At 40.4% G+C, this 265772-nt stretch overlaps 3 protein-coding genes and 1 long non-coding RNA gene across 9 annotated transcripts; 2 read left to right on the forward strand and 2 right to left on the reverse strand.

The window, feature by feature from the left end:
- Positions 1-8883: 8883 nt before the first annotated feature.
- Positions 8884-111184, forward strand: TRAK1 (trafficking kinesin protein 1). 3 transcript variants are annotated; one of them, XM_066192980.1, is made up of 17 exons: positions 8884-9074; positions 30289-30578; positions 45765-45959; positions 71334-71410; positions 74647-74763; positions 80390-80490; positions 81286-81394; positions 83178-83256; positions 83648-83778; positions 84289-84363; positions 85580-85717; positions 87321-87397; positions 89434-89670; positions 90609-90925; positions 95184-95513; positions 104166-104268; positions 108202-111184. In XM_066192980.1, the coding sequence occupies exons 1-17, from the start codon at positions 8989-8991 to the stop codon at positions 108998-109000; spliced, it is 3261 nt and encodes a 1086-aa protein (XP_066049077.1). In that variant the 5' UTR covers positions 8884-8988; the 3' UTR covers positions 109001-111184. The 3 variants fall into 3 exon arrangements, with proteins under 3 accessions (XP_066049077.1, XP_066049086.1, XP_066049096.1); XM_066192989.1 differs by lacking the exons at positions 8884-9074; positions 30289-30578; positions 45765-45959 and adding an exon at positions 62785-62965; XM_066192999.1 differs by lacking the exons at positions 8884-9074; positions 30289-30578; positions 45765-45959 and adding an exon at positions 62785-62965 and having other exon boundaries at positions 95184-95399.
- A 4614-nt stretch (positions 111185-115798) lies between these two features.
- CCK (cholecystokinin) lies at positions 115799-122550 on the reverse strand. Its single transcript, XM_066177939.1, has 3 exons — positions 122394-122550; positions 120604-120858; positions 115799-116583 (listed from the first exon to the last, which is right to left on the reverse strand). The coding sequence occupies exons 2-3, from the start codon at positions 120854-120856 to the stop codon at positions 116447-116449; spliced, it is 390 nt and encodes a 129-aa protein (XP_066034036.1). The 5' UTR covers positions 120857-120858; positions 122394-122550; the 3' UTR covers positions 115799-116446.
- Positions 122551-223205: 100655 nt separating this feature from the next.
- Positions 223206-229606, forward strand: LOC136286444 (uncharacterized). The gene is made up of 6 exons (XR_010719923.1): positions 223206-223312; positions 224366-224469; positions 224569-224678; positions 226246-226329; positions 227812-228116; positions 228215-229606. It is a non-coding gene; the product is annotated as an uncharacterized lncRNA (long non-coding RNA).
- Positions 229607-247133: 17527 nt separating this feature from the next.
- EIF1B (eukaryotic translation initiation factor 1B) lies at positions 247134-255974 on the reverse strand. Of its 4 annotated transcripts, XR_010722495.1 has the most exons (6): positions 255702-255974; positions 253391-253554; positions 252608-252709; positions 251840-252025; positions 251218-251348; positions 247134-250483 (listed from the first exon to the last, which is right to left on the reverse strand). XR_010722495.1 is itself a non-coding variant. In XM_066193010.1 (4 exons), exons 1-4 carry the CDS (start codon positions 255730-255732, stop codon positions 251981-251983), a joined length of 342 nt encoding a protein of 113 aa, XP_066049107.1. In that variant the 5' UTR covers positions 255733-255974; the 3' UTR covers positions 251636-251980. The 4 variants fall into 4 exon arrangements, 1 of the variants encoding a protein (XP_066049107.1); XR_010722494.1 differs by lacking the exon at positions 251218-251348; XR_010722493.1 differs by lacking the exon at positions 251218-251348 and having other exon boundaries at positions 251796-252025.
- Positions 255975-265772: the final 9798 nt, after the last annotated feature.

The raw sequence follows: 265772 nt of genomic DNA on the forward strand, positions 1-265772 counted from the left end.
ATCAGCACTTGTGAACATGTTTAAAAGCAAGCTGGTAGAAACATTCATTTGTAAGTAAACTAAATGGACAGGAATGAAGACAGTCCGTGAGTTGAGTGGAAGAAAAAAAGGCAAAAACCACTTCTGTAGTACAGTTAAATGCAGTTAAGCATTTTAGGTTTCTGACCCTGGATCCCTGAGATTTCCGGTTATTTTGTTGAGGAGCTTCATTTTATGGAATACTGCTAAACTGAAGTTTAAAGAAAGGAGCGTGGGGAAATCCTGTGGAAACGGTGACTGATGAACTGCTCAAAATGTAAGGATTTTAGCTTGCTTTCTGTGTTGGTTCTTTAGCGAAATGCAAATTGAGTTAAGAATGAATGAACATGTCCAACCCTTGAGGGTTTCTGTGCTTTGCCTGGATTGGGGGCCAGAGTCAGGAGTGGCCACATGAGTCTGTGCTGAGATCATTAGGCTGAGGACACCAGCTGTGCTATTATTAGGGGTTTTAAAGTCTATGGCAGATGTTCTTAGGCTGTGTTCCAGCCCCCACATATGGTGCAGTAGAATACATGGAAAAAGAAATTCTGACAAATTGTTTTCCCATTCAACAAACAGATTTTTAATTTTTTTCCCAGTGTAGCTGGACAAGATATTTATGTTAACTTGAATGTATTAAAAATCAGTTTGAAGTATTTGAAACAAGAACAAAAAAAGTTTTAAAAATTTACTCTCATATGAGAGTAAATACAAATGCTTTCCTTAAAAAGGAGAACTTGAGGGTCTAGCCAGAACTTTAGTTTAGAAGTGCATGTGTTTTACCGTTTAAGTATTTGTTTTCTATTTTCCTTACCACTGGTATTTAGACAGGACCCTTGATGGATTTCTTTTTGTGTATGTAAATAATGGAAAGATGTACCTGCAAAGATTTTGAATGATGGTGATGAGACACAAGAGAAGAAGTAATATGCACAGAGCAAAGGGTTATTAATAATAACATTAAAGCCTTTGAACAGAAGTATTGCTTATTATGTTATGGTGCTACAGCACAAGCCATGAAGGAAAGCATGTTTTTCTTTTTGTTGTCATAAGAGTGTGTCTTGTTTTGAATGTGTAATTTATTTTCTCTCTGGAAATCACTTAACCTCTTTAGGCACCCTCAAAGTGTAAATCACAAGCTGCTCTGTGGAGCTCTGTGTTGTACAAAATGCAAAAGAGAGGTATCTGCCATGAAGATGCAAGTCTGACTTAATGGCGGAAAGTACATAAGGAGCTGAAGAATGCAAACTATTTATAATAGGTAACAAGTATGTCTCTATATCTCATGTGTTACAGGGTTTTTAGTCATGGAAGCGTGTTGTTGCTAAGCAGAACAACAAATGTTTAAACAATTCCCTGTACCTCATCCTTTCCTCTCTGTCATCAAAGTATGTGGTGTTTTTTGAGTTAAACCAGCTGAGATGGTGCATGAGTTGCCCTGTGTTGAGCACAAAGGGAGGCAAATAGAGCAGTTGAGAAGTTTATTATTTATGAATTTTTATGTGTCCATCTCTCAGCTTCCAAACCCTGAGGCAGCTCTCTCATACAGAGATTTTTAGTATGATAAAAGAGAAAAGGACCCAAATTAAGCAATCTAACATGCAGTTCTTACTGAGGATCTTTTGCATGCATTTTCTCTGTGCGTGTTTCGTGCTGGATGTTCGAGGAACAGACCATACCATTGGTCAGAAAATCTGAGTACTCATTCTCTGCATTGTTTTATCTGACAGCAAGGAAACAGTGTGGGTGACCTAAAGGTTTGTGGGGGTTTTTTTGTTCTTAAGTCGGTGAACTGGGTTTTTAAGCCAATGTTCTGATGCACTTGTAGGTGCATAATGCTGATAAGAGATATGTCTCTAGCTCTAGTCTGAATGTGATTTCCCTATCCCCACACTCTCAATCCTTCTACCTTCTGGTAAGGGTGCTATTTTAAACCGTTGGAGAGGCAGGTAGTTCTTCAGGCTGTTTCCACAGTAGGATCTAAAAGAGCTAAGTGCATCTGTGTACTGCACTGTAGGGAGCAACGAGATGTGACCCCAGGAGTCTGTGGTGGTTGATGTGAGTGGGTGCTGGTCTACAACTTATACCTGGTCATTTGAGAGTACTGCTCTGTGGTTGCACCCCAGGTAAGCAGGACCATATGCTGAAATTTGTGTGTTGATAACTCAAGTTGATAGCAGTGAGTAATCACTTGCTATTTGAGTGAGATTGTGACAGTCCACACAGTCACATAACTCCTATGAAAAGAACAGTTTCTCCTGTGATACTGAGATTACAGTGTGGGACCCAGAGAAAATTTAAGAGGATTAGTCATGGCATCTTGCATTAAGCCTGGCTGCTTAATCAGAAGGATTTTTTCCTGAAGATTATTTTGGTGGTAAAAGTGGGAAAATTGGGATCTTGATGAGCTCCAGAGGCATGTTTTAAAGCCTGGAGCAAACAGTCCTAATGTGCTAGCATGACTGTTTTTTTTCTCAGGTAAGAGGTGAACTATCACATCTGCATGATGGGAGGAAACTGAGCTAAATGTGCTTGTGGTATTAAGCTTGCCTTCATAGGTGGCAGGCCTTGTTGGACTAGAATTGAGTATTTATATAGCTTCTTACAGTATCAACTGCTTTCTAACTGAAAAATAATTGCTTGGATTAAAGTGGTTGAGTCTTGCACAGCCTTGCACTGAGAGTATTAAGCTTGGGTCAGCTCCCCCCTCTTCCCCCAGTTCTGAACTTTAACAGCCTGTTCACTTCTCTGTGCATGAGATGGGAGGAGAGGAGAAGGAAGATTTGTTGTAAACACATTGCAGAAATGCATTTTCCTCTTCCAAGGGTGTGCTTTGAGGAAGCAGTTAAGCTTGTTAAATCTTAACTTCCAGGATGCCCTGCAACTCCAGTGATGCCATCAGTGATGTTGGTTCACATATCTCTTTTGGTAGAAAATGCTTCCATGCAATGGGTTTGATCTCTGTAACTCTAGATTGCTTTAGACATACAGGTTCTCATGTGGGTGTGTATCTTTGTGCGTAGATGGAGCAAAACTCATCCTCTCACTGAACATATGTTCTAAGTCTCCTCTGTGAGAATATACAGGAGACTACTAGTCAGTTTTACTCCTTCAGCCTTAATCAGTATATTGTAAGTAGTGTGGGAACTACCAAGTTAGGGGTACGTGTGTATTTGTTTTACGAAGATTCATTTTGCTAATTGACAGGTTGATAGATTAATGCATACTCCTTGGGTGTATTGCAAATGGACTATAGAATTGCTTGTTTACTTAGTAATTTATTTTTTAAATAGCCCTCTGTTCCACAAGCTTGATATTTCCTTTTTCTTGCTATCTTACAGTACTGAACATTTTTCTGCTTCAAGTCAGCAGTAGGAAGAGAAATTTGTGTTCTAAAATGAGTGAAGTTCTGAAGAAGCAGTTCTCCCACTCTCTCCCTTGTCCTAGTTTAAAATTACATCTGCTGGCCTAACAGGAAGGGGCTTACTTTTCTTGCTCATTTTCCAACTGTCAAGCAGAGCATGTAGTCATGCTGAACAAAGCAGCAGCATTCCTGGATCCTTTTAATGATGTATTCAGAACTCCAGTGCCTCCTGATTTAATGAGTACAGTGAATGTATTCACAACTAACAAGAGCGTGCTCATTAAAGAGCAGTAAGTTAACTGTCCTATTCTCTTGTAGCAATCCAGTTCATAATTAAATGGTGCCATATCTGAACACAACACTGGGCTGTCAAATGGAGAGGTTAGATGTTCTGTGGATATGTGTGGTTAGATGGGGTTGTTGGAGTATAAGTAATTTAGCTTAGCTTGTCTCACTGATAAGGATACTTTTCTTGGTGGAGACTTTGTGTTTACAGCTCCTAACCAACCAAAAAGTTTAAACTTAAGCAGTCATAGTGTTAATGTAAATTGTCTTTTAGTTGATAACTTTGAGCTCTATATTCTACTCCACTGCACTACTACTGTTGTGTAAATCCAAATTGTCACAGCTATACTAACTGGATTTTTTTAGACTGCAACTGAGGGTAGAATCAGACCTTTGGTTGACTTTACTGCTACATGACTTACTCTTAACAATCCTGATGGGTAAGTGGTGACGTTTGAAAAATGAAGAGATCAGTTTAGTGTTTCGGGTTGGCAGATGCAGGCTGAACAAAAGTTAGGCTGCTTAGAGGCATAGAGGAGTTCGTTGGAATTGTCTTCACTAATGTTAAGATAAAAGTAGCAGCTGAGTTCTCACCTAAGTGATCTATCCCGTAAAGCGCACTAATTTTTTTGTAGAATTGTGGGTAGAAAATGTAAATATTGAATTCTTGTCTTTGCTTTTAATCTAATGTCTATTCTGAAATATTTTGGTTTTAATAGTTACAGCCAGTATTTAATAATGGATTTGGAGGCAGAGGGAATTTGGGCCTGAGGGAGGTACAGCATATGCACTCTGTCTGCTTTTCTGCTGGGAGCCTCCTGACACTGTCTTGGGGCCTTTTAGCATAATTGGGATGACACCAAGCCTGTTCTCATTTCAAACCAGCTGACAGTCTTCCGTTTGTGCCCTCTGTCTTTCTTTAAACTGATTTCAGAAAAAAGCCACGCAGTCTTTAGTACCTGTTTGCCATCTGGAAAACGAGGCTCCCGTGTGGATAGGGGCAGATGTACTGAATGTTTGATGCAGGCCTCTGCAGCTGCTGCCTCTTACCGCAGGCTGGCTGTACCTGGCTCTGATGTCTGCTCCTCAGCCGGTCCCTGGCATGGGCTCCTGTGCAAGTCTGTCAAATGGATGCTGAACTCTCTAATAATTCCTCTTTTCCCCAAGACCCATTTTCATTCAGATACCCTGTGTATGCATGCCAACACCGAATGGCAAGATTCCTTTTAAATGTGAACTTCCTGCTTTGTTCATGCTAGTGTATGTTGTAAAACCTAGTCGAGAATTGTTTGATGTAATTCAAAGGAAGAAAATTTGCACACTCCAGAGTAAGGAAAGTAAGGAAGAACCTGTTCTTTCCATCTTTAAATAAGAGTGACCCACAGTGGTTCATTCAAACTAGAAATGACTTGTTTACTTGACACATCCCATGGAGACACACTTAGAGCTATGAGTGTCTGGTGTAGTGTGAGTGTATGGAATGAGCACACTATGTAGAGAAGGAGGACAGAAGTGTGGAGGAGACCTCAGGATGTCTTTGGTTTGGTTTAATCCTCAGTAAAACTTTCCCCGCTGGTTATCTGGAACAAGTGAATTCAAGTGGTTGATGTTTTTGTGTAACTCACCTGACGGAGGTGAGTTGGGTACTGCCTTAGGAATACCATACAAAACTGAGGCAGGGAAGAATCTTCTATTTTCTGCTTCTGCCCACAGGGTTTTTTTTCTGTCTATATGGTGCAGATTGGTAAAAGGCCTGCGTCTTTTTCTTTAGTTGAATGTTTGGTGGAGGGGAGTGAGGATGGTGGTTGCCTTGTTTTTTGTTTATCAGGGTGTAGGACTACCAGGACAGAGAAGGAGTATTTGGGGGAAATGCTGCTTTTGTTTTGGTCATTTCTGTGGTTGAGTTGCTTTTAACTTACTTTGATACCAGACCACAAATGTGCATTAGATGAGGAAAAAAGTGGAGAGTTCCTGTGTTCCTCAAGCCTATTTTTGCAAGGTCTTAAATCTGTCTAAATTAATTCTGAACTTTGTCTGTATTTGGCTTAAATGTTCTGTAAAAATTCTGAGCTTTGTATTTGGTTTACAGCTTTCTTACGGTAGCCATATCATTTATTTTATACTTTTAATATTAAGATAGTCTACAACTCTGCCTACTTGCTCAGGGAATCATCTGCTCTTTACTGACTATATCTGGGTATCTGAAAAGCTGAGACATATTCCAAATGTTCTAGTTCTGAGTAATAATTTATCCTGCCTACATACAGTGTTTTCAGAGAAGCTGCAGGGGGAGGATTTCAGGCTGAACACATACTTGCTTGTGTGGGTATGAAAGGGCAGTGTAGGGGATATCCTTCACCAGAAAAATAATCCACAGTTTTTTCTGTAAACTTTCTTTGTTCATTATTTTGATTTGGATCTCACTGGGCCCAATACCAGTTACTACAAAGGACAAACTTTAATACCTTGCATTAGTAAAACAACACTAGCTATTAGCACAGGCAAGTGACTCCTTCCTCCAGACTCTCTTGATTATTTTTAAAGACAATGATCTTTTCATTCCTTACCACCAAGCTAAGATGGTAGTGAAAGTTATGTTGGAAATTAATAAAAAATAATTTGGAAATATTGAATTGAGATACATTGTAGATAAAGGAAATAAAGAAATTTTTGTGCTTTGCATGTAGACTTACTATAAAGGTGGTGGGTTTTTTGGTTGGGGTGTGTTTTCCCATAGCAAATGGACTATCAAAGAACAAATGTGCCAGACAGCACATTTATTCATTTATTTATTAAAGCAAAGTTATTTGCTTTACTATCACAATGTAGACAGTCTTGAGGATGTGCAGTGTGAGTAGATGGATGGTATAGGTCATGCAATGCTGGATTGGTGCTACTGTGTTGACACAATGTTTTATGGGTAGGCAGGAGACATTGGTTAATGTCTTGAGGCTTTGAAGGTTCTATTGTGTCAGCAAGGTGACCTCATAAAAATCTGTGTAAATAGCCTTTATCTGTCTATATCTATACAAGATTTAGTTGCCAGTCAACTAGAGTTAAATCCTAATTTATCTCCCTCAATATTTTACAGTGGCACAGTCTGGCAGAAGATAAATAATTTTACTGCCAGTTCATTCTTGATTATAGTGTCAGCAAATGTTCCTGCTATTGAAGATACGTGGGCAAGACAGATGGGAGATGGTGATTATGTGGACTCATTGGGAAACCTAAAAGGAAAGTGTTGATTGAAAAATTCTTAGTTCTCAGAAAAAACTGTTCTGCAATTTAACTTAAAAATTAAAGAAAACAAAAACTAGATTTCCACAAGATACTTTATTACCTCCTGTGATTTTAGGGAAACATCTCTTGGAATCCCAACTTGCACAGAAATGATATGAACAGGAAATCTCTCTTAGTTCTGCATTCTTAGTTCTTTCTTTCTGAAAGAAAGTAGTTCTTTCCAGCATTTCTGTTGCTGGAAAGAAACACTTTTCTCTGCCTTTAAAAGAGTATTTTCAGCCTTTAAAAAAGTATTTTATTCTCTTTTTTGACCACTGAGAGTGCTGTATTTGTATATTGCTGCAAATGTCTGTTCTGGGTTGTCTTTAACTGATTACTGGAGGTCTACTGCTGTGTTTCTTTCCTTTCTTTTTTTCTTTTTTGCATTCTTTGGGAAGAAAGGAGACGTCAGTTCTGTGTGAAAAAAATTTGTTTTTACTTTGTCTTGTTGTTTCATTGTCAGGCTCAAATTTAATTTCTTTTACTGCAGGTGTTTCAGTTCATGCTTATGATGAAGTGTAGAAAGGCACATGGGAATGTAATTGTATTTGCAAATGTAAATCACCTAATCAAATCCACCATTCACCATATGGTGAATTGCAGTCTGCTGTAATCATAGCCTGATATTTGGAACAGTTCTGCACTTTACTGTGTTAAACCTTGGATTCAGGACTGTTGTGAAGCAGGAAAACGGTGGTGTGAAAAGACGCTGAGAACACCTGGAGCTTCACTGAGCAAGTAAATGACAGTTCATGTATCCTAAAGGCTGGATGTTATCCAGTCATACAGTTATGCTCAGTTTGGAACTGAGGAATAATCATAAAATCAGAATGCTTTGGGTTAGAATGGACTTTTAAATGGATATTTTTTATTTGAGTAGACTAGAGTTCCCAGCAGCCAAAAGCTTGATGCAATGGGAAGCACTGTGAGTAGCCACTGATGTATGAGTCTTTTGATTAATTACAATTGAACTTTTAAAAATTTATTTAGTTAGATATGATGGGGGAGGTGACTTCTAATAAGCAAGATCAGATGAGGAATGCTTAAAATTGTGTTTTTTGTCCTTATGTCTGAAGGACCATCTGGTTTGGAATACTTTTTTCACAGAGGGAGTTGCTTTTCATATCTACAAAGATTCAAAAGTTTATCCTTGGTGCAGGCTTGCCCCTGGAAGACTGTGTTTTCACATCTTTTGTTTTGACACTGTGTTTTCAGTTAGATGAGTCCACAAAAGAAATAGCTGCTCAGAGGAGAGGTGGCTGCAATGGCAAGCTTGTCCTTAATTTGAGGGAACAGGAGGCTGGCTGAGAAGAACTGTTGAGGCTTGTCTTGGAGGAGAAATTAAGAAAGGAAATTCCTCACAGTTTTCTTGAGGAATAATAAAATATTTCCAAATTCTTAGAAGTCTGGTGAGGTGACAGGTCATACCCTATGTAAAATGCCATTTTGAGAAGGGCAGAGTTTGTGACTGGCTTTACCTTGAAGGATAATTCCAGGAAAAAGGGGTTTAATTTGTTGGAGTACATGTGTGCTTGCCAGATGAGCTCGTAGGTCTGTTCTCTCATGAGTGTTTCAGCACATGCAACAGAAAGCCTTAGCCTCTTGCGATGCATGCCGTTTTAAAGTATGGCTTTATTTTGCTCTGTAGATAAATCTTATGACTTTTGTGAAGACTCTGGAAACACTGCAGTGTTTTCCTGATGTTTAGAAGGAAAATATTTGCTACCATCTGTCCTGTCCAGAGGACTTTTGTATATGGTTGTCTCTACAGCTTTGTTCTCAAATTAAAAATTTTGGATGTGGTTACAAATGTAGATATTGTAATATGCATTTAAAAGATCAAGGTTTTAATGCAGCAGACTGAAAACAGGAGTAGCTTAACCCTGTTTGATTCAGTTTGGTAGTTTGTGTAACTGCTCTGCCAAGAGAGGGTGAGAGAACTTGTGCATGAGCCAAAGTTAAAATTGCATTCAAATGACCTTACAGGATCAAGAACTGTTCATGTAGGGGAAGCACAAACAGAAGCAACACTTGCCGGCCAAATGGTGAGATTCTGGTGGGGAAAAGGAGACACAGGAAAGGAAGAATGCTATGCAGATTGTCAGGAGCAAAAGGAGTTGAAGAACAGGTACAGCAGAGGCTGTTATGGAGCTGTAATTGCCCAATACTGTTTGTTGCTCTTAGAGCTGAGCTTTGACTGTAGTGTGTATGTAGTGTGTGTGCAGAAGCATCTCTGGTCATGTTTTAAATTAACTCAGACAAAAGAAAGAAACATGGCAAACGCTGCTTTAGTACTTTTCATTTTCCCTTACTCAGCAGTTTAGTTGAATGCTGTTTTTCGGCTGTTGCACTGCATAACGCTGCCTGGCATCTTTCTCAAATACTGCTGAGCTGAGCTGCTGTTGTGTTCTCAGATGCAGCTTTAGACTGGTGGAGCAGGGGTACAGACTTAGGCTGTGGTGTTCAAAAGTAGGTTAGTGACAGTGTATTCTGCTCCAGTGGGTCAAGGATCACTGTTTACTGTGGTCACCTCCCTCCCTGCCTCCACCTCTAATGTTAGCAAACTGGCATGTTATTTACCACCGTGAGGGTTTTTTTTGACAATAAACCAGAAGAAATCCGAGCTAATATTTTAAGGTTACAGATAAAACTGCTTTGGGCATCAGGTCTCTTAAGTTGTGGTATTGTTAAATATGTGCTATGCTGGAAACAGATCAGTGCAAGAGGAATTACTTGCACACTTTTTCAGGCTTTCTTTCAGCTGCAAAGAAATTGCAGTTACTTGAGGTGCTTGTGTTGTCCTATATTTGTAGGACAATTAATTTGTCACTAATTTCTGTTGGCCATCCTGGTGTTAATATTTATATGCTAGGAGTATTAATCTTTGTATATTCTGATAGCTAATTTGGTAGCTTTTAGCCTATTTATTGAAGCATGCCATTAATGGTGCCTGTCTAATTGGTATCCTGGACTTCATTCCATTAAAATGAAAATTCTTACAATATAAGAAGCTTAGACATGAGTATTTCCTTTGAAACGTGAGGACTTGGACTAAGGTTGTTGTCATTTTATTAAGCTTATGTTCTGGATGTGATTTGGGTTTGCTTCTCTGACCTGTATTTAAATTCAAAACCAGAACTTTAAAGCAGAAAAAAAAAAGCAAACCATATTGCTCATAATTCATGAATAATTTTGAACTGAACTGTTTTCTTTGTGGAACTTTTTTTTTAAGAACAGTTTTTCTTTTTAAATCCAATGGCTCTGGAATATTAAAGTGCTCTTGGAGAGTTACATTCTTACATTCTGGTGGCTGAAAAGCAGAAAAACTCTTTAGATTTTTCCTCCCCAACTTGATCTTCATTGCTATAATCCAGACAAGGAGCAACATTCTATAATTTGTTAGTTCTTTTTGCTGTTGTACAACTTGACTGTGTCTGAACTCCATGAAAAGAATAAGTATGCATGGTGGATTTGTAAAAAACACTTGCAACTGCTTCTAATAAAGTTTAACTTCATTTTCTACCTGTTCTTTATTCCAAAACCCATTTTAACTTCCAAAGTACTTTAAAGGGCCTTTCTGTCATTGGGAACTTTTGAGCTTTGGAGCAATGCCCATAATAGCTGTTCCTTGCTCTGTGATTGACTGACTTGAAGGAAGCTGACATTTCTTAATGAAAAACTTTGCATTTTAAAACTTTATAAATAAATACTTTGGATGTGGACTACCTGCAATACCTAAAATCCTTACACTCAAAAATCTCAGTGCTGCAGTTGTTTTCAGACTATTGTAGGAAAGCAAAGGGAAGGAAACGAGATGTTTTTGTAGAGTTTTTAGCATCTCTGACATGACATTGCAAATGCTTGTAATTGTAGTTGAGCAGAGATGGAGCTCAGATCAGGCAGAAAGAATACCCTTATTGTTGGTTCTTTTTAACCCCCTTCTGTCCCCACTGGTTCAGATAGGATTATATTGTGACAGAATTGCACTTAAATTCTAGTAGAAGCCCATGTCCTTAGGGAGTAGACTAAAAAAAATCTGAAGTGTTCTTGAGTGAAATACATCTGATGGGTTCTTCTTGTTCATTTCTGTATGGCTCACTTTTTTATCATCTTGTAAATTCACATTTCGCCTCCTGATAAAGAACATAAAGGTACAGTGAATACAATGAATTTTCCTTCCTGTTTACTTAACTTACCCACATTTGTTTTTTCTTTAAGATAAGTCTGCTTCCAGTAAGGTGCTTGTATTCATCACAGAGTGGCTCAGGATTTGTCCCACTGTTTTTTGTTTATCTCTAAAATACAGAGGAACAGCTGCCTTGCTCAGGTGTTGAGCAAATTTCAGTTCGTAGAGAGAAGGTCCTTTTGCAGGAACACATTAAATATTTTCAACAGACTTACTTCTTCTCAACCCCTAAACCCCCTCCCACAGCGCACTTTGTGTATCCCAGATGTTCCTGTTAAATGTATGTACTGCTGTGAAACAGAATGCAATCGAAAGAAATGTTTCTTACTGATTAACTGTGTGCAAGGAAGGAAAGTTGAACACAGATGAAATTTATGTCAGAGGTGCTGTAAGAAACAGGAGGTCTTGTCCAGCAAGCAGTTTGGTTCTACACATGTGAAGGGAGCTTGGATGAAAGCAAACAGTAGGTATTGTACTAAAACTTGCAGTTTGTACAGACTAGCAAGGAAACAAAATAACTTAAATGTTTAAACAGAACTGAAAGTGTTAGGACTGATTTATAGTACATTTACTAGCCTTCCTAACTAGGACTTCTTGTTAGGAATTATTCCGAGACAATTCATATACGAAGTTAAAGGCTGAGGAGGATATGTGGTCTTTTAGAGCAGTAGAGTTTGCCTTCAGGTCATCATGAGGCTGTTACAGGAATTACTGGGAAAACCTGAGACTTAGAAGTGATAGGAGTGTATATCACCTTTTGGGTTCCATATTGTTAGATTTTTAAGTACTGAAGCTATTTTCTCATCAGCTATGATAATTTTTTTGCCTTTGATCCCACCTCATGCTGAAATCCTTTCGCTCTAAAAGAGATGGAATGTGCTTTCTGATGTCATGTGACTTCTCACACAAGCTTTCATCAGAGAACTGGAACTGAAGGTAGAAAAGGTAGCTGACAAAGAAACTTTCAATAGAGGAGATGCAGAAAGAATAGCTGCCTAGTTAGGCTCTAAAAATCATGTGAACTGTAAGCCACTCAAGTGCTTAATTTAGAGGAAGACTGGCCTGAGAGGCTTAATATAGACAGCTCAGATATCATGTGGAAACTCTAATATAGACATGTATTGATATGAGAGACCTTGAGCTTATTTTTATTTGTTCCTGATCAGATCGTTTGTTTGCTTCCCTTCCTCAACCCCACTCTTTATTCTCAGGAAATGCAGTAATGGCAGCTGTTGCTGCACAACTACACCTGACTGTACCAGGGAGAGTGAGGGAAAATTGGCCTTTGGATACTGGCACTTGTTCTGATTTGTTCAGCTTTCAGTGGAGTCTTCAGTAAACTTTTTTGGTGCTCTTCCTGATAACTTTGACTGGGAATAAGTGAAATAAGTAGTGACTCTGGTCTGGATATCCTTCTGCTGCTGCTAAGCATTAGTGACTTCTGAAAGATGCAAGGTCACTGGGATTTCTACTCTTTTTCCTTTCTTTCTTTCTCTTTATGTCTTAGAACTAGTTTTTTGTGTTTGTCTGCTAATATTGTAGCTTCAAAATATAGCTATTACATCAACAGCATAATGATTTTAACTCTGTTCAGAAAACTCCTTGTTTCTTGCCTGGTCATTAACAAAACAGCAGTAGGAAGGTCACAGAGTCACTGATGCAACTTGCCCTCTGATGGAAGTGTCATGGGAAAAACAAATGGACGGGTGGATTCCCTCTGTGTTTGCAGTAGCCATGGAAAGTTGTGCTTTGTTAAAATCTCCATCAGGCTTAGGAAAAAAAAGCCACCCATAATCTTAAAGTTTTACTTAAAAAAAAAAAAAAACAAAACATTTTCAAGTATCACTTCAGCTCTTACCAGAAATTTATTTGGGATAAAATCATACTGTTGGTTTGGAAGCATCTGGGGATTTTAACTGTACAAGAAAAAATGTATCTGGAGTAGGTGGTGTTGATATCACTCTGAGTCTTCCGAAAATTACAGTCCTTAATGCAATCACCATCTATGACATGTAATTGTACTTAGGGATCTGTAATTTCATAACTAGCGAATTCAGTTTGGGAAGTAATGTTATGAAAGCAAGAGTGTTGTCCTCCATGTGAACAGCTGAAATACCTCAACGTCCTGACAAAACCAGAGTAAATTGGACACCTTCATGTTTAAAAACGTTTTGAACTGATGGTGAATGTTCCACTACTTAAGTTCTCAGTGAATAAAGATAATGTCTATGAACCATATAGAATAAGGGGAGGAATAAGAGTCAGACCAAGGCTTTTAGTGGTTGGTTGCAGAATTTTTGCTTTCATGACACAAGAACCCTTTGTTCATCCTTTTTTAAATAAGTCACAGTACTCTTCCGTGGTAGCACTGAGTGGTAGAAGTTGCTGAAGTTTGTGATCTTCACAGGGAGGACAGTTTTGTGTATGAAGTTTCTAAGTCTTGCTTTTTCTGTATCTTTCTGAGAGACGGCAAGTTGCTTTTGAATTTAAAAATCACAAATAGAGAGTTTGTAAGATGAACCAGTGACTGGGTATTTTTGATGTTGAAGCATTCCTTCCATTTCATAAAGTGCCATTAAAATTATTCTCCCTTCTCAAGGCTTGGTGGAAACATGCTTTGCATACCTTTTGGAGTCTAACTACTGGCCTTTGATTCTGTAGCTCAGGGCTTTGGGTAATAAAGGATTTCACGTGCATTTTTCTGTAGTGGTCACAGGAAAAGTTAAGCAGCAAAACCCACCGTGCAGGTATTCACACAGATGTGACCTGGGCAAGTCTTTTAATCCCCTGTCTGTTTTGTTACTGTTTTATAGCAGGGAAAATAACTGAATGTGGAGAGCCTTCCGCTTGCTTGTAGAATGTTACATATGTTACTACATGTTCATTCTGAAGACTTCCAGAGAAGCAGTCATGGAAGACTGCTGAATCACAAACCAATATATATTTAAGTGCATTAAGTTCAAATTATCAATTTGATTTAAACGTGTTTAGATTTTACAGTAAGTATTGCTTATAATGCAAAATCCTCAACTTTCTGAGAATGCCTGTTAAGTATCTGTCACCTGGGGAGAAAAATGTGTTCTGTCTGTAGTGGTCATGGATAGGCATGCAGTAAAGGCTTCCCTGCCTCAGCAACCATTCTTCAGTCTGCCTTTTCAGTCTCTCTTGTCATCAGACTGAACTGTGCAGCTGTTACTAAGTTTGCAGAAATGTTTTCCGCTGATAATATGCATGTCTTGTAGCTGAGAAGTTATTTTTAGCACTCTGGTGAGACTCTTAGAGTCACTGAGGGACAGAGCCCTGGCGGATATCTGGAAAAGGGAGTTGCCTGCCAATGGATTGGAATGGGAGAGGGGAAAATGGTACCTTTCATTACCAACCATCTTTTTCTATTTTTGACTACATTGTTCTTTCCTGGTAACTTGCAAAGAACAAGCGTGTTTCCCAGGTTGGTAAAATTGTGTTTGGCTGGGAATAATCTCTGCGTTACTGAGGCAAAATTGGTAGAATTGCATGTGTGGAAACTTCCATTTTCACTATGATGATGTTCAAGGGCTGCCCGGATCTCAACAGACACCTTTTAACTAGAGCGAATCTGAGGTGCTGCTTTTCACTCTGCCATAGTGGAAAGGCTCTGACCTGAGACAGTTTGTATGAAGTCTGAGTTACATTAATCTGTTCACTGCATTTGCTAATACACCAGACCTTTTCCTGACTGTGTAGTACCCAAGAAAAGTTGATGCAGATAACAGTGCCACTGAAAAACACATTGTTTTAAGTTGTGGAACCTTTAATTTGACCATAATATTCAGCCGCAAGCAGCTTTTAAATGTTTAAAATTTGGTATAACTCCCATGAGGCTCAATTTGACCTATTTTATTCATAAAACTATTACGTAAAAAGATTGCTGAGGTAAAAAAATAGCAGAAAGCACAAGGGGGTTCACCAGTTTACATGCTTATGTACTGAAACCTGCTGTTTTTTCTAGATGGCAGAATAGCTAGTAAAACTCACCTAAGTAATTTGCTGTGCTTTTCCTCTCTTCCAGCTTTTCCTTACTTTTAATGTGTGTTTTGTTCTAGTGCTATAATCAAAGGTCACCCCCAGTCTTTCAGTCTCCACATGCATGGCTGAGTGAATGCGTTTTTCCTTCATGTTTATCTTTGCAAAGAAAATCTGTGGGTGGAGAATTTAAAATGGGATTCAGAGTGGTTTGGGGCTTCTCTAAATGACATACCTGGGAATGCTGCCACATAGCAGACGCATTTCAGTGATGTGTATTCCACTGCTGTAGGACACCAAAGATGAAGTAAGGTAGGCTGCGACAGTTGCTACTGACAGTGTTCATAAAGTAACACTCCATGCAAAAGAAGGTTTGCAGGCATGCTGAAGAGCATCCTTCTTTCTTATTACTATTTTGGGCTAGGTTTTATATGTTCCACCATACTATTTCTTTGTAGTGGAATAGTGTCGTTTATCTGATATGAAAGAAACTTCTCTCTTTCTTACTTGAAAATAACTTTGAAGATATTTGTCTGTGTTTCCTTGGACCAGTCAGGATGGGTTCATGCTGAATGTCATCTCTCTTTGTTTTGGCTGATAGGCATTGGTCCTGCTCACGATATTGTGTGATGGCCAACTTTTGTTGTGCTATATGTGCAGTTGTGTGGATTTTTGGGGGCTTCATCCAGTGGTGTACTATAATGTCTATATTGTCTGTATAGGATATTTGTAGGAAAGTTTTGCATATGGCACTTCAGTTTTGTTGAGTTGGATATTTTCTGCCCGCTGTCAGGTAGATGTACTCTGGATAATTTGCAAACTTGCTTACTGAAGTTCAGTTTTATTTTTACAGCCGTTTGTAATCTGTCTGAAGCGCATAGGCCATAATGGTTAAAACCTGGTGGCTTTGGTGGTGTCCCTTGTCTTGCAGCAAAGGGAATTGGTGATGACTGCAAACTGTACTATGTTAGTGAAATGTGAAATACTTGGTTTTAAGGACTTTATGGCATATATGTCTCTGCTGAGGCTGATGATTGTGCTGAATAATATAAAAATGGTGTGGTCAGTGTCCTCTCTAGTTGCCTTTAACTTTGGCCGTGAATGTCCTGCCAGCACTGTGCAGCTGTATTACCTGCATGGATCTTTGGAGCAAGGGTAGAGCATGCTCAAATTCCCTTCCTGCTTTCATCTGTAGGAATATGCACTGCTACTGTGCACTAATCCATATTCTACATTATTTTGACGTGATTTGTAAATAGATGTATAAATTCAAAGAACCAAGCAGAGTAGGTTCATGTATCTTCAGTGAGATAGTTGTGACGCATGACTGCAAAATCAAGCTTCTTATTGAATGAGAATAAACATGTACAAGGGGAAAGAGGAAAACTCTGTCAAAATTCAAAAACCTGCACCTAAACACCCTATGATAAGTCACAAATGCACTGCAGCAGCAAGAAAATAGTAGTCTTTGTTCTAGCTGTGTGTTTGAGGTTTATGTGGTTTCTTAATTGCAATATAAATTGATATCTCTGTATAGGGCACTTTGAAAATGAGTAGCTTTGTTCTTCAGTGCATTCAGGTCTGAACACAAGGTAAAGATTGAGGAAGAATGGAAATCTATGAAATGGCACTATTATGCGAAAGTTTTTTGAGAACTTGAAAAAAAAAAACCAAAAACAAACCACTGAAAAACCCAGAGCATACTGACTGTTCTTAATTGATCTGTTGTCTGTGTCTGGAGTTGTTTTACATTGTTCTTTCCTATCTCACTGTAGATTTAGCATGAATTAACAGAAATCAGTGGGAGCTGTAAAACACCTTTCTATTGCATATCAACATGACTGTATGAGCACTACTCTAGCAGGGGGATTCTGTGGGAGACGGTGTGGGTGTATGCTATGGTGTTTGCTTGGAGTTTCATGGTCTGTTCTGGCAGAACCGGTCTCTTCCCTGACCTGTCTGGCATACTGTGCAAGTGATCTTAGCCTAGAAAGTTGTGGATCCCAGTCAAGCTGCTGACCTTTTCCTCACGCTTATTAATAAACCTTCATGTTTCTCCTGCAGTCAGTGTATAGAGCGAGGCTGGGGAAGAACATTTCAGCAGTGTCTCGCCCTGCTGAGAAGATGGCAGCATGCCTTTCTCGGATTGCACAGAGACACTTTGGGCTGGGGCTGTGCAGGCAGCTGCCGTGGAGTCTGCACTGAACACCAGCTTTGAAGAAAGGGCACAAGTGGTGGAACTGCAAACCTACCACAGAAATCTTTTAGAAGAGGGACATGTCAAGGAAGGCTCTGGTGCAGCTTGTCGCTGCCAACACGTTCACCCCAGAGGGGCTGTGCTAGACTGACTGCTCCTTGAAAGCTGGCTGCCTTTCTAAAATGCAGGACAGTGGCTTATTTTGGCCTTGACCTGTCAGTTGCTGGTGTTGGTGATGATGGAAGTTTACAAGGGAATTGCTGCTACGCTTGAGTCATGGGAAACTTATCTGTGCTTCCTGTTGTGGCCATGGAGATTCCAGCCTAATGATGAATATCAATAAGGTGTTTTTATTCAGTAATGTAAATGAGGTATATACATTCTATTTTTTCTTCCTTCTCTGTTTCCATGGTGAGGGACAGGTGTGTGAAAACTGAGTCATGGGACCTTACAGAGATATTCAAGTGCACTAAAGAGAAATGTAATATTGTAGAGAGAAGGTTTTAAAGTGACAGCAGAATGTTTCACTGAGAAGAGCAGAAAATAGTTCTTGGTGGAAATTGAGGGCCTTGCTGAACCGTGCATTTGGTACAGGTGAATAAGCAGCGTATTTCTGAAAACCACAACTGGATCTGGAACAGCAAGGGATGTAGGGGTAGTCTAGTGTAGCCACATCTCTACTGTGCACTAGGAAAAGCTACAATATTATATTCCATGTATCCTGCAGAGGAAATACTGCACTTTGCTCTTTAGAATAGTCTTGTGTTTTGTTTGAACTGCTGCATGTACTGTCTGGACTGCTATGTTCTTCTGACCAAAGGGATGACCAAGAATTCGTTAAACAAAGCTGAAACTTATTTGCATGGGGCAAGTGATAGCTCAGAGATCATTGCTGTTGTTGGGCATACTTTTTAATGTTACTTCAGCATTTCTTACTGAAAATTATATTCAAGCCCAAACCCGCAGGCAGATACACTAGAATATTTCACCTTGCTTATGCTTAAAGCATGACTAAATTTAAATCAGAAGCTTTTCTATATGAACTGTAAAACAAATTAAGTAGATTGACTTAGTTTCAGGGAAGTCAGTGCTTACATAGAATATAAAAGTATTTTTCTAAAATTTCTTTCTTTTAATTATGTGATATGCAGTCCTTTCTACACAAGTTAATTTTTTCCTTCTGCCACATTAAGTTGCAAGGAATTGCTCTCCAGACCTTCTTCAGTAGCAAGGAGAGCTTCATATTCTCTCTTGACAGTAAAAGAGATATGATAAAGCTTTGAGGTCTGCTGTAAGAATATATTGGAAGAGAATTGAAAATTAATGTAGGCTTAAATAATGGAATTGAGGGTGCTCTGTCTTGAAGCACTTTTTAATGTTACTGGCTTCAGTTGTCAAATCTTGGCTTCTTTTTAACTTTTTTAGCTCAAATAAGAGTTTATATATCAAATGAGCATCCTACACAGGGAATTTAAGAGCAGGTGGAGAGATCTGTTCCTTTCCTGCATTTATATTAAGGATTGTATCTGTAGGCCTTGCTTTCCATTTTACCTGTTGCTCTTGAAATCTGAATTTTCCACAACTCTCTTGACAGAAGCTCACTTCTTCGTGCACCAATAAAAAATGTGAGTCTTCCAAATAGACAGACTGTTACTTTGGCTTTAGTGATACTTTCCTATGATCTCAAAATGTATCATCTTCTTCAAATATAACCATGGGTACTTAAAATCCAGAAGATGTTCCAGTCTTATTATAGTTATTTTGAGAAACTGAGTATTGGGAATGATAACTTTCCTTGTGCTAGAGTATGTATGAGTCAAGGGAAATGAATTCTAATTGTGGCTCTGAGGCTTATAGGACCATTGCTCTGCCAAGTTAAGTCATGAAAAAGCATTTTGAAGGAAGACATTTCTAAGCATCATAATATACTTGTTTTGAGAGAGGCTTTCTTTTAGATTGTGGATGGGCAACATAAATGACTTTTTTAATATATTTTTCAACTGAATAAAGAAGTGCTTCAAATGCTGAGTTTTCCAACCTTGTAAAGCTACATATTCTCTGCACTTTTACATTTAGCGTATCTCTGTAATATTTTACTGAATTGGTTCAATTCCTTTTTATTGTCCAAGAAAGGGTTGCTTTTGATGCTGTAGTGAAAGGTTCCAGTTTCAGAGAAATTTCAGTCTTGCACAAGAAAAACAAAATCCTTAACATATAGGAAAAAGTTTTGTCTGAGAGCTGTTTTCCTCATGGGAAGCTGGCTGGGTTGCTTGCTTGAAGCTGCTGGTAGGCTCTGAATGCTTTCTGACTGGGTGCTAAGTTAGGAATAAGTCATAAGGCACGCTGACAAGTGGGGAGCTGAATTGGCTGATAGTAGAGCAGGTCAGCTTGTCTAGTCCACTTACAGTGGTTTTTGGTCTCAGTAGAGACTTCCAATTGAGTAGGAGCTGTCAGGGGGCAGTTTGGTCAAGTGCTTTCTTACTGCCCATGCCATCAATCTGCTAAGTGAGTTTCAGTGTCCAGGACTGCCTGTTGTGCATTTTGGAGAACATGTACATGCACACAGGAATTTATCTAAGGACAGCTTCAGAAAGTGCCTTGTCTAATGATTATCACAACTATTTTCCAAAATCAGTTTCCAAATGGTCTGGAACCATTTGATCCATCTGCACTGAGTGAATCCAAACTTCTGTTTTTGTGGTTCTTTGGGGAAAGCCACAATGCAGGATTTCAACTTCAGTCTGTATCTAAGTAAGATAGTCTGCAAATGAAGCAAAAACTGAACTTGTATTGTATTTAATTTGTATTTATACTTCCTAGCTTAAGCTCTTGTGTATTTCTCCCCTGTAAGGAAACTTTTTTTTTGTTTTGTTTGGGGTTGGTGGGTTTTTTTGTAAGTGTCAAGACTGTATCACAGCTTCACTCTTGCCATCTTCATGTTAATGCCCCTTGAATTCTAAAAAACGCTGTTTTAAAATCTTTGCTTGTGTGACTTTGACTTTAATGGCACTAAGCCAGGGATAATTGGCTCAGTTTCCTAAAATTCCACAGCCTGTTGTTAAGATAAACTTTTCTAGGTTCCCAAGAACACAGACACATGTATATGGTAATATACTGATTATACAGAGCAACCTTTAAACAACAAATTCTTATTTTCCTATTTTGTTCTTGATATTTACACACAAGCATCAGAAGCAGAAAAATGACTTGACAGAATAATTGTGCCGGTTTTTAAACGACATTGTAGCCCTTTGAGAAGGGCTGTGAAATGGCTTTGTTTTGCTATAGCCATTAGCCCCTAGGGGAGCTGGAGGGAAACAGCTCTGCGTTGGAATGGTGTGTGTTGAGATGCACCCTCATTAGTCAGGGGCACATGTCTCAGTTGCTGGGAAGGCCATGTGACCAAGGCTTTGGAATAAGGCCCCGAACTGTTGGTTGTTGAGGAATTTGTGGTCTTCTTATGTCACTCCTCAACACTGGAACCTAAAGTGCCTTGTAAGGTTCAGATATCAGCAAGTGTTGGAGATGTGGCTTTCTTTGGGCTGAAAAGGGCTGTGATCTGCATTCCCCCAGCCCAAAGCTTTAGAGAGGGGCTGGAATTATAGAGCTCCTGACAGAGCTGTGTGCAGTTCACTCGCGTCCTCTCAAACATAACAGTGTATGGATGAAAGCATTGCTCCCATACACATCTAGTCAGAGGTGGCAAAAGAAAACGGATATGTGGCCCAGGGATATTAACAGCCAGTTAAGAAATTGCGGGATGGGCTTTGAGAAACTCTGTGCACTGTGATTGTAAGGCAACCTTGAAGAATGATGGAGGCTCTCACTGGATTGTGCCAGGTGCTCGAGCACGTGGGGAGGCTCGCTGCCAGGGAGTGCGGGCCAGTGTTGCTAGTGAGCCAAAGCAGATCGACTTAGCATCTTACTCAGGGCAGGAATTGGTGGTCTGACTGTTCTTGGAGGTAAGCTTCCCAGTAGCTGTCTCTGAAATTGCTTCTAGCAGCAACAGGATATTTAAATTTCTTAATTTCGGGGGGGGGGAAGATGTTCTTACTCAACAGATGGGGTTTTGATTTGTTTGTTGGTCTTATTTTTTAATCATCTTTTAATATTATTACTCAACTTAGTCCAAAGCAATAAACTCAGTCTGAGAATAAGTGGATCAAGACACAGGAGTTATGGTGTGTGGGCTTTGAGTTTTTTGAGTTTTGTGCTAGTTTTGTTGGAGTTTCTTTTTTTTTTAGGGCAGTTTGCAAAGAATTTTGTTCCTCTTATCCCTGCTCTCACTGACTGTGTGCAATAGGAAACAGTAAAGAAAAGCAGCAGTCTTGTGTTATATTTTGTGCAAATATTTTCAGAAGGTCAGCTATTAAAATTTGAAATAATGACACTTTTTTCCAATCCTGTAAATCAGTATTTTTTAAAATTTAAAGTGTACCAACTCCATGTAGACTGTCAGAACTCATTGCAGAGTGTGAGAAATGAGAAATTCCTCCTGTAACAGAAGAACAATAGTAATGCAAAACAAGATTAAAATTCCCTCCTCTCCCCCAGGTTTTAAACCATGATAAATATTTGGTCTGAGCCAGTCTATTCTTTGTTTAGAGTTACTTGACTAAAACTCTTGGCCTTAACTTGCTGGCAATTAGGTCTATTGTATTTTTGATTAAACAGTAGTGTAGTGGTGGTGGGAAACCAACATACTAGCATGGTCTTTTGGCTGTCTTCCCCGCTCTTTAGTGTTGCCCTGAGGAGCAAAGTATGGCTGGGCTTGCTCATCAGGGGTTTAGCTTGGAATGGGAACAGATTTTAATTTGAATATCTTTACCTACTGCCTGCTGTCTTAGGGCCAGCCATTTTTCAGTGAGTTCTTGGGGGGTTTGTTTTTGTTTCCACTGTACAAGTAGCTAGTCCATGTGTGTGTAGGGCATTTGTGACTCTCTGCTCTGCTGCTGGGCAAATGCTCTCACTGCTCCTTCCTGTGGGTACGAAGCAAGCACAGCACTCAATAGCAGAGACAGTGGTGTTACCTAAGCTGCTGCAGTTCAGAGGGTTTGTGTCATCAGCAACTCTCCCCAACTAGCAGAAAAACTGTACCCAAACCCCTCATTTGAAAGCCTTTGAGGTTTGTGGAGAAGAAGTGGGGAGTTCCATTCTCTTGCGGTGTATAAATAAAGAGAATTTTTCATATTTCTGTTATCACTGTTCCCACCCATATTATTTGAGGACCTGGTTTGCTGTTGATGTAGTCATTCTCCCCATACCTGAACTCTGACAAATCTTTGATACCTGCCTTTTTTTGGTGGTGCAAGGTGAAATGCTGGTAGACATGGTGTTCATGTATCAAAACTGATGCTCTTGTACTCTAGCTTCTGTGTTCACTGTGTTTGAGGCTGGAGTCCATGCATACTAAATATAATAGCAGCCTAATCCAAAATGATTTGGTGGGGTTTTTTGTTTTGTTTTGCTTTTTTTAAGTCATGAGATCTTATTCTTATCTTCAGCAAGTACTGGTCCATGCCTTTGGGACCCGTCTCATGGTGATCTACCTCAGTGAGCCCCTTGCACGTGCATGGGTGTGAAAAGAAATTACATGTTTGCAGTGTTTATACTTTGCATTGCCATACCTCTGAGCTTTGGTTTCTTTCTTCATGAATTCCTTGTTTGCCTGCACATGCAGTTCTGGTACACTCTGCACTAGCGGTGGTGGTTGAACAGCTTTCCCTTTCCAAGGCAGGTACGCGCTGAAGATCTCCCAGCCAGGAGCACGAGGTGAAAGGAAACGCACCATTTACGTTTTTGCAGTTTTATTTTTTCACTGAGAGAGGGTGATGGTGGGGAGGGCATGGTTTTTGGCCTATATTTAATAAAAGGAGAGGGAGCTGCAGAAAACTCCCGGTGTAATGTGAGCCTTACACAGGGAAGAACTATTTATAGATCCCTGCAATATTTGCCTGAAGGAACTCGAGAGCAGAGCGGGGCAGTGTTACATAAAGCTGGGTGAGAGCACACTTGTGCCCTCACAGCTGCGAAGGTCAAACCCTAGGCTTGTCCTACAGTAGGCTTCCACTCCCCCTTGCCCTGCGGGGAGAGGAGACTGATGGGCTCCTTCTGAAGGCCAAATCCTAGTGGTGAGAAACTTTGGTTTGTGGAGAGCAGTGGCGTGGTTTTCTTTTAAGAAGATTTTTATTTGTGATGTTTTGATTTCATTGTTTTTTGAGAAAACATGGCTGTCTTGATTGATGACTTAATGGTCAAATAAAGCTAAACAAGGTCACAGCAGCGGCTTTGAGGAACTTGAGAGTGAGATTTCAAGCTGTCTATGGTTATATTATGGTTAAAGCAGCTTTTTGGTTATTGCTGCTGCTATTGTGGCTTTTTTTCTCTAGGGGTGACTTTTTTATTCTAAATGACATTACCATGCCACTGGCAGTTAACCAGGTATTGTTCTGATTTTGGATGCCTTCATCAGTTTAATACTTGTTTGTTATGAGGCTTTATTAGTGTCATTTTAGAAACCCTTCAGATCTTTAGCTTGAAAACCATTTTTTATAGTTTCAAAGGCAGAAGAGCCTTTCTTAGGGAGGCATGTACCTTGAGAAGATCCTTCATAGCGTGTGGCATTAACACTGGGTGTTGATACTTTCCTGAAAGATTGCATTTGGCTAGGTCAAAGCATTCCTGACCCCACAATGGAGGAAAAAAAATCCAAACCCAGCAAAAAGTGTGGTATATGATCTGAATGTACTATAAAGCTAGAAAGGTTCGGCAAGAAGTTTGATTAAAATGGCCTGGAATAGCTTTAAAATTTTGGATAAGGGTGTAGTCTGGAGTTGTCCAAGATGTTTGTCCCTTTAGTTTTTACTGTAAAATTTTTGGAACTCTTGTAACATGAGAAATACAGAATTATGTAAAATGATTCAAGGTAAAGAGCTTCTCACATTCTATCACTCTTCTATAATGCTTAGACTCTTTATGTCCCTTGAATTAGGGGTTTTAACTAAGCAGTCAGCATTCTGCATGTTTAAAAGGCAGCTTCTGAGCAGAAACTGAACTCCATGGTTTATAAGAGAGAACATACTAAAGCACACAAAACAACTCAGTAAATTATTTGGGATCATATTCAGCTTTTATCTAAAAGTTAAACAGTTAATATTTATGTACGTGTGTGTGTGTGAAAGCCAGACTTTCTGCAAATGGTTGTTCCTTCAAGGTTTGACAAAGTGTATTTAAATGGAAGAAGGCATTTTGACTGGATTTTGAACCACCCACTTAGTGAAGAAATTGTTTTTAAATTAAAAAAAAAACCCAAACTTCTGTAGATTCAAAATATGCATTACGAAAGAAATAAGAACTTTTATACTTAAAGCAATTTTAAGTTGTTTCAGTTGATTATTTTCCCAAAGAAGGGTGGGTAAGCATATTAATCTTTTTACAGATGAGACAGACATATAAAGACATACATAGCTTTGATTTGCTTCAGTGTTTACATGGAGCATTTTGCATCTGAAGTATCTTTTTTGGGGGGGTAGATAAAAACCTTGAGGATTCTTTTTAAACAGCATAGTAAAATTTACCGGACTTAGTTTAAAACAGAGACGTTTAGTAGATTTATAACGTGATACAGAAAACAAGGAAGGATATTTCTGGTGGGACTCTTTCAAGTACATGAAAGGGAGGAATTTGCATATTCTAAACCCCTCAGATGTGTTTAAACAGCAGTTAGTAATTGAGAATTAGTAAATGAGAGCACAGGATCAGGGCTCTGAAGCTCCAGGCAGATATGAAGAGTAGAAAGCTCTCTCGATCGCTTGATATCTTGGGGTTCTGTCTAAACTAGCAAATACTTTGGTCAGTAGGGATGGGTGACTAGATCAAAACACTGAAGCTTCATAATCTTCATTACTTATTTGAGGGGGTTACTTTAGGTTAGATTTAGCTTGTCACCTTGGGCTGAATGTCCCCGCTTACCTGTGCAGTTTGAAGCTTCTTGAAGGAGAAAATTTAACAGGTGCATGCCAGATGGCTTGTCAGTGATGTAGCCCATGGGGCTACCTGAAGTTTCATGTCCCTGTGATACAGCAAGTAGCATTTGAAGTGCATCTTGCAGTAGAGTTTTCAAATCCTTACACAAAAGGGGATTGATTGTTCATATGCATCAGAGCTGTAATGCAAAACCAGCTAGCTCAAGTAAATGGTTTTGCTTCTGCTCTAAATCAGACAGCACAGTTGAATTACGTATGAGAGTATGCATAGCAAAAGGATGACCTGGAAGATTTTAGTCAGATGTTCTGGAAAGATATTTTTTCCCTCTGTTAAGGAAGTATTTCTTTAAATTTGCAGGCCTTCACAATGTCCCAGTTGCCATTTTAGACTGTTGAATAAAAGTAGTGTTTGAATCACAAAATCTGAGCTGGATAATTAAAAATGGTTCAAAGCTTAACAATCACCAGGGGATGCAGCATGTGGCTAGCACGTTAGGAGTTCCAGATGTTTTGTGACTACAGTAAATTGCTTTTGCCACGATCCAAGATGGTGGCTAAGAATGATGTTTCAAAGTTTTGGACAACTTACTCAGCATTGTTGGACTCTAGGTAAGCACATGGCTGAATATCTCTGTATCATCATCTGCTTTTGATGGAGGAAGAAGGATTGCTTAAAGTCATTTGTGTATTTAGATTGAGAGTTAAGTTGCATTTAGCGCTGAATGCAGAAAAACTCCATTTCAAATGACAGTGAAAAAGCAAGTGGTTTGTTTCATTTGCTTGTATATGAAATTTGTAATGGATGAAACTCAACCCTTTCCCCACAAAACAAACTGCAAAGAAAAAATGAACTAATTTCTTCTCTGTCCAGATTCCAGAAATGGCGAACTGTTGTGGAGATCTTCTTTCCCTATATCTCAAAACCATCAAATTTTGGCTGTTGTCTAATGTAAATGTCTGTTAGCGTTGAACTGCTTTGCCTAGATAGCTGGCAAAGCTGGATTTTTTTTTTTTTTTTGGTAAGTGGAACACAGTGCTGACTAATCACAGCTCAGTTCTTGACTTGCCTTTTGTAATCTGGGCTGCCACAGGTACACTACAGTCCGTACCCAATGTACTTCTTCCTCAAGTCTTGATTACATTGCAGTCATGGTCCAGTCTATTATGTGGATGTACTGTTGGATTGCAGAGGTGTTGGCTCTATATAGAATTTAAGGTCTTGATAAAATGATCATGCTAGTACTCTGTTTTAGGCACTTATTTGGTTAGACCAAAATCTGAGCATTCTATAGAGATGGTGTGCAGGAGCAAGTCTTTGTGTTTATGTGATCACTCTAACAAAGTGCAAGGTTGGAATGATTGCCTTTCAACAAACAACTGACAAAAACGTTTTTTTTCAGACTAGAATGACCTCTGTAAAAAATAGGTAGATGAAAGACTTTAGGAAATTTTGCTCTTTCAGCAAACAGTTTTACACTAAGAATTTAGTTCAAACATTCCAAAGTAAATATTTCTTTAGTCCCACATCTATCTATTGGCCTCAAACTGTCATTGTATTTAGACTGGGAGAAGCAGTACAATACAGCCAATAGTAAAATGCAGCTTTTACCATACTGAGGCAAAAGCTGAATTATGTCATATTAGGTAGGAGAGAAGTTGGATTTAAATCCTAAATGCAATCTGCTGTTGACATACGCAGTAGAAAGAATGAAATGGGTTGAATTTTCATTAAGAAAAGTTATAATCTGATTTACAAACTCTGCACTTGTTTGGATGTCAGATTAAGTACAAAACTACAACAGTGATTTATATCCTCATTTGTATGTCAGGAGGAGTAAATACCAAGGAGGTCAATAACAATTTTTACCATATGGATGTTGTATTTCGTGGTGACATTGACTGAAGAATAATATTAATGTTGTGTATTTCCTGGGAACAGTAGCTACCATGTCCATTTATCTTTGTGGCTGTTTTGACAGTCTGGTAAATAGTGCTTGGTTGTTTTTATGTTCTGCAGTAGGAAGACTTAGAAGTTTAAAGGACAAGTGTGCACTGCCTGGATTAGGTGGTAATATTTGCCTTGCAAGAGAGGCCATGCAAACAGTGCCTCTGTAGATTTTAGAAGAGTGAACAACATTTCTCCTCTGTGTTTATGGAAACTGAGGGTATTTAATAAGTCTGAAAGGAAGCAGACACACACATTTAGTTTGGCTTTCTTTCCTCAATGATACAAACTTTTAAGATCAAGGCAAATTCTCTTCCTCAAACCTGAACTTTTTCATGTAGATGCTTCATGTATTTCTGTAGTAGACCAGGCAGACTGACTGTTGTGAGTTTTGGGAGCTTTAGCTTTTGTTCCTTCTTTGTGCTTTCAAGCTTATTTTCTTCTAGTTTCTTTAAGTGCCAACAGTGAAACAGTTTGTGTGATGGAAGAGCATAGATGACCTTTGTTTCTGGATGTGTACCTCTGTTTACTCTTAACAGAGCCAAAGGTTGATGTGGGGCTTACAGGAGTGGGGAGAACTGCTTCCATGGTGCCTCAGTGGAGTGAATGTTAAGAGGTGAAACTCATTCAACACAAACTTCTAATGCAAATTGGAATGTCATGTTCTGGCCAAAAGTACTTTTGGTGAGAACCGTGTGGGAGAGAGTCAGAAATGGTGGTCAGGTATGTCAGATGTTGGATGTCATTTGTTCAGAAAAGTTACAAGATCTTAAATTCCCAGAACTCATTTGAAGGCTGCACACAAATCACCCCTTAGTTATCAGTGTTATTTCATTCAGGAGTGCTGTTTTCTTACTGGCTTCCTGAGGTTGCTAAGGCAGGGCCTGGGGAGGAGGGCAAGAAAAGCTGAAAAGTGCTGTTGATGCTTTTAGTTATTTAATCCTAGTCATGGCCTTGTTCATAATAAAACACTTATCTAACAGTTTCCCAAAACAAATGTAATTCACAGATGTGTGGTAGCAGCTAGGACAAAATTGAGCCTGTCTAATCAGTCACTCTCTGTATTTCCAGTCCATTTTCTTGTTTATAGCTCAAACTGTTTCTGTCTTCAGTGCAGAGGGAAAAATTAAGATTTGCGTTTTGATTCCAACTTCATTTGGGCAAATAATTTCTAATATCAGTAATCTCCCTCTTGTTATTTCTAAAGAGCTCCTTGAAAGGGGACCACTTTAAAAGTAATTGGTACAAATAACCCCATTGTTTTTTTCAGAATGTACTGTGACAGTGCAGGAATAATGAATGCTCTTCAGGGGAACCCTAACAGTTTCTGTTAAAGCACTCGAGTGGAACTTTCTCTTCCTGCAGCTGCCATAGTAGAGTATAATTTTTATTAGGGTATAGCATAAATTTATCATTTGATTTAGGAAGTTCCTTTAGCTGTTACGGTCCTTACAAAATGCAGTTTTTGAGTCTTTGAATGTGAGACATACTTGCAGGTTAAACGATACCGTGCAGGAATACAAACGTATGTAATTGAGGAAAACTTAATGAAATGTTATTTTGTGTATAAGGGTATTTTTTCCAAGAGTTAATATTGTCCATCTGTTTTCTAGTTATGATGTTCTGATTTCAGTGCAAATGTATCCTTGCTGAGACCCTCTGGAAGAGGGAGAGAATTTTGCTTTTTTCTTCTTTTGCCTGTGGTGAAGGGAAAAAATAGGTAGAGAAAAATGATGCTGGTGCAGTGTTCCAGCTTTGTTGCAAGACTTTTCTGGAGCTTACTCCCAGAAAGTCTAAACCCCTGATTTTTGTCTTGACAGTTTAGAGACTGATATTTGAGTCTTGCAGTGAGTTTCTAGAAATACTGTCATGTTTTTGTGGAGCAATAATGTTACTGACTAGAAATGCCAGAAGACAGGATGCCAAAATAATGAGTGTAACTTCAACAGCAAATTATGATTATCTGAACATGTTCCAGGGGTTAGAGACAGCCTTTTTCACATGGAATTCTCAAAAAAACCTGTCGTTCTGGTTCTCAGTGAAGCACTGAACATAGCATGTTCTGTTGCTGCACTTGCATATGGACTTGCATCCACACCTGCTGCTTGCAAATCGGTGCAATTGTGTTTTCTTGCTGTCTGTCTTCCTGTTTTTCCCATGTTGTCTGGGTGTTCCTGTGCAGCTTGTTCTTCAGCTGCTGCTTATGCATTATTACATATATAAAGTTTTCAAGTGCTTTCCCAAGTCTGTTTTTCTGCAATCCCATGATAATATTTTTCCTTTTCTAGCAGTAGGGAACATTTGCTTACACAGCTGATAACCAAAAACAGTAGCATACCACCAGTTTTTGCAGTGGCTTTAGCTCCCTAAGGTTTGGTTAAGTTTTGGGCAAATTGTGGTCGTCTTCATTCCTTCTCTGGCCCATTCCATCTTGCTGGGAACATCAGTATCCAGCCTTGAGGGAGCAGCAATATGGTCAATCCTTTAACCCAGGGCACACTGAGTTTTGTTTTCTGTCTTCCCTGTAAAGGGATCAGAGGTGCCAGCTGCCAGTCTGTCAGTGAGGGGCTGGGCTGTACAGAGGAAAGTCTAGTACAGTTATAGTACAAACTTCTAATCATTGCTGTTTTGTTTGCTATCAGTTGATTTCAAATTAAGGTGTTAATAAAGTGCCAGTAAATCAACCAGGGATGTGCAGCCTATCAGTATGACCTGGCTTATACAGATGCTGGGTCACACATAACTTTGGTCTGGCTGACAGGAGGGAAAGTTGGTGAATGAGCCAAGGTGAATGGACTGTGCTTACTGCAAGTTGGGATAGGCAAAAATGTGGATATTTAGTCAGCTGTTGGTAAAAAGCACAGTGCAAGGACTGGCACTTTGCAACTGTGCGAGGTGCAGAGTGCACACAACTGGGCAAAGTGCAGAGACAGGCAGCTGTTCCACACGTGAAGAGAAATCATCTCTCCTGATACACACTTTTTGGAATGGCTTGAATTGAATATTTGTTTCTTTTGTGTTCTGCAGAATTGAAGCCAACTCTAGTGAAGAGAAGGAGTTTCATCTGTGCCAGCCAGCCCCAGTCTCCAGTGCTGGTCCCCCTGATGGCACATTGTACAAGCCTGTGAAACCTGCCAAGCTGGACGCCACAGCTTTGCACGACTGCACTTTGGCCGCCGCTGTGCCTCCCTCGGAGCTGTCGAACCATGCAGTCCTAGCCCGCGACACAGGCATTCACGAGGAGCACTATGTAAGCGAGGGCGTGGAAGATGATGTGCCAGACTACAGAGAGTACAGAGATGCCTGCACCATTACTGGTAAGCAGTCAAATCCTTTACCTTGTTGGGCATGGAGAGGTGTAGAGTTAAGCTTCTGTTCTTAAGCTTGTGGTAGGGTACCTGCTTCGTGGATAGTGCTGTCGCTGTTCTGCACTTTTTCTTGTTTAAGAAGTGATTTCACAGGCACCAGGATTTTCAATGAAAGCACTTTGTAATGTTTAAGGTCCTTGCAAATAGGCCAGACCAATGACAGCTGTGAAACCAGGTTACTCTATTTATGTACTAGGTAAATTGAACCATTTGAAAATTTGTTTGAATGATAACCAAAGTCAGGGATGAGGAGAAGGGAACACTGCGCCTTAAAGTTTATGGAATGCTTGTCCTAATTTTCAGCGTAATTTAGATTTCTGTCTTCATATGAGACTTGTTTTGTGGGAGAAAAGGGATGGGAGAAATAGGATCTAACATTTTTACTGTACATATTTTTGCTTTCCAGTGTAATTTCATTTTCACATTTGTTCTGGAACAGTAAAAATTAATGTATATGGAATGGCTTCTTCTGCACGCTTTTATGAAAGGTTGAATACCTTATTATGGATTCGTACAAATAAATGGAATATGTGTTGAAGTATGGTATTTTAAATAGAATTAGATTCTTACTGCTGTGGTCAGCTAACCCATTTTTTTTGTGTTTGAATAATCACTGTAACTCTGTTTAGTCATGTTTATGGCCATGAAATGACAGGGGACTTCCATTCCAAATGCATGGTTTGTTGGCTGAGCTGTGAGGTTTCTTTTAGCCTAATGGGACCTTGTGAGTTCCAAGCCCTTTTGGGAATGTTTGAGGAGTCAGCTGAGTTTTTGGAAGGGAGAAATGAGTTGTCTGAGAAAAACAGCCATAAGACTAAGGCCGTTCTACTTGGCAGCCAGGTACTTTTATCCTGAGTTACTTTCGGTCCTTTCTAGAATTGTCTTTAAATCAGAGAACTAGTTAATGGTGACTGTCAGCAGCTGCTTTAGTAGCATGCCTTAGCTTAACTCCGCCCAACCGTGGTGTAGTTACTAAGGGCTGATATTCTGAAAAAAAAAAAAAATGGGAAGAAGGGCAGAGGTGCTCTCAAGTCCACCCTGATTTCCTTGGGAAGGCAAGCAGCAGGATTAACACTGGAATCACTTTGTCAGGTCTGTGTCTACATAAAATAGATGTCTTGTTTAAACAAACTTACTTGCCATCCTTCCTTCCTTGTTTTCATAGAGCTCCTTAACTGGTTAGTTCAAAAATGGCCATCCTTTTGACTTCCATGTAGGTATTTGCTTGTTAGGTAGACCAGAAACTACACATCACATAAATGCATTCTGAGTAATATAACTTTTTTCCAGGCCCCTTGTAGAAGGATCTTGCAGTCTGTTCTGTGGGCTGTGGCCTGTCTCCCCTTCAGCCACTCTCCTCCCTCCTCTGTTAATAGGAATTTAACTTTGTTTTTCTGTTTCTGACTACAAGCCAGGACAACCAATTTCTTTGGTGAATCAAGATGCCTTCTTGATTATGGTTTCTTGAAAGGCAAGACAAACTCACTTCTTAATATTTAAAAAGTTTTTATTAAATGGAGGCCAGTGCATGTTCTTGCTACTTCACAGTCCATCGAGGCTGATGCAGTTTCTGAATCTGTTTCTTCTTGCTTAGCTGTCAGCCAAGTATTGTTTACGGATTGGTCCTAAATTGCTTTTTTAAATGGATTTGCTGTTCTGCAGTGTCAGATTTGTACTGTTTGTGACTTGCAGTAGAAATAGCAGTGGTTTTGTTGATTGTTTGGTTAGTTGGGTGTGGGTTGTTTTTTTTTTTTTGGTTGGGTTTTTTTTTGGCTTTTTTTTTTTGGGTGTTCGTGGATTTTTGAGTTTCAGCTTTTTGTTGTGCATTTTAAAGGTGTCAGAGGGCACAGGCTGGAAGTAAGGAATTGGTCTCATATTTCCTCTGTAAAATCTTTATCAGTATTCTCTGCATGTATGCAGTGCATACCCTTGAAACAATCTGAAAGATAAATACTTGATTGAATTGTCAGGATTGTCAGAGACTTTAACATGAGAACTTTGTTTATTTCTATTTGACAAGTTAGCACTATTTGTATTTTTAAATTGATGAGTGGGAAAAAAGTTGCTCATATCAAGTCTGCATGTACTATACTTTTTCTTCTGATGCCAGGCCTTGACTCATCCTAGAATTGAAATTCAGCAATCAGGGTAATCTGTATTTTTTTATAGTCTTAAATTAACACCTACAGCCTATTGTACAAGTTATCTGCAAAATTTTTTGCAAATAAAGGCTTGAGCACAGTTAAGAAAAGAATGGGAAACTGAGGCAGAGTGTGGTGTGGTGATGCTTTCTGGAATGCAGCAAGCTAATGGCAATTGGAGCTATCTCTGGTGTAGCTAATAGCAAATTGTATGGTGTGCATATTTTGCTATTTAACTTTTCAAGACCACTGATGCTCAAAGAATTTTTAATGCTCCTTCCTTTTCTTTTTGTTATTGTTTTTGTTTCCTGTTTTGTTTGCTGGCAGTAGAGAGGCACTTGGGCATTCTCTATCAGCAGCATCATCTTTCCTGCCTGCGACCTGAGAGCAGATTGAATGTAGCTGAGAACATTGCATATTCTGATTGTGCTGAGCGTGTGTTCTTGGATATAGGATTGGCTTAAACATCTCTTGTCCCCAAACCATCTCAGAATTGTGCTTGAACAGATTTCTGTGGGAGTGCAACTTAGAGGTATTTTAGGCAACTGGTCTGGATAGAATCCTTGCTATGCTTTTGTGTCAGACAGGAGATGAGAGTTACTTTTTAGTTAGGTCACACCTCTGATAGGTCCTGTTGTGTGGCCTAAAAGCAATTCTGTTGGCATAACAGAGGCAATAAGCACTGTAGGACTGGGCCCAGGTGACAAAAACAGTGTGATGAAAAATTTCCTGGAGCTGATGTCTGAGAGAGGGACAGCACCCTAAAAGCACCTTTCCCACTGAATTTGGTACTAAAGCACCATCCTAATCTCATAGGTGCTGAAGGTGAAGCTTTATGCAGGTAAATGCATTTTAATCAGAGCTGACTTCAGCACAGAAGAGCAAATGAAATAGGATAGTTCATCTATTTAAAAAAATTGTTTGTGAATGTTTTAAGAGTTATTATGAAAAAAGTGCTGGTGGAGGACATACTTTCCAAACACTAAACCGGAAAATTCACTCAGTAGCAGTTGCAATTTTTTTTTTTTTTTTGTTTTGTTATATTTTATTCTAGGTTTTGTTAGCAAGATTTAGGGGAAAAGACCAGTGTAGTCTGACTTCAAGTTTTCTACTGCTGTTGATTGTGGAGCTCCTGCAGGTAAATAGGCAGGAGACTCAAGCCCTGAGGTTGGTGGACAGTGGGGCAGCACTGTATGGAAGTGGCATGGTGCTGCTACATGTGGGAGGCACCTATCGTGTCCTAGTTGTTTTTCTTTCCCTTTAACTTTTCTTGCTGCTCTCATTCCTCCCAGAGTGCAGAGATAGGAGTACAGATGTAGCACCACCTAGTGTTCCTTCTGCTAGAAAGGGAATGGAAATGCTTTTCAAGGTCTGTCTTTTCTGTAATTGCAGTGCAGACTTGAATACTTTCGGTGAGATGTTGATGAAAACAGCAACTGGAGTTGGGGGATTTCTTCTCTAACACTACCCCCACCCCCCCATCCCATTTTATGTAGAGCAGGAATCTTGACATGAAAAAGCAGAGCATCACTGAATTGCCCAGTAGTCCCAATTTTATGAATTACAAAAGCCTCTTAGTCTGATTGCCTTTTTCTTAGCTGTTAGCTGCTGTCAGACAAATCCTGTCCTGAAAATGGGGAGTACCGTGGGGATGGAAGTCTGAAATATCACTGGATATTACTTTCGTGATAGCTGTCTGAGTACCAGAATATTTTTGTGAGGCTTTTTGGTTGTTTTTTTTTTCTTTTTTTTTCTCTTCAAATATGCTTAATATAGTTTTCTTAGACATCTTCATTAAGTTAACTTTGTCTGCCTTTGCATGTCTGAATACTCACTATTTGCACTGATTTTGGTATGGTGTACTTTGTAAGCGCTAACTGCTTAATATGCCTTGTAGGTTTCCTTCATCCCTCTCTGAAAAGGGAGGGCATGAATGGACTGCAATTTAAATTGCCCAGCTCCTTCATTAGTTTGCATGATTCATTTGTTCATTGTACTAGTTACTCTTACTAAATGCACGTAGGAGTGTGTTTTCTGGCTGTTCAGGACAGTTTCCTGAGGGCTGTTGAATTATTGGGAAATGCTCTGTGGTAATAACCTGTTCTGTGTCTTACTTTATTTGCAGTTAACACAAGTAGATTTTTTTTTTTTTTTGACTTCTAAAAACAAAGTTACCTTACTGGATGGGTGAAACAACGAAATGTCTTTTTTTCTCAGCAGGAAGGTGTCAGTGAGAAGAGTTGGTATTGTTTGACCTTCCTTGCTGATTGTGTAACTTGCACGTTACTGCAGTGACTGCAGTGGAAGGAGTCCTAACATCTAGAGAAAACAACTTTCTCTTGCTGTCAAGCCTCTTTCACACAATCTCCTAGCAGTGTTTGGGTGCAGAAAGTTTTCTCTAGGTTTTCATCCTGGCTCTATCCTTATTCAGGCTTTAAGTATGTTCCCATATGAAACAGAGATTCTGTTTTCTTCCACCAAATTACCATTTTTCATGGCAGCATCAGCCGACTTGGATAACTGACTGATCCTACAGATGTACTGGGGTCATTCTGACCATTTCTTTATGTAATAACTTTATTTTTAAAGATAAAAGATGCTTAGGGCCCACAGAATTTCCATTCCATTGTGTGTGTGTCCCCCAAGATGCATGTTTTCGTGTTGAAAGGCTGAATTTCTGTTCCATCTGTTTCAAGTGTGATAAAGCATGACTACTCAAAATTAATTCCATAGGGATTTAGATATTATGGGTTGTTGTGGGATTGCTTTACTGTTGTTATGCAGATGATGGGGAGAATGCTGTACCTGTGGCTGTCCTGTTCTCGGTGTGTGAGTTACCACCAGAAAGCATGTGCTTCCTATTCTGAGACTGTTCAGCAGGATGCTCTGGTTGGTTTTGGTGCCTGTTACAGGCCTGCTGTTTGACTTCTAAGCTTTAAATGATTAACAGTTTTGTATTGTGTCCTATTGTTAGAATCTCTCGGAGTTCTTTTGTGGTTACCTTTCTCTTTTAGTGGAACATAAGTTGCTCCAGCATTTGCTTCTTTTTCTGCTCCCGGTTTGAGGTGGGACTGCCATGCTTTTCTCAGTTATGTCAGTATGAGAATAGAGATGTATAATATTGCTTAGTGGAGCTGGAACTCAAGCAAAGAGCATAAGAAATTCTCTACTGTGTTGGACCAGCTGGGTCAGGACTATTTCTGACTCCAGAAACCACAGATACTGGATATGGGGATCGTGTACTCAGCTACACTCAGCAGTCTACTCTCAGCACAAGTACCCCCATCATGCAGAAGTATTTAATGTTGGAACATGTCCATAGCTTTTTCTTACCTGGATCTGCTGGATCTTACCCTGGAAGTTCATGGTTACTACTCCTATGTACAGTGACATCAGTCTTGCGGTTTCTATCAGTATTTGTCCTAGTTATCCAGGATTTTGGTGAATATCAGTTCTTTTTTTCCCCTTATGAAGTTATCTTCATGATCTTGAAAAACCTTCATAGCTTCTATACCCCTGCCTACTCTTCTCCCAGCTCTCTTAGTCTCTCCTTTAAATAAAGCTATGAGAATGTTGGTCCTTTCCTCAACCCATTTACTTTATTGTAAGTTATTGTCACCAGTCTCATCCTGTAAGCTCGACCTAGTTTTGGTCTCTTTTCCCTGTTTCCCTATACTCCTGTAAGCAGCGATTGCTAAATTCTGAACAATCTTCCTTTCTCTAAAGCATTCCGAAAATGCTAGTGCTGTTAACGTGAGGTAGCTCCTTCGGCAGGACTGGAACAATTTTGTGTGTCTGACTGTATTTCTGTCTAGCATATTCCGACAAAATGATCTTATTCTCTGTGCCTGCTACATCATTGCCTCTATTTTAAATTTTCTGTCTGGCTTTTGGTGCATTCTCAGTCAACTTCATGCAGATTCTCCCCCCCTCCCATCCTCCCCGCAGTTGCTTTCCAGCTCTTACCCTTTTCAAGTAACCTGGTGCTTTTTTCTGATTCCTCTCCTGTGTCAGGTTGTTACACTACCTCTTAATCTGTATCTTGGGCACATGTTTTTATTTTATCAAGGATTATCTTTTTTGTGGTTTGATGACATTTGGTTGGTTGGTTTTCCCTTAAGCAGAATTTTGCTGTGCTCCCTGTGTAGCCCTATTACTTATTGCTTCCTAATATGATTCATGTTTTTTAGTGTAAACTGTCAATTCCGAAGTCACTATGAAAGCAACTGTTGGAATTACAATTACAGTTGGAGCACAGTTACAGTGTGATATTTTTAAAAGCATTCTTCTTAGATTTCCCTTGTTTTGGGGGCACTTATCATTCCTAAATATGTACTTTATTCAAGGTAGGGGTGCATGAAAGCAGTAAGTGTTTATCAGTGTTCTGAGTTTGTTCTTTGGAGAAAGTACTGAAGGGCCAGTGCCTAGTAGATTTTTGGGGGGATTTCTTTTTGGTTTGCATTTTTTGTTTTCCCGTTGTGGTGCAGTGAATAGTCCAAGAAGACTGAATAGCTCCATTTGATTACTGGTGCATTTAAATATGTGAAAATAACTTTCCTTTCATAATTTAGTTCTATAACACATTATGTTTAGCTTTACCTTTCTCCCTCAATGTATGTGTGTGTCCATCATGAAGCAACATATTTTTCACTTAAAGTAAGCATCTGTAAAGAGCAGGCTACATAAGATTTAATTCTCATGTTTTGCTTGTGATTCTGTGAAAGCTTTGTTGACAGCCATTGTTTAGTGGCTGGCACATTTTGTAGCTGGGCTGAACAACAAGGAAAGGCAGGACAATTGCTTTTCAGGGTTTTCGTACTCAGTGACTTATCAATGGGTTTTTGAGACATTTGCAGTCTCTCTTGGCAGCTGGAAGATCCTAATGGTTAATGAATGTGTTTATTCTTACTGCTGCTGAACAGTGCATTGCCAGCATGCCTTTGGTACATGAATAGCTTTTGTTCTTACTCTAAAAGAATAGCCATAGTGGCAAAGTTTCCTTTTATTTTCTGTTTAATGTCAAAATCATCACCATGGGTGCATTTATCTACAGGGAGAAACATTTCCATTCTTTCATTTAAAGCAAAATTCATTTAAATTTATGGCATAGTGTACTGTAGGGTCCCAATAGTTTAATGGACCAAATCTGTCTCAGGTTTTATACCTAGCAAGAATACGTATGTAGGATGGAACCAAAGCAGGGAGGCTTCAACCTGGTAAATAATGGCATTCCTCACATTGAAACTGTACTTTCCAGGGGTTTCATCTTTGTTAGCTGTGACATTCTCAACTTTATCCTAGTCTTCAGCAGGTGTGTTTGGCCAAGCCAAAAAGAGATTGGCGTGGAGTCTTTTGTTTTCCCGTGGAAGCTGGGATTTTGTGCAGTTTTTTCTGTGTTCAGAGGCAGAAGAACCACTGCTTAAATGATTTTGGTTAAAGGCGTGGCAGGACTTGCAATTTCAAATCATATCATGCCATACCAGTTGAGTTAGAGAAGCTGCCATGACTGTTTGAAGAGTCTGAGTTTTAGAGGTATGAGACAGCTTTCATGTTGAAAGGATTTTCTTCCAAATCCTTGGCTTTGCAGCCAGCAGTGAGACTTCAGATGTATGAGGATGCTAAAGCTATCTTTCCCTTTGGACAAGTCAGTGAATTTGGCTTCTTTTTTTTTTTTTTTTTTTTCTTTGCCTGAGAAGCTAACCACTTGCTTTACATTGAAACACATGTCCTGAGTTCAGCAGTAGAATTTGAAAGACTTCAGTACAGTTAGCCACATTCTGGGCATCCTAGAACTGACATTGAACAGGAATATGGTAAATTCTGGGGTTTTGCCTATTGCTCTGTACATATGCATGTACTTGTTAAATAATGTAATTATAGACCTCAGTCAGTACTTAATGACTGTGTCTATGTGAGCCTATAGAACTTAAATAAGGATGACTACAGGCCATGTTTTCCTCTTCAGTAGCATAGGTAGCAGCCTAATTATGTGGTAAAACTTTCTTCCCTCTGCTTTTCATTTTTATGTGGATCTGTTTGTAGTGATAATGACAAGTTCATTCAATCACTGTCTAAATGGACAGAAAACCTGGGGAAGATGAGACTGTTGTGCTGTTCCAAGCAGCCAGGAAATATCTACTTTAACAACATTTAGAGAAAGATTATCCTTCTTGCTTCTGTCATTGGAATCTGGTTAGGCTTCTGAATATGTGGAATATCTGGAATATGTGGGTCTTCTGAAAAAGGAGAATCCTCATGGAGTCATGGCCTCCTGGCTGCTTGTTGATCTAGATTAGGTGACTAATTTCAGTGTCACATGGAGCAAAATCAGCAGTCAAAATGTTCTGGTTGTTTGGCATGGAATAGCCTCAACTTGATGAACTTCGATTTCTTGTGTTACATGTGGCTGGACTTTAGTCTCCATGCTGTAGCCCTTTTCTGCAGAGAACCTCACTTCTACTTAACTAGTACGGAGCCAGCAGTGGAAGTGACCCTTTGCAGGTATAGTGTGCTTTTTATTTTTTGGAATTGTTATTTACTGACTGTCCGTTCTCAAAGATTTTGAACAGAGGAACTTAGAAAAAACTCTGAGAGACTTAAGTGTCAAAGGTGAGTGTAATATGTGTGTGGGAGATAGGACAGGACTGAAAACCAAAGAGAGGAGTATGTGCCATGAAGTAATGTAGTAAATTTCTTTATTCTTCTGGCTTTCTTCGGAGAGTTTCCTTGTTTCTCTTTTCTTCTTTTTGTTACTGTGCTTGTATCTATTTCTCTTTCCTCAGCTGCCTCAAGAGCTAGTGACAAGTTATGATGTTTTAGTTCTTTTGCACGAAATGGAAGATTTGTATGAGAGTGCTACTGAGGCGTTTCTGTTTGCTTTTGGGGTTTTTTTTTTGTTTTGTTTTGTTTTTTTCTTTTGTTTGTTTGCTTTGTTTGTGTTTAAGAAGGAGAGGGTATTTAGACTGCCCCTCTCTGGCTGTGGGCTGAGCACCAGCTGCTGGGGTTTGATGCAGTGGAGTTTCCTGGAAGATGTTCTGGGTGAGCATGTGATACAGCCTGATGACCAAAGCTTGTGTTTTGAAGGTTGCCAAGCAGCCCAGCGCTTCCCTAAGCACACTCAGAGTGGAGTTGTTTTGCTGCACACACCAGTTCAGCTGTTGTTTCCCTTTGCTCAGAGGAGGCACTTCTGGTTAGCACAGCCGCTTTGTGCTGTTTGCAATGTGTTGGCTTCCATCAGGACTGCAACTCAGGGGCGCTGTGCTCTGGGAGTGATAATGTCTCTGGGTGGTTTTCTTGTGGTCTTTCTTGTGAGGACTTGTGTGTTCTGGCATGCCCCTTCTTGAGCAGAGCCCTGACCCTAGCATGGTTCGTGGCAGGGCTGGATTTATGAGTGATTGTTTTTTCCACTTACAGCAGTGGGCTGAAAATGGGAAACTGGCTGGTAAAATGTCCTGTGGGATTTGAGGGTTCGGGTACTAAGGCAGTTCTGCCGGCAGGTGGCAGTTTGTACTGCCAGCAGCTCCTGTGGGGACCTGGGAGTCTTTTAACCATGGGAGGCGAGCTCACGAGTAAATCTGTAAAACCGTGAAGATCAGGGATGGTTTGAACCAGAATGCAGACAGGCAGAAACTGTGTTTTATGTTCTTTGTGAGGACTGTACTGATAAGCTGTTTGCATTGTGTTTTAAAGGCTCCTGCAGATACCAGGCTCTGAGATTTGTCTGGTTCATTGTCTCTGCGTATTTTCTGTGTATTTTGGTGTGTTCTTTGTTGGCCACCACACTCCCCACGCCCTTGGCCCTTCTCACAGCTCTAGGTTCATTCTCTGAATTTATTGTTAGTTCTAATGTGAGGTTTGTGCTGAAATTGAGTAAGTGCTTCTTCTTTATCAGCCAAGCTAGATTTTTCTTTCCTAGAGTAAGATATATCTCTAGCCATAAACATATGAAACCCAAAAGCCTGGTAGGGAATAGAGCTTGACAGATGAGATGCTTTTAGGTCATCATGTTAATAGGAATGAGATTTTCAAAGCTGTCTACCTGTGGTTCATGTTGAACTTAGCTGGAGTTGAAGTTAGTTTGACTGAGGCTGAATTGCTTGTTTATGAGACGCTGGCATAATTCCACCTATCAAAGCAACACTGACGGCTAAGTATGTATGTAACTCTTCATGGGAAGTGACCTTATGTATTGCCTGGCTGTGTGAGTGCAGGATGCAGAGGACAGTGGGTGACCACCCCACACAATGCCTTGTGCTCTCTGTGTTGTTATGTGCAGAGGGAGGTAGGCATTCCTTGAGGAGTTGTGCTGTCTCCATACAGTCAGCTCCCATTGTTTAGACTTCTCACTCCATTTTCTCTGTGATCAACCCCTTGCTCATTTGTCAGCAGAGGAAAGATGTAAGTGTGCATCTGAAAATAACTAAGTGTACTCTTATCCTCACATGCACATGATTGTCCTGCAAATTATTTCTTTCTCTGTATGTGGAGATAAAAAGAAAAAAAAAAATGGGAGAAGGAGGAAGCCATTTTCCCACCCTCACTTCAGTCTCCACAGTGAAGAGTTAGTTTACTACATTTAGAGCATTATTTATGGACAGAGATGTGCCTAGAAGAAAGGGAACTGATGAAATACTCAAAGGTACCTAGATTAACAAGCATAATAAAAATTCCTTTAAGGAAATAGAAGCAAGCTGAAATAGCCATTAAAACTTGAGTGGCTGTCTTGAGAGCCATGTGGTAGAGAGGTTTAATATGTCCAGAAAGGGAAAAACACACTACCCAGTCAAATGCCAATATATGAAAAGATACCAAACAAGCTAGTAGGTAATCCATTAATAACTACCCAAGGGATACTGAAGTGGGAAGAAATATGCAGAAGAGAGCTCAGCTGGAGGGTTCTGCCTGTTTTGCATCTTCTTTATGCAAAGAGAAGATTAGAAACTGTAACAAGAAATTAACCAGGACAAAAGTCTTTGAAAACAATTGTTTTAATCTCATGTAGAAAAGAGCGAGCATGAGGAGGAATGTTGTCAAAAATTACTGGAAAGCAGACCTTCATTTCCTGAGGAAGAGGGCATGGAGAAATACATATTTGCAGCAAAAGAAGTGAGATGGGGTGTTTATGCATTTAGGCTAAGAAGAAACTAAAGCAGTAGAACATGTTACTTTTAAAAATAGTACGAAAGAGTGACATTTATTCATTTAAAAATATTAAATTATTTCTATGAAGTGCTGAAAGCTTTAGAGTAGCAAGAGCATAAGCAGAACCTAGAATCATCCATGCTTTTTTAAGTTCATAATTTATTAACTATTTAAGTTGGTTTTGATCTGGTTGTAGACATTGATTTCCCAAATGTGTTTTCCAGAAACCTGAAATTTGAAAATTGCTTAGATTACAAACCCCAGAATCCATAACAGCAACTCAAAAGTATTCAGTTCAGCTACACTTTGTTGTATCACTTTTAAATTAATTATCTGGTAATTGTTTTTAGTGTAAGGTGTTACGTTTTTCTCAATAAAATGAAGGTAGCAGCTAGGAGAAGAAGAAATGCTTTTCTCTGTGTTGGATATCAGTTAATCATAAATCACAATCACGGATGATGCCTTGGGTCTTCTTAGTAGGGAAGTTACTTAATTGTGTGTCTTTGCAGTTCTAATCAGAAATAATAAAAAGACATCTGTGGGAACACAATCAGGGTCTTATGAAAAATATACCTGGTGTTTGAGGATGGGGATTAGTATTAGTCTGCATATCTTCTCATAACAAATGTGTGCATCCCAGGAAAGGAAGGGGGGGGTGGGAGGGAAATGAAGGAGGAGAGATTGTGTAACGGTAGCACTGAGAATATTGCTGCGATTTAAGTGGTGAACTAATGTTTAGTCATGAACAAGTGTAATAATGGTGTCCTGTTTTTCTAAATAGGCAATTACATCAGAGTCTGTTCGTATTTCCTGCTGGTGTACAGATTTTAAAATTGCAGTAGAAGTTAATGACAACGGCATCATAATAGTGTCATAAAAAGTTTCCTTTCCAATTACTCATTAATATCTTTTCCAGTTATTGGGCCTTTTGAATTGCTTAGAATTGCTCAGGATTTATTATATGGTAGAGTAGAAAAATTGTCTTGGTTGACTCGTTTTCCACGATAATTCTTACTTCTTTACTGCCTGGCCTTCATATGCTAGTGGATTTTTTTTCCACAGTAAAACTGTATGGGGTTTTTTTTCCCCTGTGTGTGCATATATGAGGTTGTTTTTTTTTTTTTTCTCCTCACATTTTATTGGTCGCTTTCTTTGCATTCATTTTTCACTACTTTTTGGGATAAAACAAGCCAATTTATTTATCTGTAGAACTTTCTCAACTCATCTATACAGTCTGTTCCTTTCAGAATCCTAATAAAAAAGAGAAAGACACTAAAGGTTTGAATTTTTCAAAATTTTTATTTTTTGTTCCCAAGATCATCATCTTGGGCTGTGTAGATTCTTGCATTACTCTGAAGAGGAAAACTAACATTTCAGCCAGAAAACTCCCCCAAAACAACCCCAATGAAAAAAATCAATTCCATATTCTTGAGACTGGGAGCAATTAGATAATCCAAAGATAGATGTATAAAAGAAAATTCTTTTGTGTGTACATGTACACAGGGTTTTGAATGTCTAGTGGATGTCAGCAGGGTTCTTTTACAGTATCAGCTCTTTTCTGTACTCACATGGTGGCAGGCACTGAGGTGATGCTGTCAGGCATTAAAAAGATAGCCAGGGAAAAAGAAAGTTTGTGGTTACAGGCTGGCTCTTGTCTTTCAATGCATGGGGAGCAGATCTTGTTTCTCTGTGTAAGCCAGTAGTCCCTCTGAGAAGGTTACAAGGACCTCTTGAAATGATGCATGTGGAATGATTCTTGCATTGCACAGAGCTCTGTAAAAGCAGATGCATATGTGGGCATCTCACTGCAGGGAGGCTTGGAAGACACTCACATATCTACAACAGTTAGCAGAATAGTATGGATGAAGGCAGAGGAGGATAGCTCCTGATAGGTAATAGCAGACTCCTTGAACCATAAAGTACGACACAACTTTCCCAAGCGGATTATAGTTCCAGTCGTCAGGGTTTTGTAAAGTATGTAGGCAGGAGATTGACAGTATGAGTTCATCTTGGTATTCTCTGCTCTGTTGTCTGGTTGAATAGTGATGTACTTGCAATTTTTAGTGCTTGGGATGCTTTTGACAATATAATTTCTGGCTTAGAAAAGTAAAAACCAGGTAATTAACGATGTATAGGGAAGTATGTGTTACTTCCCCATTCTCTCCTTCCTCTCCTTTGGCAGAGGTGAGTTCCACAAGTTACAGTGGAATTGCAGGTCGACCTCAATCCAGCAGGAGTAAGTTTCTCTTACAAAAATTGGTCAGGAAGCAGCAAGAGCAGGGCTGCCTTGTAGGCACCTGACAGGATGGGAAGGGCACAGTCCTTGTTGGCACAGCCCAGTCCCTTTGTTCCCAAGCAGAGCACAGGTGCTGGCAGCAATGGTTCAAACCGACTCTCCAGGGGTCGATCATCAGACAAATACCAGCGATTGAGGAAGCCTGGATAATGAGTCAGTGTCAGCAGGGAGCAGAGCTGGGCACAGGCCTGCTTACAGCACTGCACAGGGCAGGACCAAGGGACTGGGGTGGATGTGGGGTTCCTGGCGGAATGTGCTGGCTGGGGACCATGATGAGCCTGGTCACGGCAGTGGAAAGGTACCTGGGAAGGTACTCAGGGCCTTGACAGTGTTTGCTGTTTACTCTGGAGTGAGTCTCAGCAAGAGTTGCAAAAGCTATGACACTGGTTAAAGAGGGAGCTCTGGTGCATTGCTCTTCCAAAAAGCCTTAAATAGCTCCTCCTTACTTTGTGTGTGGGGGTAGGGGTTGTGCTGGACCATGGTGTTTCCTCTTCATTCCACTGTGGAAATGGAAAATGTGCAGATTGGTGCACCAAGTATTTACTGAAAACATACTATGGGTTGCTCAGTTTCTTAATAAATATTTAGCATGACATTGTATTTAATTGTATATGATAATTAAACGTATTTGGAACTAGCATGACTGTTTTGGGTATCAATCCACTCTCAAAATTCTTCATTGTAATATAGGTTAGAAGGTAGCTCAGGAGGTAATCTTTTCGGACTTCTACTAAATGCAGGTCTTTCAGAGTAAGTGCTCATGGCATTTTTACTTTACTTCGAGACTCCCTGTGCCCTGTTTGACCATCCTCATGGTAAAAAAATTTTTACCTTGAATTTTTTTTTTTTTTTTTTGTGTTAAAACTTCTCAGCTACCTCTTGGCCTAAATTCAAAGCTCTGATTTTATTTGTAACATTTTTTCTGTTGTTGGCTGTCAGTATCCATTTTTAGAACTGTGAGCAAACCTGAAAATTTGTGAGCATGAGGGGAAGCAGCACAGAATGCAAGTCAATATAGTGTCAAAAGGTGCCCTGGAAGTTCCTGTAATCATATTTACCAGCGTGTCTTAGGTGTGAACTGTGACACTGTTTGCTATTGCAATCCTGGAATTCTGTTTCTTGAGAAAAATCTGCCAGCAGCAAGGGCAAAAAAATACAGCAGTACTAAATTGTCGTCCAAGACCAAGTTAAGGAGATATGTAAGTCTTGCAAGCTAAAAATGATCTGTGAAATAGAACATCAAAAATGTACATTCCTCTGTGCATCAATTCTTCATACTCTGGTTGTAACTGGCTCTCTATTCCCCAGCCTAACCCACTTATTCTTCAATAAATGTCTCTACTTCTAGAGGTGAGGCTTTTTGTCACCAAGAGAGCATGCCCTTGTGTTACTAGTAAATACGATATTTTGGGATAATTTGTGCCAGGCATATCTTCTAAACTTATTTGTATTGAGCTGTTATTTACATCTTGTTACCAAAACAAACTGAAGTATTTGCAAGTTTGTATGTACAGTACTCAAAGTAACTAACAGAGATTGTTCCCTTTCCTTTAACAGATGTGTGCAATAGTACCAATCTTCCCGAAGTTGAAATCATCAGTCTCCTGGAAGAGCAGCTGCCTCATTACAAGCTAAGAGCAGATACAATCTACGGTTATGACCACGACGACTGGCTTCACACACCTCTCATTTCCCCTGATGCGAATATTGACCTAACAACTGAGCAAATAGAAGAGACCTTGAAATACTTCCGTAAGTCAAAACTTCAGAAATTGTACTGAGAAACAAATAAAATGGTGCTATTTTTGTTACCTTCTTTGAAGTATCTGTGCAATTCTTTGAAAGCTGTGGAGAGCAAGAGAACAGTTTGTGATTTACTGCTTTGGTCTCTAAGATTGTGGTGGATAGAAAACTAAGGAAACATTTAATCGAAAACAGCCATTGCATTTGTGATTTGTCCATGCACCTTTCCACATTATCAAATACCGGAGAAACTGAAATACTTCTTTTTGCTTGTGATCTCTCTCAAAGAGACTGAAATTTCTGTATCTATGCAACTTAGAAAGCTTAGACCTCTTTCCATATCTACTTTTTTTGAATGTGTTCTCTGACACATTGCACTGTTGTCTGGTGGCACTATGTGCCAGCATCATAGAATGACATTAAATCATTTTGCTGCAGCTTAAGCTTCTAGAAAAGCCTTGTGAAGAACCAAACTCTGACCACTTGGTTGAGATGGTTTGTCCCTTCGTTCTTTCTTCTGTTCATATTCATAATATCAGACAGAAAAGTATTTTTGCCTAGGGGGAACATGAACAGAGTTGTGACCTTTGTGGTTATTCATTCCTTCGTTTGTGCCTGTAGATACTTTATCATGGTGAATGGATTCATGTCTGTCTGGTTTCTTCCACTGTGGGTATTGACTTAGGTGTGCAATTAGGAAGACTTCTGTGATTCATCTCAATGGCTGCTATGCTAAAGCAGTAGCAGTAGATTTACGTGGGTTATAGTAGTAGGTAGATTTAGGTAGACTTACTGAGGCACTGTAGAGCTCCAGAAGAGATGAGTTACAGGGCTCAGCACAAACCTGTGCAAAGATGGCTTCATTGCATTTTGAAGCACCTGAACAATCACTTTGTAAGGAACGCAGCTGCTAAAGAAAAGTATGAATACTATGAAGAGCTGAGTTCCTGATGTTCATGCTTCAATAAAGGGTAGGAGGTATTTTATTAGATATGTTACATATGTTCTCCACTTACCCCCAATCACACAAAAACAGCGGGAAGGGTGAGGAGACAAGCTGAAGTTGTTCTGTGGCATCAAGGGCACTACTCCTGGTTTTGTACCAGCCCATTAGTGCTGTAACAATGATGGCAGAAGCTGGCCTTAATAAGCATTTTGAAATGTAAGGTCTATATAAATATTTGAAATTCCAAGGTCTTTAGTAACCTGATTAGGCTTGTCTCACAAGTAAAATTGTCTGTGTGGGTGGACTGTTGCAATAACCATGGGAGAAATGTTTTGCTAGTGGGACAAGAGGCTCAGAAATCCCCATGGCAGTGTCTTTCTTCTTCCAGCTGAGATGATGGGTAGGTGTGTGACTGCTGGGGATGGATACAAAATACAACCTGTGCGTAGGATGAATTGATAGCAGCCCTGAGGAAAAGGACTTGGGGGTGTTGATTGACAGCTCATCCTGATCCAGAAATGTCCTCTTGTAGACAAGAAAGCCAAGTGTATCCTAGGCTGCATGGAAAGAAATGTAGTCAGCAGATCCAGGGAGGTCGGGGTCAAGGGAGGTTCTCCCCACCTACTCTGTCCTTGTGAGACTCCCACCTTATCTATGTGTCCAGCTCTGGGACGTCCAGTGTAAGAAGGATATGGACCTGTTGGAGCGAGTTCAGAGGGACACGAAGATGATCAGAGGGCTGGAGGACCTCTGCTGTGAAGACAGGCCAACAGAGTTGGAGTTGTTCAGGCTGGAGAAGAGAAGGCTTTCGTGAGACTTCAGAGCACCTTTCAGCGCCTAAAGGGGGATACAGGAAGGCAAGAGAGGGACTTTAAAGCAGGCCCTGTAGTTGGTAGGACAAGGGATAATGACTTTAAACTGATAGAGGGTCAGTTTAGTTATATAGAAGAAATTCTTTACTGTGAGGGTGGTGAGGCACTGGAACAGCTTGCTCAAAGGAGTTGTGGATGTCCTATCCCTAGAAATGATCGAGGTGAGGTTGAATGAGGCTTTGAGCAACCCAGCCTAGTTGAAGGTTCCCTGCCTATGGCAGGGTGTTTTGAACTAGGTGACTTCTAAAGGTCCCTTCCAACCCGAACCCTTCTATTATTCTCTGAAAATGAAGCTGCGAACAACAGAAAAACTAGATAGCATATCTGCCTGAAACTGTGAATACTTAACAATTTTATCTAGCTTTTAGCTTATAAGCATAATGCCTGCAACTTGACCATGTTGCTGTGGTTGTAGATTTCTTCCAATTGAGTGGCTTGAATGAAAAAAAAAAAACCTGAGTGTAATTCCTGCCACAGTGTATATTTTCTGTTTTTATTAGGAAATGAGTGCTTAAAAAAGAGGAAGCAAGCAAAGAGATCATTGATAAAGAAACATTTATTTCTAACTGCTTATGGGCAGATACTTGTGTATAGATAGTAGTTCAAGAAGTTTAAGCAAATTTGGGTCTAACCTTAGACTGATACCCTTGAAACTGACATCTCTGACTTTGCCCTTGTTCAGTTACTGTGAACAAGTCACAGGCTCCATCTATACATGAGAGTGGAAGAACATAATAAATTTACATGTTTCAAAATTATTGCATTGATTGCAAACACTGGTTTATGGCACAATGAACTAAAAAAGTAAAAATATTATTTAAGTAAGTTGGCAGAAAAATTCTGTGAATTATGCCACCACCACTTTGGAGAGTGTTCCAGGGTGTGACTGCTTGCACAATTTTCAGTGCTGCAATTAAACTGCACCTCTTCTACCTGTTTAGTTTATTTCAAAACCTTGATGAGGGTGTGAGCAAATACTGTATTTTGTCTCTTTGAAAGTTTGATTTTTCAATGACTTACGAAAATTTCCTTGCAGTTCTTTGGGTGTTGAGATTGGTGGTGGTTTATAACCTGTTGGTGGAAATGTGATGAGTTTCCCACTGTGTTGATCCATATAGCAGAAGAATCAGCAGTGACCCTTAGGCATATTGCTGTGGCTTGTTGGAGCAGATTTTTCTGCCTTCCTTTGACTTTTCTGAGATCCTCAGTCCAATTCACAAAGACTCAGAATCTTCTGGACCACATAACACGAGAGGATGGACTAAGGCTACTTAGCTCTCCTTTTTAATTAATTTTTGAAGATATTGGTTGAAAAATGAACTGTCAAATATCCAAGCATTTTAATTTTTTCATCTCTTTTTGTGGGGATTTCAGCTATAACACAGGTCAGGTGACGTGGAGAATTAGTTCTTAAAATTTAGTTTGCCATTGGGTAAAAAGTTGGGAGGAACTGAATAATATTAGGCCTACAACTGTTCTTTTACATTCTGGAACTCCAAAACACATCTTAGTTATTATTTCCTTCAGATGGAAGGCTGGGCCAGTTTTTGCCAGATGAATAAAATGAAACTGATCTTATCCTAAGGCATAATCAAATAAATTCAATGTCATCTGACCAGTCTCATTAAATTGTTGAGGCAGAATGTCTTTTAAGTAAGCCTAAATGAAAGTATGATGCAGCAAAATGACATTCCATCTCCCTGCTCCCAGATGAGGGGCAATCAAGCTCACTTTTAGCCGGGGGCTCTGGGGAGGTCTGTGTGAGGGCCAGGCCTAGAGCACAGCTCTCTGTGAGCACAGCTTCCAGAGGCAGTGAGCAGGCACAGCAGTCTGTGTTTTTCCTTGGCAACTTGGGGAGACAGGGCCCATCTGGGAACTCTGAGAAACTGAGGGTGCCCACTGCTGTATGTAAGGTAAAGGTGAAGTGAACCACAGGAATGTGGGCATCAGCAAGTCCTAGTGGCTTCTGAGAAGCTGTCAGCTGCTGTTGACCCACAGGTGTCCTCAGCCTTCTTTGGAGCTCCTGCTCATTAGAGACGGTCAGACACAGCCAACAGAGGTAGTAGTTTCTCTGGAACGGTGCAAAGAAGGAATCCTCATCTGGGTTCAGAATAACCTAGGTCTTCAGATGTGGCTGCAGTGTGCCACAGAGTGCATTGTTCAGGACAGGAGTACCTGTCACTCAGAGCAGAGACTTCAGCCCAGACAGAGCTTCAGATTGGGAAGGCAGCCCTCCAAGAGTCAGGTTGCTGGAAGTGCCCAGAGCTGCTCCCTATCCTGAGGTAGAGAGAGATGCCTTCTTTTATGCGGGAGGTGTGCTGCTGTGGAAAAGCTGTCACCAGGTGGAGAAGTTGAGAGGAGGTCAGCAGGCTGTGCAGCATCAGGGAGGGTGAGACAGAAGCAGGATCTAGGAGTGGCTGAGGCATCAAAGGATTCTGCCCCCATTCAGAGGGACCTTGACAGGCTGGAGCCATGAGTCAAGAGCAACCTTGTACTATTCAGCAGAGGGAAGTGCAAAGTCCTGCAGCTGGGAGGAACAGCCCCAGGCACCAGTAGATGCTGGGTTCCAGCTGTTTGAATGCAGCCTTGCAGAAAAGGACTTGGGGCATCCTGGTGGGTACCAAGGTGGATGTGAGCCAGAAATACTCCTCTGCTGAAAAGCAGACTAATGGCATCCTGAGCTGTGTTAGGAAGAGTAGTGCCAGCAGTTTGAGGCAATTGTACTTGATGTTGGTGAGGCCATGCCTGGAGTGCATGGTCCCATTCTGGGCTCCCTTATTCTATATTCCTTCAGTGTAATGCATTCCTTTCCTCTCCCAGGAAGCTGCAATTATGTCTCTCAGTGGGTTTTTTGCCTTGTTAGAAAAATAGGTCATAAGCATGCAGCTGTAATATTTTTGTCTAGCCAATCAAGCATGGTATTGAGCTCAGCTTCATTTTACAAATGTTTTTGCTGTCTCCACAAAAAATATAACAAATAAAAAGGAGGAGATTGTAATGTACCTTATTTCCAGCTGGTAAACAGTTTGCGTAATTTGTTTCTTTAAAACTTTATTCTCGATTTTCTTAGTTCTTGATAGGAGTCTATTCTCTTAAATGTCTGGCTCTTGCTATTATGATCTTATTTACAATGTTTAAGTGTGCTCAGTGATACCTTAATTAAACTACACAGCTGGTTTTGCAGGAAGGTTGCCGAAGACATCAATTTTGATTTTATACAAATGCAAAAACAGTGCTCTCCAGTAATTATCTGGGGGAAGGGAGAAATAATCCTTTCATGTGGAAAATAGCTTTTTGTCATTAAGTACTTTAATTTCATCCAACTGTCCCTGTCTCATGTTAAATAATTTTGTTTCAGTGGGAGGAGGGCTGCCCCATCCGTAGGAAACACTTGTACTATTTGGAAGCTCTGGATAGTCATCCCAGTTTGATGAAGAAGAGTCAATCAAATCTGAAGCACTCGTTTTTCTAAATACCAATTCTGAAAGCTGCTAGTAGTAATGCCCTCAGTGCTCTAGGTTTTACTATGAGTTCTACTCTTTCCGCGTAAAACAAGACTCCTTGCTAAGTAAAATACTAGACTGGAATAAATCACTGTCTTAAGTTGCAGAGTTGTTTGCCCTTACTAAATGTGTAGTCACAGGATGACTCCTATTCAGTGTTCTTTTAGAAGGTGAAAACACCACTAACTCTTCATTTCAGTAAATTATTCCAGTTTAGAAATAAGTGTGACAGTCCATCCTTGGAAATCTGTTGGGCTTTTAAATATGCCTGCTTTGTCAGTTTGCAAAGTATGTGCTGTGGCAGTGCTTGACTGTGATCAATATGCATGGCATAGTGGTGGCCTGTACAGCTACTGCTCTAATAAAAAAGGACTCCAGATGATGTTAATGGGATGGGCAACTTTATCCTGAGTGGTGGTGACTGTACTGGTGACTGTAGAAAACCATGATGCGATATGGTGTTTAATTATCTGAACCATCCTGAGGCTGTAGCCAAGAGAGGAAATGTGACCCAGAGGTGATCAAATTGGAGGTAATCCATTGCAGCTGTCATGGAAATACTCCATCCAACTCCAGTGTTGAATTTCGAAGAGCATCATTACAAAATTGTAAAAGGTTTGGAGAAAAAGGCTCAGAATGACTAAGCATGAAAACATAGGATTTATACTGACATGCTATGTAATGACATCCTTTTAAGACCTTATTTGTCAGCAGAGATGACTTGCTGTTGCATTGCACCCTAGCAGCACAGTGCACTACAGTCTTGAGTATGCTGCTGGGGTAGATGAAAGTGCCTCTGTCAAAAATTCTCTTCAAACAAAGGGAGGGGTTTGTGTGGTTTTTATAACCTGGGTAATTTAGGCACATCAGTTTAATGTTGACCTACGACATGGATTTATTTCAGCAGAAAGGAAGAAGAAGGCTCTTGAGCTTTTCAAGCCATCTTTTCTGACTAATGAAACCCCTTTGTAACCACAGACTTAAGGAATGCTTAGTCTAGCTGTTCACAATTGGCTACCAGAATTCTTTATCAATCTGTATGTTTTGCCCTGTGGAGAACAGATAAAAGGGGAGGAATTTCTTTACTTAGAAGTAAGCGTTAAAAAATAGAACGCAGTTTAGCAGCTGAAAGGGAATGCTGAACAAATGTCAAAAACTGTATTTAGGTTTGAAATAGGAAGATGCAGCTTCCTTGTAGTCAAAGACCTATTACCCTAAATCTTTTTTTAGCCCCGTTGGATATGAACTTTTAGGTAAGTAATACATTAATACCCCAACTGAATGTAGCGTTGCAATGCAGATATTGAAATATGCAGAGGTTCAAAGTTTGTAGAATCAGTCCACCTGAAAAATGTACTGTTCTGATAAGCTTACTATAAAATGAATCTGATACACCCCCTGTAGGGAGGAAAAGTAGGGCTGCAGACGTTGAAAGTAGGTCCTGCAAGCGTGCAACTGCTTTGTCAGCTTGGTCACAAATTCCTGTTCAATTTGACAACCCTTCCAGCTTTATAGAGTACAATTCCCCATGTAATTGAAGGGATGCTTGGGAGTGGATACCTGGATGTATAGTACACTGTCTGCCCAGGGTTTTTGTCTTCATGCTGGGAAGATAATACACTTATTCCATATTTCCAAGTCTCTTGAGAAGTTCTAAAATCATTTGGCTACATAAGTGCTTTTCTTCACAGAAAAGTAATGCCTTTCTGAATTACAGCAGTATGATTCCAATCAGATCTGTGAAAAAATATCAATGAAACAAACAAACAAACTAAAAAGCTCTAAGCCCCTGCCTTGAACTATTTTTATCCTGTCTTATTGAAGGGGAGTGTGTGTGCTTTGGGAAGGGCAGTGAGAAGAAAATTCTAGCATGTTGAATATTTCCTTTGTTTAAAATGTCAGCAAATGAAAAGGAGATTGTCCCTGCAGCAATTTAAGGTGGTAGCCAGTGTTAATTCTTTCTATTTTAAATGCTTATTTAAGAACATTACCAGACTGAAATTACCTTTTGGACAAAAATAATACAAGTGGAACAAATAGATTATATGCAGAGCAATTGAGTTGATGTTGCCATAGGAACCTTTATTTTTCTCTGGCAGTATTTTAACAGTGTAGCCTTAATTACATTAAATAGCATGTGTAGTTTTTTCCTTGTGAGTATTCATAACTGAAACTCTGCAAGACTCAAAGCTACTGCAGTGATAATTTCTTACACCCAATAGAGCTGAAATACTGATGTGGTCAAGAAACCAAAGCATTTTCCTCTGCATGGCTTGACTATGCCTTACTTATCTCGGTTCCAGTAAAGCAAAGTGGTATAGAAAAAGTGATAACTTTGAAGAGACATGAGTGAGGGTGAAATTAATAGATATCTGCAAAATCATGACTGATTGAAAAGGAGAGATGGACTGAGCGTTCAGATTTCCAGAGCTGGAAATATCAGATTAGGTTGGTAAATGTGAGTTGCAAAGCAAAAGGTGAGGGGTTTGTATATCTTGAGCAGTAGATGTGTGGAACTGCTTGCAAGAGAATGTTAGAGATGCTAAAAATGTATGTGGGCTCAAGAACAGAGAGGGTAAGTCATTAAAGAATTGCTAAAAGTAGCAGAAGCTGTATCTGTCTCAGGCTGTCTCTGAAGATGAAGAAGTTAGAGCCTGGGAGGGCAGTCTTGGGAAATGCTGGACAGTTCTCTTATTGCCTGCTCACGGCTATTCTTGTGGATGGAGTCTTTGGCCAGGCAGACACCAAAGACTTTCCTGGTCAGACCCAATATGACCTTCTGTCTTAATTTACTGGAGTAGGTTGTCACAATCTATCCCAGTGCTTCTACTGATGTTTGCAAAGCAATAGAGTTTCCTAAAAGAAAGGAAGAAATGGGTGAGGACTGTGTACTGGTTATGAACAAAATGGGTGTCAGTCCACTTGGTGTCTGCACCTGCACATATTCAGACATACTTTTTGAATGGCTGTGTTTGATGACTTAATGCCATCTGTTCCTCAGACAGGTTCTCTCCTAATAGCTTAAACACAATCTTATTGGGGGCTGCAAAACTATTTTCTTCTATTTCCGAAACACTGAACAAAAACATTAAGTTATTCTGGATGATGACCTTCAGCATTTTTAGGAATAGTGAAAATTTGGCCTAACCTCTTGTCTTCAGCTATGAAACTTAGATGCATGGGAAAAAAAAGGAGAGGGGGGAGTTGTTCATGGAGAAGGCAAAAAGTAGAACCAGATTAGCATTTTTTTGCAAGGAGAAATGTTTTGCTGCCCTGATTCTGCTGATTCTTTCTTTTTTTTGTTTGGCATTTCTCAACAGCAGGATGCAGAAAGGGTTCTATTATATCAGACCAGAATAGTGTAACAAAGCAGTAACATGGTTTCATTTTCCGTGGGGAAGGCAGGCTTTTATCAAACTGTGTGGAGGAGAGTAGTAATGTACTAGATTTTCATTATTAATGTACCTCATGTCCCCAGTGAATTGCAACAGTGTGATGCTGTTGTTCTGTGAGCAGTAGCAATGAGTTGTATCATCTTTCTTAGCAACGATTTTTGTTTCCAGTATGGAGGACTCCTTCTAGCCTGTAAAGCCAGAAACAGCAAAATGCATTTTCTTCATCTCTGCATCACTTTTGGAGCCAGCTCGTCTCCATGGCAACACATTAGTCTGAAAGAGATGTGGAGACTGGGGAGGAAAGGAATGAGTTAGAGCCAGCCGGGCGGTGGTGTGTGTCCCCAACGTCAGCGCATCAGCCTTTTGATAGGAGGATTTTGTTAACGCCCATCCAAGGCTCCTGTGCAGAGCTTCTTTATTAGAGGAGCTGCCAGGGCTTCTGCTTCCTTTCTGCATCCTTTTTCTTTTTTTTTTTTTTTTCTTCTTCCAAATACGCCCTCCACACCCCCTCTTTTATTTTAGTTGCGGCCTCAGTGAAGATGTGCAGCTCATTTTCAGCTTCCCGTGAGCTGCCTTGTGCTCTGGCATTTTGCAAAGGCAGGAAGGCATGGCTGCATTTCACTTGACCTTAGCAGCGAAGTGAAATCTCCTGTATGTCACTGAAGGATACTGACTATGCAGAAATTCATTGAAGCAGATTATTATGAACTGGACTGGTATTATGAAGAATGCACGGATGGTAAATATTTCTTTCTAGTCTCTTGTTGCAGAATTTGGAGCTTGTAAGACCGGAGCATCATTATTCAATAATTTTAAAAAGTAAATACCCAGAAAAAGGCAACACCCAGGTGTAGCAGAGATGCCTGCACCTCAGCATCTCTTGTGAGTGTGCTGCAGGAGACTCTGCTGTATAGCTTTTTCCTCTCTGAAGGGAGTGGCAGAGCAGCATATGCTCTGTATGAGCTGTCTTTGGGCAGGGGAAAGAATATTTGAAAAGCTAACTATCTGTAATAATTGAGGTGAATTTACTGACAATAAGATTGATTATTGGTTCAAGTTTCAAGTCTGTGTTTTTTCTGCATTACCAATATTCTGTAATATGTATATATTTGATACGTTAGTAGGCAGTGCATGTTTTCTCTTTGGTTATTTGTCTGTGAAAGACATTAAAAATGTGGATTCTTAAAAGTGAGCAGGTTAACTTTTTGAACTGGAAGAATGATAAACTCTGGCAAGCAATATCTTTTGTGCCATTTGCAATTTTTATATAATGTTTGCTAGGGTGATTATTTCTGTATCAGGACAGTGTTTCATCAGGCATCTGATAGAATGCACACAAGAAAGGGTAAGGAATTGCTGAAACTGTATTCTCTGCAGCAAGGAAAAAAATCAAGATCCTTTATTGATGGCACTCTGAAGCAAAATGCAGCCCTTGGGAATGCAGAAGTTTTATATGGATTTTATTCTGGTTGGAGAGCTTAGCTTAAACAAGGCAAGCCCAAGATCACAGTGAAGCAAAGCACAGAAAGCAGGAAGCAGTGTAGGCCCAGGGGGTAATGTATGTATGTAATACACAAAGATATTTCTGTGATAGTGCTCTGATAACAGTATCAGAGGGGATGTGAAGTGTAAAGTTAAGGGTGACAAAATTTGAATGGTTTTTTATGGTCTTTTGAGTGTTATGTGCCTCCATTTGTTTCTCAGTACTAGATTTCAGAACTGAATGCAGTTTCAGAAGCTTGTTACACTTGAACTTCTCTTATGATTAATTGGTTACTCCTGTCCAGGTGTTCAAAGAGAGAGGTGCATATTTATTTGAGAGATCTGACCACTTTAAGTTGGATTGAATCCATTATGTAACCTTTATCCTCTAGGTTTAACCCTAGTAAATACTGTAGCATCTGATTAATCTGCATGATGTAACAGCCTGAGTTGGCCTGCTTTTAGAAGCTTAAGAAACAGACCAGTTGTACAGTGGATAGAAGCTTTCCCCAGGTTAAAGTTCCCACAGGTAGAATTTTTTTAAAATTTATTTTCAGCTGGTCATTTTTATGATCCTTTGTCTGTCTGATCATAGTGTCATATGGAAGGATGGTGTGCCTGAACGTCTGAGCTGAGAGCTGATCTGCTCACCCATTTTGTCTTAAGCTGCGTGCTGCATTGGAGAAACTGTGGGAGTTCCATGGCTATGGAATTAGCAACAGATGTTGGGCAAACATTTAAATACGTTGTGGGATGAGGGCTTCAGGTGCACAGTAGTGGTTGCTCGGATTCTGGGCTTACAGGTTTTCCTGTCAGTGCTGAGGCCCTGCCCAGAACACTTCTTCCATGAGCTGAGATCTTCGGAGTCAGCTGGTGTTTATGCTGGCTGTGTGCTTGAAGTATTTAGGAAGTTCTTCCCTAAGAGAAAGAACGGTTTAATGTCTGATAGGGAAATATTTCTCCAGCAGGTAAGGCATAATGGGTTTTTTGCATTTTTTTATTACTTTTTTTTTTGAATTAAAGTATTAGTTTTTATATGATGAAGGGTAGTGCTGTCAGTCCTGTCTCACCATCTCAGATGACCAGCAGTCACAGAGGGTTCAGAGAATTTCATGGGATTTAGCTTTCTTTTGCTTCTTTGAGTTCAGGTGTGTGTGAGAAACGAAGATTTTAGAGATGCAGTGGAAGGCACAGTCTTTGGCCTTAGATACTGGAATGTTCATTTGGGTTTAAAATAGCGTTGGCATTTACCCTGGACAGAGAAAGGTATTCTGATTGTGGTAGCAGACAAAAGGCATCATTTTAGTAGATAATAGAGCTTTTTCAAAAACCTGAAGCAGATGACGTATTACAAGAGATGCCTGCCTCTTGATTGTTTTTTTTTATATTTTTCTGCCATGTGTTTGTTGATACCAGAATCATTTTCCTGAGATTCTTTTTCCATTCAGTATAGTGAACAAGGCAGTTGCAGCTTAGCTGACCTGTTCTGAATATCTATTTTAAGACAAATTGAAACACAGTTAGAGCGCCAATTTCTCTGCTGTATATGGATTCTCCAGAGCTCAGATGTATGTGTGCGTTCGTTTATGAATCCCACACAGTTCATCCTTTATGAATAAATATAACATTGGAAAATAGTGGGTGGTACATTAAAACTAATAGGAATCTTCACAAGATAACATCTTGCAGAATTATTTTTCTGATGAAATTGTTCATACATTCTTTGTCAGAGCCTCTGGAACTCAGATTTCCATTTAAAACACATGACTTCATTTGGTTTGCTTTGTTTAATAATTATTTTAACAGCATATGGTTTCTTGTTCTTCAAAGAAAAAATCTGGTCTAAAATTATATCAGGATGTAAGGTTTTAATGCTATTATTTAACTTAATAGGTAAAGAAGTGACTTGCTGTGATCTTCACTTGCGACTTCAAATGTGATGAATTTCTGTACTGACTGACAGTAATGTCTTCAACTTGCATTTGGTGGTGGTATTTTTCTAACAGCTTGCAAAAGAAAAAACGCACAAAATTTACCATTTATAAGTCTTGATAAAGACTTTCTAGGGTTAGAATAATTAGTGAATTCTTTTACATAAGGTCCTTTACAGAGTTTATTTTTGGTAGGAGTAGATGCAAATAGACAATAAAATGTCCCACTCTATTTGAATCACTTGTGTTAACTAATGTTACAACAAATTGAAACTTCTATAAATAACTACTGCACTGTGCTTTTTACATACACTTTCAAATATAATATGAGTGACACTTGTCACCTTACTTGGTGTTAACAAAGTATATTGTGTAGGTGGAATGTGGAAGGAGCTGAGGCTGTACTTGAGTAGGAAAGTAGCTATTTTCATAACAGACTTGGACAGAACCAGTGATAAAGAGGAAAAGCTGAAACTTTTCTACTCTTATTTTGAAAGATAACAGTATAAAAGTTTAGGTTCATCTAAGTGTTTTTTTTTAATAGAAAAAAATGCATTTATAAAATCTTACATGCAACTTGGGTGAAAAAAATTAATACTAATCCCCCACCAACTACCAAACAAGTTAACAAAAAGATAGGTATATATCCATAGAAATTTTTATGAATATGCTTGTTCCTTGCCTCTCTCTTAGTGAATATTTTTCTAAAAAACAATGCTTTCTAGAGAAATCTAGACTGACTTTAGAGCAAATTACTTTTCTTGTGATTTCTTCCATTACTTGTTTATTTCTACCTCAACTGTTTATAACAATGCATGAGTTCAGTTGCCTATGATTCCAGATGGCTTTGTGAATGTTCAGGTGGATCTTTCCTCCTCTTTTGATTTGCCCTGAGTTTTTGGAATTTTTTTTGTGGAGGAAATGGTGCCTTTCCCTTTCTTCCCCTGCAGACCCACGGTGTGCCTGGTTTGTTACACATGCTGAACCTTCTGACCACTTTGTTTGCCTGAGCCACTCCATCTTGTTCCAGCATTCCTTCCTGTATTTTCTTCCCACTCATGTTGAAATGTTTTTACCACCTGTTACGTTTGCAGTTATTGTTTAGAGCTTCTCTCCTCTATTCTATTTTCCACTCCACTGGTACAATTATCAGTAAGCTCACTAACTTTCTTTTTAACAATAGTAGACAATGTTACTGCTGGTTCTTCTTGATCTCTTACTGATGATTACTTATTGTTGCTTTGCTTATGTTAGTGTGGTGATCATCTCCCTCATACATTGGCCCCTTTTATGTCTATCCCTGTGGACAGAATAACCCTGGTGTTGCTCAGAATCTCAGTGGATGCTGGCACTGGATATGCTAGTGAAATCTGGGAGAGTCTTATGAATGCCCTTAGCATGCAGTTTCTGAAACAGCCCTTGCTCTATAGGTGTGCGGCTGAAATGCTCATTCAGGTTGATCTCGTTGTGCTCCCATGCCTTTTATCTCTATACATGATAAATATAGTTGAACCTTGCTTATATTCACATAACTGATGATACCATTTTCCTGGTTTACTGCTTTTTGCCATGCCACATGTTTCTTTGCTTCTTCATTGACCCCCTGTTCTTTATCAAGCCACATAAGGCAACACACATTGCAGGATAGGGATATTTTTTATTCTGTTCAACTGCTGAGTATCCAGATAAGTGTTTACCCATTCATTCCATTTCTTTCCCTTTCTGCAAGAGTAACATGCTGTCCTTTTGGTTGAGTGACAGAAGATATTTTGTGTGGGATGTTGAAAGAGTGGGAAAGATGAAACCTGTAAAAATTTGAACAAACTTAACTTTGCTTGACTGTACATATTAACAGAAAGCAAACATCCAATAACCAATTTATCTCCCTCCCTGAAGAACCCACCCGAAAATGCGCACATTTCTTTGTCAGCATGTTTAAATCCAAGTGCTGCCATTTCATCTGCTGTTTTTGGACTTGTTGGCTTACAGATAATCTCTTTGTTCTAGATGCAGCATGGTTAGTAACAGTTAATTGTGCAGAAGTTAGATATTTTTATTGATAAGGGAAAACTAAAATTATTTGAATGCATTGGAGTTCCTTGGAAATAATGAGTCAGGATATGAGGGTTTGTTTGTATTGTGTCCAGCCTCACCCTTCTTTAAACTAGCTTCTCATTTGGGTGTTTCCTGTTTCATGGCAGAGCTGCTGAATATATTCTGTGCCTCAGTGCAGCCATTGTACTGGGAGTGTGCTTGGAGCACTGCAATCCCCTTAACAACCTTCCTGACAGGAGGTAAAAGTCTTCAGCTGCTAATTCACAGTGGAGATTGCAGCAAATACACCAAATTTGCTTTGCTGTGGCAACCCTTAAAAAAGAATCTTCATTCCAGTGTACTCTTAAAGTCCCTTAGTATGTGTGTACAGGAAATATAAAAAATCTCTTTTGAATCTCTCCAGATTAGATTGTATATTTTCAGAATGGAATACCATGTAGCTTTTTTTTTTTTTTTTTTTTTAATCCATGGTTGCCCATTGTTTGGTTTTTGTTGGAAACCTGGCTCTTAGTCTTTAGCAAGTAAATGTTCCTGCCACTGCTATGGGGTTGTAATGGAGAATACATGAAAAATGAGTTGATAGTGTGAGGGTGGGGCATACATTCCTATGCCACCCATTATTGCTCCAGCTTTTATCATGTGCTGGTATCAAAATTGAAATTGCAACATTCTCTCTCAGCTTTTGAACGTCAGAGTCCTTCTGTGTGGCAGGAGTTGATATTAGTCACAGTTCAGAAGCCAGCTTGTGGGAATGTTCAATTACTCTCCTTATGTTGTCTTGTGTTTTGGACCGCAACATGCCTCCTTTCGGTGTGTCCTTTATAAACTAGATGGTTAGCTGTAGTTGATGACTTGTCGGGATTATTAAAACCACAGCATGTTTGGCAGAGGTGGACTTTTCTGTCCCTAGGCTTTAAAAGGTGCTTCCTGCATTCTTTTAATATGACTTACTGTTTTGGTTACTTTCTCAATTTCCATTTTCTAATTATTACTGAATGGTCACTGAATGTCAAGTAGGTATTTAAGACCCCGATGTCTGATTGTAATTAAAGAGTTGATTCACTGTTACAGGGAAGAACTGAAGACACAAAAGCTCTAAGCTTCAGAAACTAGAAGTAATCCTCATTATTACTAAAATTACTTATTTTAATGTAATGATGCGGGAAGAAAGAGGCAACCCTATTTTCCCCCTGAGTTCTTGAGGCTATTTCGGCTGTGGATTATTGCAGTAAATTTTGGCAATCACAGATCAAGTTGCTTTGAGTGGCAAGATCTTTCTTTATTCAGAAATGAATGTTTCTTCCCTCAGCAACCACTTACATGTATTTCATATCCTTTGGCTGTTACATAAATCAACATTGCTGCATTGTTTGCATATAAATATGAAGAGTTTAAAATGTAGAACAGAATCATTCATCATCATTGTGTAAAAGTTGTTGCTTCCCGTCTCATACTACCCCATTCTTCCTCACCACTAGAGAAATGGTAACAGTGGAATTGCTCCTACATGACCCAAACTCTCATATTCTGCTGGCTTGCAGTGTCATGTTTGTCTGTCTGTTCCTAGCAGTTGTGTCCCCTCAGAGGATGAGGAGGCGCCTTTGCCTTGCAGTGCCCCCACTTTCCCTGCAAATGCTTTGCCCCGTGACATGGATAGGAATGCTTTAGCAGCAAAGGGCACCTGCTTGCTACTGCAAGTAAGGGAGGCAACTTAGCAAACATTAAATATCTATGGCTACAAAAAGTTAAATAAGCAAGTTAGCCTGCCCTGTGTGTGTAGTCAAGATTAGCAAACGTAATCTATTGGAAACCAAGAGGTTTGAGCACAGAAGATTTGTTTCTTGTTGAACAAAGAAGAGATGCATGCACCCCTAAAAATTCATTTGGGTGCCATATGTGGACTTGTGAGGTATTTCTTTTCCCACAGCAGACTGAAGAGAAAAATGACTGTGGAAATACAGAATTTGACAGCTAAGGGGATGTGTCATTTAAGTTCTTTGTACCAGTGTAATCTCTCCTTTGTAAAAGCAATGAAAAAAGCTCCTTTCCCCAGCCTAATTCTTCAGTTAATGGTTCTAGCATGGGGTGGATGCTGCAGCCAGGCTGTCCTGCACAATAGCCCTGGGTATCAAGATCTCCCTCCTGGGTGGGATTGGCTTTGTGTGCACAGGCTCAGGCTGTTCACAACTCCAGTGAGGTCTTGCTGCATTGGGCAACATGAGAGGTGATTTATGACTCTGTGCCAGTGCACACCCTCCCCAGGTGTGACAGTCAGAGGCTGGGCCAGACTTCCGTGTTGAGTCGCTTGTTGAGCTACCACTTCACTCATAAGAGCAGGGGCAGAAGAGAGGGAGCCCTGTTGATGTGCGGAGTGTCAGGGAGGGTCTTTGAGCCCTCTGACTTTGTCTGAAATATGTTAGTGGAGCTTTTGAGCAAAAACTGGCTACTGTCAGAGCTGGTCTGAGAAGTAACATAAACCTTCTAGTAATTATTAGACAGATGGTCTCTTCCCTCCTCCACCCCATCTGGACAACTCGAAGCTGTTGGGCTAAGGACAAGTACTCAGTCTCTCCGGAGTTCCCTGGCTGAGCATGTGAGTGAGGAAAGATGGTATCCTGCTTTGTGGAGATCTTCCTCTGCTCTCCCCAAAGAGACAGCCTTCGAGGGAATGGCTTCCCATCGCCTGTGAGACTAAGGCATCGTTTCGTGTCTGTCTGGGATAACTGCAGCAATGTCAGTAAACGAAGAGGAAAGCTATGAATATGACTATGAAAAGGAAAATGAGAGGCAACGCACTTCTAACAGGCAGAGCCTTGATATCTTGGAAGAAGGTACTTTCCACCTTTTGTTTTTAATCTTTTTTGGTGGTAGCACATGGCAACATACAAGTGATTTGAGTGATACTTGTGGATTAAATAGGCAAAATTTTCTGGTTTATATGTGTAGCCATTACATTTGGATGAAGTATTCATCTAATATCTAAATAAGATAAATCTTAATTTATGTATACTTTTTTAAAGAGGAAAGGCATGATCAACAGATGTAGGCTGTGCAATTCCTATTTTATAACGAAACAGAAATTGGGAAATTTTCTGTCTCTGGAATTGTAGTGCATTTTTTATATGCACACAATGTGTGTCTTGTGAAACTATATTTTAGGTTGTCATTCCCAGCAGGTGCTTCTAGAACAGAGCAGCAATTTTGTGCTTATCCATGAATTTGAAAGCACATAGACTGAAATAATCCAAGTGTAGGGTCTTATGACTTAAATTTTCAATATAAAAACCAACCTAAAAATGTTGTCGTACTTTCTGGAAATAATGGGCAACTGGCCCGTTCAGATGGAAATGGGAATGTACATGCAGTGAAAATCCTCTTGTGCACCTGCTGTGTGGAGAGGGTACCTATTCTGAGGCTGCTTCCAGCCAATCTGGAAACCCTTTTTCAGGGTTTCAAGTAGCAAAAGCTGAATGCCCCATTCCTATTATTGCATGTGCTGTAAATTTTGCTCTGAAGCAGTAGTTCTATGGTAGAGAATTGTTACTTCCAAATAAACTATTGTAAAGCTGATGTAAGGATGCTTTGAAGGATTGTTAGCACAAAAAATGCAATGTGCTGTGAATTTACATCCTTGTTCACCTCATGGTTAACAGTTCCTGTGTCCAGAGTTCTTGGTGAATGAGCCATTCTCTTTGAATGCCATTGCATAGGATTTTCCTGTAAAAACTCCCTCACAATCAAATATCCCACTTGGTTTTCAGATTTGTATGTCTGTGCAAAAAAGAAAGGTGCTGAAGAAAATACTAAAAAGAAAATTTAACACTGGGGATTGGGATGGAGAGGAAGCTTATCAAGGAAGACTAGCTGACTTTTTTTATAATTTATTCCTGCTTTTTTAGCAATTAAATTACTGCTGAAGCATACATCATGCTGTTCTTATTCTTTCTGCTGACTTTACCTTTCATCCAGATCTAACAGTCTGAAGCTGTTCTTGTTGATTTTGAGAGGGGGAAAAGAAAAAGTTGAGTTCTATCTGGGATAAATTTAGCCCTGTGTTTCTACAGCGCCTTCCTCTCAAAAGCTCAGTGTGTGTTTGAAATGTCTTCTAAAGATGCCTTTTCTTCTCCACCTATGTGTTCATGTCACCTACACACTCCGTGTAGCAGAGGTACAGATACACAAAACCTATATATGGTATTTCTATCTATCTTTGCACGTGGGAGTGCTTGCAAAGGGTAACATTTCTCTCAGAGAATGGATGAGTCAATCCATTCTGTAAGTAAAGCAGATGGAAACACCAGCATGTAGCCTTTTCATCCTGAACAAAAGAAACATCTTAGCTATATCTGGCTGTAAATCTGGTACCAGAAATGGGAAATCAGAGGATATGCTTCATTTCAACCATTTATAGTTATTGAAAAGAAGAGGATAAAAGTTGCATAATTAAGACTCCTTAACTGTTTGGCCTATTCCACGTGCAGGATGCGTGCTCACTTCTTGACTGTTATTTCCATAGTCATTTTCTTGTAGTGAGGTTTTTCTCTGTCCCAACATTTAGATGCTGTAACTCCCCATAGTCCTGTTTCTGGAGCCTGTCACAGAACTAACATTATGCCTGGCAGCATTACAGTCAGCTCTCTTGATGAGAGTGGAGAGTACCTTCATAAGGGCAGAACAGTCCTAGAGTCACTGCATTGCTTTGGAATTGTAGACTTGCCTGACAGCAATATGTTTGCTTCTCATTTGCTAAGCTGGCCTTGGGGCTGTCTGCAGTGAAACTCTGCTCAGGGGTATCTGTTGATAGCGTCTACTCAGATTTTCTTCATAAAGGAACCTGAGCTGTGAAAGGACAACCTGCCAGCTTCCTTTGATTAGTGATTTGTTGGGTGAGCTGTTTCTGAAAGAGATCTATGTTTTGATTCTTGCTTTCGCCTCTGGGAGAGGAAAAGACTCTTACCTACATAGGACCTATGGTGGCAGCCATTTCCATCTGCTAATGTAGTAGTTTAAAAGTATGTAGTAAATGCAGACAAAGAATCTGTTTCAAGTTGAATTAAAAAGAAGATGGGTCTTGGGGTCACTATTAAAATCTTAAATCAGGCACTCCAGGGGTCTGACTTTCAGAAATTGTAAAATACATTGATGGAGGCCATTTAGAGCTCTGGAATCTGTGAATGCCTGAGCAGATGGAGAGGAGTCATTCTTGAAAGCTTTGGCACAACCATTCCCTCCCAAAGAGTTGGAATAGGAAAAGATCACATATTTAAGAAAGGAGACAGCAGACAATGTGTGGCTTACAGGCTTGTAACTTCATTTCAGGATTTTTAAAGATGTACGGATCCTGGTTTAAATCTTTCACCCATTAGTTACATTGACTGCAGTCTAGACATTTCTTGACAAGCAATGAATGGAAGAGAATGTCAAGACACTAACTCAGTGGCTAGCAGTAAAAAAATCGTGCAAAAAAAGTTTTAACTTTGGGGAGAATAGCTATCCTGAGCTGTATCTGTAAATTATGTATGCAATAAGGCAGTTAAGAGAATTAAGGTGTTCTCTCCAGTAACTTTTTCTTATTTTCTTAGTTTCACTTTGTGTCTGTATTTTCCAAGTTACCACATTTGATCTGTTTATGCTAATAGAAGGAACAAGTGTCTGATGCTCTTTTTGAAATTTCTTTTAACTTGATGTTTTGTTCATCACTAGAAAATTTCATGCAGTTCATGTCCTACTTACAGGAAGTACTTTGAAAGTACTCCCTGCCTGAGGTTTCATGCAGAGGCTTTAGAAAAGAAATAAAAGCAGTGGTTTGTTGTTTTTTGGGGGTTTTTTTTGCGAACCTGAATTTAAGTAATGACAAAGGTTTGTATGTGAGGCTTTAATATTTGATTTGGTATTTGAATACCCTATGCGAGAAATGGCAGTAAACAAATGCTCCTTGAACCATATAGCCTTAAACAGCAAGAAAAAAAAATTCTTCTTCCAGAAGAATCAGTATCTTCATGTTAATATTGAAAGATTATTTTGCCATTGAATTTGCAGTAAGCCATGCCATAGCATTTGAAGAAGACAAAAACCAAATCTATGGGATTGTCTGTTGAACTTCCTGACTATGTAGCTCTCACATTATGTTCTTCCAGACTCCTGCACAGAGCTTGCCCAAGTGTGACCTGACAGTTGTGGAGCAGCTGGCGTGCCGTGACCACTCCTTATCCCTCTAACCAGGGTCATGCCACTGCTCACCTCCTCCACTGTCTCCCTGACTGGCCTGCTCCCTGCTTTGGGAGTGCTGAAGGAGGCTGGGGCAACTGCTGAGCTGTTTTGCTAGGATTTTGATTTCTAGCAAGTTTTGACTCAGAAGTGCTTCCTTTTTAAGCTCTTTAGATGGGCATATTCTCTTAGGCCTGTCTCAAATGTGGCAGGCAACAGCAGATCTGAAGCCTCTGCCCCAGTTAAGCCAGGGCTGCCAAAAACACCTCTGCATTGGAGGAGAAGCTACCATGTTTAACTGTGGAAAATCAGTAACAGCTGACAGCACATTTGAGGTACAATTTTCCTGACTTTTTTGAAAGGTGATATAGCTAATATGGCACAGTTTCAGAATTCCACATGTGCTTGACTTAAGTTGATGTAGTGCTCACTGTAACCTGTGCCAGAGCATAACTATCAGTGGTTCTGGAACTGAAGCTGTAATTTTTAGTGGGTGCTTTATCCTTGGAGTGTAAAAATAGCCTTTGAGGAATGAATCCATCGAGAGCTGAGGAGTCCAAGTCTACCAGGGTCTTTGATGACTAATGTTTGCCAAGTAGCAGCAGGGAGCATGGCTGCTCAGTCACATTTGGCATGTGTGTTCTGTGTGGCTCCATGTGCAACCTTCAAGATGCCATGCCCTTGCCATTGTATCTTTGATGTTTGGACAGAACTGTGAGCGGAGGACAGCGAGACAGAAGCTGATTGTGAGGCAGGGCTTGTCATGACTGAGCAAGAATATAGCAGGCCTTGCCATAGTAAAAGGCTTTGGGTAGGGAACTGTTATGAAAAAAAAGCACTGTCCCCTCCCGCCACCTTGCCAATAAGAAGCACAGGTATTTAAATGGCAAGAGATCTGTGCTCCATGAACAGTATTCATTTCTCCTGATGGAGTTTTTGATAAATAAAAAATTTGGTAGTAGGGAAATCCTAATGCACTGGGGCCTTCCCTGTTAGACTCTATAATTACACAGGTCAATATTATCTGCCCCAAAAGTGAAACTTTACAGTGGCATGTTAGCCCTCTTATACTTCCCTGTAGTTAGAAATAGGTGTGAAGAGGAGCAGTGTGATTTGGGCTTTCCTCTTCAGCGGTTGCAGATCTCTTTTATTTCATTAGTTTATCCCTGGTTGATAGGTCTCAAAAATGAAGAGGGAGTGTATGTTGAGGGATGCAGGGAACAGGAGCTGAGGATACCTGTGACTGCTGGCACTGCTGATGTATTTTTTTTTTTTCTTCCTTCTATTTGAATCCTTTGTTTGGCTGGTGGTGGCTCATGCAGAAGCTGCCAGTGGTGGTATTCTTCTTCCCCTTCCCTTCTGTGGCTGTCTCCTGTTCCTGCAAACATCCTATAGTCTTAAGGAGCATACTTGTTGAATAGGGGACTTTCAGGGAGCAATCCAGAAAAGTGCGTGTGTTCCTTCATGTCCCAGCACATCTTCAGCTTGGGCATCAGAGCTCCATTAACTAGATGACAAGAAATAAATACAGGATGCACCCTTTCAGCTGTACTTCTGGGAAACAGAGGAATGTGGTTACCAGTAAATTTGCAGGCTTTAGGGTAGTATAAAGATGGTGCAAGGCAGAGGAAGTGTTCGATTTGTGTAGTGTTTGTCTATTTACATGTCTGGCTTTAAAAAAATCCCCAAATACTTCGAGCTGCAAATGTGTCCCTACTACCATGTATTTGGTGCTGTCATGAGAATAATGTGATGGAAGCTTTCTCTATTCTTTGTTTCCTGTTCTTGGATCTGGGGCATTAGCTTCAAAGCACCTACCAAAATAGGTGAGTTTTTTAAAATTACTCTTTCTGTATTGTCTATCAGCCTTCTCCATAAGCTGAGAAGTGCAAAGTATATTTGATTTGGCTGTTTGCATGCATCCATGCACTTAGACACAGTGCTCCCTATCACCCTCCAGCAAAAAACTACTGATGTGTGAGTGAGCAAAAAGAGGTCAGTAATTTGGCACTGTAGGTTTTGCATTACAAGGCACTGTCCTTCATTTGCTCTTGTTTTGTCTTTACAGCAGCATTACCAGGCTCTCAATTCTCATCAGAAACTCCAGCAGAGTAGAAACCTACTGTGCAGGATCCATTACATATGTGGCATGTTGGGGCGGGGGGGGGATTTTTCTGCTGCATATTTCACTGATCACACCTCTAAGTGGTTTTTCAAAATAGTCTGTCTTCTTCACTGATAGATATTTTGATTAAAAGAAATCTACTAAAGAAATAAAACCTGCTGTACTAGGAATTGGCCAGATGTTATCTCATAGTCTGTGGAGGCTGAATAAGTAGATATTTAGACACCTTTTAGGATTTTTTTCAGTGATACTTCTGAATTCCACTCTCCCTTACATTTCACCTTCTCTTCCCCACAGTCACTGATTTCTGAGTAATTGAAAGCAACACCTCTCTACAAGTTTAAAGGAAATCCTTCCTTTTAGTTAGTAGCTCTGTGTTTCCACAGTATTGTATGTAGTAGTAGTAGTATGGACAGTAGTTGACTAACAGATTTTATAATAGACTGTCTATTGAAAATTATTTCCACTTGGATGAAAAGGATGCATAAAAGGACTTTTCTGCTTTGAAACTCTTTTACACTAGCAGAGCAGGGTATGAAGATCTCTGTTTTGACAATCACCAGCAGAACTTCGATGGAAATTTCTAGATACAAAAGCTCTTGGTGACTAAATTCTACTTTGCTGCTGGTAATGTCTGTTGTTATAATGTTGTGGTATTGCCTTGCCATGTTAAAGTTTAAATGGCAAGTTCTGAAGGAATAACCAAGGGAGTATCCACACAAATCAGCCTTTATCACTTTCTCAGTGAGTGACTTTATTCTGTCTGTGGGAACGCTATCATTTTATCAGCCTGGCTGTTAGGAAGGTTATACATTTACCTGAATTAGGATGGTGTGAGGTTGCCACAGTCCTGCTCATTGGTGATTGTTAGTGCTGGGTGCAGAGTTGAAATGAACTTGCTAATGACAATGTCAAATATTATTTTATAGTAGTGATGGAATGTTGTAACCAAGGGAACTATTTAGTGTGCAGTTGTATTGGAAACCTGCTGGCGTCAGGGTTTCTGATAGATGTTTTATGGCATGATTTATGAACTTACTATCTTTAAAACAAAACTCAGTTTATGGTGATGTCAGTTTGTGTATGTGTGGATGAACAGTCTTCTGAACGTTACACCATCTGTCTTTATGTGAAGTTTGTATGGAAAATTTCTGTTAAACCCCCTTTTTAATCATAGCCAATGCTCTCTGCAAATTACTGGGTTTTTTTCTGTGGAATCCTTATTAGTCTGCTTTTGGGAAATATGGCTTGTAGTTTACAGATGTACTGTATTTTTACTTCTGCAGTGGTAGAGATATTCTTTCTACCATGTTTGTCAGGTTATTACTTTGAAGCATAAACTTTTTGCTTTTACCACTTTCAGACTTCTTATTTGGATAAATGCAATTATATTTTGAATACTTTGGTATAGTATTCTTTGGAGTTCACTGGCACTACTCATGTCAATAAATATTAAAAATGTTTTTAGGATGTGATCTGCAAGAGTAGAATTAGAGAAGTGGGAGAATAAATGAAGAAATTGAATTTCTTGCCATAGTTTAAATAATTTAAATAAATAATGTTTAGGTAGGGAAAAATATTCTCCAACATTTCAACAGATATCAAAGTACCATTGCATTTGATGTATTACCAATGTGCCTTAGTGTGATCAGCTGTATGTTTATATATACACAGATTCTATATTTATGAATTAGATAGTGTTGTTTCCTTAGTGTGACAAACTGTCTCCTGCTAATATTATTGTACAGTTCTGCTTTTTTTTCTCCTCACTGTATAAATCCTATTAGGGCTGATCTGTCTCTTCCCCTGCCTTAGTGTGCACTAGAACATAAGCTTATCTGCCGGATGGAGCCTTAAGTGACATTGCCAAGGGTAAATCCCCTGAAGAGCAGTTCAGGCTACAGCAGCCTGATAACTCATTGTCCATATGATCCACTGAATTTCATTAACAGTCCTTTTTTTCCAGAATTACAGGTTTTGAGGGAAAAGTATAGTTGAAAAACAAAGAGGAATAGAAGGGTAGAGCAGAAAATGCTGTTGTTTCCTGTGACTGTTGGTGAATTTTTTGAAAACTTGTTGTCTTCTAGATAAGTCAGTGTAGCTTCTTAAAGGATCCCCTATGGTGGTAGACTGAACTTCTGCATACTTTCTTCAGTAACTCCTGGTTCCACCTTGGTGATTAACAATCTCAACCAGTCTAAGTAAATATTGGTTATGAGTGATACTGTGGTGTGGCTCGGTATTACAAAAATCATTTCTTGTTTTGCATGCATACTTTGCTATCTTGAGCTGTAAAACACAGGTCCTATCAGCTTGATATGACATAGTCTCTTTCTGTTGAACAATGCCCCTAACGTTCATGGTGTAATGCTACTGCATGTCATACAAGTAGGTGACATGATGGAGTCCTAATTATGTATCTAAGAACTTCTGTTTTGACTTCCTGATTATTTTTTTAATAAACTCAAGATACTATTTTTTAGAGTAGAAAGTTTTAACATTTTAAGTTTGTTCTGCCACTGACAAAAGCAAGTGCTTATTACAAGAGGAGCATTTGTATTACCAGTATCACATGGATCTTGGATTTCTTTGAGGGTGGGTGCGGTGGGGGAGTGGGGGTAGAGTTTTGTTTGTTTGTTTTTCTGTTTGTTTTGAGTTTTTAGCTCTTGATGGGCTCATCCAAAGGTCAGTAAAAGCAGTTTTTAGATGAAAACTTACACACGTCTAAACTTAGAAAGATATTTCTTGCAAAGGATGTCAGTTGAACTTCAGTGAACCTTGTGTCTGTCTTCCAGCTCAGAAAATGCTGTGATCCCCCTCCAATAGTACTGCCTATCTGATTAACGTTTTGCTTTATTTCTTTGCAGTTTTATGTGCTGAAAGAGTGGGCCAGATGACTAAAACATACAATGACATAGATGCTGTAACACGTCTTCTTGAAGAGGCAAGTATTACATCTGTTTAAGGACCCGTACAAAGTGTGACAAAGTAATACTGAAATTACGTGGTACTACTACTAAACATTGTTGGTAGATCGTCCTCCATTGTGGATGAATAAGGGCTCTAAGTATATGTACACTTTATCTCATTGGTAAGGTGAATATTCTTTCTAAATAAAGATAGTTTGTTTATCTCAGTCAAATGGATCCATTACTTCTGGTTTTTTTTTCAGTTGAGGCCATGTAACTTGTTCTTGGCCAAATATTTGTCCTCATGAAGGAGGAGGAGGAGAAATCATCTTAAAATGATACATATTTTTACAGTGCATTTAAAACTAAGAGTATCATTATTGATGGATATATTCTTTTCAGACAATCATAAAAAAGCTCACAGACTCATTTTCATAAGAATTTTCTCAGATAATTTCTGTCCAGAGAATTACATAGACACAAAATTAGAAAATATCTAGTACTGTTTGTCTTCTTTCCTTCATTTTCTTATGTTCGTTTGATTTGATTGTTGTTTGTGGGTTTTTTAATACCATTATTATAAAAATTGGTATTCTTGTAATCCTTAGCACTCAAGACATGTCAAAAAGCAACTGTCACGGTACTATGCTTATGTTCAACAAATATCATGATAGGTTGACCAAAATTAGCTGGTTTTCTGCATTAAACTTGAGCAATGATTTTCCAAAGAATCCTTATGAGTAATTCTTTAGGTGAAAACTGTTACAATTGTATTAGTTCATGGCTGACTGCAGTTTAGCCCTTTATACTCAATTACTTGCTTATTGCAATGGCAATGTCGAAAACGGGGTCTTTCCAGCCAGTTGGGTCTGTTATTCCTCTAATTCTTCAAGGAAACAAGCATGGGAATGAATGCTCATGTCTCTCACCTGTTCTGGATACCCCTGAATGCAGTACAGTCCTAAATTTTGTGCTTTGAGCCAAACCCATTCAAACACCTCTGTACGAATTACCTGTTAAAACTGATGCATTGCCCAAAAGACTGCTGGAATAATTCATCACCTTGTAGTAACAGTCTGTTAACGTGTTTGTGCCCTGTTCCCTTTGCCTTTGGCTGAGATTTAGTGCATTTGGTCTGTGGCTCCTTCTAGTAATGATGGCAGCATTCTGCCAAATTGTTTCCTTCCCTGGGTCCCTGTATCCAAATGTCTATAGATTCATGCATCACACTCATGGGAGCGATGCTTGAAGGACTTGCTGAGCCAGTGTTTTAAAGCTTCTTTTGTGCTTTCCTATCTGGATGTTTGGAAGGAAAAAATAAGGGAGTGTATAACATGTCAAACTTTATTAAAACAAGTACTTTCGGTGAGCCTTTTGTTTTATTTGACCATAATTTCAGATGAAATTACGCTGTTCACAGGGATAGGTGCACTTCCAGCACCTTTCTCTGTTCTCCATATGATGGTTATCATAAGAGATTGCGTCCATTTGCAGAATTTAACTCCTTCTGTTGCTTTCACACATACAAGTGAGAGAAAAAACAAAAGCTACCCCTTGTCTGTCCTTCATGTTTGCAAGCTTCAGGTGCTTGCATTACAACATTGATAGAGTGAAAGGTGTAGGATTTGGGAAGATAAGAAAGAGAAGATCTTGAAACAGCATGTGTGCAGATGTTTCTGAAATCTGTGCCTGTAGCCCCCTGAAACTAAGGAAAGGGAGTGGCACCAGGCCTGCCTGGGTATGTGGTAAGAATTGGAACAGATTTCTTCATTAACTTGCTTTCTCATCTTTTTCTAATAGTAGTGTAAATGTGCCTTGCTTCTCAGTATTTTTTTTAATGCATTGCTGTAGTAAATTAGTTCCTTATCATTGTGTGAGTAAGAGGTCTATCCCCAAACTGAGATTAAGAGGTGAATTGCTAAAAATTGTGTAGGAAGGCTGGAGGGGTTATTTTAAGAGCCTGGACATGCATTTACATTCCTCAGATTGGAAGATAAAAAACATTGCTGCTAGATAGCTCCTCCTCTGTAGAGTCAGAACCACAGAAATATGTTTTTTTCACTCAGTATTTATGGAGTGAGCCAAATTAGTGAACAATAAGTTGGCTTAAAATATATCCAAATGTATTTTGGATAGCTTCGTGGCACCTATTGTTCTGAAAGGTTGTACGTAAGATTACATAAAGATTTTATGGCTAGATAATGCCAGTAGCTTTCAATGCAAATATAAGTCTGACCTTCAGAAACCATTTGGAAAATGCTATTTGCAGAAACAGCATTGATCAGTAACCTCTCTTTTTATTTACTGGTTATTATATAACATTTTTTTTTCCATTATGAAAGCCTCTTCATTCAAATTCATTGACTTCAAATCCGTGTGAACAGTAGCTGTAGGTTTTGTAGGCTTTGTCATTAATGTATCCATGACATAAGGTAGCTTTTAGTCATAAAATCTGGGAGGTAGTCAGGGGCAGTAAGTAAGCTCCTAACAGTATTTTCAGTGGCAGGGAGAAAATTCTTCCTCAAATGGTGTTGAACTAAGGGTACATTAGGGAGTTAACCACAGCACCATTTTACCCCTATTTAAAAAAAATCTAGTAGTTAAATAAGAAAATGATAAATCAAAGTGTTTAATAAACAGCTCAAAATTTTGTTCAATTTATCTTCCTCTCCTAGGCAGATTACAATCCCGTGTACCAGCTTCTGCAAGGCTGAGACATTCATATGTACATGTCATCAACAGCATAAGCTTCTAGTTTTTATTGGTACCTGTGGTGAACTGTCAAGGCAGGTGATTTCCAGTACTGTGTTCATAGAGGAGGGGGAGGAAAAGGCCAAACATGACGTGAGAGTAACCACTTAATGTAGTTTGGGGCATCTGCAAAAAGGAAAGAGTTAGGATTTGTTTTCATACAAAAGCACTAATGGTTGGCATACACAAAAGTAGGAGCTGAACGGTGATTGTGGTGGAACTGGCTTCTATTCTTGAATAGCTTATAGCCTTTTATATGTAGGTGGAGCAAGTGGGAACTGAAGAATGCTTTGAGAGAGGGTCAGTCTTTTCTGTGTAATGCTGTTGTAAGGTAGGCAAGAGTAGAAAAGGAAAGTCAGCAAAAACCCCCAAACAAATAAACCCTTACTGACGGAAAAAGTCTTTCTATTGTTGAAGTGTTTGTTCCTTGCCTTTCAAGGCAATTTTACCCTCTCTCTAAACCCTTGGTGATTAAAAACATATAAATTGAAATTGGTTTTCTATCCTTAATGCTTCACAGAAAGAACGGGACTTAGAATTAGCTGCTCGGATTGGCCAGTCGCTGTTAAAGAAAAATAAATCACTGACAGAAAGAAATGATTTCCTGGAGGAGCAAGTAGAACACATCAGAGAAGAGGTAAGATTTTTATGCCTGGATGCTGCACATGCAGCGATGGGGGAAATTTCCTAATAGCTTTGCCTTGTCCATTTGTTTGGCTATGGGCAACCTGCTCCTGTGTCTGACCCCTCACTGCTAAAAATGCCTTCCTTATATCTAATCTAAATCTGATTCCTTTTGGTTTAAAACCATTACCATTTATCCTATCACAACAGACTCTGCTTAAAAGTCTGTCCCCATCTTCCTTATAAACCTCCTTTAAGTACTGAAAGGCTGCAGTAAGGTCTCCCCAGAGCGTTACCTTCTCCATGCTGAACAACCCCAACACTCTCAGCCTTCCCTTATAGGAGAAGGAATATTTTTGTGGCCCTCCTCTGGACCTGCTTGAACAGGTCCATGTCTGTCTTGTCCTGAGGACTCCAGAACTGGGTGCTCACCAGAGAACAGTTGAGGAGGAGAATCACCTCCCTCAACCTCTTGGCTGTGCTTCTTTGTGATGCAGCCCAGGATATAGTTGGCTTTCTGGGCTGGGGGTGCGCACATTGGTGTGATCAATAAAACACACCAGAAAGCTTATATCATTTCAAGTAGCACCTAATTTCCAACTTAATAAATGAGCTAGGAGCCAATGTTGTTTCTCTTACTCTCAGGCAGTGACCTTGCTTTGTGAATCTCACCCATATGTGGTTTTGAGCGAGAGAGCAAGAGAACAATGAACGACAGTGGAGTAAAAACTTTAAAAATGGTTCATAATTAACACTGCTCATGGGTGTGAGATGTTGCATTATAAAAATCACACATAAAGGATAAAGTGCAGGTGGAGTGATTGCTGATGGGTGATAAATGGTGGTGGAGCATACACAGTGATAATATGCTTTGGTGTGGCCTACCCATTTTGGCATGGAAAACTAGTTCTGTTCTCTCCCAAAGGAGTGCTGTTGCTTGCTGCCCAAGTCTCATCCTGAGGTGGACCAATTTGTGTATTGATCAATATGACATGTACTAGGTATGTGCAAGGCGACTGGGCAGGACTGTGCATTCGTATCATCCATCCAGAGTGGAAAATTTGATTGAGGAACGTAGAGGACAGGGATAAGCTGCCTCTGTCCACGTCTGTTTTTATTTAGTGGGACTGAGGAGCAGCATTAGGGAAAATGCCACCCAAAATAAGCCTCTTACCAGGTTGGTTGGTATGTTGGGCCATATGTTCTGTCAACAGCCCTCTTTCACACTGTTATTTTGACTCCTTCAGAAATTGAAGCTTTTGAGGCAGAGCTCATCAGACTTTAAAGTCATGACACTTCTGCGTACTGAAAATCTGTTTTTCGTAGGTTGCAGGTTTTCTATTAAAACTGAATTTTGAATGTTTAAGCTGAACAGTAACTAAGACAACTGTCTTTATCTTATCTCTTTAGTAAGAGATAAGATAAAAGAATTTATTTGATATTCTGAAATTCTGCAAAAATTGCCCAAAAATTGTCTGGGAGATATGTGTCTCCTGTAATACAGGGACAAATTCTTTCTGGTGTGTGGTGTAAAATTAAGGTTTTATTTGTTTATGTCTCATGGCATGAATAATTTAGCTTTATAGCTCTTTGATCTTTGTCGTGACAAAACCTTCTGTCCATCCCATTAAGCAGACTGAGTTTTTCCTGTGTGCTGGTAACATGCCATGTTGATAGGTACATGTCAAAGTTATAAAGACCTGTGCAAAGTGCATCAGATTCTTGTGTTTGTCTTTTGGGTTTGTGTTGTTAGGTGCTGCTAAGTTTAAGAAGGGGCTGTGATCACGTTCAGTAAAAACTGATGTAACTGAGATTTTTGCTGTGCTGGAGAACACAAGGGTGAGTGGACTGAAGCAAGCACTTTAGTGTGTGCACAGACACTTCAGTCTCAGCTCGTTTTTCCACTATTGTATTCTAGAAGCATAAACGTTATACTGAGGAAATTGTAAACTATTTTTGCTTACAGAGATGGGTGTCTGCCTTTTCAGCATCAGAGAGTAGTTCCCAGGTACAGTGTGTCTATCTGCTGTTCAGGAAGAATGCTGCAGCTCCATGTTCCTTTTCTCTGGGATGGTGCTGCCTAAACTTTGATATGATCTCCTTTGACATTAGAGCTCAATATCAAAGAAATGTAATCCTTAGATCTGCACAGTGTGAATTGTATTTGGAATGGAGTAGGTCACTAGGTTTTAGCTTCTCCTAATCTTCTGAAATTTCCCAGTTTCTGATCTTTTTCCTCTATGTGTTTTGTCCTGTGTTTCTGAAGCTAAAATGGCAGCACTTCCAATGCAGTGTCAGTCCTCAAATAACACCACCTCAAATGTGTGTTAACCTCTGGGTAATACAGCCCTCTAGACCTGTTATACAAGTTCCAGGTCACCTGTCAGAGTTTGTGTTTTGATGATAGCAGGTTTCAAAGTCCAGGTTTGATTTTGTTCTGTGTAAAGTGAGGGGAAAGGAAAAAGCTGAATTATAGTCTGGAATGGTGTCTTAAAAAAGGGAAAATTGCTTTTGGACTATTAAGAGTAATAATAATAATGTTGGATAGACAGAAAGGCTCTTTGACTTGGTGCTTGTATGCGTGCTGTTTACATACAGTGTAACAGGGTGTCTTCCTTTTGAATAATCCTGACCTGTTAAGCACTTAGTTGCTGTCAGGAAAACAAATCAGCTCTTCTCTTGAAACAGTTGTTCATGATTCAGTAAAGATTGATCCTGTGAGTTAGGTCCCAGCTCTTTAAACTGTTGTTTGCTGTTTGAAGATACTTTTGTCTTCTACTTAAATTATTTTAAGATGGGTACAGCTGTTTCATGAGTTAGTTCTGAAGCTGAGTAAAGCTGTCAGGCCAGCAGAGACAATTAAAAGCCTGAAGAGATGAATTATCTCCATGCTTGGTTCGTGGGGTGTCGTGGGCCTTGTCCCGTGCGCAGCAAGGGCTCAGTCTCTATTGCTTGGGAACAATACCAAGATTGTGCAACAGTAACATGGCAGTGTTGGCTCCCTAGGGCACATGTTGCAGTGGCTTGTGGAAACATAGAACAGGCTACTTCTGTTCATAAAACAAGTCCAGTGTCTTGCAGTGTGAAAATGTGTACTGGGTGTGTCTGGGATGCTGATAATATTCTTCACCAGCCTACCTGGTGCTGTGCTTTGGGTTTGGGCCTGAATCAGTGTTGATAATAATGTTTTGGCTATTGCCAAGCGGTGGTTGTACAGCAACCACCAGGCTCTTTTCTTTTTCCCTCATGCCCCTCCCAACCTCTCCAGTTGTTTTTTTTTTTTTTTTTTGGTTTTTTTTTGGTTTTTTTTTTCTCTTCAATCTGTCCACCATCTGCACAAGATACTGGAAAGGTGCACAGCTCTGGTAGCTGACCTAAACTGACCAAAGGGATATTCTATATGTTCTATACCATATGTTGTTATGTTCAACAATTGAAGGTCAGGGAAAGGAGGAAGAATCTGGGACATTCATGGTTATGGTGTTTGTCTTCACAAGTGACAGTTCTGTGTGTCAAGGTCCCACTTTCCAGTAAGTGGCTGAACGTGCACCTGCTGACAGAAAATAGTGAATAAATTCCTTATTTTGCTTTGCTTGCATGGGAAGCTTTGCTTCACTTATTAAACTGTCTCAGCAAGAAGTTTTTCTTGCTCTTGAGCTTCTGAGTCTCTCCTTCATCCTGTGGGGATTGTGGGGCAGACTGTGTGCTCAGCTGGTGGGTGCTTAGCTGCTCACCAAAGTTAACACACTACAAAATGCTGCATCAAAGGGAGGTGTTGCTGGAAGTTACTGTAGGGAGTGTTTCACAGTTTCACAGCCTGATTGAGATTGGAAGTGAGCTCTGGAGGTCATCTTGTCCAAACCCCCTTCTCAAGCTGGGCCCCCTACAGTCCATTGCCGAGGATCATGTCCAGACAGTGTTTGACTATCTCCCAAGGATGGAGACCCCAGAAGCTCTCTGGGCAACCTATCCCAGTTCTCAGTCACCCTTACAATTAAAAAGTTGCACCCAATGTTTAGGAGGGACCACCCATGTTTCAGTTTATGCCTATTGTTTCAGGTCCTGTTCCATTAAAAGATCAACCTTTCTGACTGTTCACCCTCTTTTGGAGGATTGGAATGCTCAGAAAATGGCAGTAAAAATAGTATCTTCAGTCATCTTAATTCAGAGGAAAAAAACAGTAGCAAGAGCTGGAGATGATCTAATGTCCACCCACAGACAGTATCTGAATTCTTGCTTCTTAAAGAGGCTGAGTTATAATGTGCTGAAGAGAAATAAATTATTATTTTTGGTTTAGCGTTTTCACTCTTCCTGAAGTGGAGAAAATAAGTCTCCAAAAATTAATGGACAAATTTTAATAGTTTTCTAAAATGTGGTTAGATGGGGATGGGTTTTTTTTCTCCTTGCTATTTAGAACCCATGTCTCAGGAGGACTTGGTGCCTTAGCACTTCTCATTATGCAGAACAGTCTTAGTTAAGCAAATGACCTTGCTTGCTTCAAATTCTGAACAATTTAGTGCTTTTTTGGATTGTGTCTGCTCTTCTGTTCGATGAAAATGGAGTTCAAACCTATGTCATTGATATTCTCTGGTTTTTTTCTAATAATAACTACAAAGAAAAGTATGCTTACAGTATGAAAAGTGGAAGTTTAATAAAAAGAAATGTACTGTGCTTTTTTTACATGAGAAAGTGCAAACTGAGGGCCAAGTCTTGCAGTGCAAGTGGAAGGGAATGGGAACTGTCTGGTCAGTTATGCAGTGTATAGTTGTGCAAGGGAAATAAAAGTAATCTGCTGCAGGCATCTTAAATCACAGCTGTGAAGTGGTGTACGTGCTACTGTCTAATTGGGCTTTTAACCCTTTTCTGGAAGAATAGCAATTTAAAATAACTAAGATTATGTTTGTGGAGCTCACAATTGCTGGGAATCTTAATCACCTGCTTTTGATGTTTTGTTCATTTTTGATGTATGTGTGTACTAAATATGGGAATCCCACAAACTACTTTACCAGAACCAAAAAAACCCCGGAAACTGACTGCAACCTCCACTGTTGGAACAGCCTCAGAACAGCAGCCTCCCACTTTGTGGTGGTGTTCTGCAGCTCAACAGGCACTTGAGTCACAATTGTAGCCTTACTACACAAGGATCTCAGTAATTTTATGTAAAGTCTTCTGGAGAGGAAGAAATGTCTGCATCTGAGGCCTGCAAGGTTGGCATCCAAGCCAGGAGGTGACAGTCATCACGCAAAATGGATAAAAGCAATGTTTGGCTTGATTGCGCCACATTAATTTCTTGTTGTATCATTGCAATATATCCATTGCAGTGCATGTGAATCTAGACTAATGCAACAGTGAGTCAGGATTGCTCATCTTAAAGAAGGTAAAAAAGAAGCATTCTAATAGCAGTGAAAAATTGCATATTTGGAACTTGTAAAAAAACATTCAGTGGCTACTTTGAAAAGTATGCTTCCCCTTCTTTCTAAGAAATAAAAGAAATGGTTCTGGTCTGTTTCAGTCTTGGACTCTTGATTTAGTCCAAGATGATGCCTGGAGAGCGAATAACGAGCTAATTTGTGGTGGGTTTGCTTAAAAATGTGTCTGGAAAATCAGCTTACTGATCTGTGAGCTCTTTCTTTGTGTAGGTTTCTCAGTTGCGGCATGAGCTGTCCATGAAAGATGAACTACTCCAGTTCTATACCAGTGCTGCGGAAGAAAGCGAACCGGAGTCCGTGTGTTCCACCCCGTAAGTCAGTCCATCTGCAGCGTTGAACCGTCATCTGTTGGACAATTGAATAACTTTGAAAAGTGGTAAAATTCCCTCTGTATTGGCTAGAACTATAAGTGGGACTCAGAGTTTGGTGCAAGGCTCCAGCTGGAAGGATTTGCACTGAGCCAGCTGGCTATCCAGGTGCCTGCAAGAGCCAGGAGGGGAGAGTACACAGGGAGGCTGCTGACACGACGCTGCAACTATCAGAGGAATTGTGTCACTGTTGTGGTGGGGCAGCCATGGGTCTCACTGACAGCAGCCCAGTACACCACATACCTATGCATGTGCTAGGACATGCTACATGAGTGACCTTTGTGCTTGAAGGACCTCTGAAGGCACTATGGAAAAATTGCAGGCCGAGGGAAAGAAGTAAAGCATGGCTTGCAGTGTGGGTTCCAGGCAGTTAGCTGGCTGAACAGCATTGCAGGCTCTGAGGGACTGTCTGCCCTTGCAGAGTTATTGCTGCGTTCTGATGAAGCGTGTGCAGCATTAAGCAGGAGCTATTGGATTGCTCCATGTAGTAATATGGTTTCTTTTCTCATAGCCTTGGCTGAATAACTTTTCCATAGGAAATGTGTGGAATAGTAAACAAAATTTTTAAATGTTCTCTTTTGAAATTCACTGCAAATTTATTGCTGCTGAAAAGTACTGGCATGAATAAGCTGTATTTCGTGTGTCACTGCTTTTGAGACCAGTATTCAGTCTATGCTTCTGTGAGTTTTGCCATAATACATGTAAAAATTATTTTAAATTGTTGCTTTTTCCTACAAGGCTGAAGAGGAATGAATCTTCTTCCTCCGTTCAGAACTACTTTCATTTGGATTCTCTTCAAAAGAAACTCAAGGACCTTGAAGAGGAAAATGTTGTGCTTAGATCTGAGGTGAAATTGCTCCCTTTGTTTTGTTTAATATAGTTGTTCATCTAAATACCAGAACACAGGTATTGAGAAGCTTGTATTAAAAGCTGAGTCTAAGAGTATAATTCCACATACAACAGATCTCTATGTAGTTGTTTTATCACCATCCTTTATCTTTTTAAATGAAGGAAAGGCTGAAATGTGGAAGCTACATGGAATCACAGAATTGTTTTGGTTGGAAAAGACCTCTGCAGTCATTAAGGCCAACCTTTGCCCAATCAATACCTTATCAGCTGGACCAGAGCCCTGAGTGCCACGTCCAGTTCTTTCTTGGACACCGGTTGGGACGGTGACTTCAGCCCATCCCAATGTCTTATCATCCTTTCTATGAAGAAATTCTTCCCAAATGAGGCTACATGCAAAGCAGTGTTTGTGCAGAAAGAATGTGCAGGAGCATGGGCAGATTTTGGAGTCCAGGATTGCACTTTGAAACAGGTTTTAAAGGGCTGACCTGGCAGATAATATGTGACTTGAGCGGCAGATCTCAAGTCTGTAGGCTGGCATGGTCTCTCAAACCAATTCGGTGTTTGTCAAAATAATAATCCCTAGCTTAAATTTGCACTACATTTCTTCATTTTGTGTTTCAAGTCAGGCAGTTACTATTTTAAATTGAATGTACTTTTTATTTCTTAAAATATTCTGTTTGTTTCACAGATGACACAGGTTTTAAAAGTTTAATAATTGAATATGAAGTGAATAATTTTATATTTTCAATCCAACTTTTAAACCGTGGGAGCCTATTACCACTTGGCAAACATGTAGCAGAGTACAGCAGAAGAGATACTTTTGGTCTAAGACTGAATATATGAACACAATGTTATTGCCTTTTTCCACTGCAAATGCAGGGCCCATTGTAACTAAGTAGTGCACACCTTTGCGCACGACACCAGGTAATGGACACTGCTGTGCTCCTAACTGAGAAGCTGCTCAAGAAAGATGAGCAGTAGATGATGGTCTGAGAATAATGAATGTTAGAACTGAGGGAGGCACTGCATCAGGAGCTGGTAGGAAATCTCATGCAGCCCTGCCTTCCCATCCAGGGAGATGTAGCCTGTGCCAGCAGGGCACAGGATGGAGCCAAATCTGAAACCTGTGAGCTGTGCAGTTCTCCACAGATGCAGTCTGTGGGTGTCTGTGCATGGCCCCAGCTTTGGGAATAGATTACAGACCCACCAAAGTGGTGCCAGACAGAACCAGCTGGCTGCAGCCATGCTGATTGTGGCACTCCCAGAGTCACAGTGGAAAAGACAAAGCAGGGAAGGAGGTAGCACTAAGGGGGTTTTTTGGAGTATATGGTTACAGTGCCAGAACTTTTCAAATAGGATTAAATAGCATGGTTTTTAAATACTTGAATGTTTAATTCAGTTATTTAAACCAAGCATTTATTTAGTTTTTGATGATACCTAGCTTTGCTCAGGTGACCAGCTCAAGGTCTGCATGTTAGTATTTCCTATGTCCAAGCCTTTCTTTTTCTTTTTGCTTTTAGTGCAAAATAACACAAGTGACATCTAGTGGGGATATGGTGATAATGATGCAAGTTTCTCCATACAGTAATGTCTGCTGAATGTTCACCTGGCCTCTTTTTTTAGAACACGTGGGAGGGCAGGCAAAAACTGTAGTTTCTCACTGTCTTCCTGAAGGAGTGATTAGAATAGCTTGTCTTTCTGAAGCAGATGGAAGTGCAACAACAGACTGGCAAAGAACAAATGTGCTAATGTAGCATATTTGATGTGGATTTCTTGAACAGGCCTGTCAGCTGAAGACTGAAACAATTACTTATGAAGAGAAAGAACAACAACTTGTCAATGACTGTGTGAAAGAGCTAAGTATGTCCCTACTTCTTTATACTTTTTCTGATAGTTCAGTAAAAAAGCCAAAACAGATCAGTCAGTCATGTTTTTCTGTGGTACTTATTTTCCTTTTATAAATGGTTATGAGGAGAAAATTTCTGGCTGAAATTTCACAGCAGAAAATGTTGGCTGAAAGCGAAGTCTTTGTCATTTAAAAATAGTTTTGCATTGAAAATGTTCAGGCTCCTTTGCCGCATGAGCACTTGATGCCTTTCTGGTTGTGTGTCCTGCTGTGTTTTTCAAAAATACCTGACTGTGAATTGCGGGGAGGATTCTGCTGAAGCAAGTGATGTTCCAAAAAAACAACTTCATGCTTATTTTTCTGATTTTGGGTTTGTGATGTTAATTGTAATTACTTATCTTAAAGGGGATGCAAACATCCAGATTGCCAATATCTCCGAAGAGTTAGCAAAGAAAACTGAAGATGCTGCCCGGCAGCAGGAAGAAATTACTCATCTTCTCTCTCAGATAGTTGACCTGCAGAAAAAGGCAAAAGCTGTAAGCAATCCGCTTGAGAGACTGCTGTTGTTATTTGCTGCTGATGTAACTGAAGGACAGATTAAAATCCTCTCTGTACTAGAGCCTGAAGGGAATATTCACCTTCCTTTAGTGGATGACCTTGTCTGATGTTTAATATCTGGCATACTTGACTAAAAAGCATCAATTTATTAAAAGATGCATATATGGTTTATCAAATGCAATAGTTGAAATTATTTTAAATATTAGATACAAAATTCTGCCTTGAGTGCTGTCGTGGAGACAGGAGTGTCAGTGCAAGTATTTCAGTGAGCACATACTTGTTTGGAGGTTCACATAGCAAGGTGCATGCTAATGCTGTGTGTTCTTGTGTTAACTTTTTAAACATTTTTAAACTAATGTGTAGATTAATATTGCTGCAGAGGAGAAGTGAGAAAAGTTAGAATGTTCCTACTTTGCTGTAGTATAGTATACAAATACCACAGGACAAAACATCACACCATTTCTAACATTTTTTTTGGCATATTTTAGTGTGCAGTTGAAAATGAGGAACTTGTCCAGCATCTGGGAGCAGCTAAAGATGCCCAGAGACAGCTCACAGCAGAGGTGAGTACATTACTTAGTAATACAATAATTTAGTAGCAGAGCAATGACTGTTCACTTTGCCATGAGAGATTTAGTTTGAGCTGGATCAGAAATATTGAATAGTCTTGCCTGTGTATATCGAATGAAGGAACATTTATGTTCCTATTAGAGTTCAACCCCTTTTCTATTCTCTGCTGCTTCAAATGACGCACATTTTGAAACACAGAGACTTATGGGCTGTACAGGAACGCCTGTAGAGGTTGACTTCTCTAGGCTGGAAATTTCAGCCTATTTTGACTAGTGAGATAACATGAAAGAGCTCATTTGTGCTCTGTTTGGTGTATAAACATAAGGCAGTCCAGTATTTCTGGTTGTCTTATGGGTGCCACATTCACATGAATTAAAATGGACAAGGTGGAATGAATAGATCTTGATCCTTTTACGATGTGTCTTGCACTTGCACTACTTGGTGATGAAGGTGGGAATGGCCAGAGGAGCTTTCCCAGTGGGTGGACCTTTTGTATCTGTGGTGCTCAACAAAGGTTGGGCTCATGCCTCACCATTGCTTTCTTTGGAAAGAAAATGAACCAGATCTCTGTTTCTAAACCAAATAGCTGGTTTTTGTGAAAGTTGTAGGAATGTGGTGTTTCAGACTTCTGCCCCTTTGCCAAACTTAGTTGAAGTGGCTGATGAACCCGGAAGCTGTGAGGGTACACAGACTACTGTAGACAGAGTGATTACATAAGACACATTTCATGAGAAAGCTAAAAAAAAGACATGGTTTTAGGCTTTTGGAAGCTGTATGTGTATATGGATCTATGCATGAAGGTCCATGAAATTCCTGAGTCCTTTGGACCATTGTGGAATGTCTTGTCCTCAGACCATGGTGTTTGCCATTGTGGTCATCATGGCAGTGATTAAGCACTAAACCTGATCAGACTGAAGACACTTTCATAGCTCTGTATCTTCTCCTTGACCATGGCTTCATGTAGATACATAGGGAAGGAAATGGAGCAAACCATTCCTTCTCCATTGTGACCCTCCCTGCCTGCCTTCCATTACTAATCCATGTTATTATTGATCCTCCAGTGATACTCAATTGTTGGAGATTGATTCCTTCAAAGTGGGATATTCTTCCCCACACCATTATTGCTAACCAGTATTAAAAGAGTTTGCAGGAATTTTATGGTAAATAGTGCATCTCTTAAGGTCTTGGACTGTTTTCTCTATGTTACAGCTGCGAGAGCTGGAGGACAAGTATGCAGAGTGCATGGAAATGCTTCATGAGGCGCAAGAAGAGCTGAAAAACCTCAGGAACAAGACAATGCCAAATGCTATATCACGTCGGTACCACTCCCTTGGTCTCTTCCCTATGGTAAGCAGATCTAAGGAAAACCTGCACACACCAAACAAAGGAATTGTGTGTGCTTCTGACTTACAGCTTCAGGGATAGGATGCTAGGTCTGACATAAGCATGGGTGAAATGTGTATTTGTATAGTGTCAAAGGATACCTGAGGGATCAGTTTTGCATATCTGGTTCTGAAACAGTGGTGCTGTGCAGCTCTGCTGCTCTGCTGCAGTGTTATATACAACCTACAGCTGTCTGTGCTTATGCTGTGAAACTTGGGTAGCATTAACAGGTTCTATACATCTTTGTTAAGCATCTCCTATACTGTGGTGGCTGGTGTTCATTAGGAGCTTCCTGTTTATCTTCAATATCCCTGGAGATATAGCTTCCTAAGAACATAACAATGGTTTCCAGAAATGGCATCTTTCTAGTCGTTTATGGTATACATTCTAGTTCTTCAGTCTAAACCTTTAAACAGGGTTAAAAGTATAGCTTCTTGTTTTATGTTGACTGAAAATTCAGTGGTTCGTTAAAAGAATGTTAGTTGCTCATCTGTATTATGGCAACAAATTATGGTGATTTCACTCATGTCATCAACTTTCTTTACCTGATCTCATGTGATTATGACATTTAAAGCTCAGGGAATATGCAGTATCCCCAGTGAAATGAGAAAAAAGAATGGAGAAAAATGTGTCCAGTGACTTGCTCTGCTTACCTGTGCATCTCCAGAGTAGTTAGATTACTTCTGAAGGCAATGGTGTCAGTGGCTTCTTTTGAAATACATTAATGTAATCAAGCAGCAAAATATGGCCTGCCTTCTCTTACTGCTGAAGAAGAACACATTTTGTTTGTGCTCACAAGAAGTAAATTGCCAGCAAAGGCTTAGCTTGCCTTTTTGTGCTTCCTTCTGAGGCTGAACGCAGCCCAGATTAAAGTGCAGATGTTTAATAATACAAGTTGTGCTTGCAAAAATAATACAAATTATGCTTGCACAAATACAGCTGAACTCTGTGAAAAGTATGCTTGTGCTGAGATAGGTTTATGTGTTTTGTGTGAAAATGATTTTCAAATGTTCAATCATGGGACAAAAGATCATTTAGGTTTATTAATGTTTGATACTTAGACCTTGCACCCTGCAGTGAAACTTAGTGACCAGCTACAGAATATTGATGGCCTGTTACCTCTAACCTTATGGAGAAAGTATGTAGTGTTTTATGCCAAAAATCATGTGATTTTTGTGGATGGGTGGATAATGCTGTGGGGTTTATGTTTATTTTAAATGAGAACGTGAAGAGCAAAACTTTATACGTGAAAGGTGTTACTGAGTATGGAATACAGTCTGGGAAGCTGGATCATGTTGTTTTCTATAACGCTTTTTTAAAGTTCTTTGGCAGATACTATGCATCGTCAGGTGGTCCATGCTGCAGGAAAATGAAGCTAAGCCATATTCTGTCACTGCTTTAAATATCTACATTAATTTCCCAGTCATTTTTTGTATTTAAACCTTCCTTTTTTCTTTTTGAAATACTCTTCATTACTTTCTATTTTGTATAAGTAGTTTATTATTTTCTGTCATGCCAACCTATCAATAATATGAATTTTTTTCTCTTTTGTGCTTATTTTTAACAGGATTCTTTGGCAGCAGAGATAGAAGGGTCAATGAGGAAAGAACTGCATTTAGATGAACCCGACTCTCCCGACTTGGCGTACGACTGAAAAGAATTGATTCCTCATTGATTGGTTACATCTGAAGTTAATTATTTGATGAGAAAAGAAAAAACAGGAAATAGTTGAGCTAGATATTTAGAAAGAAATATTTCTAGCTGAATGTGAATGATAGAGGGATAGAAAAACAAATTGTGTAGTTTTTGGGGTGTTTTTATTTTCTCCTAAAACTGCCAAAAGAAAACACCTATATATTGGCTTTGCCTTGTCTTATAAACTTTTTTCCTCATTGGTGAGTGCTGAGAATGAGAAAAGGCTTGTTTACTTGTGTGTGTTACCATGTTAGATTTCTTCAGTTACCAGTTAGGAGAGGAGTTCAAGTTAATGGCTTTTCTCTTGGTGAGTTTTATAACATAAGTTACCAGGTAACTCTTGATCTAATCCAGTTTTTACAGGAAGAACATCAGGGCAGTGAGGGATTTGGAATGGTTGGGTATTTAGTGTGATACTCATTACACCTGTGCTGGAGTTCTGTTGAATTAAACAAGAGAGTAGTTTGAAACAAGTGAAGTGCTTGTGACAGCCCCAAAGCTATAGATAGATACAGCTTGGCAGAAGTGGCCTCACTGATGCCAGCTGCACGTGTACTCCAATAGGTTTATCTCACAGATTTGTACAAAGCATGGATTGTTTAATTTGAAATAAGTTAATCCAGTTTACAGAGTCTGTTACAGAAACGGAGTTTACAAAACAGGACAGTCAGGGAGGGTACAGTAGGCACTTGCCAGAGACCTTCTAATTGCATTTACAAAATGCCTGACGCATACATTGACCTTTTCTGAGCCTGAGCCAAGAACTGAAAATGAGGCTTTGACAAGGAGAAATGTTGTTTAGAAAAATATAAGATCAGGAAGTTGTGAGCATGCTCAAACCCCACAGGATCCTTTCCTCTTTCCAGTATAGTCTAACTTAATGCTAGTTTAACTTCTTTGAATGTCTTATTTACTTTGCCTGTACCAGAGGAGGATACTTTTTTTTCTGGTTATGTGACTTGGTTTTATTTATTTGTGCAGTGGTAGTAACTGCAAGCTCCATGGGACTGTTTATTGATAAATACTCTTAGATACAGCCTTGTAATGATATACAGCTATAGACCTGCAGCCTCCACACAAAGGGTGCAACTGTTGAGCACCCATGGACAGAAGGAAAGAAATTTAAATGACATTAAATACTGTAAGGCAGGCAATCACTGTTACAACCTGGCAGTGTTACCTTTCAGATAGAAGGAATGTGCTGTTCTTGTGTTTAGCCCCTGTTGAACTGTAAAACAAAGCAGCAGTGACGCTTTTGCAGCATGATGTAGGGTAATTTTATTTTGTCGAGAAATCTCTGCCGAAGTGTCATCTGATGTCAGTCTTGAAGCCGGTGAATAGTGTTGTGGTATAAAGACAATGGTGATAAAGAATGAACTGTAGAAGTAGGTCAAAACTTAGATATCCAGCCTTTCAGCCTCTCTCAAGTCTTGGTCCATTATATTTCTGGGATTTTTCCCCCTTTTTTAAAGTATTATTTAAAGGGGTTGAAAATTGGTTTCAAAGACAAAAGATTAAAGACTTGCTTGCACAAAAGTACTCAGGAGAGTAAATTCTAACTCTCTTTTAAAATGGATTAGCCAGTTTGTAGTTAAGAGTTGAATGGAGGTGAATTCTGGTTTTTAAAAACTCATTTTTACGTAATGGTTTTATGGCACTTCTAGCTGATGTACTGAAATGCTTTTTCACTTATTTTCACTTATTTTTTATGAATATTTGAAAGAGTTCATGCACATAATTGTCAAAAGTTCTGTCAAAAATATTCTAGGGCAATGGATGAATTATGTTGATGGATTGAATGTAATGGACAGACTGTAGCTAGTATGGGACCCTATGCGTACTCCTTTCCAGAACTATATATAAAACCAAAGTGTTTGACAGACCTGTGAATAGGAAGGGCTGTTAATAAGCTGTTACCTGTTTCTCTGTTCCTTTCTCCATGGTAATAAGTTATTGAGTGATTGTTAACTGTATGTGTTTTACAGCCATCAGAAGCGGGTCTTCGAGACCGTGAGAAATGTCAATCAAGTTGTCAAGCAGAGATCCATGACTCCGTCACCAATGAATATCCCAGGCTCTAACCAATCCTCTGCTATGAACTCAGTCATTTCTAGCTGTGTCAGCACTCCACGTTCCAGTTTCTATGGGGGAGACATCTCTAACATTATGATAGACAACAAGACCAATAGCATCATCTTAGAGACAGAGTCCTCGGACAATGGGTCAGTACCATAGCACTGGAATTTGCTTTTCCTTTGTTTCTGACATAAAGGCAAAGTGTTCCTGCTTTCCATCTTTTGTCCACTGTAGTGCAGTTACCAAAGTGGCACACATCTTTAAAATATATTTTGTGCTTACAGTTTTTGAGCATTCAAATTTATTTAAAAGAGAAAGCTTTTAGAAAGTACTGTGTATCAGTCAGTGTTGGCAACTCAGACTTGTTCTGAGATGCAACATCACCAGATGATGTAAAACAGCTCCCTGGTTTTGTGGGTCAACATTTAAAAATAAATAAATTTTCACCATTTTACATAAATGTAAGGGAGTTCTGATCCCAGATTCAGCTACGGTTAACTTTTTTGATCCTAAAAATAAGTGAAGTATGCGTCTGTAGGTTACCTAATGTGAAATCTGTGAATGAAACCAACTAGAACTTTGCTTTCCTAGCTGTTTTTCTTCCCCCAGTTCAACTTCACACTATGCTGTATATACTTTTCAGTAAAAATGGCTTATGTATGTTTTTCAGTATAATGTACTCTTGGGGCTCACTGTGGTGTTCTTACAGCATTGGCCCTTTAACATGGGGCCTGCTCACCTGAGTTAGTATGACTGTGAGAGATGCACAGCAAGCAGACACCCTGCACCTCTTTGTTGGAGGAAGCTCTTAAGTGAAGTGCAGGTTTCCAACCAGGATTTTCCAGGCAGGAACTAGGACTCAAAACTTTTACTATGGAAGAGAAGCAAAAGACTGGTGTTTGCCTTTGAGCTCTCCAGATGAGCAGCAAGTTGTTCCCAGACATCTTTACATCTTTACAGTGATGTAAAGATACTGGTGAATGTCTCAAAACTGTCATGTGGAAGTCTTAAACATGTCTAAGAATGTGGTTTTTTTCCCTCCCACCTTTTTTTTTATTTTTCTGTGTCCCGCTTTATGTTTTAGAAATGAAGACAGGATGAAGAAGCCTGGAACTCCAGGGACTCCAGGCTCCAGTGACCTAGAGACTGCCCTTCGTCGGCTCTCCCTCAGGCGGGAGAATTACCTCTCGGAGCGCAAGTTCTTTGAGGAAGAGCAGGAAAGGAAGTTGCGGGAACTGGCAGAAAAGGGAGAGCTCCACAGCGGTTCCGTTACCCCCACGGAGAGCATCATGTCACTGGGAACTCACTCCAGATTTTCAGAATTCACTGGATATTCAGGAATGTCTATCAGCAGTCGCTCCTACCTGCCAGAAAAGCTTCAGATTGTGAAACCACTAGAAGGTGATAACAAAGGGCCTCGGCCTTTATCTGTTGTTATTAGTGACTCTTTGTGGTCTCTAATCCATCACCAGAAAGCAGGAAATCTTTGCAATACATACTCTTTTTACTTTAGAGACAGTACTCCACGCTGTTGGTTTGAGATCTTCTAACTACTCTATTTTTCCACAAGCCTTAAAATTGTTAGGAAACAATCCCAGCCAAGGCAGTAAAATAAATATTACAGGCCACGTGCAGATCAGCAGTACAGCTTTACATCTGACCTAAATGTTACAATTTCCTAGTTGGGGAAGGAAGGTGGATAAGTCTATGAAATCTAAACAACAAGAGTTCTATAAATTAGTATCTGGAAAGGCCTTTACCTACTTCAGTTAGTCCAGTTGGTCTAATAAGACTGTTATAGTGATTCAGAATTATCTCTGGACTTAATGAGTTGTTTGAGTAGTCACACATGAATCACTATGGCTTTGTGTTTTGTGTGTGAAATAGGAGGGGTTTTTTTAAGTCAAATTTCCTTCATACATTGTCTCAGAAAAATGCAAGATAGAGAGATAGATGGTAGTCAGGGCTGGAGCTGTATTTCAAAGTTCATTTCAATAGACTGTTTAAAAAAAGCTTTCAAATCACACATAGTGTAGTCTGCCTGGCTTTCTTTAGTTCTCTCAGGTTGTAGCTGGAAGTTAGTTGAGTCAATTCCTCCAGGTTTTAAACCTGAAGTTTTTCTGTAGTACTTCACAGAAACACTAGGTAACATCATTTAGCTTTGGCTTCTCTCTCTCTCTCTCTCTTTTCCTTTAACAGAACTCTTCTATTGTATTGTGTGTGTTTAAATCGCAGAAGTTCCTTTTTTTTTTTTTCATCTTTTTAGAACAAATTTATTTCACCTGTATGGAGCATATAGCATGACATGTACTCAGAAGCAAAAATAAGTGTTCTTATGTCCTCAAGAAAGTGATGTACTGTCTCTACCTATTCAAATGAAACTACAGCCGTAGCGCACAAACCCATACTGTCGAGCAGATTTTAGTAGTTGGTTTTCATGGCTACTTTTAAATGATCATAAAAGTTCTTGTACCATGTGAGGAAAAAGATTATCCCACTTTGTTTCAGTTTCTAGTTGCTACCACTGTAATAGATTTCTGTCACCATCCTACTATATCTGCTTTTGTCTTCCAATAAACTCTTAAAGTCTTTATCATCTTTCTATCTGTCTGGGTTTTTTGTTTTTTGTTTTTTTTTTTCCACCTGGTTTTGTTCAGTGTTTTCACTGGGTCATTTCTCTCTCGGAATTATTGCACCTTTTAAAGTACTTCCCATGTTTGGTTTTAGATCTTATTTGTAGCCTCTTTGTGTCTGCCTGTTTCATGAGTTTTGTGTTTGTTAACTTTTATTAACTAAGTATTTTTGATTTTGTTTTTCATTTCAGCTTAGTTTCTTTTCTGAATATTTTTCATGAGCCCTAATTTTTTTTTCAACTTCATGGATGCCTTCAGACTACTGGGGAAAAATAGTCTGCTGTACCTGCAGACTGCCATAAGTAGTTGTGTCTTTGGTTTTATTACAGTTTTGGGTGCTCATGTCATAAAACATAGGAAATACACATTAGTTCTATAATAAATTTACTGTGGGTTAATGACTTCTGTTCCTTTAAAGAAATTTTTTAAATCCCCCAGAAAAAAAAAGTGACAGAAGCACTTAAAAATTAATCTTCCTTTGCATCTTTATAAAAACAACACATGCTTTCTTATAGTCAAACAGAAGGATTGCTTGGTGTGACTTGTTTTAGTTATAGTCCAGTGGGATTTGTTTTGTTTGGTTTGGTTTGGGTTTTTTTCTTTTTTAACTATGCACCTGTGACTTCTTGTGTCATGAGCATGAATTATCACTATCTGTAGGAAAAATAAAAACTTGGATTGACTTTGTCTTCACCCACTTCACTGCAATTGTGGGAGCAACACACTCTGAATTTCTAAGCTTTCTCTGATCCTCGAAGCCTGTGTGCAATCATGCAGAGATATCAGGAATATAGGAAAAAATTTACTCTGTTCAAATAATTACTTTGTTCTTAAATGCCGTCTTCCTTCAGTGGCATGTCCTACTGTTGCACAGTAATTCCCTCATGCCAATTATTTCTGATAATATACAAAACCATCTGCTAGGAACCTGGGACTGAATGTAGGCCAAAGAAGTGTTGTATTTCCCTCTTCTTTTGATTTCTGCAGCTTTCTCTTTCCTTTTTATTGGGGATTTACAATTGTTGAATTCCCTTGTACATTGGTGTTCATTTTCTGTATAGGAAATTAAAGCTCCCTTGCATGCATTTTATGAGCTTAGGCTCAGATATACTCCTGTTTGTGATAGAGCTTAGGCCATTTTGATTTCTGTAATTCCAATACAAATGTCAAAGCTCAAAATGCAGATATTTTGGTAAATATATTTTCTATGGAAGAAATATGAGATACATATTGAAAATGAAGCGCTTGTATTCTGCCAGGTTTATTTTAAGTATAAGTTTTGGTGTGCTTTAAGGTGAAAAAGATTACTTCTTCAGAGGCTAGAATGTAGAAGTTAATTAACTTTTTATACTTGCCTGCAGTGCAGAAAGAAATTTTGATTTCCTTTGTTCTTTAATTCCTGGAGTGGACTGACAGAAAACCTCTACTCCTAGGTTAAGGCTTGGCAATATCTGTCACTTCTTCACATTCTGGGGTATTTCTTTTATATAAAAGCAAAAAAACTTGGCCTTTGTGACAATTCAGAAGTAAATACAAGTTATAAGGATGTCTCTTCTCTCATCTTGGGGTTGTGATGGTTTCTACTTCTTGAGCCTTGAGGGTTCAAATTTTCTCTAATCCCTCTAGACTCACTTTAAATGAAAGCAAAAAAAACCCCAGGATCGTTAGCCAAAGTAATCTAGCAGATCCGTTTATTCTGAGCTAAAAAATTACAGAATTTAAAAAGTAAGATAGGCTTAATTAAAATGCCACTCAGTTCCCAGTCGTTCTAGAGAAAGAGCTTTTCCCTCTTGACTTCCTATTTACAGTAAGCTTCCTCAAGTGTAATATGTAAAATGACAATTTTTCTCATTCCATAGGATTTTTCTCAGATTGAACATGTATACGAGAGCCATCCCTTCTCTAGTTACTACAGTTGTATAGGCGTTTACATACACTATGCAGCTAATTGAACATTCTTGGTCTTTGAAAATGGGTGAGACATTTGTGTGCCAGCTTGTTGAATGAGCGGGTCTTTTGCTTTGCAGAGAGGGAACATGAATAAGACTGCAAAAACTGCTCTGATTTGATCTGGCAGAGGTGAAAAGAAAGATGTTTTGTTTGTGTCACAGGACATGTCTGATTTTAAGTCACATTTTTCATCACAGTGATGGTGAGCACCCAGGAAAATGCAGGCCCTTGCAAGCAGTGTTTAGTTGCTAATTGAGGAATCAAATCTTCCCCTGATTTCACTGGGCCCATGTTGGTGTATATATCAGTTTTTCCTGATACATTGTTGTTTCTGACTCTCTCTTATTAAACTTTGAATACTGAATGCTTTTCTCTGTGAAATGCACCTCCTTTTTCAAAACATTTCTCTGCCAAGGATGAAGCTACAGGTACAGTAGCATTTAGTTGTGTAGTAGTTGAACTCCTGTAGCATAGGGCCCACACAGGTATTTAGACTTGAAGTGTAGTTCAGAGTTGTGTATTTGCTTACATGTGCCTGAAGTTGATGCGGTTTTCTAACGTATGGTACAAAGCTGAAATTGCTGTGCAATCTCTGTGACTACTGTCCTCCCGTTAGCCACTGGTAGGAAATTCTGGCATGCTTTCAGCACTTGCCTTAGTTTGAGCTCATGTGGGAATATGTGGTACCTGTTCCTCTTAGAGCTTTCTGTGATGATGCTCAGATCAGCTGTTACAATGTAAACTCTTTCCACTCCTGCTTAATCCTGTGAATTGAAGCCGTCGAGGATATTTACAGGGAGTGGATGTGCATGTGCACAAGTGTGCTGCTTCTCACCATCAGGCTTTGCATAAGTGCTGATGTGATGAGTTTATTACACACAGATGTGGAAATGCTGAAGCGTGGGTGAAGCAGTTTTGTGCTGTAGCATGTGTCCCTGGAAACATGAAACCCAGAAACATTAAAGGTTTGGAGCTCCCAGATCTTCGGGCTTCCGGATAAATGAAGTGGGACTTTGTCTTTTAGGTTCTGGATTGCTTACTGATTGATTTTGGTTGTCTTTCTGTTCCCTTTCAAGGTTCTGCCACTTTGCACCACTGGCAGCAGCTGGCTCAGCCTCACTTGGGTGGGATCCTGGACCCGAGGCCCGGGGTTGTCACTAAGGGCTTCAGGACCCTAGACCTGGACCTGGATGAAGTGTACTGCCTTAATGACTATGAGGAAGATGAGACAGGTGACATTTCTTACAAGGGCCTAACTACCTCGACGCCAGTTCAGCACACAGAGACCTCAGGTGAGAGGTCACAAGCACAAGTGACTGTTTCAGAGAACAAGAATAACCCCCGCCAATCTCAGGCTTTCACAGAGGAGATGCAGGAGTCCGCGGCTGACGATGATGAGGGGTCTGGTGAGGGAAACTCATTAAGTCCAGTAAAACTGACATCTTTACAGGATTTTGATTACTGGGCCATTCTCACATCTCTTCAGAACAGCATCCATAATATCGCTTTGTGTGTAGCATCTGCACGATAGGGTGTGCAGTGGTTAGAACATAACCACTCTAACATTGGCTCAAAAATCGTTTCTTTGATAATCTTTTAATTTGTTTTTCAGTAACAGCATCTGTGGTCAATATTTTACTCTATTTTGATAAGAGAAGGCTGCTAAAAGGAAGTGGTTCATTCACAAACCTCTGTGTGGCATGTATTCAACTTGTGTGTGTGTTTAGTGCACGCTGTTAAGTGTGTGTATTGTACAGATGACATGTATTTTATATTACTGTAGTGCAGATACTCTTCTGACAGTTCATAAGAGGTGATGCCATGTTTTAGATTTTTGTACTTTGGGAAAAAAATGAAGACTAAATGATTGGTATGCTAGAGGTGCCTCTACCTTGCCTTTGCTGAAACAAATGGAGTGCCTTGAAAATCACCAAAGAAATTCAGAAAGTTTAATTCCTTTACCTCAGATACAGTTACCTGTTTTTCAAGTCCTTCTGAGATAAAGAATTAAGGGGGTGTTTTTATGCAGTGACTAATAACATTTCCCTTGTTCTTTTTCCAGCACACTATTAAACCCTGTCCTTCCTATTTATACTGTATTAAGACGTAAATATTTTTAAGTGACACAGTACTGCATGAGTTATTAAGTACTCTGAACTGACACTAGCAATCTATTATTGCACAAGATTACAAATTCTCAAGACTGTAGATGTGTTTTGAGTTTGTGTGGTTTCTCTCTTCTTCTTGGAATTTGGGGGTTTTTGTTTTAATAAGCTATATAGTCTTCATTAAGATTTGCCTCTGGTAAAGAATTTTATTTAGTCCAGAATCAGAAAATTGCCAGAACTCCCTTTTTTCCAGGCTTCTTGTTTTTGTATAACTGCTTTAAATGAAGACACTTCCTTCCCTCTCGTTTTTCTGAGATAAATCATAATTTAATATTTGGCTGGTCTTTGGAGGATTAGATTGTCTCGGGACTAAACAATATTTCTGTTATTATCATGACATGCAGAGTCTCTTCAGCTCTCACTGCAATGGCAGTTCAGCGCTTTCAGCTATTGAATATAAGCTACTTTCTAGAGTCAGTTGTATTAAGGTTAAACTTCAAATAATAGAATCATTAGGGCTGGAAAAGACTCTAAGATCATTGAGCCCAGGCATTAACCCAGCACTGCCAAGTCTCCACCACTAAACCATGTCCCTAAGTGCCACATCTACAGATCTTTTAAATACCTCCCAGGGTAGTGACCCAACCACTTCCCTGGGCAGCCTGTTGCACTGTTTCAACATCCAAACCCTTCAACTTCCCTTTCCGTTGGCAGAAGTTGTCCTTGTTCTGGGAAATCCCAGAAAGAAAGTTTATATTATTTTTTTATATTAATATGAAAATAAATAATGCCTCCTTAGGCAGTTGTGTACCATTCTGGATATTATACAGGTTTTTTATAATTTTGAAGAATCTGAGTAACAACACCAAGGATAGCTGGAGATATGAGAAACATGAACTGAAATAATCAAAGACTGAAATCATTGGCATTTTTAGGATCTCGGGAATAGAAGATTCAAAAAGGTATGATTAATTTTAAAATGTGTTGCTGTAGAGAGGAAGGGAACAAGCAGTTTTTCCTGTACTCAGGGTACAATAAATGTGCAGAAAAATGTTACTTGGGTTACATTTTTAAGAATTTTCCAGTTGTAGGAGTGTTCAACACAGGAACATGTCAAAAAAGCAAAAGACTCATTGTCATGGGCCAAACACAGATAAAGATACAACTTAGTTCCTTGTTGGGGATTATTTTTAAAGAACAAATAAGTATAACATTTCTGGGTAATAATTTGAAAGAGTTCTTTCTTTGGAGTGGAGCAATAAATGTAGGCCTGCTCTGTGATTACAAACTGGTAAGAAAATCTAGTATTTCCTTCTGTTTTCTGTCTCCATTATGATTTGAGTAAAGGTCACTGTTTATGAGCAGGTTATTTACTGGTTCCTGCTGACTTTTCCTGGGAAAAGTCTGTCTCAGGCAGGGTTTTTAAGCAAATGCCCTACCTTACAAATTGACAAACTAGATAAAATCCATGAAATTGTTGTAGCAATCTTATTTTACCTTGTATTGTTTGGTGGGTCATTTTAATACCTTACAGAAATAAATAGGTCAAAATTAATAACTTTGTGTAGAGTGAACAAGTGCACCAAAATTTTTAATTTTCCATTATTTTGCCTTCTTTCAAATTGTCCTGTTGTGCATAGGTTTTAGGAGAATCCGTGAGCTACCTTATCATTATTGGTTGTGTTGCTCAAACGTAGGAAAGACACTGTAGCTGCTTTTTGTTGAAGCAATTTGTCAGGCATCGTGCAAGAAAGAGATGATTGTGGATTTTGTCAGAGTAGGCACTTACTAATGGAGCAGTACTTCTTAGGGTCCACAATCTGCCCACTGAAGAATGTCCCTCTGGGGAAGGAGGTGCATGCTTGGCCTATGAATTTATTTTGTATTTAAGTATTGTTCAGCCATTGCTCCTCATTGCTTCTCCTCAGCATTCTTACTTCTAGATTTCTCTGTAGGAGATGGAAGGAAGGTAGGGGTTTGTATGGACATGTGGCACCTCATCATGAGTACAAGGTTACGACATCATTGTTTGCATGATTCCAGTTGGGAATTGGTTCCAATTGACAGCCTACAGAATAAACTCTTGCTAGGAGAATGTAGAAGTAAAATAAAAAGGAAAGGAAAGAAAAACCTTGCACACAGTCTCTCATGACAGTGCCTTTGCTTGTAATCCAGGATAGCTTCATTGTGGAAAAATCTCATTCACAAGGTCTGTAAAAGCCAGAAGGTATCTTCTTACAGTTGCTTTTGGCAGGCGATAGAGTGTGCCAGTCTAGAGCTACAGGTCTTCCAGCCTCAGTCCAAAAGGTAATATGGTGCCTACAAGGACCTTCCCAGCACGTGTAGGTCATCTTAGTCTGTTGGGCAGGTTTCTGCTTCAGCTGATTGTATGCTCTGAGGTTTGTATCTTGCCTTTTGGGCACTGGATGCGTTCTGTCACAGTACTTACAAGTACTATTCATATTGCCATTTAGCGTGCACAGAGTGCTGCTTAAAATGAGCCCAAGAGCTTGTTTTAACTTCCAGGCTCAGGAGAGCAAACACTGCCGGTGCCAAAAATACCTTGTAGGCCAAACAAGTGTATTCAGAACAATTGTAATAGCTATTCTATTCTGGGGAGAGCTAGAGTCAGAAATCCCTCTGATGAAAAAAGGAAAAGTTATGTTCCTTGTGTTTTCTTGTCCCTATGTTGAAACCTGTAGTACCCGCTGATCTATGAAATAGCACCTTCACCTTTAATGCATCTTCTATCCCAGTTATGGCACTGAACATCACAGGAGAAGTTAGCACACATGTGCCTTATGGTCTGTAGTCCGTCTGTTGGAGCCATGTACTGTGTGTGGGTAGACTCAACTTCATGGAGGATTGGAAATTCCAAAATTGCAGCTCTAGCCTAATACACGGGAGTAGGTTGAGATTTGTGTATCACTTGTGTAGATTCTCAGTGTAAGTGGAATTGTAGAGAAGTTACAGGACACAGTGTTCTTAAAATCATGTGGAACAAGTAATATTTGCAGCACAAATTTTTAGTAACCTCAATATATTTTTTTTGTTCTGAAAAAGAAACTAGTTTATTATAAAACTGTACAGAATCTGTTTTGAAGGGAGGGGTTGTTTGGGCTAGTTTTTTGTTTGGTTTCTTGTGTTTTTGTAATTCACTGGCTTTCATGTTTCCCTTAAAGAAACAAAAATTAAACACCAGCCACTCAAAGCACTTAATGTTATGAATGTTCTCGTTTTGAATTTGAAAGGGCTACACTTGATGGAGTGTATGCTTAATTACCTGCTAGTATTGGGTCCATAAGCTGGTCTTTCAGTACTTGTGTTTGTTAGTTCCACTGATTGATTGCTTTGAATAGACATGTGCTCAGCGTTACGGGATCAGCACTCTTGTACTTCATGCTTAGACCTTAACCATGACATGGAGGGCTTTCCAAATAGAGGCCTAAAATTACAAGAACACATAATGAATGTATTACATTTGAGTTGTTTTTAGCAGGATTACTACACATGCTTCTAAAAAGTTTTCATTGTACAGAAAAGCAATAAATTGTGTAACTCTTCTTAGAACTGAGGTATTGATGCATGTTTAAATATACTTTATTTACAAATGGCATGAGTATTTCACAGTAATTATTTCTTTAAGAAAAGTCTGTCAGCAGTTCCTTTCTATGCTGTTAAAATGCTTGAATTTTAGTTTGGGGATCCTAGCCTGCATAAACTTCTGTTGAAGCCACATTAAATACTTTAAAATCTTTCTACATCTGTGCTCAATGGTTATATATGTATGAGAAAGTGATCTCAGCCAGAAGAACACCCTGTCCAAAGAATACCTGCCTTTGTTCAGTTTTTACTCTCTTTCTGTTTCCAAAGGCAAAATAAATGAAAATTTTGGAAAACCAGGTATTCCGAAAATAATTCTGTTGTTTAAGAAACGTATCAAAAGCCACACTCGGTGCAGACGTATGAATTCTTGGAGGTTTTGAATATACACAGTTACACCTTTAGGGGAGCACCATGTTCACGTTTTACAGCTGCTGCTTTTATCAGTTATCTCCTTTCTGTTGTAGTGGTTCACCCAAACATCAGATGTAGCCTGCTCTATTTTCCCTCTATTTTGTACCCAGGCATTTTCAGTACAGGTAGCACTGGATATCAGAGTTCTCATCTTTAGCCACCTGGAGAGGATGAACTCTGCTAAATCTAGACACTACATGAAACCACTGTCTTGTCCTGTGGATCCTAGTGGGGTTTTGTGACCTAGTTTCCAATAATTTCACCTCACCCAAGAATGGAATTAGTGGCACAAACTGGCAAAAGTGAAGTCCATAGCCTGTATTCTAGATGATCACACAGTAGGGGAAAAAAAGTCTCCTCATGGTCTTTTGCTACCATCTTTTAAAGCTGGCAGAACTTTTCTATTCAGCAATAAGCTTCTAATGCTTTAAAACGCCCTCTGTTGCTCTAAGGATATCTCATTCTGATTGTCATTCCATCTCTGTTTCCACGGCCTGTGCTGAAGAGATGCCCTAATTCCAGTGCGCTCCCTGCTCAAATAGCAGGGAACCAGGTTCCCTCCTTTTCTTGAAACACGGCCAAAAAAAGGATGGAGCAGAGTGGCTTGCTTCACTGTTGGACTGGAATGTTAACTTTGTGCCGGTCTGGATCAAATCATACTCTTATAAAGATTTCCCAACTTTTTTGAAGTTAATTTCCTGATAAATCCTGATAAATGTGCCAGAATAGGTGTTTGTACAAAATGCAAAGATTTACTGGTCACCTTGAGCTCTCTGCCTCCACACTGTTATTTCAGCATAACAACAAATTTCAATTTTGATCCAATGGTACAAAAGTTAATAGTGTTTTAGTATAGCTACCTCTTACAAATCTTCCTGAAACTTCATTTGTCTTGACATCTTCTTGTGGGTGGGGCAGGCCACTTGTTTACCTGCTGTAATTTTGTACCTTCCTCTGCAAGAGCTGGTTGAAAATCCAGATAAAATGGCCTTTTGAGAGTTCCCTGGGCAGAAGTCATGTCCTAAACATATCTGTTTTGCTGTTGATACCTAGCAGAATGGTCCACAGGCTTGGAGTCTTGAAGCTGGATCTGAGGTATTTCTGAGATACATAAAATCAGCTTTGTGTTTTGTGAGGAAGGCCCTGTTCGTTTTACCAGATGAAGCTCTCTACACTCAGTTTGACTGGAACCTGCCTTTTTTTTTTTCTTCCCTCAATATTTTAAAAGGTGTTTTTACAATAGTGTTTGTGCTTACAGAAGAGTCCCCTTCAGCTGTGATGGCTTGCATTTTTCCATAGTGCCTGTGAATTGTTTGAGAAAACTTAATAAGTGAAGAATCATTAATTCCCAAGTGCTAAAACGTGATACAACAGAAATCTTAGGTTTAGATTTAATTTTAATTTAGGGGCAAAATGCACTGACAGTTCGCACAGGGTTCCTGATGGATGAAATAACATGATGTTCTGTAAATTTTGTTAAACATTGAATTATGTACAGATTCTTTTTCATACAGATACGAAGCCTTGTTGTTAAACTACAAGTACTTTGGAAAAGAGGGTAAAAGTAAAACATTTGGTTTCAGACAGCTACATGGAGCAGGTGTTTATATTCAAGAGAATACTTTGATGTATGTAAATGTGAAGAGAGTCTTTGTTATTAGAGAATCGTATTACTTCCTCATGAACTTACACCAGCTCAGGAGATGGCCATTCATATGTAAAATTACTAAGTTAGAAATTAATCATTTTGTTTCTATTTGATAAACTTTGTTCATTTACAGCAACAGGTTCTCACTCTTTTCACTGTGTCCAAAGGATGGAAAATGCTACAGCATTATGATACAACCCATTGTTGACTGATGAAGGATGAAGCTGGTACAGGACTTTCTTAGTGGTATTTGAGGGGGAAATACATCCTTGGAAATGGATAGATTTTTTCATCATTTCAGTTTGTCTCCTCTGATTAGAGTTAGTGATTTCTCTACTTTTAGCAGCCTTCTCCTATCTTTGACTCATTAATAGCAATGAGTCTTGCTTTTGCTAATGCAGCTATGTTTCTTCAATGTGCCTGTCTCCAATCTGAGGGGATGCCCAGTGGATATTACAAATGGGGAAAATGCACTGATTGTACTGCAGCTGTGTGCTTTGGGTTGAGCTTGCGATCTTAAACCACATTGCTTTATTCTGTTCTCTATTCATCATCCAGGGATAATTGCTTTGTTTCTAATTGATTTATGTTAAAGTCCTGTGTTTCTCTAAATAACCAATTTTTTCATGTCCAGTTATTTGAGTTCTTTCTCCAGATTTTCTAATAACTCTCTACAATATGGAGAGAATCATGATTGCTAGGCTGTGCTCCCTTGTAATAGCTTTTATAGTGCTCACACTAATCTCTAGAGCAACTGGATTCCTGAAGCATCCTAATTACCATCTCTGGAGGTGAAGTAGAGCTTGTTGTTATGTTATGACGTGCTAACATTTGAGTGTGTTAACATGACACTCCAGTGGGTCCTTAGAAATAATCCTTCTCTAATGTACAGCTGTACATTCCAGTGCTGACTCGAAGTTACCTCACACTGTGTGCTCAGCCACTTCTGCTTCCACCGTTCACACTGCCCATGCTCTACCCTTCACACACTGCTTCTATGTGTTCTTAAAGGGCTACCTAACCACACACACTGTTTTGGAGCTGTGATACTTTATATGTGAAAAAGGGAACACAGCCACAATTAAGACTTGCCTTGCTTCTGCTGAGCTGCTCTGGGAGTTCAGAATGGTGTCTGGTCTAGCTGGTCGGTCTGTCTGTCTTTCGCAATGTGTTGAATAGTTGTGTACTGTGGTACTAAAATGTGGCTTAATCAGGGAATGGCTCAGAGGGTCGGGTAGGAGGGTTGGTAGGCGGGGAGGGAGCTGCACATGGTTTTTATTGTGCATGTCTTTTGAGCACTGCTAAGTTTGGTTACTAAGTAAGAGAACCTATGCAATCATGATATCTTTGATATAATATTTAACTCTGGGTGGTTTTCAACCCGCTTTTCAGATGCATGGCTCTTAAATTCTGTAGTTATTTTGCGGTGACCACAGCTGCATTGTGTAGCAGGTTAGTACAGCCACAGAAGTATTTCTACAAAGAAGAAAGAAGTTGGCCTGAATCTTTCATTTTTAAAACTGAGCTATATTGCTTCTTTCCCAAATCTCTGATCTGTTACCGGAGTGGCAGTTTTATGGCCGTATTTGTTAGGAAATTTGCTTACTGCTCTGTGTTCAAATATTGAAAAACTGCTATACTATGCAGCTGAGGACATACATTTTTAAAGAACCTAATCACATGCACAAGAGAAATGTTACAGATGTACAGTAGTGGATCCAAAAAATTACCACTTTCCATATTGTGGATATGAAAAGTCAGAGAAACAGTAATTAATGTGTGTCCCTCCCCTCCCCACCCCAACAATCTGTGTTCCTATAGCATTATCCAGATGGATCCATTACTGAGAAGTAATGGGGATACCTTTTTGTGGATCAATCTAAAAGCTGAAAGGCACAAGCATTGAGAAAATCCTGGCGCTCCTGAGCTGGTACTAAAAGATTTTGCTTTTAATTTCCCACTGATGCAAGTTGCTAGTTTAGATAAGGGCTAGCATTTCAAGCACTGCCTGGCCTAAATTTGGTTTGAACAAGACTTAGTCTGCAGTGTTTGTGATCATGGGCAAGTTTCAGCAGGCCTTTTTAGCACTGGCCTTGGAGTCCTAGAGGTGTTTCTTTTGGAGAGCAAGTGTTTGTTAAACACTGTAGTACTTTGACATTTCACTTTTCTTGCACTGATCCCATCAAGGTGCCTCATCACTTTTTGCATCTGTCTTACCAACACTCAAGTTTGGTTTTTCCCCTTTTCTGTGTAAAATGCAAAGAATTTGCTTTTTTTTGATTTAGTACCTCATCCTGGGAAGTGCATGTCACAAACCAACTCCACCTTCACCTTCACCACCTGCCGCATTCTGCACCCCTCCGATGAACTCACTCGAGTCACGCCAAGGTAAGGGATTCTCATGATGGCAAAGCCTTCAGCTCTATCAGAGTTTCCCCTCTAAGAAAATGCAGAATAATGGCATAAACATGGGCATTGACTGCATTGGTGAATTACAACACACCCACCAATTATTCCTCCCCTTTTGAGTTACCTCAGCATGAATTTGGGAGATGTGTGTGATGTTTTAAAAAGCCAATCAAAGTTTCTTAAATTTTATTGTTTCTAGTTAAGATATTGTAAGATCGGACATAACTATATTGGCTTCTGAAATCCAAACCTGACTAGTCCTCATCTTCGACTAGTTGTCGTCCTCATAGGTGAATGCACAGGATGTAATCTCTTAGCAAAAAGATGAGAGGTTTTTCCAGGGAAGAAGTCTTAAATCTTTCCTCTCAGAAGAAAAAGGGATGTGCAGGTAAAAAAATCCAAGATCTAGGTGAGGAATGGAGGAGGACATATGCCTTAATTGGAAGCAGGGAGATGTGTACTTTGTTTCTTGGTGTAATTGTTAGAAATCAATTCCTAGTTGCCCGACTGACCAGTAATGAATGACTTGGTGATCTAATTGCAATTGGTATAGACACTGCATGCCAACAGAAGGCAGTTCTGTGGCCTAATGGAAGGTGAAGATCTGAGAACCAGACCAAGGGTGTGAATTTCAAACCTAAAGGGAGAGCTTTCCTCCCTTGTAAATCAGGATTTACAGAATGTTCTTTTCTGTTTATAAGGACAATGTCTCATTGCTTTCTCTGCCCCTTCCAGTTCCTCTGTGGCACTGTACCACTGTGTAGGTCCCCATGCAGAGGTGTTGTGTCTACACTTGTTTAGACATAAGATAGGCACTGACTGCCTCTGAAGGGCAAGAAAAGTAAAGGTATTGAATATGAAAACCTGTCAAGTGGAAAGAAAATATATGATGTTTAAATGTAACTTTTTTGCTTGCCTTTCTGAACTGAGTTAGTTGTTAGTGGCCTGGCTGGTTCTTCTTTACTCTTTTCTATCTTTCCCTTCAACGCAATTACCAAAGAGATCCCCCCTATATGGCTGCAATTCTATTTTAATTTTCTTGTTATTGTTGAATTGCCATCTGTTGTGATCGTAATAAACTCTCTGGGTACTAAATCTAACAAATCAATCAGAAAAGACAGCTAAATTCAGTTCATTTTTAGCTGCCTTAGTTAAATGGAAGTTCATCATTTGTTCAGGTGAACAAAGAGCAAAATAAACAAAATGGTGTTTTCAGCAGATGTTTGAGGAGCTCCTCCTTACCAACTATAAATGATTCTTCACAGGTCATGTGAGGAGGACGAGAAACTGCGTTATGTCTCGTTGTGATGAGAGGAGGTGTAGGGCAGACACTGTGACCCAGCGTGGTCGGGGGTGAGCAGCATTGCCAGCAGCATCTGTGTTGGCAGGGTGGTGTACAAGGAATGCTAGTGTGTGTGGCACCAGCTAACCCAAAGAGGTTTGGCATTTACCTGCCTGGTTGCATTTTAACCTGTGCTACCCCAGGTGTTGCTCTAACCTGACTAAATTTCAGCCAGCTAAATGAAGTGCTCTTTTATTTGTTTATTTTCTCAATCTAACTCTGAGACCGTCACTGGGCTGAGTTGCTGAGGCCACATTGAGTCTGTTTCTGCAGTTTTGTCCAGGGTGTCCTGCGGTGTTGGTCAGTTTGATGGGAAAAATATTTCCCAGTTAAAGCAGTGCCAAAATGATCCAGTGGGAAAAAAGGCAACACCTGCAACTGCTTTCTTGCAGGGATGGCTTGTTTTTTTAATTGCACTGTAGTGTATAACTGTGCTGAAAAATTAGTAGAAATACTAATCTACTTATCTGTGCAACTGAAATCTGAATCTGGAAAGAGTGAAGCTGTTGGAGTTAATAAACTGTTGGAGTGCTATAGTTTTCATCTTGTGTCTAGGATATCTTGGAAGCCTGGCAATTAATACCGTATGTCTGGATTTCTGAAATGTATATGGTCATATCTTATAGAAAGTCAGTTCATGCAGTAACTTCTTTCTTTTCTCTCCTTTTCATGACTTCTGTATTTAGCTGTATGGGAGATGCACCACGGTGGCTGTTACTGCTCTTTAGTTCCACTGGAATCAGAACTATGAGGGTCCAGCTTTTATCAGTGTTTAAGAGGAGAATTGTGAACTAACTTCTTTCCACTCAGCCTTGCCTTCAGAGTGTGTGTGCTGCTGCAGTGGGTCTGTGTGGCCTCCTTAGCTCTGCTGGGAGAGATCCTTCTCCCCTGCTGCTGCCTCAGCCCAGGCAGAAGGGACAGGACATCAGGATGTGCCTTAGCATGTCTGCCACATGCACTGACAGCCACAGCACACACGGGGGTGCAAGGAGACCGAGTCCAGAGCCACTAAGCAAGGCTGCCAGTTTCCTCAAATAAGTGTTTCACTACAGTATACCAGGAGGAAAATACGGGATTCCTGTTGTCAAATTGCAACTGCAATTCAACTTCCTCAATTTCACTTGCTTATGGTAGAGGTTGATGCACTTCCAAATCACTGTTAGAGATCAAGTTGGTCAGATCCTATTTAGTCTTGGAAAGATGCGACTTGAGATTTCATGGCATCAGGCTAATATTTTCTTAATTAAGAAGTGCCTTAAAAATATGCTGATTTTTAGACCATGGCACTAGAGTTTCCAGTGTTATGTGAATTGACATGACCTGCTCACTGTAAACCAAGGATTAGATGATGTTCTAAACTCATTGAAAGCTGCAACTCAAAGCATTCCAGGGTGTCTAACCTGACATGCACAGTAGTGTTGGCTACAGAGTTCATTAATGTAAGGTGAAATGAGATTGAAAATTCCAGTCAAGACACCATCTCAACCCTTTTTGTCCATATGGACAAAAAAGATGCAATTTAGTCATTGGCCAGAGTCTTCTCCTGGAAATCCAACCGGACTGTCTCACACTGGCTCGTTGAGATACTTTTCTTGGTGCAGAGAACCCCACTTCAGTTAAAGTCGCATGTTATGGCTGAGCCAATCCAACAGCATGGCTCTGCTGAAAAGGGAAAATCCCACTCTCTCCCCCCTGTTTCTTCCCCTCCCAACTGCTTAGTTTTCCCACTGTCTTGCATTGGCTTTACTTTCTGTCTGACTCTTTGCTGAGTGTCTTCTACTTGCTAACGTGGCAAGGTGAGGGAGTAGATTTCCTTGTTTGAGCAGTGGTGAGCTCATGTCAGTGAATCCTTCATTAGCATCAAGTGTTGCATTGCTCAAGACCCTTTAAATGCAATTAGAGGGGATGAACCCATGCTTAGGAGAAATTACTGTGGAATTCTTTATTTTTTTAATTTGTGCATGTACTTGTGGCAAAGACCATAATTTGTGCATGGTTAGAAAAAGTTGGAATTTTTTTTTTTTCCTGAAGGTGCATGGAGCTCTTGGGATTCTCTCAAACAGACATGAATTTGGAGTGTCATAGATATCCTACATGCCTTGTTTCTGGAATAACTAAGTACACCATGCCTTAGTGAATGAGTGTTCAGTTCTGTATGCTCAGAAATGACACTAAAAAGTAGATGTCCTGCTTATACCGTTGGTCCAGTCTCCTGCATTTCCTTGTCTCTTAGAAGTAACTGGGAGTTGTGGCAGCCAGCAGATCAGGAAGAAAAAGTGAAGATGTTGATCACAGACCTGTCAATAGTTTATCAGAAGAAATGTGGTGCTGGGTGTTGGCAGTGGCATTAATCCTGTGAGACTGGGCTCTGAAGTGTGCAAAGTGGACATGTGTTTTGGATGATCTGATGGTTTTGCACTTATAATCACATTTGTGGGGGGCTGGGAACTGTCAATGTCCTGTGCACTCTCCAAATGGATAAAAGGCCCTGCTCAGGGTTAAGAATCTTGCCTGTAGTAAATCTTCATTTTCTAGTGGAGAGAATAATTTGACTGCTCCTTTGCTTTCAGCCTTAACGCAGCACCTACTCCAGCTTGTGGCAGCATTAGCAATTTGAAAGGCACCCCGGTGGCTACTCCCTGCACTCCTCGGCGTCTGAGTTTGGCTGAATCCTTCACCAACCTCCGGGAATCCACGACGACGATGAGCACGTCCCTGGGGCTGGTGTGGCTGCTGAAGGAAAGGGGCATCTCAGCAGCAGTGTACAATCCACAGAGTTGGGACAGAGCCAGCAGGAGCACCCTGCTGAACACGTACTCCCCGAAAATGGCGATCATTCCTTCCACTCCACCAAACTCACCCATGCAGACACCTTCTTCTTCCCCTCCATCTTTTGAGTTCAAGTGCACCAGCCCACCTTATGACAACTTCTTGGCTTCGAAGCCTGCTAGTTCAATCTTGAAGGAGGTGAGAAATAAAAAGAACATCAGGAACAGTGAGAGCCAAACTGATGTGTCTGTTTCCAACCTTAATCTCGTGGACAAAGTCAGGAGGTTTGGTATTGCCAAAGTTGTAAGTTCAGGGCAAACGTCAGCTCCTCATTTAACTGATGACCAGGGACCTCTTCTCTGTGGGGCACAGGGACCAGTGAGGGCCCTTGTTCCTGGAGGCCTGGCACCTGACAGTCTCCCCTTGGGCTGCCCTGCCGTGACCAGTGCCATCGGGGGCATCCAGCTGAACACTGGCATCCGAAGGAATCGGAGCTTCCCCACCATGGTGGGTTCCAGCATGCAGATGAAAGGCCCAACGTCCCTCACTTCGGGGATCCTCATGGGAACCAAGCTCCCGAAGCAAACTAGCTTACGATGAAGAACTTTATTTTTACAGCTAGTCTTTTTAAATAAAAATACTCAGATTCTTTCTCCAGTCTCCTTTTCCTTTCCCTACCAGCCCTTCATTGCCTCTTGAGTTTGACAAATCAACTTCGTGCCTAATGGGAGAAATGTGTAAAATTTGTATAAAATGTGTAAATATGTACCAGATCTATTGTAACTAATTGGATTATTTTACTGTTCAATCAAGTGCAAAAGGCTCTGTGTTATGATTGCTGTATTAAGGTTAACTTGCTAACCTTTTGAAAAGGTGTTGTTTTTTTTTTTTAAGATGCACTGAAAGAAAACAAAAGAGCAAAACCAACAAAAAATAACTTGACTAGAAAAAACATGAATTTCGTAGCTAGCCTAACTTGAGTCAAAGGTGCATGGGAAGCTATTGAATGTGTTATGTGAGACCTCTCATTACATCACTTGAAGCATGGGAGCATTTGTGCTTCGTTAAATACTGAAAAAAGCACTCAGTTTAACATGCGCTAGTTTTAATTTTGCCTCTGTAGATGAGTTGAGCTGAGTTATTGGAGTGCCTGGCTATTATGCCTGAATGGATGAAACCTTTTTTTTTTTTTTCCTGTTCTGTATTTGCCTCCTCCCCAAGATTATAAACTTGAACTAATACTGTGTTGAGGTCAGCAGGCCTACTGGGTACCTGGGATATTGACATATTCCTACCACCGCTGTTTCCTTTGGCACACTTACACTTTGTGCAACTTCTTGCTTTGTTGTTTTTTTGTTTTCTTTTGTTTTGTTTTGTTCTTCAATGCTGCACTGGATTGTGGAAGGGGAAATGCTTTACTATGTGTTGCTGCCACTGAAACATGCTTTGTCAGTGCGCCCAAAGAAAACAGTTTTCACAACTCGTGAGGTAAACATGGCAGTGACTTCCTAGAAGTCCAAGTTGCGGAACAGATCGACAGATAAGAATGTTATAAAAGAACATGTAGCAAAACCAGTATTAGGAAAAGGTGAGTCCTTGAAACCTCAGCAGAGAACCACAGAAAACGTTTAGTGACAGAATGGTACAGGCAGGAAAGAGCAGCTTGCATCCCTCATGCTAATCTTCGTGTTTCTTGCATGTCAAAGACCGTGGCCTTGTAAGCAGGGTGAGAATATTCTCCACCCATGTTCTGTTTTCTTTTTTCAGAGGAACCTTTTTCATCCAAAGTCAGACCCTAGCATAGGTAGAAATAGGGGAAATGCCTTATTTTCGCAGTGTTTTGAAAATGAGGAAAACACCTGCCATGCAAACATATAAGCCCATGCTTTTTCAGAAAGGAAACAGAAGACCTCATGCAACCTTTAGTTGCCAGGCAATCCTAATTATATGGCAATTTTTTCTGTTTCTCCCAATCTTTTGCTGGGTGCTTATAGAAAGAGTTGAAACTGGAACAGACTGGAGGGAGCTTGTTTCTAGAGCAAAGCTGAGACATAAATTTTTTTTTTGGAAGAGGGGATGAAGAGGAGCAAAGCAGGGAGGGTTTAGCATCCACTTTCTTTTCCTTGAACTTCTTGTGGCATCTAAAATCAAGCTCCCCATTTGTTACCATTGTCACGCTACACGTAAATTGCCGTGAATTGCCGTTTGTACCAGACTGTTACTGAATTACTAGCACTGATAATTTCTTGTATAAATGAAACTGTCTTTTAGTCTTTGTGAAGAGAGATAGGTGGGTGGTTTGGTTTTTTTTCTGAATGAAGTAGTTATTGCTGTAGTGCTATGGACACTAAGGATATTTTTTGAGAAAGAAAAAAAACACATCAGTCAGTTACAGCATGTGTTTGAAGACTTCTATTTATTCTATGAACTTACAATGTTTTAGTAAAATGCCATCAGCTCTGTTTGCTGTTGTATGTGTGCACTTATTGCAAGTAAATTTAAGTATCTTTTTATTTGAATGTATCTTAAACCAGTAGATAGAATAACAGTTGTTTCTGAAAAACAGTCATGGACTTAATGGACCATTTTATGCACCCAGAGGAAGAAAGCAATACTGTAAGAGAACATAAAGTGTAGAAGTTAATCATGCAATCGGGAAGTATTATTTAGCCTTTAAATAAGCTGTAGGAGATGTCCACCCACCAGAGAAAGCAATTGTAACACATCAGAATGATGAAATTTAATTTTTTCTTCACTAATATCAATAAAATAACAGAAAAGTTGCACGGTTGTGTGTTATTCAACTTTTTCCTGTTCTTTTAAGGTGATAAATCTGCCACCTTGATCCCTTGCACTCATCTCTTAGTTAAAGCAAAATAAGAGGCCATCTTTTGTTTTTTAAAAATTCTTAGACACAGAACTGGTTGAAAAGTTTTCAGCTTTTAAGTTTGCTGAAATCAGTGAAACTTGAGTCAAAAGAAAAAAGTGAGGGAAATGTGCTTTTTGGGTTTTTTATTTGAATTGTGAGATTGCAGAATTGGATGTTATATGGTTTCTGTATTTTGAGGAGGAGAGGAGTTTGCATTCTCCTACCTAATACAGTGCAAAGCCTGTAGTAACAAAATGTGAAAGTACAGAATAAGGAGGAAACATCCTGTGTTTTTCAAAAGAGACAGGACTGAGGTCTGCTGTTAGCCAAAATCTTGGTTACTGAGGGAGGGAACATTACAGTGATGAAACATCAGGTTGTGAGGAGCTCAAAAAAACCTGCACATGTGGTGAAAGCTAAGTAATGGAGAAAGCTCCCGGGAGGAGGGAATAATCAGGCTGTAACTCACAGAAAGATTAGACAGCCTCATTGAGGAGAAGGGGGGGTGTGTGTGAGATGGAGAGGGAAATAGCATTTGTATCACATACTTGCTACAGAGAGAAAATGGCACAGCAGTAATGCCAAAATAAACTCGTGGAGGGCTTGCATTAGTGTGACACAGTGCCTTACCCCAGCTGCAAGAGAGGCTTATGCCAGGGGGACAGCCAGGGACTGTCAATGAGTACAGACACTCATCCTTCCTCTCTGCACCTGTGGGAAGCTCATGGTCAGAAAGTTAAAGGTTAACAGGAGGGATCCAGGGAGGAGAAGCACTGTGCATCCAGCCCTCCTTGCCTGGGAACAGGATGAGTTAACCAAGTGCCAAACTGGGGAAGGTGGGAGCTGATTCTGGGATGCACAGGAGAGGGTGATGAAATTGTCCTCCACCCTTGTAATATTCAAGTATCTTAGAAACTTCTCTGGATCCATCTTTGCTTCTGGTAATCCTCCTCTGAAAGCTGGGTTGGAGGGGGGAGGAAGATGAGATGCTGAGGATTGTGTCTAAGACTGGACCATGGATGGATCCTGGAACACAGGATGTTCTTTGGAGAGCTGAGACTGCCTAAAAATGCCTTTTGAGACTCTTCTCCTCTTCCTTTTACATGTGTTCTAAGTGTTGGATGGCACAGGGGTTTAAGATTTCCTCCCAACTCCCTGAACATATTTACTGGCAGCTCTCCATTTGGAATTGAAAAGTCCAGCAATGCTGGTGAGATGTGTCCTGCCTTCCTTTGGTACAGAGAGCACCTGCTGCCTGTGGCTTGTATTCACAGTGAAGAATTAGCCTTGTTCAGCTGTGCTACCACATCTCACTGGGTGCTGTTCAGACCTGCTTTAATTCATTTAATGAGCCAACTGAACCACAGAATGGTAAAGAAAAGGCCTGAAAGTTACTGCTATGCAGTGTCCTTGGCTATAATATAGGCAGTGGGCTTTCATGTGAGAATTGCATACACTTGAGAAGCCAGTAATGTTTGTATTTAAAAGATGACAGAGATTTTCATCCTGCTGAAATAGGTTTCAAGCTGTGCTGAATCCAATTGCTGTTCAATTGACACAGGTACTTAGAAATGATTAAGGCTTTAACAAGCCCAGAGCCAGTTTTTTCTTTCTTCAAGGGAATTTTAATGAACTTGGGGGATACAAAAATTGAACTCACAGAGAAGGCTTTCGCTGCTCTGCTGGGACATTGAAACGTTCATCTTGTTTGACTTCCAAATTCCTCTGCTCAGGTCTTGGAGAGGGGAGTGCCTGGTCTGCTGTCAGACTTGCTGAAATGTGCACAGCTGGGCTGCAGCTGGGAACATCTGGCTGGGGCATGTTGCCAGCCCACCCGCAGCAAGGATGGAGCAGCTGCGGATGCATCAAAGCTGGGGAGAGGGGAGCAGGATCCACACACGTTGCTTTATGAAATACCAAGGGAGATAAGGCTGTTCAGGGGCAGGTGCACTGGTGCAGCTGAAGTTTCCCTCACATGCTGCCTAGCTCCCAGGGAGAGCTCACCCCTCCCCAAGCATGGGTGCTCCCTCTCTCTTGCCTGGGTTTCCCTTCATTCCCACAAGGAGCACTTGCTGTTTGCACCCTTTTCACAGCTGTTGTATGCACAGCTCTGCTACAGCAGAACCACAAGCTTTTCGCAAATAATTTATGTGGAATTTGCAGCAAGCTGCTCCATTCATGGAGATTTGCCCAGCACCTGTTTTGAAATAAAGCTAGTAAAGCTGGAACACGACTAATTGAATCAAAGCTCGTGGGGAAAATAAACTGCAATTAAACACGAAAAGGTATTGATTTGCTGTTTTGCCAATGTAAATTTAGCACCTATGCACATGCTTTCATAAAGATAAATTTGGATAAAGCTAAATTAAATGTCAAGAGAGTTGGCAGTGCCAGAAATCTCACATCCCAGACGGCACCAGGGGGTTGTGTCAATGCACTGCTGTGCGTGCTGGAATCTGTGGGGCACTCCTCAGCCCAAAGCCTTTGCTGGATGCAAGGGGCTCCTACCCAGCTGCAGAGCCTCCATCCCGGAGCCTGCTGTTTCCCTTGGGTTAAAACAGGGCAGCCTGGAGAATGGCTTCATTAATGCCATGGGACAAGGGTTGCAGCTACCAGGGCTGTGAGACTTTCCAAGGATTGCTGGCTCCCCTGTTTAGCTCAAATTTAGCATCTCCAGGTCACCAGGGAGCTGAATGGTGTCTCAGCAGCTTTTACAACCCTTTCCCATCTGGGGAATTTCTTCTGTTCCCAGAGGAGCCGGTGATGGATATTTTTATGATAATGAGGGTAATGTTGCTGAGCTGCCAGTAGCCAGCTGCTAACAGCCAGCTCCCCCTTGCCCCGGGGAACAGCGCTGTGTCCCAGAGTCACAGTCCCTCTTCATAACATCTGCAATTGCCCCTGTAATCCTTTATTCTTAACACTCACTTGCGTCAGCCAGGTGCTGAAACCATTTTTGTGTGTCAGGAAGAGATTCCTCTCTCCTGGGGGAGCGACATGTAAAAGCTGCCAAACCCATCACCTGGCTGCACTGAGGGCTGTGGACTTCCACAAACATCTTCAGAGACCTTCAGAAGAGAGGAATGGGACAGAATATTCTTTGTCTCTTCATCCATCTGGCTGTAGCAGATGAAACAAAGGAGAAAAAGAAAAGGTTTGGTTTTTTTCCTAAGGACAACATTCTGCAGTAGTAAGGCTTGATTTGTAACTTCAACCACCCCCAGCCCCCCTGCAATACTACAGTATTACATCCTTCATCAATATAAACCAGGAATACAAACATTTAAAAATACTGCTTGAATGTTCCTGACAGTAATTTAAAAGATAGCAAAGCAGAAACTGAGTTTTCTCCTGAGTTCCTTTTAAAGAAACATCACATTTGTGGCAAATGTATAAATATATGCATTTTTAGATTTATTTGTATTTTCCTCAGTTAAAAAAAATTAACTGGTTTTTATCTTTTGTTTGAAAGTTTTGGGGAAAAAAAATGGGCACTGTGCACTATTTTGCTGTGAGCAATAACCAAAACCCAGGAGAGAATTCAGGTGATTTAGGACACATTATGCTTGGAAAGGAACCTAAAAAAGCCAGGCTAGGTGGCTTGGCAACTGGTTGACTGGGAGGAGCTTGAGAGGAAGAAATGAAGAAAAGCATTTCTGTGTTTTCAGGATGAGATCCACAAAAAAGAAAAAAAAAGATATTGGGTGTTACTAGAGAAGAAAATTCCCAGTTACTGTTTGCTGAACTCTCCCTTTCACTGCAGGTTCTGCAGTGCTGTTTGCTCTCCCAGCTGCTGCTGGGAGCAGCTCCTCAAAGTGTTTTTGTGCTCAGCCCTTGGCACAACCATTTTGTTTTTTTCCCCAATGTTGGTTTTAGTAGAATTCTGGTTTTGTGCAAATATCTTCTATGTATTTCTTTTTACACTTTGTGTTTGCCTGTCAACTGCTGTAGAAATTGCTGCCTCTTTTCTTTGGCAAGCACCTGCTTTCCTGCATGTGACAAATATTTTCCTTTTTGTATTAGTGCACACACGTGGGAGAAACTCTGTGAATAATGCAAAAATCACCTCCTTTACAATTTAGGGCATTCCTTAGATGTGAGATCCAGCTGCTGAAGGAGACCTGGGAGCTGCAGGGAGGTTGGTTACCTGTGGTGGAGGAGAAGCAGGCAGGAAAACTACTTTTTTTTTTTGCAGCCTGCCCACGGGCAGACGGGAATGACTGCAGGAACTGCAGGGTGCTGGTTTTGCACAAGCTGGGATCACTGCCCAGCTCTGAACTTGGGGTCCTCTGCCCTGCTCTGAGCCAGGTAAGAGATGGACAGAACATCCCTCCTTCTCTCCACATCGGTGGGCAGTAGCCAGCTCAGCCTCTGCGATACTTTGGAGCCTCCTCTTTCCTGTAAGGAAACTGTGACTAGACTGCTCCAATACCTCTCCCTCTCAGGATCACCTTCTGCTCTGTTCAGGAACCTGTCCTCACCCCCTCCCAAATGAATGCTTGGCTCACCACACAGCAGGGAATGCTCTGTTTATTCTCCGATTTGCAGCCATCAGCAGAATTTTCACATTGAAGTCACAACATAAAACAAATAAGCCAGGATGATAAAACATGTTGGTGTCATTCCTCTTTTTCACTGTTTTAGCACTGTTGGCTGTTCACTGCAAACATGTGGGCTCGGTATATAACTCAGTCCTTTCCAAACAGGGTCACCATGAAAATAGCTGGTCTTTTCTAGCAGTATTGTGCTGCTGTGTTTATATTTGGACAAGTCCCCTGGAGTTCCAAGCTATTGGGACTGACACAAGATTTCTCTGAAAAGTGGATAATCTGACTATTCAACCCATGGAACATATTTACAGTGCCAAATGAAGGCATTATGCTGCCTCCCTTTATAGTAAGACACCCAGCAACATGCAGTGACAGGACAAGGAGGGATAAGTGAAATCATTTTAATACAGTATCAATGTATGAGAAACCACAAAAGAAAGAAAATGTTTTCTGGAAAATTCTGCGTATGTATATATTGCATTGTATAGTCTTACAGATAAACTTAGGTCAAATACATGATTTTAAATGCTGTAAAACAGTGATTTGAAGAGGACAACAAATTGATTTATCTCTTTGTACAGACATGGGGGTGTGATTTTTTTCCTTGTTGCTATAGTCTGGTGTTCTTTAGGAAGAATACTCATATTCTTCAGCACTGCGGCGTCCAAAATCCATCCAGCCCATGTAGTCTCTGTCATTTATCCTGTGAGTAGGATCAATGCTCTGTACCCTGTTTCCCATAACTGAGAATCTTCCAGTAGAACCTAAGGAAAAGCATTTGAGAGGGCAGAGAGTAAGAGGACACATTTTCCAGGTTCACCCATGTTCTGATCTGGCTTTTGCTCATTAGCATATGTCTGCAGTAGTTGAAATGGACCTAATACAGGCCATGTAACACCACTGTTGTGTCACTGGGGAAAACAGCAGTAGAAACCTTACAGGTAATGTCCTGGAAGTGGCTTGGATTTTTTCAGTGCAAAATATACAGATCATTTTCTACCTCCCGCTGCAGGCACATTGTGCTCCTGTCTGACAGGAAGGAGTATAGATAGATTTTTCCTTTTCCCTTCCTATTTTGCTAGAGAGAGAGAGTCCAAACTATTTATCTCTATTCCTACAAAGCCCCATGTTTGCTTGCTCATATTGGGAGAGCTGCTTTACATGCAAAAATAACTCTTCCTGAGAGCAGGCTCAAGCCTGAGACACCACAGCCCCATGTTGCTTAAAAAGACATAAATGTAAGCACAGGAGCTCTTACAGCGCAAAACTGGTATCAAGCAGGGTAGAGTTATGAATCCTAGGTTTTGTGGAAAAGTGGGAATAGTCCTGAAATGGAGAAAGTTGTGTCTGGAATTCACAGTTAGAGATACCTATTGCTGGAATCATGCAGGGTTTTTTACTGTGTCAGGGATTTCTTCATTGCTTATCCAAAGCCTTCATAATTCTTTTCACAGTAGGGTTGGATGTTGATTTGTGATCTTGCCTTATCCTTTCTGTATGCCTTGCTTAAGGCATCAAAGAGACACAACCTATTTGTAAGGAGAATTTATGCTTTAAAAAACCAGGCTGTAATCCTCTGTTTTTACAGCATCACATGATGTAACTAAAAAATACAGGGAAAGGTAAATTACTTCTCTCTCTACTCCCTGAAAACAGACAAAATTGATATATAACAATAATTAGATGGAGCTAAGCTTTGAGTGAGGAAGAGACAGATTTAATATATTAGTATTCAATGCAGACTGAGGCTTGAGGAATACTTGAATTGATCAAAAAGGAAAAGAAGCCCAAATTAAATCCCGTATATCCAAATCTACACAATTGCTTTGCTTTCAGTTTCATGTGTTTTGAAGAAGACTCTGTGCTTTTATGTTTCAAGGTCTCCCTCATGTAGTGCTTTATAATGAACAGGACCCAGTAAAACTAAAAGCATCTGCATTGCTTTGTCAGTGGTTGCAGGGAGTTGAAGGTACACACGCGTAAAAAAGCCATGTTTAAGACATTTACCTAGAACAAAATGACAAAAAAATCAATTTTGCCTAGAAGAGAATGTCTATCATTAAATGCTCAAACCCCATGAAGTTCTCATTCATAATTCAAAAAGTGTCATTAAGGTGATGACAATGGCTCCTTAGCACAATGACCAGGCAGGGTGCAGAACCATCACTCAGACGTTGGTGCTTAAGTGACTTCTGAGCCTGCCATGACCTGAGGGCTGTAAAGGTTCCCTTGGTGCCGCTTCTCTTTGGCCAGTCAAGGGCTCCTTAGAGGACATTAAATGTGCCTGCCGCTGGCTTGAGAGCTACAACATCTCTTCTACAGTGCCAGATTCAAGCTGAAAGCCTGCAGATGAACATAATTGAAAGCCTGGGTCACAAATTTCCTAACAGCACCTTAATTACATTTCCTCAACCTGCTAGAGATTGTCATGTGGATATTGCAGAATCAGTGTATGACAAAGATATTCAAAATTGTAGCAGTTCAGCTACATGCCATCAACCCCTAAGCCCTGGAGAGAACTTAGCTCTCTTACTTTTTAAACTAGAAATTCTTTACAAAACCAGCCTTTCTATTAATCACGAGGGCAAATGCCACTACTGGTGACTGCTAACACTAACATGAGCTCAGACTCCTTTTCCCTCTAGATGGAATTTTCTAGTGATTATTATGGTTTAGACAGGTGACTAATAGAGTAGATGTGAGTGTTCTGCAGAGATTTCTGAAGTACTGCCCACAGTCTTCACATTAAATGAGAATATAATGTTTTGACAGCAACATTGTATGTATGTTAAAAATTAAGTAAATACTAGTTTTTTTCTGTGAATTTTCTCTCCTGTAACCAGCAACTACATCTACAAACTAGAGTCCAACTAGCCTAGACACATCACAAGAATCTTATCATCTGCTTCCAGACCCTTTTCAGAGTTAATTATATATGTCAACAACACAAATGAAGGAAATTGTCCCTCATATTAATATTTACACAAAAAGACATCTTAAATCCAAAGGGGTTTTTTTATTTGTCTGGTTAATCGATTTGGAAATGTCAGCCACATATTTAAGAGAATATAATGGATACATAAACTAGAATGAGGAGTTCTGTTTCCATGTGGGTAGGCAACAATTACTATGCTGGGGAAAGGTAATGAGGGCTCTGCTTTGCAGACTCCTGCAGTAACATTCTTATTCAATAACAGCCTTAAGTGTAGCACTGAACTGTGGTAATTTCATATCTGAATTATCTTTCCATTAAATTGCATGAACAGCTAGAAGAAGTTCCTCAATGGATATCGTGCAAATTGCTAACATGAGGTGAAATCTTTCAGGCACTATTGAAAGTGACTCATTTTTCCGTTGTTTCTAATTTGGCTGTGTTCTGAGCACACAGAGGAGTGTGTATGGCTGCATATGTAACGCACATAAACCAGATGTGGCATCTCTTAATTGCAGACCACCACCACAGATAAGCACAGGACTTTGCCTGGCATAGAGGTCAGCAGGGAAGCTGTCAAAAGAGTGGAGGGTTAAAGGATCTGCATTACGTGGAGAAAGCTCTTACTTATATAAAGTGAACTTTATCCTAAGCACAATCCAGGGCTGGGCATGAATTAATTTCTCAATGTCTGTATGTCCGAGTAATCCTAATTCTAATTACTGGCTTCTCTTGAAACCCTCTTTCCTGCTTAGATGTCCTTTCTGTGTAGAACTGGGCAAAGGCTGGAGGGAAGCTTTCATGAGTAAACAAAATTTCTCTAGTGGCTCTCACTGAGGCTGGCAGACAAAAGGCCACAGCAATCAAGCTGCCCATGGTGCTACTCTACTGAGACACAGAGCAGTAGAGATGAGACAGCTCAAAAGGGAGAATGTTTTCTTGGGGAAGTTTCAATGGTCAATGATTTTGAGGCATCATTTTTACTGGTAGCAATGGTGGCATGCTTTTCTGCCTATGTAAAATACATTCTGTAAGGTGTCAACAGGGATAGCTTTCCTCTTTCTCTTATGTAATACAATTGTTTCCTCAAGTGACTAATAAATTTCATTGTAAGAATGCCCATTGCTCTACTGAGTCTTCATGTCCTTGCTACACAGTGCCATGGAGGTTTTAGATAAGTGCAAGATTGTGTTCCTAGGCTGCCTGAGACCAAAAACCTACCAAGAATCATTGTGTGTTGAAGAAAATACGCTTTTACTTCTCATTGCTTTTAATTACTGCACTAATAAATATGAATTCTGTGTTTTGAAAGCTTTCATGCTATTGTAATTTCCTCTGTGAGCAAATATATGAAAAATCCAATACTCAGAATATTTCCCTTGTACAGGCATTTCTGACTGAGGTGAGGCTAGCCATTTGGTTTGCATTTATCCTCAGAAAGGTTTTCCTGCTCTTCTAACTTTAAAAGAGGGATGGAGGTTTTTAAAGAAATGAAAAACTTTAAAGAAAACGTAGTTGCTTTATCTGAGATACAACACACTGAAAATACCACCAAAATAATAAGGCAATGAAAAAAGTTAAAAATAAAAGCTGGACTATAACCTAAGAGGTAGGTGACATTTTCTCCAGTTATCTTTATGTAACTGTCAGTCAGAGGCTGCTACAAAGAAATCCTTTTTTTGGAAGGGGTTTGGAAGAGAGCATTTGGAATGCTGCCTACTTCAGGGATGACCAGGCAAAATCTAAATCCTCTCTTCTCTAGGAATTCATGTTAGATGATGACAGGGTTATCCCAACTCCTAGGAACCCCTGCAGAATTCCCAGTGGCACAGAAGCCGGCACTAACCAGTACCTTTTCTGGCCTGCTGGAGATACTTGGCCAGCAAGGCGCCGATGTTGGCTCTTTGGTCGCTGCTGGCATCCAGGCGTGGCAGGGATTTCAGGGGCCCGGCAGATGGAGCGCGGGAGTGCCGCTGGTGTTCTGTCAGGCTCTGCCCCACCTCAGCAGGCAGAGGATTCCCATCGAGCGAGCCCCGAGTCTGCTGTCCGAAGGAGCTCACCGAGAGCACGGCAAGGAACATGCAGATGCACAACCCGCTGTACATTGCTGGGGACAAAAGGGACAGTGGGCTGTTACACGACCAGATTTACTGGATTTTGTGCAGTCCCTAATCCCATCTTCCCTGGGGGATGCTGGCTTCTGAGCAAACCAGGCCTGTGTTGGGGGTTTTTTTAATGTAGGTAGCTGCAGGATCTGTCTTTCATTGGAAAACACTTACGTGAATAGCTAAACATCCTTGCTAAAGAGGAAGGTACAGGTGATTTCGTTTTCTCCAGCCTAGTATGTGCTGTATGTCCCTGATCAACTCAATTCTTACTTGCTTTTCCTTCATTGGAAGCTGTATTTCATAAAAACTTAAGGGACTTGAATCCATCTCTTTGAAAAAACTCGTGATTCAAACACTTCAGTATTTTGCTATTGCATTAAAGCCCTGCTGTTATTACAGATTCCCAGTTTTGACAAGTTCTATGAAGAACCTTTATTCTACCAGCCTTCGTTGATTTGAACTTTACTGTTCAAGAGGTTTCATCTCATCATACACAAAAAGGAAAAACCAAAAACTTGCCCCAGTGAAAGAAAACCCAAAATCTAATACTCCTGCCCCAAAGCATTTGATCTAATAGCTGGAGTGATAAAAAGCTGTGTAGTTAAAAGCTGTAAGAAATAAAGTGCAACTTCATATTAAAGAGGGAATTTAGATTTCTACTGCTTCCTTAAATGGGTACTAAGCAAAACAATGTTTGGTTTACTAAATCGTTTTATCACATAAGCCGAAATGGCAATTTTTCCTGGAAACAGAGAAATTACTCTCAATTCTTAGAAGAAACAAACTACCTAGTACTTCATGCTATGGGGGTAATTTTCACTTAAAATACACATGGATATCTCAGCTACGTGAGATTTTTTTGGACTGTTTCAGTTCTGTAACAGTACACTTAACCGTTAAATTTTAAAAGGGGATAAAATTAGGTTTATTTGCCCAACACATACACTAGATCGAAGTAATTCACAGTATATAAAACATGGGGGTTTTAAAATATTCTCAGGAGACGAGTGAGGAAAGTTGAAATGTCACTCCAACGTGGTTATTAGTGATGTACCCATCTTGGTTTGGATACTCAGAAACCGAAGGTGCATTGCACCTTTTCAGCTGTCTCGAGTCCTGTATTTTTTACACACAGAAATGCAAATATATACGTATACACATATATACATATATACACATATACATATATACACATATACATATATACATGTACATATATCTATATCTATATCTAAGTATTCATGTCCTTGCTACGGTCTCCAAAGCCCACATCGCACCCCTGCTGGCCGGGTCCCTTCCCAACTTCCCAGGGGTGGGAAGCCCTGCTCGCCTCTCCCCGCTCCCCGCGCTGGGGTCCGCCCGGCTGCCCGCGCTTGTCGGGAGCGGCCGGAACCCTTCCTCCCCACCGGGAAGCGTTTCCTCCGGCACAGAGCGGGATGCCCTCCGAGCCGCCGCCTAGGTAAGCGCCAGGCATCCCCATTTCCTTTGCCTCCCCACCCTCAGCAGCGGTACCGTCAGAAGAGGTGATTCCTACCTTTCCGCTAAGCTTTTCCAAGGTCCCACTCGAGCTGGGAGCAGAGAGTCCCGTGTGTGCCCAAGCGGGGAAGTCGGGGGAGACTTAGCCTCGGCCCCTTAAATAGCGGCGGGCACCGCGGCGGTGTTTACACATCTCTGACGCAGCCGGGGCCCCCGCCCGCTCAGCCCCCCGCCGCCGCCTCCCCCCGCCCCGGGACCGGCACCGGGGCTGTGTGCGCTCCACGGGGGGAGCGGAGCTCCTTCCCCGCCCTCCTTCCCCGCCGCCGGCGGGCGTCGCGGTGCCGCTGGCTGCGGAGGAGTGCGGGCTCCGCGGGGCTGGCCCTGCCCCCGACGGGCGCTCTCCGGAGGGAAGCGCTCGGCTGGGCACGGAGGGGATGGAAACCCCGGCTGGCTTGCAGCTGGGCAATTAAAATGCTCCTGACCGGGGCTATGCCCGTATCTCCCGCCCCGGCCAAAGGCTCCAGGTGGGGCTGGTGCCCTCAGCACCGGCAGCTCCGGCCGTCGGGAGGGGCCCGCAGGCGGGAGGGCTCACCCTGGCCGCGCTTACCGGCGGTGCCAGGTGCAGGGTCTGGGCCACTGGGTTCCCATTCTCTGCGGTCTCCTGTGACCTGAGCCCGGGGACACAAATGCCTCCATGCTCCCCTTCCTCTCCTTGGCTCTTCCGAACATCTACTCGGAAAGACGGGACACTAATTTTATTTAAAAAGCAAAGTAAAGTGTAAAGCCATGGACGATCCCCGCAGAAAGCCGTGGATGGAGATGCCTTCGGCGTGGCTTTTCCCTCACTGAGCACAGAACTACCAGAGTGTCCCCTGACCGCTGCAGGGACCGCTGTCCCTTCCCGCGCCCTCGGCCGGGCCGGTGCTGCCCTGAGGCGATGCACGCCAGGCGTCCGCAGCAGCCTCGGACACTCTCCCGCCCTCCCGCCTCCTGCTTTTCGGGGGATGGAGGAAGTGCCCTCAGGCTCGGGCTGCCCGGGCTGCCACGCCGAGGCCCAGAGGGACGGGCAGGGCCGGCTGAGCGGTACCACCCGGAACTCTCCGCAGGCTCATCACCCGGGAGCAGCCGCACCTCGGACCCAGCGCTGGGCTCCGGCGTCATTGTGCCGAATCTATGCCTGAAAATTTACAGTTTGGGGGCAAACGAGTGGGCGGGTTGCTTTTCCCTCCCGGGAAGGGGGCCGGGCAGCCCCGAGACACCGAGGCCTCCCTGCGGACCGTGCGGGGGTGCGGAGCACCGGCCGGGCCGTGCCCAAGCGGCAGCTGAGAGGGCTCCAGCCCGCCAAGGCAGGGCACGGGGTGGGCGTGTGTGTGTGGGGGGGGGGGGTGTGCTCTTAACCTCTTAGCCTGGGGCTCCTGGGGGTACTGCGCTCCTTCCCCATCCTTCCCACAGCGCCGGTCCCGCCTCACACAGCCCCGCGCACCCTCCGCGCCCTTCCCGCCGCGGCCCGCAGAGGGCGCCGCGGCCCCGCGCAACCCGGGGAGATCCGGCGGCCCGAGGGACGGAGATCCACGGAAAAGTCACGAAATCCCGCGGCGTGCGAGCAGGGAAAAGCCAACCTGCCGCCACCTCCTCGGCGCGGGGAGCCCTGGCTGCCGATGCCCAGTGGTGCCAGAGGCGCCGGTGTTGCTGGAGCGGGACAGGCGGGAGAGGGATGCCGTGGTTCCCGCGTCCCGTCACCTTGGTGGTGCGAGGCTCGGATGGCGATGGACCAGCTCCCTCGCCGCCACCCAGCTGCTGACAGGGTGTTGCCGAGAGGGATACGGCACCTGAGTTGCGGGCTGCCTTTCATCTCCCACATCGGCGCCGGCATCCGGCAGAGTCGTTATCCCAAAATGCTTAAAAAAAGACACCGCCCCCCCCCGCGCGCGCTTTGAAAAGGGAAAAGTTAGTCGAAGCAGATTGCCAGGGAAAGAAACAGCCCTGAAATTATTCCAGCAGTACCTGTCCAATGGCTCTGTCTGTCTCTGGAAAAAACCCCGGTAATATTCCTGATAATTCAATTTCACTGCTTCGGCTCAGTGGGAAAAATACTCGCTGCTATTAGACAATTAAACAGTCGACTCTGAATTGAACTGTAGGTGTCTGGGAAGAGTATCACAGTCTTTCTGGGAAGGTACAATAACAATTCTGGTAGAGTCACATCAAGGCCTTGTGAAACCCACTGTAGATAATGAGTTCCCAAGGGACCAGCTCAAAGCTTAACAGAAGAGAGAGTGCTTGCTAATATATGCTCATGCATAATTCATATCAGACAGATAGAAATGCAGGCATTTAAGTCTGACATATTAGCCTGGTTGAACAAATATGCACTACATTTACTTTGAGCTGGTTTGGAATATCAGTTCACTTATAAATGTATCTGGGATTGGACAAATGGAGTGTGTATGTGTGTGCATATGTGTGACAACCAAACTCCCTAGTTGTTCTCATGAACAGACAGAAAGGCAATTCCATATGAAATGGAATAAAGAAAACAGAAATTATGTCAAGTTATTAAAGTCAACTGCATGATCTATATAGCCTGGGTAATTTTGAACGCTGGATTTTCCTAATTGAATTCCTGAATACCTGTATGTACAGTCCTTGGTGATTATTTTCTGACACTCATTTTTTCTTCAGTGAAAGTTTGAAGTTGTAGGAAAGTTTCAGTCCTTGGTAAATACATGTTAATTGAAGGCATTTTAGAATTGTTTTGAGCAGAGATAGAAGACCAGAAAGCCTGTTTGGCATTAGCAAATATGACAGCAGGGCTCAGAGGTGAGTTGCCTGCAGAAACTCAGACTGTGTATTACTTTACTTACTGATGTGGCACAAAAGGAAAGAATCGGGATTTAATTTGCAGTGACCTCTAGGTTCCAGGTCCAGTGTTTTTATCAGGTGCTGGGCTTAGGTGTGCACCATGGATTGTTGAGTGTCAGCCATAGGAGGGCCTCATGCCACCGTCACAGGTGGGGTGAAACAGAGGATGCCTCAACACAAGACTTCAGCCTTAGATCACCAGGAAGGAAATGCTTTGACTGCACCAGAGCTTGAGCAGTATTGCAGAATCAAAGTATATATGCAAAACAAATTTGAACCAAAAGTAAACCCTGCAATGCAGTAAATGCTAATATAGATACATCCCTGAGGAGGAAGCTGAAAGATGCCATAGTTTAAATACTGCAGGCTTTTAAAAATTTTTCTGGCAAGAGTCTGTTAAAAGATCTGAGTTTGCCTAACCTTTCCCCCTGACAATCAAGACACTTCTATCCTCAATTGCTTTCTCTATTTATCTGCCAAAGGTTTTCTCCTGTTTAGCTGAGGTGGCAAAAGAGTCTGTATGTTTAAGCATACATTTTGTGCTGTGCCAGCACAAAGCTGGGAGTTTCGGAGCAAGATGGCAGCATGAGAACAGAGGGATGGAGAGGTTTCCTTATGTCTGTCCTGCAATGGGGATGGCTGGCACCAGTAGCCGGAGCACAAGTCATGGTGCTCCTGTCCCTGTCCCTCTGCTGAGAGTTGCAGCAGAGCCTGCCTGTGAGTGTCGGAGTGGCAGTGAGCTGGGAGATGCAGCCTTGGAGATGTCCTGTTGGACCAGGTGGCTTCATGTCCAGGTGCATGACAAGAAATATATTCTTTTGTTACGAAGTATTACATTTTTTTTCTGATTATCACCATGCAGGGTTTTTTTTACTTCCATTTGGACCCTGACACTTGTAGGCAGTATTCTGTGCTATGTTCAATCAAATAAATGTTTTTGTTTTTCTTGTTTTTCTTTTTTTTTTTTTTTTTAATGTGAAGAGGATGGAGTGTCACTCTGGAGGATTACAATGAAGTAGGAATAATTGGCAGAGGATAGCAGGAAGGGAATGGTAGAGTTTTCTGGAATTAACAGATGAATTAGCGAAGAGATTATTAGGACCAACTGCATGAATTGTAGATGTAAAATGGAAAATCTATTTTAAGGCAGCATGTTGTTCTGCTATTTCTGTGAGTATTGATTCAGATGTTAAATTTTTGGTATTTTGTTTTTGCAAATGTTTTTCATTTTAATTCAGTAATTTCTATGTAAACACTTTAATGGTAGTCTGTTTTCTCCCACTTGAGAGGAAACGCAAACTCTGCTTAGAGCCAACCCAAAAACTAAGTGAGAAATTTTGTTTTGGGGCAAGTGACCAGCAGTAAGGGATCTGGGTCCTCTGCCTGAAGAGTTCTGACCTCCTTTCACAGAGCAGTGCCTCAAACTGGAGTCCCTGACTAATATACCTAAAGAAGGGTCCCATAGAAGCAGATCAGCAGAGCTGGTGCTGAGCGTGTTTGAACTCACAGACTGCTCTACAGCGGAAACAAAAGAGCATCAAGTGGGAATGATCAGAGTAAAATAGGCTGGATTGGGTTGGAAGGGAGCTTGAAGATCACCTTGTTCCAACTCCCCTGCCATGGGCAAGGACATCTCCCATTAGCTCAGGTTGCTCAGAGCCCCATCCAGCCTGGCCTCAAACACCTTCAGGAGTGGGGCAGCCACAGCTTCTCTGGACAGCCTGTGCCACTGCCTCACCAGCCTCACAGTAAAGAATTCTGTTTCAGAAGAGTACTCCTGGTGTGAACTATGGGCACTAATGCAAATTCATGGGTTGTAATTAGAATTGCCCATTATCCTGCAGTTGTGTGAAGAAGGAAAATGAGAGGTAAAAAATCCCTTTTCCAAGGAGAAGAGTTGGATTTTTTTAGAAAATCAGAATTTAACCTGTGTCCCATGAAATTCAGGCAGTTGGTATGCAAGCTCCCTGTAGATCAACTGGAAAATTTGCTTGTGTGATGTCTTCAAATTTTGTTCCCTGTAGTTTCTAGAAGACATGGCAAAGTGGAACAGAAAAAAACCCCGCCATTTTCTGAGTCCACCCAATCCCAAGTCACTTGCTTTTTAATGTCTTTTTGTGTGTTTGTTTGTTTTCCTCTCGGAAAGACCAAACCGATTTTCTGTGGGAACTTGCTGTGTGTATCTTCTAAAGTGGCCACAGTATAGGGGCTTTTGTGCAAGCTGAAAACTGGAAACAGAAATCAATGTGATAGCTAAAAATAACAAAGATATGTGAAGTGCCTGTTGCTGGCAAATTCTCTGTGCTTTCAGCAGTACTTTAAAAGTTATGTTGGAGCTTCTCTTTCTTGTTGTTACCTCAAACATATGTCAGGTATCTCAGGAGAGTCCTTGGCCCTCTTCAGAGAAGTTTCTAACAGACCTTGAGTCCTCTTCCATTCAGACTTGAAGTACGATCTTCATCAGATTTTTTTGGGGGCAGCAAGCTGTGATAGTGCTATTATCTATGAAACGAAAATATGTATTCACAGGTACTGGAATCTGATGGCATTGTTTATGGTTTAGACAATTAAACTTTATTCCATAATTAGTATTTCCTTTTATGATTATGTAAGAGAAGCCAGTGCACCACACTTTAATATACATATTGGTTAGTTTATTATAAAAACAGACTACAACAGAAAGGAAACCATTGTACTTTTTTTTACCGTTTAAAATACATTGTGCTTTTCATATGTGCTCTCCACCTCTCTGCCTGGACCTGGACAAAATTGTCTTTTCCACTGTGTGGCATTACCAGAATGCTGTAGGAGATGCTGTTTTCTCCACACTACTCTGCTTGAAAAGGGGAAATTTCACTAATCAAGTTTGTCAAACAATTTAAAACCTGAAAATGGAAGTTCTATAAATAACAAATACAATGTTTTAGCATTTTGACTTCCAAATATCTGCATGTTTTCATCTATGCTAAAACTAGAATCAGGATGTAAGAATAGCAAAGTAATTTGACATTGGACAGACTGGATAGCCAATAAGGGCTTTTTAGTGTCCTTCAGAAGAGATAGTGTTTCTGTTTGATGTGTAAGTAGATAGGACAGCTAGAGTCTTGTTATTTCACTTCTGTTGTTAAATTACACTTCATAATATGGAAGCAAATTGAATTAACCTGGATGTAAAATACAACTTGTTATTCTGACAATTCCTATTTAAATAGAAATGCCAGAAACATCCACAGGAGGTGTAAGTGCTACGCAGTTGTTTTGATTGGCTAGAATGGAATAAAAAAATAACTGTGTTCTTTGGACAGCAACTCTGATTGCCTTGCAGTGAGCTGATGAAAGGAATGGGATGTAAGAGTGCTGTAAAGAAGATATTTAGAGGTACTAGAAATTGCCCACTTCTAAAAATTGGGCAAAAAAAATTGGCCTAGAAAAGCCAATATTCCCCATTTTTGACAAGGCTGCTGTAATACTGATTGCCCAGCAATGTCTCTTTGGTGTAGTGAGGGAAGGTTATGTGTCATATGCCATGTCCAACACTTAATTATTTGTGCCCTGGTATTTATGTTCAGAAACACCTACCTCCGTGACCAACATATCATAAACATAACCTCCAGGAGGTCAAAGTATTTCAACCTGTCCAGCATCTTCAAACTCTGAGGAAAAGGAAACAGTTAACTCAGAGCTCTTTAAAAATCTCCTTACCATCCCTTAGTGAGTGAGCCTTCCCTGAAAAACACACATGAAACCCTTCTAAATTGAGATTTTTTTTTTCTGAATTATTAGGTATAAACGTATTTTGAAAGCACTGGGGACTAAGAACACATATAGATCTACACCTTGACAATCTTAAAGGTCTTTTTCAGCCTTAATGATCCTATGAATCTACAACAGACAAGAATTATCACCCAGGCAGAACAAGTAAAGATAAGGGGAATGATTTTTTGGAAGCAGACAAACCTTGATATACACTGCTTACCATTAGGAATTGAGCTGAGCTAGGGTGTCAGGCACCTGCTCCTATTTGTGTGTGAGAGGAGCAGACTGTGTGTCCCCTGGTGCAGCCATCATGCCTTTATCCTGATCCAATGGACGGTGGTGGTTTCCTGTATGGTGATGTATATTCTGTATTTTCTGGGATTCAGTGACACGATCTAGCTGCTCACATGATTGCTGGGGTTCTGCATGAGAACACAGTTCTTGGGGAGATAATGCCAGTGGGAGGACAGCAATGCAGATGCTTTATAACCATCAACCTCATAAGAGCTGTACATTTTGTCCTCTTGTTCTGGCATCCGTTGTTTGGATGTACGTAGCCTCTGTTAAGTGGTTCTCAGCTACTTGGTCAGGATAACCCATATCTGAAATGCTCATCCATGCCAGTGTAGTGCTGGATCTGATGATGCTCTTGCTGGACATACCACCAGCTGGCATTGTTGGGCTGGCACTATGTGACATCCTCATAAAAGAGTTCAGGTCGTGAACAACGTGCTCTCCAATCCTTATTTCAGGGAAAATTATGTCAAATCTCTTCAGGCTTGGTGAGGGGCAAAGATTTCTAGTGGGTTACCAGTCTATCAGAAAACAGTCTATTGTCTCCAGCCATAAATAATACAATGATAAACTATTTGATCAAAACATTTGGAAGTGGAATCGGTCACCACATCCTAGGTCACTACTGAACGTAAAGCCCACACTTCACATTAATGAATGTCTAATGCTTCAGATATATTTTAACATAACAGAGATATAAGCTCAGGTTGGTTTGTTGGTTTTGTCTAAAAAACCCCTTCACTCTTCACATCATTCACTCTTATGAGTTTGAGTCGCTATCCTGAGCTGTTTCAAAGACAACCCTTTAATCTTTAAAAAATGCTATTAATATAATTACTAGAACTGTACAATAAAATTGAAATGTAGATCTTCATGTATTTGAGATTTTTTTTTTGTAAGCAGTAATAATTCCTGAATGCTTATTTTTCTGGTGAATTTTTATTCACCTGTTTATATTTTCATTGCTAATCAAAACAAAGAGCTAAGAATGCTTCATAAGATTAACAGAAATCCAATTGATCATGTTTTATGACAATCATGCTCTTGCTAGAAAGACAAAATTGACTTTTTTTGTATAAATTAACTATTTTTGATTTACCTTGATTTTCATTATTTTTATATTGCTTTCCTTGACTCTGATGTTCAACAGTGAACTGTGTTTCTGTCCAAGCCTGCAAGCATGGCTCAGACATATTACAGTTCTTCAGTGATGCTGCAGTCCAGGTGAGCTCAGGTGAGTATACTATTCTTATCTCTGTGAAATTTGTCCACAAGAGATTTCCACCAAGAGAGGTAAAAGAGACTGGCAGAAGTCTGTGTGCTGCTCCTTGATGGAGCTGATGACCAGAGCAGAGAGACTAATGTCTTCTGTACCACCTGCCTTGTCAGGGTAGCAGCAGCCACAGATCATTCCAGACTGTGCTGTGGAGTGCGGAGCAGCCAGATTTCATGCTACACTCTTTTTTTGCTATTCCTAACATAATTATATGAGTATAAGATTTGACCGTATTTTGATCTAAAGGGCCAAATCCTGCTCCTTCAAAACGCTGGCGAATTGCAATTGTTCATTAAGGCTAAATGATGTATGTATATGTATATATGTGAGGGAGGGAGGTCAGAAACGTGATAATGAAGGTTTCCTTGGCACCATTTCTTCTTTCCAGTCCATAAGAGTACTCTTGTTGCTGATTATTTCTTCATCATTTTTTCTTCTTAAGCTGAACACTGGTATATATGCTTTTTCCATGCCAAAACTGATTTTCATTTTCACAGAGGGTACAAGATATTTCATATTAAAATGCACTGGGAAGGGTTATAGAATTGAGACCTTTGTAAGAGCTTTTATTGCTATTTCACAGAAATGTTAAAGTTGGAAGGACCTCTGCAAATATCTGGTCCAACTCCCTGTCAAGGCAGAGTCACCTCAAGCAGATGAAAAAGGAGTATGTCCAGGAGGGTTTTGAATATCTCCAGAGAGTGAGATTCCACGTCCTCCCCAGGCAGCCTGTTCAGTGCTCTGCCTCCCTCAATGCAAAGAAGTTTTTCCTCATGTTGAGGTGGAACTTCTTGTGTTTTAGTTCATGTCATGTTCCTTGTTCTGTTGCTGGGCACCACTGAAAAAAGTCTGACACCATCTTCTTGGCATTTACCTTTAACATATTTATATATACGAATGAGATCCCTTCTCAGTCTGCTCTTCCTCAGACTGAACAGGCCCAGCTCCTGTGGTCTCTCATCATAAGAGAGATGCTTCAGTCCCCTAATTATCCTTTCAGACATCCACTGGACCCTCTCCAGTAGCTCCTTGTGCTTCCTGTACTGAGGAGCACGGAACTGGACACTACTCTAGATGAGGCCTCACTAGGGCACAGTAGAGAGCCTTTGCACTGTCTAGCATTAAATATTTCATTCAAAACAAAATGAAAAGGAAAATCCTCAGCTGGACTTTATTGCTAATAATAGTTTGCCTTGTTGAGTCCTGCTGCAATGTGGCTAGAGTAAGATATTTTAAAGAATGCCCTAGTGAAGTAGAGGCCCACAAGCCATTTGTTGCAGTGACATAGACATGCTGAAGCTTTGATGCTGATGGTTAAGTGAAGATGGACCTGAGGCTTCCGAATCTTCATTATTGAAAATTTTTGCCTGATTTGGTTTATCAAATTGTAGAAAACTATAAATAGATCTAACATAAATCACTATCTTTGTAGGCATCCTTAAATTTGGGGGTGTTTTAAATGCTGACAAGGTTTCAGCATGCTTTGTGAGAAGCTACACACAAACCTTGAGTGTGAATAACAGGTAACCTTTGGAGAATACTCCTAAAGTGAGTAAGATCTTTGCAGTGTGGCTACATAGTCTCTGAAGTGGTTTACATAGCGGAATAGTAGTTTTAATGTTGAAAACAGTGTTGGTTCTTCTTTATGCCTTAGCCAGAAAACCAGAATACCAGCAGAAGTAGGACATTATTAACCTTGTCATGTGCTTATGTTAGAAATAACGCTGCAGTTCATCAATGTTTGCAGTTGTAAAAGTTTTGCAGGGATTTTAGCTGTATCTGTTCTTATCTGTGCCTGGGGTAACTTATTGTTAGGATGGATTTAGGGTGTTTTCTTCCAAGTACAATATTGTTCAAGAAAACAAACATTCAATATTCATGAGACAGACCCATAGACTAAAGAAACTGAAAAACACCCTCGTAACAATAACTCCTTGGGAAGATAAATACAGCGTACATAGCATCATGCATTATGCATTCTGTCTAATATACTGCTGAATTACGGGGCAGAGAATCGATAGGTGTTTTTTTTGTGCCCTTTTAGGGACAAACGGAATCATATGTCCTAGCCAACTACTTGTCTGTAAGACCTCACACTGCAAGGCATATCCACTCATATGCATTTCTCATAAGGCCACTGAAAGCTGTAAGTCTTGCAGGAGTCCCTGTAAAGGTTTGAGCACCTCTAAATATGGGGCTGTGAGCCACAGGAGAGAATGTCTTTATTGTCTATGCTCACAGTGGCTCTAGTGCATTTTCACACAGCTCTTGGCTGGAAAGCTCTTATTTTCCCCTTTCCTTTTCTAAAATCAAATATTATGTTTGTGGTTTTTAAATTATTTTTTATAGTTCTTTGACTTGCTTCTTAACTTTATTTAAAGCTGGTAACTAGAGGGAAAATGTCACATACACTTGATATCATTAACTAACACAGTGAAATGTACTAAGTGGGGAGAAATGGAAGGAAGATCTTTATAGGTGAGTTTGGTATTTCTTGCTAGCCCAAGGATGATGAAGCTCATCTTTTTTCTCACAGAAAAGTAATGAATTTTCTTCTTTTGATCTTGCATAGTTATTTTCTGTCAATCACGAGTAATCTGCTTTGTCCCTGCTACAGACTACTGAACATAATGTCAGACTCTGCTCTCCATCCTTAGCTTTATATGTCTGGAATTACTTGTTAGTCTAAGCTTAAGAAGAATGGGTATCACTGCCACATCCAGGCTGTACACAACTTCTGCACATATAAATTTGCACAATCTCTGCCACTTGGGTTTCTGTCTCCTACTCTGCTTCAAAATGTGATATTTGCTTCTTGGCTTCAAGATGAAGTCCATACATAGGAGCTGGGTAAGCACTGTAGACGCCAGGCCACAGAGGGCATATGTCTGCCACTTCTGAGAAGTAAAAAATTTAAAAGGCACCCTTGTCTTTTTGCATTACATTGTTCGTATGCTCAAAAGAATATAATGCTGACTTCACGTGGCTTTCCACTCTTTCTGGTTGCTCCAGACTGCTTCCTTTGCAATCTCCATATGGAAGATAGCCATCTCACTGAGAATTTTAGGTTCTTCTCTGGAAACCAGTAACCTTTTATCAAACAATATTCTGAGGCATCATTTTGAGTTACCCAAGTCAATTTTTACTGGATCAAACACTCTGTACTAGGCTGGAGTCAACAGATGGTTCCAGAGTCAGTTTAAAGTTCAGCTAAAACAAGATTTGTTGCTCTTCCTTCTACACAGACATTTTGCTCTGTTTAATTTGGGATTTGCCTGGATTAGATAGTAAAATTATTCTTTTTTTTTTTTTTGTAACAGGATATGAATGACTGGGCATGATAAATAATGACATCTCTTGTAGTTGTATCTACATGAATATTTCATATTCTTAGAGCTGTGAATTTATGCCATGTCTGAGAATGCTCTGAAGTATCTGACAAAAATTAATTGTTTGTGTTTGCTCCATCCCCCTCATACTGATGACACAAGTCCTTGGCTGCTGGAGATCACACCATTTGTCAAAAGTTCAGTGTGACTACAAGCACATGGAAAACTGAGGAACAGGCTGTGAATCTTCACCCTTTCCTTGCAAATTCTGTAACAGTGGAAGTGGAAGGAAGTGAGTGAAATTGGTCTTGTCTTTCACACTGGAAGTCTGCTTTCCTCCTTTATAGTATTCATGTAGTGATAAGCTGCAACAGAGGTTAAATGTGAATCCTAGCAGTTAAGCAGTGTGCCAGGAATTTCACGGTGTAGATGTGCTCTGAGATTGAGAGATAAGGAGTTAGTGCTAGGTATGTTTTAAACCCAAAATGGGTAAAAGCACTTTTTTTCAGCAGTTACTTTTTGAGTAACTGGAAATTCATATATAGACCAAATGTATGGATTTCATCATGAAATGGCAGTATTTCTCATCTTTAAGGAAGGGATAATGGAGAAACAGGAAAATCAAAATGGTGTTTAAGAAGGTGGATTTCAGTTACTTTGGGAATTCATGGGGTGTTTTGTGAGGCTCAGATCTGAAAGAAAAACAAGATGAAGTTAGCTCACAACTCTTTGGTGGATTAATATTATAGGTAAAATGGTAAAATGGTAAAATAAATGTGGAAATAAATGAACTTGGCTAAATTGTAAGTCCTTCATGGAACTTTAATGCAAGGAATAAAAATACAGAAGTTGGAGTGCAGGTCAGAGAGCTGGGACAAGTCTCAAAGTACAGGATGGGTAGGCAGAGATAAAGGTATCAGAAGGGTCAGTGAACAGAATGTGATGCTTTTAATGAGGGACATGAAAAGTAACTGGAAATCACTTGAGAAGTACATTAATGATAAGACAAAGAGCAAGAAAAGTTTGTGCACTACTGACTCTGAAGATAAATATGTTAAAAGGTTAAAAAATGTTAAAATGTTTCTTTTCTATCAGTCTTCACTTGTAGCTCAATAGTAATCTTTCACGGTTAATACTAATGACAACTGGAGACAATCTAGGCCTTTAAGGGGGTACACCAGGCCAGATCATCTTAGGTGTACCCTCATATTTTAAGACAGATGGCAAGATTTGCCTCTGGTGAACAACTGACCAAAGCTGTTTCAGTAATCTTGCAGGTTCATAAGCGACAGAGGACACACCAAATGACTGAAACAATACTAAATGTAGTGCTTCTCTTGCTGGAAGATAAGAGGAGTTGGGGATTTATACCTTAACTTTAATTCCCAAAACAAGTACTACTTCTGCTAAAGTTTTGTAAAAACCTAGACAACAATGAGGTGAATAAAAGCCTCCCCCCTCCTGCCATCCCTCTGACTCCCCACAAATGCAAGAAAAATAAGTGTAATTTAAAATGTGAATACTGGATCTGACTCTACACAAGTAAACACTTGGTTATAGCAAGCCATGTAATTCTGCTTTCTAGCAGAAAAGCAGAATTACAATTCTGTAAGCATCAGGAAAAATTTCTGTAGTTTCAGATGTGAAAATTACTAGCATCTTATCCAGCACGAATACCCAGCTGGCACTTCAAACAAGCTTCCTGGACTGTCTTGTGTAAGATCATGGTAGCAGTTTCTTGCTGGAGAATGTCTTCCTTTCTTTGATTTTTATGTCTGTTTCATATTAAGTATTTCCAGCTTGGTTTTAAATGCAGAGAGAGTTCCACACCCAGGAGCACGTGTTCAGGTTTCTGTGTGTGTGTATGTGTGTGTGTGCGAAGAACACTGAAGCATTAATAAAGAGGAAGTCTGCATTCAGGTATTATCTGCTATTGAACAGAGGATGTGCCACCAAGCCCATAATCAATGTTTATTGAAGGAAGGAGTAAATATTGCATGATGTTCCAGTCATTGATAGAGCTGTCTCATTCTATTTAATAAGCAGAGGAGGTTTATAGCATTTGCCCAGCCATTTCCCAAGATACCTTTTTTTTTTAACTGGGCTTTGTCACAATGTTACTTTATTGCTTCTTGCTGTATTAAGGTCCTACCTTGTCTTGTGTATTCACCAGGAGATCAACTGCTATGAATCAATGGACCTGCAGGGAAACAGCTGCAGGAATATTGATTCACAACAGCTGAATATTGGCTCTTATTCCTCACAAATTGCCAATGTCATAAACTATTAAGAAGTCAAATTAAAAAAAAAAAGAATCCACAACACAGACTGGAAAACCACAACGTGGCACTAATTTTATTTAATAGAAAATGTGAAAAAAAATGTTTAGCATGAAATGAAGGCAAGACATATGAAAGGAGACAAGATGATTATTTTAGGAGACTGAGTATTCCAAATGATAATAGTGAACAATGCCATGATTTAGTAATTTACATGAGATTTCAGAAACCTCTGGTTTTCAGTTTGTGTTTCAAATCAAATACAATGGGTTTGGAACTTTCTATCCATTCTCACCAAATGACCCAGCTGCAGAGTTATTTTGTTACTTTGTCCTTCTCCAGATTCCACCCTGGATCTCAAGCATTTTAATTAAAAGCAATGTTTCCATGAGCGACATTTTTGACTGAACAGCATTTTTCAGTGGGAAGCAACTAACTTGGAAAGTAGGAAGTAATTATCTCTACAATGTAGTCATTATTTTTTTGTGAGCTCTAATTGTATCCAAATCAGAGCTCATGTAAATCTGATTTGAAGCAGTGTATTTTTTGCTCCAAAGCAAAGGAAAATCTGCACAAATCACCAAAACCTCTCATTAGACTCCAGTCTCTTACCCAAATATTGAAATTAGTTGTAAAATAATTGATTACTTCTTTGTGCACAGAACTCTTTTTGTCTGCCACTGAAAAATAAAGCAGGATTTGTATCCTTCCTGCATTGATATGAATACAGATCTTCCCCTAGCCTGGTTTAATAAATATAGCTGTGAAAGGAATTTTCAAGGACATCTTTCCAGTTTGTGTCTCAACCCAGTAATTTTCCTCCCCCCCTTTTTTTTGCAGGTAAAACTAAAGGTAACCAGAAAAAATTTATGTTGCATTTCATTAATAGGTGAGAAGATGCTATTTGAGTACCAGATTAGTGAAGGACAAAGAGAGAGGGGTATGTGGTGTTCTCTAAGGGCTGCACTTTGTGGGAACTTTTCACTGGACTGATGTAGTGCAGAAATGGGAATGTATTCCCACTTACCTGTAATGAGAGGTAAGTAGAACTTGCTTTCTCACTCTCTTATTGAAAGAAGCTGCTTAGCTTATCAATCCTGATCTAAAGTACCAGGCTTTGCCTGTTGGTTTCATTTCTCATTTGCTTTTCAATTCATTCACAATCAAGATGAAAGTGAGGATTAAACAAAATGCAGTCCTGCGCTTTCCACAGGCTTCTCACTGCTTTCAATCTGTTGCCACACACTTTTAGTCTTTCTTTCTTGGAGAAGTTAGGATTTGGTTCCTATCTAGTAAAATAATAAAGAAAATCATCTCTGTTTGGCATTTTTTGGGTGTTTTAAGACTTTATATATTGGGGTATTTATCAGAAAAATCAATGTCATACAGAAGAAGCTTCCCTTTCTTAGTTAATAATACATCTTTTAGGTTTGACTGTGGACCCAATATGTTTGTAAGCAAGAACAAAAACATATACATGCCCATACAGAACTTCCTTTGAAATAAAATGAGATGGAGATTTTGGGAATCAGATAGATAAGGCGTTCATAGCTAGACCTTTTTCATGGGTGGAATGAATTCTGGTTTTGTGTGAATGCTGAAGGTTTAGTTTATTTTCCCAATAAAATGATGGTGGTATTAGGTGGGTAACTAGACAACCCTTGCTGAGATTAGAGTGCTTTTTTGTTAAGTTCTGGTAAAATGGATGCAAGAGAGAAAATAAATGTCCCAGGGAGCTCACAACAAGACTATGAAGAAAATCTATGTTACTTCAGGGGTCAGGAATTGAACAGAGACCTGAATAATATGTGAAGTTCACAAGCTGAATGAGATAGGTTCTATGAGATTAAACAAAAAACCCCACAAAAACCAACCAGTGAGCAGAAAAAGGAAAATTGTTTTTAAAATATTTAAAATAAATCAGAAAGTGAAAATAAACCTACCATCAGTAAAAACAAACCTCTTAAGATCATGAAGTTGAAGAAAAAACCCCACCTTGTTAGCTTAAACTCTGCCTTTAGCCACATCTGCAAATATCTGAGCCTCTCTCTTTTCCCCACCACTTTTCTGCATTTGTGATGGTGGTGACCATGTTAGCCTAAAGACCTCCCTTGAAAACCAGGTTTTGGCAAGAAAGGTGAAGGGCTCTTTCAGTCCCTTGAGTTGAAGCAAGCCAGAAACAGGGAGTTTCTGCCAGAACTCCTACTGGGGAAATTTCTGTTCTCATTGCTGTTTGTTTTATTTTTTCACCTTGGAGAAGTGACTGGGAAAATGAAAAAAAAAAAAAAGAGACAGATTTTATGCCATTGAAAGGGATGACTATACACCTTAAAGTGAGGCCTATCCTCACATGCTGTTTTGTATATATTGTTATTTTACCTCATTAATACTCCACTGTGCTGTAGATTGCAGACCACAATGGGACAGTGTGTGAGTAATCTTGAAAGCCAAATGTTTTCCTGCAGAAGTGGATATCTACCTTACACGTATCTGCATATGCTGATCTTCCAGTAGTTGTAAGTCAAAGCACAAATCTTTTGATGACTTTAGTTCTGTATCATGACATTCCTTTACAGGATTTACAGGATCACCCCAGTTTACTGGCTAAGAGTGCAAGTATTGCAGTACTAATACTGCTATAACTCTTCCTGGAACACTGGAGTAGTTCTGCTCTCAAAGTCGTTGAGTGTATATTTAATTCCATCATGTGGTAAGTACGTTTAGTTACTGTGTACCACACTGCACCCAAGAAAAAGACAAGTGTTTTGAAATGTAGCATGTATAGGGAATGTAAAATTGTTATTAATCATGTTTTCTTCATGTGCTAAACTGTAGGTTTGATATACTAATTCTATATATATATTAATATATTGATATATTAATTCTATACTCTAAGTACGAAGGCATGCAAGCAAAACAGATGCTGATTTCTGTGTCTACAGTCTGATCCATCACCTAATGGCGTGAAGAAAAGGTTAGTTTTCAGTGCTTCTTTGTTGTAACACTGGTCTGAATTTTACATTCTGCCCATCTTAAAGGAGAAAGTCTGGATGCCACAGTGGGGTGCATACACTTAATTATCTGCTCCCTTACCATTTCTCACTAGCTTTGTCTCCATGACTCCAGACGCAATACCAGAACACAAGGCCAGAGCTGCGTTCTGCTTGTGCTGCATGCTGTATGATATCACCCACCTTTTATCACTCTAAACTTACTGTTTTCTGAGTCAAAAACTTCCTAATGTTTAGCTTCAACTATCTTTTTATTTCCCTTAGGATTTTGCCTTTTAGTATTCTACATATTATACTTTATAGACATGACCTGTTTAATAGTTGCTGTCTTAACACCAGCTTGACCTAGCTGTTTCTTTTGCCCTGTTGCCCAGGGAATTTTGAGTGCCATACTGATACTAATTTCTTTTCTTTCTCTTTGATATTCTGGAATCCCCTAGGAAAAAATACTTTTGTATTTTTCAGTCTTATCACACCAGTACAGTGTTGCATCTGAAGTGCAGCTGTATTTTCTGAGTGGCAGCAACCATGTTGGTGTGGGGACTACTGGAAAAGCCAAACCCCTTGTTAGGAATGTTATTGGTTGTGGTGGCTCCAGAGGACTATGTGCCATCATACTGCCTTGGGTTCTTGTTACATGTCTCTGCTGGCCCAGCTGGCTGCAAAATTACTTCCAAGGACACCAGGGTTGTATGATGACGAAAAGCTGCTCCTGGACTTCCCCCTCTCATGAATTTACTGGGCCTTGTCCTGGAGGATCTTTGCTAATTGAAGATTTTGATTAGTGGTCTGTAGTATTGCAAAGGTTGTTTATCTTCTTTTGAAATGGATTCTTTCTTTTAGGTCTTATGTCTGAGCTAAGGACAAGGATGTGGAAGGTTCTGTCTTTGGGGCCATTGCTGATCCTCTACAAGTGAAATTGTCCCATGTGAGCTCCCCCACCCCCATCCTGTCCTCCCTTTTATTTTTGTATAGGCCCTCAGAGGAGAAAAAAAATTCTTTGTGAATATTCTCAGTGAGGAATAAACAGGAAGAGACAGTAACCTCTAAAAATTTATGAAGTCTTATACCATAAAAGCATTAAAGAACAGTGAAAGAGGTGTCTGCCTTGACAGAAAACTATATAGTGACAGTTTTCCATTCGTTAACAGCTTCTAGCACTAAATGCCTTAAATCAGCTCTTAAAGCAGCAAACAGTTGAGTGCTTTTTAAAATTTAACTTTAATCACTAGATCTTGGCTCTCTTCCCAGCAAAGAAACAAACAAAATAACTTGTTTGAGGGCTCTAAAAAACTCAGATTTGGTGTCTGATGTTTGATTTCTACTTGGGGAAAAAAAATAATTTCTCAAGTCATCAGTTTCATTCGGAGAATAAATGTAATAAAGACTCTGAATCCTCTCAGGGCCTAATGGGATGCTTCTCTGCCTTCGCTCTGCCTTGTTTTCTGGAGGGTGTGTGGATATTGGAGATGTGGGCTGGAACCTCACAGGGGTGTTTCTAAGCATGAAACTGAGGATTTGTTTAATGTGCCTGCAAGGCAGCATGAAGGCTGAGGATGGTGAATAGTATCATAGTCTGGGAGGACTGGGTAAGGCACAAGGCCAGCTTGGTGCAATCTTGCCCCTTGTGCCTACTGGCTGTACTAAGGACTGGAGAATTTTTCATGTTACATATCCATGTACCAGTACATGGTGGCCATAACTGGTGGATTTCCAGTTATGGGCTCTCCAGTACAAGCTGGGTGTACTGGAAATAGTCCACTGAAGGGCAATTAAGAGGATTAGGGGACCAGAGCATCTCCCCTAAGGAGAAAGTCTGAGAGACCTGGGATGGTTCAGGCCGAAGAGATAGCTTGAGGGGATTTTAATACTCTATGAGTACCTGAAAGGAGAGCACACAGAGAACAGAAAAAGCCTCTTTTCAGTGGTGCCCAGTGACAGGACCAGTAACAGTGAGCACAAACTGAAACACTCTTTTTGCTGCTGGGGTGACTGGGCACAGGCACATGTTGCCTGGAGATCTTGTGGAGTTTTCAGTCTTGAACATAATCAAACATCCTTTGGAAATGGACCTGGGCAGCTGGCTCTAGGTAGCCTTGCTTGAGCAGGGAGATTGAGCCAAATGACCTCCAGAGGTCCCTTCCAACGTCAACTGTTCTGTAATTCTGGGATTTATACTCGTAAATAAAAAGATCCATGGCAGTTCTTTGGCTCTTAGGCAACTGGTATGTCATAGGTCATGCCCATAACAGCTGAATTCTCTTTTCCCTGCTGTACACAGTGTCTTCATCTGTGCTGTGTCCTGGAGCAATCTCTGGTGTATGCTCCCTTCTGAGAGGTCAGAGTGGCTGATACGTGGTCAGAGCCATGACTTTGCCTGGCAGTATTCTAATGAGCTGGACTGTATCCATGACTATGGGAGTCTGTTGAGCCTATGGCCAGTGTATGTTCAATTTGCTAATAAAAACAGCCTATCAAGCCTATTCTCCATAGTCCAACCACATTAAAGGAAATCATCAAAATCACCAAGAGATTTTATATATAGGTTTCTTCCCTCTGCATTCTTTTCCTCATCCATAAATATTAAAAACATCCTGTACTCTGCTTTGCCTCACAACTTTCTTGATTCCCACTCTAGCCTGGGCTTCCTAGTGGCTTTCCCGATCCTGTCCAGGGGTTTTGCCTGTGCTTTCACAAGTCATCATTCGGTACAATGTATTTTTCTGGAAGTTTGGTGCTGAGGCACCTCTTTTCCTTAACAGGAACCTGAGGCTCTGTAGCTCTACCCCGGGACATAGTAGCTGATATCTGCTGTGTGGGGAATTGATTGCAAAGGTGTGAAGCAAGTCAATTACATTCCTAATGGGTGCTCACTGTGGAGGCTAATGCTGGCATAGCTTCCCAGCTGCAGCCTCCACTGCAGGGAGAGGGGAGAAGTCCAGCAAGAGAAAGGCAATGAAAAGAAACCATGGGAAAATGAGACAAATGCAAAAGCAGGAGGAGCGCAAGAAAGAATAAAAAGAATAAAGAAATATTATCAAAAAGAAAGTAGTTCTAGAAAGAAACCTGTGTCTAGCAGAACAGAGAAAGGAAACAATGTAATGGAATAAACAGAAAAATGAAAGGAAAAGGGAAAAAGAAAAATGCGCTCTTTCTTGGCATTCTTTTCCCTACTAGCACTGCTCTAAGATCTGTGTGAATAGCCGCATCCCTAGATTTGTGTTTTGCTGTAGTTCTACTACACATTTTATAACTTTCAACAGTATTCTAGCTGAAGCAGAAGGAACTTGTGGCATTTTTCTCTCTTTATGCCCCCCAGTGGCCTCTCAATATTTCCTGTGTTCTGCTGACAGAAGGCAGAAGGGTCATTTGGCACCACTCACCCACTAGATTAGGTGCAAATGCATTTTGGCAGTGATTCCTGGTAAACTGCATATGTTTTGCACATGGCCGCTTTTCTGTAAAGTTTTGGGTAATATTCTGCTAGTTTTTTTCTTTCATTTATGTTTCCTTTCCCCATGCAGCTGGAATGTGTGAGCATGAGCATTGGTATAGTGCTTATCTTTTGCTAGTTTACTGTTAAAGCTCTCCCATGCTGATAAGTATTTTTGCCTCCCTCTTCTTTGCCTTATCTGCAGAATCTTTCTTTCCTGTGTTACATACAAATACAGGTTAGGAGCTTCTGCACAAAGCAATGTGTTTTATCAGGCACCAACATGGCACTGAGAAAATTACAGTCATGTTTATTGAGTGCACCAATTCTGCACTATTTGCACCTAGGCTGTGTACCCTTTTCCTCATTTTTGAAGATTGTGTGAGGTTTAGTTTCTTTGAAGAAAGGAGAAAACAAAGAGATTATGTATTTGCTTATGATTCCAAACCTCTCATGCAGCTTGTGTTGTGCACAAGTTCTTGCAGTGCTGATCCAGTCTGTTTCTGGAGCTTGGTTTTCAGTCTATTTTTGTGGTATCTCCTTCTTTCTCCATTTTTCACTGCTCGCTTGGCCAAAGAACAATCACTGCATTTGCAGACATAGTTCAGATTCAGAGGATCTACAGATAAGGAAGGCCTTCAGAGAATGTCTTCCTTGTACTACCTCAAACACTTTTTGTGGTGAAAAAATGCTACAAGCTACAAAGTGATGTCTTTTACTCCTGAGAGATGTAGTTAGGGCTTTCTGACTGATACTCTCTGTCCCTTAAACAAAGAGTTCTTCTCTATATATCTCACTGTTAATACAAAGATTTTAGGAATCCATGTTTTGATAAGAAAGATGCTTCACTCTTACCATCTTTATTGTTCATTTGAGCTTTGAGTGGTACAGCAAGACAAAAAATAATTAAAGCTTCCCACTTCCCAAGGTAGCTATTCTTCATGTAACTTTTAAGAGTACTAAATGAACATTGGGTAGCTCATCATATCCGAGCTTTTATTGAAGGAAGGGGACTATTTCAGTAATTGTCTAGCTCTAAGATTTCTTGCTAGGATTGTTGGACCAACACTGTTGCAAGGTTACACTAAATCTTTCATATACTATGTTGTTGTTCTTCCTGAAGAATCTTCAAGTGTCTAATTGGATTATTTTCTTGTAAGCATTCTTGTTTGAAAGGATTGCCAGCTTTCCTGGAAATGCAGTCAACCTCCAGTGTGGTGATTAGCAATGCACAGGTTTCTGCTGTTTTCCTGTCCTGGTTTTGTTAATTGGGAAATGTAACAACAACATGGGAATACAGGAAATCTGTCACACCAGCTGAGATGCAAAAGTGCTTATACTGGCACGGCCTGAAAATATGTGTGGGATGGAATGCATGTGTGGGACAGCTCTTCCTGCCCAAGTAGTTTGAAGGCAAGGAGGATCAGGACACCTCTGGCCTTACCTGAATAGCTGTGGACGCTGTGGCCTGTTCTGCTGATAAAGCCAAAGACCATGTGGGAGTCCTTGGCATGTGAGAACACACTCCAGACCTGCTCCAAGAGGTACTGAGCTGTAGTTAAAAGGTCACAAATGCCACAGAGTACCTTTGAGAGTCTGGGGTTTATCTGTCTTTGGGCCATATTATGTTCATTGGTTTTATTAAATTAATAATAGCCCAGTGGAAAAATATACATCTTTGGCTAGGAAAGGATTGTCAAAAGCATATGAGCATTTTAACTTCACTCCCTTTGGGACAAAATTGGACTCCCAACGCCTGACTCAAAACCTGACAAAGTGTCTGTTCCTGATGTATTTAAATATGAAGGAACAAGAATTCATACAGAATATAGTTGCTGCTGCCAATAGTTTCCCTTGAATCTTTCCACTGTTCTCGGTGGGAATTATACCAAGCCTTTTTAAGGCACATAGCAGATTGTGGGACCTATCACTCTTGATATTTGAATTTATTTTTTTTCTATCAAGTATGTATGTTGCTAGGAAAAAATATCTGTTAATTGTGTCCTTCCCAGAAAATGCAATTCTGATGAGGCCTGTACATAGTTCTTGGTTGTACTGTATTGTACTTTCTAAGCCAACACCTTTATGGAAATAATTCTTTGAAGATTCACAGTAAACAGATGTACTAGACAAGAGTTGAAGGCAGTTAGAAATGTGGTGGTGTGACCAGCAATGAATGTACTGTAGATCTCTGGGTAAATTCGATGCTACAGGCTGATACAGTTTGTTTTCAAATGAGAGTCCTTTTCTGTACTGTTGGGGTTTTTAGTTCATTCTCTTTTGTTTGTTAGTTGTCTTTTTCCTTTTTATTTTTTAACAGAAACAATTTACATTGCTAGTGTATTGAAAATGACTTGAAGCTAAGTAACAAGCATATTATGGCTTCTTTTTTTTTTTTTGTATTTACTTTCACAGCATTAACAATATAAGGTCATGACTGAATAATTCATACTTGTTTTACTGAGGCATTCTCACAAGCAATCAAAAGCTTTCTTAATGGTTTGCCTAGACAGTGCTTGGATTGCCTAGAGAGCCTCTGCTTGGAACCTTTGATTTGCAGTGCCCTACCAATGTGTTAATGTGGTTTTCTTTTTAGCTGTCTCCATCATACAAAATAGTTTTCCTCCAGATAAAAGCATAAATACTTTTTCTTCTTTGCCTCTGTCGATTCATATGAATATTTCTTGCTGCTGCAAGCTGATCTGCATGGCTGTATTTAACATCCTTTTCTCTTTGACTTTGCCACTGGTATTCAATCATTCAAAGAAAAACTTTACTTAATTCGCATATGTTTCTCTCCCAGAGACAAGCCATACCTGTGACGGTGCGGTGCCTTTCTTGGGGCTTTTGCCCTCGCTTCCTGGCCAGTTCTGGCACCAACATCGCAAAAAGGTACGGTTCTGTATTTGCGAATACAGTTCTGATCCTTTGAGTCCTTGCCTTAGCAGAAGCGTGAACAACACGAGAAATAAAGAGATGGAACTCTGGTGGGGAACTTCAACTGGGTTTTATTAATGTACACAACTTCCTTTCACCCAGGAGTCAGGCCGCCGAAGCCTACTGAACTTGTGGGTTTTCACCTTAAATCTGGGGGTGGGAGAGTGGGGAGGATACAACTTGGAACCAATCCAGAATGGGAAGGGAGTGACCCTGAACCTAAATGACAAACCATAGAACAAATCATGAAACAAAGGGGGAAGGGGAACCTGGACCCCACCAATCACTCAAAGTCCTCACCAGAACTTTCTAGATATCAGGGTGAGGCTTCAAAGTGACAGGCAGGACCCAGGTGTCACACAACAATGATGGATTAATAACAAATAACTGGGGCAAACCATCATAGGATAATACATGGGTATATGGGAAAAAACACCCTGAAACAATATAAGAAAACCATATATATACAAAACTGGGACAACTTCAAAACACACCACTACACATATCTGTGTGATATTTTGTGTCTTATTCTAGTTGTATCATCCTACCTGCATTGTCTGACCATATTGGATTTATGAAGGGAGATTTTGGTATCAGAGTGGCTACAGGGTTGAATTCTGTGAGAAGGGACCAGGGGCTGTCCACGCATTGGACAGAGACAGTTCCAGCCAGCCCTTAAATGGACCCACTGCTGCCCAAAGCTGGGCCCATCACTGGTAGCACTGGTGTGATACATGTTCAAAAAAGGGTGAAAAACATTGTGCAGCAGCTGTGAGAGAGGAGTGAGTTAAATGGAAGAGGATCAGTCCTGCAGCAGCAAGGTCAAGTAAGGAGAGGGAGGAGGTGTTCCAGCCACCAGAGCAGAAGTTTCTCTGCTGCCTGTGGCAAGACCATAGCGAAGCAGGTTGTGTCCCTGCATCCACAGAGTAGATGGATGTGTCCTGAAGAAACCTGCAGCCCATGCAGAGCCCACACTGGAGCAGTGTCCTGGCAGGAGGTGAAACCCATGCAGAGGAACACACACAGGGCCTGTAGCCCATGGGGAACACACACTGGAACACTCTGTTCTTGAAGTACTGTACCCCATAGAAAGGACCCATGATGAAGCAGTTCCTGAAGAGCTGGAGGTCATCAGAAAGAGCCACATTGGAGCACTTAGTGAAAGACTGTATCCTGTGGGAGGGATCCCATGCTGGAATAGGGAACAGTGTGAGGAGGAAAAGGCAACAGAAGTGATGTGTTATCAACTGACTGTAACCCCATTCTCCATGACCTGGTATCTCTCAGGACAGGGCAAGTGATAAAAGAGTTAGGAGTGAAGTTGAGCCTGGGAGTGGAAGGAAAATGGGTTTTATCTTGTTCTAGTTTAGTTTTTGGGGGGAGGAGGGAGTGTGGGGTGGTATTCTTTTCGCCATCCTACTCTATTTTTAATTGTCAATGAATTAAATTAATCTTCCCAAACCAAGTCTGTTTTGACTGTGATAGTAATTGACAAGTGATCTCCCTGTTCTTAACTCATAAGATTTTTCATCTTATTTTGTACTGGTCATGCTAAGGAGGTGGCTTGGTGGACACCTGTCATTCAGCCAAGGTTAACCAATCACCTTTACCTGAAATTGTCCCTTGTGGTCTTTTGGGCAGACCCTAATTAGGGTTTTACTTTACTGAATATTTACATGTAACCAGATGTCAAGAGAATATGAATTTTTTCTCACTCTCTAGTTTGCAATTTGAATACGCAGAGAAGATGAGCAAAAATTTGTGGGTTCTGGCACCTGATTTGGCTTGCATAAAATCTGACAACCCTGTCCTAACTTCCAGCTGTTTTCTTGAGCAACAAGCAGAGCAATGTGGCTATGAAAGGGCTTCTTCCTAAAGCCTTTTTATCTGTTTCAGCCAGAAGTCTACCTTTGTCTACCTACTGGAACTAATTATCTAGGCTGAAATCTCAACTTATTCCGATGCATTTCTTAAATCCTGAATCTCAGGCTCTCAGTGAATGATGTCCTTTTCACTTTCTTTGATGTTCTCATACAGGGCAATGAGCAGTGGTGGTGCAATGTTTGTTGACACATTAAGTGCTAATAGTAACATCTACTTTAGGCTGAAACAGCCATGTAATTTCTTAGATAAGATCAGATAAGATGAAATGAAAATCATCTTTTAAAATGAGTCGCTGTTCTGAATAAGCTGTATTTTCTTGCAACAAAGGCATAATACTGTCTGAAACAAAAATCTTCTGGTATTGCTTGGTGGGGAAGAGTTCCTATTCCAGGCAAACAAATTGCTAATGTTGAGTATCTGAATCACAGCCTTTTTCTGCTGAAAAATAAGCTTTGTAGATCTACATAATTAATGAAATCTGAACAGTCTGCTCCTTCTCTTGCAAGTCCTGGAATGGAATGAGAGGATATCCACTTCCTTTCACCTATTCCCACTATCTCAGCCTAGACTGATGGCTTGTAAAGCCAAATATTTCCATTTGCCACCAAAATGGCAGAGCAAGGGATTCCATTCAGTGGACAGTCTGAACAGCAGAGACAAAAAAACATCTAAATGCCTATGTCTCTATGTTGGTGTGAATTCTCAAGTGCCTAGTAAAGGCTGAGCTAAACAATGTTTTCAAAAGGAAGAGCTAAAAATCAAGCTCAAATGAGTCTGCAGAACAGGTCTGCACCTGGCTTATCTTCCCCTCAGTGAAAGCCAGTCCCTCAGTGACATGTCCATGGTCTTTACACAGTATCAAGATATAATGAAGTGCTTTAGCTGGGATAATTTCTTGCTGTGCCATGATGTAGACTAGCTGGCTGTCGCCTGTTGTCAAATGCTGAAAATAGAGGCTTCTTTTTGGAATGAAAGTACCTTATTCCTGTCTACTAGCAAGTATTTCCATGTCTGAAAGTTATCAGCAGGAAATCACTGCTGCCGCTGAATGGAGGGAGAATGAGCATATGGTAGGTGAAGCGGTTTGTTCCAGGGTTCTGCCTAATTTAATTGCACGACTGCATGCAAGAATGAGGCATTAAATCTGAGGCTCTAACATCATCAGAGAACTTCCACTTGTGAGGTTGGTGTGAGATAATGACTTCAGTTGCTTGAAACTGGGCACATTTTGATTAAAAGTGAAGGGATGAGGGGAAGGTAAAGTGAGCTGTCTTGCATGAAAGCACTAATATGTTCCAGAAGTCAAGGTGGAGACATTTAAATCTCCAGTTCACTCCCAAGTGACTTGGTTTTAATAGCCTGTCCAAACCAAATTGATATTCCTTTCAAGTCCTTCAGAGTATTTAGATTCCACAAGCATTTGTTATGCAACCTAATTAATATGGCTGTACTTAATCTGAAGAATAAATTGATGAAGTTTTACAAAGGCTGATATTTGATAGCAAAGCCATTGGTGTTTCAAATAAAACAAGTATAGAAAGTCACAAATACATTAATTTCCTATGAGAATCATTGCAAAAGACATGAGCAATGATCAGTGACCTTTTAGATTATGTCAGACTGTTGTTTAGAGTAGAAACTGTTTGTATTTATTCATTCTGAGTATGGTGCAGCCAAAGTCCTCTTGTCTAACTTTCTTGGGCAGATGTTCCAGAGGAGCAAGGGAATTAAATTCCCTTTCCCAATTAGTACTACCCTATGCAGCATGGGAAAGCTTCCCACACAACTTTTTGTCTCAGCCAGCAGGTATGGAGTGACTACATCAGTGGTAAGAAAGAGTTAAGGGTGTCATGTATCTGGACTCATATAAGGCCTTGGACACAGTTTCACAACACCCTTGCTAAATTGGAGAGATGGATTTGATGGATGGACTGTTCAGTGGGTAAGGAATTGCCTGTATGGATGCGCCCAGAGAGTAGGGATCAGTGGCCCAATGCCTGGATAGGGACCAGGGATGAGGCATGTCACCCAAGGGTCCATATTTGGACCCGTACAGTTTAATATCTACATCAATGACAAAGTGGGATTTAGTGTATCCTTGGCAAGTTTGCCAATGACCCCAAGCTGTGTGGTGAGGTTGACATACCTGAGGAGTGGGATGCTGTCCAGAGGAACCTGGACAAGCTTGAGGATTTGGCTTGTGTGAGCCTTATGAGGTCCAACAAGACCAAGTACAAGGTGCTGCACCACAGTCCAGGCAACCCCTGGTATCAGCACAGGCTGGGGGATGAACAGATTGAGAGCAGCCCTGGGGAGAAAGACTGGTGGATGAGAGGCTGGACATGAGCTGGCAGTGTAAACTTGCAGCCAGAAAGTCAAACACATCCTGGGCTGCTTCCAAAGAAGCGTGGGGAGCAGGGCCAGGGAGAGGATTTTGCCCCTCTGCTCTGCTCTGGTGAGACCCCACCTGCAGTGCTGCATCCAGCTCTGGGGTCCTCAGTACAGGAAAGACCTGGACTAGTTGGAGCAGATCTAGAAGAGGACAAAAATTATCAGAAGGATAGAACACCTCTTCTATGAGGAACGGCTGAGAGCACTGGAGTTGTTTAGCCTGGAGAAGAAAAGGCTCTGGGTAGCCATTACTGGGGCCTTTCAGTATTTAGATGGGGACAAACTTCTTAGCTGGGCCTGTTGCAATACAAGGGGTAATGGTTTAAAAGTATCAGAGGGTGGATTTAGAGTAGATAAAAAAATTCTTTCATGATGAGCGTGGTGAAAATGCAACAGGTTGCACAGAGACATGGTAGATGCTCCATTCCCAGGAACATTTAAGATCAGATTGAGTGAAACTGAGCAACCTGATCTAGTTGAAGACATCCCTGTTCATTGCAGGGAAGCTGCACTAGATGCCAGCCCAAATGACTCTGTGACTCTAGTCTATATTTAATCTTTGACTATGTCAGGAGTCTTTTCTCTAAACAGTAATTTGAGCATTTTACTATGTTAGCGTGAAGTGTCCACTGTGACTTGTCTCGGTGGTCCTACATCAGCTGTGGAGCATCATATTTTGTGGGGTGCTCTTCTGCTTGCCACACAGGTGGGAGACATGGTGGAGTGCATCACATATCCTGTCTGCCTCTTTAAATCATGAATGCAGAAAGGGAAGGGGATATGGTGTCCACTTGGGTTTCACCCTACATGAGATCAAGGCCTACTTAAATCCTGAAGATGGGAAGCATGGCAATGCTCTGCAATCTAGCCATAGTCTGTGAGAGATGTATATTTTCCAGTGAAACACTCTTCAAATTCCATGGCACAATGTCTATGACACTTACTGGGGAAGTAATACAACAACCAAGAATTGAGTTGGCCTTGAGTTGCTCCCAGGACATGTTCATGGTAGACTGGGATTTCTGCCCATGAGCAGCAGTGTGTCCCCAGAGCAGCAGGAGCTGATCCCTCTCCATAAGGGATAAAAAGAGGGGAGCGAGCACAACTGCAGCGAGGCAGTGGCAGGAGCCTTGAGACAAAGGTGAGCAGAACTTCTGCTCAAACTCCTTGCAGCTGAGCTCTAAGGCTGACCAAGGCTTCTCAAACATCTCTGTGTTCTCAGAATGATGAACTTCACTTTAGGCAGCTCAGCTCCCAGGATGAGTAACGTGTGTCCTTCAGACACTGGACTTTGCAAGCAGATGTTCACAACCTCAGACTGGAGTAATAGTGCTGCTTCAAGGGACTAGTATGTATCCAAACTGCTTTGAAATATTTTCTGAGACTGTATCTTGTTACATGATTTAAGTTTTTGGGAAAGATACTGAGTATTAACACCAGTGATAATCTGGCATTGAACTATGGCTGGGACATGAGGGCATTAATAATCCTTAGTCTCCCTGACCAGCCTCACCTGAGGCCTCCTCCAGCCATGCCTTCTGCCTGTAATCCCAAGAACTCCATTTAAACTGGGGCTTGGGCACTCACTCCTACTCTGAGCTACGTAACTGGCTCTAGTCTTGTCTCTGGTCTTGCTTCTTAGAGCATTTCTGGGTCAGTATTTTAGGTGCCTTTGACCCTAGTCCTTTCTTTTGAATAGATATTGGAGCCATTTTGCAGCATTATCTCTAGCCCTGTTTGGCTGATCTGCTGTATGGGTTCCCAAGTCACACCCTGGGTCATTACCTTGCTTTGTCTGAGACTATAAAGAGACTCTGTTATTATCACTATGGCTGCCTGTTGTGTTCAAACCCACTGGGAACATGCCCTGATGAGTGAGGTCGCTGCCAGTGTTGTGGTCACCTTTGGTTCCTGGCTTAATATACCTTGTGGAGCTGCTCTTCTCTTGCTGCTCTCATAAAAATAAAATGAAACTGCAGAGCTGTCAGTTTTATTTTTTTTTTCCCTGTGAGTACACAGTCCAAATAATTTAGGATGTCCTTTTATATAAAAAGAACAAGAAAATCTACAGTGACTCTAAGTGAAGAACAAAGGATAAATCAGAGAAGAGTAACAAACAGTTCCAATTGTTACATACTTACCACTCTGAATATAGTCTGGAATTCATATCTGAATATGATATATGCATTTATATACCTGTCAAAATTCTTTGGCAGTAGGTTTTTGACAGCACTGTGTACTCCAACAGTCTCTTTCAAACAATTTTTTCTGTTACTCTATTCAGCTGTGAAGATTTCCTGAAAGGAGCCTCTCTGAGCTGCATAGCTATGGTCCAGAAGGAAAAAGAGCCCTGCAAGACTAAAATAAGGGATGTGATACTTCATTCTACTTCTGTAAAAGGTAATGATAATTATTATGGAAAGAAATTGTATGATACTGAAGGAGATAAGGAGTTTTTTAATTTAAAAAAAAAAAAAAAAAGCTAAAGTTGACACCTGGATCCTGCAAGGTAAAGGGGATAAGAAGGATGAGTCTGTGGTGCAGGCTCACAGGGGAGGCTGACCGTAGAGCTGATCATACTGAGAACACACCATACACTCCTTTCATTTTTGGATGTTGTGTTTGTTTGTATTTTGTTTTTTAAAGCTGAAAATTTTTCAATGATTTTTCATATGGTTTCCTGCTATGCAGAGCTTGCTTATTTCTCAATCGTTCAAAGCAGCAACCCAATTTATACCTTCAGTTTTGAGCTTTGACCATAAGCTGTGATGGATGGAATAATGGTGGTAAAGCTTGTTTCTGAAGTAACCTCTAGTCTTCAAGGGCTAAAGAGAAGCAAGAAGATGTACCAAAGATTCTTAAATGCTGTTCTCATGACATTAAGCTCAAGTAGAATTAACTGAAAAAAGAATGGCCTTGTGCTGCATGAGAATGTGCTCAGAAGGGCAGTTGCTTTGTACCAGAAATTGCCCTGAGGGACTTGCAAAGATAATTAGCATTAATCTAACTGCCTTACTAAAGTTGAGAAGTAAAGCAGAGTTGGGCTATGTCCAGCTTATGACATGTAAGAACTTGTAGTGATACAGGAATGATGTTTTCCACAGCAAAAGGTTTATAGTGGACTTTGATATTCTGACAATGACTGTAATATGTATCAGTATAGCTTAAGCTCTACAACCCAACCCCCTGTGATTTTTGCCAGTAAAAGTGACATTGTGTGAGGAAATTGTGCAGCTCATCATGTCTCTAGGCCAATGTGAATATTTGCTTCTCTACTGCAAATTTTCAGGGAGTGATCAGTGCCCAACAAATTTGCTTTACAGAAAAAGGGGGGAAATTCAAGTGATGGTGAAGGACCCAGGTGTCTTCTAAGCATTTGTTTTAGCAACCTCAAATACACTTTAATGCTTTTAACAGAGAAGCAAGGGCCAGGAGTGTTGCAGAAATTCAGAACCTTAACTTAAAGTACGTGACAGGAAATCCCTGGTGAAGCTGAGTATGGAGCCTTCACAGGGTCTTCTGTTGGGCAGGGGAAGGAGATAACTTGTATGAAATGCAAGGGGAAAGGGCAGTTATGGAAAGGACATAAGAATGGCAGAGCAAAGATGGGTTTGGGGAATACGGGTGGGGGACTTTGAAGTGAGAACTTTCCAAAGTTGTGGAAATGTGAGCTTTATGTGGGAAAGATTTAGAGAGTTTCTGAGAGAGACTTAGGGATATAACAGGTGAAGGGGAGAAGTTGATGTATAGCAAATGGGCTTCCACACAGGCATCCCTCCACAAGAGGCAGGAGGGGAAGGTAAGGGAATCTTGGTGGGGAGAGGTAGAGAAAGGTTTGTTACAGGAGAGGACTAGGGCATAAGCAAGGTTTTTTCTGGGAAAGCTGGTGGGAGCAAATTCTCTCTCTCGCTTGAGGGACAAAAAATGATGTTGGTGTTAAGTGTACGGGCACAAAGACTCTTGATTTTGGAAACTGGATTTTGAAACAGGAGTCTGTTCTGGTGATCCTTCTCCACTGCTGAGAACACATCTGGAGTGCTATACCACAGTCCTGGGTTCCATGGCCCAAGAGACAAAAGGCCATATTGGTACAAGTCTAGTGAAGGACCAAGGGTATGAATCAGGGCTTGGAGCACCTGTCATACAAGGAGAGGCTGAGAGCTGGAACTCTTTAGCCTGGGGAGAAGAAGGCTCAAGGGTAACTTATCGACCTCTTTATAAACATTTGATGGGAGAAGGAAATTCGGGGCCAGACTCTTTCCAGTGGTTTGAAGGACAGGAAAACCACACACGGAGAAATGGCTGAAAAATTAAATAGAGGAAATTGGGTTTGAACATAAGAATAGTCTGTTTTGCTTTTAAATTGTAATCAAACACTGAAATAAATTGCTCAGAGGTTGTGGAGTCTGTTCTTAGAGATCCTCAAAGCCTAAGCAACCAGCTGTAGTCCACCCTGCTTTGCATAGGGTGTTTGGAGCTTCTAACCTCAGCTGTGCTCTGACTCTGCAAGTGTGTTTCAAACATTTTAAAGCCTCTTGGGAAGGACCTAGATAAAATACAGTGAACAAGAAGACAACCTAAAAACTTATCAATATGAATGGGAGCTTTACCCCTGAATAAATGCATTTATTTCCTTCATTTAAAAAATCATACTTAAATTATAGATAAACAAATGTTAACATCCAGTCCTGACAGGGAATGGAAAATGGAAATGGATATTACTGTTTGGGAAATGGATATTACTGTGTTCTTATGAATCCTTTATTCACCTAAGTGAATTTGTGAGTGTTACTCCCAGTAAATTGCTTATGAGCAAATTTGATATAGTTAAGTCAATGTCTGTAGATCTGAGAATTGGAAGACACATTCTTGTCTCTGATTTACTCATCAACCTCACTTGGGCTTAGCAAGGGTGGCATTTGAGTCATGATTTTTTTAACTAATAGCACACTTCAAGGAATACACTGAACAAATTAATAACATAATACAAAAGTGATTCAAAGTGCAGTTTACCTTCATGGTCACTAAGGAATCACACTTGGGCTTGGATAAATAAGGAGAATTCACTTTTTTCTGTAGGAGGAGGATGAGGATTTTTCTGTTAAGGAGCTAATACACTCCATATTTATGAATATCAAAGAACTGCTGAAAATAGAGGAATTAAGAGTGGTGCAATGGTGGATTAGAATGCAGGTGAAGTCTTTCAGTGGGACAGCTCAGATGACAGCACCACCTACATAAATTTTAAATTAGTCCAGTGTACTCTGGGCCCTAAATTTTATGAGATTGATTTGAACAGAGCCTAATTGCTAAGGATCTTTTAAAGTTTCTTCTTTATCTGTTCACCTCCCTGCAGGTTCTCCTTTAATATTATGCAATGAGAAGTGCCCACAGCATGAATAAAATGAGTTCTGATTAACACATACCCTGTGTTTGTTATTGTTTAAGAATCCTGACAAGCTGTAGCAAGCTAGCTTTTAGATGGATGGCAGTTGAAGGAAAAAAGAACTAATTGGCAAGATATAGAAATTATTTAGCAGAATTAGTGACAAGTGGAGTTCTCCTCTAGCAGGGATTTTTAGCTTTTTTTCTTTATATGAAAACATCACTATTAAGGTACTTCAATAAAGAAATATTTCAGTGGATTTTTTTTTTTCTGATTAATTCCAGAGTATTTTAATGGCAAAGGTGTTTATAACAGCTGGGTCACTTGAAAAAAAAAAAAAAGGAAAAGCATTGCAAAATAAATGTGTTTATATTGATACATGTGGTTCATGTCATACATGGTTTATATGCCTACTTATTGCTCATGTGAACCATAAAACAGTACATTGATGGTCCCATACCCATTTTAGAGCATCCTTTCCATAGGATTCTCAAATTCTTAATTTCCATTTATATCACCCAAAGATAAGCATGGCTGATATGATGTCCAGCCGGTATTTCCAGAGACGAGTCACTCCTAAAGCTCCAATGTTTTGTTTTGTTTTGTTTTGTTTTCCCATTAAAACTCATCTAAATATGGTGAATCTATAATTCCATGCTTTTCAGATGTGCAGGTCTTCATAAAAGCACTGTTCAGCCTCTGTGTCAGTGCCGGATGTGAGACTTGCTGAATTTTCAGGATTCTGTGATTGCCACCATACATGGTGAACAGATCTGTCAGAGGGGATGATGAACACAACTCTGAGCGCATAGTCTAAAGGCCTAGACTAAGAGTAATCTTCTTTCCAAACATCCATCTCAACAAATAATTCAATTAAATAATGGTTGTTGTCTTTCTGAACTTTCCTGGACTATTTTACTCAAGAAACTTTAAAGGAGGAAAGGCTGATTTTCCTGGCCTTGAGACATAATGCCTTCACATAAAGTTAAAAGGGTGGCAAACTCTCTGTATGGTGTTCAAAGTGTTCCTGCTATGCAAGCTTCAGTGACAGTGTTTGGCCTAATTTTAAATTACGAGTTTTGTAAGAGTGGATCTATCAGCTCTTAGAGGACTTCAGTCTTAAAGCATTTTAGCATTACTTTAATATCCAATATTTTTGCTACTGTGTGAATGGGAGTTGCAGAAACTGGGCTATAAGAAGATTGAAGCCTTTGAAAAAAATAATTAGGCCCCACTACTGTATTCGTTTAATCTGTTTTCTGTGGCTGACTTCCTGTCCCAATTACTTGCGTTCCACTTAAAGACTGATGTGAACATGAAGCTGACATCCACATGTATTCCAACCAACAAATCTCACAAAGATAAAGAAATTTTCAAAGTCATGCATTAAAGAACTGAAATGAAGACTGGAAACATTTGTTTAATCAAAACTGGAGTTCCATAAGAATAATCAGAGACAATAATCCACAGACATTTAAAGCAACTGAACAAGAACTTAAATATTTTTGTCATTGATTTTCAAAAGAAATATCTAATTTTAATATTTTTGAATATTGCTATTTTCTCCTTGCCATCTCTCATTTTATTGTGGTTGTTTGGGTTTTTGTGGGTTTTGTTCTTGTTACAGTTAAGGTTGTTTGTTTTCATCAGTCAAAGGGATAGAAAATATTATTTAAGTAATTTTTAAAATGTTTTTGTCCTTTTTTTCTCTCAAGTTTTTAATGTAGGAGGTGGAGAATGGAGGTAAATTAAAACCTTCGCAAATTAAACTGTGGGTTGATAGGGGAGCACTAGGCTAAGTGCTTGTCTAAGCCACTGTAAGTGTGTATAAAGAAATTTCCTCAATATCCTTTCTTGTTTATTTGACAACTGGGAGTGAATATTTGTTTATTTTCTGTAATTATAACTGCCAGGAAAACATTCTGATAATCTAATGCGTTGGTTTCAGTCATTAGTGTGCTCTAAATGGTGAGAAATCTCATAATTACTCATAAGACTGAAAGGATCTATGACCATATCTTCAACTCAGCTTCAGGCACTTCAGAAATGCAGCTCTTGGAATCTTTGCAGAGCACTGCTGCTGAAATTTAAATACTCAGGCTGAGTCCATTTGTTTCAGTGCTGTACACTGTGCATCTTCCAGGGCTATGCAGAGCATTCAGCATCTCACAGCATGGAGCTCTAGGAGTGTGGGGTCATAGTATACAACCCTCTAGAGCACCTGAAAGGGTGTGTTTGCTTCGTGAAAGCACAATCCTTAAAAGTGAAAATGCATCCAAGTCGCTGCTGGAGTGCTGCCTGCTTGAAGGGTGTTTTCTTGCCTTGAGTCCAAGTTCTTCTTCCATTAATGGAGAGAAGCCTTACAACTTCCTGTGACTGTCTTCATACAATCTTGCACAAATCGGGAAAGCAGCTGAAATATTTTTCTCTCTTCTCTTCTCTTTATAGCAAGAGAGAGGCAGTTTATTTCCCTACCAGATTAAGACTTACTGAAGTTATGAGGAGTTAGAGATGGGGTTATATATCCTTGTACAAATAAAGAAGGACTGTGAGAGTTATCCACTGGCATTTTAATCTTTGAAACCATTCTTCTTGCTGTAAAAAAGAACGTGAAGGATTCAAGGTGAGATGGAACCTTTGGATTATTTATTCTGCCCTTCTCAGTATATTAGTCCATAAATCATCACCAACTGAACTGAGTGGAAGTGCTTACCAATAGTGTATCATCTGAACAGCATCTATTTTTAGTCAAAATGACTTCTGAAATATAGTCTGATTCTTACAGTTTATTCCACGTGTTAATACTCTTCACAGAGAGATTTGGCCTTAAGCTTCTTTTTGTATTAATTTCTCTCAGAGCCAACCACTGTGTAGTTGACAAAATCATACAAAAGCACAGAATATTCTGTATACTACAGGGTTTTCACTGCAAGGTATTTCCCTCGATTTATGAATTGACTTCTGAAATTATTCAATGATTTTATTTTTTTTACATCCTACAAAAAATAAAAAGGAAAAGAACACAATAGTTCAGTGCTGATCACCACACTGATATTGTACAGAAATATAAAACAGTTACTTAGACCCCAGGGTGACCCTTAATGACCACAATAAGCCCTTTTTGCCCACAAATGCAGTAAGAGTTCTGCTCAGTTACTTGTCTGGGTCTCTCCACTCAGTCCAGCACTTTATGGAACTCTGTTAAACTTTGTCACCTGCATGATTTAGCAGATGCGCTTTTAAATCTGTCAGAGTCCCACCTCTGTTGGCTTGGTGACAGTCTTCCCGATTTTTTTCGTTCATTAACCAGTTCGTTCTTCATTTAACACAGGCTTCGCATTGCTGATTTTTTTATTTTTAAGGAGGCTGTTATACAATGCTCCCAATTCTTCACAATGGCTGTTGTGTCTGTGTACTAACTTTTATAATCTGTTTTTTTGTGATGTATGAGCATTTAACTACAAAAGGTAGGCTTGACCAAAGCCCCAGATTGAAGTGTCAGTATTACCTTCTTTCTGTGCTGAGGAAGTTAATGGGAGTAAACTTATCACGCCTATCATAAAAAATTCAGAATTGCCAGCTGTTTTAGCTTGTATGTAAACATCAGTTTCCCAGTGGGACCTGTGTCTGCGCATATTCTGTCAGAATTCATCTCCTGCTTAAGAGTAGCATTGTGCAGCAACATGTGATGGTGTTTTAAGGACATCATTTCTACCTTGATGTGGATTTCCACGTGCATAAAAATGATAAGGAACAGATTGATAAAGAGCAAATGTCTCTCTTTTAAATGGTCTTTAAAATTTACATGAGAGAAAATTAATAAATTCTTTTTGAAAACCAAAATTCTGTACTGATAAACACACTTCCCTAAGAAGGTAGAGACAGTGAAGGCAATATGAGGCATGAAATGGTAGGACTTTGATGGCAGTGTAATGAAGATGTGGTAGAGGAAGCTCTGTAGAGTAGAACAGCTTCTCAGGTTTAATATTGTATCAGTGTTTCATTTCTAAATGCTTTACCAATGACAAACACACAAATAATAGATATTACAAACCTGAACACTGCACATTGTGTCAGTTTGTAAGTACAGCAGAAGAAAATTATAACAAAGCGATAGACTTTTTGCACCTTAATAATGCAAAAAATGATTGATCATTACATTGTCTATTAAAAATTTATCAGTACTTTAAAAGTATTTATAATTAGGACTTTATGATGGAGCCTCTTTCCTCTTTACTGTAACGTAGCACTGTGTGTCTCTTGCAGAAGGCATATAGTTTTCATGAGTTTTTTAATCTTCAGTATGTTCAGTGACCCTTACTGTCTGAAATAGCAGTGTCATAGTATATGATCTTGATAAAAAGCACTGATCTTAAGTTTTTTTATATCTGGGGATGTTCAAATCTAGGGTCAGATACAAATAAGCTTTTGATAAGCACAGGTGGAACTAAACTGAGTTCTGAAATGGCAACAATGCTGGCAGTCAAGCCTGATTCTTTTCCACCGTGAAGTTGAGAGGGTGGATAATTATTCTGTATATATGTTCCTGGAGCTATATAAGACTCTTCAGGCTCATTTAGAGCGATCCTTTTTGTAATAGAACAAAAACTACTTAATCCAAAAGCAGACATGACCTCAACATAGATGGAAAAGGAGACATATAGACAGCAGCATTGGTACTTGGTGACAATTGGGCTCCAGTATATCCTCATTCCAGATTCCAGTAAATTTCTGGAAAACCAACATAATGACTATCATTAAAACAGAAATAACACCACTCATCATTTAAGTCCTAAACACCTCATTAGAAATGTCAAGCATAAATGCAACTTGTTGGCAAGATTCAAATGCAGAGTCAAATCCTAAAAAAACATAGGACCCATCATATTTTGAAGTGCAGGGTCCTTGTTTTCATAGCGTTACCAAAGTAGGAAAAAAGTTATAAACCCAAGCTGTAGACTGTATTAGACTGTATAATTAGACTGTAGCTAATTCAGTGGTAGGGCAGATGATTTGTAGTTTCACAATTGCTCTGCAGAGGAGAAAAGATATCATTTATCATTAGAATGTGGTAGTTTTCTAAAGAGAAAATAGCACCAGTAATGATAACTCAGCACCAACACAGCCAATGTGGTCCACTGCAATTGAATGCTGGTTTGCTATATCATCTTTTATTTAATCTCAGCTGTGAGTATTCTGGCTACCATAAAATGCTCCCTCCTGGTCCTAGGAATTGAGTTGATAGATTGAAGCATCCTTCATTGTACAGAAAGGAGCAGCAGGAGTGAGGAGGCACCTTTTCCCTGACAGGTGATCAGGGCCTTCTTTAACAGGTCTGACTGTGTGCAAATTGGGTTAGCAGTGAAATTACCTAAAGGGGAATGCTGTGCATAGTGCTGCCGGTGTGCATAGTCTCAGCCAGAAGAGACAACTCCCCAGTGTGAGATTTTGTCGAACCCCTATATAAAACTGCACTTGAATGAACACTATTGAATGTGCTTAACACTCCTCATATTCTGTGTGAATGTGACAAAAATGAGACTAAAATCTCTCCTATTAAAAGATAAGAAAAAAACTCTAGGAAGCCATTTGCTGCTGCTGCAGTAAATTGTCATTATTACACCACTTTGTGAACTAAGAACAAAGTTATTTTGCTGGTAGGACAACGCTGCTGCATGTAGCTCTGAAGAACATTAGCGATATACTGCAGCAAGTAATGATATTCATCAAGACAGTCTTTGCTACACCTTCCAATTAACACTTGGGAATAGAAACAATTGCTTTTTATATTATTTGTTTGAAGATTCTGAATGAGTCATTGAGCCTAGTAAGAGAATTACAAACAATGCTTTATTTCTTGTCTAGTTCAGACCACCTTATGATCACAAGCAGGCTTCTTTAATATTTTTTTTGCAACCCTGTGAGAAATCTGATATACTTCATAGAAGTGCTCAATAGCAGCATATGGGTGGCAAGAGCATAGTGAAAAATAAAGCCTACTTAAAAAGGACTTCACATATCTATGTGGATCCTTTTACTGCTACCTAAGTTCACATGAGTTTGCATTAGTCTTCACTGAGCCTTTCCTGAGGTCTGGAATATTTATTCCTTTGATGATGGAGACTCAGGAGGTGAGATCATGTTCTCTAAGTCTCTGCTGGCAGTTAACACTGGGTCCTTCGGTAATTTCCCTTAATCTTCCAGCAGAATGCTGTTCTGGCCATTACCTTGAACAACCTTTGAGCAGGCCATTTCACCTCCATATGAGGGCTAACAGACTTCTTAGATGTTGGTGGAAGTGAATCAGAGTGCAATCTCAGGAAAAATACGCCCAGATTACCAGCAGCAGAGCAACGCACAGATATGTAAGATTTTCTGTGCTGTCTTGCTCATCTCTGGCTACTGTGAGCAGTTCTGTATAGCCTCAGTCCTCTCAGAAAAGCATATGTGTATTTTGCCAGCGTAAGTAGATGGATGGCACTTAGATGATCTGCTCTGCTTTCTGGATATACCTCCAACCTCAACTATTCTGCAAGTCTGCATGCACCAATATTGGTCACTCACCTTGAAAGAAGGCAATGTCTTCCTTCCAGACAGTTGCTTCTTTCATGTATCAGTTCTACAATTGGAGATGTTAGCAGGTTTACTTGTAGAGTTTTTGGATGTTTTCCATGTCTTCAGTTTCTCTTGGGTTGCTAAAATTACCTTGTAGCTGCTGCCTATAGAAAGAATAGTAAATGTCTGAATACAAGTTTAATAATGCTTCTCAGTCGTATGGAGCTCTTCAGACTCTCCAGTGACATCTTGAAGAATGAGACTGTCTCTATCACCTCATCTGTCACAAATGAGTAATAATGTGATTTCAAAAGGCTTAGGGAGAAAAAGTGGTGTTTTTTTTTTTTTTTTTTTTTTTTTTTTTTGTTTTTTTTGTTTTTTTTTTTGTTTTTTTTTTTTGGTTTGTTTGTTTTTTGTTTGTTTGTTTTTTTGTTTTTTGGGGTTTTTTTGGGGGGTTTTTTTGTTTTGTTTTGTTTGTTTTTTCTCCCCAGAAAGACGCTGGCCTGCTAAGGAGATGTGGTCCTGTGGGTACTCCCAGTCTTTTGTTTATCTCCGCTCTGGACTCTTTTTCATGGCAGAGTAGTTGTGGATGCCCCATCCCTGGAAGTGTTCAGGAATGGGTTGGATGGAGCTCTGAGTCACCTTTTCTAGTGAAAACTATTCCTGCCCATGGCAGGGAGATTGGAACTAGATGATCTTTAAGGTTGCTTCCAACCTCCATTCTGTGGTTCTATGACTTCGTCCTTTTTCCCTCTTTTATTTTTCTACCAGACACACAACATTCTTGACTGATGAATGAAAGAACAGCCTACTATGCTTGTGAATACCTGATGAGTGAGAAGGCTTAAATACGGCTGAAATGGTAAAACTACAATATATTCTGTAAAACTGTATTTTTATTCCATACATTTTGAATCATAATACCTTTTTGAGCAACCTGTTTCATTATTTAGTACTTTATTACGTACATTTTGGTTAGACTTGTTCCAATGGTTAGCACATTGCCTGAAGAACCAGGCTACATGGAAGGAACTTGATTGACAGTCTTCTGTAATTGTCTCAGTGGTGTTCTAAAGAATCACAGACTGTGGCCTATGAAATAGTTTTAATGAAATCAAACGAACTTGCATTTCGCTTGGTGTCTGCCTGGGCTCAAAGGCAGTGTGAGGCACCCTGTAGCTGAATGTGCCACAGACTATGCAGGTTGGAATGTGATTTACTCTTGCTGCGCTCCAATAAGCAGTCCTTTAAACTAGCACAAGGACAAGATTGCTGGTGCTCGGAAAAGAGCAAGTACCTGTCTCATAACTAGCACTGTAACTTATACAACTTAAAGTGCAAAATGCCATAAAAGTGTCTTTTGCCTTTAATTAAATTTTGAACTGAAGGATAAGCTATCTGGCAGGGCTTGTTCTTGCCCCAGTTTAACTAAAGTATCCCATTAGCAGGTACTGTTGAAGAGTTTGGTAACTAAAAAGGACACAGAGATTTTTCTAACTTTCTGAAGAAACGATCTAAAAATAAGAACGTATTCACTGTCTATCTGCCTATTTCATTTCAAATGCATCAAAGAGCTGGGAGTTCATATCTGCATCTGTTGGCTTCAAAGGCAAGGTTTGGTACAGCTGAACCAATTTAAGAATGGTTTTCCCCTTGAAAGAGCAACCAGCCCATCTTTCAACTAGGATTAATTCTCCCTGTCTTTACAGAACATTTGTTATTATGGGAATATTTGTTCAAGAACAGGGCAAAAGAAGGCAATCTCATTACCTGACCACCATGAGACATTAGATAAATCTTTTCTGTCTTTATCTGTGTTGATCAATATAGCAAAAATTCCTTCAGATAGCATTTTCTTATGAAAGACTCTTTATTTTGATTAGCCAGAGAACTGAGTAAATCTGTAACTATGTGTAGGTGTTTGAGGAAAGCACAGTTTGCATGTCTGGCAGACTATCTCACTGGGGTGCAGTGAGAGCAATTGGCTTTGCTTTTTATTGATCACGGCGAGATTCTTGCTCAAAATGCCAAGGGCCAATTTTTCCCCAGGAACAGCCTTAATGTTGAAGTCTATGCTGGAAGCAATGAGAGCCACTGGAAGTATGGTCCCAGTACTACAATGCCCTATTCTGAAGAGAGAACCAACAGCTTACCAAGGTAAGCTGCTTTATCAGATGCTTCTGGTGGCTAAGGATGTAATCCTCATAAAAAAAAATTGCAGCTGTCCTTTTGCTGGATTTTTTGCCTCTTTTGGCTTATCAACAGAAGAGAACTTCCAAGTCTTCCTTGTGTAATTCAGTGTAGACTTAGCCAGTTTAGTTTAGATTGTTGTGAGAGATGATTTAAGCTCTGACACTTGCATGGCTTAAGTTGCTGTGAATACTTGTTGGCCAAATATCTACCTGTGTCTAACTTAATGATGCTTAAGAATATGAGTGGTGCCAATCACAACCTCTTCTAAGGCACCCTGTGTTTAAATAACAAAGTTAACCTTCAAAGTTCCTGGAAATGTATTTATCCTGCAAGAAACTTCAACTTGAACTCTCTGCTCAACTTATATATAGAATTCTCTTTCAGAATGTTAAAAAACTGCTCTCTTGAAGGTAGCTCAGGTGAGAGCAAAGTGTCATGTAGGAAGCAGACTGAGTCAAGAAAGGCAGTTGTATTATTACAAATGGTCCCTTGAAGACAGAAAGAATTTTGCTAAAAAGAGGCTGTTGAGAAAGTTTAGAGATATTTGGTGCTTCAAGTGCTGTAACTAGGAAAAGAATAATATATCACTGAAATTTTTTTTCCTGTCTCTAGACAAATTTCTGCACATTATTATTATTGAGATATTGAAACTAAAATCTCTCTAAATTAAGCTCTTATAGGAAAGTGCTCAGCCCAGCTGAATTTCTGCTGTAATAGTTCAGCCAAGAATTGTCAAAAGTAGGACTCTGTAACTGGATAAATTCTTTGTGTTGAGCATTCAGTAGAATCCTTTGAAAAAAATGTAAGCAGACTGTCATAGCTTTGAAAATTGGTTATGTGTATGTCTGTGTTGGGTGCCACCATTGCATAAAAATGTCACACTTCTCAGAGTTTTGATCTAAATTCTGAAGCCCTGTTTGTGACCCTTATTTTGTGGATGACTCCATAAACTATTTCTAACTTTTCCCAGAAAATCGCTGCAAAAATACATTTTTATGGCATTTTGCACTATGTCAAAGATGTAATCTGTATTGGTTTTACATACTCACTAGTGACCTCTCTGAATGTGTGCATAAAGCCCAACTGAAGCATAATAAATCCCATCTGTATTCTAAATGTGAGTGTACACGACAGAAGGAAACCAACACAAGAACATATTGCTGGCTGTTGATTCTGACACTCTTCCCACACAGTGATTTAGTGAGAAGAGCAACCTTGTAAGACTGTGTCACTGTCAATCTGCTCACATCATGGAAAGACAAGTAACCAATCATAAACAGTTTAAGGCAGAGACCTGTATCATCTCCAAAGCAAGTAAATGTCATGACAAAAGGTATAGGACTTCCCAGTAAATTAAACAAACAAACAAACAAACATGGATCTTAGTATACAATGTAGTACAAACCACAAGAGAGGGAGGAATCCTTCTCATTGTGCTGACGTGCTTGCAAAGATAAACAAGGAGAATCTTGTAACTTTGCCTTGTAGGCATTTTTATCCAATTTTATTGATCAACCATACAAGAAAAGGCCAAGAGTCCCTGTGTTTTAAATGTTTTTTAACCACCAGCCTTAACAGATGTTAACTGAAACTGTTTTGTCTATTTCAAGCACAAAATTTTCATAGAATCATTTTGATTGGCCTCTCAGAGCATAAAGTCCAACCACCAAACTAACACTGCCAAGCCCATCCCTAAAGCATGGATAAGTGCCACATCTACGCATCTCTTGAATATCTCCGGGAATGGTGTCTCAACCACTTCCTTGTGGGTAGCCTGTTCCGATGTTTGACAACCCTTTTGTGAACAAATTTTTCCTTGTCTTAGATCCAAACCTTCCCTGGCACAACTTGAGGCCATTTTGTCTTGTCCTGTTGATTGTTACTTGGGAGAAGATAGTGACCCTCACCTCACTACAATATCCTTTCAGGTATTTGAGAAGGTCTCCCCTCAGCCTCCTTCTCTCCAGGCTAAACATACCCAGCTCCCTCAAATGCTCATCAGACTTATGCTCAAGACCCTTCCTCAGCTCTGTTGTCCTTCTCTGGACATGCTCCAGCACCTCAGTCTCTTTCTTGTAAAGAGGAGTCCAAAACTGAACACAGCACTCACCAGTGCTGAGTACAGGGGGACAGTCCCTGCCCTGATCCTGCTGGTTACACTGTTGCTGATCCAGACCAGGATGCCATTGGCCTTCTTGGTCTCCTGGGCACACCCTGGCTCATGTTCAGTGGCTGTTGAGCAACACCTCCAGGTCCTTTTCTGCCCAGCAGCTTTCCCACCACTCTACCTCCAGCAGTACTTCCGGCCGTGACCCAAGCGCAGAACCTGGCACTTGACCTTGTTGATGTTCAAATAATTGGCCTCAGCCCATTGAACTAGCCTGTTCTGATACCTCTGTACAGCCCTCCTACCCTCCAGCCAATCAACACTCCCACCAAACTTTACGTGTTGCCTGCAAACTGACTCACAGTGCACTTGATCATCCTGTCCAGATCATGGATAAAGCCCTGGGAGCAGGCCACCAACAGGATGTTACTCCATTCACCATCAACTCTAGGCTTGGTCATTCAGCTGTTTTGTTTTTTTTCCCCCAGCAAAAATTGGACCTGACCAAGCCATATACAGCCAGTTTCACCAGGAGAATACTGCAGGAAATGCTGTTAAAGGCTTTTCTGAAGTCTAGGTAAACAACATCCACAATCTGTCCCTTTAAGCTGGTGACCTCATAGGTGGAGATCAGGTTGGCCAAACAGAACCTGCCCTTCATAAACCCCTGCTGGCTGGGTGTGATCCCCTGGTTGTCTTGTACAGGCTGCATGATGGCACTAAAGATGATATGCTCCATGACTTTCCCTGGCACTGAGGTCAGACTGAATGATCTATAGGTCTCCAGATCCTCCTCCCAACACTTCTTGTAGATGGGTATCACATTTGCGAAGTGCCAGTCAACTGGGAGCTCCCTGGTCAGCTACGACTGATGATAATTGTTTGCTGAGCACTTCTACCAGTAACCTTAGGTGGATCCAGCCCCATCTGACTTGTAAACTTTGGAAAATAAAAATAGCTAGAAACAGCAGTTCAATGCCATGGAAACAGAGAAATCAGCATATTTTGTTTCATCCCATTATAGAGTAAAATTTAAGTTTTTAAAAACTTCTCCTTCTGTGTTTTTCTGAGACTCCACATACGCAGTAGTCACAGTGATTTGGGCTGATATCTGTGTGGGGAAGGCTCATGTTCTCCTGGGTTCAGTAAGTTCTCTCAAAACATTACTACTTCCTTTCTTGGCAAAGGCGAATGAGAGTTGAGGCTGCTTAGCTGTCACTCAGCCAAATTGCTTGAGCTTGCAGTGTATAGCGCCGTGGTCAAAGGTCTTGAGTTGTGGGAAGAAGGCTGATGTTGAACCGAAATCCCACCGTGGCCCACAGAAACCATCCTATCAACACTGTCAGTGGCTTTAACACACCTCTCTGAAACATTTCTGCAAAAGGTAAATGTGTCAGGAGCATATATTTTTGGTTCTGACTTGATGGAAAGTTGTGCTGTAGCTCAAATCTCAAATTTTTTTTCTCACTTATACATCTTACTAGTCCTGGATGCTAAAAAATGGAAACTATAAGTAGCACCCTGTACTTGCCTGTGCCTTCCATATGCTGAAGTTACAATTGCTTCTAATCTTGTATTTGAAAATAGCTCCTAAATGCAAATTTGGCTAAATGCAGATGCATCGCTAAAGTGTTTTTGAAGTATGAGGTCAATGCTGTTTAGGAAAAACCAGAATGAAACTGATAATCACCTCTGTTAAGGACTTAATTTATTCTACTGCTAAAATGTGTTCCTATCCATCATTTGTCATAGCCATTGCCAGCTTCAAAAGCAAAGTGTAGTGCAACTGCTTATGTCATTGGATACAACTTTCCCCCAAAAAGGAAGAGCCTGTATAAAGCAGACAAACCACCGCCCTTGAGTCTTCTCCAGGCTGAACTGTGCTGTCTGTCTCAGCCCTTCTTCATAGGAAAGATGCTCCAGTGTCCGTTAATCTCCCACAGTAACAGTAGCCCCTTTGCTGGACTCTGTCCCATATGTTCATCTCTCTCTTGTCCTGAGGGCCCCAGAACCGGACACAGCACACCAAGTGTGGCCTCACCAGTGCTGAGAGGATCTGTTGGGAATACTTTATCCAATGTAGCCTGGGATACTGTTTACCACCTTTGTAGCAAAGGCACATTGTAGGACCCCCAAGTCCTTTTCTGCAAAGCTGCATCTGAAAGAAGAAAAAAACTAACTCTGTATGAATTGTGTTTTGCTGTTACTTTGATGTATGGCTGTCATGTGTAATTTCTGGGGCCTTGTTTTTGTTAGTAAAGAAAACGTTTTCCTTTTTTACTCTTAGTCATTAGATGAACTAGCCCAAAAGAGAAAGGTCAGGTCTATATTTCGTTCTGTGGCAGATGACAGAAGATTTACATAGTGGAAAATCTTAGATGCTTTGTCTTCTCTGTGTTTATCTTTTGTTCATTGGTCATCCTGTGATTAGAGCATGTTCTCTTGCCATGAACAAAGACATGGCCTTAGTATTGGCCCCTCTTTAAGTGGTGACCTTGAAGGCAAAAAAGGCCTCCTTGTAGACATTGGCCTGCATGTCCACAGTCATGCTGAAATAAATGTTTTTCTTCAGTAATTGGTACTGCCAAGGTTAGTAGTGGCACTTTCTGTCATGGTAATTTATTAGAGATATTGGGATTTTGAAAAATTCCATATCATAATTGGTTTCAGAAATGGTTCAGGTTGTCTTTTACATAAAAACACAACCTACCCTAAAATTAAAAGTGAGAGCAACATGACAGTAATTTTACATTTTGATTTTTCTATGTCACAGTGCATGGTTCATTAGCATTTGTATTCCCTTTCGGTCAGGACGATAAAAGACCTACTAAGCACTGTAAAATAAAAAGCATAATTAAGCCAAAATGCCCTTCTTCAGAGTAGCTACCTTACATTTGAAATGCTTCAACAGGGGTAAGGTCTTACCAGGGCAAAAACAAGCATGTGAATTAATGATGAGAAATCCTCATGTAATATTCTAGCCCAAGGAAATCTATAGGAAGAAGGAAACTGAAATGTGGAGCAGAAGCATAGCTGCCATATTGTTTGATATCATCAGTCCTCAGCTGATTTCTTGCAGTAATGCTTTCTATTAACAAAAAAAAAAAAAAAAAAAAAAACCAAAACAAAAAACAACAAAACAAAACAAAACAAAACAAAAACACACAAAAAAAGTTGTCTCTGTCACTTATTACTCTGGTGGCTCTGCAAAAAAATGGTGCCATAGCTCAGGGAATCACCTCAGTTCAAAGGTCCAGTCTCAGACAAAAAGGAAAGAATTAAGATGTGGGGACTGACAAATTTCTACCTTTAACTTCGGCAAAAAGCTGTGAATAATGCTTATGGAGCACTGAAGAAACATCTGGATTTAGTTTCTTTTTAGAGCAAATTCCACAGGACTATGTAGTGGTTAAGCAGAAGTGGGGAAACTAGTAAAAACTAGTTTTGGTCGAACAATGGAAAATGTGGCTATCATGGACTTCTGATGAGCTAGTAATGAGGAAATATTATGGACTTGGGAGACAGTGCAGAGGAAATGGAGATAAAGCCTACTATGCTTAAGGTCATAGATAAAGTACTAATTTAAACCTACATGGATTTTTGAGCATGTTCAGGTATGATATAACTTCTGCAGGAGTTCAGGAGGTCTTGACATACAGAAAATCAATATATTCTTAACGTGGAATTGGGAGATCAGTTACGCACAGAGAAAAAGCTCAATTCTGAGTAAAGATAAACTGATGAAGTGCTATTCATAACTTGACATAGTCTGTGTGGTGTTGTGTGTGAAAGGGTCTATTGTAATCCAATTTGCTTCGATTATTTGTGTCAAAGGTAATTGCTTCATTTGTGCCAGTGGAGCATTTAGAGAACCAGCTGCTTGGATTGTGTTCTAATTCTAAGTTAAGATATATTTAGGGAAGTATGAAGACAGTACTATTTACAGACTCAAGGTTTGTGTTCAGTTAAGGTCAATGCAAGTTGCAATGACCTCAGTTGTTCTCAGAATTGGGTCCGGTCCTTAGAATCAACCAGCATATTGCTTAAATTCTGCCTCAGTGCTGGCACTTTTTCTACATCCTGCTTAAAGGTTGTTCCAGTGCAACATTTCTGTGAAAACTATTAATCCCTAAAGGAATGAATTGGATAAAGGATAAAAGAGACAGGCTGAGTCACATCCTTTCACAGAATGTCCTTTCCTAAAATTTACAGAAAGAGAAAGGAAAAAAAAAAAAAAGGAGAAGAGTGGAAATAAAATAGATTTTATTTTAGTATGTCCTAGGGGACATACTAAAAATGTTATAGTCACTTCTGGTGTAAGCACAGTAAATAAATTGTGGCTTATTGCCAATATTTTCTTCTCCCTGAGATTAAATCAGAGCAACAGTGAAATTATTCTAATATGAACATGCAGTCAGAAGACATCCCTTTTAATGTTTTTATATATAAAATTTCAGTGTACAATAAAATATGGTTGAAAATAAACACTTCTACCTCCCTATTTTTTGCAAGGCATCAAATGTGTCAAGAAGAGTTCTATGTGTCTAAATTATTTTCTGGATCATTTCTAGAGAAGTAGATGCAACATATTTCCTTGTAGTTTTACACAGAATCGTAATGAAAAGAACTTGGCCTAAAGATGCAGCACTGTGGTTATGAAGATTCCACTTGATTGTGACCCAGAAACAGTGAAAATAAATTCAAAGATTTTGTCTTGTGGTGAAGTAGCCATGGTACACACCTGTAAAGAAAATGTAGCAATGGAAAGATTTTCACCAATTATTTTATCATGTGAAAGATGTTTATTTATCATGCCATTTATCAGCAGAAATCTCTTGATTTATGTGCCTCTGTGCTGTTCAGGGCAAGGTAACACGCCACTCAAGTGGCAGACAGAAAGAAGATCCATGTGAGCCTTAGACAGAGATTGCACTGCTTGTTTCATGGGTGGTATCTGAGCAGAGGATAGTCCACAAATAACTGTGAATGTCCAATTTGGAAGAGTGAACATCCACATCTTCTTATAATCCCTGTAATTTTATTCCCATATCCAAAACTGTAGATGAGATCTACTATTCAATGTTTGGTTTCATTTTAAAAATGTTTGTCTAATGAATTCTAAAGTCATGACAGCAAAAATATAAACAAAAATCTCATAAAAATGCACAACAGAGCAATAAATCAAGTTGTCTTTAGCTTATTCCTGGAGTTATTTTTCCAGCAACTTCTCTGGCATCCTGTTTCATGGCAAGTATTTATCTCTAAAATTCTATGTAATTTTATTTAGTGTTCAAAACATTCAAACCTTATGTAAAGTTTGTAAGATCCAAAGTCAGGCTCTGTGATTATGAAGAAAGAAAAGATAGAATGGGCCCAATTCTCATTTACTGCAAAGAAAAAATCTTCAGGTAGAAATAAGGTTAATTTACATCAGTTTTACAGTCCCTTTTAGCCATCAGAGTGGAGTAAAAGGATAATAGTGAGCAGTATGAAGCTGACTGATAGAATAAATGAGGCCATGAAAGCAGGAGATTTGGTCTTATAAAAGGACACTCTTTTAGCTAAAAGAAATTAAATGCTTGTCTGTCCTGATAAATACATATGTGGTAAATTAGGTTCTTTTAGAAAATTAGTTTCTTTTAGAAGCCATATAGCATACATATATTGACCTATATGACATATATTGAAACAGAGTTATGCTGTCCTAGTGGATTAGCAGAAAGACATTATTGCCTTTGTATTAAACTGCATGACATTCAGACTAGGACAGCCTTAAAGAAAACATCTTGGGGGGAGTGTTGGGTGGTGGGAGAATCTGTACAAACTTCATGCTCCCTAGCGTTACACACCACTCAATGAAGAGCCTTGCTAAAATCCTCATGGATTGAGGTACTGCCTACGGCAGTAGGAAGCTGTTTCACAGTGTCATCATCTGTCTGTAGTCATCACAGGGGAAAACATATTGTGTACTGTACAGAAATAATCAGCTCAGTTTGTAACCCCAAGAGCCAGAATTTGGAAATGTCCTGCACAGTATTTCCACCTTACATATCGTCTTCTGATACTTGCATGTAGATGAATGTTTGATGGATCATTGATGCTAGTGACAGACAAAATATGATCAGAGATGTATTGAAATTTACTCTGGGTAATAGCTTTTGGAGGATTTTCATTTGAGATTTCAAGTGACCTGATGCTTTTCTATCTTGTTGAGCATAAATACCAGAGCAATCAATTTCCTAATCTTTTTCCTGAAAAAACTGTAATGTAGTGCACATAGAAATAAAAATAGGGTTTTCACATATTTTTAATAGGATTACCATCTTGCTGATAATGTTCATACTCTTTGCTGAGAAAGATTTAGAAACTATGTGTTACCTCAGTGAGATTGTTGTGCTCCAGTCAGATCACGTATTTGTGAGTAGCACTTCAGCTTCCTGTAAATGAATGTCATTTTCTACAAATGTGAAGAACAAATGCTAATCTGATATAATCCTAAAAGAGGCAACTTCAATGTTATGATGTGACCTTTAATGGATTTAAAAGGCTCCTAGCACTGACACTGTTTCTGGACAAATCCAGCTTAAACTATTTGAGGACAGATACTAATCGAAAGTTTTATTCATTTCTGTCTATAAGTCAGGCTATTATCTTCGATGGTTTGTTACTCTGCTGCCCTCAAACAACCCCATCCTTTTGAAATCAGCAGGAGTCTGCAAATAACTTGAACAGAGCAGGAGGACAGGCAGCCCTCTGAATCTTTTTACCTGTTTTCCTTGGGTTTCAAGCGCCAGTCAAGAGGTATTTCAGTATGTCCTGCTATAGTACCTCTCCTTTTCATTTATCTTTAGCTAAAAAATCTAAAATACTTTAACACTGTTGTTGCTGTGGACATCTACTGAACAAGCAGATGGTTCATTCCCTCATGTAACCTATTTTTTTCTAGAAAGTCCCAGCCTGCAGGGCTTTTCCTGGACTAATATTATGCTTTTCTAGTAACAGCCCATCACATGTAATAAAGTAACATGGAAAATTTCTTAAACCTGTATGAGGTGGATACATTGGGGTTCATTAATCCTTTCTCACTGCAACATGGATTTACCTCAACACAGTATAAACTATAATTGGGTGGATTTTTTCATTTCCTTTGGATACATCTTACACACACACAAAATTGCTCTTTGGCCAAAGTATTCTTTGTCTCAATCAGTTTGAGAACTGAGAGAGAGGCATAGTTCTGTCGCAGTTGTATTGGTGAAGGTCTGTCTCAACTTTTCTGGTAAAAGTGCTTTCAAAGAAAAACAACAGTGAAGAAGTTCAGCTGACTGCTTCCAGCTTTTGGTAAAGTGGGCTTTGTCACAAGAGGATTAAAGACTGGTAATGATGTGATGATGAGCTTTAGAAGGAAAGAGACTTAATAGTTCTGGCAGCTGATCAATAATATTGACTGGAAAATACTAAGTGAACTATATGAAGCAGGCATATCATCCGTAACTGGCATCATCATATATAAATTTGTCTTTGTAATTTAAAAACCGTGAATAACTTAAGATGCCTTTGCTTTGACACGAAGTGAGAGTACTTTTGACCTATTTATCTGCTGGTGATGCAGAAGAACTGACACATTTTCGTCTCAGTCTGAAAAAGGCTTTGTTTGAAACACACTCAAAAGCTAATGCTATGATTAGTGCAAAGAGGAGAAGAAAGCACTACACTTCCTTTCCAACCTTTCTCCTGCTAAGGACCAAAACTGTCCAGAAGTTTTTATAATGTTATAATTCCTTTACTTGTGAATCTGAATGGGGAAGTAACAAACCCCCCTTGCCTAAGACAGTCCCTATACAATACTCTTTAGATGTAGCATGTCTCAAACCAGGTCCCTAGGATCCAAGTCCCTTGTTGGATTTAGGATGAATACCTTTGCTTGCTAAAAATTAGGATCACGTCTACATTAACTGTTTATATGGCAATATTAAATGTAAATAAGACAAATAAAGACTCTTCTATTTGCACAATATGATGTCTTTTTGTTACATCTGTGTGCTTGAATGGACAGCCTCATTTGAAGCCTTTTTCCCTTGAGTGTTTTAAATAAATTCCTCAAGCTGACTTTGTAAGACTAGCACAATGTGTTTACCAATAAACAGCATGAGTAAATGGAACTATAATTCTTTTTTCCCTAGAGAATAGTATTAAAATTATTAATCAGAGAGCAAGTGATGAGCTAAAGGGCAAAGGCACCACATGGCACATCGAATTTAAACACAAGACTAACCATATCTAGAAAGTTACTTTTATATCACTTTAGATAGCAGGGATAGCACTGGTGCATTTGTTCACTTCAAAACATTTGAATATTGAAAAAACAGCTGATTGATCCTTGATAGTGTTGAGGAATTTGAGTTTCCATGTGTTTATCTTATTGGTTCGAGCCTTTTCTTGGTTTCAGATCAAGACACACAATTTTTGCAATATTTTCCCTGTGTTTATGTTCATGTGACTAATGTCTATGAATAAATTTAATCTTTACCTTTCCTACTGCTGGGGATATTCCCATTCACAAAATTAATGGTGCATACCAGAACCTTGAAAGAATAATTTTTTAGATCATACCCTTGCCTTGACCAAATTAAGAGTTTCTCTATGTTTTATCAGAAATACGCAACCATTCACCAGGAGTCTCTACCTTTACATCCACTCCTGAAGTTATCTGGTAAAAATAAAAGTTTCTCAACTCTAGCAAAGGATGAAATATACATGTCCTCTATACAGGAGGGGACCACTCAAATGGAGGAATCTTGTATCCAGTTCTAACTACCTGAAGAGTCTTTGCCCCTATGGCTTTAGACTTTGTTCTATGGCTGTACCCCAATCTCCTTTTTTTCCTAGCATGGTCTTTCTGCTTCTTCTTGTCCCATCTCTTTTCTTACATAGGTTAGACTCCAGTCCTTAAATTTCTAATGCCAGATTGATTTTTATAATCTAATTACATAACATTTTCCTCTCAGAGGAGTTCTGAGGTTGATTCCTATCAACCTATTTTCAGCTCACTCATTCAGCTGATTGTAGTCTGCTTCTCAAATTTTGTTTCTCATCCCATTTTTTTTCTTTTTGATCCCACAGTCTCTTGCAAGGACCTCCAGAGCAGTTCTCCTTGACGTCTCATTTGTGCTCAAACTCATCTCATCTAAAGCCTGATGCAGGGCCTTTTCACCATATAGTCTAGGATCAATATTCCTTCTGTTTCTTGTGTCTTCTGTCTCCCTATTTTTCCTGTTATCTCTTTTTCCACAGGTCTATTTTCAGGCATCCCTCTTCATCAGTTTCTTCCCCATTTCCCTTCTGCCCTGTTCTCTCAGATCACTGAAAATAGAAAGTTGTATATATCAAAACAAAAAGGCTTCAGGATGGTGAAGACAGAGAAAGTGGAAGACAGGAAGAAAAGTTCAACACGATGGACCAACACTGGATTCACTTGTTTGATGTGACAGACACCTGAAAACTTACCCTTCTTTAGGGTTTTCACAGTGCAAATTCAGTACCAGTTGGAAGATCATGGCTGCAGGCTAATTGTTACTATGCCTACATCTTTCCAGAATAGTGCTTCCATTGGCAACTGCTCCTTCTTCTCTTCCTTTGGGGTTGCTTCCTCTGCGCCATTTCCTCTGCTCCTTGCAGTTTCAACTTACCGGAACCTTTCCTTTGCCCTTGCAATCTGTAAGAGAGTCAAATGGTTCGGGATGAAGTCTAGGATGGAAAGAATAAGGGAACCAGTAGTGATGGTAGGAACTTTGAGCTTATGGTACTGTTTGTCCATATAAAGGAGGGAATGCCTATCACAAGAGATTGGGAAATCATAGAAGAAAATGCTGCAGGGAATAGTATTGTACCATGATCATAATGGATTAGATCAGGGCCAGCAGTGACATTTGTTTAAGGTATTAGTTTTGTTTCCCAAACTAGAACTGTGGATGCTGCTAAAGCATCATCAAGAGATGTTGTTTACCAGAGAGGTAAGACACGTCTTGCCATCTGGGAACTTTTTTCTCTCCCAGGTGCTTCTTACAGTGTTTTGTGGGCTTTAGGTTGACACAAAAGAAATCTCATCTCACACAGGTGGTGGGAGCTTGGTTCTCATATTCACTCACTATTTACAAAGCTGACAAAATTCTGAGGAACTATCATGAATTTGGTTGATTGCTGGACTCTGTAACCCCCAAATGTGTCTCTCTAATGAACACAAGGGTCACTACACAGCACAATGTTGCCTGATCTCAAAGTAGGGCTAAGAAGTGCCATTGCCCAGTTTCATCTGCTTTCTTATGAACTGAGAGGAAAACAAAAAAAGGAGGTAATTTTTGGGCAGTAGCTCTAATCACTAGGAGATAAAACAGATGTCCCATTCAGCCTGCACATGATTTGCACAAGGAACTTGGGCACCAAAGATTTACCTCTTTCAAATACATACCTTAAAACTCTGCTAGTGCTGGATATTTCCATCTGTGGAATTGAGATGTAATTTACATTTCCCTCAAGAAATTTTACTTTTAAATCTGAAAACTGGCTGAAGGGAGTTACATTTTCCTCCTTCTTCTCCTCATGCCTTTCCACCTCCACAAACATTTGTCTTTTTCCAGACATCTCTGTTCATGAGGCATGTATCTTTTCCTTGTCATTACATGGAGGGTACCTGGCTTGAATCATGGATTCTACCCCAAATTTTCTGGAGTACTTTTGTTTGATACATTGGCAAATGTTAGAGAGCAACATGAAGAATTTTATTCTCCACTGCACAGGACAGAAAGATTCCAGGTTTCACTTCTCTTTGATAGTGTGCAATGGTCTGTGCATGAGTGATCGAATAAGTAAATTGAAAGATCTTTTTCTTTGTAAAGCCAGTAGCCAAAATTAATGTAGGGTCTATAGTAGTTGTGACTTTTGCTCATTGCCGCTGGTGTCCTCTGCATTCTGTATGCAATCTGCTTATAGTGTTGTATGTGTCCATAGAATAGGAATGATCTTCGAATGTTTTTGCAACCTGTTTTAAAAAGAAGTCCTTTCATGGTTGCCAGGTTGCAAATTTTAATTATATGGGGAGCAATAGACTTTAAAGTTGAATCAAAGTGAGGAGTCTACTACAGGGACAGTATTTATTGAATTATATTTAATTTGTTTTCCTGATTTAAGTAGTTTCTCTTTTCTGATTTAACCACTTTTTTTCATGAACTTTTAAGGTTGGTATGCTTGCTGGGGATTGAATTCTCCATTAATATAGTCATTCTTGTGGCCAGAGGCTAGAATTGAGAGAAAAAGCAGCAAATGGCAATGTTACTTGCTCTGAGAAAATGCCAAGAAAAGATGTTCTCAAATTCAATGTCATGAAAAGAGAATTGTAAACAATGTAATGAAACCATGCATTAAGGGAGGAGAGCCCTTCCCTCAGTATTGCAAGGTTTTCAAGCTAATCAGAATTACAGTGGTAGACTAATGCAGAAACTGCTGGGGACAGTTTCTCATACTTGCCTGGTTCTTGTATTTCTCCCTGGATGTTTGAAGTTAGCCTGTGTTGGAAACCATATATTAGGCTCAGGCTTTGATCAAATATGAAATAGCTGTTCTTGTTTTCTTTTCTTCTGGACAGTTCCTTTGTTGTATGGTCAATCATTTGGGTTACTTACAAAGCTGCCTTTGGCATTTGAGTGTCCAAGTTCTGCAGTGCTGACAGAGATGTCATCCCTGGTGAGGGGAACAATTCTACCAACTGTCACGTAACTCTTTGGCTCTTTACACACAGGAATTTGAATTTATGAAGTGAAGAAGAGCTGAAGACAGCTGAGTAAGGTGTCAGTATGCAATGTGAGACAGATAAAAATGTAAATTAGTAATCCAAATATAAATGAGGGGTTTTGCCTCAGGAAGCATTCATGGAAGAGGCTGAGGGCAGATGCAGAGTTTGCAAATATGGCAGCAGAAGATGGTAATCCACTACAGAATATCAGGCACAGGGTAGCAGTGATGATCAAGAGATATGAACATGTGAAGACTGAACTGATATAAGTGGAAATTTTTCTGTGAATTGCAAAAGATACAAAAGACAGAAGGATATATTTTGCAGTTTTATTTGATGTCTCTTTTAAAAGACGATGTCTCATAAAGTCGTGTTCTGTGACTGTGAAGAAACTTATGTAGGAGAGTGTTTTAAGAAGAGATATAGAAATGATCCAAAAGGTTATATAGTTAAGAAGTTAGCTTTATGGCTAGGAAATTGGTAATGACAGAAATGAGCCACAGAAAAGGTGATGATTCTTTTAAACTCCAGGACTCAGACACTAATGTCTGACAAGCTATAACCTTCACTCCCTCCACTTTCAAGCCAGCAGAATTGTCTAAGCTCCAGTCCTCTGACAGTCATCCATCAGGGCAACGTGAAACTTTGGCAGAGTCCAGTCCTGTGGTGTTTGGCTAATGCTGTGGATCAGCCCTGAGGCAATATAATTTTGAAAGAGCCCTTAGATTTAAAGGATGGAATCCACAAGCTAGAAGAGAGCTGAGGCTGGGAGGATGTCTTAATAGTATATTACAGCTGAGTTCAGGGGAGCCCCTCAGGAGATACTGTCATAAGTGTATAATAAATTTCCTTCATGATGTCCCTTGCTGCTTTTTCTCTGATCAGGATCCCATCTTCCCTATGAGATCACAGCACTGTCACCTAGAGTAAAGCCTTGAGTCATTTTCTGCTTAAAACTACTTGGTTGTTCATTTACCTGCTTCTTTTCAGAGTTTCCCTGATTGTTTTTATTTGCTTTAAATTCCTGTCTTTTAACAGGAATTAATAATTTAGATTTCTATGATGCTCAGGTCAGTAATTTAGGAAAGTCACTTGCTCCTCTCATTAGCTGACTTATTTTGTTAATATGAATAATTCATTTAGTCTTATAGTCTACTATCTGGAGGATGCTATTAAACTGAAAGGTTATTCTCTTAGATAATAATGATCTAATTGGCCTTTAATGTTGTATTATAGATGGTGTAAATGATTATTCCATTTGATTAGCATTAGCAGCTCTGTCACCAGAGGGACCACTTCTATTTTTCCTAAGGGGTCACAGAGGTGCAAAACAGGCAGAACAAAGCGATAAGGAAAACTTAAAAGAAATAGATAACATGAAGATGGGACTCTCCTGCCTGAATTAAATTAATTTCTAAATAACATTTTTTTTGTACCCAGTGGCAATTAAAACCAATGACTCAGTGCTTGCCTTGATGTTCAGTAGAGTATGGTAATTCAACTGTAACTTGGATGGTTACAGCAAGAGAGAAGAGAATGGGATGCGACAACACCACAATATTTTGCTGCTACTGGTGCAAAAAGGCTAGAAAGCAAGGAGTTGAGCTTCCTTTGGAACCAGAAGTTAGAAGAGTTGCTGAAAAACTGATCAAATTATACGACATGGGAAAAGTAGAAGAAAAAGCCCAACAGCAAAGTGATAAAAAGGACTGAAAAGACCCTGTTTTTAAAGTTGCTGTTCAGCTTATAAAATAAGACCCCACCACAGATTATAGCCTGTTCTTTGTTCTTAGTGCAATACCTTATATCAGCAATTGTTTTATAGCTCAGTCAAGAGGAAAGAATGCTAGAATCACCTTATTTTATGGGATTACTGGCTGTGAGCAGTTTGAGCACAGGTAGACTCCAAGTTAACAAATTGGGAAAATAACTTTATAAGAAGTTACAGGCAAGTGGTAAGATAAAAGGTTGTATTTTTAAACTATATTGAACACATTTGATAGGACCAAGTCAATCACTCAGAAGTCTGTGTACTTTTTTTTTCTTTCTGAATTTGTCCTGTGCAGATTTTACATAATCTATTACAAAATAGTTGTAGTATCATTAGTGGGAACTCTAGGGAAAGTTTTGGACATATAAACTTAAAACTTGCCATCTGGAGGTGCCTGGGGCTGTGAAATTCCACTGCATGTTTCACATCACAATAGTGAAAGGTAGAGCAGTTCTGTGGCTGTTTAGAGAGGCCTGAGCTGATAGCTACTAATACACTTAGTTGAAATTTATTGTCATTCAAGCAAGTCTAATATTGTTCAACCTGGTGATTTTTTGATGAGGTAGATGTAGAATACACATCTTCACCACCTCTAAATGTTATTACAGCCTGGCTCTGTAACATCAAATAGATATGGAAGCACATCCATTGATTTTACTAAGAGCTAAATCATGCCTTGCAGCAAGGCTGCTGAACTTAGCATAGCCTGAGCGTGAAGAGGCACTTACAACCTTGATTCTGGAAGAGGAGGAAAAACTTATCTGTAACCAGAAAAAATGATAATTAAAATAGTAACAAACCGAGTTGCGACTTGCAGATATTTTTAGAGAGACAAGATGTTAAGTTTTCTGTCACAGGGCTGTCAGTATGGAATGCAAATCAAAATTAAATGCCCTTATGGCAGGAGAGTGTGCCCTGACAAACATCTAGGTTGGAATTCATTTTTCGATGAGGTATTGCCAAGGGAAAAAAAAAATAGAAATGCTATTTCAGGTAGGAATTTAGCCAGTATATTTAAGTTAGCAGCCTCAAGGATTACAAAAATAACCTTAGGCTGGTGAAAGATGGCCTAAAAATTTGCTAGTGCAGTTAACCATAGCTGCGTTAAATGCAATATGACCTGCAAAGAAAATTTTTAGCTGTGAAAGACATCAAGTGGTATAACTTCCTCCAGATGCAAATTTTAAAGTGTAATGAAAACAAATTGGGCTTTGGTGAGCTGGCAATCTGCACTCCCAGCCCAGGGAGCCACCCATGTCCTAGGCTGCATGGAAATGAGTGAAGAGCAGCACATCAAGGGAGGTGATTCTGCCCCTCTGTTTCATTTTTGTAGAGAACCCACCTGAGACACTACACCCATGTCTGGGGAGTCCACCATAGGAAGGATGCAGACCTGTTAGAATGAGTAAAGAGGAGAGTGATGGAGATCCTCAGGGAGCTGCAGCACATCTTCTATGAAGACAGGCTGGAAGGAGGATGTGTTGGGCACTGACGAGGGAGAGGTGCCTCTGCTTGAATTAAGGTGGAAATGAGACCATATGATGACAACATGCAGATTTCATTCAGCAAGAAATGTGAGACAGAGAGCTAGAAATAGGAAAGAGGTCTCAGAAGGGAAGCAAGAGAGCAGAAGGTAATCAGGTAAAGAACTAGATGATCTTTAAGGCAGGCCCTTCCCAAGCCAAACCAATCTGTGATTGTACCTGATGTGTGGATGTGTATTTTAACTTGATATTATAATTATCACCATTATAATATTTTTTTACTCACTACTACTACAATTTCATCTTCTTTTTTGTCTTCTGTGTGCAGCTGCCCTAATTAAAAAGGAATGGAAACAGCCTGGTCCTTGATAGGTGGCAGTGTGTCCAATGAGGATGAGTTTGATAGGGTACAGGTCAGACCAATAAAGATTGGTTTTATAAAAGAGGGTGTTGGCTAACAGTGGAAGGAGAAGGTGTAAGTGTTGTATGATGGTGCCATTCAGAATTCAGAAGAGAAAGGTAAGAAAGTTTTACTGTAAGATAATATACTGTGGATGCTTGCCTACATCTTTGGCGTCAGAGTTTTGAGTCCACTATCAATTAGTGCTGTGTGTGAGGAGCAAGCACTGACATTCTTACTGTTCTTGTTCTTTTTATTCCTAGGCTTAATATTAATATTATTTATGACTACTGCAAGTTTTTCTTATACATCTAATTATTATTTCTTACTGCTACTTCTATTTCTTCTTCTTCTTTATCCTCTTCTTCTTCCAAGTTATATTCCTATTTCCTGTTCTTCTTTGCTACTACTATTTCTTCATCTTCTTCTAATTATTATTCTTATCTTATTCTTTTTGTTGGTGTGGTGGTTTAGCTTGAATGTGAAGGGTTTTTTGTTTTTCTTTCTCTTCCTAAGGAAGTTATAGCATAGATTGACAACTTAGCTGACAAATAGGAGTGTTGGCTATGCTTCTGGAGAGCCCAGACTTGCTTTGGATTTGACCAGGGGTGGAGGAGGGTCGTCCATCAACCTTCCTGAGCATGATTTCCCCCCCCCCCCCCATCACTTGCCGCCTTGAAGTTCCGTGAGTCAGTTGGAGAGGAGGAAGAAAAGACTCTGGACAAAGACATTAACCCTTTCCTTCCTCCATGGAAGACAGAGTGATTTGAAATGTAGAGAAACAGCGTTGAGACAAAGTCAGAAAGCACTGATAGAGATTATTGGAAGAAGGCATGGAAGAAGAGAGCATTTCTGACCGGACTTCTCTAGATGTGAATTATGGAGAAATAGACTAGTTCTTGTAATATCATAATGCTGTTTGGGGGAATGCAAGTTCTAGTCAAAGGGTTGTGTGTACTGATATAAATGAGATCTAATTGAATAGAGGATGTCCCTGGCTCCTGGGATAAAAAATAAGGAGGTCTCAGTTTTTGAGATGAAGATGATTCCAGAGAGGAAGTGATGCCCCGGCTCCTGGGCTAAAAGAAGGTCTCTATTTCTTTTGAGACAGAGACGTTTTTTAGAGATAGAAGAAGAGAATCCTTGTTTTATACTAGAAAAGCATTCTTAAAATGATACCCTAAACATGTGGAAGCCCATAAGTAGCTTGGGAAACTATTATATAGGTAGAATTGCGTAGAATCTGAAATAATTCCAGGCGGTTGCAGATTTGTGACATTAAGAGCCACCAGACCTTTTCTTGTGGTGTGTCCTCCATAAACTCTAGAGAGGTTTCTCTTCCATAGTGATGCAAAATTGTGTTTAAATAGTGGTAACTGACTAAAAATCATAGTTGTCTCTCTGTGTTGAGTGGGAAAGTGAACAGTTTGATGTTTAAGTTAAGCCTGTTTAGCCTTCTTCTTCCAAAATCCTATCTTTCAGCTGGCAAACAAAATTCAGTGAACACTGAAACCATGACAGGTTTTTTTTTTTTTTTTTTTTTTTTTTTTTTGTTTTTTTTTTTTTTTTTTTTACAACTACTCTGTCTTAAAGCCACCTTTCATTTGTTTTGGAAGAGTTGCATGTGTCAGAGTCATGCAATGTGCCATGGGGTGTGGGGAGCACTACCTCCTGTTTGTTCCCATTCCTCATGGGTGAAATCCCAAAGGATCAGCATGCAGTCCTTTCCAGCTTAGCCTTAGATTCCACATGGAGAGGTTCTGATTAAAGATCAGAAACACTTTTTCAGTGACTGAGTGGTCAGGCTTTGAAAGAAGTTCACCAGGGAGGTGGTGAAGTCACTATCTCTGGAAATGTTGAAGAGTTGTCAGGATGGGGCATGTGGGGACAAGGTTTAGGGCTGATGCTGGTAGGTGCCAGGGTGCCAGTGCAATTGAATGACTTTCAAGGTCTGTTCCCACCTGGATGATTCTCTGTGATTCACCGCTGAGCCACCAGGCCACAACTATCCTCCAAGGTTGCTGGTGTAGGGCTGATGCCATGGGTCGAATTTGGTCTTGGGAAGATGCGCTTGGGATGCTCCAAAGCAGATGGGTGTTGCTGAGGCTGCAGGGACACAGTCAGGCGAAGGCAGCCCGTGTGGCTCCGTCAGGACGCTGGGCAGGCTGCGGGCTGGCCGCCATCTGCAGGGCCTGTGCCGGCCGGTGCCAGCGGCGGGCGCTAATCCTGGGGCAGTTCACTTTCTTACAAATAACAGAAGGAGACAAAACTTAGAATTTTAGGTTAGTACTATCTATAAAATAGTTTTTTATTTAGTCTTTCAAGAGAGAAAAGTTTCTCTTGATTTGTTTTGGTAATGTTCAATGAGAGAAACAAGGTAGAAGCTTGTGGCTTTCACCTTTTACAAAAGCAGCCTGCCCCAGAACTTTGGCAGTTGTGGACTTGTTACATCTTGTAGCCTTTCCTCTGACTGTGTTGTGGACTCACACATACTGGGATGTCATTTTTAAAGAGAGACAACTCTAAAGGCAAAGGGTTCTTTCTTTCAGGGAGCAGAGACGTCGTCTCACTTCTTCACTGGTGCCGAGGGCTTCTTTTCATCTTTCTCTGTTTAAACATCTCATGAGACAACCAGATCACAGATTTTAATTCAATATTCACTCAGTTAACCACAGATATAGATGCTTAAATCTACAAATCTAAATCGGCATCTCTTCAATTGATATTGTACACGATTTAAAGGAATACTTCAGCATAGTCATATTACAGTCTGTTATCGGAAATCAGTGGAGATTTTTAGCTTAGGACTAAGGCAACTTGTTGTCTCTTTTACCTAAGGGGTCACTTTCCTCTTACTCACTTGGATATTTTCATCTTGTCTCTTTCTAGATCTTTAATTTGGTCTTTTCTCTTTCTTTGAGAAGGGTTAGAGCTCTGGAAGCTTCATCTGTGTCAGGAAAGAGTTTCCATTCTAGCCCGGGCCTGCAGATGGTCAGGTGATCTCTGCCCGGCAGCAGCTTCTAGGATTTTCAGAAGTAGCAGGCCTGGGGGCAGAAAACTCAGGCTGAGGGGTCTGGAAGCAGCCCGGCCGGTGGATGCCTTGCCCTGCACTCTTGGGTCTCATCTGGGCTGGCCCAGCTGGGAGCTGTTCTTAGAGGCTGCAGACTCCCCTCCCCGCTGCTGGGGCTCAGGGCTAGGGCTGGGTCTTGAGTTGGCTCCCCTCCAGCCCTGCAGGGGGAGCGGCAGGGTGATTTCCAGCTGCTGGAGATTGGACCAGGCTGGGCAGGGCATATTCCTATCCCCTGTCCCGGCCCTGGAGTCACCGGGCCAGGCGGGTCTCTTGTGAAAAGCCTGGGCCTGGGGAGGCTGGGCTGTCCTGGCCCCTGCCACCAGGAGAGAGCTGGGACTGCCTCCTTATGTCCTGGGAGGCCCGAAGGAAACGGGCCTTCTTGGACACAGCTTTAGATGTGTATTTGCAGAGTTGTTCTTCAGTGGTTGAGCAAAATGTTTGTAGCTAAAAATGGGGTTTGATAGGTGCCTGTCTTTTCTAAAACTATTCTAAGCTTGGGACAGGGAAATGTTTCCACTTTAATGAAAACCCAAGCTGTTTTAACCCATGACATCCCCCTAAAACCTAGAGTTCAGTGGCTTGATATACATTTGAGCCAGGTGGGAACGGCCAGGTAGCTCCCTCGTCAGGGCCAAGTTTGGCACAGTCTCTTGCAACAGACTCTGGGTCTCTTGCATCACATTGCATCTATCATGTGCAAAGAAATGTGATGTTGAGACATGGAAAGAAATAGGAAAGCGGTCTGAGAGGGAGAGCAAGAGAGCAGAAGGTAGTCAGGTAAAGAGCTAGATGATCTTTAAGGCCCTTCCCAAGCCAAACCATTTTGTGATTGTAGATGATGTGTGGAGGTGTATTTGAACTTGAAATTACTATTAATATTATTATCAGTGTAAGGATTTTATTTATTCACTACCACTACTATTTCATCTTCTTCTTTGTCTTCTTTTTGTTATATTCTTCTTATTCCTAGACTTGTTTTTAGTTTTATCTACTACTACTACTACGTCTTCTTCTACTTAGTCTTCTTCTTCTACTTCAACGTCTTATTCTACTTCGTCTTCTTACTCTACTTATTCTACTTAGTCTTCTTTTTCTATGTAGTCTTCTTATTCTACTTATTCTTCTTACTCTACTTATTCTTCTAATTCTACTTAGTCTTCTACTTCGACATCTACTTCGTCTTCTTACTCTACTTATTCTTCTCACTCTACTTAGTCTTCTTATTCTACTTATTCTTCTTACTGTACTTATTCTTCTAATTCTACTTAGTCTTCTTATTCTACTTCTACTTATTCTATAGCTGGCTTCGTGGGTCGAATTTGGTCTTGGGGAGATGCGCTTGGGATGCTCCAAAGCAGATGGGTGTTGTTGAGGCTGCAGGGACACAGTCAGGCGAAGGCAGCCCGTGTGGCTCCCTCAGGACGCTGGGCAGGCTGCGGGCCGGCCGCCATCTGCAGGGCCTGTGCTGGTGGCAGTGGCGGGCACTAATCCTGGGGCTGTGGTGCCAGGCAGGGGCAGCAGAACAGGCTGCACGGCACCCGCAGTGCCCGCTTGAAGCGGGAGGGACGTTTCTTATGGGGGCCCTGCTGCTGGCTGAGGGCCTGGGGTTCCACACGGGGACACCAGCAGCAGAGCGGCCCTCGGGGCCACGGCTCAAATGCCTGGCGCTCAACCCAAGCCTCCTGAGCGATGGGTGGTGGGAGCCCGTCTCCTGTAAAACCTCCCAATGTGCACTGTGTGGCTTCTTCCAACAGCTCGAGGACGCTCACTTCATCCCCCTTGTCCTCCTGTGGCAGCAGGGGTTTGACCCCGGTGCTGTGGGCGGTCATACTTTCCCAGTTGTGCTGCTGGAGCTCTTTGTCACTGTCATCTTCCTATCTTGACTGCACGGAGGGTGGGTTGCCATTCCCTTTGGGTATCCTCTGGCCAATGGAGTCTTCCTCTTTGGAATGCTTTTGGCCAATGGACTCTTCCCAGTGTGACACTTCTTGGTGCCTCTGTGGTGAAAGGAAGTAAGCTTATTTTGTACAATAACTCTTATTTGATCAACCCCACCTCTTCTTCTCCATTTCATATTTCCTTTTTTTTAATTTATTTTTCACAGCTACAGATGTGGAAAACTGTTTCTAACAAAGCCTTTGCAATCTGTTGCTCCTCTGTAGAGCTAAAAATTTTTTAAGTGACAATACTTTCACTTTTCAGTTTCTCAAAATGCATCTAAGTGCCAACATCTCTAGTGACATGGAGTGAGTCAGTGGCTCATCTTATAAAAATCTCTCAGCAGCTAATCCTGGTGTCCCTGGCCTAGACTGAATCTTGTAATTTCACAGCCTAGTTTTTCACAGCTATGAGGGATCAAAATTGGTTTTTAGTGTAAATTAAAAGGCTTTAGAATTTTAATTTTTCTTTACCTTTCTACTGCACCTAAAAGCACCATACTGAGTTAGTATGTATTATTTTTAGGTACTGGACAAATCATTGATGGAAAAGCAGTTTTTATTTAGAACTTCCAAGTCAGCAGTTTCTTACCCTGTATCAGGTAAAATGCTTTTTCATAAAGAATACAGAGTAAAAAAGCTCTTTGAGACTTTCCCCATGTTTTGCATATAAAGCCAAAACTCAGCTTCAGAGAACAGCTGTTCCCAAAGCTCTTTACAGGGATTTATGGGAATGCAAATTCCTGTGAAATCTACTGTTATTTTCATTCCACAAATGCAAAACACTGGCCTGCATGAATACGGCATTTTGCAAGTACTTCAGCCACATAATTCAAAAGCCACATAAGTTTAAAAATGAAAAAGCCATAACCAAACTTTATTGATTTACTCTTAAATTCTGTATCATTGAACATATGAACACATCTTGAAAATACTAATACACATGAAAATATTACTTCTATAATCCAAACGGTTTGATCTAGGTACTTATTCCACTGACAGGGCTGAGGTACCCATTCAGTGGGTTTATCCTAAATGTTTGCCAGTAAGACCTGTTCACTTAGGCCTCTGCACTGCTATATTCTCTATTCTGGTTTTGAAAGGCAACTCTGGATTGGTTTGCCTAGGTGTAAAAATAAAAATTGTCTGATTTTAACATTCTTCACTCTCATCTTCACCATTTGGCTGGAAAACTACGAGAATGCTTCATTTCTCAGTGAACTGATGCCTTACAGAGAAAAACAGGTCAGTCATTCAGGGAAATGTTACAATTGAAGCTATTGCTGTAGAGCTAAGTAAATTGTTGGCTGCACTTTTGCTTTCATTCATAACCCTTGTTTCTGTAGTATTTTTAGCTCATCTAATTTCTATGTTTAGATATGTTCATGATAATGGAGATTTAATGTCATAAACCTCAGAAACTCTACTGTCATCTGCCTGGTAAAAATAGGTCTCTAGGGAATATCACATCTGTTACTGACCTTCAGTATAATTGTATCTGTCAGACTTCCAATCTGTAGAAAGTGCTTGGAGCAAGATTTTAACTGTAACATATTTTTTCCTTGTCTGTGCTGAGTTTTGCCTTTTCTTAGAGGTCCCCAAGAAGGCTATGAAGAAAGGAGAGGGGAACCTGATGGGAGTGGTGTTGAATGTCATGAAAGCCAAAACTGACAAAGAAAACCAGTATCTTAAATCTGTGGTTCTTAAGCTTTTTGACCAAGCAAAGAGCTTCAGTACCCTTAAAGAGGCACCTGAAGGCCAAACTCTGCAGCTTTGGGACGTGAGTAGAGTGTGACCTGCTGGTTAGACTGGAAAGTTCTGTTCATCTGTATGTATAGAGAGTAGGTAACACCTTCCCACCTTTTCCTAGCGTACACCTAGTTTTAAGGATCCCATGAAACACTAGGAGTAGTGACCTCCAAGTTTTAACTTATGCAAGATGAAGAATGTCAGCAGTACTCTCTGCACTCAGCCACCAGCTCTTCTTCAGTCTGTACTCTCTTCAACATCTGGAAAGACAGCTGGACACAGCTTAAGATAATCCCTAGGTCCCTGAGTAGATGAATCCAATGGATAATTACCATTGGATTAATTACCATAGTCCATAATAACCACTTTGGCTCAGATGCAGCCAGTAGATCTTGTATACTTTTTTTTTCTGATGCTGATCTATACTCAAAGATCTCTTCTATAGGTAAATAGTTTAGACCACTGTTTCATGTTCCAATTGAGATTTTTAAACTTTCTTTGGTTTTCTGTATTTTTAGTTTTCGGTCAATTAATTTTCCACCACCTGCACAGCTATTGTTAAACTCTTGGAAATGTTAAAACTAATGTTATTTCCCACTTTTTAATAAAAATTCAAGTGCAGAAAACTCACTTAGACTATACTTTAGCTGACTACTTTTCAACTGCCTCTAAACAAGATACATGCAAAAAATTGAGAAATAAAAATATTTACTACATCTGGTTTTGTTCCCAGATATTTCCACTAAGAGCAAGGTTCTTGTGAAGGTGATTTACTAAAAATTATAAAGGATATCCTTCATGCTGTGCTGTCTACTTCTGCTGCTTGAGTTTTGCTTTTTCTTTTCCTGACTCCCTACTTGGATGGTGCCACTGTGAAATAGAAATTTAGTTTATTTGCTTCAGACTTTTATGGATCGCAGTGAACTATGGACAAGCTGGGGAAATGGCAAGAATAAATTTGACCTATGAATGAATTTGTGATCTGATTATTCTTGCTTTTCCCCCCTTTTAATTTTAGATTTGTTTAATAATCTTTCACTGTACAGATGCAAAAGATCCTGCTCCTTATTTATACTGCAGTAAAAGTTAATTCAGTTAATGCATCAAGGTAGCAAAACTTTTTTTATTTAGTTTGAAGTATGAAGCACTCTTTAGACCCATGCAAGTGCACCCCGCAGTGATCACAGAACAAAGTAACAATGGGAGACTCAAAGATGAAGAATCTAAGAAGCGAAAGGGTGGAAGCAGGCAAAGATGGTGCTCTGACATGGCAGGAAGTCGTGTCTGGAAGAAGATTGGCCATATGGCTACGGCTCACATGGCTTTTTGCACTTATCTTAGCTCCAGCTGTTTTCAGGGAAGAAGGATATAATTTCTCTGCTTGTGTTAGCTATGTCCTGTGATGAATATGTTGACATTGGCTGGAAATGGGTGTGTCTGGCACAGGGCAGCCCTGTTCTTTTCTCAGAGATGCCACTCCTGCAGGCCTCCCACTGCCAGTGCCTGGTCACCCAACACCCAATGCCTAGGCAAAATCAACAGAAAAAAAAAATCATCAGGCCTTCAAAGCCCAGTGCCTGAATAGAATCAGAAAATCAAAAAATGTCTTGGGTTGGAAGGGATCTTAATGATCATCCAGTTCCAAACCCCCAACCTGGGCAGGGATACCTTCCACCAGATCTGGTTGCTCAGAGCCCTATCCAGCCTGGCCTTGAACACTGCTGGGGATGGGGCATCCACAGCTTCTCTGAGCAACCTGTTCCAGTGCCTCACCACCCTTACAGTGAAGAATTTTCCGTAATATCTAATCTAAACCTACTCTCTTTCAGTTTGAATCCATTCCCCCTTGTCCCGTCACTACATGCTCTTGTGCATAGACCATCTTCATTTTCCTTGTAGACTCCCTTTGGTGAAAGGCTGCAATTAGGTCACTCCTAAGTCCTTTCCAGGTTGAACAAACACAAGTTTCGCAGCCTTTCCACACAGGAGAGGTGCTCCATCCCTCTGACCATCTTTGTAGCTTCCTTTGGACTCGCTCCTACAGGCTGATGCTCTTCCTGTGCTGAGGACTGAAGAGCTGGATACAACATTCCAGTGGGTCTCAGGCCTTGCTGTAATAGCAGGTTCACAAAACCTGTTTTATGTTCTCCCTTTGTAGTAAAAGCTCCAGTAGAAACTCAGTGCAACTGCTCCATTGCCCCAAGACCTAATTTTTTTGAGATATAATGTCCATCAAACTACAAGTACTGTCCTCAATCTGTGTTAGCTAGAAAGGTTTCTTTTTGCCATTTTGTTGATTTGGTGGAAGAGTGCATGGGGAGGAGGGAAAGATCAGTTGTGATGTATCAGGCTACTTCACCAGAGTGTTTGGCAGAATATTTGTCTTAGGAACATTTACAATCTGTTTAGCTTTGAAAGGAAGGTGGAGAAAAATAACCTGAAGGTTTTGCCCATGTAAATATTTTAATTTGCCCTTCAGAAAGTCTTTACTGAACATATACCAAGTGTCTAGCTGATACCAGCCACCCAGTAGCACCCAGGAGAGATGGCAAGTGCTCTGCATCCTCTCAGTTCTTGTAGCAGTTTGAACACTGTTATGCTTACCATATATGCCCTCCTTAAGTGTCATTTTTGATGGGAACAGGCTTTGGCTCACCAGTCTGAACAGCTTTGCCAAGTGGTCTACGTTTGGGATCCAGTTATGTACAGGAGAACTCTCAGTGGCTGCTTTCTACAGTCCAGTCTCTTCTAAGGGATTCAGTGTCTCTGAGTTTTGAATCTTCTTATTTTTCAATTTTATCTCCAATTTCAGTTCTGTATGCAGGGTAAAAATGCAGAACCTTTCTAATATCTTTCATTGTTAATGCCATCTGAGTTAATTAATTGAGTATTCCAAATCTAGCTATAGTTATAAATGTGGCTAAATTCTAATTTTCTTCCTTTTAGACACTTTCTCCTTGACTACAGGTAGAAAGTAAATGCAGTAGATGTCTTTGCAGTTGAATTTAATTTGGGGAATTTTAAACGGACCCATCTGTCACCTGCCATTTTACTGCTCTTTGTGTTTGGTGCTCAGCAATCAATCAGCTGTCAGCAAAGGGACCTGCTTCAGTCTCTGTTTTTCCCTAGAGCCATGCACTGCAACAAGACCTTCTCAGTGTCAAACCTGGGCAACTTGAGAATTCCTCTCAGCTATATTTATCCACAGATTAACTAGGAGTAGTACCATTGTGCAGAAGGCAATCCATTGGATGTCCTTTTAATGATAGGAGAAATCAGTCATTAGAAATGCTCATTTCTCTTCTATGGATGACAAATGAGTTTCTAAGATGGTCAGCCCTTCAATACCTGAAGTTGAGTGCAATGAACCCACACTTGGGAATTTCTCTCTTCTCACCTTTGAGAAAGTGAATCCAAAATGGCACAAGTCACAATGGCACAGCAGGTTGGATAGTAGAATCTGAAGAGAGAAACAGTGAAGGCAGGATTGATGAAGGAGAGGCAGAATTGGGGAAAAGAAATGAAAAGTCATAATGAGAGCATGTGGAGAAAAAAATAGAAATGAAAGTGGATTTTTTAATATATTTAGGAAAATAGAAATGAGGGGGAAAATATGAGAACAGAATTGTGTAGTTCGTTTGCTTTAGAAGCTTTTGAGATGCAGTAATTACTTCCCAAATACACCTGGAGGGAAAAAAAATTAAAACTGCAGTGCCTTTAGCTTGAAGAGAGGTGGTTTTACAGGAACCTGTTCTTTAATATAATTCAACCTAATGAGATAGCACCAAGTGTAGCTTTGAGTAGAATTTGGTTTATTATTTCCCTTGTTATTGGCTAAGAAAATTGAATGTGGGGATGGAATCCCATTCATCACCATCCTTGTGACTTGTATCACAAATTGCCAATTAAAGTGTGGCAGGGAAACAAAGCACATTTCCATGCTTTCCAAAGAACGTCCATTCTACTTATGTTCCGTACTAAAATTCAGCAATATAATTTATTCTTGTTGGTAGCACTGCACAGGATGCAAATCAACATGGAATTTGCCTTTTACTAATCTTCAACTTCTGTGACAGACTATAGCAAGTGTGCCTATACCAAGCATGACTTAAAAGCAGCTGGTCTGGGACAGCTTAGAGTTGTACCAGGATGAAGTTCTGCTCTGCCTGTCCACAGGAGCATTTGCTCATCTCATCTGGTGAGCTGAGCAGCCTGTGAGCTCTCTGCTGCTGTTATTGCACTGCTAGTGAAGCTGAGAGTGAAAACTAACTCATGTGTGAGATCAAGACAGAGCAATGACAAGTCTCTGCTGGCATCAGCTGAGGGCAAGGTAGATGAAGGTTCTGTTTAAGTGGGCAGTGGAGAAACAACTGCTGATTTCACTTCAAAGCCTCCCTTGCAAAGTTCAGTTAAAGTATTGTTTCCAAAACGTAGTGTAATCTTTAACTAGCTAAAATCCAAACTCTCTAGTATAGTAACAGACCTCTCACAGTCATGAAAACATTTTTTCCTCCTGTATCTCCCTCTAAATTAGTTTAGTACTAGTATTCCTGTACCAAATATGGGAAAGGGAGCAGAGAAAGGCCACATGAGGAAGAGGAATACATAATTAAGTTCAGCTTTCCCCAAGGAGTGACGTAAGTCTACCTACCTGTGAGTTTGCTAGAAATGTGAAAGGCAGCATGGAGTTGCTCAAGAAGAATTCAAGTCAGAAAACATGATAATTACCACCCAAACTCTAACTAACTGGAGTATCTTCATCTTGAACAGTATAAATTTAAACCTTGATGACTCAAATCATCAGACAGTTTTTCTGTATTAAAAAGAATAGCCTGAGTTAAGAATCCTCTTGCTTGAACATGATTTTCCCTTTATAGTGAGAAGCCACTTTTCTTTTTTCATGCAAACCACTCTTTCAGTTTAAGAGAGTTTAAAAGAGACAGTAGCTGTTTAATTACAATTGTCCCACTCATTCCATACAGCTAGTAGGCCTCAGTCCTCAGTTCCCACAGGTCAAAGGGTATCCCCTGTTCCAGGGGAACTTTTCTATTCATTAATGGCATATCTTAATTTTCCAGAGCTCCCTTCTTCTCAAGACCTCTTGATAAATCAGGGAAAAGAGTAGATATTTGTGATCTTTCTTTCCTGTCAGGGCTGTCCCATTTGCTAAGTAGTCAGATTGCAACATTGACACTGAAAATTTGAGGGTTTTTTGTATATTCTAGAAGACACACAGGTTGAACACTATCATGTTCAGCCTCAGTTCACAACAGATACACTCACACCACTATCCCACACCGAAAATATTTTCTGCCACCAAATGCCTGCAGAAGACATCAGCAAAATGGGATCTGTATGTGTCAGTTCTTTCTTTTTACCCAGACTTAAGCAACAATGAAACCTGACAAATATTCTACATTGTAATTTACCTGTACCGCTAGTCTTTAAAAGCTGAGTTTTGGATTTTAGTCCACTACCTTAAGGGTCAGAATCCCATATCTGTTCCATTCACAAGTAAGAATGCATTTTCTAATTTCTAATCAAGTCTCTTCCTCATAAAAAACCCTGTATCTATAGATCTCATTATCCAGAGAGAGATGAGCCTCACAGCTGAAGAGGCAGAAGAGGATTGCTTATACCCTTCAGCTTGTGAAATAAATTATGTTCAGTAAAACGGTTTCTCATCCATCTGTTGCAGAGAGTAATACAGTGCAGCAGGAATTTGTTTAAAATCATGCTCTCCTGCTAAAGCCATTCTGTTTGCTGGAGTGCTGTTGTTATCCTTGCAGAAGAGATAGGGCCAGGGGAATTTTGCTTTTCAGAAACAGTGTGTCTGGAGTAGTTAATAATCCCTTTATGATATAGAATATTGCAGGTTATTTGAGATCAGCAACTGAGAACAAAGGTAAGGCTGACCAAGTTGAAGAGTATTCAAAGAATGTGTGTATGCTCTGTTCCTAATGCTTCTGAATTTGAATTGTGAAGGAGTGATTTGCTCAAGAGGTTTGTCAGGGAGGCTGCCAGGTGTTGTCTTTTTCCTTGATTTTCAGAGCCACCCTCATAAATTTTAGGCCTTGGCACTGTAAAATCTGGTTGGGTAAATCAGCAGGTTTTTTCTCATTTAAGCCATTGTAGCATTGTAAATTCTGGTAGGCTGCTTTTCTGAACAGATTTTACTGGTTCATGCCATGAAAACAGAAATACTCGATTTTGCATTCTCTGTGGCAGTGACTTCATTAGGTTTGCTGTAGATGGATGCTGGGACAAGGAACAGCAGAAGTCTCAACAAGACTTTTGAATAGGCTTGTCTTTGCACTCATCATCAGGTAATTCCAAGTTTTTGTCCAGAAAAAAAACCAGATGACTTGTGAGCCCCTGACACTTGGGTTGTTTCACTCTTCAACACTTTTTAATTAGCTCTGAGAATAATGTGAAAGGACCAAATTCTTTGCTGCATTGAGACCTGACTGAATGTAACTGACAAAGGGACTCTCTGGAAGCCGGTTACCTCTTCCCAGTTCTGGTCCTGATCCTTTTATTGTCCCTTCTCTTTTTTAAGCTCATGATAGAGAAGGACACATAAACTGAGTGCCAGTTTCTACCTTGCAATTTTCTGAAGGCATTGCTTGATCTCTGCGTCTTACTAAGGCAGTAGCTTGTATTTTGAAAAGCCTTTCCTGAGTACCCAAAAAGTCTTGCTTAATATGTCCAAGAGAGGTGGGTTGGTGAAAGCAGACTTTGAGAGAAAGGTCAAAAATTAAATTATTTTGGTCTAAATCTAACTGAAGTAAAAAAAAATCTTGCATTTCCAAACTAGGGAAGAGAAATCAATGACCAACCAGCTCCCATGGGAATTTCCCAAATATTTTTTGTTTGAGAACACTGCCTTTGTGTCCCTATTGCACTGCTCATCTGCCAGAAGTGAAAGTGGTTTTATAGTGCTGTTAACAATTTAGCAGGAAATCAACTTAGCAGGAGCTCATTGTCAGGTTAAGCCCCGAAGAACTGTCATGTCTCTTCAAAGAAGAAGCAAAAACCAGTCAGTGATTTCATCAATATTCTAGCCACTTCAAAGATTCAGTTCTAGGGAACTTTCTGATTAATATACCAAGTAATACACACTCTCTTCCTATTTACTAGTTATACCCAGTCAGTTATTTTTCTAGAATGTTCTTTACACTGGAATATTCATGATGGTAGCAGCTCCTGTTTCTTGAGTTATCCTCAGGGAATTTAGATGCCAGTGTAATGAGAAGGAGGTGCTCACTATTGTTCATTGGCAGTGATATTTCATGTCTTTGACGAAAAACTTCTGAAAGCACATAAGCATTTCATATTTTATTCCAGCTTCAGTAGGAAAGCAAGGAAAAAGTAGTTATGAATAGATGTAAAGTTAGGGATTGGCAGGTAAAAAAAAAAGAGCCTCAGAGCCCTAAGTCTGAAGCAAAGAAGAACATCTGAATAGCATCTGTGGATGAGGGCTTTCTTTGCGTATAGCTACCAAGTCTGGTACTTTCTGCAACTGTCTATATCCCTTAAAATTCTTTTTCAAATTATGAGAAAGGGAGAAACCTTAGCACTGGTTACTGCTTACCTTTGTACAATCCTAAAGCTTCCAGCTACTTATTGCTCAGGGTTTGTTTTTTCGGGTTTTTTTTTTTTTTTTTTTTTTTTTTTTTTTTTTTTGTGCAATTAATCTTTGGCAGCATTTCTTGGAATTGGGCACTAGAATAGCTGTGCAACATATGCAAGTTATTTTAATTTAATTTCCAGGTTTTTTTGACATGTGCATTCATATTTAGTTATGTTAATTATAAGTTAGTATTCACTTCCTCTGATGACAGGGAATGAGTTGAACCAGTTTAAATTAGCAGAACTTCTCAGAGTTCAGTGACACTACCCCTGAATTTTAGCACTATCCTCTCCACTGTTAATTGATGCAATCTCATTTAATCCAGGCCCCTATTAGAACTGACGCTGACCTGTCATGCATAATTTTTCTGTGCTGTTAGTAAAATAAGATTCTAGGGCACTTTCTTCAGAACAAACTGGAGAAGCTTAATCCTTTGCAGGGAAAATGGAAACAGAGAAGGAAGTTGGGGCAGCAGCAATTGATGATTTTTTAGGGAGTCTGTTTGTTCGTGGGTTTTTTGTTTGTTTTTTGAGATTTTTTTAGGCTTTTTGTTCTTTTACTTTATTCCCCCTGAGAACAACTTTGATTTTTTTTTCATTTTGAAAGAAAATGAAAAAATTTTTTCCTGTTGCGAATGTATTAATTATCTTTCTCCATGAAATATTCCTTCCAGAACAAAGCTCTTATTTTTTCAGGATGACATACAGTGACTATCAAACATCCTATGTAATGTCTGTCTGCTCTGGAATCAGTGCTTTGCTCTGTACTATATTCAGTTAATATCTAATTCTTGCTTACAGATATGGCATTGCTAGCTTTGTGAGTTGTGTAATAGTTTCTACACATAAACATGGGCATAATTTATTTATGGGCAGTGGCTGATTTCTAGGTCAGGACACTACCAATGCTGGGGAATTCAAATTATTTTGCAGGTGAAGGATGTTACTAACCAGGTATACAGTGTAAGGTGTTTTTCATCAGCTCAAAGGCTGGGACATACTGATATCCAGGTGTTTGGAAGATAGATTACTTGTTGGTAGAATTGACTGGTTAAAGTTTAGGGCTTGATGTGCCTCAATGATCTCAGACCTAGAGGGAGGCTGACAAAGCTTGGGGAGAAGAATGTACCACTGCTGGTGGACACAAAGAGTGCAGAACTTGTGGGCCACAAGGACATTTGGCAGAACACCCAAGAGAAGGAAAAAGCTATTAAACTCAGCAACTCAGCAACTGTGCTGTAATCGGCTCCACCTGAAAAGGCAGGGGGAGATTACAACCACTGCCTCACAGACCCCCAACTCAAGAAACCCACCAACCCAAGAGAAACACCGAGTGTATGGCTTAATTAGGATTAGAAGAGAGGGAGTTATTTAACCTAGAGAAGATAGAATACTAGTATCAAACACCTCGACTCTGTATGGGGACTGGCCTCTTGCACACTGGGTGAAAGAACTTGTTTTGGGACAACAATACTTGGGATATTCTGAAATTTTTTTTTTCTATAAAAATAAATAGCCTACTTAGGGTCATGAAAAATGCTCATGTTATTTTTCAATGTATGCTACTAGAGCAATGGCTGCTATTTCTAACGTGTAGCCTCTGGAGGCGTCTGGGTAGGTTCTAAATTCCTTTAAATTTTGGACCCATCTGCACTGAGTTCAAGACCTTTTTCTGAGATGATATAGCCCATTTAGGGTCCATCATAGTGTATGTATCATTATGTTTTTTTAAAAATTATTTTGTTTTAACGAGAGGTCACCAGCATTTCAGTATCATGAGTTTCTGCAGTCATTTTCAGTGTCCTGGATATTTTTGTCCAGCACTAAGTTATCCTATCTCACTGTTTACTCTAGGACTGCTTAATCTGTTGATCATCACAGGTCATATCATCAGTGCCATTGACAATCTTTTCCATTTTTAAAATTGATCATATATTTCTATTCTTGCCTAAAAGTTATGATTGTCATTTCATAGACTCTTAGTCTAGCAATCTAAATCTCTAGTCTTAATTCTTAGTCAACTTTACTTAATTCAGTGAAAACAAGGTGTTGAAAAGCACTCAGTAAGGGGCCTTCTCAAGGCATTATAAACCATACTAAAAATAACATCTTTGGTCATAGCACTCAAGTGATTTCTGATTTAAAGCTGTATTATATAAAGGATTTTACTTTACTTCAAATATTGCCCTTTTGTCTACTGAACAATTCTTTATAATAATTTCCACCAACTTGCCTAATGTGGAAGTCAGATTCCTGATTGGACTGGTTTTCCAGATAACACAGCAAGCTTTTATTTGAGATGAGTGTCCATCTATGGATGGCTTCTTCCCTTTTAATTAATTATACTTGTTCATGATTAACAAACTGTGATTAATCTTATCCACACATCAATTTATTTTGTCTACTATTGTGCACTGTACAGGAAAACAACAGCTCACCAGGCTGATAAGCATTGAAGGAGAAACCTAAAATTATAAAATATTCTGATTTAATTTGGTGGGTTTGTCATATTTCCCCTTGGAATAAATTGGAAATTTCTCCAGATGCTACCCTTTGTTATTAATTTATTTTGCAATCTGTTTTTCATTATTTTGGCAGAAATAACATGTTATTCTCATCTGTCTGTTTAGGAATCCTTCTCTAACAAGCCTTTGATGCATTTTTCTCTTTCCCTCCCTCCTTGTTGACCCCTCAGTTCTTCCTTGTTCCATTGGATCATGTTTTTTTGTGTCTGTGTTCCCAGAGATGGAAAAATGCAGGTGGTACCTGAAGATATGAGTACCCCCTTTGATCTGTTCTCCGGTTTGTTTAGACCAAGGAACAGATTGAAAATGAATATATTTGAGATTCACTACCAGCCTCTAAGACTCAAATCTTCCTTTTAAAATGGATCTTCCTTTTTCAAACCAAGAATTCAGGCTACTACTTCAGAGCTGATTTGTCATTGGGCCAAAACACAGCAGCAATTTAAATCTAATACAGAGGAAGTTAGAGTGGACATTTTCATGTTTAGGCTTTGTACCTGCATGTTGAAAGCAGGGTGCAGTGTGTTGCTGTGTTCTTCCAGGTGGCTGGCACCTCACAGCCACTGCTTTCCTCCCAGCTTCCTTACACCTGAGGAAGTGTTGCATGTTGCATGTTCCATCCCACATCCCAGCCATGGAAGTGAAAATGCTCAGCTGAGTGTGTTGAGTGGGGCTGGACACTGGCTAAAGGTGCTACTGGCATCAGCTGGGTCGAGGGAGTGTCCAGCTCCAGCCTCAGACACAGACTGTTGAGAGCTGATGGCTGGAGCCTGCTCTCCCTCGTGCCCATAGGAACTGGCAGGGTGCTCACTGGAGCCAGTGCAGCTCTGGGGCATCTGTAGGAGGGCCAGGCCCTGAGAAAGCATCAGCTGTTTACAGCAGCTGCCAAGGAGAGCAAATCCTCTCCAGTCTGCTTCAGTCCAACAACAGCAAGTTTAATAAAGAGAAAAAAAATATGTATGAAATGTTAAGGGGATAAATAACTGTTATTGTAAAGCCTGAAGTTTTTTACATCACTTTAAAAACATCATTCACATGTGTAAAACCCAGGTTTTTTTCCTTATGCATTAGTGCTATTTTATGCATGTAGCAATACACCTTCCATGACCACAGCTCATCTATTTTGTGCAATAAACTGCCCTCCTAAAGTGATGCAATGAGAACTGATTATTTTTCCATGGGATAGAGTCAATATTTGCAAGTTTGTACAACTAGTTCATTCCTTTCAGAAATGGTAGTGGGGTAGCAGATCGTAACACCCACCGGAGAATCCTTCCTCAAGGGAAGATAAAGCTTTGTGAAAACTTTTTTTCCGGTCTGTGGTTAATGACAATCTTGAGGTGAAAATAGGCTGCAGGCTGGGACCCTTTAGCCTTGAGATGCTGTGTTCCTGGTGAATTGATACATTTAAAGTAACATCGTGTTTCCCTAAGCCCAGACATGATAAACTATTTAAAACAGACCAGCGCCTTTGAAAATCATGTTTCCCATTTGAAAACATACAACCTTGTCTTCAAACTTTGGAAAAAAACCCCAAGAACTGAGGAATCTGCTGAGTTTTTGCAGAGTATCTGGAGAAATATTGTTCAAAGACTGATGCACACAGGAAATCACTAATTGCGGGATAGCCTTTTGCCAGAAGTACCTATAAGCTTCTTAGACTCCTTAGAATGGCTAAGAATCTTCCTATTGTGCTCCATTGAGTTTCCCCTTGAGCCTCTCCTGCACCCCTGCAAGTGCGTTCATGCACAGATAATTGACCACATTGGAAAATCTCTTTCCTAATATTTTTCTTCTCAGGAAACAATTCGAGGTGTGCTAATGAGAGGACCTTACAAATACGGATTTTTAATAGTGTCTTCAAAGAAAAATGGAAGTATGTGATAGAGCTCCTGAGAGATATAAGAGAGGTATCACTGTGCATAGTGTGAGAGACAGAAATTGGCTTCAGTTCTGTACCTTCTGCCTCATGGAGAAGGAGGCCTTATTCTCTAGCAGCTAGCACAGACTGTCCTCTGGGTTCAGGGAACAGATGCTATTGTCACCTAACACCCTAAGCTCTGTTGCCAGTGAAAAACTAAATGGAATCAACAATGGGTCCTTAGTTCTTTCTAAATGTTTATAAAGAGTTATAGCAAGTTTATGAGGCATTACTATGGACAGCAAAATTTATTCTAAGATACATCATCTCCTCGTTTCCCTTTCAAAAAAAGAAGCTTTTCTATAAAAACCTTTCAGTTCAATCATTAAATTGTTTCAAATGGGATACCTTAATCCTGCAGTAGATATAATTGATCAGAAAGTATAGAGAAAGCAAAGCTGTGCCAGCCTGTTAAAATATATGCCAGTCACAATATTGAAGAAAGTATTAAATTGAATCCTGAGCTTCCCGTATCAATGAGGCAGCCACAATGCAGTACCATTGATCAACCTGTAATCCAGAATAAGGATTAAATTTACAACATGGCCTTCTCTTCCTGGCCCATTAATTCCACAATCATCAACTGTTTATGGCAGCCTAATGTCAACATGCATCTTGTGCGAGACAGCAAAGCAAATGGTCAAATGTCAGTGAAGATTAGGGCAAGGACATGCACTGCTTGGTGTTTACAAACATCTCATCAAGACATCTTTAAAAAAACAAAGCCAAGCCCTACATTTCCAAATGTAGATGTACACAGAATTATGGCTCTTGACGTCAGTGATCCATTCACATGATAAAAATTCAGCTTTAAACTGCTCATTAAAAGCAAACAGTGTCATTCAGGGTTGCTGAAGGAAGTTGAGCCAAACTGCCCAAAGCAATTAAGAAGTAAATAATGGCATATATTGTCTTTCCTTTTCAGATGCTAAGATCTACAAATTAAATGATTTTATTTTGGCACTAGTCTTTAGCTTTAATATTTACAAGTCCACCTGTGTAAAACAAGATTCAATTTGCTATGGATTTTCTAGTCTTCTACGGGTCCTGACTATCCTAGATAAAGCATTTAGAGATAAAGCAGAAAAAAAAAATCCAACAGACTTTTCTGCAGACCAGATCTTCATGTGAATTGTCATATGGACAGAAAGACTGACTATAAATCTAGGCACTGACTATGCTGGAGTGGGTATGTCTATTGTTGGTGTGCAAATGTGCACAAGATGGCATTGTTACACTGAACGTACTGTTAAACTGAGGCCAAAAGGTCCAAGTTCTCCTGTCTGATATGTCATACCTTTGTACTTAATTAATGAGCATATGTAGGAATAAATAAGAGTAGAAGTCAGGCTGGAATTATAATTACAATGAAAAATTTTAAAAAGAGGAAGAGTAGTTCTTTCAGTAGAGAAAAGTATTAGAAATCTAAAGTACATCACACACAGTAGCAAGCTATCCCCAAATTTGTTAGGAGTTCTTTTTAAGGTCTCTAACTTGTGGTTCTCTAAACAGTTTGTGGAAGTGGTGAGGGTTTTTTTACATTTCCCATGTGTAACTTATCTTAGAAAATGCCTTTTCTAAAAAACTAAATTTGCTTTTCTCTTCATGACTTATATTTAGCCACCAAACTTTTCTACTAGATCTTTTGGGGAAATTGGGTGATCGAAACTAGGTAATGTATTAAAATATGGGGGAAAATATTTACGCTGTGGTATGTAACATTGTTTTCTTCTTGATTCCTTTTTCGTAACTCTTCATACTCTATTTGCTTTTTGAACACCACAGAGTGCTTTTAAGACTAGTGTTTCCTACCGTTTCTTCGAAAGACGTAATGCTTGTCCAGTAGAATTATAAAAGCAGCAAATTTAAAATAACTCAGAGAAATATGTTTAAGCTAGGAGAATTTACACCTCTTTGACTGGGTCATTTTTCAGAGTTCAAAAGAAGAAAAAAAAGATGCCAGGATAAGAAATTCTTAAAAAAAAAAAAAAAAAGACTAACATAAATGTTACAATAAAATTATCCCCAAAAGAGAAATTCCCCCAGAGCAACAGCTCCCTATTATAACTTCTTATGTTCTGTTGAATAAGAGCCCTTCTATTTCTGACATCCAGGTTTCCTGGAACTAAGGAGTATCTTTGTGTCAGCAGGGATGTCATTGGAAGTGAAGTGATGTAGAAGAACAAAGTGTGAATGCTGATGAGCATTTTCCATTTCATTCCCTTTCAGTAGAAAAACACCCATGAAATCTGGAGGTCAAGTAAAAAATAACAAGAAGTTTCTGAATGGAGCACCAAGAGATATTTGCAGCAAGCCATTCCAATCTGTGCTATAATTTAATTTATCATGGACAAGTAGTGTAGATAATAAAGAGGTAAAATTCAGTACAGTACAGAGGGACAGTACAACATAGAGACTTTGTACAGCAACTCCACAGTCATTATATAGTGATTTTTGTTTTTTAATGTCTGTGTAATGTACAAAAAGATCCTTCTCAAGGCCAAGACTTTCTGTGGTCTGGAGGCTTGTTTTGTGTGGAATGTGTGAACTACAATCTGCAACTCATAAGGAAGTTGCATTTTCTCCTGCAAAGAGCCCTTGTACCTTTCTCAGCAGTCAGTGAGAGGTTTTTGGTGTCTTGATCAAATCCTGCCGTGACCATCTTACTCTCTGCCCACGGAGTGTTTACCAAGTTAGCCCCCTGCTGTCCCAGGTGCCTCAGTCACATCCTCCTCTGTAGATGAGATGAATGTAGCTGTACACAGCTGTGCTTTCAGGAAGCTTCCAGATAAGAATGAACAATCAAAATCAGCAGCAGAATAAATGGTTTGTAGTAGAAGCACAGAGGTCTTGCTGAAATCTCATTGCAGTTTTTACAGAATTTGCTTCCCTTTCAAAGCAGGCTACCAACCTAAAAATTTTTATTGTATTTCCCTGCTTGGTTTGTTCAGCTTAAAATAAAATTTAAAAGTATAAGAAAGAAATAATGTTAACAACGCTGTAGATCTTTCTGCTAGGTAAGTCTAATAAGAATCATATTTGCAGTTTTCCTCAAAGCCAAAGAAATCTGTTTGACAGTGGTATTATCAGCAGTTAAGGAGAGTGATACCTCTGTCAAATGCTTGTGGTTTTTAATATTTAAACAGACTGTGTTCCAAAAGAATGAAAATGAACTGCATCTGCACCCAGGGTGCATAGACAGGTACTGGGACTGGCACTCCACCTGTATGGAGTGTCTGCACTTTCAGAAGGATTTATACTTGCCCATGAGTATTGCTTGACAGGCACATGAATATAAATGAAAAAGAGAGATCTTTCTCTGCAGGGCCAACACAGGATTTGCCACCTGAAAGCATTTTTTTTTTTTTCTCAAGCTGGTTGTTTTCTTGGAGGTTTGGAAACCCACAGTGTTTCAGCAGTGTTTCATACTCTCGAGAGGCTGCTAACAGATGACCCAAAGCAGAAACTATTAGAATTTCTGAGTTGTTTCTGCTTTCCTAGACAGGTACTGAAGTGAGTCTAATCCCATAAGTGTTGTTTGTACAGGCAGTGCCATTGATGCAAACAGAGTATGTGCAAGAGCAGAGGTGAGCAGAGGTCCAGAAGAATGTGTCTGTCCTGCCAGATCACAGGCTGGTGGCTGAGGCTCTGGAGTTACCGGGGTTGTAGCCTCTGTCCTTCCCAACTTTGGTTTCTTTATTCAGTTTATTTGACAGAAGAATAAACACACGGACTGTTTCTGGCAACAGTCCAAGAACATGAGACAGGATGCAGAGGGAATTTTTGTTCTTCCAAAATGTCTGCTGAATGTATGGGTAATTCCTCAGTAAGATGATTTAATCATGAGTTGATTGCTGTTATTAATCTCCATTAAGGTAATAATTTCCAAAGGGATCAATTGGTGATAAATATCCATTGCCTTCAAAGACAGCAGCATGGTTGTTTTCTTGAAAATCTTGACCTAAACTAGGAGATTAAAAATGATCAAATTATCAATTTGATGCTGTCTTTTCTGAAAAAGTCGTTTCAGATTAACCTAATTTCAGCAAGATTGAGCTCTTTCTCCAGAAAAGTCCTCCATTATGACAGGACATACATTCACATACAGATTCACATGCATACAGAGGTATGCTCTACATTCCAAAGCTGCAGTTGCCTATAAAACAGGAATGGTTCCAGTGAGACAGGGAGATCCAAGCAGTAGACCTAGGAAGGAAAGTGTCCTCACATGGAGAAGGCCATCCAAGATGCAGGATAAGAAAAGCTATGGGAGGAGAAACATGGAAAATAGATGTGGTAGAAAAGGATCTTGGAGAGAATGCAAAGGCAGTAAGGAACAGGTTGTTAATAGGAGGTTTCAAACCTGCAAGCCAAGACAGAAATTGCCCTGTTTTCTGCTGTTGGTTTTTTGTTGTTGTTGTGTTTTTTGTTTGTTTGTTGGGGGGTTTTTTGAAGCAAAAAAAAAAATCTTGTAAGTTTTTTATTAAAGAATGTCCCAAAGCTCAGTCTGAAGGTTCTGAAGTGTACCCTAGAGAGCGATATTTCTTCCCTGTGTGATCACAGCTGGGTATGGAGGCACCACAAGCCCTGCTTACTACTGAATTCTTATCAGGGTCTCCTGTGCACAGTGGTGTGTACCTGTGCGGGGACAGGAGGAAAAGGCCCTTCTCCTCATGGTACCCAACATGAGTTAGAAACCGTTCATGGATTCACAGCATGTCTGAGATCACAGAGACCTCTGGAAATCAGCTGGTGCAAAACACCTGCTCAGAACAGGGTCAGCTAGAGCAGGTTTCTCAGGGCCATGGCCACTCTGGTTTTGAATATCTCCAATAATGGAGACTCTACAACTTCTATGGGTAACCTGTGACAGGGTTTGATGACTCTCACAGTCAAAATGGTTTTGTTTTTTTTTTTTCCTCATTTTTAAGCTTATTTTCCTGTCTGTTTCAATGAGATGGGGGGGCTCCGCTGGATTGATTTGTTGCTAAACAGGTGCCTGGCCAGTGTAAAAGGCCAAGGTAATAACACCTGCCTATCAAATGACAAATTTTCTGAGATGGTGTAGCAGAGACAAAAGCAATTTTTCCTCAAGGGTGCATGCTCTTATGACAGGCTTGACAAATACAAATATTTTGAAATAAATGAGCTGTCCATACCCATTCAATTGAACGCCCTGTGGCACTTGTGAATTAAAAAATTTTCACACGGTATTTTATGATTTTCACCTTGTGGAAGATCTAATTTTGTTGTGCTGTTCCTGAAATCATGGTGTAGACAAAGTAAATTCATCACTGTGCAATAACTCTTCTGCTCCAAGATGGACATGGATCCCTAAGTGGCATATGGATTGAAAGATTTACAGCCATGCTCATTTTCAGTGATTTGTACTAAGTCAGTTCTCTGAGCTGATGAATACAATTTTTGTGAATTACTTATTGTATTCCTATTAAATATTTATCAACATTTGATTCCTCAGTGATCAGTTTCACTTGATGTCTTTAAAGTAGTACTGCTTTACACACAAAGAGATGGAAGTAATTTCTGAGAGCAGATGTAAAGAAAGACTTAAAATATCATGATTATTTTTTAATCCTTATTCATAATTTCTCTTTTAAGCTTCCAGCTTTACTGCTTATGATTTGGGCTTGAGGATTTTTCCCATTTTCTTCTCTGCCTTGTTAAATCTAACTGCTTAAATTACAGTTCCATATTTCCTGTGATCTGGAGCTGAGTCGATACAAGTGTAATATTTTGACATTTTCTGACTTCATTTTTTTTCATCTTGGGTAGAGAAAACACCAGCTTAAGATGACCCAGCTGGTCAAATATGTTTGTTGAACCACTGAGACTGAATTAACTGTGTCTGAGCAGCTATTTTCTCTTAACAGGTGGCAAATTTCACAGTTTCTATCAGAGAAAAGAGTATGTATGTCTTTCCATGGAACGAAAAATCTGGGAATCTCCGCAGAATAGAAGCTGATATAAATCTTGTCCAAAGTTTCCAGAGTCTTCTCTCAAGTGGGACCTGAAATGTGACTGGGGATCAGTTTCCTGTGCTGCCACTTCTTGACACCTTACCACAAGCCTCACAAGAGACCACAAGAGGTCTGATACTCATTATTTTAATGACTGCATTGTCAGTAGCACTATTTGTTGCAATGTTTCTAGCATTTTTCCATATCAGAGTAGTCCAGCTTTGAGGTTGTGTCCCATTCCCTTTTTAGACATCCTGTGGATCTCAGTGGGCATTAAATCAAATCCTTTCCATCGAAATCCAGAAAGGGGGTGAGGAAAACAGTCTGAGCCTGTAAGACATTTAATAGATACTCCCCAGTTAGTATCAATAAGAGCTGGATGCAGACATATCACAATTTGTAGTAATAGACACGTCATTGAAGGAAGAAGGATACTTCTGTCTCAGTCTCATTTTCTCTCGCTGAGCAATTCAGGGTACACATTAATTTGCTCAAACTATTTTTCTAGTTTTTGCAGTTCAGAGTTGAGAATTGGCCTTGCTATGAAAAGATGATGGAGTTGCACTGCCAAATGGAAACAGGAGCAGCTTTGCTACGTCTGGTCTCCTGACTACACAGAGAAGGCAAACAGCATTCCTTTATTGTCCTGGCCTAAGGCTGCAATACAGCAAAGATAAAACTTTTCTTTTTTAAGATTTTATTAAGGTATACTTAAGAATACCTTTTTTGAAAGTCTCTTGATGAACTGGTGCACATTGCTTAAAGGAAGACTGCACGTGCTTGCTTAATGTGTACACGCAAGACCTTACTGTAATATTCAGTCCCTAATATCTTTGAACAACTCAGCTGCCTCAAGTAAAGTATGCTAATTACATTTTACATACCTACCTCGAGGTCTTTTGCTGGGTAATTACGCTAAATAACTCTGAGCTAAAATAAAATCTACCCAGTTCTCTTTGGCAATAGTAACCAGGGATTTTGTCCAATTAAAAGATCAGCAACTCTAGCTGGAAACAGATCTTGGGAACAGTCTGGCCCTTTTCTTTATACAGCCTTTGCTGCTATGCTAGAAGTGATTCCAGGTGACTCCTGGAAATGCAGTAGCTCTTAGTCTTTAATGTTCCCTTTTGATTGTGGCTGATTCAGTTCAGGGATAGGTCTGTTCAAGTGGTGAGAAATACATAAAGATGCTTATATATTTCCAGCAAGATGAGAGGTGTAATAAACAGCACCATGCCAGAGAGAAAAAGGGTGAGAGTGTGAGCGGTGATGAAGGTTAGCAGGCTGAGTGCTGTTTGAAAGCATATGTGCTGAAGTGTCCTGTCTTAAACCTGTCATAAAGCACACGCTGTTGTAAACCTGAATGGATATATGGAGCTGAAAGATCTTCTTTGGGCTTGTTGGTTATTCTTCACTCTTCAGGGAGAAGGGATGATTCTCCCTCTTGTGCACGTGGTCTAAGCAGGACCAATTTAATTTCCATGGGTCTTGTTAAGACCTATAGGCCCACTGTTGCTATGGTAAAACTGCAGACATTTTACCTAGATCAAGGCTTGGTGACCCTGGGGTTTGATGGTGAAGGAGGGCAACTTCAGGTTGACTGGACAGGGCTGTACCTCTTTCCTTGCTCACGGGCAGTCACAGTACGTACTGCTTTGTCTGTGTCCTACACCAGGGGGAATGGATGTAACCATTAAAATAAATGAACAACTCCCCTTGTGGCAGGAAGCTGTCAGAAGGCCCATAAAAAAATCTATAGATGCAAACATTTATAGCAGACAGGTAACATAGGGGAAATTGATACGCTGTGAAGCAGATACATTGATTTTTCTCAGGAATGGCATAGCTTGGTTCTTCTGTGAACTGAGATGGCTTTTTTTATCTCAGGTGGAATCAAAGAATCCAGCAAGGATGGCATGGACAGACAAGTCTAAAAGTTGCTGAAGGCCTAAGGGCAGAAAAAGGAGATGAAGCACAAGTTATGTATGTTTCCTGGGAGAGAGTGCCAAATGATTGTGTCTTTCTCACCTGGAAAAACCTTTCAAATGAATGTTTTAAAAGTCCCCTTGAAAATCGCCTGAATATTTCAGCAAGTGAGGTGATTATTTTTTATATTTTCCTGGTAAATATTTTATTTTTCTCACATGGATTCATCAAATGAGAAAGGTTCCTAGATTTTTTGCACCTTACTGCTTGTATGAGCTGCCCCAGCTTTAATGTTTTGTCAGCATATGAAGGGGTAAGTTCTCCTGGGCTTCTCTTTACTTCACCATTGAAGAGCTAGGAAATTCCACCAGACTTCTAAGTCTTCTTCCTCCAAATATCAGCTTTAGATACATCTCTGTTCATGGGACTTTAGCCACTGCCCATGGAATATTGCCCCAACATGGCCTACTCCTTTATTCTGACATTATGAGGAGGGAAAGTCCTCCTGAAAAAATTCCACCCTGTCTTTTCAGGTGAAATCCAACTTTTTTCTCCCAAGAAGTTTCAATTAACATCTATTAATTCTGCTTAATATAAGATATTTAATCTGGATCTCCAGCAAACAGATCTAGACACAAACTGAAGAGACCAGCAATGCTGGTGATGTCTTCTGGTCATGTGCTCCTATGCCTGCCTGTCACTTCTCACTTTGGGAGAGCTTTGATGTAGTAACTAGTTGCCATGTGGAGGTTGCTCTGATGTTGGCCATGCACGTCCTTAGAGCACTTTGGTCTTTGCCTCCTTCCTTCCTTAATCTTGGTGGTTTTTCCCCGGTAACAGCCAGCTCTGTGAAAAGGTGGAAGTTTTGCCATGTTCATTCTCCAACTATTAGGTGACTGCTGCTTACAGGAATCCACAGATGCAAATTGGTCCCTTGAGTGCTTTTATTTCATGTAGGGAAGACTAGGTACAAAGAAACTAAGTCTGCCTGAACTGCTAAAGGTGCCATCTGACCTTAGCACTGGTGAGAGGAGCATGGCTTAGAGCTTACCTTTTTCAGCAAAGTAGCCACTAATTTGAGCTGAATTCCAGGGATGTGGCAGAATTAGGAAACCAGAGAGAGGTGCCTAAGGACTTTGGGCAGGGTTAAACTTCAGAATGGGATCCTAAAGAGGCAGCTGAGGAGCAAATGAGGAGCAAAGCCAAGTGTAAGCATCCCGTTCCTCTCCTCTAAACATGTTCAGCCTCTACAGGGGACCTGCACATAGTGCATTCTCCGAAGGTCTCTGCCTCTTCTACCTCATCAGGATATTTAGGCATGGAAATATCCAGTTTCTTTCCCTGGGTGACCTAGATTTGTGAATGCTCAGGGACTGGGGGATGTCCGCACCTGAGCAAGAGCAGACCACACTGCTGCCCATGACAGGAAATCCCAGTGGAGCTCTTCAAACAAGGCGGAAGAGGGGACCTCAGTTCCACTCTAGAAACAAAGTTAAATGTTCAGGCAGGATTTGGGGCTGTATTTTACAAGGACAAATTTTGTATGTATTTTGTAAAAGCAGGACAGCAGAGAGTTTGAAAGTTTTACTTACCTGTATGTTTTGTGCATGTGTCAATGTCAAGTTGAAGGAAAAAAAAGGGAAAATGGGGCAGTATTTTAGCACATTCATCTGCCTAATTGTCCTTCAGCATTTTCAGATGCCAGCGTACACAGAGGGCTGTTAATAAAGCATTTAGCTGCAATACTATATTAGTTTGTCCACGAGTAATGCCCAATTTTCTTTTAATGATGTGAACTAAGTTTCTCTCTCTGGCTGAGAAAACCCAAAAGAAGAATAAAAAATTGTTTTAGAATTTATGGATTATTTTAAAATTTTTGAAAATAATAATGAATGCCGCTTTGGCAAAATTTTAATAGCTTTTTAAAGTTCTAACTACAGAAAAATAATTAAATGCTATTGTTAATTCCTTTCCTCCCCCCTGTTCCTGGAGGAAACTAATTTTATATAAAAAATGTCAAGTTTATTCTATTGATTATGTTAGATTGTAGTGTTAAATGTCATCCAGCAGAAGGGGAAGAAAAACACTTCTGCTATTTGCTACTTATCTCTATGAAAAGTTTCACTCCATTCATTTCTTGTTTAGGCTTAATTTTTTCAGAAAATTCATATAGAGTTAAATAAAGTTTCAAAATAGTTATGTACAGAACATATGAAAAATGAGCCCAACTATACTGCAAAAGAAAGATTTTTTTCCCTGTTTGCAGCAGGAACAATCAACAGGAATTATTCCAATTTCTGCTTGACTGGCTGACCTCTGCACAATACATGCTGCCCTGCAAAGAGACAGCTAGTTCCTTCAAGTTTTGATAGGAATAATGCTAGCAGATTTCTTCCTTCTTTCTATTTTATAAAGAGGGAATAAAGCAAAAAATTGGTATATCATTTTAGACTCCTGTGCATTTTCTCCCTCGCTGTCCTTGCCTCACATCTTCTGACAGTCTCTGGTTGATAAATGTGCAGTGTTTTAGAAATGTTTTTTACCAGCTTTCCTAGCAGTGTGTTTCAAATCTTCCCTTGTATTTTAGAAACCATATGCCATATGCCGTGTCATGAATGGAGTTTGTGAGAAAGAAACTATCTAATCCAGCAACATCTAATTTTTTTTTTTAATGGTGGTGTTTGGCTAAGGGCTCATTTTAATGTCATTACAACTGTTTCTTTCTCCATGTTTCCACCTTCAAATACTCTGCTTGTAAATTTATGGTGCCAGTGGAGGTTTAGTGATAAAGGTTCTGAAGCACAGTATGGCAAGAAATAGCTCAGCAACATTTATATCCCCCATTTAGGATATAAAACTATTGCAATCATTAAGTAAAAATGAAAGCTTTAGTGTAAAAATATGTCAAAGCCCAGCAAAGGTAATTGTTCTGTGTTTCTGAAGTTAATATGAAGTGCTAAATTATTCCATGCCCTTGACATCTCAGGCTTGTTCCCTAAAACTATACAAAAGAGAGTTAATGGAGCCAGAGTATTACATACAGAGTTACTGTTATAAAAATTGCTTTTAAAATGTGAGTGAATACAGGTCCCTTTATCTATATGAAAATAGATGGAAATATATTCAGTGCTTTTATGGTGTATGAAAGGTTTTATTTAATGTTATCTGGTCTTAACCTTTAGACTGAAATTTGCATTTGATTTTCGATGCCTCTGAGAACATTTTACTTCCTGCACTAATTCCCTTTCTAATCTGTGAGGACTGCAGACTCTGTTGCAATATTGATCATTTTACACTGCTGCTGGTAACTTGTCAAGGCTTTGTGGAGTTAACTATTGTTTTGAAGTGAAATTATGAATTTTGGGTCCAATGGGATTATACAGACAATGGACTTGTTCAAAATGAACATGTTTCTTGTGCTCTAAACTATCTGTGAGACTGTGACTGCTCCTTGAGAAGGTTTATTATTATGTCATGGCTGTGCTTGGGTTCACACCAAGACATAGCCCAAAAAACAATGTCGTACAAGAATACATAGCCTTAGACTATGATAAGGTGCTTGAAGTGTTATTTTATTATTCCTTTTAAAAAATCAGTCACTTAGGCTTTGTAGTCACACTGCATTTATGTCACACACATTTTATGTCACACTGCATTTCCTGTATGTCTGTGCACAATTTCATGTTTCTTAAGCATTCATTCATTCTTTTTTTAATATTTTGTGTCTCAGTCCTGTCTCTTTCTCTTCTGTATAGTAAACTTATTACCACTGTCATCTCAACACCTCACTCAACTAGTCTGACATACTCAAATACAGAATGATCGTTCTCCACCCTTATTTAGCATTAAATCCAGTAAACTCCACTTCAGATCTGAATAAAGGCTTTTTCTTCCTGAAGCTTTTCTTCTTTTTTCCCCCCAGTCATGTCAGTACCGATATCTTCTGACAGAAGGTATTGTCTCCTTTATTAATTTTCGGCATTAAAAAGTCAGTTGAAGATCAAGACCTCAAAGTGAGACAAGGTAGTGCCTCTGCTCATACACATAATTAACATGCTGTATAACTTGATATATCTATATCTCATGATCTCTGCTCACTTCAGAATTAGCAACTTGATGGCCGGTGTCATTAGCACAATGAGGTCTGTGGGCTGCTGCATTAGACAATAGACTGCATCACCTATATTACACTTGGGTTCACTTGCAGCTCATGAAAGGAAAAGGGGTGCTCTCAGAGGCTTGTATGGAGGTGTTACCTCAGATCAGATCTCAGTTCAGAATGCATCAGAAAGTAAAAACAATGTTATATGAAAATAACTCGAAATGAGGTATTGAGCCGATAAGCTCAACAGAGTTGTATCCAGACAATTGCATTATGACTAATGCAGGTCAAGCAACAAGGGGAAATGACCTGTATTTAATAAATTTAATTTGTGATTACACATTACTGATAGCCCTAATTGAATAACTTATTAAATACATATTCCTAGTACTCATCAGATGTATTCTCTCAGGAACTCTAGCAGTATAGAGCTTATATACTAAATCCAGAAAAGCTATATACAATATATATTACTGGTCACGGCAGTCATATTTGCTGAGCAGTGTAACTATAATACAACATAATAATATAACTATTCCAAGCAGGAAAAAGCAATCTGGCTGAAAAAATTACACCACCTTTATTTAGAGGCACAGTAACAGGCAGACTTGTCATTAATATCATCAACAGGAACTTGGCTGAGAAGTCAGATTTCAATCACAATGTTTAAGGCTCCCCCCCTTGGCACTGTGCAATTCCAAGACTTCTCCACAGAAGCATGATGTAATGCAGTGCAAGCTACAAAACAAGACCTAGGATTTTTTCTTATTTTGAAAGTAGTTTAATTCCCTGTCTTTTACGTAAAAAAACTATATGGGACCTTCCCACGAAAGATGTTACAGTGATCCGCATGGCAGTAGCCAATAGTTTGTGTTAGGGGTAAGATTTACAAGGCTGAGCCAGAAATTCTCTGCCTGCTGAGGATGCAGGTGTTGGATGTTTTTTTATATGAATATAGTAGATAAATATGGCCACACAAACAAATCAGAAAATAAGGCGGAGAAGGTGTGGCATATGGTAGGACACCTGCTTTTTACACTACCTCCACCCAAGGTCAGAGGACTCTCCCAGGGAGTGAAGGAATGTGGGTTTCTATCCTGCTTTGGCCACAGAGGTTTTGGCTGCGCACACTCGTACCCAAAGAAATTCTCAGCCTACCTGGCTGTCGGTACTGAGCTGGAACTGGGCAAATAGGGCCAAAATGGAAGGGGTGGCAGTGTCAGGCTGTAGATGAGAGGAGATCTGGGGAATTTTCTTTCTGTAGACTGTCAGTCTTATAGGAAGTGAAACCATAATGAACTCCCTAAAAATCTTGTGCATTACACCAGTCTGAAAGAAACTTGTACCTTCCTCATCTCAAGTTGTTGATTTTCTTCTAGAAAAAACCACAAACCCACCCCCTGCCAAATCCTCAAACAGTGCTGCTTTTCCTCTGAGCCTTTCAGCACTCCACTTCACTTTTGATTGTTCTCGTGCAGCATCTTTATCTTCCTGTATGAAGGATCATCAGGCACTATCTTCCCTTCTCCTTTGTGTTTTGCACCCTTCTCCTGGCTAGCAGTGATATATTCTTGGACTCACATTCTCTGGCAATTGACCTGTAAGTTCCTCCTTCTCTGTTATGAATTGTCTCATGTCTGTTCTGCCTTCTGCTCTCTATCACAAATGCTGCCTTCTGTTCTCAGTCACAGTTGGGTTTTTTGTTTCGTTTCATTGGGGGGGTTGGGTTTGGTTTTTTTGGTTGGTTTTTTTTGTTGTTGTTGTTTTTGGTTCTGGTTTTTTGTTTGTTTGTTTGTTTTGGGGGGTTTTTTGTTGTTGTTTTGTTTTTTGGTTTTCTTGGGGGTTATTTTTTGCTTTTGTTTTTGTGGGTTTTTTTTTAATTTTTAGTTCCTTATCCCTGTTTCTGCTTAGTGTTGTTTCTGTGTTGCTTTTGTGCTACAGAAAAATAAAACCAAAAATACTAAAAAAAAAATCCAAACCAATCCAAAAACCCCAAGCAGCCTCCCATGAAAATTCATACTTGCACTGCCTTCCTTTCACTGAGCTTTAACATATAGACACCACTGACATGACTTTTTTCTTGCAACTGACCACACACTTGCCTGACTCCACCCTTCTTGTCTGACATGCCCCTCCTTGCTTACAGGTCCTACAGGCCCTGTAACATCAAATATAAATTATCAGAGAGAAGGTGTTGCATCAGTATGTACTGTTCTCTTTTCTACTATTTAGTATACAGAAAAAAAACCCCAAAAACCCACCTCCTGAAGCAGAGCATCTTGCTGGTGTCAGTTACCAGCCTGGAAAAGTACTCATTTTCATAATCTATCTTCTGCTGTTTGAAAAGAAGCAATGTTACTGTGAGACTATTCTGTGGTTTGTAGAGGTTTGACTGTGTTAGAACCAGCCCTGCTTGCAGCTCAGAACTGTGGGACAAAAATTGCTTGACATGAGTGAAAAAACCAAACAATTCCCTCTCCCCAGACTGGCACATTTTTCCCTGTTAAAGCTCAGAAGGGCTTTGCTAGTCATGGCACTACCTCACAAAATAAGGTGGCATTCCTAATGAAAAAGCTGACTGCTTAACTGGGATAAACAGATGTTTGCAACCTAGCACAAGTATTTTAAATTCCCTGGTGGCAAGTTAACCCTGGCTGGATGCCAGGTGACCACCAAGTTGCTCTATCACTCCCCTCCTCAGCTAGACAGGGGACAGAAAATATAATGAAAGACAAAGCAGACACAGCTTGGGGAAATAGGCTTTAGTTATTACTAATCAAATCAGAGTAGGATAATGAGAAAGAAACCCAAACCTTAAAAATGCCTTCCCCCTCCTTCTCTCATGTTCCCAGGCTGAACTTCCATCCAATTTTCTTTCCTTCCTCCCCTGCAGAGGTGCAGCAGGATGGGAACTAGGAGTTTCCATCAGTTCATCACACACTGTCTCTGCCACTCCTTCCTCCTCCGACTCTTCCTCTTCTCCAGAGTGTGGCTCTCCCATGGGACACAGTCCTCCACAAACGTCTCCAGCATGGGTTCCCCATGAAATCACAAGTCCTGCCAGCAAAACTGCTCCAGTGCGGGCTTCCTACAGGACATCCCCCTGCCCTGTCATGGATCTCTCCATGAGCTGCAGGTGGATCTCTGCCCCACTGTGGACCTCCACAGGCTGCAGGGGACAGCCTGAGTTGCCATGGTCTGTCAGGGGAACCTCTGCTCCGTCCCTTCCTCCACTGGCCTTTGTGTCTACAGAGTTGTTCTCTCACACATTCTCACTCCCCTCTCCTCTCGCTACAGTTGCTGTTGTCCTGTTTTTTCCCGTTCACTAATACAATAGAATCACAGAATATTCTGAGTTGGAAGGGACCCACAAGGATCATTGAATACAACTCTTAAGTGAATGACCCATTCAGGGATCAAATGCACAAAAAAAAATGTTCTCCCAGAGGCACTGCCACTATCCCTGATGGTTTCAGCCTTAACCAGCAGTGGGTCTGTCTTGGAGCTGGCTGGCATTGGCTCTGTCAGACACAGGGGAAGCTTCCAGCAGCTTCTCGCAGAAGCCACCCCTGTAGCCCCTCACACCACTACCAAAACCTTGCCGTGCAAACCCCAAAGGGGATGGACTTGCATCCTTCCAAAAACCAGATACCCACCTCTGAAAAATGGGAACAATTTTCCCAGGCTGAATGTTCTTGTAAGAAAAAGAGCTAACAAATGCCAGTATGTGTTACAATAAGAGATAGGATACTATTAAAGAGTGGTACTTCATTCACTCTGCATGCAGTTTTCCCTCATTTAGAGTCACTGCAGAAGAGATGACTGGATAGTGACTCATTTGCAAGGGGAAACGTGATTAGTTTATTTGCCATCATATTCAGAAAAAAGACAAGTGAATCAATCAAATAAATTATTTTCATTTGCTCTTTTGATGCTTTCCCAACCTGCCTCTCCCTCAGGAACTTGATTGCTACATATAGTAAAAATCATATGGGTGTTTTTCTAATGGCAGCACAGTATGGACTTTGCCATTTGCTGATCCATGCATTATAGCAGAACATCTCTTGCAGAGAGGAAAACAACAGCAGTAATAAAAGCCCAGTTTAACTGTCTTCACTTTTTCTGCCTATTAGGGTTTTTTTCCTCTTCCTCCGTTTCATTCCTTCTTAATTTATTTTTATGTCAATGTAGTGTGTTGATAAAGAAGCCCTTCACAACCAAAATGAATCCAGAGATGAAAGGATCTTCATCACCAAAGACAGGCTTTTCTACAGCCCCTCAGTTTTTCATCCCAAAGAGGTTAGAACTGCCTGGCTCTTTTTCCTTGTTACATCTCCAAAAGCACGCAACATCTTGAAACTCATTTTTTTACCTTTCCTTTGTGCTATTTCTTTTGCCCTCTATCACACTTCAGGTATCTTTCTCGCTCCCTACTCTCTTGGTAGGCTTTTTCCTGAAAGTACCTTCTGGAGCCTTTTATTAGACAGAAGCTTTGTGAGATGACTGCATATGATAAAAAGCAGTGAAAGGTACTGGGCCTGTACTCAGTACCTCAGATGGACCAAGAGGTGACCAAGGGAGACTTACAGAAGGAGATGGTTATTATCTGCCTAGCTGATCCTTAAGGAAAATGCAGGAAAACGTATTTTCTAGATCCTGAAGTCTATTGTCTGAGATAAGAGGAGAACTATCCAGGGTGATATATGGAGCAGAATGGTGAATGTCCTCCAGAAGACCTGGGGGTTCCATAATGACCCTGTAATGTGGACAGAGTGGGCTATGTCCATACTTGTTTTGCCAGTCAGGATGGCTGTTAATCAAGAAACCCATCCTCCTTTCACTGGCAATGACATAGAGATAAATTCCTGCTTCCTCACAATCCCAGCTATTTTGACATTTTTGGAAGAAATGTGTCGTAAAAATGCATTCACCAGTGTACAGAAAAATTCCCATGAAAAAGACACTTCTGCATTGCTGGGATATAGTAATAGTGTCAGGGATCTCTGTTTCAGATTTTTACCTTGCACTGGAGTCTGAATGCTGCCACTGCACTTTCAAGTATCTGCATTAATCAGGGCTATAAAACCTAAAGAGAATTATGAATGTCTATGAGAAAATTCCATTTCTGCTGCAACTGGTTAGCACCTGCGGTACAGCGGTGTTGCTGCATTATCACAGCATGAATTTATACAGGCACTCTACTGTGTACAGGTGGGCTTGTTTTCTAAGCTCTGTAAAGTGAAGTACATGCTGCATATCAACAAATTTACTTTCCTTCTCCTCACTACCTCTCTGAACTCATATCCCCACTTTTGGGGAAAGCACAGGAGAGCCTCCTTCTTTCCAACCATAGCAAAGTTGGTGGCAATATCTGGGTTTTGCTCAGAGGCAGGTGGCAGCTAATGCCTGGCAGGAGGGAACCCAGGGAGTGGAGGCTTCTGGTAGCACCACCAGAACCATGTTCATGCTGGCAGCAGTCATGGTGTCATTTGCTGGTGCCTAGAGTTTCTGGCTGATTCCCAGCACAAATGTGCAGCACTTGGACCCCCTGTGTGAGCTGAGCCTGTTTGAACGGGGCTTCCTTGCTCTCACCTACCTTCAACTGCTGTAGATTTGCTTTGAAGAACCCATGTGATTGCTGTGATCAAAACACTACATTTTGAAAGGCTTCCTTAAAAGCATGTGGCCTGTAGGAGCCATAGTTACTGCCCTGGAGACATATTAGAAACGGAGTTATTTATCAAGGGGCAGTTGTTTAGGTCAGTTGAAGTAGGCACAGCCTATTTCTTTCTTTGCCCTGTCTCTGACTGGGCTGTTTGGTTCTTTCCCAAAATGTTGCTGAAGTCTCTCTGTGCCACACAGGTTTATAAACTCTCCTTTCATTGTGACTTGTAAACATACAGCAATAGTGGGGAATTCTGATCATGTAGTTTGAATTTTGTATCTTGTTACCATGATTTCACCAGTTGGCTCATCCCACTGAAATGGCCATAGGCTGCACCTGAGTGTCTGAGTGTCCCAGTGCTGGTGTATTTCTGCTTCTTGTTGCAGAATTTGAAAGATTTCCTTCTTAGTGGTCCTAGGGGAATTGAGACCTGCAGTACTCAAAGTATGGTGCTGAGGGTTTCCTCTTCTTAACCAGACCACAAACCATCTGTCAGGCCTTTTCAATCCCGAATTTAAAGGACAGATGGATCACCGTGAAAATAGTTCCAGCTAATTGAATGCGTCAAATACAACTGTCTAAACCCTATCAGACCTTGCTGGAAAATATGTTCTAAACAATTCCTGAAAAAATAGTCTTTGGAATAGCTAGGATGTTTAAAAACAAATTAAAACTATCCCATGTGAAATTGCAGAAAGAAAAACTGCTCCTTAAATTCTCAGGCAGAACTATTCTTTTGGTCTTGGAACCTTAAAAAACTGTTAAAAAGGATCTTTTTTGAAACTTAGTTGATGATGCCTTGTTCGTGTCCTGGCATCCAGGAAGTAATGGCTCTCTTATATTTAGATGAGATATTTCCTGTAGTTAAAGCACACTGTGAAGGAAATGTGGTATTGAAATTAGGTATTGAATCCCACAGCAGCAGTTGCTGTGTGTAAAACTTAGTCATGCTGTTGCTGTGAAAATTGTTTACTTATTAATTTTTAAAATATGAGTCTTTCCACAATCATGTAAATATTTAGCAAGACTTCATTTCCTGTAAATTGCTTGATGTAGGACAGCAGTGATTTATACATGTGTAGGTATGCATGTATAATTTTCTGTGTGTGACCTCACGGCTACAGAATCAAAAGTGTTATAGGAATAACTTACTCATGGGAGTATATGTACTTCAAATGCTGCACTCTTAAATAGACCACTTTCTACTTTTTCATCTTTGACCACTAATTGCAGAGGGCAGTTCTGAGTTAAATAACCCGCAGGACAAGAATTATTTATAACAGATTACACACATAGGACTTTGATACATTTTTTAATGCTGTGGATGAGAACATTAAACCCTAGAGGAGACGTTTGCGTCTGTAATCACAGCTTGAAATGCACTTGTTGTAACAGGTGACACCACGTATCACAAATATCAAATGTGTAATATTCTTTTTGTACTTGGCTGAGAGTAATGAAGTCTTTGAAAATGCTGCGAGGCACATCCATGAAGAAATACGTTTGCCCTGGAACTGCAAGTCTGTAGAGCTTTCCTGCACATGTCTCGTGTGAGTGACGTCCTTCTGCTACGGAAAGCGAGTCCCAGCGTCTGTGCGTAAGCACAAGCGTGTGTCTGTGTGCTTGTGCTGGAGGGAAGCGTCAGCTCAGACTTTTTCTTACTTTTTGCATTGACTGAGATAATCTCTTGTGGTCTCCCGCTGTTTCCTGTTAGTAGACTGTCAGAAGAAAGATATTTTTTCAAAGCCAAATGTAATTTCATTTTTAAGTCTTAAGGATGTGTTTGTTGTTAAATTTAGGGAGGGGTTTTATCATCTAGCAGTGCTAGAATTTTAACTAGTGTAAATTAGCTTAGAGCTGTGCAGTAGATTCTCATCCCTTTTGTTTGTGGATGCAATGAAGGAAAGCTTACATTACACCATATAAAAAGAGAAAGGGCAAGAGAGGGGAAGAGAGAAGTGAGAAAGAGGAAGTTTTTTCCTAAGAGGCAAAAATTAATTTCTCCAGTGTTCAAGATTTTGGGGAATAAGGAAATATTTGCATAATACTGACTACCTGATTGAAAAAAAATATGGTTGAGGGAGCTTATCCTCATTAGGTAACTGGCTGACAAGAACAGAGGCACAGCATTTGGAACTGAAGGGAAGTTTCCCTTCAGATTAGTCAGAGTGGAAACAAAGCTCATTCTCTAGATGTGCCATCAGTTGAGAAGCTTGTTAGAATCCCTCTCAATACTGAATAACCTGTCACTCAGAAACTAGAAACAGTCAAGTTTTTTTTACAGGGTGCAGCAGCAGGCACCACCAGTCTGCTTCTCTGGAGTTCAGTATTCCCATCACTTACCTGAAATCAAATTTTCAGGTGTATCTAAACAAATCTAGGTGTTTTAGAAGAGTTATACGAAACTCAGTTTAATGTTGATTCCTCCTAAAACGAGGCACTTGTGATGAATTCTGTTTTCATATTTTTTGTGATCTTTTACTTGGAAGGGAAAATCTGTAGTAACCAAAACCTACTATAAGGAGGCATCAACAGAAATAAATTTCCTATTAAAGCTTTAAAACCCAATTAGATTCAACACCCTTGTATGTTTCACTACATCATTGCTAAAATGTAAAAAATGCTGTTTTCCAAAGAAAAAAGTTTTCATCTTGAAAAGTAGGGTACTTCAAGAACTGTCTATAACTTGAAATTTGCAAAACTGAATTTTTTATCTGTTTCTCTATTCTGTAATTTTCTTTGGGTTTTAAGTTCATTAGAAACTTTTAAGAGTTTAAGTTTCACCTGATTTTTGTCAAGAACATTTTTGTTCACCTAGAAGCTTGTATAGAATAGACTTACTTCTTCCCCAGTTGCTGTAATGATTACAGACAATGAACTCATCTGTTCAAGTGAGGCTCGGGACTTTTTTCATCAGTTGGAAATTGATGACTTGAGGAAGCTCTCCTAATACTTTTTATGCATCTGTCTTAACTTCCAGTGGATTAGGGAAAAGTGAGAAGGCTCCATTATAACTACAATCAATGTGTATCCAAAACATTAAAGAAAAGAAGAAAGATGTAGAGTTGTTGGGCTGGTTTCACTCCTAGCTTGCCCCCTTTTGCTCTGTCAACGGTCGGGTTCTCTGAGTAGCAGGTGGCACTGGTAATATGTGCTCTACGTGTGCTTTCCTGTAAACTGGACCCAGCAGAGCAATTTCTGAGCATTTAGCCTTGATCTGTCCCACATCTTTTCCCAGTTAATAATTTCATAAGTAATTACAAGGGGATGGTATTTAGCCTTGAGACCATTTTAAAAGAAGCAGCCTCCCTGTTCCGGTGATGATGTGGCCAGTATTTGTACCCTTGGTTTGAAGTAATTGTATTGTTACCGTGCTCTGATGAGCCTTTCCTGTTGCCACTGTAGCCTTGAAAGCTGGAAATTGCAAGTGCTGCAGGTGGTGAACAGCAGGAATTGATTAATCCAGATTCCATTTTTGCATTGTTGAAAAAGGATGGGGGAAAGGGATGCTCTGCAGCTGAGTGTCAAACCTAGCCAGAAATACTGCAGCTATTGGGGGTGATGATATGGGTCACACAGTAATTATTTTGAGCCAGGAATATATAGTGAGACCGTATCAGAAAATTGGCAGAGAGCACTGCTTTCACTTGTGGTTATGTAACAGCTCAGTGAGAAGGCCAGACTGCAAGACAAGTACCTTTTCTTCCATTGTTACATTAAAAATGTGATTTTCACCAAAGCTAGGCTGAGCTACAGGCTGATAACATGAGACATAGGAATGGCATTAATTTGGTGCACAGATCTGTATCAGAGATCATGTAGTCTTCATGCAATCAGGAAAACACTCAACTGCTGCCCATGAACTACTGCCTTGTAGTGAAAATAATAATAGTACTCAGAAATGATGATGATTTTTGTAAATAACAGCTTCATCACTTCTCTGATTCCCATTTGCTACAGATTCACTGATGTTTGGGCTTTTTGTTTGGTTTTGTTTGTGATTTTTTTGCTACCTCAGTTTAATTGTGTCCTTCTAGATCCTTCTCTGTTGGCAGTACTGTAGCGTCACACTTCTTTCCCGTGCTTATGAATAATGAGGAGGCTTTTTGATGCCATGTGGTATCATGCCAAGCATATAAAGCAGGAGTAGAAGAAGGAAAGGGTCACATTTGGAGTGATGACTTTTGTCTCCCCAAGTAACCCTTACTTGTGATGGAGCCCGGCTTTCTTGGAGGTGGCTGAACACCTTTGCTTGTATTATGCAAGCATTTCCTTATTCCCCATGGGAAGTGGTGACAGAAATTCTTGTTCTACTTTGCTTCTGTGTGCAGCTATTACTTTACTTGTTAAACAGACATTAGTTCAACCCAAAAGTTTTCTCACTTTTACTCTTCTGATTCCCACCTCCATCCCAGCAGGGGGGTGGTATTTATCTGCCAGCTGGGGTTAAACCACAACAGCCCTTCTTGGTGTCAAGTGTGAGGCTCAAGATAATGACAGATTGGATTGGCATGTGCTAGATTGAATTTATAGCTGTTATTACTATGTAGCTATTAATCTGCAGGCTCCGTACTTGCCATGGCACACTTGCTTGCCTTACTGCTATCATCTGCACTGACTGGAGCATGGAATGGCATTGGCTGAGTGCAGTTATTTCCTGTAGGGATTGTGTTCAGTTGCAGCTGCCCTTCAGCTAAGTCAGGCATTATCTTGTGTACTTGTGTGTAATCACAGCACAGAGCTGCACCCAGTCTCTTTAACAGCAAGATTTTAAGCAGCTTACTTTCATGCTGTTGGTAGCTCCTTAATTGGTTTAGAGGCACATACTTTGCTTGGATCTGTACTGCAAGAAGGGGAATGAAGAAGCTTTTAATAGGCACTGCTATGCTTACTGTGTAGTGTATTTTATGCACTTGCAATCCCTTCCTCTTATTCTTCAGCCTGGGCCCAGTATTAAAGCAGCTGCTTACATAGGACAGGAATGCTGCAGAGCAATCGCTGGCAAACAACGTTCAAGCTCACATCGCTGTGCATGTGCTTAGAAGGATCTGTCACACTCCTGCAGAGTAACATAATGTCACTGTTCCTAGATGTTTGCATGTACACCTCTCAGCGACCCTAATGCTCCTCTAACAGGATTCACTTGCTGCCTTTTTTTCTCCTCAGATGCTGCACTTCCTCAAGTCCTTAAAATCACAACCAGTGTCTGCTCTGTGGGGGCAGCAAGCACACACCTGCATCGCTGAGTGTTCTCAACCTTCCTGTGCCTAGGCCAGTAGGACATGGTGCCTATCCATCCCGACTGATACCTGCTCTGCATCTCCATCACTGCCACAGTGAGTCCTTTCCATGGTCATTTGCTAAGTCTGAGCTACTCCCTTTCCATTCAAACAGCTCTTTTTTATCTGTCAGTGTTTGGTGGCTTGAAGTGACTCCTGGGAGTTAGGGTGAGATTAATTGTATGAATTGTTACTGGCAGGAAGGAAAAGTTAAGTAGGCTAAGGAGGGTGGGGAGTGATATCTTCGAGTTGTAACTGAGAGGGGAGGATAAATCAGACCTTGGACAGTAGGTGTCAGGGAGCAAACCAGGGCTCTTAATTCCTACACATGGGCGTGCATCAAATAGGAGTCCTGCCCATCTTCACATGTGGCTTTCCCACAGAGTATGGAAGGAGGGCAGGAATCAGTGAACAATGAATGCTCTTGGCAAACTGCTGCATTGAAATTTAATACCTCCACTCCCCTGTCTTACAGAAACTGGTATAAGCCTGGAAGACTACTATGAATGCTCCCATTCAGTGGAATTTTCCACTTGGTTAATATACATATGCATGCTGTGTGCTGCTGGGATGCTGGCAGAGTGGATGCAGGGACTACAGAATAAGTGGCTTCTTTGATACTTCAAGTACAGGAAAAATATAAGTGGGTAATGATAAGAAATGGCTCATAAAAGCCAGCTCTTGAAAGTGCTGTAAAATAGCAGTTATTCAGGAAGTGAATGGCAGGGTTTCACAAAAGACTACTTATCAGAGACCCCACACATCAAACTGAAATGGTGGTTTTTGTATTTCTATTTATTTCAAGGTTTGCAATCATCAGGATTGATACAAGGTTAATAAAAAGCCCCAACATTTCTGACAGTGCCAGCAAAGAGTGCCACTTCCACCTTTCAATTTTCTCTGTGCTGAATCTCTGCAGATCTGTAACCTAGACGAAGAGAAGGCACCTGTAGCTCTCTGATTTTATTGGAACACAACGTGTACTGTGGAAGGGGCTGATCCCAGGTTCCCCACTAGCCTAGCTGAACTGCATCACTTGAAATGCTGAGCTCCTAGAGGAAAAAAAGGCCAGTGCTGCTGCTTCTTACTGTTTTGACTCTGTTCTATCAGTACAGAATCAGAACTGGCTGTGGGTTCCTGCCACCATGGAGTGTAAAGAGCTGTGAAATCCAGGTAGTCAAGCATCTCCTTGATGCAGATGCACACCAGATGGGGTAAGACAGCACAACCCCTGTCCTTGATTTTTGCCTGAATAAAATTGCTTCCTGATTACATGCTGGCTCTGATAATCACGATTTACATTTTTTTCTTAGGCACTGTACAGCAAATCTGGAACATAAATTTCAGTGAGAAAATAGGCAGATCTTGGAATACTGTAGAAGCTATATTATTTCTCCAGGCCCAGAACTTTCAGAATAAGAAGGTAAATTGGAATGAATGAAGAAATTATCTTTATGAACTTTTGGTGCATGTACAACTTTGAACTTTTTTCCTCAGGTCCATGCAAGGTTCTCCACACATTTGTTGTATCATTAGGGCCCCACATACAGGCCCTTACTCGAGAAATTATGCATCTACTTTCTTGAATGTAAAATTTGGCACAGGAAGGCAATTTAAAATTTGAGTTTCTTAAGAGGAGCCTCTAAAGCTACCTTGCACACAGGAAAGAAAGATGACAAAAGGGAGCTCAACCCTCCAATCCCCTACTGATGTCAACGTCATCCCTGAAGAATGTTCCTTCCAAAGGTCAGATTACCTACGAAAAGTGAAATTTTAGTTTCTTAAAGGAAGTTTCCAAGCAGGGCACTTCAAACAGTGTGGTTTTCTGTTCTAGTCTGTGTCTGTGAGCAACAGCACCCCTTCCACTTTGGCCTAGATAAGAAAAACATGTTGTGCTTTGTCCCGTTACAGTTATCAGCATTATAATGCTTACTTTGAGTTTGTTCCTTGTTAAAAGCTGAAGAAATGACGCATTGTAAACAACAACATCTCTGCTGTGGAAACCAGTTCTGCATTACTGAGTTTTGTATTTAGAAAAACTTAAAAAAAAGTGAGAACAGTTTACAAATTATGAAATATGAAAAGGAAAAGAAAGAAATTTTATTCTTTTACTGGTATTCTACTTTCCCATTTTTATTTTTTGTAGGAAAAAGAAAAAAAGGGGAAGTAAAAATGGAAGAGGAAGGGCATGTTCTTTTCCTGATTTCAGGGGCCATGAATATCTTTATATGAAAACTGAGATGTTCATACAAATCTCAGATGCCAAAGTAGGGCTTTAAGTAATATGTGTAACTACTATCTATGCATATTTTTATGAAATTTCTATGCAATTTATATAGGAATCTCAAAAAAAATTAGATATAAATTTTGTTATGCATCTGTCCATCTATCTGTCCATAAGACAGACTGTTAAAATATTATTAATTGGCAATGCTTATTATTTATGCAGTGCCTAGAAAGGTGAAAATAACCAAACCCAATACTCTACACATATTGTTCTGGTCTACCAGAGAATCAGTCTGTTGCTAATGCAGGACTCCCTATATTTAATTAGTTTGAAGAGCCTCTTAAAACATTTCTTTCAGCAGTTCTTTGATTAATCTCTTTGTATAATGAATGACAATGGAGCCTTCATCCCCCCTACAAAGGCCATGTAATGCCACTTTCAAGGTTTATAGCTTGTGTAGATAATAATACATGTTAGACAAGTATAATACATAGTAGTACAGAAATGCAAGTAATAGTGCAGGTATTTTAGAAGCATAGATGAACCAAAGGAAGATTAATGGGATTTGACAACATGACAAAAAAGCCACTGCACAAGGACATCCATCCTCTAGAGTCTTAGTTCTGTATTACTGTGAGGGGAACAATCAGCAGAGTAAAATACCCCTTTGATGAGTGTAATTTGGCAACAATTTGCAAACATGATAATGTGCCTTATTAATTCAAGGGCATTTGACATAGCTGTCTTGACATTTTCATTTCAGGAGCTGCCAAGAATAATCTGGAAGAGTAAAAGAGTCTTATTGGAAAGTGCCTCCTTATCTTCAGTAATCTAATAATCTGTAGTGGTAAGGTCAAGTAATTTTTAATGATACAGACTTTAATTCTCTATCAATTACTACTTTTAATTACAGCTGAGCTGCTGAAATGTATAGAGGTCTTCCTGGAGTTAAAATGAACAGCTATAACTCTGCTCTGAATAGTCCACTATTGCCAAAGAGACAGCAGTTTCCTTGCTCCATCACCACCTCCCTGGAAATCAACTGGCTGCAAAAACAAAAGCTGCTGAGCCCATTACACATCATGCCAAAGATCTGGCTGTGTCATAACTCATATCCATGACAAACTGAGCCAAGATTACTGAAGAAATTTTTAGTGGCTTTTTCTAATCTATACCTATTTGACTTTGCCTTTCCATGTTTCTAACCAGCTAGCTACACTAAGAGCTGTGGATGTATTTTCTAGATAACTGTGAACATCTCCATGGGCCATGACTTTTTAAAATACCAATCAGTCTGACACTAAATCCCCCAGGGAGAAGGGAACACCTTGCCTGGGGGCCATGAAGGCCTGCTCAGAGCAGGGCAATCCCAGTACTGAGCAGCGCAGTCCAGGCTGTAACATGCATACTGATCACTTGAAGTGTTTTGGGTAGATTAATAAAAGTACACAACATTATTAAAGCCAAAGTACAAATTTTGTAGCTCACCAGCCACCCTGAAAAGTCACAATTCTCCCTTGATTTCATATAAGAGTTTTTTCTGACTTACCTAAAGACCTCACGACTCCACTTTCCCATGGATTGTGTAGCTTCAGAGGGTTTGTTTGGTGATGGCACAGTGATAGCTTTACTGATCCTGCAGGGTACTACTGCAAGAGTCCAGTAAAAAAACCTTGTTTATAAAAAGAAAGTAAATCAAAACTGAGTGTGTTTCACATCAAATGAAGACTGTATTTTACTCCTTTCTCTACGTGAAGGACTCTCCAGAATTCTAAAATAAAGATGCATATAATGACCTTCCAAATAAGATCAGTGTAATTCAGAGAATGAAATTAATACTTCAAGCCCTGGCTTTGTTTGTCACTTACCATCACTGTAGTTTCTTTTCATCCTTAATTTTTGCTCCTTTCCAGTATTTCCTATAAAGAGTTTTGTTTAAAGGAAGAAATAAAAAGAGGGGTTTATGCATCCATTATTTAATGATGGACTTCTATCCTGGGGGAAAATAGGCAAGAAGGATTCTGATGGCAGAGTGAAGTGAATTAAAGAGCAAAAAATTTCCTAAATTTGGCTGAGAGTTTATGACTTAATTTGCATAACTCTAGTTTTAATGTCAGTGACTTCTTTCCTGATTCATTGCTGGGATTTTTTTGTTTTCAAATTTAATTGCTTGTGTATTCATTTTCACAATTCTGGAGCCAGCATCCATGTGAGATCTAATTTAAGGACTGTATTTCCTCTTTAGAAAATAAGAGACAATTTCACAAAGAGAAGGAAGAATCAAGAACAATGCCATTTTTTTTTATAACATACTTTTATTTCTTTTCAGAACAGCATTTCTTTTCTAGGGCTTCTTAGGAGGGGTTGTTGTCTTTACATACTTGCCTGCATGCAGTTTTTGGACCCTCACCATCACCAAAGGCCAGGAGAGGCACCACAGGCTGCTCAGACTTGCCTAAGTGGACCTGATGCACAAGGGGTACTCTTGGGCTGGGCAGAGAGAATTCTAGCCTGCTCTGCCTCCTCACTAGCTGATGTTTCCTGGAAAGAGCAAAGTAGCCTGCACATCACTCTGCTGTAGGAGCAACTAAATTGTACCTCATCAGAGGTGTCTTAACACTGTTCATATACAAGGTATGTGCAGAACTTTATTTTCCAAACAGGGATAAGAATTGGGTGCCAAAAGTTCTCTAACCTGCTCTCTGTGGTTTACTTTGTGCTCCGCTTCTCAGTGCTGATGGTGTGGCCCCACAAAACCTGAGCAGTCGGCAGAGGTGCTGAGCATCACGTGACAGTGAGCCTGAGGGGACACAGGATCACATCCTACAGGAGGGAGCTGCTTTAATTTCCCTCTGAAGCAACATGGGCATGCACAGCTGGTGGACAGCAGGGCAAACCCCGGGAGTGGGGGACTTGTTGCCAAGCCTTTGCCTCCTCAGTGCAGGATGGTGAGTGGGAGGAACAAGCTGGGGGGCTCAGTTGCTGAAGGATAAACATCCTCTTGCTTTGACCACGGGACAACAGTTTTTACACCACAGTTAACACCACATGCAAAATATGTCTGAAAAATGCCTTCCCTATCTTTCTCCTTATTTCTCACCATTTTTACTGATAAAGTTATGTCAAGCATCCCTGCTAAACGGCTCCTGTGAATATCTGCCTTTATTTTCTCGCCTTCCTTCCCTCTTCTGGAAGAAAAAAAAACAAGAAGGCAACAAAAAGCTTCCAAAATAGAGTATTTAAAAAGCCTTAATACTATAAAATGAGGCACAGAGTAGGACAAAGAATTGTAGAAAATGCACGTTGAAGATGTAATGAGTGTTTAATGAAATTATGAGAAACTTACGGATGCTCAGGTGCTGGAGCTTTGTGGTTGCCTAGGACATCCTAGAAAACACACAGAGGTGTCTGAAAAGGCAGTAGGAGTTTTCTGTGATAAAGGTCCTCCCCAAGGAGTAGCAAACATTTGTAGATCTGATACAATAGAATACGGAGTTTGCTGATTTCCAGTTAAACTGGTAAGAGCACAGTGCCCCCACATAAACAGAGCTCAAAACTTGACTGTTTTACTGGTGAAACAGGAGTGACTACCTCCTAAATGCCTTTTCCTAAGGCTGCATTGTCCTTGGTTCCTAATTTCTTTACTGGTGTCAAACAGCCTATCACAGGTAACAAAGTGAGGCCCATTTTTGCTGCAGCTGGAAATTTCCTTTAGCCCAAAACTAGTATTTTTATTTTTGAGGGCACACTTGTCTCCTTCCATGGCACTGACAGGTAGCCATGAAGTGCTGCCCACCCTAAGCACAAGGTGTTCACACCATGGGAAAGCCTGCAAGTACAGAAAGAGCAGTAAAGGCTATAGGAAGTGAAAGCCTAAAATACATTGTACCTGGGTCAGAGAAGCAAAAAAATCATGATTCACAGTTCTAACTTTGATTAGTGTCGCCTCTTCTGCTCTGCAGAGAAGCCTCAAAGAAATCACTTCTCTGTGCTGTTTGAAATTAAAAAAACTAATGTATACTTCTGAAAAGTGAAAACACGACATCTCTGGAAAGAGAATGAAAGCAAATAAAGTTTCAGTCATGGCCTCTGTCGGACTTATAGGAGCTCCTGTTCTATCCTGTAAAAACCTATGTGTGATTCCTTAATCCTGTTCTGGATTAAGGCTCCTCCTTAATCAAGACAGGAAACCATTCTGTCAAAATACTCAAGAAACACGCTACAGAGTCATATTCTTACAAAGTCCTTTCTGGCAAGCAAGAAAGCCACTAACAAAGACTTTTCTGACCTTCATGGGCACATCAATTTTTGGATGCTTCTGCTTCCATTTCTACCTCTACCTGTCCTGCTGATTGGACTAAAAGCCCTGAGGGTTTTGTCTCTGCTCTGTCACAGCTCTCCTTGCAGTATTGTAAACCCCAGCAAGATGTAGGAGACTGCAGACCATATGTGTGCGTGGGGATAGGTTGAGAGATGATTTATTTTAAGGCCAATGCATTATTTCCTGACAGTAACTAACAGAAGAGTTACACTCAAAAGATATTCTGGAAAGACTGACTTTTGCAGAGTTGGGAACACTGACTCACTCCTGCCATCCTCTTAATTTCCAGTGCATGATGCAGAGGTGAAGGAGGAGAAGGATGGGAGTGATGTCTTCCTTTTGCTCTGATAGAAATAAGGGCTGGTTTCTGACTTGGCTCCCTTCCTGAAAATGGGATACTGCAAATAGCAAGTCACAGATAGGTGGCTGCTGGTGCCTAGAACAGATAGACAAATTTTTCAGTTGTCACATTTTCAGACCATTGCCTAAAATACACCAACACCATACATTCCCCAAGAAAGAGAAAGAAAGACAAGATTAACTGGTTTTCATGTGATCTTCTCATACCAAATCTAGAATAGGTAGAATTACAAATGTCACCAGAGATAAGTTTAGACACACATACAAAGATGCACCTTTTCCAAAGAACAGGTCTGCTTAAATTTCCTTTAAATGCCACATTTCATGTCTGCTGCTAAATTAGTGCATTTGCTGATGGAAATGCTCCAATTTTATCCCCATGTGTCACAGTGCAAGTGCTGTCCTGTCATTGGGTTGCATCATATCAGAGTAATGCAGCTGAAATGAATGCAGTAACATTGGAATGCAGCTGTGTTTACAGCAATGAAAATCTGAGGAATTGCATTATTTGGGCAATGTAAGAAGGAAAATCAATTTAAAAGGGCTATTTAGAATGGCTGGTGCTTTGCTTAGATAAATTATTATTTTTGCATCTGCATTAAAAAAAGGCACTTTTACTCCCTCTATGACTACAGGAAGACAATTTGATGCCAATATTTGGAAATAATTTAGACAAAATTGGATGCAAAGAAAAAGCATTCTAACACAAATTAATACAGTGCCAAACCTGTAATGGTAGTGAATTCCTCACAAATACCTTCACCGATGCCTTATAAATGAAAACTGGTCTCCTGGAAAAATTTCATTGAAAAAGTTCAAAGTACAATCCAATTGTTCACAAAGTTTATTATGTAGTGCAAAGTTTTCATAAGGTGTATTCTGTAAAAAATTATGATCTCATTGAAAAACAAAATCTAGCTGGGATATACTTTCGTGTATTTGTCTGTAAACTAAGATATTGCATTTGGGAGCATCATCCCAGATAACTGTACATTTAAGTGTGAAAACTCCAATTTGGCATTCTGAGCTGGGTCACATCACCGGACTATTGCTTATATTTAGAGTCCCCCAAGACATAAACTGGGAATGCGGGGAAGCTTAGCAAACCTGCCCCAGAAAAGAAGCAAGTCAATGTTGTCAGGACGTTTTCCTTTGAAATTAAATGAGTTGTAAGCATGCAAACAGTTAATAAACGAAGAATGAGGGCAACACAAGAAATTATACACAAAGACAAATGATTGTATCTTCCTATACTTCACATTACAAACTCAAGAAAAGGCAACCTCAGCCTTTACTACAGAGTCACCAGCCTAGGCAGGATTCTCCTAAGTTTCAAAAGGCAAACTTCAAAGAGAATTTGGATACATTTCCAGATGGGAACCTCAGCATAAACAAGGACTTGTTTCTCTGATGATTGGAGCAAAGGCAACACAGAGGGGGGCTCTTAGGGCAGTGTTACATCTTGGTACTGAAATATTGCTCAGTGTAGAAAAATATATGTTAATTCATTTCCAGGGGGAAAATGTCAGCTATATTCCAGTGGAAGGGAAAAACACTAACAGCAAGTGGTATTAGAAATAAATAAACTGTCTGGCTGCAGAACTTCAAGAGAAGAAAATCATACACATTATGAGTTTAGTTTTTCAGCTACTGCAAGGCCCTAGTAAGACAACCCCTGGGGTTCTGGGACATTTTTTAAGTTTCAGCTGTTAAATCCAAGGTTGGAGTGGCTAACAGATTTCAAAGGACTGATGATGATGATAATGATGATGATGAGGAGGAGGAGGAGGTAAAAGACAGAAGAAATGAAGGCTGACTTCTTATTTGAGAAATTAAAAAGACAACAAAAAAAAGCCCCCAGAATTAATGGCAGACCTATGCAGACAATTATTAAATTCTCAGTAATTCCCCTACACTAGCAAATGCCTGCAAAAAGGCAAATGTCTCCATCTTCTTTACACCGCTAGTAAATCATCTCAGCCCTACAACTGCAGGTGTCCTGGGCAGCTGGTGCAAGGGTCACTCTGACTTTAGCAGCCAAGTTGTTTCACTGGGCTGTGGAACAGACCTTTGCTGCCTCTGTCACCCCCTGAAGAAATACTTTTTTTTTAAATGGTAATACAACACCTTTGCCTTCACATTATAGTTCTTGAGCTATGCTCAACCATGCTCTGACTATGTCTCATTTGTCCAAAGAGTGTTTAAAGAGAGGTTTCAAAATGCAAACAGAATCTAATAAAATCTAATAACCAGTATTCAGTTGTGTGACCCAAAAATGTTGAACGAGAGAGAGAGACCCCATGGTCAGTGGAGAAATACTGTGGAAAATACAGTCTGCATTATGCATTTAAAATCAGATGTTAACAATGTACTGTATGACATGTTATAGGTGGGAAACGAAATAAAAGCCTTCACTCTCAAGGTGCCAAGCTGCCTACTTACAAAAATAAGAAACTATGCAAAAAAAAAAGCGGAGAAAGAAAACATTCAGTCTCTTTTCCTATTGACAATACACAGTCTTTCCAAAAAGTCTGAGCAAGTGGCCTGAATGAAATTAATAATCACTTTCGATCAGAGGACTTTGCTGTATTAACTGTTTATTTATTTATGTATCTGTGCACACTGACAACCAGCAATCAGGTAAGAGTCAATGTCTTTATTCCTAATGTGTCGTATTTTTTCCAGGTCATGAAATGCAGGTTAATATTTGATCTTCTATCAATACATCTCCCTATACTAAACATATAAAGGTTATTCCTGGAAAACACAACCTGGCACAGCTGTAAACTTACTGTGATAGTTTGTAGGAGAAAAGCTCACTGATTGTCTGGAGAATTTTACTGCAATCATGTGAATATACTGATGTCAACCCCTGTTCCAGTTATTGTCACAGGTGATGTTACAAATCAGTATTTAAAATATTTGACTTAGGAATTTAATATGATCTCCTATGGACTCTGTTTCACCATCACAGTAGCTGAATGGCGTTGATGGCTTCTGTCTCCCCCTGCTTATCTCAAGCTATTTTATTTGCTTGTCTTATTGATTTTCATGTTCACTTCATACATTGCCTTACTGGAAGCTGGTAATGAATCAATGTGGCCACCTAAATTAATGTTCTGTTCTAACCCCTGGGAAAGAGCCACTTACAACTGTTTATATAAAAATGTACCAAGTAGTTACTGTGCACATCCAAACAAGGGAAGACATATTTGTCTCAACACAACTCACAGAGGGAAGGCCTCTGCAGTCTTTCTGTTGTGTGCATATATTTTTAAATACCTGCCATGATAATAGAGACTTAAAAGGGAAACACTGAGCAAGCCAAAGGGATCTCAGTGCAAGCCCTCCATCCTAAGTCGTTCAGTTATTTGTGGCTCATCTCACAACCTTCTGCCTGTAAGTTGTGTGCCTTTCTCTGAACCCTTTCTTTTCCTACATTTAGACCAGAAACTAGCTCTTATTCTCTGCTTACATTGCCCCCAGTGTGCAGCTGCTATCAGAAGGGTCGCATTAGCAGGAAAGGGACACCCAAAATATTGATAATAGTAATACTAATTCTGCAAAACAATGCCAGGACAGCTATGATAACAAATTGTCATTATATTTGCTTCCTGCTGTTCTTACATCTTTTGGTAACACTAAAATTTAATGGTTACTTCATTCCCGTAGATGCACTCATTTATCCAGCTGGCCTGCTGTAGTACGTAAGGATAGTGATGCACCTTTCTGCTGTACAGGGACTGGTCTGGATGAGAAAAGAAGATTTGTTGTTGAAACTGCTTCTTGAACCTATTAACACAGAAAACTAATTTCTACTTAAAGATGCTTTAAATGGCGTTAAATGCATACTTGAGGGAAAAATATAACATCACTAACATCTTAAATTGACCATCAGTTCAGTGACAGAAAACAGTTCATTAAATTTAAGGATTTCTCCTACAAGATCTCATGTGAGCTAAAAGTCTGCTTGGCTGAATAAAATTAGAAGACAGGTTCATTTTAGAGCTCTCCAACATGAAAGCAAACATTTTATATCTGTATATATAATGTTGAGTGATTACTGACAGTGATTGCTTGTTAATCAGGCAATCATTAATATGTAGACTCACACAAACCTCACCATGACCCTCAATGAAATAAGGTTCAAGCAGACAATTTTCACAGGGACCACCAGGGCCACAGAGCACAGGGCAGTGGAGCCTGCAGGTTCCTACTTTGTGTTGCCCACCTGTGTCTCCCATGGGACATTGCACCAACTGTGTCACATCTGGTTCACATCTGGTTGTTCTGGCTACACACTACAGGACTCCTCAGATGAAATAAAAGTGAGTTTCCATGACTGCATTGTCTGAGCAACCTCCTGTGAAAAGCCAGGCTCAGAGTGTTTGGAAAGACTTCAAGGTTTGATTTGCAGAGATGGAGAGTTCTCTCATTTCCATCTAATTCACTAAGGGGCAGACAGCTAAAGGCTTTTCTCAGCCCTGAACAGATCATGAACACATTGGTAACAAACTTCCAGGGCTTACTTTGCTGGAAAACAGCAGCAGCTCAGTGTTCCACTACTTCTTCCACTTGTGCTGTTTACAGCAAATGCTCTCCTAAACATGGGCAGACAGGTTGAAACTCATGCTGAAGAATTACAGAAAGCAAACGGCCAGAGACAAACAAATGTACCAAACAGTATTCCACCCCTTTGTACACAAAGAGTAGTGCAACCCTTCTGCCAGCGGATGCCTGTGAGAGTGAAAAGGGTTCCGCCATATGACGTGCCTTTAAACATTCCACCCCCAACAACAATCCTTGAATTAGCCTGCCCTGAGATCCTCATCAGGCACCTTGGAGAGTTGATTACATTGGCTGGGCTGAGCAAAACCTTGTCCAACTCTACTTTTCAAACATACTCTGCCAAGTTCTGGGGCAAGGAATTTACATTCATTCACGAATTCATTCATTCAAGCAGGAGTAAACCACTTATTTAAAAGCAAAACCAGGTGAACAAAAGAATCAAAAGCTCCTATACTTGATTAAAAGCTCTTTTGACTTTAAAACAGACCAAACAAACCGAGCCCTAAGAGCTACCACGAGGCTTACCAGCATTACAATTAAACTGTGAGTTGACAACATTTGGTTTTGTTAGCTCTGACATGGCTAAGTGAACAAGTGGCTTATATGATATTAAAAGATTTGTTTTATCTGCTTAGAATCCATTCCCCATTTTCAAGGCAAAGCATGCAATGCATATACGCTGCTCTTGGTTGAGTGGTTCTATTTTCAAACTCTCAGTTAAGCTTCAATAAGTGGGACCCACAATAATGTCTCTGAACGGCTACCATCATGATTTATAACCAGGAGAGCAATAACCATCTCTTTTATTCAGTGCCACAGGGACATTTCAAAACCCCTATAGTTCCAGAGGGGCCTGCACCAGGAGCCCTGCCATGTAAAGTCTGAAGATGTTCACAAGCTACTCCTTGCATCTGCAGCAATTTACCACCACTGGTCAGTGACCGCTTGAAAATACTTTCACAGTTCTTCCAAATAATTTTAATAGAGGCCTAATGAAAATGAAATTGTTTCAGCAGATAGTCTGTGAAGGTGTCTTAGGTAATTGCTTTTTAGGCTGTTTATAATTTTCAGTTGTACAGGGTGCTTCCTGGTGACCTGCAAGCACTGGCAGTTCTTAATCCCATTTCTGCTTGAATGAGCCCCTGAGAAGTGCAGTTTTTAGCGCCATCTAATGTCTGCCCAGACTGCATAACCTCCTGCTAGTACAGTGTTATTAGACAATTCCACTAGAGCATAGATTCTCCCGAACCTGCTGATCCACAGCAGGATTCCTGGTTCATTACCAGTTGCCTGCCCCATTGCAGAAACTTCCCAGCTTAAGTCCTTCTCCGCTCAGCTCATCTCAGCATCACCCTGCAGCCCAAAGGTCTCACAAGTGCCAGTGTCCCCTGTGACTGCTGGCTAGTGCTGCTGAGGCAAAAGGGGAAAAGACCGTGTTTGCTCAGACAGTGGGGCTGGTAGTCAGTTCTAATACTTTCTGGATCCAGCAGCTGACACTTGCCATGGCGCCTAGGAACATCCAGAATAGGGGCTGGGAGAGGCTCAGCTCTAGGCTTAGTGGATGTAAGTGACTGTTTTGGGGGTCCAGATGGTAGCAGTAAACTAATTCTGCTGCACTGTTCCAGCCCGTCAGGGAGGGCTCATACCAAAGGTCCTGCAGGAGAAGGTTGAGGGCTATTTCCATGGCTGTGTGGTACCTATTCCTTGATGGCTTGTGGGTTCTACAATCCATGGGGCAACATCAAGGAGTGATCCTGGCCTCCTCTCACCAGCCAGATTTGGAGTGACAGGAGAAAAGTCTGCCTGGTACAACCATCAAAGACAGTGGACCAGAAATCCCTGGTCTTTGGCAAAAGGGAGAAATGGACTCAACTACCCCCATCCTGGCAAGGGGTAGTGAAGGCCTATGTCTACACCTTATATATGCTGACTTCAAACTGCCTGGAGGGGACTGCACTGGCACAGCAGTGTCCTTTCACTTGAGATTCCAAGTTCTTATTTCAGCGTTGCTTTCTACCATAATGGATTTGCACAGCACTTAACTGAATTCTAATTGACCAGAACCGCTAATTGTGTTGTAAGTAAATTGCAGTCTGATTTTACTTAGCTATAACTGATAGAACACAAAGCTACAGAAATTAAACCACATCAAAAGGAAACAGCACTAAACACTGGTGTGAATATTAGACTGAACAAATGTGGCAACAGACCACTACCAGAGTAAACACTGTTCATAGAAATTATTATTTAGGGACCAAGTGAAGCTAAACTAGTTTTTTAATGTGTGTTTTTGCCACACCCATCACTCTAGAACAGAATTTGGATTTCAGTTAAACGGGCAAAAGCTGAGGTTGTCGGATGACACTCACTGCAGGTATGTTGACTAGATATTTACCATTGGGTTTACTGGTGGAGCTGAAGTTGGGTTTACTTCTGATGGCTGTTTTTTTTCTACCATATTTCTTCCCTCTTGCCAGACTAACTATTATATTTAATGTGTTGTAGAAAAGTCCGCTTATTGTGCAGATAAAAGACCAAGAGTGTTCATTGTAAAGGCCTAGAACTAGGTCATTCAGTTTGCCTTCCAGATTTAATCTTCTTTCTCTTTTGTACTAATGAACCTACAATGGAGGTGGCTTTTTACACTCGTTGGGCATTGAAATGAAAGCTGCCAGGACTTCAGCCCAAACGAAAGTATGAGAAAAAGCTCTATTTAATGCTGGAGAGAAAACATCTGGAGGTCCCCGTTGTCATGCCAGGTTCTTTGTAGAGATTTTGCTTTTCTAAAGCAATTGTTCACTCACATATTTCCAAGAGCTACATTTCAGGAGGGAAGCTGAAAATTATATCAACTTCTCTCTATACATAACAGGCACAGCAGCATTAATATCAGGGAATACTCCCTTTGAGTCCAACCCTTCTGCAATCTCCCCCATTAGCCAGTAAATCAAATACTGTCTCAGGCTGTAAAGTTTTACACTCACCAAAGCCTGATATTTTCCCTGTGGCACTTTAGGGGTGACAAGACACTATGGCTTTCATCTGGAAATATAATCCCATCTTCACCAGCTTCAGCCACTGCTGAGTTTATGCTGTGGTAAAATGCCTCTGGTCTCCTCCAGGATTTTGCTTTTAAGGGCAGGGTAACCTCACAAGCACTTGTTTTCCCTGTAATTAAACATATAATTTTCAACAGTGAAGCTAAAATCACAGGTATGCAGTAACTTTCATGGCTAGGCATTCTCAGGAGAGCTAAGTGTAGAGTAATCTTTAATGCTCAGACAGAGAACACACTGAGAAGGAACCTGGTTTTGTTATAAGCCTGACAGACCCAGGCAATATTTCTCTGGAAGATTGGCTTGGCTGTGGTAGCAGTGACTTCAGCCCAGGAGCTGAATACTGAAAGCTGCAGGTCCATGCCATAGCGTATTTTCTCACTAACCAGCTCACAAGGTTAATATGCAGAGAGCTACTACTCTTCCTACAAGCAGATAATTTCTCAGTTCATTAAACATTATTGTTAAACTACCCGTAGCTCTTCAATTACTCACCTCTGGGAAAAGTGTCTTACAACTAAGTAAGAGCAGAAATATATCTTAAACAGCTTATTCCAAGGAAATTCTATGCTCTGTAAGATGACTTTGGTTATTTGGTTTCTTTGGTGGGGGTGGACAGAGAGACTGGGTTTGTCTAGAAGGAAGTATTTTGTTAATGCTGAAGAGGGGTGCATTTATTGGTTCAGCAAGTATTCATTTTGTTTCCAGAATGGACAGAGCTGGCCAGCCCCTTCTCTCCTACCTCTTACATCACCTTGCTTAATGCTCTCCCTCCAGCAATATGAAAATGTCAACCCTGCACCTTTTTTCCCAACTCCATGGTTTCTTAGGAGAGGTCCTCTGCAGACAGGTGGAGCCAATCCCTTTTCCTGATTCCATAAATCTGAATTTCAAATTTTTGCACAGCACCAAGGAACTATCAGCAAGTCACTTTTGCACTCTGCTTTTCCTGCTGAAATGGGCTGAAGGGACAGAATCAAGGTTTGAAGAAGACAGCAAGGAGTCAGAGGAGCCGAAAACGATGACCAGATGAACACTGTATTTCAGCAGGAAAAATCCCCAATAACAGTGCTGGTTTTGGTAAGAAGAGAGACGTTGGCAACATGCTGGTGAAGGATACTTGCTGCTGATAAAGAAAGGAATGAAATCTTGGAAATATGATAAAAAGCAAAGGTGCTTTTAAAATCACTCTAGTCCCTGTCTACCTGGGTTATAAAATGTATCCAGTTTTACTTGTGAGAGGTATTTTCTCAAAAGTATGAACAATTTATGACTTTCAGATCTAACCTCCAGCAGAACTCCATTCCATGCCTCTAGAACAGTTACCAGTCCCATGAAACTTCAAATTTTCATCCAAACAACAGCCAGACCTAATTTATTTTCTTAGAAAAGGACTGATCAAGGAATCAATTTCCAGCTGGGTCTCAATCATCAACATTTAATTAAAAGCAATGCCACAAGTCCTCAGAACAACCTCTCTATTATACACTACAAATGAGTCCGGTTGTTCAGTTGGGAGCAAACAGCTTTAGTGCTTTTAGTGCTTTTCCCCCATTGTCCAAATTTTTGCATGCTGCCAATTTGGGGACAGAAATAACATTGATTTAGATCTGTGTTCCCAGCTGTGAATCTAAATCTGAAACCTTTACTCTCTATTTTGCATTCAAAAGAAATTGCTGTAAAATGACTTATAAATGGCATCCTACAGAATTCAATGGATAGACAGACTCCAAAAGACCAATTGAGCCTGGTATCTATGTTTTCCAGTGTTATAGCTTCTCCTAAACATGGACTTCTTTTCAGGATACCTGTTCACCAAGTCTACTGGTCTCAAAGTCAGGCATTAGGCTGGGTTCCATCATGCAGCTCCTGACCTTAGGAGAGCTGCAGAGCCTGGGTTACAGCTGGTCTTTCTGGTGGGAATCTCTGTAACGAAGTTGAAACCAGCCAAATCTTACCCAGCAGGTAAGAGATCCACACTTTCAGTGCAAGACCAAGCTCACCTCTTATAGAAAGCATTAAAGTACCTTTCTGTCTTTAGCAAGGAGAGAGGAAGCTTACACAAAATGTTTATATTGATCAAGTAACTGATGCTGAGCCCACACAACAAAAGGGCAGTACTTCAATTAAACTGACCCAAGACAATCTGTTAAAATGTAATTCCAAATGGTTTTCTGATATCTAGACTGATGGGCTTGGTCTCTAAGTTTTATGAGGACTTGTTGCTTGCAGCAGTTACAATGCTCAAGTTATATTTACAGTTTTAATCTAGACTAGGGGTGAAATTGATAAGGATTATACTCTAATCTATTTGACCTGCAAACTATTTGGCTTGGGATTCTGAGTCTTGTAATGAATATGTTCCAGAATTGAATAACACGTCTGCATGCCCTTTCTTCCTAGGGAACCTCTCTGCTTCCCAAACAAACAAGCTGGTTGCACTCATTCAATTTCCTGAGAGGGAAGGCAGTTAGAGGATTAGGGAAACTTTGGGTCAAATAGAGAAATATATTTAGGTGCCTACAGTCCCACAGGAATCAATGGGCACTCAGGCGTCTAAGAGACTCACTAGAGCCTGCTCTTAAGCAATATTGATAGTTTCCAAAGGTGGTGCAGCAGCTGGCTGGCCATGTGGGCTGCATCCCTGCCTGGGTGTGCATAGCCACCAGTGAAGTCAGTGGAGGGGACTGACTCCTGAATCAGTATTTTCTCTGTGCTTGCTTTGACATCTCTCAATTCACATTTGGAGGCAGCTGAGAATCATGTAAGGCCTATACCATCAAATCTGGTTCTGAAATTCTGTTCCTACACATACAAACAATGTTGGCTCTTCATTTGGAGAGGAGCAGGCACTATTTGTAATGTCGCACAGTGTCTACTACCATTAGCTCCTGGTCTGAGGGCAACCCCTAGTATTTTAACTAGCATGTTTGTCCTTAGTAGAAGTAACTCATAGTTTAATTTCAGTGATATGATCATTAGTATATCTTCCTCAGTCACAAAATCAAAGCCTGTTTCCTGGCATTGTTTACAGACCACCTTTTTTCTCTCTGAAGTAGCTCAGCCTGACTCTTCCTCACACGTATATCTTTGTGGGAAACAGCTAAACCTAAAGCTTTCTGTTCATGTGTTTTCATAAAAAAAAAAATTAGAAACCCCCTTTAGGCTTTATCTGAGCTCCGCACAAGTGAATCTCGGCTGCTTTGTAGCACTTGGTTACATTTACATGTCTGAGCCTGCCGTGCCTGGACAGCAAGGTATGTGGACTGGACCACCACGGATCAGGTAAGACCATCTGACTCTTAAATCTCTATCAGGCCTGACATACTTCAATTAGTGAATATTAAGGTTAAATACTACTGTGAAGCCATTCACCTGAAGTGACCACTGTTCCTCAAGACCAGGCTGAATGCAGCTGGGAACAGTATCTGTCTCTGCGGTGTGAGCTCAGTGCCAGTTTTCTGCTGTTGGCTGCTTTGCTCTCCTTTTTCCCTTTCAAGTCATGGGCTTTAGCACTTTGTGATCACTGCTCCTTCCCCAGGAACAATGAGGTGCTGCCTGCTGGCTGCAGCAGATGTCATTATTCCACAGAACTAAGTGTCCGTGGGATCACAGCATGCAGTAGGCTTCAGCTGCCAGATCTGAGAGTGACAATGAAGAATGACCTGGTCCACTCTACAAGCCACAAAAGAAAGAGGCAATAAGGCATCTCAACAAGTCCCCTTACTTCAGGGGTAATATTTCCATCAGCAGCTAGAATTTTCTACATATCTGTCCTTAACAGAACCAGTATAATAACACAAAACCAGGAAAAAAATAAAACCATTTAGTACCTTCTTATGTTGCAGGAAATGCTATGAATGTATATTTATTTATTTATGTGGAAGATTCCACACAGAGTATCAGCAAATCCCTCCACATGTGAGTTGAAGATGTTAGGCTACATTTTGGATTAGAGTTTGCTCTGTAATACAGCTGCAAGGATGGCAGCAGGGAGGCTGCTAGACCCAAGCTATTTATGTTGCTACTTGTGGTTTGAGGTCTTACCAGCTATGAGATCAGGCAAAGCCTTGGGCAGGAATGAGCCCTTACAGCTACATGGTAGGACACCACTCTCATGGAACGTACCCTCAGTTCTGTGGGGATGGAACCAACCAAGTTACTCCGGCAGGTGCTGGTGAAAGGCCAATTTGTTTCCTTCCATCACTGAGCCTGGCTTATGCTCCTGTATACCTCTGCAAAGACAGGGAACACATCCCTGTTTTCATCAGAAAGGCATTCATTGTTTTAGGAAGACAGGTTCCAATTACCAACACATTTCTCTGGAGCTGTGTCTTGGCATTGACTGCAATCACATGCCCATGAACCAGGTCCTCACTCTATGCAAGTCAACTGCAATCATATATAACTGGCTTCAGAGTTTCAGAAACTCTGGTCTCGTGGGTATAGCATACTTTCTAATCACATAATCTTGTAAGTCATTGTGCTGTAGGGGATTCTTCACTCCTAATAATGATAAGAATAATAAAAAAGGTTAAAGTACAAAAGGAAGGTTCAGTTTTACAAAGCTCCCTTTATCTACCTGAATCTTGCTAAGGTCAAGAGAAAGTCTGCTTCTGACTCACGACATTTGAATCAAGTGCTGAATACACTTCACACTTTGTACAATTTCAGCTCAGGAAGGAATTGACTTCCTTAAAGATCATGTGGTGACAACTTTTATCCTTTATTAGCAAAAGTCCTAGGAGTATTCACCAAATCAGAGCATATTTCTTTTCTATAAGAGTTTTAATAAAATTCAGTTATAGTTTTGATCCTATAGATGTTAAAAACTGGTTTCAGCCTCCTTTCAAGAAAAAATTTCCACTGAAATTCAAGTGGCTGAGAGCATCTGAAGAGCCCCTCTTTAATGGGCTGCTGCAAACTCTTACAGCTGTGGGAAGGGAGCAGGCCTCCAAACACTGCCCATACCCAGATCCACTTAAACACCCTTATGGGACCAGCTAGTCTGGGGTGGCACTGGAGAGGACCATCATGTACAAACTTCTGATTCCTGAAGGTTCTTCCTTTGAATTCTACCATATTTTTGAATGACTTTGAATGGCTGGATCATCACAACTCTTTTGTGTAGACAGCTGGGTCTGGCACGCAGTCAGTCTCATTGCTGCCAGACGTATGAGCACCAAGGACTTCTCCACCTCATTCCACCAGACCTAAGACCATCCCTTCTCTCAGCCTGCACAGAACTAAGTGGGGAAGGAGTGACTGTTTAAGCCCCAAAAGCAGATAATTTACTGCTGATTCAGACTGCGCTGGCTTGCTGGCTGAGGATGGGCCGCACTGGTTGGTGGAAACTGCAGAGATGCACTAAGGCAGGTCTGCCTCTTTCTGGGAAACTTTGCCATGAGCTGACTTTCACCTGCTATGAAGCCATAGATGTCATTTCCTGCCTCTTCCAGTAGATTTCTTTTTTTCTCTCTGAAGCGGTGCACTGGGACTCTTCCTCACACATCTTGCTCTGTGGTACTCCTGTATTGAGCTAGGAGTCACCCATGATGTGCAGCCACTGTACAGAAGGGATAGATCTAAGAACAGATTTTCAGATCCTCTGCCTTTCAGGCAGAGGTAATTTGGGGCATAATTGCACATGGGTCATGCCTGCAACCACCTGGGAATTTCATCAAATCTTGACTTCCACATTTCCCTAGCTAAACTCCACAGTCATATCTCCTGGCGTGTCACTATTTTCAGCATATGCTGTCTTCCACTGACACCTAGGGATAGAGATTGGAAATTGCAAGCTGGAAGCTTACATAGGTATTTAAAACCAATTTCAAACTGATAAAACTTGCTTCTTTGATAAGCCAAAAGGCTTAAGGAACAATTGTAATTAAGATCAGGTGAAAAGAATCTTGCATGTTTTGCAGGATTGAATTGATGCCCCCAAGGCCCATTCTTCGACTCATGTGCATTAACATTAATTTCATAAAGTGCCTACGGAGACATGGCACTAATTGACATAACATTTTGCTCTGGTAGAAAGAATACAAACAAGATAAAGGTACATCAGTACTAACAGCAAAATACATGAAAGGGAAAATGTTATCAGGAGGAAAATGTTATTGTCAAAACCACTTTGAGGTCAAAAAATCAAACAAGTATCTTTAGTAGCTGGACCCATTATTTACTCATTGCTACCACTACTAAATTGCTCATTACATTTATGTATCAGTCCCCTGATCACAGAGAGTTACCATGCTTGGTGATTCACCTACACAGGACTAAGATATGGGCCCTGATCTGGAGATGTTACCTGCAGGACAAGGAAGAACCAAAGGATGGAGGCAGTAGAGCAGAGAGAACGGTGGCTCGATCTACACTGCTTACAGCACGACTTTGTGTTAGACTTCAGTTCACAGTGTTCAACAGCTTATCCCTGCAGGATCAAAGCAGAAGCAGCATCAAGTATTCCCACTGTGCCTTCATTTCTTTGTGGAGCACAGGCAGGCTTCCTCCAGAGCATAACCAGGGACAGCCAAGCAGGATTAGACAGAAACCCACTATGTGCCTACATAATACATCACATGAAAGATGCAGAAATGTATAAGCTGACTCTTTCAAAACAGACTTCGTGTGACTGTACAATCTACATCTGCTCTGGGTTTTTGCTGTAAATCTAGACTTCCTAAATATTCACAGCCCAACAACAAAAAGAATCCTGTGCTAATTCATGCCTGGACCTTTGCAGAACCTAAAAAATACATCTCTTTGATGGCAGAAGAAAATGTAGAACATACTATCAGAAGAAGCATCAAGAGAAGTGTTTATACATGTATCAGAGGCCTCCATGTCCAAACCCGAAGTATTTAAATATGCTCACATGGACAAAAATGTGTGGAGAGAGTGGGGACAGAGGCAAGCTGCTGGTTTTCTAAGAACTTTTGGTCTGAGCAAATGAAGTTGTACCACCTATGGCCCAAATTCAGTGAACAGAAAAAATTCAGCTCAAAAGTAGAGGTCAAGTAAAGTTTTGAAAAACAAAAGTCAGTGGATGCTTTGCCAGTACCAGCACTACAAGACACAGTTCTGAGAATATGGTCTATCAAATGCTATTAAATCCAGGGCAATTTCTCTTGGTAACTGTATGCGAAGTAACTGGGAAAAAAATCCATCCCTTTGCTCCCAGCAATCACTCTGTCAGATCACTAAACCACTAGAGAAAGCACCAACCCTTTTGTTTCTGGTTTTGCCACAGCTGTTGTTTCTATCCCACAGAAGTGCTGCTCACCAGCCAGAGATGGTGACCTGTCCTGGTGCAGTCACAGGCAACTTGCATTTTCCTAGTGCCCATCAGAGCACCACCAGTTTCAGCAGCTTCTCCAAAAGCTTCCACATGGGGACTTGGGAGAAAGCTCTGCTTCAGGGCTGATACAGGGAACTGAAGTAAATGCAGCAGAAACTCTTCTGGCCCGGAAATGCCTCTTAGGGGAGTGTAAGACAGGCATCCATTTTAAAAGCTTCATTGCAGAACTATAACAACAAACTCATTAACTTGGAAGATCTATATGTTGTCTCTTTATACTCAGTTGTTTAAGCTAAGCTTTCCTTTAAAGCACTCCTAAGGCCTTCCTCCTGAAAACATACCACAATGTGAATATTAGTAGCCTAAAACCAAATTGAGACAGCTAAGGAAATACTAGAAATTAATAGGAGACTAAAGACTACTTCCTGTTAATTAGGTGAACTTTGGCCTTGATGATTTGTGCTTTTATTCCTGTAATCTCCACAGCCAACAAATGACAATTTTCCCTCTTCAGAGGGTACTGCCCTGAAGTTAGAATGCTACCTTTATCACACAGACAGAAAGTAAATAAATTACTAGATGGACACAGTAATGTCCATTTCTGTGTCACCAGATCAGATCCCATGACCAGAGCACTCTGGTACTTTGAATTTACCATCAGAGACTCAGCTGTGTATTAGTCTGAACCACTAGGAGAAGCAGTCAAGACTTGGAAATAGCACAGGTGCTTTTGCACAGTGTAAACACAAGTCAGATGCTGTCACGTTCAGGCTTTGCTTCAGCTGGCAGCAGCCTGAAGGGCATTGCTCTGCATGGAAGCAGGATGCAAACACCTCCTTCCCTCAACCTCTCCAGAACTGATTTTTATCTTCCATAGACTTACCAAAGGAAGATCTAGTTGCAGGGTGATTTAAAACAGTACTAGAACTGACTTCTGCTACCAGGACAAATGAAACAATTTGATGACCCCAAGAGATGTCCCTCCCCCCAGTATCCTCAAACACAGCTTAGCACAAATGGCAGTGATGGGTGAAGACTCCAGGTCCAGCTACTGTCAAACAGAACTAAGTTCACAGCATTTTTAATGAAGTAAGACCACAGCTGGACAATCAGAAAGTGTCTCCATGCCACTGCAACAATCTTACTGAAAGGCATTTAATCACAGAAAATACTCTTTGCTCAATATTGTGTGCAATTCCTACTGAATTCTCACTCACATGATTTACTTTAACCAATGTGTGGATTAATTTATGGGTTACTATTTACTAAAGGAACGTGGACAGTGTTTTTATTCTGTATCTTGAAATTCATCTCCAGATGTGCACTCTGAGTTGCAGGTGTAGGCCACAGACACAGTGTCAGATAGTGACAAGTATCAGTTTGCAGGGCCATCTTTCCCTGGTGTTACCGAGTACACGTGTGCTCACACAGATGTCTGTTCCGTCTGTTCACTGGGGTGTAGCCAGGAGCTGTACCATCTCAGAAATTCCTCCCCTAAAGAGTAGCTAAAGGCTGCATCCTCTATGACAGGGGCTGCCCTTCAATAGATCTTTCCAGCAGGATCCCTGGGAATAGACCATTTTAACCCTTCTTACCCCAGAACTATTGACAATTACACATCAGTGCATTTATATAATCTGCTGGATCTACCTAAAAGGGCAACTTTCCCCTTGTGGGAGAACCATTTAAACAGCTCCAGTGCCACCCCTTCCCTGGGGTCAGCTGTCCTGTGATAGCCAAGGCTTCTCTGAGTGTAGTGTGGGAACAGAGCTGTGCCCGTCTGATGGTGAGAGGGACTGCAAACACTGCTGACAGCTGAATCCTCTCAGTGAGGAGCAGGACCATTCCACTTGGAACCACATCTGCTGAATTCAGCTACTCAGAACTTGGAGAGCTGAGCCTGGATCATGTGTTATGTGAGTTTTCTGATTTTGGTGGGGGAAGGGGGGTGTGCTTTTTTTTTTTTTTTTTTTTTTTGCATAATCAGAACAAAGATGGGCTGTAAATAAAAATAAAGAGAATAATAAAAATAACCCCATTCATTGTATGCACATGTCCTTTTAATCAGGCCCTAAATTCATTTCAGAAATGTGCTGTCACATTTCACAGATGCAAGATATTCTAAAAGAGCTGAAACCAAACTTGAGCACATTTCTGGCTTTATCCTAAAATATCGTGCATTTTGCTTATTCAAGAAATTAGATGATCCTCTTCTACCCGAAGTTTTAGACCTCAAGCCAAAACAAGCCAATCAACTTGTTTTAGAGCCACAATATTCCAGGACAAGTCACAGTATTTCTAAGTTGGTTAAAACAGATTGTCAGAAATGTAAGGGAGGAAATATAACATTTCTGTACAAAATCAAAGCTGATTTTACAAGAGGATCACACACATCTCTACTAAATTATCTTCCACCAAAAAAAAAAAATTCTCCTTAACAACAGCATAAAATTCTATTTGTTTCAGAAAAGCATACATCAAATAACACTGGCACACTTTATTCTAAAACACTTTGTTGTCTCAGCTCTGTAGCAATACTCCAATACAGGTTAAGACTTATTCATTAGGAGATCAATGACAGGCACACAGCAAACTTTAAAAAAAGGCAAGCCAAGTACAAATCCTCTTTTGAGATTATTTTTGCATTTTTAATCTAAATGGGAAACAGTAGGCATGAAACATCTATACAGCAAACATAAAACAGCTATGCCATTTTTCCCTTAATGATCTCAAGAGCTTTTGATCTGGCCACTGGAAAACAACCTTCATGTTGCCATGCCCAGGGGACAGATTCCTGACTGAGTATAGATGTAGAAAGTTGTAGTACTTAAATACACACAACCATCTAAGCTCACTTCCATCTCCCCAGCATCAGCAGCACATTAGTCAGAGGAATGCTCAGTGACACCAATAAACACTGAACAGATACAAGGGACAGTAACTCCTACTGTGTCTCAGAGTGAGCTGTAAAAAACGCCTCTCCCCCCGCTTTAACAGACTAAAAAATTTTGTATACACTTTCACACAGTGTGAGGAACTATTGAGCCACTTAACACATGGATCCTGTACACTAGAGCCTTGCAGAAGGATTAGGGAATTATTTGCTGACTGGAACTCAAGGCACATCTGTCCTATACCGCAAAATTAGAGTAGTGCAGCCTGTAAGAGTGCAGCACATCAGATAAAATTCAAAAAAACCTACAAACAGGGCATGGCATTACAGCAGGGATATCTGATCACTGCCTGACTGTAAGTAGTAACACATGCATCTTCAGGGCAACTACATACTAACTATAAGCAGGAGGGCAGTATAGGAAAAAATAAGTTCTGCCTAATTGTTATTTCAAATATTTGAAACTTCAGCTTCGATGACTTCGCATTTTAGAGCTTTATAATGGCTTTAGATGTATTTAGAGCCTTAGGTCTTGCAGTCCAGGAATCTAAGTTAATTAAAAAAAAACCCTTCAGATATAAGCATATTTTCTAAGACAGTTTTTTTCACTAGTTCTCTCCTCCCCCTCCAAAAAAGCTCACCAAAACAAAACATTATTCATTTAGGCTGTGCAAAAATTGAGTTTGGGAATAGTTTCAAGCAAAGCCACTGAAGTAATGAATAGCATGCACACAGCACAGGCATTCCTCTTTTCACAGGTTACTCCACTGGAGAATTATCTGCCCATAGTTGTGCTCCTCACACTCATCTCTGACACAGAGTCAGATTTAGCAGACCACAGGTGACAGTCAAGGGCCTGACAGCTCACACAGTAAGAGAAAGTAGGCATCTTACAGACTTAAATTACTACATCTCATATTCTACAAGGAATTCTATATTCTCTATTCAAATGCCAGCAGCATTCGGGAAGCGAGGGTTGCATTGCCCATAGCTGCAGTAAGTAGATGTAGACTCAGAACAGACAATTCAGTGAATTTTTTTATGCAACACCTTACTCCAAGGTATCAGCTCAGAGTCAGCTAGAACAGTCTAATAAAACCATGCACAAGGCTGTGAATTTAAAACAAGCTTCTACATCCAATAACACCTTGAGATTAAGTCTAAGTATCACTAAGAAGGCAATCTTGATTGGTAGGTCTGAAGGACACCAAATTCACAACATTCCAACAAAAATCACCATTCTTTGCAGTCTGAGCTTGACCAGCCTCAAGTCCTACTAGTGGACTTCAAGAGTCTTCTATTATAAGCTCCTTTTTACTGCCTTGACAATTATGGGCCACACCCTTAAACATTTTTAACCTATTTTGGAATAGATAAAAAGATTGAAGCCTGCCTTCATTCTGAAAACAGATTTCTACAGCAGCACTTTAAACAGTTATTTTCCAAAGCCTTCATTTTCAGCATTTTTAAAATATAGACATGTATTCCAAATAAGTTTAGCTTTGACAAATATTAGATGAAAAAACATTTTATCGTTGAAGCCTTTCATCTAGAACACACAAAGAGGTTTGGGCTTGTAACAAGGCTAGTTACAATCTTAGAAAGACTTTTTTAGTTTAAAATACTCATGGACAAAAATTTCTGCTTTCCTTCTAGAAAGATTAAATGATTTGTTGCCACAACAAATCTCACCTCTTTAAAACTTGTTACGTCTTATTCCATCTCCTTATAATTTTGCCCTTCAAAGGTCAAAACACAAGCATCTCCACCCAAGCCACCTATCAGCTGCAAGGCTCTTCCAATTAGAAAAGATTTTTAAATGAGGAGGAAGAAACCCAAAGATTTTTCTTATTTATTCCAAGCAGAATGACTATGGAAAAATGACTCAAGCTTAGGTAGTAAAAGTTAAAGGAATGCCATCTGAAATGAAGACTGACTCAGTAACATGAGACCTGCTAGTCATTTGTTCATCTTCAATTCAAAGCCCACTAGAAGTACTTGTATAATACCAGCAAAATAGAAGATACTGCTTGTTTTTTCTCTTGGGCAGGACAACGAGCTTTAAATGAGAATATTAATTTTTTGGCATGTGATAAAATAGAAGTCACTAATTGCTATGTACCCCCAAAAGACATTACTTTAGCAGTTAAGAATCAGGACTAGGTAAACTTGCAGTAGAATGACTTTATTCTGCTCATCTGCAAGACTTGCATAAGATTTATTTTTGGATTTCCATTTGGTATGTGGGTATTCTGTGCTTTGCATGAGGCATTTCCTCCTCCTGAACGTATCGCACCTTAACAGTATCCAATCTTCTGGAGCATCCTTTCTCTGGAACAATTAAGATCTGTAACATCAGGCAGAATTTGTGGAGATTGAGACACTGGATTTCTATAAGTGGAATTGTCTAGACCAGACGGGAGAAAGGAATCATCATATAATGAATACTCCCCTAATTGCTGCTAGTGCCTTAAAGTGTTCATTTCTGAACTCAAAAATCTAAAAAAAAAGAAAAAAATAGTTCAAATGAGTTAAAATTGAAACATTTCTGTTAAGAAAGGCAAATATGAATAGGAAATAAAGTACAGGTACACGTAATACTAAATAATACATTTTTGCCTAATTCTTTACTACTTAGGAAGTAAACAATTATTTTATCAATTTCATAAATTTTTTTCTGGCTAAGTTATTAGTAAGTCTTAGCAGTAAAGAAATGTCTCTTTCTTTGTTTCTAGATGTCACATGAAGTTTTTCAAACATTTCCCTCTATTGTTACGGTTTTGCAGCTCAGCATGTTCTGAATTGCTTCAGAAAAAATTTCCACGTCTACCTCAAAAGGAAGACAACATCTGCTTGTTTCACCAAATGAATTAATTTCATTCTTCACAAGACATATCCTACAATCAGAATAGTAAATGCCTACAGCTAACTAAAACTAGCTTAAAAGCATGTGGAACAAACCTATTGTAACCTCCAGTAATGCTGAAAGACTTGCCTTCTAGAAAAGTAAATCCCAAATCAGCCTTTGGTAGTAACACCCAAACACGATTACAAAACCCTCCATGTCAACTATCCGTCCTAGGAAAACTCTTCATAGGAGGGAAAAGGTTAGTGCAGATCCTGCTCCCTTCCCTGCTCCTGCAGCTAACACTACCAGCTCAGTCAAGCGCTCTGCTTGCCAACTTTCAATGCACAGTCATGGCAGAAGCCAACAAAATGTCTTCTTCCCTTACTCAGTGACACAGGAGATACAATATCCCATCCATTTCTTTCAAATCTCTGGAGACTTTTGCCCAAATGTTTTGCCTTGAGGAGCTCAACTCGCTTTAGCCCTGCTTTGCTTCACATTAATAGCTCACAGTCACTGCAATAAATTTTAGAGAGGATCCAGTTACTTACACAGCAAACAATTGATGTCTTATTATGCTGCTACTAAGGTACACCTACACTACAGGCTTTAAAGCTCTAGTCTTACAGCTAGAGAGTAAGATCACATCAAGCTAATCTACTGATTAATCAGCGAGTACTTAATCATGTAGATTTTCCAATTTCTTCAATCAGCAGTGAGCTACACTTGCCACAAATCTGTTCAGCCATTCTTCAGCAAGGCTGCAGTGCTAGTTTAAAACTTAGGCTAAAGCATTTCAAATATTCCAGAAATTATATGAATAAACTTTTATTTTTAAGCAACAACACACACTATTTTAATAAAACTCACACATTTAACTCAGGTGGAGAGTACTAAACTGAACAATCATCACTAATACATTTCCATTGGAAATGTGTTAAAGTTCACAAGGGTCTTCATTACCATCTTACTGAAGTTTTCTTATGTGTTTCTAGTCTACACACCACCTGTTTCATGCAGTCATGCAAATCAGATTGTAAATGTTCAGGTAATAGGGAAGTCCATTCACTGCAAAGATTCATTTTTCACAGAAGAGACAGGATAGGTAAGACCAATACTGCAGGGTTCTTCATAGGAGTACAGGTTTGTTAGAAACCATGAACTTTCAGTTGTTCTTCCTTGACAATGCCAATCTAAAGGAGAGAAACAACATATTTTAGTAAAGCTTACATATTTAGGCTATTACAGTGGTATCAAGTTACCACAATCTTACACTTTATTTAAAATAAAGAAACTGCTACACCGTGTATACACTCAATGAAACATTCTTGTAGTTTACAGAATGTTTCTGGGCCAAGCAGAAGAACTGACTAAACAAAAAAAAAAAATTTATCAGACATCTGATTCGTTCTGTAACCCTAGGACTTACTCTTTGACAGTGTAACAACTTTTCATCATCATTTCCATCAGAGTAAGCCTCTTTATAGTGTTTTCAGTCTCACGATTATGGTTTGTATCGAACACTTCATTTTACAAGAACAGAGCTCAAGTGGCACTGCCGGAGAACAAGGGGTGTGTTGTAACCGTGCAAAGGCATTTTACAGTGCTTTGATTCTTACCAGAGGCTTACTCTCATTCTACAAGTGTCATTTTACTTTCTGGCTGAAAATACAAAAGAACTACAGTGGCCATCTTTAGCTGGTTAATTAGCATCAGAACCACCTGTCACCCTACTGCTTCCAGAGAGGTTTAGGTATTGAACTGCAGTCCCTCACCTCCAAGAGGAATTGGCAAATGTTCTTCCTCTGGTCACCTTGCAGCTGGATAACTTCACCGTATTCAGGATGCTCAATCACAGTACCATTACAAGCAAATTTCTAAGAGAGAAATATCCATGTTATAAGACATCTGATGCACATCATGATTTTGCTTAGTCAGTCTTTTCAGAAGAACTTTGTCTCAGAAGCTGCTTACTGTTTTGATGCCAAGCCAGGTAAAGGCTAAATCAATTTTACTGGCTCTGAGAGCAAATGGAATATATCTGCTGATACACAAACTAAACTGCTGATGGTAAATTCAGGCAGTGACAGGATTAGCTACTGTGCAGAAGGAAATGGTCAACAGTCCTTGCAAGAATGAAAAACAAAGTCATAAGATACAGCCTTTCAACTCCACACTATTTTAAAGTAAGTATTTTTATCCTGGCAAAACTAAAGGCCTCTATTTTGAGCAACAACCCAGCTGTAACAGAGGCAGGAATAAAAACCAGCACTACTGTAAACTGATTTTATTCTTCACATCAAGAAAGCCACACATCTGTGAAATTTTAAAGAAACATTCAGAATATATTTTATTTACTTCTTTTTAAGATAGAAATGTTTAACTTTTTAGCAAAAAAATGTCACTGGACACTGACAGGTGTTTTGAGAAAGGGGAAGGACTCGAATATGAAAATTGTGTGCACTGGAAACAATGAAGTGACATAAATATTTTGTTACTTAGTATTAAAAGCCATCTTACTCCTTTATATGTAATCATTATCCAATCAGCAACTTTACCTTTTTGAAAGCTTTCACAAGTTTCTTCTTGTCATAATCATCTGCAATGCCCTGAACAGTTGTTAGTGTCTTTCTTCCGTTTCGTTGCTGGATCCTTATATGAATGTAATCCTCAGTCCCCGCCGGGAGTAAGTCGTCGCCCTTTGTTGCATCAGCAAAGGGGTCTGCAAGAAGAAAAAAATTCATGTAATTCCCACAAAAGAAAAACACCCAAGTTCAAAACTAAAAAGGAAGATTCCCACTTCACAAAAAAAATCATTATTACATTCAGGGTATCATCTTGACGTTCAATCCCTGTTTAAAAACACACTGTTAAAACTGAAGTACCTTTTCTACAGCTCTATTAAGTGTCATTACACTACGCACTCAGGACAGCCATCTCAACTACCACACACAGTTTCTCCCATGCCTTCCCAGTTATGAACAGGTCTTTTTGCCGCAGTATCATTTACTTCATTGCTTCTTGCAAACTGTAAATCCTGAACCTGAAAACGTAGCTCTGAGAGAACATCAAACACACATAAGTTTTAGACAGCTGCATGCATTTAAAGTGAAATAAAACAGCTGTATCTCTTATCAGATCAACTGGTAAGAACAGAGAAATAGAAAAGCTCTAGAACAGACACTTCCTTACAGGTCCAGAAGAAAAGTCTTACACTATGGTAACTACCACACTTCCAGCACGTTAAAGGCATGGATGTAACTCTTGGTTACTAACAGAAATAAAAGAGAGATACGCCTTAACAGATGTCAGAGGCTGCCTGTAAATCAGAACTCCTCCAGTCAGCAGCTTTAGTCAAGAAATGTAACAAAACGAATTTAGGCTTAGACTAAAGAAAGGTCAGTTCTCAAATTCTTCCAAGTGTAGCATTTAGCTAGCACAGATAAAACAGAAAAGCATTGAGAAAGAAGGGGGTTTCCCGGGTTAACACTTCTTATACCTTGTACTTCACAAAAACATACTTAACACTCAATCGTGAAATTTCACAGCTCTACAAATCTCCTAATCAGCAGCTCCAAATAAACCTTGAAGAACGAAGTACTTTATTACTTTTTAAGAATAATCACAAGTAATTTTTTGTACTAATCAGAACAATATTTAAGAGCCCACGTAGGTTCAATATTCATGCAAGCTACAATTTCTCAAACTTCCACTCAAAACTCAGGTCTAAAAACACTGGTCAGGTTTGGCCATCCACTAGAAAGAAACCCCCCAGACAAGAAAAACTTCAGCAAAAGCACAAAACGAAGTAGTTCAGTAGTTCAGACCCTTGGAGAAACAAGAATGACATGAGCATTAAAGGCACTGAAAGCATAATGAGGATTCAAGCACCACAGGAAACAAGTACAGCGTTGGGAATCTTGACTAGCTCAGCTTCTACTACAGAATTTGTTAAACCATACTGAATATTACTGTCTCCCACAGCTTGTGGCTCAAACACTAATGGAAAATCTTAGTCAAAGAAAAAGTGAAAGAAAAAGAGGACTTAGGCATGAGGATCACTTGGCAGAGTTTAGGACTCCAGGCTGCAGATAAGCCATGATAGCTTGGCAGAGTTTAGGGCTCTAGGCTGGAAATAAGCCAGCACTGAAGGTGTCAACATTGGATCCCTTCAAACAAATCCTCTGGGTGGCACCTTCCTTAAGCACTGGATGAGCTCCCAAATCATGACTGAACGTAACCTTCTCACATGGCTTATACGTGCAGAAGATTAGAACAAAACTGTGACCAAAAGCCTGAGACTATTGTACAAAGTGCTAACTTGCTCACTGCTGGGGCTTATAGATAAGGCAGGAGGAGAACGCTGGCCCGGCACGGTTAAACTTCCCTGCTGATAGGAGAGAAATGATCTCCCATCTGCGCAGCTCACTATAGAGACAATAACCTTTGCACAGCTTGTAGACCGTTTTGGGGCATTGCTGAGGACAAGATGCGGCAGCAAACCAACTGTAACTGATGAAATTATTTCCTCAGCAGAGGACACGAGCCCTCGATCCGGGGAGTCAGAGCTGAGAACATGGCAGCACCTCCTACGGGAGCAGCGAGGGGCTGAGCCTCCCGGCCGAGGTCTCCTCGCCTCACAACACCGAGCACGTCCCGAGACCGGCGACACGGGAGGACGAGGACAACGAGCCGCCGGCGCTGCCTCCCGGAGCACGGCAGCGAAACCGCTCAATGTCACCGCGGGGCGAGGGGCCCGCGGCCCTCGGGAAGGCGGAGGCAGGACGGCGGGGCCGGGGGCAGGACGAGGGGGCCGGGGGCCATGGGTGGAGGTGGCTGCGGGGGTGGCGGGGTGCCGGCGGCTCTTACCGAAGGATTGGAGGTTCTGGATCGAGGACATGCGACTCTGCGGTGAGAGGCTGGAGCTGCGGGGAAGCGAGTCCGCTCGGGTCACGTCTCCGGCTCCGCAGTGCCACGCGGGGGCGGGGAGCGGGAGGGAGCGAGGGGAGGGGTAACAAAAGCAGAGGGACGCGGGGACCGAACTCAAGACGGAGGGCGAGAGCGAAAGGAAGGAGTAGGGAGATGAGGAAGCGCAAAGGGAAATAAAACGTGTCGGGAGAGAGGGAGGGAGGGAGGGAAGGAGGGACCCCCCCGCCCCTCGCCCGCACCGCCCCACGGCACCGCCAACGGGCGCCGCCCGCCGCGCTCCGCACAAAATGGCGTCCCGCACGTGACGGCCCCTCAGCAGCCGGTGCACGGAGTCACGGAATCTGTTGGTTTGGAAAAGACCTCTGAGGTCATCGAGTCCACCCCGTGACCGAGCATCAGCGTGCCAGCCTGACCATGTCGGTGACTGCCACGTTCAGACGGTGACTCCACCACCTCCCTGGGCAGCCCATTCCAATGTGTAATCACCCTTTCTGTGAAGATACTCTTCCTAATGTCCAACCCGAGCCTTCCCTGCTGCAGGCTGAGGCTACATCCTCTGGTCCTGTTGCTGGTTCCCTGGGAGAAGAGACTGACCTCCACGTGGTCACCCCTCCTTCAGGCTGCTGTGGAGCACAATACGGTCACCCCTGGGCCTCCTCTTTCCAGGCTAAACACCCTCAGCTCCCTCGGCTGCTCCTTATAGGACTTGTGTTCAAAACCTTTCACCAGCTTCATTGCCCTTCCCTGGAGCTGCTCCAGCACCCCCATGTCCTTTCTCGTAACAGCGTTCTCAGTGGATCCCCAGCAGCAGTGCTGGCGTGTTGCTGGAGCCCCTTGTTCTCCATGCTGCTGGCCCTCAGGCACCCCTGTGCCCCGGCAAGGGTGACCCCATGGAGGCCTTTCCATACTCATCCCTTTGGCTTGGGTACTTTTCCGGCTGATCTGAAATTGGGAGAGCACTTCCCCCTTCCCCATTAAAATATGTTGACAACCCCACTCCCTCAGGCCCCCTTCACTGCCGTTTTAAATATGCTGAATGTGGTGAGGCAGGCTGTCAGCACCCCACAAATCGCCTGTCTCCACTTTGGGCATGACTTCGAGACACAAGAAGTTCCACCTCAGCATGAGGAAGAACTTCTTTACATTGAGGGAGGCAGAGCACTGGAACAGGCTGCATAGAGCAGTCGTGAAGTCTCCGCCTCTGGAGACTATTCCAAACCCACATAGACATGTTTGTGTGTCACTTGCTTGACATCAGAATGCCTTGGCAGGGGGTTGGACCAGATGATCTCAAGAGTCCAGTCCAACCTCAACTATCCTGTGATCCTGAGAACTTTGCACCCTTTCAGGTGGATGTGGGTGCTGTTCCCCAGTCCCTAGGGGCCACAGGATTCCTGTGTGACAGCCATTCATTGTCCATCCCTGTTTTGGGAAGATATCAGCAATGTAGGGGCTGTAATGGGAAAAAAATTCCCTTTAAAATGGTGTTACAAAGCTTGCTGGTCCTTATGAGGTGATTAATGGCTTTGTAGATGTACAATAAGCTAATTCTACTGGCAGAAGTGGCAGAACCTGTATGTCGCTTAAATTTTTTTCCCTTTTTGGTTTTTATACTACACTTCAGCCTTCTTATATCAATGGGATGTTTCTTTTCTGTGATCCAAGGTCTAGATCAGCACTACAGTACTTTTATAAATGTCAGTGTGCAAAGTCTAAGAAAGTTTCTAGTCCTGGCACTTTGCAAGGAAGCTTTTCTTTCTCTCATGGGGAAAACAAGGTCATTGGCCATGGCACAAAACCTCTGCTTACCCTTTGCTACTATCATTGATTAAACCTTTCACTGCACTATGGGCTGTAAAGGAGAGTTGTTTAACTTCTTCCCAAGCAGCTGCAAAAGACACTATTGGGGTAGTAATGGGAGGATGGGGGGAAAGCTTGAGACCACAATTTGGACAGTTGGATTAAGGATGTGGATTAAGGATGCAGAGCTAAACACTGAGAAACCTTCTGGGAAGGTTGAGGAAGCTCAGAACACCCATCCTCAGGGACATGACCCCAGGATATCAATAGCACCTCTCTCAGAAAATTTATATTACTACTAATGTGAAGATTTTTTGACTCTGATATATTTTTGCTAATCCTATGTCTCTCTATATGATTTTGTTGTATCTTTTGTTCTCCCATCATCATCCCATGAATTTTTTTCCTGGTGGCAAAGCAGCCACTGTTTTTTGTTACCTTGGCTGTGCCGTTACCAGTTTCAGTGGGGCACGGGGATGAGCCAGGTCAGCAAACTGATTTGAGTTAAGAAATAAACTCAAAAGTTAAAGCCTCAGATCCACTCCACTTGCATAATCCTGCAACAGCTGTGCTGAGACAACCGAGGAGGACAAGGCAGGCCATGGATAAGAGGAACAGTGGAACTTCAGACACAAACCCCAAGTCTGAGTCTGCAGGTTTGGCTGAGTATACGGATCATTGTGTCAGTTCTTCTGCTTACTCTGAATCTTCATGCATTTAAAATAGTTTTACACTTCTAATTCTTACTGCATGGTTAATCCAGTCCTATGGGCTCATTGGGCATCTGTGGAATTCATCGTACAGTTTACAGACAAATGAGATTAAGTGTCTGGGAAGCCACAAAGCTCCTTTTAAAAGCCAAGAAGATGTGACTTTGTTATCCTTAAAATGAAACAACAATGAATAGTTCTGGCAACTGCAAAGGGAATGGAAACAACCCCCAGCTGCACAGCTTGGCATGCACTGTGCAGCAATTAAAATAAAGGTGGTGGGCGGCACCCTCATTGTTCTCTTGCCAGCCTGCCGCGACGTCCGTGTGAATTGGCGGTGCCTCTGTGGGGCTGTGTCAATGCGAAGGGCTCTCCCTTTGCTGTCCTCCTCAGAGGGAGCTGCAGGTCTCGATGTCACATCCGTCACTAAGGTCTGACACAAATCCTGTCTGTGCCAGCACATTGCACCAAAATTCGGTGTCTGTGCGCAGAGGCAGGTGGCGTCCTGCTGGAGATGTGCTGCTCCTGCTGTTGCCTCTCAACAGAACAGTTGTCCTGAGGTCCTTTGACCTGACTGAGTCCTTCCCATTGCTCTTGAGCAGTCACTTGTGGCAACGGACCTGTGGAAGTCCTGGTTGTGAGGGACTTCCATTCGCACCAGACAAAAGAAAGGTGGGTAAAGCCGACATGGACATGCAGCAACCAAAAGAGGTAGAAGCAATTAAAATAGGTTTAAAAACCTAAGTGAAGGCAAGAGGTGTTGTTGCTTAACTGCTAAATTCCAGACTTTGAAAACTGTTAAATTTCAAATTTCAAAACCTGTTCAATTTCAGATCATCCTAGGGCTGAGGCTGGAGTTAATCTCATTCACTAATATTAGACATCAGGGTTTAAGCAATATTTTGGGGATGAGACTCTTGTCTTTCCATGACTAATGTATAACCTGCCAACTACAGTTCCAGAAAAGAACATCATCTCTAATTAACTTGATAACAGCTTCAAGCTATTTAAATGTGCTAGTTGCAAGACCTGGTTATGAATAGCAATTAGAGATCCCCTTGCTTGCCTTTTACTGTATTTCAGTTCATCTGTCAAGCGGTATGTGAATCATTACAGGTTATTTATGACTGGATAAGCCTCAGGGATTAAAAACCAGGGGCTCACTGGCATACAGATGATGAATATGACATACTGAAGCCATAAAGTACACTTTTGTAAGAAATGTCACCTCGTGCAGAACCTCACCTTCACTGGGTATTCTTAGGAGCACTTGAGATGTGCTTGAACAGCAATGGGGAACCCAGACCAGTGAGAGAAACTTTGTTCTTCCAGAGAATTGCTGTGTTGGAAAAATGGGCTTGAAATGACACAAGAAAGCCTTGCATCAGGCAAAAAATATCAGCCATGCAGTAGGGCTAAACCTGTGCTTTGGTTTAGGACTCTGCATGACATCTGTCTTTGGTTGTGTGCATGTAAAAGGCCACCCTTGTCTACATCTGCCCCTCTGTAATAACCAGAATGAACTTTTAACTTCCTACAGACACAGTTCTAGTATATACTACTATTACTTTCAGGTGCAGCACACCAATATTTTGAGTTTTATACTTTAGGAGCTCTTACAAAGCCAAAATTTAATTCAGTTAGGGCTTGCTCCGGTAGACAGATCTCCCGTACCTGGCCCTGCAGCCTGCCTTACCAGAAAATGTCAGACCTGCATGCTGACCTGTCCTCTGCAACAGCCTGGAAACCCAATTACTGCTTGAAGCACATGGTGTTCAAACAGCAGTTTAAGTTGCTTGACAAAGTGACTGTGCATGAAACCTGCAAATGGCATGTAGCAGCACTGATTTCCATTCTGCATGCCAGAAGTGCAACTACTCCATACACAAATTCTGCTCCATTCCAGCACCAGAAGCTGGCATATGCTGGCTTATGTTGGCATTCTGAAAATAATGTCAAAGTGCTGGATCCCTGAGAGATACGCGAAAGTGCTTCCAACCTTTATTCTTTTTCTTGGGCTTTAATCTTTCCTGATCTCACTAAATGACTCTACCTACAATATCCAGCTCCATATGGAATCTGCACATCCCAAACCTCTGTGCAGAAGGCTGCCCAGTAGCTTTCTATCAGGAAAGAAGAATAGCAAAAGTGCCAGAAGAAATCCTCTTCTCTTCCATCAACAAAATAGTTTTGAAGGTGGCTGTAACCATGCCAAGCCTGACTTGTATTTTTCCATCAAAGCTCCAGCTCTGGTGCAAAGCTTCCACAGTGTGCCTAGGAAAGGCTTGGGGAGAGTGGCTGAAGTCCTGAGCTGTGGCCTATTCTTGAGCTGCCCAGCTGCTGAGAAGTCCCAATAAGCTTGTGCTGCCTGGGAGACTGGGCTAACTGGAAGTTCTGCTGATGAATTGTCCTGGATTATCCGGCCTAACCCAGGAGAGATGGGGTTGTGTGTAGTTTGGTTGAACATGGTCAGATTTCAAGATACACGTGCTTTCCTTTGAAACGTGGAGGGTTCATTCCCTGCTCAATAGTGATTATAAACAAGGTGATAATTTCGGCATTAACCACTAGATGGTCCTCTTTCTCAAATTAAAAAAAAAAAAGTGGCTCCAAAATAAAGCCAGTCCTGGCTTTTCTCTGAACCTGAATGTTAGTCGAGAACAGTTTCTTTGTAAAGGTAAATATTATTAGATGTTATTAATCTAATGGTTTTCTGAATAGGAATAGGTTTGAATATGACTTTTCATAAGCCCTCCAAACTCATTTAGTGCAACTGGACCTCCACCCCACTAGAGAAGGCTGGGCAGATTTATAGGTCAGGCAAAAGTTTAAGGCATTTGCAAACTTTTCCCAGACTGGTATGTGAAACAATAAGAGTGGTGGGCTGGGGGAGAAAAAAGTTTCTGTTTTGCTGTCCAACTGCATAAAATATCTTTGTTTGTGCAAGGCTCTGACCATCAAAAGAATTATAGAAAAAAGAAGATTTGGATTAGTTCTTTGAGAAAACTAAATGGAAAGATTTCTCATCAAAAGTGTAATCACCGCTGTTGCCCTCTGGTTTGGTACTATCCTGTCAAAGAATATTTCTCTGCATCAGGCTTGTGGACTTCGTTCTGTTGGGTTACTCCATCCTCCAGGCAATACCTTCCTAGCATCTCCATTCATCCCCCTCAGCATTTCTGGCCCAGAAGCCTGACCTCTCCTTCCCTTGGGAAGTTGCTTTCCTCCTCACAGCCCTTCACACCTCTGTATCTACTACTGTCTTCTGATTTAATTGCATCCTGGTGCATCCCTGGTCAGCCTTCCCACTGAGACATTGAGACTCTCCAGCTAGCAGCTGGCTCAGCCCTGTTCCTGCTCATAACTTACATGGGAGTTTTATATGCAGGAGTTTTTAATTGTGTGTGAGGCAGGACTTGAGTTCTTTTCAAGGATCTTCTACAAAGAAGACAGCATGTGCCCAGCCTCTCCCTCAGAAACAAGAAAAGAAGGGAAGTTTTAACACAGAAACCTCTGCACCTTCACTGGAGACCAAGCTGTCCTCTAGATGATCTTTCTGGTTTGATCTTTCACCACCCTGGTTCCCCTGACAGCTTTTTCCTAGTTTCTCCCAAGTCTGAATGGCTCTCACATTGCTGTGGTGCATGAGCTGACTTGCTTTTCACAGCCAAAGCATAAGCCCTGCTATAGATGGGGTAACAAAATAAAATAAAATCAAAGCTGCCTGAAAAGACCCTGAGAAACCAGGATGATTTCTATGTAAACTTGTGAGTACTGTACATAGCACTGTGGTGGTTCAGTCGTGGTCTGGTGGATAGAAATTATGATGTCCAGTGGATGAGAATGGAGTAAAACTTACTTTGGTCAGAGAAACACCTGACCAGCCTCATTTAAACTGACTGTCACATAATTTATTACTCTTAATTGCTGGGAACATTTTACAGTAGCCTTTCATGAAGTCAGAATGATTTAAAGTGAAAATGAAATACTTGAATGAAAGAGAAAATGAAAGGTTTTGAAACTGGCAAATAGTGTGTCCAGAACATATGCGCAGCCATGATTCTTCTTGTAGCAGAGAAAGAGCTGTGAAGTCCTTGGCACAAAATTTGCAGATGCTGAGAATTTCCATGGTTTCAGGAAGCAACAGTGAAAGAGGAGAAAGCCGTCAAGGGCTACCTGCCACAAAGAAACATTTGGTTTGGGAAGTTTCTGGACCACAGGGCTTGAGGGTCTGTGAGAAGAATATAGTGGGGAATGTGAAAATATGCTACCCTGATTTTAGACTTTTCCATAAATGTCCTTTGTTGTCCACTGTCAAAACCAAGATACTGCACTAGATCAACTTTGGGCCAGAATGAAGATAGATGATCACATTAGAGCATTTTAAATGCTGGCTCTCCTAATTATGATTTATGTGTGTGTGATTTTGACTTCTTTTTATTTTATTTTTGTATGGCGTATTATTTTGCAGCAGCCTTTCCCAGTAAGCAAACATTCTTAACATGAAGACATTTCATAATTTTGTTTTATGTGGTAACTTCCATGTAGGTGACAATTGGTGAAAATGATCTGTGCTATCGAAAGGCTCACATTGCAGTATCAGCAAGACAAGGAAAAGTAAATGGGATGGAAAATACCCCTTTTGCTTCTATTTTAAGATGACAGGATCACTAGCAAAACAACAAAGCAAGAAAGGGTCCTATATATGCTGGAGAAAAGAAACCTTTACTCCAGCAATTGCCTGCTAGAGATCATGAAAGGATAGCCACATTTTCTGATCAAAATAAATTTGAAAAGCAGGAAGGGAAAAGATCTACAATGAGAAGCCATGAAGAGTTTTACTTACTTAGAAGGTACCCTTTGGACACATGCACACAAAATTAGCACAGAAGCGCAGCCACTGCCTGGTTCTTGGACGCCGATTGATTTTTAGGTAGGGAGTGTTCACAAGGTTCAAAGGGAGCACACTAAAAGGAGGTTTCTGAGAAAAGCATGTATATCTATTATTGATTGTGTTAGCTGTAGGAAGACCTTTTGTGCTACCATGGACTTGAAGTGCTCTTCATATTTTGAAGTTGTGATCCTGAGTAGTCTGAGTAAACTCTTGAAAACTTGGATGAGGAAGACGCTTCTTTTAGCTGCTGTTGGGTGGAAATTGGAGAACGGAAGAGTATGTCTCAGGCTTCTTCACAATTTTCCTTCATACATGTACCCATAAACCAAACTATTACGCAGAAATGAAAAATCCCTGCAATTACAGTCCATACTCTCCCAGTGGTACTTGATGCTTGAATGGTGAGAAAGGGCAGGGCCAGGTAACGTTTCACCGTGCTTCCTCATAGAAGAACCTTACAAATTGCCCATAGCAAATAAAATGCTTTCATTTCTTTTGAGAGGTGCCTACAGTGAAATAGCATTATTTGTGCTTTGAGGTTTTCCCAACTTGAAGTGTCTTTATATAAGAACTGAAAATATTTTCTATTGAACTTCATGTTCATCCTTATGGGATTGCAGCATTTCCTATGCAGTCCCAGTTTATGGATGTGGTCAGGCCTCAGAGCCCCCTTTCAAAGCACAGCCTTAAAATTGTTCTGTCGGGTACCTCACCAGGACCAGAGCAGGAACATGGGTCTGTGAAGAGAATGCCTGTGGCTTCCAGTCAGCCCAGTAATGCTTCACATCTCAGCCTCTTTGCAGGATGGTGCCCAAGGAGTGAAGCACTTGCCAGTTCAGCTACTCTCCCCTGCAAACCTCCAGAGTAAACAAGGTCTTAGCTTCCAGAACAGCAAGATCCCTAACAGCAAGGCTGCGGTGACACATTAGTCAAGAGACAGAGTTAAAAATAACCACTCAGAAGAGACACCTATTGTGGAAATACAATATTGTTTGAGACATGTTGGCCTCACGCACATGAAATTTTCTCTGCCACAAAACTGGTAAGGGCCTACTTAAGCACTGAATCACTACTTATTTTATCAGCTACTTGTGTGCTGTGTTGCAGTATGACTTAAAACTTATGCATGGGTGGGTTGATCCCAGCTGTGGGTTGGGGCTGAATGAAACAAGAGCTGCCATCAAGATCCTAAGCAAAAAGCAAAGACGGGACAACAGCAAGAGGAACAAGGGCTGAGAAAGGAGTGTGTGGACTGATTGTTCCAGCTTGCTAGCTCTGATCGCTCCCCACTGTCCATCTGTTCTTTCTCCCCACAACTCATCCTCAGCGACGGGTGTTTCCTCCTGCAGACATGCTCTTCAGATCGAGCATCTCAGCTGGGCAGCACAGAGAGCTTGGCTCTCCTTTGCAGAAGGGATAGCTGCTCCCGTCTGTCTGTGCCCCCTCACCCATAGCAGCCCCCTTCCCTCTGCTTTCTTCCTGGTGGGGCTGGGGGCCTCAGTCATGTGTCCTGCCATGCCCCCCCTAAAATCCCTTGGCGCCGCCCTCAGCTCCTGATCCCTGCCCTGATCACTGGCTTTCTAATAGAGCCTCCGCTCTCCTACCCCTCCTTTTGTAAATTTAAATCCTGTTCACCAGTACTGCTGACGTCCTACTGGCCCACCTCTTGACTCCCCCTCCCTGCTTCAAGTCCACTTCCCTCCAGTATAAAAGGCACATGCCCCCGTCAGCTGCCCTGCTTCTGCCTGGAGCAGCGACTACCTGAGAAGCAGCTTTGGTACACACAGGTGAGTGCCTTCCCCTGTCTGCTTCAGCGCTTGTCTAGGCTCTTTTTTGGCGAATTTCCTTTATTTTCTTTTTGGGCTTTAGCTTACCTAGGTTAACATACACATCTGTGCCCTGTGCTCAGTAGATTTTGCCCAGTTTTTGTTAGCCAAGCAGCCCTTGCCGAGGCAGGGTGGCTGATCCTGCAGGGAGGGCGCGGGCAGGACTCCGCAGCGCAGCCCTGCACCTTGCTCCTGAAACCAGCCTGGTCCCGGGCCTGCGCTCACCCGGGGTGTAATCCCTCGGGGGTGCTACCAACGCTGCTTCTGAACAGGAAAGCTTTTCACATTTGCATCGGAGGAGGTGTACACAGCCGCTGATCTCAAGAAAGATGCTGGTTTAGGGTGTAAAGAGTTAATAGCACCTTGTCTTCCGAGGACAACCCGTGGTAGGGGGATATCTCTGATGGATCTGCAGCAGAGCTTGAGTTTGATATGATAAGAGCCCCTGTGTGTCCAGAGGGAGAGCCTGGCTGGTCTTCGACTCCTTGTGAAGCAGACCCATGACAAGTTGTGATACTGCTGCTTCACTGTATCTTCGTTTGTGGCTGTAAATTTCCCCTCTCATGTCGATAAAAGTTTCCAGACTTCTGTCACACATGTTGCTCAGCCAAAATTTAAAGACTCTGCTTGGGCACCAAGCGGAAGTGGCAGGTTAATCAAATGACTGTGGCACTGAATTTTGCTGAGCTTCAGGAGCAAAATTATTCCTGCAACTTTTAATTGTGTCAAGTTTTGTTGCAACTAGTCAGTTTTAAAATTTTAATAATTATTTAATAGTCGA

The sequence above is a fragment of the Chamaea fasciata genome, unplaced genomic scaffold (genome assembly GCF_029207755.1).
Source record: "Chamaea fasciata isolate MVZ Bird 193981 ecotype frontalis unplaced genomic scaffold, bChaFas1.0.hap1 SCAF_1, whole genome shotgun sequence".
NCBI lineage: Eukaryota > Metazoa > Chordata > Aves > Passeriformes > Sylviidae > Chamaea > Chamaea fasciata.

What these genes read in the sequence shown, in the direction of transcription:
- TRAK1 (XM_066192980.1), top strand. Translation starts at nt 8,989, where the DNA reads ATGGTGAGATTCTGGTGGGGAAAAGGAGACACAGGAAAGGAAGAATGC. An exon ending in TGCAGAAAAAGGCAAAAGCT is followed by an intron (nt 83,779 to 84,288) that starts GTAAGCAATCCG and finishes GGCATATTTTAG; the next exon opens with TGTGCAGTTGAAAATGAGGA. An exon ending in AGAGACAGCTCACAGCAGAG is followed by an intron (nt 84,364 to 85,579) that starts GTGAGTACATTA and finishes TCTATGTTACAG; the next exon opens with CTGCGAGAGCTGGAGGACAA.
- CCK (XM_066177939.1), bottom strand. Translation starts at nt 120,856, where the DNA reads ATGTACAGCGGGTTGTGCATCTGCATGTTCCTTGCCGTGCTCTCGGTG. An exon ending in TCTCCAGCAGGCCAGAAAAG is followed by an intron (nt 116,584 to 120,603) that starts GTACTGGTTAGT and finishes GCTTTTCCTTAG; the next exon opens with GTTCTACTGGAAGATTCTCA.
- EIF1B (XM_066193010.1), bottom strand. Translation starts at nt 255,732, where the DNA reads ATGTCCTCGATCCAGAACCTCCAATCCTTCG. An exon ending in CCAGAACCTCCAATCCTTCG is followed by an intron (nt 253,555 to 255,701) that starts GTAAGAGCCGCC and finishes TTCTTCTTGCAG; the next exon opens with ACCCCTTTGCTGATGCAACA. An exon ending in TTTGCCAATTCCTCTTGGAG is followed by an intron (nt 252,026 to 252,607) that starts GTGAGGGACTGC and finishes TCTCTCCTTTAG; the next exon opens with ATTGGCATTGTCAAGGAAGA.